General features: G+C 37.3%; 6 protein-coding genes, 1 long non-coding RNA gene and 2 pseudogenes across 26 annotated transcripts in view; 6 read left to right on the forward strand and 3 right to left on the reverse strand.

Moving 5' to 3' along the window:
- The window catches only part of Rsrc1 (arginine and serine rich coiled-coil 1), a 399,395-nt gene extending 371,095 nt beyond the window's left edge, over positions 1-28,300 (forward strand). For all 11 annotated transcript variants that reach the window (XM_087186434.1, XM_087186424.1, XM_087186428.1 and 8 more), the window contains 3 exons: positions 20,510-20,616; positions 27,203-27,355; positions 27,991-28,300. In XM_087186434.1, the coding sequence (XP_087042560.1) occupies positions 20,510-20,616; positions 27,203-27,355; positions 27,991-28,083 (353 nt within the window). In that variant the 3' untranslated portion in view covers positions 28,084-28,300. The remainder of the gene's footprint in view (positions 1-20,509; positions 20,617-27,202; positions 27,356-27,990) is intronic.
- LOC147825302 (emopamil-binding protein-like pseudogene) lies at positions 3,047-20,503 on the forward strand (annotated as a pseudogene).
- Positions 28,301-69,513: 41,213 nt separating the features above from the next.
- On the forward strand, positions 69,514-111,754 carry Mlf1 (myeloid leukemia factor 1). 3 transcript variants are annotated; one of them, XM_004834514.3, is made up of 8 exons: positions 69,514-69,718; positions 92,910-93,057; positions 96,250-96,294; positions 99,073-99,156; positions 100,253-100,381; positions 102,233-102,392; positions 104,021-104,159; positions 111,458-111,754. In XM_004834514.3, exons 1-8 carry the CDS (start codon positions 69,672-69,674, stop codon positions 111,561-111,563), a joined length of 858 nt encoding a protein of 285 aa, XP_004834571.1. In that variant the 5' UTR covers positions 69,514-69,671; the 3' UTR covers positions 111,564-111,754. The 3 variants fall into 3 exon arrangements, with proteins under 3 accessions (XP_004834571.1, XP_004834572.1, XP_021109252.1); XM_004834515.3 differs by lacking the exon at positions 96,250-96,294; XM_021253593.2 differs by lacking the exons at positions 96,250-96,294; positions 99,073-99,156.
- An 11,390-nt stretch (positions 111,755-123,144) lies between these two features.
- On the reverse strand, positions 123,145-123,750 carry LOC110349328 (transcription and mRNA export factor ENY2 pseudogene; annotated as a pseudogene).
- A 1,079-nt stretch (positions 123,751-124,829) lies between these two features.
- Positions 124,830-171,596, forward strand: Gfm1 (G elongation factor mitochondrial 1). Of its 2 annotated transcripts, none has more exons than XM_004834517.4 (18): positions 124,830-125,044; positions 126,108-126,260; positions 127,122-127,254; positions 128,323-128,527; positions 130,437-130,553; positions 132,752-132,902; positions 137,173-137,330; positions 138,183-138,267; positions 142,030-142,167; positions 143,667-143,768; positions 145,281-145,337; positions 151,707-151,844; positions 152,671-152,753; positions 162,616-162,778; positions 164,112-164,256; positions 169,226-169,386; positions 170,218-170,271; positions 170,420-171,596. In XM_004834517.4, the coding sequence occupies exons 1-18, from the start codon at positions 124,955-124,957 to the stop codon at positions 170,549-170,551; spliced, it is 2,265 nt and encodes a 754-aa protein (XP_004834574.1). In that variant the 5' UTR covers positions 124,830-124,954; the 3' UTR covers positions 170,552-171,596. The 2 variants fall into 2 exon arrangements, with proteins under 2 accessions (XP_004834574.1, XP_087042561.1); XM_087186435.1 differs by having other exon boundaries at positions 124,851-125,775.
- Positions 152,780-159,377, reverse strand: Lxn (latexin). Its single transcript, XM_004834516.3, has 6 exons — positions 159,038-159,377; positions 157,832-157,894; positions 156,461-156,638; positions 156,029-156,165; positions 153,378-153,440; positions 152,780-153,115 (listed from the first exon to the last, which is right to left on the reverse strand). Exons 1-6 carry the CDS (start codon positions 159,164-159,166, stop codon positions 153,017-153,019), a joined length of 669 nt encoding a protein of 222 aa, XP_004834573.1. The 5' UTR covers positions 159,167-159,377; the 3' UTR covers positions 152,780-153,016.
- A 3,861-nt stretch (positions 171,597-175,457) lies between the features above and the next one.
- Rarres1 (retinoic acid receptor responder 1) lies at positions 175,458-205,353 on the reverse strand. 2 transcript variants are annotated; one of them, XM_013071375.3, is made up of 6 exons: positions 205,053-205,353; positions 188,213-188,275; positions 185,685-185,868; positions 180,997-181,133; positions 176,098-176,160; positions 175,458-176,016 (listed from the first exon to the last, which is right to left on the reverse strand). In XM_013071375.3, exons 1-6 carry the CDS (start codon positions 205,311-205,313, stop codon positions 175,867-175,869), a joined length of 858 nt encoding a protein of 285 aa, XP_012926829.2. In that variant the 5' UTR covers positions 205,314-205,353; the 3' UTR covers positions 175,458-175,866. The 2 variants fall into 2 exon arrangements, with proteins under 2 accessions (XP_012926829.2, XP_012926834.2); XM_013071380.3 differs by lacking the exon at positions 176,098-176,160.
- A 41,283-nt stretch (positions 205,354-246,636) lies between these two features.
- LOC110347917 (uncharacterized) lies at positions 246,637-267,445 on the forward strand. 2 transcript variants are annotated; one of them, XR_015440907.1, is made up of 2 exons: positions 246,637-246,905; positions 266,341-267,445. It is a non-coding gene; the product is annotated as an uncharacterized LOC110347917 (long non-coding RNA). The 2 variants fall into 2 exon arrangements; XR_002392836.2 differs by lacking the exon at positions 246,637-246,905 and adding an exon at positions 249,470-249,808.
- Positions 267,446-272,756: 5,311 nt separating this feature from the next.
- Positions 272,757-288,358, forward strand: part of Mfsd1 (major facilitator superfamily domain containing 1) — a 23,426-nt gene continuing 7,824 nt past the window's right edge. For 2 of the 5 annotated variants that reach the window (XM_004834519.3, XM_004834520.3), the window contains exons 1-10: positions 273,039-273,295; positions 275,305-275,357; positions 276,303-276,415; positions 277,754-277,796; positions 278,095-278,162; positions 279,747-279,855; positions 283,830-283,932; positions 286,524-286,622; positions 287,082-287,193; positions 288,154-288,210. In XM_004834519.3, coding sequence (XP_004834576.2) covers positions 273,133-273,295; positions 275,305-275,357; positions 276,303-276,415; positions 277,754-277,796; positions 278,095-278,162; positions 279,747-279,855; positions 283,830-283,932; positions 286,524-286,622; positions 287,082-287,193; positions 288,154-288,210 — 920 coding nt within the window. In that variant the 5' untranslated portion in view covers positions 273,039-273,132. Of the gene's footprint in view, positions 272,946-273,037; positions 273,296-273,492; positions 273,573-275,304; positions 275,358-276,302; positions 276,416-277,753; positions 277,797-278,094; positions 278,163-279,746; positions 279,856-283,829; positions 283,933-286,523; positions 286,623-287,081; positions 287,194-288,153; positions 288,211-288,358 lie in introns of those variants that run through there. The other 3 variants (XM_087186437.1, XM_087186436.1, XM_087186438.1) reach the window with 3 other exon arrangements.

The following is a 288,358-nucleotide window of genomic DNA, read 5'->3' on the forward strand; positions in this document are numbered from 1 at the left end:
TTGATTAAAGGAAATAACTTTTTTGTATATGAAATAAAATGTGATGATTCTTGTTTTATAGTGGACTAAGAGTGTTTTCAACTGATTAAAAAATAAGGGGAGGGCCAGGGATTTAGCTCAGTGGTTCTGCCGCCTGCCTTGCAACCAAAAGGTCCCGAGTTCGATCCCACATACAAAAAAAAAAGTAGGGAAATTCAAAAAACTTGAATTTAATCTTTCTTTCTCTCTCTCTCTCTCTCCCCCTCTCCCTCTCCCTCTCTGTCTCTCTCTCCCCCTCCCTCTCTCCCTCTCCCTCTCCCTCCCCCCCCCTTTCTTTCTTTCAAGAGATCTCACTGTGTTTCCCAAGCTGGCCTTGAACTCATGGACTCAGGTGATTCTCCTTTTTTAGCATCCTAAATAGCAGGGAATTCATCACATCCAGTTTTCCAATAACGTGGTAAAAGTATTCTTATAATACCTCCAAGTTTAGCTTTTATCATTTTTTTGTGAGTTTTGATTTTACTTTTAAAAATAATATGTATTAACCTTTCAATGAGGAGTATGCAGTTGCTTTGGACTGTACTTCTGAGAGCTGTAGCTAACTTTAAGGCTATGATAACCAGATTATGTGTGGCCCTAGTCGTCTAGTACCCTGTCACAAGGTGAAAGACTTTCCCTGTCTCTCCTCTTCCTGTTTGTTTTCCTTCTCCTCTGTGTCTCATCTTTTTATTTTTCCTTCCTGTTTTTCATCCCTTTTTTATGTTTCTTTCTGCATGTCTTATTTGCCTGTCTATACTCTACATGATTATCCCTTAGCTCCCATTTTTTTCCTTAAATGCCCACATTTTTAACTAAACTCTGTTGTATTTTTATACTTAATAAATGTCACTTTCCTTTTTCTTTTTAAATACATATAGATGGAATATATGCATTTCTTTCCATATAATTTCTATTATTGATATGTGCTAACAAAAATTATTTTTCCTTCTGTGGGTCAATGACATATAACAGAAAAAGATTCACTAATCTTACCTCATTGAACATACACAACAGGTAAGGAAGAAGCTGGCAGAGATCATCTTCAGTAGCTGCCAGTGTTTGTATTGCTTTTAGCAGATATTGAGTTGGGATAGTTTCTTACAGTCCTTATGGCATGTTATTAAAATAACCAAGGAAGGTTTCCTGGAGGAATCAACTACTTGATTTCTAACTCCATAACATTACCAGAAGTATGAAAGCTAACATCCATGTCGGTGATATTTGCCTGGCCACCCTATTCTCACTTTAAGCATTTTTACTTTATTGGCACACATCACATTCACTCCCTTTTCAGACTGCATCAAAAAAACTATTCATCTTGTAAATTGGAATTAAAAAATAGTAATATAGTATCAATATATACTACAAATAAAAACAAAAGAACTATATAAAATGTTGTTCATTTTGGATGGTGTTTTTGATACCACTAAATATTGGGATGTTCATCAGATTTTTTATTTCCTTCATTGCAAACTGCAAGTAAACAAGTTACATCAAGCTATACATCCATCCCATAATTTTTCTCCAGGAGGCTCACTAACCCACATCAACCATGTCATTTTTTTTTTATGCTCAAACTTACTACACCTTTTCCTCTCTACTCATACTCAATTAATGTGGACCTACCTCATGCTTCATTGACAAAATAGAATCCGTCAGACAAGAACATCCTCTTCTTCACCATCTGCACTTTTATTAGTGAACTGAAATTTGCTCCTCTCTTCTTTATTCTCACTCTTGTTGCCATTTTCACCCAGGGTGTTTCCAGACCCATCTTGCTTTATCAAGCACTTTGTGCCTTGTTGATTTCCTGTAACTCCAGTATTATTGATCTTTCCCCATCCTCTTTATCATTTCAGTAACAAGGAATAGTTATGCTCTAAGACAGTGATGGCAAACCTTTTAGAGCTTTCAGTGATACAAGCAGCCTGCTGTGGCACACGTGCCATAGGTACACCACCAGTGCTCTACAATCTACCATCTTAAGATAACTTCTTTAAATTCACAGTCACCATCCATTTCTCTTGATAGCCTTCACAGTCAGATCTTTTCTGTATACATGGTTTCTACCACTTTACCTCTTACTCACTAAAATAAAGAGCTTTATTGAGATATGATTCACATACCATGTAATTCATGTATTTAAAGTATATAATTTAGTATTTTTATTATATTTAAAGAGATGTACAACCATCACCACAATGAATTTTAGAACATTTTCATGACCTGCAGAGAAAACGTATATGTAGCAGCAGTCACTCCTCATCTCATTCTCATCCTTTCCCCCAGTCATAGGTAACTACAAATCTTTTTTTTTTTTTTTGCCACTGGAGATTTGCCTTTTCTGAACAAGTCACATAGGATATTCATTTTTCTTCATAAATATTTTAGTTATTTTTAGCATTTGCTCTCATATAAATTTGACTGAGTTTTTCAAATTTCACTAGTTAAGTAAATAGACTGACCATCTGAAATGGAAGAATTTTTTTATTAAAATTACATTGACTAGGGCTGGGATTTGGCTCAGTTGTTCCGCCACCTGCCTCGCAAGCTCAAGGTCCCAAGTTCAATCCCTAGTACAAACAATAACAATAATAATAATAATAATAATAAAAATAAATTACATTGACTATAGATTAATTTGGTAAAAACATATCTTAGTGATGTTGAATATTTTTATCCTCAACATGGTACAGTGCTACATATTTTTAAAGATCTTCTTTAGAGTCTGTTAATAAACTTTCATGGTTGTCTCCCCAAAGCACTGGCACATCATTTGTTGGTTATCTTTTTAAAAATTATATTTTCTGTTCATGGCTTATATCCAAAAATGCAGTTAACTATTGAATACTGACTTTATATCTAACATCATCGATCAATACATATACATAATGTATATGTTATTCTTTTTGTTTCTTCCTTCCCAATTGTTATATCATTTGTTTCTTTCTTATCTTACTGCACTGACTGGACCACCAGTACCCAGTAGAACTGATAATCATAAAGGTATTGTTTTTTAATCTTTCACTATTAAGTACGATATTTGGTTTACTTTTTTTCCTTTAGTTTGGGTTAGGATTTTGTGGTTTTGGTAGATCCCCACTCCATTTTTTTTCTAAGACCAGAGATGGCTCCTTTTTTTTTCTTTTGTGTTTTTATTCTCAAATAAATTTTCAATTTTATCTAAGACTTAGTTTTTTTAGTTTAAATTTTCTACTTTAATGAGAAAATGTAATGAATTACACTAACATATCTTCTATATTGAACCAAATTTGCAGTCCTAGAATGGTTATATTGTCCAAAATAGTTATGATGTAGTATTTTTACACTCCTTGATTTCCTTTGTTTGTAAATCATATGGTGCTATATGTGTGTGTAAATATACATGGGTATATGTGTGTGTGCATTACTCTTACCAACTTTTTGCATCTGCATTCAAGATTTGCTTCTGTAACTTTTCTTTTTTGTATGTGTTATTCTTAACTGGATTTAGAAGCAAAATTTACTAGCTTAGTAAAATTAGTTAGGAAATCAATTTGTGTAATATCAAAGTTTCCTTTTCCTTGAAAGTTTTATAGAACTTTTCTGTAAAATATTTTGAGTCTGCTATTTATGAAAAGTTTTCTTTTTCTCTTTTTTTTTTTGGTACCGAGGATTGAACTTGTGTCCTTGAGCTTGTGAGGCAGGTGGCGGAACCGCTGAGCTAAATCCCTAGCCCAGAAAAGTTTTCTTTTTCACATAATTCAATACTTTATGAGTTAGAGAACAACTGGGACTAGTTGCTTTACCTTTGGACTTAGTAGATTCTTTACTTTTTGAATCTCAGTGATATATTTGATTTTGTAAAATATTTTATCCTATGTTATTTATTCTTTTAATAGAAGTATCATTTAGGGAATCTTGTCTTCATTTAGCGCCAGCCATCTCCAGTGTGACTTACCTCATCACCCCATTAAAATTGCTTTCATCAAAATCACCAATACTTTCTAGTTTGCTAAATCTAGTGAATTTTCCTTGTCATATTCTACCTTTCAGCAGCATTCCACCCAAATGACTGCTTATCTGATTTTCCTATTCATCTCTTTTTCCTGTACCCAATATCCAAATGTTTTTGTTTACTGGAATTCAGACCTCTTTTCTGTTTTTGCATTTCTCTTCTTAGGTGAATTTTTTCATGCCTTATATATGCTTATTGCTTCCAGATTTATCTTTAGTCAGACTCTTCTGAACTCTAGACTTGGAGACTTGTTTTTTTAACATGTAGGCATCTCAAAGCCATCATCTTCAAAACTGAAGTTTTAACTCCACCCCAATCCAAAAACTTCAAATCAGTCTTGAAATGTTTGTTGATTCAGTCTCCATCTTCTCTGCTACTCCTGGTGTGGATTTTCATTTTCTGTTATCTGGACTCCAGTAATAGCCTCACAACTATCTACTCTTTCTTGATGTGTTAGCATGACCAGTGGCTACTGTAGATTATTGAGTGCTTTTCTGCCTAAGGAGCTAGTACTTAAACTAAATCTGACACAAGCAGGGATTTGCCATCCAAAGGGGATTCTAGATGGAAGGAACAGCTTCTATGAGGATCCTAAGCTAAAAATAAGCTTAGAATGCTTAAGAACTATAAAGTAGGCCAAGATCACTAGAGAAGGGGTTAGAAATTTAGTTGAGGTATTTAGAAGAAACCAGATTATATAGGGCTTTATAAGACTGTGGAGTTTGAATTTTATTCTAAATGTGATAAGAAGCCAATGAAAAGTGAGTTTGAATTTATGTTTTCAGAAATTAAAATAGAGACTGTGGCATATGAGTCTGGAAGTTGGAAAAGACATCAAGACCATAGCTAAAGATTTGAAGGTCATTAGCCTACAGATGATATTTATAACTGTAAGTCACCTAAAGAAAGAATATAGGTAAGGAAGAGAAAGAGCCCGGGATTGAGCTTTGGAATACCCTAGCATTTAGAAAAGCTGATTGGAAGTGAGGAATTATTGTCAATGGGTTTTTTTGTCGAGGAGTGGGCGTGCTTTTTGAGACAGTCTCACTACATAGACCAGTCTGGCTTTGAATTCACTGTGTAGCCCAGGCTAGCCTCAAACTTACAGCAATCCTCAGCCTCCCCAGTGCTGGGATTTCAGGCATACACAGCCATGCCTGGCAGAAAGAGAGGAATTATAACCAGTGATAAGAAAGAAAACAAGATGAATATGAAGTCATAGAAGCCAAATGAAAAAAGTATCACAAGGATGAGGAAGTCGTCCCTTTTATCAAATGATGGGTTGGAGAAGAAATAGAAATAGAATCCTCCTTTCAAAGTCATCCTTGAGTAGTTTTAAGGAAAAGATAGCTTTTAAGCATTCTCTAGAAATTGTGGTAAGAAATAAACAAATGCTGTCCTTCTCCACAAAATTTAGAAAATGAGAGAATCTTAAAAATTTTCTTTCTCTAATAAAGACTTTAGCCTTCTCCAGTAAAGGCTTTAGCATTTGTTCAGCTTCTTATTAAATGCTAGATTCCATGGATGTTTAATATGATCAAAACACTATTCTTCTTAGACTTTCAAATATATTGTTTTGATCCCTAATTTATACTGGTTTGCCCCACATCTATTTTGTGGGAAATTTCAGCATGATTTATAACCAAGATGCTTGGACCAGATCAGGTTCTCTTAGAGCTTACAGCTTTTGTGGGTCTCTAACTAGACAAACCCAAAGAAATAAATAAGTTCTCCTAGCAGTCAGCACATAGAGGAACAAGTAAACTGTTCTTATTTAGTACAACCCTCCTCCCTGCAGTCATCACTTTTGAACAGATTTTTTGTAGTCAGTAATTATTGTTTGAAGTAGTCACTGGCTTTATAAATGTGTGTCCTATATAACAAGCCTATGGCAAACCTATGGCATACATGCTGCAGTGGCTTGGTTGTATCATTGAAAACTCTAAAAGGTTCACCATCACTGCTATCTGTATAAGATCTTGAGAAAGAATCAGCAGAGGGATATTGAAACTTACCCTCTAAATCCATTTTCTGAGTATTTGGTCAAATGACTTTCTGGTGTGTTGGACATTAATTGCTTCCAGGGACTTGTTTTGCTGTCTGACTAATCACTGTCTCGTTGATTTTGTATTATTGACTTCCTCTGTCCATCTGGCTGCTGAATCAAGCAAGCTCCGAGTCATCCGGTAAAAACTCTTCTTGAAATGTTTAAAATTAACTGTAGATTTGTAGTGGTTTCATTTTCAAAGGTTTATATTTAGTGCCATCACTCTTACATAATAATTTTGTGACATTAAATGAATTTAACTAGGCCTGGACTTGTGTTATGCGTGTATATGTATGTGTGCATGTACAAAAATTATATTTATAATCAGTTTTAGTATTCCTCAATTGGGATTTTATACAGCTTTACACTTTTGCTTGGATTAAAGTGGCATACTGATCCAACATAAGTAATATTCCAGTTATTCAGTTACAGATTCTTCACACTCATAAATACACCTTAAGAGGTTTATAAATTTCAACATTTGAATGGACTCATAGGTTTTCTGCTCAGATGTTGAGATACTACAGAATGATTGTCACTAACATGCCATTTTACCATTCTCAAAAGTCACATATATTTAGAACACTAAGTATATACTGGTGGCTCATGTGAATTCCTAAGAATTCAAATGTGTGAAGTGATAATTGATTGCCTGGAAATTATGTTCTTATGCTTAGAGGTCATGCCCTAGAGCTACTGTCTTCCCATATTGGTCATGAGAAGATCTACATGTGAAGTTCTGTGTTAGAAAGGTTCTGTTCACCATCTCACCACTTTCCTTTTTTGTACTACCCCTTTACTCACATCTTCAGAACCCTTATCCTACCTAATTCCCAGGTTTTAACAACTCACAGTCCTGATCTTTCTATCAGTACCTCATCTCCTGGGTTTTTCCTTCCTCCAAACCTGTCAGTCCTTCAAGGCTCCTATACTTATCTATGTAATAATAAACTCATCTCTGATACAGGGCTATCCAGAGGTCACATTTGTGCTTTAATACAAACTATATCTTAGAAGAAAGGATAGAAATTTAATGGCAAAATTCAACAAAGATAGTTATTAAACTAGAACTTAAAACACTTATTTTTATAGTCATGCAAGTGTAAATAGAGCCAGACTTGCCTATTATTTTGCAACTTCATGACTTATTGTCATTAAAAAATACTATTATGAACAAATTGATGGATAATATTAATATTAGTGACTAAGGAATGGGCTAAAATATGTATCTCATTTCCCATTTATCAATTCCTTTTATTTGTTTATACTCTACTCTGCACCTTATCATATCTGAATGGCTCTACTATCTATGTCTGTTTAGAGAATGTAAAGATAGGGTATGGTTTGATTTACTGATAATATAATGTTTTAGAAATAGGTTAAAATGTAGATAGTTTTCTCTATTTTTGAAAAGGATACAGTCATTATTGATGTAGGATTTCCCATTGAAAGGTTGCTACCCTTTTTTCTTACAGTAGAATTTTTTAATGAAATCATTAGTTTTCATACCATAATATTTTAATTAAAAATTATATAAAGGATGTATATTCGGTATATATAAAGAACTCATCTTAATATTCGGAGGATAAGCAATCCAATTTTAAAAATGAATAAGACTTGAACACTTCTTTCAGAGAAAGATGAATGGCCAATAGTTGCATGAAAAAATTCCTCAATATCGTTAGTCATCAGGGAAATGCACATGAAGCCAGCAATGAACATACTACAGTATACCAATTAGAACACTACAGTTTAAAAACTGATAATACCCAATGTTGAAGATGTGGAATAACCATTACTGTACTGTTACATACTGTGGTGGTAATGTAAAATGATACAACCGGTTTTTTAAATGGTATAACAATTTCTTATAAAATTAAATATATACTTATCACACAACCCAGACATTAGGATAGTATTAACCACCTAAGAAAAAGTTAAATACATGTCTATTATAAAGATTTGTAGATCTCTGCGGCCGGCGGGGAGCCCGGCGCACGGCATGGGCGCCGACTGGGAGCTGGAGGCCTCTGGGGGCCCGCTCGCTGCTGCTGGCGACTGGCTGCGCGCTGGGCCTGCGCCTGGGCCACGGGCAGGGGACGGGCGGACCGCGGGGCACTCTCCTGGCTCTGCTACAATGTCCTGGTGCACTTCGCCCTGGAAGGCCCTTTTGTCTACTTGTCCTTAGTAGGAAACGTTGCCAATTCCAATGGCTTGATTGCATCTTTATGGAAAGAATATGGAAAAGCTGATGCAAGATGGCTTTATCTTGATCCGACCATTGTGTCTTTGGAAATTTTGACTGTTGTCCTGGATGGGTTTTTTGCATTGATCCTGATTTATGTCATAATCAAAGAGAAATATTATCGGCATTTCATACAAATTACCCAGTGCGTGTGTGAACTGTATGGCGGCTGGATGACCTTCTGCCCAGAGTGGCTTATGGGAAGCCCTAACCTCAACACCAACAATTGGCTGTACTTTTGGGTCTACCTGGTGTTGTTTAACGGTGTGTGGGTTCTAATTCCAGGACTGCTGCTGTGACAGTCATGGACAGAACTCAAGAAGTTGCATCACAAAGGAACCAATGTAGGGAAAAAATCTCGGTAAATTTTCAAAATCAAACACTACTAGCTTGCTTTAAGAGCCAGGATGGATCAAACAGTTCAGTCTACACTTTCTTTTTATATTGTTCTGAGCAACCTATTTCAAATTGGTTGTGAGGTGGCAAATTCTTTTTTTTTTTTTTAATTAAATGGCAAAAGAAGGAAAAGAGAGGGCTGGGAGTGTAGTTCTGTGGTAGGGTGCTTGTTTAGCATGTGCAAGGCCCTAGGTTCCATTCCCAGCACTATAAAAAAAGCAGAGGGTGAAGAGAATTAATTTTAACTTTAACTTGTAATAATATCACATTTAATTATACATTTTTTATGGCTGGCATTAATTGTTCCACATTAATAAAACCAATTAGAACATTGTAAAAAAAAAAAAAAGATTTGTACATGTATATTATAGTAACTTTGTTCTCAAAAGCCAAAAACTGAAAACAATGCAAATGTTCCCATCAATGAATGAATGAATTTTTTTTAAGTATGTATTCATATAGTAGAATTCTGTATCTAAAAACTATTATGCTGAACAAAAGATGTCAGATATGAAAGAATATACCATTTATATGAAATGTCTACAAAACTTAAGTTGGTCTATAGTGGTACAAAGCAGATCTATAATTGTCTAAGATCAGTGAGAGGTAGAGATTGACTGCAGAAGAACACAGGAAATTTTTGGTAGCAGTGGAAATATTCTATATCTTGGTGGTGGCACTTACCCTGGTTTAACATTTGTCCAGGAGAGTGCAGTTATAGTAGATAAGTTATGCTTCAATAAATGTAATTTGAAGTATTTAGTGGTATATTTAAGTCTTATGATTATATATAATGTACTACATCATTAAGCAAAATATTCTGCTCTTAAGGAAGGAAAACTAAGGGCTGGGGATTTAACTCAGTGGCACCACGCCTGCCTGGCAAGTGCAAGGTCCTGAGTTCAGTCCCTGGTACCACAAAAAAAAGAAAAGGAAAACTAATATTGTCTCCCCTTTGTTACCATCCTCCCTATTCAATCTCTGTTTAAAGAATCAAAATTGCTAAGTATATAAAATAAGCAAATAAATCATAACTGTTCATCATGTAAAGTTGTCAGAGATTTCAAAGACTACCAAACTACCATTACAATGGGACGCATATGGAATTTAAATACAAAGACTTGTATCCCTACAGTGGTTTTATATCCCTACAGTGGCTTTTATGGTATGTTTTAGGTTTATTCCAAAAATTACAATTTTCAGGTTCAAATGAAATAACAGATACAAAGGCCCTTTGTAAATACAACAAATCCCCTGTACCTGCCAACTATGCAGTCAGCTCACAGCTACTTGCAAATAAAAATTCAAATTAGAATTAGTTTCATTTTTCCCATGGACTCTTGGATGGCAAAAACTATGTTTGTTTCAAACAGAAATATCCAGCATTTAGCTAGCTCCATGCATACAAACAGCTGAATTAATTTCATTTTCAGTCTCTGAACCCCACTCTCTTAATTACTTTATCCTTGCTAAGACATAATACCCCATGCCCACAACTTAATGGAAGAGAGGTTTATTTTGGTTCATAGTTATAGTCCCTGGTGGGCTGGCTCCAAGGCAGAAAGGGCATGGGGAAGGTTCTGGTGAGGAAAACTGCTTAAATCATGGCAACCAGGAAGCAGAAAGTGAAAGGAACAGGGGAGGGAGATATAACCTTCCAGGTCACACCCCAACTAGCCCACCTCTTCCAACCTGGCCCAACATCCTAAAAGCCCCCATAACACAATCACCTTCCAAACACATGAGGCTCTAAGGGCCATTTTAGATCCAAACTATGACACCTAGTATTTTTATCAGCATGATTAGAGAAATTAAACCACATGAGCCTGTGGACTATTTCCTCTTAAATTTCTGAGCACAAATACAACATGTTTATAAGAAAATATATTAGAATTATAACTTCATACTGACTACTTAAATGTTCAGATACAAATATGTTAGATATATTAGTGTCATAAAGGAACACATCACAAAAGACTTGGGCTTAGGTTGCCTGCTTTTCCTGGAGTAATAAGTGCCCTGGCTGAAGAAATCAGCGGCTTGTAGAATTCAGTCTCATTGCTTCTAACCCCATGTATAAGGCTTCTTATTAAAGATGAAAACTAACAAAGAATTAGCCATGAGAGGAAATGCAGGATGAAGTCAAGCCAACCATCATCTCTATATCTTAAGAAGTTAATGTCCAAAGCGTGTTTGTTTGCAGTATAAGACTTCTGAATATACTTCCCAGGGCCTACCCTAGTGCAGTGGTATTAGGGGTAGGCTGCAACTTTGCAGCTCAGCACTGGGCTGGACAGAAACACCACGCTGTCAACATTTTCCCATTAATCGTTATTTCATTAATCTTAATGCCACACATGTACCGTAGCTAGTGCAAAGTCACAACATAACAACTTGCAAACAAAGGCAAAGGCATTGTTGGGATGGTGCAAGAAGAGAGTTGGAGTGTGGTTCTAATCCCCCTTGTACCTAAAAGTAAGCATAACCAGTGCTTTTGGGGAAATATAAGGAAAGACTATCTTGTCACCTTCTCTGGGATAGAGAACTAAGTGGATATGTTGCCTCTGGGTTCAGTGTTTCTGGAAAAAAAAACCTGTCTTTTCATTTTAATACTATTTCCAATAGCTTGATATTTCCACTTTGCAAAATATGAGACTCTGGAGTTATGTGCACTTATAAATATACTTTTGGATAAATGACTCATTCTTCTATTACTTTTCATTTCTGTCTCATTGATTTTCAAGTTTCAGCTCAATTTTTTAAAATAAGAATTTAAACTTAAGACTAATTTTAAGTAACAAACTAAGAGATTTGAAATTTGTTATTCTTTCTATTAATAGTTCTACCCTTGAATATGTTTATAATAATCAGCCACTATTATAAACTATTCTCTAATACACTATTTCTCTAATTTGTTATAGAAAGTATAATGAGTACAAAAGTGCATTACTTTTTAATCACAAAAAATCGTAGACAGCCTTATATTTGAACTAAATGTCAATATGAATTTGTGAGATCTTATTTTTATATTAATACCTGCATTTTGTAATGTATGCGGTATGTGTTTATATGTTTATTATAGATACATTCAACTATATTTATTCACAGAAATTTATATAGAGGCATTAAAAAACAGGCATAGTCAGTCATGGGTGTTCCTTATATATAAAGGTTATTGAGGATACAGAGATTTAAAAGATAGAAGAACCTAGTAATTGCCTTTAAGATCAGAGCACAAAGCATTAGTTTGGATTTTACAAGGCCAGCCAGCAACAAAAGAGCAGTAATTTATGAGCTCAGCGTAAAAGAATAGCATAATTGCATTAAAAATTAATGCTAATGAACACTAAAATGGAGAAGGTGGTTATGATGAAAGTTTGTATTCATCTTTCCTGGTTTGAATGATGGCTAGTGGCTTGATTAATGGCTTAATTTCTATCAATTAGCGGGGAAAAAATCTCCTGCGAGACAAGGGTAAATTGAGCATTGAATTACATATCTTGCTTTTGTGTGCTAAGAAAAAAGAGCTGCGTATCTGTGATATTAGCCACAGTGACAAATGTGGTATGTCCTGCGATGTCTGCATTAGCTCTTCTGACAGGCGAGTTGTGTGTGGTTACGGGGTGTTCGGAGATGGCTGGCAGACAGCATTCGCTGTGAGTTCCTTAGAAACACAGCTCTTCCATCTATAGAATTTTAATTAGAGTCAATAAGAATTCTAGAATTAAAATGGACAGTACACAGCAGCTGTAGATTCTATATTCCGACCTGTTAATCTGTTACACCTCACATTATATTCTTTTTTCTACCCTGTTAAAATAAAAAACTTCAAATACCTTTAGTTTTATTGGAATTATTTCTTAGCACTCTTTTTGACCACACAGGTTTATTACATTTGGAACAAGCAGAAAGCAGTGGTATATGTAATTGGACCACATAGTGCATGTTGGTTTAGACAAATTCGCAGAAGTGATTTTATTTTTTGTAACAACAATTGCTGTACAATAAATGATGAACAACTCTAAAGTGATAATTTCCTACTTTGGCTGTTTATAAGTTTAAAGGAGAAATGCTACATTTTCTGGAAACTTTTTATTCGTTTATAAAGCTTTTCAGAATATGACATATATAATTCTTTAAACATTTTCTCCAGATTTGAAGGTTTCTGAAAATATATCTCCTGATCTGGCTCAAGATAATGCCAAGAAGATCAAGATAATCTATATGACATCTCCTCTACATGTAAAGCTATATAATATTTTACTGAATGAATAAATATTAAAATGCAGAATAAGAACAATACCAAAAACATTCATTATTTCTAGTAAATAAATAAGGTAGGAGAGAAATAATTTATTGGTTGGCAGGAGTGAGCAAAGAATTCATTTCATGAGAAATAATCATTAAATTGCAATTCAGAGATTTGATCCCAGTTCTACTGCCAACTAACCATGTGACCTTGGCCAAATTACCCATCAACCTCAGTTTCTCATCTTTACACTGAGATTGATAGGTTTATCTCATGCAGTTTTGATATTTAAATGAGGTAATTCCTGTGAAGTAGTTAGCACTGAGTGCCTTAAATATGTTTCCATTGCTGCTGCTCTTACTGCTTCTGCTACTAGAACAGCTCGTCTGACTTTTTAAACAGCTATTTAATTGAAAAAATTAGTTTCCCTGACTTTCCCCACAAGTAAAACATTACAAATATTGACCAGAACCAAAATTTCTGTGGATCTACCCACACTAAACTAAAGCATGTTTGCTTTTAAAACATGGTTATTTCTACTTTGGGTAGTTTGTATTATAAAATATCCATTAGGAAGTAGCCGAACCGACCTACTTATCAAATCACTGCAACGTAGAGCAGCAAAAGCTCTGCATCCACACTTAGCTCAGAGCATCCAGTGAGTCAGGATGAACTCCAGCAGGGTATGAGATCTGGATGGGCCTTTTGGGTCTTCTCAGAGATGTGCATAGGCCTGCCCACTCCTTCCATTCCCTACCTTCTGATCATTTGTGTCACACCACAGGGTTACCACAAGATATGTGAGTCAAAGCCAATTACTACTACCTGGCTGAACCCAGAAAAGGTTGCCAGCTTTTAACTAAAAGGTTGCCAGTTAGAAATGCATATATTCTGACTTTTTAGCCAACTTCTGTGTCATTAATACTATTACTAAATTAGCACTTTAGTACTATTACTTAATAGCTATTGTTTATTAAGTGCTTTTAATGATTCCCTATCTCTGCACTGACCACAGGTATTATCTCCCAGATTTTCATGGTAGTTGCTTCACATCACTCTGTCTCTGCAAAAAATGTCATCGTTTCAGAGCTCTTCCCTGATTACCCCAACAGAAACCGCTGTCCTCCTTTCTAGCTTTCTACCTTGCTTTGTATTATGTTGTTTATTTGTTCATTGTTTTTCTCCCTCATTAAAGCATAAGCTCCATGAAGAAAGAAACTCTGATTTCTAAATCCCTGGTATGTAATAATGTCTGGTATATTGAATGTGGTCAAATATTTGAAAGGAGAAAGAAGGAGCATGAAAGAGGGGACCTCTCAGCCATCCTATGAAGTTTGGGTCCTTATAATCCCCATGTTACAGATAAGAAAACTGAGCTTGAACCATTTGCTCGAGTCCACAATAGCTACTAAGAAGCAGAGACAGGACTTAACCCAGACATACTGAACCCAGAGCCCTTAAAACTAATTACTTGAAGACATTTAATTTTTTAAGGTACAAAAAGTTATAATTTCTAATCTTTTAAGTTCCCCATGGTGTTTTGTTTTTTAATGGTTACTTTAATGTCCTTTAATTTTCAGTTATTTGATAAATGTCCATTGACTGCTTACTAAATAATAGAGCATCCTCCACTAACACAAAGAGATATGTCCCTTCTAGCTGGGGAAATGAAGCTTGCATTCACAGAGAGGTTAATATCAGTGTAAAATAGCATATGCTAACAGCCAAATGAATTGTGAAACCGGCCTTTTTCTCAGAGGTGGCAAGGAAAAGCATCACCAAAAAGTCAATATTAGGTATAGTCTTAAATGACAGGAAAGATTTTAAAAAGATGAGAAGTGAGAGAACTAAATGAGGCACTCAGTGTGAATTTTGTCTTGAAGAAAGCCAAGTCACATATCCAGATCACTTGCATTTATTTAAATGTTTAACCAAAATTACTTTTCACTGGTACAGTAACATTAAAGTTATTTCTGTTTCATAAGCAATGTGGTAAATAGTTTAATGTGAGGTGAGTTTGTCTTAGACCCTTTTGGGGAGAGGGCTGTTACAGGAGACTTTAGGAGTCAGTGTCCATCATGATTTTTTGATACTGTTGTGTAAACTTCCAGAAGACTTAACAGACAAGCTGGACTCCACCTAAGAAAGTTTCTAATCTTTTAAATTTTTCTGTATGTCAGTTCTAGGGATTTATTCCCAGGGACATTGGTCTTATAAACAAGCTAAAAAATGTTGGGGTTGGATGGATTTCTAATTACATGCTTTGTATACTTTTTTAAAGAAACATTAAAAATGTTCTGTTTAAAAGGTAAAGCAATGGCTATGTTCTGTTAAAATTTGTGTTCGTGAGAAATTGTTTTAATAACTTTAGAATTCCAAGTAAGTTTTATAAAACATTTTGTGTGCTTACAAATTTTATTGACTAGCCAACTTTATCATATAAGTTTGCTATTGTTTGCCTTTTTTCATTCTTTCCTTTCATTCATTGTTTGCTTTCATTCTTTTTTCATTCAATGCTTTACAATTTCCAGGGTTGGTTTTTAAAGAAATATCTATCTTGTACCATAAAAGGGAATTTCATAGATATTTTCCATTCTTGACTAAGATTTGAGTCAATTTAATCTGATAATAAGATAGTCTTTTGTATTATTCATGTGTTTGTAGCAATACTATTAGTATATAATTTTTTTTCCTGGAAATAACTGAACAGCTGGGCCAACTGACCCAAATTCTTTGTAACATAGATGCATTTAACTTTAGGGAAATTCATAAAATATTAATATTCGAAAGGAATCAGTTGAAGATGAGTTCTTTGTATGTGTTTAAGGTATCTTTCATGAAACTCAAGTTGCTGTTATTCTGTGATTACGTCCAGAGCAATGGTGCCATCTGCTGTTACCAGCTTAGCATTGCTAGTAGAAGATTTTGGCATATGTTTGCAATCTGCAAATAAGTACAGACTAAAATTTTTGTCTTTTAAATGAAAGTTTACATTGGATCTTGTCATTTTTATTTAGTAATTTTAAATTTGTATACCAGTTGATGATGTATTCAACTCTGTAAATGTTATAACATGAAATTGATTGCCAAATAGAACTTTAGTAGGAGAGCCTAATTTATAATACTATAACCTCAACAGTAACTAATAAAACATTTTAATTTTTAACATTAATTTATTTTCAGTGTAGTGAATTAGTATAGATTTTTGTGACCTCTAATGATATGGCTTTCTGATTCCATTATTTTTTATTTTACATCTCTTCTACTGACATGTGACAAACATGTGGAGGTCATTTTATTCATCAATAATGTGATTATAAAAATCAGTAAGTGCTAATGGATATTTTTCCTTCATATTTACCATTATGTTTTAAAGCATCATATAATTTTGATTCTCCCAATAACAATGTATTTGTCTTTATTTTTATCTCATGGTTGATGATTACAAGACATTTTGTAGGATAAGTATTTATGAAGAGCTAGCTTTAAGTCACATTTCTGCCAATCTTAAAATTGGTACAGGATTTTTAAAGAAATTGACAAGTGTAACATAAGAAATAGAATTTAAAGCAATGCAATATACATTATTGATGTGTTTTCTTCTAAAATGACAGGATTATACTTGAGACATACATTTGTGGGCATTGGTATTAGAACTTTGAGTACAAAGCAGTTTAATATATTTTTATGTATACTGTTTTCAGACAACACAGAGCTAAGCTATTAAAAGACTGAAAATATTAGGAATCTTTCAAATTTTAATTTCGCTATCACTCCCTTACAGCAAGCAAAATGATTCCTACATTGAAAGATAAAAGCTATGTTGGTTTATTTTCATATTGTGAGTCAGGCACACTGGCTCTTTCTATGTGCCCTGTACTTTGTTAGTCCTGAGGTGATTTTTGAAGAAGCACAAAGATTATATTCTGCTTTCTCTAATCTTTTCTCTTCTTTCCTTTATAATTTCTGTAGTGCTGTTTTAATAAGCATACTGGCCCTTTAGCCGGCTTCTATGATAACATTTTTATTTGTATTAACTGGTTGTATTTCCAAATTTAAAGATACAAACACCAAAAGCTTTACACATCAGTACTGTTTGTGAGTTCACCTCTGACATTTAATACTAATGATGTGCTCTGCAAATCCAAATGAGAGAATATGTTATGGAAAAAACCCAAGAGATCCAATAGTTGATACATATGAGACATCATCCTGAAGTCAGAAATAATGTCTTTTGGTTGGGAATTTAGTGATGGTGAAAGAATCCTAGTGAAACTAATTAGAACCTGTACAAACAAATATTTTCATGTTAACATTAAAGTTGAATCACGTGGAATGTACCCATTATGACTTTTCTCTGCTGTATTAATATTACTATAATGTAATTAATTTAAAAGTTACCCACTGCTTCGAGATGTTTTAATATTGATTAATTAGCTGGACAAAAAATTCTCTCATTTCACATGCCCAGTACACTGCGTAACTAAAACCTAGATAAGCTTTTATTTGAAAGCACATGGAGCTATTTGCTTTTCTATGGCATTCTGATAGTACTTATGTAGGAAAATACACTTTTCCAAAGATGGGAATATTAGCTCTGGCAGCTGCTACTTCCAAGCATTCCATGCACTATTTCTGACATGAGAAAAGACTAGTTACAGCTGTCAGGGGCACATCTTCAAATGAGCTGTATTTCCCATAAATAAACTGAAGCTTGCACAAGACTATATAAATATAATTTATGGTTGGCCAAAAGTTGAGACAAGTATTTTAAAGAAATGTTCATTTTTATTGAACTTATGAAATCAAATTTCTTTTCATACTCTTTATAATTATGTCTATAGCACCATTCAAGTTTTTCAGCTTAGAGCTGCCAGGATATAAAAATTACTTTGGTGCAAATAATTCCACTTTCTTGTCAAACCAGTGATTATAGTTGTTTCTTTAAAAAGTAAATCCAGTCATTACCCATGAAATCCAAATTTCAGAAGTTTTAGGTGTCTTAGCTGAGTATAGAATGGCTCCTAATTCAACTATGTATTTGTATCACTTTTCAGCAACAGTTTAAGCAGCGAGAGTATGCACCACATACAGTTTTTCTGCTCAGTTAATATGTATGTAAAGAAGAAAATGCAAAAAAATGAAATGACACATGTATATAACTGTTTATTAAGCAAAAGCAAAACAACCATGAGTAGGCATTGGAAGAAAAATTATAAAAGATTACTGTGCAGTTGTAAAATAGGAGGAAGTCTCTAAACTGCTGTGGAGTTAAGAGTGAAGACATTAAGTGAAAAAATGCAATATACATAAGAATGTATAGTATGCTATGTATAATAAGCAAGAAAAGAATATATTCTTATATTTCCCAAAGTAAACATTGAAAAGATAAACCCAAACCTAATAAAAATGGTTACTTGTGAACTAGAGAAAGGAGTAGAGGCATGGGATAGGAAGGGAAACCTAGATACCTCTGAATGATGATGTTTTAAATTTTTACCTTAAATCACAAAGCAAGACCTGATAATCAAAAACTAAAATAAATAAACCTGACCATACAAGTTGATAGTATGATCACTTAGAGAATAATTTCAAGTCATGTTAAGAGCATAGTGTTTTGACAGTTTATTAGCAGAGTAAATCCTAAGGTCTAAAAGACTGCTAAGAAATTTTAAACTGCATTAATATACCTTGTTATAATGGCTGTCTTGTTATTTTGAAACTAATACATATTAAGAAAAACAAATGAATACTTTTGATTATTAAGGCCTAAGACTTACAGGAAAAAATACTTAAATATAAAATGAAAAGATTTCAACCAAAAATTCTATAATCTTTAATTTGGTTGATATTATCAGCATGAACTCACATTAATTTTTCTCTTTTACAAATATGTATTTCCCATCCCACTGAAAAGACTGTGAAGCAGTGATAACTTAGTGACTGTGGACATCCCTAGTGCTTGGATTATTGTATCTAAATATCATTCCTCACTAGAAGAAGTCCAGGCCTTTTTTTTTTCCAGGCTTTTTGAAGAAATGACAAATTTTATATCTGGGACAGGAACTACACAAGACAATTATAGTACATGTTGTCATGCCTTAACTATGGGGGATTGACTAGCTAATTTGAAGAGGCTTCTACTGCTCAAAGTTGAAACAATTTAAGGATCAACGGAGGAAAATAATTACCATAGATTGAAATATATTAAATAATGTACATAAGTATTCTGAATTCATAATGGTCATTTTTGGTCACCTTTGAACCAAAATGAATAAGGAGGAAAAATTAAACATTTTTATGACTTTTCTATACAAGCTATATTTATTTCATAGTCACTAAATAATCAATGAGCTTTAAGTTCTTCATTATAGAAAATCAGAGCTAATAAATGTGGAAAGAAATAATAAGGTTAGAAAATTACTACCCGACAGCCTCTAATGAGACAATTAATGTAAAAAACAGTAAATCATGTACCAGAATTATTGTGTGAAAGACTGGTGACAAACTTTATAATGGGAGGGTCAAGCTAACATCACCTTCGACCCACTGATCAATCTGAACATCACTAAAATAGGGGGAGGCGCATAGTGATACGATGCAAGAGGAATTACATAGCAGTACTTGTGATATATTTTTGATCAAAAGAAATTGAACCTCAGTGTAATCAGGCCTTAAGGTCTAATTACTCATCTACACAAAATATGGATAATTTAGGAACGTATTAAATGAAACACCATGAGGATAAAATCACTCAGATCCAGAATGTAAAAATTTTATGGAAAAAAGGATCCAGTTTCTTCAATAAATAAATGGCTATGAAAAGGAAGGATAATGGACTATAAATGCTGAAAAGAGATTTAAGGTACCTATCAACCAAGTAGAATGTATGATCCTTGTTTGTATATGTTTCAAACAAGGGAACTGTAAGTTTTTTTAACATAATTAATGAAAATTAATCATGGATTATGTAGGTGATACTAGAAAATTATTGATCATATTTGTAGGTATGAAATTGTATTATGTGTTGCTGTTGTTATTTTAAGTCCTTGTTTGCCAGAGATGCCTACTAAAACATTCAGGCATAATGTCATATGCTATCTGAGATTTACTGTTAATTACTGTAGGTTCCCATCAGAAAACATCTTGAGGGGGGGATGAATAGATTAAATGAGAGTAACAGAAAGATATTGATTTTAGAAATTGAATGGTGGGTACAGAATGATTCATTGTGCTCTTATCTCTTTTATATATATTTCCATAATAAAATGTTAAAAATTTTTAAAAGCCCTCCTTCCGTATTGCTGAGATCATAATTAGCAGTGCCTGCTCAGCAATATTTTAGGTTTTAAGTGAGATGCTTAGTTCCTGTGAGTGCTGTATTTTTGGGTCTCAAAGGGAAGAAGTTTCTTCTTATAACTGAAATGTAATATCTTTTCATCCATTTAAATTTCATAAGTAGTAAAGAGTCTTCATAGAATAAAAGAACATTGCTTAGGTGTAGTGTTGTTAACAAGCTTATACCAAAATACACTGACATTATACCCTCTTTTTTAGACCAAGCCACCCTGGTAGAACAGGTGAAAAGAGTAAAAGAAATTGAAGCTATTGAAAGTGATTCTTTTGTTCAGCAGACATTCAGATCAAGTAAAGAAGTCAAAAAGGTACGTTTTCATACAGGCATTATGAATAAGCCTTTGGATTCCAACTGAAGAGATGCATTATTAGTGCGTTTTAGTTAGATGTAAGTGCTTCTTCTAATAGATGAAGTAGGTTGAGAGAGTTTTATTGAGAAGAAGCAATCAGTGAGAATCAGTTCCACTTGTATAAAAATATAGTGTAAAAATGGATCTGATGCCATTTTTATTTTAATTTACCAAGACTAAGATCTCAACATGATGGTTCTGTTATAGTAGTATACATTTCCTAAATATATACAGATATCTTTTATATATAGATATCTATTTTTTGAATTGACATTTCTAGATGAAAGTTAGATAAAGGACTTTAAATAATAAAACTGTTACTCTAAGAGTAACATGTATTTCCATCCTTTGCTCAGATGTGTCTTAGTCAACCACAGTTAAAAGGAGTGTTGATATTTTATTTGTTGAATTTTTTTATATGTTCTTTCATTCATTAGTACAGTTCCTTTTACGAATATGTTTATGTTCCTTTAGTAGAAAAATGTCTAGGAAATACAGGTATTCTTTAATAACATTTCTAATTATAATTCCCACTTATTTTAAAATATACATTATAAATGTATTAATTATTATAAATATCCTAAGGATGAATGTAATAGTTCACTTACTTTCACTCTGATATTACAAATTTAAGTAGTTGTAAGTTTTGAGACACTACATATGTGTTTATAAATATCCGTTATTCTTAAAATAAATTTTCAAGATGGAGTTATTTGTTAAAGGTTATATTGTTTAACATAATTCCATATTTATCCTCAAAAAATATTACACCAACTCAAATGCCACTCAAAAGTGCAGGGAGATGACTTTTAGTCATCTCGTGGTTAACTCAAGGCCTGTCAGGCTTTTTTATATTTATTGACCTAACGAGTGAAAATTAATCTATTGTTTTCATTAGCACTCCTTTATTACTAGTGATAGGAAAGACTTTTAATTACCATTTTTAAAAAATAATTTATTCAGGAGACATGAAGTGAGTATGTGATACATGCCAAGCACATAATCCCTGGGTTGTCATCCTGTTGATTGCATTTAAAATTTTAGTAGTTTCCCATCATAATTCCTAAATCTTGGAGCTATGAATGGACATTCATAAATGTAGTTACCTATTTTATTTAATATCTTACTGTTGCATATTATAAGCACATTTATCTGTCCTAATAGAAGTACTGTAATTTATTTTAAAATTTGCTTTGCTAGTATTTGTTTCCTAAAGTTCACTGAGACTTTCTCACAGTCAGTTAGTACTTTCTTTCTGTGGAAATACTTGTTCTTTTATAGTTATTATGATAGGCTTTCTTCAAAACCACCTTTTCCCATATGGTATTATTAATGTTCTCTTTAACTTATTTTTAATTCAAACCTTTCCTTCAAGAAAGCGTGCGTTGAAAGATAAGAAATAGTTTCAACAGGAGAGTGTGGTAAAAAGGCTCAGGAGATGGCATTTACCTTGGTGAATGTACAGTAGTCTAAAGTCTTAATCCAACATTGAACTTTTGTTAATAAATACACTTTGAAATGATCAGATGAGCAGTGATAGGTTATCAATGAATAAATTCACACTTGACTGAAATATAATGAGGGACAATTTATTAGTTTAGAAAACGACATCCTTTTCTAGTCTCTGAAATGTCTGGGTCTGCAATATAAGTCAAGGATTCAAGATGCCCAAGAAGCTGAATTATTTATCAGGAGATTACTTAGCAAAGAGAAGTAAATTATCTTGAGGAGTATTTTATTCAGATCATAGGAGGATATGATGGGCTTCCCTAATACATAGCAAAAATTAACTTTCTTGAGGACTACATTACTATAGCCCAAGTTTAGTATCTTTCTCTTCTGGACAGTGCTACACACTGATTTAAAGTTTGTATCTCTAAGAAAGAATGTTCTATACCAACCACCCCTTCAGTTGGTACAGTCTTTCTTCAGCTATGTTAATTCCACTAATTAAACTAGGGAGCTATTACCAGGAGAAAATGGGTATTACCAATGACATGCTAGACACTGTGTCTCCTGAAACACATATTGATTTAACTAGTCGAACTCTCTGAAATCATATTTCTCTTGCCTGAGTGGATAGAGAATCTGATAGCTCCTGCCACTTCATTAACTTCAGGAGCCAAGATGAAGCTTGTTTTCAAACAGCTGTCCTAGATACACTTAGTATCAATTATTCACCCCTAATATTATTATTTCTGGGAGATAATCAGCCTGTGTTCAGTTGAAGAGTAAATAATCCCATGCAGTGTGGGCTTTTGTCCTTTTACTTGCAAGTGCATAATAAAACTAAATTTTCCAAACTGAACCACCAGATGGCAGTGTCACTAAAAGTCAGAAGTAGTAGTACCTATGTTGAGGTTTGTTTTATCATTAAGGCAAAATTTTCTCTTACACTATTCCTCACTTTATTTATTTATTTTTTTGGTACCGGGGATCAAACTCGGGTCCTTGCGCTTGCACAGCAGGCGGTGAAACCACTGAGTTAAATCCCTGGCCCTTTTTCCTCACTTTAAAAAGAAGCAATTAGTGATTATCTCTACTAATTTTTAAATCACTTATTATTACATAATAACTTCTATGCTCTCATCCTAACCTTTGAGAGCTTTACCTTATATGTTTATATGTACTTCTCAAAAAAAAATGTTAGTCTATCATATAGGTAAAAACAGAATGAGATTAATTGGTTTATATAATAGAATTTTATCTCTCTGACCTGAAGAAGTGGGATCCACATCTTGACGGCTAGAATAACAGCACTGCATATGTTTTTAAGGCAGTTGAACATGACCAGTTAGTCTTCTAGCTAAGCCCTATAGCATAACTGAGATATTTCCCAGTTAAGTACTATATAGTGTGGTTGAGATATATTCAATGACATGCTCCTACAGTCACTACAGAACAACAGGGATTACCAAAAATCAGTTTCCTGGGCCTCCATAGATTAATATACTTGCCACTTTTCCCCAGACAAAATATTGGGCTTTACTACTAAATATCCTATTTTTTATAGGGTCATTATATTACCTGGGGTCATGTACTTTGTAGGCCCAGTGTATTGGAGACATAAATATTTGGAAACCTGGAGTTGGGGGTGGTTGTTGGCTCTGAAATATAAAAAGAAATCTGCCAAATCAAATTCAATATTTCTTAAATGTTTATAAAAGCTAATATGGTAAAGGCTTCTATTACCTCATGCAAGAGCTTCCACAGGAAAGGTTGTTAATTGCTGATTTGGCAATTTCTGCCTGTGAATTCATGTTTGAAGAAACCAGGAACTATGTTAAGCAAAGAAAAGCTTTTGGGAAAATAATTGCACATGTACAGACTGTGCAGCATAAACTAGCAGCATTAAAAACACACATATGTATAACCAGAGCTTTTGCGGACAGCTGTCTACAGCTGCATGAAACAAAACATCTGGACTCTGCCTCTGCTTCCATGGTGAAATATTGGGCATCTGAGCTACAAAACAGTGTAGCCTATGATTGTGTACAGCTCCACAGAGGATGGGCATACATGTGGGAATACCCAATTGCAAAAGCTTATGTGGATGCCCGAGTTCAACCAATCTGTGGTGGTACCAATGAAATAATGAAGGAACTGATTGCAAGAGCTATCATCCGTGACCAGTAGGCATCTGCCCACATCCTGAAATCCTATTATAGCTAATCAGGTTTTAAATCTACTGAAGACAAAATCTAAACTGGAAAAGGAGGAATGTGGCACATGCTTTTTATGTGTTCTGGCTATAGAGAAAGAAATCAAATACAGATTAACACAGAGGAAGAGAAATTTTTGAATCCAAAATATCAAATTTTCTCATAAAAAGTTTAATTTTTAATTTTTTTATGTAGAAGTCAAAGATTTTTTTAACCCTAGAAACCTTAGTATTTCATTTATCTCTAAAATTCTAGAAAGTATTAATTATATAAATCCTTAGAATTGAAGCAGAACTAATTTTATATTGTCATGCCATAAAAACATTAATAACATTGACCATGCACTTGTAAAGGGGAAAATAAATAGAATTTAGAATTTAAAGACACTCAGCTATGTATGTTTTGCTCCAAATTCCCTAGAACACTGTTAATACCATGCTACACCAACCCCCTATTTTTATGTAATGCATGGAACCTATTCCTCAAACAAAACATCACATTGTACTCTATCAACATATGGTTATTATATATCAATTAAAAATAAAACTTCTTTTAAAAAAAGCTAATATGCTTAAAATTAACGTTATTGAATGGTACATTTAGTATTTGTAACACCTCCACCTTTGAAAACAATTTGTAGAGTAGATTTCTCTTACTTTTCAAGCATTCCTAAACATACTTGGTGATTGCTCAGAGGTCTACTACTCAGGGTCCTTTTGTCTACAAGAGTATGAATCTATCTTGTGGATACAGACCCACTTCCATTAGCATAAAAATGAAAAATGACTGATCATAATTCAGTAAGATACATGCTAAAAACAAGGAATGGATCTTGACCTCAGAAGTTAGATTTCTGCTACCAGTCATTACAGAATAAATGGTATCAAACTTTCCCTCTACCATAAACAATTATAGAAGTTGACAAGATGTATGAAGTTATTATTATTTTCAAGTATTAAACAGGCAACAGTCTTAAGAGAAGGGAAACAGAAGATGAGCCCCACAATTCCCCAACTTTCTGCCTGGTATCATTTTCCTGCTGCGGTGCTGAGCGGTGATACCCATGCAGAGTGGTGGTGTAGCTGAGATTGGGAAGCAGTGACCCAAATTCTGGGATGGGGTGTTCAAGTGTCCCTTTTACTCACTGTTTGCAAGCTACTGTGGCCTCCTTTCTGATCTTTTCTTTTCGGGCTCTTTGTACTCACTGGTCTGTCTGGCCAAAACACTCTCTTTTTCTTCATGTGCCTTGCTCTTTTTCATTCTTCAGGTCTTAAATTGTACCTCTTGATGATGTTTCTAATCACCCACTCTATAGTAAATCCCTCTCCCCAATTCCCATCATACTCTATATTAGCACCTTATTTATTCCTTGATAGCATATACTACAATTGATGATTATATGTTTGTTTTGCTATGTATTTGTTTATAATCTGTCAATTTCATGAGCAACCTATAATCTTCAGTTGGTTCAGAGACCATATCAACTTTATTCTCCTTGTGGACCCAGTGCTGAGCAATTAGGAGTGCTTAATAGTACTGGTTAAATAGATGCACATTTATTTCTAAAATAAATTAAGAAAGGACTAATTATGCATATATCATTATCTAGACATTTTTCCCAGTGACAGCTGTTTTATGCTTCAAAGAAGTGAATGTTCTGAAGTAGATAAGTTAAAAAAAATGGAAATTAAAAAAAAATAGGTATAGGACAAGGCTACAGAGTGCAGTTAATTCCCATTTGTCTTTTTAAAATTATACTTCAGTTTTGTATTTCAGATTCTTATCTAATCCATCTCATTCCTTCAACCTTGCTTGAATCAATTTCCTGGCCACCTCCATTTTCAGGGAAGATATCCAAACTTACCTAAATAAGCACTACACTGTTGGCTTCTTCAATGCAGCAACAAATGATTAATAAATCTTTGTGTCCCCAGCATATAGCACACTGCATGGCACAAGGTGAATAAATGTGGAATTAATTGAGTGCCTACAGTTTGCAAGCAGGTATAAGAAATTCTCGTTTTATTTCTTACCAGGAAATGTCACAATTTTTTTCCAATCTTTTATTTTTAAATGTCTTCCATAACCTTAAAAAAAAAAACCTTTGAGTACATCAACTGATGAATGGATAAATAAAATGTGGTAGATACATACAATGGAATACTAATGAACAGTAAAAAGAAATGAAGTACTGATACATGCTACAACATGGATGAGTTTCAAAGCATTATGCTAAGTGAAATAACCAGTCTCATATATTATGTGAAATATCCAGAATAGACAAATCCATAGAGAAAATAGACTCGTTGGTTCCCTAGGAATGAAGTTGGCAGGAGTGAGAAGTGACTACTAATGAGTATGGAGGTTTTTTGAGGGGAATGATAAAAATATCCTGAGGTTGACTATGATAATAGTTGCACAATTCTATGGATATGCTAAAAGCCATTGAATTATGTACTTTAGATTGGTGAATTATATAATTAAATAAGTTTACATATTTTTAAAGATTATCTCTTAATTTACTTTTCATATCCAGGGAGGAAAACAATATTGGAGATTTGTTGAGATTTTTGCAAGCTTATTTTATTTGAATTTAAACATAGTATATGTGTACAGTGTATTTCAATGACAGACTCATAAATACTGATTTCTTAAAAGTAAGCTGATCATAAGAAATAATAAACATTTCCTCAACATCTTTGTGTTTGCTTTTTTATTTGTTTAAAGCATAATTTTAAAGAATAATGTATCTCATTCAGAAATGTAGGGCTTTTTTGAGATGGATATCATATCAGAAGAAACTAATTGACCAATCATTATTCAGCATCAGAAATATTATTAAAGTGGATTATGTTTAAATTATTATGTGTTGAATCTTTCAGTCAGTGGAAACTAATGAAGTGAAACATACAACTTCAGTATCAGGACCAGCATCTGTAGTTGCTGATCCACCCAGTGTGGAAAAAGAAATAGACCCTAGCAGCATCCCTACTGCTATCAAGTACCAAGATGACAATTCTCTGGCTCATCCAAATGTAAGATCTTTAAACATTATGAGTGTCAACTGAAGTCTTGTTAACTGAAATTAATTTAAATCATTATCCTTTGGTTCTGGCACCAAGAAGGCCATGGGAGGAAATGGGTTCATGTATTCTCATTTGCTAATAATGGGCAACTAACCTACAGACCTTCCAACTTATTACATATTTTTGAATCTGGTATACCTAATTCATGCTGCCTGACTTTTGGTAGTATCCTGTGTTTTAAAAAAATAAGCAAAAAGTTTTGTGGTTTGTTTTTTTTTTAATTTGACATGAGAGTTCTAATTCTGGCTTAGCTACAGTTTGACTATAAGAATGTCACTAATATCATATTTTGCCATCTTAAGAAATAGTTCGATTCCATTTTGTCTCTCAGAAGGTCTGTAGGAACTGAATTCACAAACAGGATGAAAATTGTTAACCAGTGGTATTGATGTTAGTCCTTTTAATTTAAGACTTTTTGTGCATTTCTAATTCTCAGCAGATGGACTTTAAGTAGTCATCAAGAGTTAAATAATATATGAATCTTGTGCTGAGAAACATATTCCATAAAGGTGATTTGTATTATATTAAGTCAAATCCAAGTTATTGGTAAATAATAATATTTTTCTTTTCCTTTTTTATTTCAGTTGTTTATTGAAAAAGCTGAAGCTGAGGAAAAGTGGTTCAAGAGATTAATTGCTCTCCGACAAGAGAGATTAATGGGCAGTCCTGTGGCCTAAGTAATAATACACTGATGGTTAAAGCAACAGTAACTTTGAAAATTTAGGTTTTTGAATCCCAATATTAACTTTTAGTCTTAAAAAGAACTTAGCTTATTATATAAAAATGTAATATCATTTCATCCTTCTGTCATGTAGGCTTGAATATTCGTTGATTTGAACTGAATCAAACATTGTGAATAGCAAAACTAGAATAAAATTTTAAAATGCATGAAAATGTACCGTTAATAATTTCTAAAAATATCCTATTCCTAAAAATATCAATGTAAAAATAAATGGCACTCAGTAGTGTTTTATAGTACAATTTGAAAGTCAAGTTATCATTTAAAGACTCAATATTGCTTAGTTATACATATATAAGAATCGAATTACATGCTATAAATATGAGATTTCATCTACTTTGGATTATGAAACCCCTGTTGAATCTTTTATCTCACCTTATTAAAAAAATTTAGGCACAATAGAAAGCACCCTAAACAGCCTAAACAAAATGAGCATGGTAAAATGAAAGGAATAACACATCCCAATTTCTTTTTTATTTTCATCCCTTAAGGATTGTAAACATTATGTATTACAAACATGTACAAAAAAAATAAGGAAGGGGATCAAGAGATGGGTGGAGAGGGTAGTAAGGGAAGGAAAGGGGATGAAAAAAGGAATTGAGATGAGTTAGGTACGTGTGCCAGCTCCCCACAAGGAAGGTAAACATTATGTACTGCATGTTCTAATAAACTAAAATTTAAAAGATACAAAAAGGGAATATTGGCTTAAAATTTTTCTTGAAAATTAAATAAACTAATGGCCTTTGCTTAGAGATCAGCTTCTACTAGGTGCTGCTTTGAAACTTACAAGCAGACCCTAGCTCATTCCAATAAAATTCACTTGCTTGTAGTAGACCTAACCAGTTGGCCAGCTATGATGGGGAAATTATTACTGAGGAAACTGGTAAAAGTTCTCGCTTCATTCTTACTTAATCATCTGCTATTTTCTGCAGAGGAAGCCTACTAAGTATTGTTTTGATAAGGCTGTCATTGTAGAATGCCTTTCTCTAGTGGCTGAATGATAACCAACTACAAATTCCATACTGAATATGCCAGAGATAAGAACTTTGAGGCCTTGCTTTACAAAACTGATTTTTAATTGTTGAAATGAATATTTCCCTGTTCTACTTTTTTGTCTTATCCAGTGTCCAGTGTAGTCTCTATGAAGACTATAGCTGAGAACATAGGGTAAACATGAAAGGACCTTGGGATAGGGTAACCAACATATGGGATGTTTTAATACAATCATTTTTATATTTCTGGAACTACAAAGTTCTTTTCTTTGTTATGGATTTGGAGCTAATTTTTTTTAATTGGTACTTTTTAGATATACATAATGATCACATTCATTGTAGGGAATATGTACCTGTACTGATATATCTTGATTCCTCTTTTTTTCCAGTCCCCTCCCTCCTTTAAACCACTTTTCCCCCCCTTTTCCCAAAAGCTTTGTTTCCATTTTTGCCTTCTATTCTTTTTTTTCTTCCCCTTCCTTCCTTTCCCCCCTCAGCCTTCCCCCATTCCCCTTCTCATTTGAATATATTCTTCCCATTTCCCTATGTCTATTATACATTTTAGTCCCTATTTACACTTTCAGCTTCTCACACAGAGAAACAATGCAATATTTAAACATATTGAGTCTGATTTATTTTACTTAAGACTATGGTCTCTAGGTGCATCCACTCATCTAAAGATGTCTCAAGTTTATCCTTCTTTATGGCAAAGTAGTACTCCATTATATAAAAAACCCCACATCTTCTTTATCCATTCATCCATTGATAGACATTTGGGCTGTTTCCAAGATTTAGCTATTACAAATTGTGCTGCTGTAAACATGGGCATGCATATATTTCTGTGGTATGATGCTTTTAATTCTTTCAGGAAGATACCAGGAAGGGGAATAGTTGGGTCAAATGGAACCTCTAGTTTTAGTTTTTTGAAGAATCTCCACACTGATTTCCACCATGGTTGCATCAGTCTACTCTCCCACCAACAGTGAAGAAGGGTTCCTTCTTCCCCACAGCCCACCAGTATTTATTATTGGTTGATTTCTTGATAATAGCCATTCTTTCTGGGGTGAGGTGGAATCTCAGTGTTGTTTTAATTTCCATCCCTCGAATGACCAGTAATGTTAAATATTTTTTCATATATTTATTTGCCATTTCTACTTCTTCATCTGAGAAGTGTGTATTCATTTCACATGCCCATTTTTGTATTGGAACTACAAAATTCTAATCTCTATTGAAAATGAAAACTATAAAGACCTTACACTGAATTACAAGTAGTATGGAAAATAGTCTAACAATGAAATACTTGTTTTCATGCACACTTTTTTATTTTAAATAGAAGATATGGTTCTATTTTCCTTAGCTATAAATAAAAGTGCTCAATATGAAGTCAGATTTGTGTAGTTTTTATTATAGATACATAAATTTTAATGACTTCAGAAATTCATTAAAGTTTCTGAAATATTTCATATTTTATTCTTTGTATAACTTATAAACTATAAAAATACTATCACTGTTTTGGGAAGTACCTTTTAGTAGTCTGGGTGAGAATGTGCATTATCATTTGGGTCACTAGTAAGAATCTGGACTAGACAGTTTTCTCAATATGCTCAACGTTCCTTATCTGTAAAATAGTGAAAATATTATGAACTACTTTAGTTAGGCTTAACACCAGTGTTCCCCTGGTATGTACCCCAAATACAGAAACTTAAACTGCAATAGATTGGTATTTTAAAGTTAAATTTTTCATGGGCCAGGGATTTAACTCAGTGGTTTCACCACCTGCTGCGCAAGCAAAAGAACCCAAGTTCGATCCCCGGTACAAAAAAAAAAAAAAAAAAATAGTTAAATTTTTCATGTAGAATAGAAAATAAGGTTTGTTTGGTTTTTATGTTTTGTTTTTTTAATGCACTAAACTTAGCCCAGCAGGAATTCAAAAACTATTTCCCTCCTTCATCTTTTTGGTATATTATTAACTTTGTTTACCTGCATTTCTGTCTAAAACCACAATATGACCACGCAAGCCAAATCAAACTTAATGAGAGAGACTTCATAGAATATTATCAAACATATTTCCAAATACAAGCCAGATATTACATCCTGGTCTTCTTTAATATCCTGATATAATGAGCCTATAAAGCATAACAATCCTTTTCATGACATTTGATTAATAATAACAATTTGTACTTACAAGAGACCTAATGTCTTTTAAAACAGTGATTTCTTACAAAATGATGGGTTCAAGTTGAGTATTTATTTCTGAATATTGAGTGCATTCTCATGGGAACTGAAACAGCAATGTTTTGGCACTCCCTAGTTATGAGGAGGCAGAATCTTAAAAATAAGAAGACGGACACTTTGAATCATTCACCTACTTGGCTTCAGCATCCTAGCATATGAAATGAGGTTACTAATAGCAGACTTGCCTACTTTGATTTTTCACTAAAGTGACATAAAGAAGTTCATAGAAAGGAATGTTTTGATACGGTAGATATTTTAATGTAGTACAAATACCTGCATGGGTAATGATCTGAAAAATTACCCTCCAACTTCAGTGTACTTCTTATATGTTTTCTTGAACTGCTATGGTCAGTGGTCCTCATCCTAGCTTTTTCCTCAGCCTTCCCTAATCTACCTCCCTGGAAAGACCATAAGAAACCCTGCTTGTTCTGCACTTACCTTATACTTATTTGAGGAACCTCAGGCCTTTATAGTTGGACTTAACCACTTTTTCATTAACATTGTTTTAAGCATCTAGTTTATGCTGTGTACAGTATAGAATATTTGGGAGATACAGGTGAGTCTCTTTAACAGACTTAATATGAAGTCCAGACATGTAGATAATATAAGACATATGGTACTTAGTGGTAGAAGAGGGGAATTTTTTGTGAAGAAGAAAGAAAGTCCCTGAGTTTAAAAATTAAAGAAGGCTTCATGAAAAAGATCACAGTTGAACTAACTCTCACCAGATAGGAAGGCTAGAGCCATAGGAACTCAGTCACCTGCTTGGATCTTCCTGATAGCTCTTCTGAAAGGCTGAAAACTGCCACACTTCTAACCTTAAAGAAACAGTTTCTCTTACAAAAGATTTAAGTATCCCTCCTCTCTCAATCTTATCAAAAGTCCTGACAAAATTTCAGGTTCCTGGTCATGCTCTGACAATTTCTTCCTGTTGGTAGAGAATTGGCTGAATAAGACAACTCCTAATGTAGCCACTAGCATCAACAACCTTTCATACTGCTTCTTGTCAACCAAGACAACACAAGCTTCTGCAGTGATAGCTGAAGAGGGAATTTCAGTTCCACCAGGGAAGAACTGTATGTGCCATTAAGGGTTGCACAGCCATGTGAATCTGTGTGAGCTCCCTGATACTCTGTTTTTGTATTCTCTACTATCATAGAAAACATCATTTTGGAACTAAAGGAAGATTCATTTTGCTTGTGACTGAGTCTCTCCCAAAATTTCCCTTTGGTTTGGGCATCAGTGAAGATCTTCTAAGTGAGCAGATAAAATAGTACCAAAAGCTAGAAATGAAATAAATAGGATATTTAGGTACAAAACTCTGGATGAGTTGATATGAAATGCTTGTACCCATGTTACTTTTTCCTTTCTTCCTTCCCTTATCCCAAAATTCCTTATATTACAAAAGAGATTTTAAGCCACCTCTTGTTCATTACTCGATTGATACAATGCTTAGATTCTTTACTGTAGTCAGTTTTTTAATGACATCCTATAGGCTTTACTCTTTGGAACTCTTTTATGGAAAAATGGAAACAGAGGCCCTCTTGATAAGAAAACATCTGAGCTTTTACAGCAGAGCAAGAATAAAAATGGAGATAAGAATACTTTGTGAATTCTATGATCACCTTAATCTTTTATAATAGGAATTGACATTGATCAGTATATTAAGCTGTATTTGTTTTTCCCCCTAAATCAAAGCAAATGCCCTGATATATTTCCAAGTTATTTTAGCTGCCATTGTAGCCCCAGAATTTGCCCCAATGCTTGACACAGAGAAGGCCTCAAGAAGTATTTTTTAATGAAGGAATAAATAATCTGCCCATATAAATGGGAATCTGTTTAGCAGTCTAGTTACTTACATTGCTCAAATAGGACTAGGAATGTAGCTCAGTGGTAGAGTGCTTGTCCTGTATGTTTAGGACCCTAGCAATAATCAACTAATCAATTAACCAATAAAAAGAAATTTCTTGAGCGATTTGGAGCCAGCACAAAAATCAATTAATAGCCAGGGATTTAGCTCAGTGGTTTCACCGCCTGCTGAGCACGCACAAGAACCCGAGTTCGATCCCCGGTACCAAAAAAAAAAAAATCAATTAATAAATCTTTGACTAAATTAGCTTGATTTCTCTGACTTATGTCTCTAAATATCTCTGAGCTAACAGAGGCCTCTGGACGTTATGGAGAAGTACAGAATCTGTGGTGTCTTCTCTGTTGCATAGGGACTAATGACAGTAGGGCTAGAGTTTAAGCAAAGATCGTAGTCCTACACTTGCCAAGACTTTCATCTTGGTCTGCTTTTTTATAGCAAATGATGTTGACATGATCATTCCAGGTCCACCCACTGGCTCCTATGATTTCTCTCCTCACAAAGCAATGGTTCAGTTTTCAAGAAATAAAGCCTACTAATATAGTTAGGACTTTAAACTCAATAATGTAGCGCTTTATTTTTAGGTCTTGAGAAGGAATGGCAAAATGATCCCACTGCAGTTCTCAAAGAGTGATGAACTGAACTGACCCTCTCTTAGCATCCTGTAACATGGTACTGTGGCAAATCCCACAATGTAAAAAAAAACCTGGAATAGTACAAGCTTCTTTCCTAATCTTTTACAAAATGGACTACCAAAATCCCATGCCTTGAGTAAAATCCATGACTACAGTCTGCCGGCACATGTTCCAAGAAAGTTATGTCATAAACTTAAAATGGAATTTTAAAACATAAGTAATTGAGAAATAAATATTTTCCAAATGCCTGCACAACAAATTGAATGACTATATTAAAAACTGGGTAGATTTTTTAAAACAAATTCTATATCTAGATTATTTAGCCATATTGTAGGTTTTCTCTTTTTCTTCAGCCTTAGAAATCTAACTGATCTGGAGAAATCATATAATAACTAACTTATTAACAGTTTGAAAAAAATGCTTTTTAAAAAATGCTGCATATCTGAATCAGCCACAATCTAATCACATGAAGTGATAATGGAAGTTCATATGAAATTACAATCTCTGATAAATATACTTTCCCCCATTTTTAAATGTTTCATTAAAAACTTTTTATAGCCACCATAGAATATGAATAGCAGTCCAAGTTCTGTGCCATTTAATATCTGCTTCATCAAGAACACTTGACCCTTCAAGGAGAAACTCATATTCACGTTAGCAGTTGTTCTCCTATCCCATGCTTGTGTTTCAAAGGTCATATGACCCATGTTTAGCAAAGATACTGAGACTTTTTAGCACACCTTTATAATCAACAATAAAAGAAAACAATGAGCAATTATTAAATAGGCTATTGTTCACCACAGGCTAGAAAATAGCAGAGATTTGGGTTCTATTTGGTCTTTAACTTGAAGTTCAAATTCTAAGTATTTTTATCATGCTATAATTTCCAAAAGGAATTGGATTAATTTCTCTTTATTTCCTGGTACTAGATTGAACCCCAGGGCATTTAGACTGAGCTACACCCCAGCCCCCTTTTTGAGACAGGGTCTCTCAAGTTGCCAAGGCTTGGCTCAAACTTGTGATCATCTTGCCTCAGCCTCCCAGAGTGCTGTGATTACGGGTATGCACCATCATACCCAGATCGTTTGGTTAATTTCTAATTTGTTTGAAAAAAGTATTTATACTAGCCTTGAAAATCTTTGAAAATAAGAGTTATAAAATGTCATGTTTTTCCTCTTTTTTTTTTTTTTTTTTTGGTACCAGGGATCAAATTCAGGTCCTTATGCTTGCAAGGCAGGCAGCAGAGCCACTGAGCTAAATCCCTAGCCCTTCCTCTTTTTTTTTTTTTTTTTTTTGGTACCAGGAATCGAACTTTCCTCTTATCTTTTGAAAGGCTTATTTTGGAATTACCACAATTTTTGACAGAAAACTGTCCCTTTAATAAGAAAGGCAGCAAACATCAGTGGGGATTAAATATTAGATTTTACTTCAAATATGGAATTTGTACATTAAATATGATGCCACTGTTTTTCTAAACTAATTATCTTTCTACAAGTACTTCAAAAATGTTTGAATATTTATTTATATATTTTTCTATGGGTTATATTATTAAGATATTCCCAGTAGGGGCCGGGGATTTAGCTCAGTGGTTCTGCCACCTGCCTTGCAGGCACAAAGTCCCGAGTTTGATCCCCGGTACAAAAAAAAAAAAGATATTCCCAGTAGGAAATTCCCACATATAACTTATTAAATCTGCTCTAGCCTTCTAGAAAACAGCCTAATAAAAAGATACAAAAATGAAAGCTTTATCTTGAATTAAGTTTCTCAAGTAATATCTTCCACATTTTTGTGATTTTTTTTATTGAAAAATACTAGAAAAACACAAAAGGAAAATCATCCGTGTGAACAACCTTTGAATGTGAAGAAACCTGCCTTTCCTATACTGCTTCTTGTCCTCCCACTGTGTAACCATTATGAACAATCCTTCCCACTCAGCCCTGTGCCTAAACAAATATATCTAGCCAGAGATACTTACACATGGACTTGCTTTTCAGATCATGAAAATATTGGAGACTGGGAGAACCATATTGGTCTGCAATTAACTTTTTCCCTGATTCTGTATCTTGGATAACTTTGCAAAACAGTACATCTGTAGGCCTTATTCTTAATGTTGCATAGATAGATTCCTAAACGTGAAATTGCTGAGCCACTGGGTATGTACTTCCCACATTTAAAGTAGTAAATAATAAATATACAACAATAAATAAACTTTCACTGAATAATGTCATACAAATTAAGTTTATATCGGTTTCTTCTTCAGATCACCTTATAGGTAAACATTTTGTAATTAAGATAAATTGTATATATGCCTTTATCTATGGTTCCTTCAGAATCATTCTTCCCTCTTCTCCCTGCAGTGTTCCAGGAGGTTGATCTTTACAGACTCTGTCGCTCAGTTTCCCTTGCCCTCTGCCCTCTGATTTCCCTTCAGACAATCAGAACCCCTGGCAGGAAATCAGGAGGAAAGGGGAGAGAATTGGCCACAGCTCTTGTAGGCTATTCCTTTGCCAAGAATACAGCCTTCACTGTACTGTATTAACCCTGATTGGTTCCCTTGCCTTACTCACATCTCCCTAGTCAGTAACTTCATTAAGCTCTTTTGAGTGTGCCATCTGTTTCCTGCTGGGGCAAAGCTAATATACTTATCTTCAAAAGCAGTGTATCATTTAAGGATTAGTTAAGTATATCAATTATTTTGGGTTTCACAAACAATAACGTAACATCAACAATGAACGGTGGCTTAAAAAGAAAAATGTTTCTCCACTGAAAAACACTGAAAGATAGCTATAGTGGCTCCATATGTTGGGAATCTGGGTTCTTGTTTTATAGTACTTGGTAGATGGCTTCCACCATGTGATTTAAGATAGATGTTGAAGCTCCAGCCATTATGCCCACATTTCTAATCACCACTGTTCCTTAGCTCTCTATCCCAGGGCAATACTAGTCAGAGGAGTTCTCTGAAGCTGAACATATCCCATTTACAGAGACCTAGTATGAATGTTTCAGCTTGACTTTGTGTCATAATGATATCATTTCATGGGGGAAGGGCATAGGGCTGTGATATGAGCCTTTTAGAGACAGAGCGCCCATACTGCAACCCAAAACCCACTTAGTGGCAACACTGCAATTAGAAAAAACAACTCATAAATTGGCTTGTGTGCCAATAGAAAGGGCTCTACGTGCCCATTGTGGTGCACCTGCCATAGGTTCACTGCTACTGGCCCGGGGGAAAGAAACAACAAATCAGCCACAATTCTAACACCTGCTCACCCCTTCTCAATTTAAGTAATTTCCACACCTTAACTAAATTGTTCCTCCTTCAAAGGAAAAAAGAAATCATTTACCTATCCTAAGTGCATGAAAAATGCTCAATTCCATTCTAGTTCTACATTAGCCAACCAATCTTTGCTATATGATTTCTACCTCCACCCCTAGGGGCTTTCTGTCAACAAATATTTTAATTTACTAAAGATTTAATTAACAAAGTGTCTTACTTTCTCATCACTGGGACAAAATACTTGACACCAACAACTTAAGGGAGGACAGGTTTATTTTGGCTCATATTTCAGTTCATAGTTGGATGGCTCCAAATCAGGACAGTATGGCAAAGAGGCATGGAAGAGGAGGGCTGCTCATAGCATAGTGGACAGGAAGCAGAGAGTGAAGGGAAGAGCCCAGGATAGAGATAAACTCTGAGGCCTTATCTCCAGTGACCTATCTCCTCTACCAGACCCTGCCTCCCAACAAGCCACCTCTGCTGCCCCCATAATCCAATCACCTCCCAAAAGTTCTGCCTAAAGATTACATGAAGCTTTTGGAGAAATCTAGATATAAACCATGATATTCTTGCCCAGGGCCCCCAAAAGACTCATGTACATCTCTTTATGCAAAATGCAGTTAGTGTGTTTCTAAGAGTTGCCAAAGTCCTAAGAGTTTCAGTCTTGCTGCAAAGTCCAACTCCAGAGTCTCCTCTGAGACTTCAGGCAAACTCTTAACCTGTAAGCCCCTGTAAAAATGCCAGCATATAATGTCACAGAGTAAATGTTCCCATCCCAAAAGGCAGAAAGAGGGGGATGGAAACTAATGGGACCAAAGCAAAACAGAAACCCAGCAAAGTAAATATTAAATCCTGTAGTTCTGCGCCCAGCACCCAGGGCAAGTTGTGGTAAGATTCAAACCAGAAGGCTTGGGTGGCCACACTCCTATGATATTGCCAGTGTTTGTAGCCTTCCTTTTAGGTGGCTTTGCTCAATTCTGTGGCTTTCCTCATATTTTTCCATGTTGCTGGCTTTTCCAAATTTCTGGGGCCTCCACTACATTTTCAGCTTCACTCTCACAGCTTCATGCACTGCCCTGTAAGGGGCACACTACCTGCATATCAACCAGCATCCCTGATGCCATAATGCTTGCATTCTACATGACTGTTAAACCAGCACCATGTGAATGATGACAGGATCTGCCACCAGCTCAAGTAATAGCTAGGCCCCCTTGAATCATGACTGCAGAAGGCTCCAAGTGCCTGGATGGCTTAGCAATGTGAAGTGAATCCCAGGGAACAAATTCCCTATGTAGCCTTTCTTCAGCATGGTGCCCCGGCGCTTTTTTCTCAAATGAAAACTGTATAGCCTGGCACCCTTAAGCCTGCAAAAGGAGGAGTCTTGATGATTCCTGACCTGCTCTTCCACCATTTTTCCTATTGTCTTGTTGTAAAGTACTTGACTCCTTTTTAATGCTAATCTTTTGGGTAACTAAGCTCTCCTCTGCTCTAGCTTTGCAAGCCCTTCTTTCTGGAAAAACTCAAAACTTTTAAAATGAGCTTTTTGCTTTTGATTTTCTATATAAGCCTGACTAAAAGCTTGCGAGAGATCCATGCCACAGTCCCAATGTTGGGCAACCTTGAAATTTCTTCTGCCAGATTTGTCAGCTGACCTTAGTCTTACTCACCTGCAAGGTCTCAATACATGAGCAAAATGTAGAAAAATTTTTTACCAGAGCATAACACACATGACCTGGAGTCCAACTGTCAATAGAGTCCTTCTTCCCTGCCCTGGTCTTTACTGTTTACATTTCTATCAGCATTCTGATCTGAACTCTGACTAGAATCTCTAATCAAGCTCAGCTTGTATTTCCAAACTCTTTTTGTGAAGCATTTCCAAAGATGTCTGAACCACATAGTCAGATATAGTCCTGGCAAAGGCCCCAGTCAAAATCTGAATTAGTCTCTTTCTTGTTGATGGAACAGAATACCCACAACTTAATGGAGGCAAAGTTAATTTTGGCTCACATTTCAGTCCATAGTCAGCTGGTTCCAAGGCAGGGCAAATGGCAGAGGAGCATGGTGAAAGAGACTTGCTCACTGCATGGCAGAGAGGAAGAAGAGCGTGAAGGGGGAAGTCCAGGATTGAGATAAATCCTTCCAGGCCATATCTCTAATGACCTTCTCTGACCAGACTCAGCCTCCCAACAGCAGGCCATTCTCATCAAATCATCTTCCAAAAGCCCCAGCTATGATCACATGAGCCTTGGAGAACATCTAAATATAAACTATATTCTTGGAAAACCTAGTGTGTAAAGGGAAAGGGGAAGCCCCACAGATCTTGTCTTGAATTACATTAATGTTCATTGTCTTTACCATAATCCCTACTAAGTTGCTTTAATAGTCTCCTAGTACTTTATTCCTATTTGAGGCAGAATAGTTTGGTTGGTATCTCCTGTACCCATACAGTGTGTTCACTTGAACTAAATATGACTAAAGCAGAATGATCATGGAAATGTGCTCCTAACTTACGATGCAGAAGTAATTGATTACTTTTAAGCCATACTATGCTCTTAAAGGTGATTTGCACAAATACATGTGTTTGTGTTTTGTCCAGTATAAGAATCAAATTATTTAAGGAGGAATAGTTAAACTTGAAAAAAATTAAATTAAGGTGATTTTTTTCTGTGCAGATGCTTGATTTTAGAATTTGAATAGTTGATGCATCTCTGTACATTTTACTCGGATAAAAACTTACGATGGCTTTGTGTGTAAATGTTATTTATTTAGTGAAGACATTAAAGATAACTTTTTGGAAAAAATAAATAAATAAATAAATTTAAACTATAATACAGGTGCATGATCTCACTATGAATGAAACAATAAATTCAATTTGTTTTCAGTGTGGGCTTGGTATTAAAGACCCAAAAGAAACTAAGGGAAATGAGAGGCCCAGTCTGACTCTCTCTGTCCTTAGGAGAAAGGTTTCCTGGCCAACTTACCAAAGTAGTAGAACAGCTTGAAATTAGGAGCAGAATTTTCAGTCACTAATAGAGAAGCATTTGCTTGGAGCATCCCTTTGCTTGTATTTCTGAGAACCAAATGTATTGACAGGAAGTTACTGGACAGAAAGTAGATCCAACCAGGGAAACAGATGACAACCCCAACTCCAACAGACAGAAGTAAGAATATTATATATAGTAGGGTATTTGTTACCCTCTGTGATGGCTTTGCAACATGCCTGAAAATTCTTCAACACTCTGAACCTGTATCAATCTCAGTGACTTGCTTGTAACCACCAGATTGCATCAGAGATGGCACAGCATAACTTCCAAAGCTAGGAAAGCTTATGCCTAACTGAAATACTCATCAGTGAGTGTCACAGAAGATGACCAACTACTTAGGTTGTCATGTCGTAAGAAAACCCAGGCACATGCAGAGTCCACTTGCTGGTGTTACCTAGTTAACAGTCCAGTTGAGTTTCTAGCCAGAACCAGCATCAACTACCAGATGTGAGTGAAGACTTCCAGCCATAGTCTTTCCAGCTGTGTAACCCATCCCAGAATAAGGCATCTTCATTTCCCTGCTTATATTCCTGACCCACAGAATCCATGAGCATAATAAAATGGCTCTTTTATACCACAAAGTTTAAAGTGGTTTATAACATAGCATAACATAATAAGTAAACACTCCACTGAGTCACTGAAAATATGCTTGAACTACATACTGAGAAGTACTGATTTTATGTGAAGGTCTGCTTAAAGGTGGGTAACTACTAATATTTGTAGAGAGGCTGCCTGACATGGTTCTGTGAACATGAGCTATGGAATTGGGCCTTAATATTGGTGAGCTACCTCCTAAGCTTCAATTTCATGATCTAGTAAACAGCAATTGCAATTTCTATTATAGAAGTTCCTACGTGAGTTCAGTTAATGTGTATAAAACACTTGGCCCAATGCCTAGCAAAAAAAGCAGAACCAATTAAATAGATAATTAAAATAGCAATAGTATAATTTTCTGATTTTATGATCCCTGTTATTTTGCTTCTTAGCATGAATTTTTATTCTCTTGTGAGCAATTTATTTTATGAAGCAGACTCGCCATATACAGCTATGGGCAGATACGCCTATTAGTGTTTGGGTTAAATGATAAATATGATTACAAAATGAGAGTGCCATGTAAAAACAAATATAGGGTTATTTAATGGCTTTAGGTGAAAATTGGCATCCTACAAAGCTGACCACCATGAGTAAGATTGAATAAGCCATAATCATCAAAATGGCTGAGAATTAAGAAAGAAAATTAATTCCCAAAGGAAATCACTGTAGATCTCATTATTTTAGGAATAACCTACCTTAGGACTTTAATTAAAAATAATATTTATTCAAAATAAATGAGTTCTGGCAGAATCCATAATCTTGGTTGTGCTAAATCTTATATTAAGGCAGACATCATTAATCTCATTTGAGATGCCCTCCAGTGTGACAGCTCTTATACCACTAGGGCAATTTCTTGCAGAAACCTTTTTATCTTCACAAAAGAGTTATAACTCGTGCAGATTCCTAATGTAAAAAGGTCTGGGTAATTAGAGGCATCACTCTGTTGACACTTTATCATGTCGGCAAGCATCTCATAATGAGTTTGTTCTCAAAAGCATACCCATATCTCAACATTGCCTTCAAATTAACAGTGGTTACTTTATTATTTTATTTATACCTACCAATCTTTGTTCCCCAAAAAAGACAGGTGTTTTTTTCAAAATTCATAGAATATGACTAGATAAAATGGTCAATGGAGAAAGTGGGGAAAAGAGAATTAGAAAAGAAAAAAGAAGAAGTTAGAAAAGGTGATGTTAATATCCAAAATGAATACTAGCAAGTCTTTGAAGACATACATTCAAGTTTGCCAGCTGATTGTTGGGTCACATGTCAACTCTTGGGTAATAATTATCTTTGATAGGCTGATGCTGTGTCTATTCTAATTATTTTTTAACAAGTTACTAAGAAATATATGTACTAGATTAATGTCATCATCCCCCTGACATGGCCAATACACACACATAGACACGCACACACGTACACACACACAATTAATGTCCACCTGGAACCTGTGAATGTGACCTCTTTGGAAATAAGGTATTTGTAGATATATTTCAGTTAAGGTCATAATACTGTATCACAGTGGTCTCTAAATCCAGTGTCTGATATTCTTATGAGAGAAAAGATTTGCATTCACAGACACACAACAGAGAAATTTAGGTGGTCATTGAGGCAGAGGTTGGATGCCGAAGGGCAAGCCAAGGAGTACTAAGGATTGTCACCAACCCTAAGAAGCTAAGAAGAGGCAAGGAAGGATTTTTCTCTAGAATTTTCAGAAGCACAGACTTGAAACAGCTGGATTTCAGACTTCTAACCTTCAAAACTGTAAAAGAATAAAATTTTGTTTCTTTAAGTCATATAGGTTGTACTTTGTTATAGCAACCCTCAGAAACTAATAAAACAAATATTTTCCCCCAAGAACCTGGAGTACAGACTCAGTATAATATTCAAGTTTGAAAGGGAAAAAAGAAAAAGAAATAATTTCCTAAAAATATTGCTTAGTAAGCTTTTTTAACATGTGTGACTACATTATTCGCTGGCCGGTGGCAAAACAAATAAGCTGTAACAAATGATTAAGAGAAAAAAAATCTTGGGAGCAGCAGTCATATTTACTTCAATGGTTGTTTTTATATGGACATATGAGCTTTTGCTATCTTATTACATGCATTATTACAGTTAATTTTGCCAAAGCTATATAGAAAAGACAGTCTTAATAAATAAATCAGAAGGCAAGCATTTAAGAGCAGAAGCCAAGATGATTTCAGTACACTTCAAGAGAATGTGAAAGGTAATACAATATACAAAACTTTTATGACACAGATGAAATATCAGTTTGTAATCTAAATATCCTGCAGAAATGATATGACAGCCTCTTGGCCTTGAAATTTTAAAATAAGGACCTCAGCGATATTCGAGGTGACATGTCCACCAACAAAGGCCTACTGCTGGGAGTCAGCGCACTTCTCAGCCCTCACTACACACAGTTTGCCATCAACACAGTTTAGAGTTACATTCAGAAACCAAAGTGTGGCTATTCCTGGGCTCATGTGTCTCTTTCATCCCATGAAAACTCACACTTTTAGTACATAGATCACAGACCTGTGGCTGGCAGGCCAGATTCAGCCCACAGGCTTGTTTTGTTTAGCTTGCTCAGGTATTTTGTTCTTTATTAATTACTAACTTTTAAAAAATTAAGAGATTGCATGTAAAATTCCATATTACCAGTGGGCATGAATTTCTGCAGGGCAATTGTCTGGATCTGAGCTGTAGGACTCCCTTAGCTAGAGGCAGGCCCCCTGAGCAGCTCACAGGGCTCAGCCCTCTGGGTTCCCCTGGTTCTATGGCACGGATGATGAGAGCAGGGCTTCTTTCACAGGCTATGTGACCTCCAGCAAGTAGTTTCTCTTCCCTGACCCTTAGTTTCCTCTTATGTAAAATGGGCATAGATATAGTGCTTATCTCACTAGGCCATTTGGGAGACTAAGGGAGTTAAATTCTAAAGCACTTACAGCAGTTCCTGGCACACAGTGGAAACTCAGTAAATGTTAGTTGTTGTTTTGATTATTATTTATTTTCATTTTTACTTAGCCCACTTCCTCACTTTTACTACTTGCCTGGCCCTGTTGGTTTTTAGCTAAAAGCCCCATCCCCAGTTGGCAGGAAGGGAGAAGATTGTTCCCCATGTGTTAGGCAGTGGGCCAGCAGGGCCTATAACCAGTGTACTAAGAGCCACATTCTACAGCAGACAGCCTGCGTTCCAATTCCAACTCTGATACTTCCTAGCAAATTTAGGTAAATTTCTTAATTCTCTAAAGCCTTTCTTTGCTTCTATAATAACAATGAAACTGTTGTGACTCAATATGTCTAACACATAATAAGTCTTAGCTTTTAGCATTAAGATCACAGCGGATCACAGCATTCTGCCCACCATAACCTCTGGCCCTGGTCACTTCTGTTTCCCCAATAGGCTTCCGAAGCCACTCAGTGTGTGAGCCTTGCAGGAGGCTCTGTCAGAAGGGGTTTCTAGATCTGAGGCAGATGAGAGTTGGGAGGAAATCAGGTATAGTTTGATGTCATTCATTCTTTTTAAAAAAATTTATGCCATTTATTTAGGTAAAAACAAAAAAATCCAAAAACAAAATTCTGTACACATAACATTAATACTTAAGTGATGTCCTGATTTAAAATATAGCATGATTAAGGTACAGAATACTCCCATTATCTGGCCAGTGTGAGAACAGTGCCTTCTGTCCAAGTAACTGAAAGTCTTTAAAATGAACATACATTACACTTTCCAATGAATTTTTCATATTCTTTGAAAGGTGTTCAACTCTTCCATCACAATTCAAGCAAAAGATAGCTTTTCTCACACTCACTACTCAGAATTTTACAAAGAGAATCCTACAAACATCAGGGATTTAAAACTTTTTTATACTTGCAGATATCTGAGAGTACAAATCTTGATATAACATCCTCTCGTTTTTGGAGGAAAAAATGCTCTCAAAGATTTGCTTTTATCAAAGTGTCTTCAGCTTTCACTAGCTAAAGTAATTTCTTACTTTAAAGTGATTAAAATAAGCTTAAGAGGACCAATTTAAAGTTTTCCCCAAAGTAAGCCCTGTATTAAGCACCTACTATTGGTAAACTAGATTTATGAGTTCTAGTAAGTAATTTTGATAAATTTGGATTTTTAAAATACTTTTTGTGGCTTTTTTGTTTTTTTGAGACAGAATCTTGCTGTGTTGCCCAGGCTGGTCTCAAACTCTTGAGCTCATGTGCACCTCCTGCCTCAGCCTTCCAGGGGACTGCAGACTACAGGGAAGTGGCACCAGCCCAGCTCTGAAATATTCCAGGGGCAAGGTGGGGGTGTTTACTGGAGATTGAACCTAGGGAGCCCTGAGCTACATACCCTACCATTTTTATTTTTGAGGCAGGGTCTCATTAGGTTGCACATAGGCTGGCTTCAAACCTGAAATCATCCTGCCTCAGACATATATATATATTTTTTTTTTCTTTTTTTCTTTTTTTGGTACCGGAGTGCTGAAACCACTGGGGTAAATCTCCAGCCCCAATTTTAGTTTGTTTTTTTTTTTTGAGAAGGGTTCTTGCTATGCAGTTCAGACTAGCCTTGAACTCACTATGTAGCCCAGGCTGGCCTCCAACTTAAGCGAATCCTCCTGCCTCAACCTCCTGAATGCTGGGATTACAAGAGTCCACCCCCATGCCTGGCTTGGAAGAAATTATTTTTAATGGTCATAAAGTTAGTCTGTGCTGTTTAAAAGACGCTTTACTTCATTCAAAGTAATGAAAAACGCCATTTATAGTTGCATAATTCATGTAAAAAGGTGTGCATATGTGGGGGAAACAGGCTAAAAGTTCTGCTACCAGTTAACATTGTGTCTTATGTTAAGATTTGGAAACCAAAGAATGCATTATTTGGAGTGTACTATATCATACAAAGTCTATGAAATACTAAAGAAGAGAAAACAATCACTCATTTAAAGCCCAATCAGCACATTTTCCAATCATACTGCTATTCTCGTCATTGGACAAAGGTTAGTTTGGCATTATTCCTAAAGTAAACAGTCATTAAATTAACACTGAAAATTAAAAATGTGTCAACAAATATACACAAATTCATCTGAAACTGCTCCAGTGGATTTAAGAGGGAAATCCAAAGTCTATAAACCTCTCTGAAAGCTCAGAGAAGTGTTCTGCAGCCCTTGGGGTACAAAGTCCCCAAATAAACAAAATACAGATAAGTTTGGAAAAGTCCACATCAGCTGAGAGTGTGACACTGCCTTTAACGCATGCCTTCAGTTTAATAATACTATACATACTATGATTAAAGCTGTACAATAACCAATAATGTAAACATACTATTAGAGGACAGGAGAGAAGTACATCTCATCATACACAAAACAGCACCTTTTTGCTGCCTCTGTTCAACCTTGGAACTGCTATACATTTTTCTATATGGGGCTAATGCATTTTACTTTATTCATTTTCTTTGGGGGAATAATGCATTTTAGAACACTAAATCAAATTTATACTTCATTCATCTAATTTACCCTAATTTGGCACATAAAGCATTTTCATTAAAATGTGCTCAAAGTGTGGGACTGCTTAACCTTTGCCCCTTTTTCTCCAGCCCCATTGTGATTAAAATGTGAGTTAATGGATGGAGATGTTTGTTAGTCTAGAGATGCTAGATAGGGATCTGTAACCAACCTAGGGTCCCAGAGTAAACTACTCAACTCCTTGATTGCCCAGAACTGATATTCCAGGCACCACAATTGTTAGAACAAGCTGCAGATGTCTGCTAACCATCAATATGTGACAGTCGACCACTAACCTTTGTCCCCTTTTCTTTGATATGTTAACTTCCCCCTCAACCCCCTATAAAAACAGCCTCGGATTCTGAGCCAGTTGCCTCTCTAAGCTATTTTGCTTTGAAAGTGCTGTCTGGCCAGACTAATAAAGGTCTGTTTCCCAACTTGGCTGGTGTGTTCCTTCCCGGGTGTTCTTCACTGTAGCCAGCTCCTTGGAGCTTTTGGTAAGGCTCCTGGTCTTACATTCTGAAGGCACCACTGGGATTCCTGGGTGTGCTCCACTTCAGCTCCTTGGAGCATTTGGTAAGGCCCTTGGCCTTACATTCTGGAGGCACCGCTGGGATCCCTGGGTGTGCTTCACTATAGTCAGCTCCTCGGAACGTTTGGTAAGGCCCTCGGTCTTACAAGAGGTGATAGAAAAAGGCCTAATGTTATCTTGACACATGGCATGATTAAAAGTACAGCTAAATTAAAGTGGCTAGGGAGAAAAGAGGCCAGAATAAAAAGACTTGTAAGAGCAACTTCCTAAACTGGATATGGAGGACTGATTGTATTAAACATAAATATTTAATTCTTTGGAAGTTTGCAAATGAAAGACACCATGAAGGCAAATTCCTATAGCAGTCTTTCACTCATCACACTCATCCTGAAGTTTATTAGTGCTTCTAAACTGCATTCCTGTCCTGAAGTGACAAGCAGAAATATTTATGGTGAATTTTGGGTCTGATAAAGTTTTAAAAATCTTCAACTAAGAAGAGCTGGGTGTGGTGGTGTCTCAGCCACTACAGGAGACTGAGGCATGAGGATCATGCCTGGGCAACTTAGTGACATAGTGAGACCCTGTCTCAAAATAAAAATAAATTTTTACAAAGGGCTAAGGGTACAGCTCTATGCAAAGGCTCTGGGTTTAATTCCAGTACCGGAGGGGGGAAAAATGTCTGCAACTAAAAAAGATGGGTATAGTGGCAAACTAATACAATCTCAGGACTCAAGGAGGCTGAGGCAGGAGGATCATGAATTCAAGGTTAGTTTGTGCTACATAGCAAGTTTAAGGCCAATCTGGAACATAGCAAGATCCTGTTCCCCAGAAACAGAAAACCTCAACTAAGTCTTTGGCTAAACGGTCAAGTAACCCCAATTAATACTCAATTTATGCTTCTTTTTTAACTGAAAAAAGAAAAAGAAGCTGGGCATGGTGGTGCATGCCTGTAATCACAGCACTCAGGAGGCTGAGGCAGGAGGATCTCTGTGAGTTCAAGGCCAGCCTGAGCTACATAGTGAACTCAAGGCCAATCTGAACTACATAGTGAGACCCTGTCTCAAAAGAAAAAAAAAACAAAAAACTTACTTGCTGCAAACAATAAGTTGCCTTAATTATATTTGTTCTACGTTGTTTTACTCAATACACAACCTTACAATCTAAACCACATCTTTGTAGGGCCAGGGATTTAGCTCAATGTTTCTGACGCCTGCCTCATAAGTGCAAGGTCTTGAGTTTGATCCCTGGTACCAAACAACAACAACAACAACAAAAACCATGTATTTCTTTTCTTTTCTTTCATGTGTGTGTAGTGCTAGTGTGTAGTGCTAGGGACCAAGCCCAGGGCTTTGTTCATCCATTTCCTTTAATACATCCATAACTTGCTATTGCTTATGGACTAATCTATTGATTTTTTTAAAAAATGATGTCCAAATATCTGAGCACACCAATGATTTGAGCAATGAGTGGCATAACCTTAATCTAAACTGCTCTTGGCACGTCTAAGTCACTGAAAGGTAACCTTTGAAGGCACCAAGTATGTTACATTCTAGTCTACAATTTCAAGAGGGTTATAGATTCTAACTGTAGAGACTGTCCAATTATACCTCATAATTTCAAAATATTCATCCACTATATTTTTAGCCAAATTCAACACTTTACAAACAATTCTGTGCCTTAATTGTATATATAATTTTAACCATCTCAACCACAAAGGCACTAAAACTTATATATTTGGGATATGGTCAATTGTTTTGCTTTTTAAGACTCAGAAGTATCTGGCTGCTACTGATGCTCAAAGTAGTAAAGTTAAATTTAAACATTTCGAGTCTTCATCTATCAAGAAGTTACTCCAAATAAAAGTGTCAGCTGTTTTCTGTACATTTTTAGCCATTTCTAAGAACAAATTTTAAAGACAAGACTCTAGCAGTAGTGTATAAAGAACATACGTTTTTGCCTTGAATAGTATAAAATAAAACTTGAAACCAAACTTCTTAAACAGACATTCCCTTAACTGTACTAGAAAGACCTGAAAATGGTCAACCTCACTAGCAACTTTCAAGCTATTGCAGACCATCCTATCTTCTGAATTTTGCCTTAGACATTAAAATTGAGAAAAAAGGCAAAAAACATTTTTTTTAAACTTTAAAAAGAATTTTGCACTTCCTCTGAAATAAGCATAATCTGTGAAAATGTATCTTATAAAAAGTTCCTTAAGCCATAATTTAACACATCTTTTAATGTTTCACATATCTGCTTTCTTTTAGTTTAACTCAGTTTTTGTCCCTATAAAGGAACACCACAAAATTCAAGTCCATTTATTGTGATAATGTCAAAAATGCTGTCAGTGCATAGTACACCAGCTCCATTCTGAAGGTGCTTCTGACTGTCATTTTAACATCCCTTTTAAAACCTCTAATGAAAATATTTTGGCTATGAAAAATGCAATCATCTGAGATCACAGATTAACTTTATTAATAAAATAAATGTTAAATGAAAATTAAGTTTCTTGGAGATTTCTTGCCTTTCAAGTGCAATTATTGATATAATGATATTTTATTGTTTAATATACTGTATCAAGTATCTTAAAGGAAAGTCAATTGTTTAAAAAGTAATCCATCAAAAATATTTTGTTTTATCCACTGTAATTAGAACCATTACATTTAATCACCCAACAATGGTCTTATTCTTCTCTTGCATTTTTGGCAGTAAGATGTGAACAGCTTTTTATAACATGGACAAATTAAGAAGTATACATATTTGGAAAAAATTTAGCTTTTTCTTTTTCTTTCTTTTTTTTTTTTTTTTTTTAGTGCTGAGTATTGAACTCAGGGCTGGCTGTACCTGCTAAGCATGCCCTTAACTTCTGAGCTACACCTCCATCACAAATTTAACTTTTTGTGGCAAACTTTACTGCTGTCAATTGTGTTTTAACTAAGCAGGTTAATACCATGAGTAGTCTCTATCCCACTGAACAAAAAATGGCTTTAAAATAGCAGGAAAAGAAAGAACAGCTACTTTTAACCAGAGACAATTTTTTTTAATTTACATTTTCAGAACAATATGACATACAGAGAGTTAGACAATTGGACTTTAACACAGAGTGCTGTAATAGTTTGTAGTGTGATGCCTGGGAAATATTTCTAGAGAGCAACCTGCAGTCTGTATAGGAAGTACCAGTCCATGTTTCCAGCCATAAATACAGGAACAAGGTTCTGCTCACTGCCTCCAAAGAGGTGGGCTCCAGAAAGGCAACCTGTCCCATTTTAGAAACTATGCCATGAAAGCAATTATCAGTTCCTAAACTCTATTCTTCCTCATTGTTTTTCTTCCCAATATATTTTTCTGCCAGCCACCCAGGTTGCACAGAGTGAATAACTTCCATGAGGAGACAATGCAGGTTTCCATTTTTTCACACTAAGGGTGTCTTCTAAGAGATACACAGAGGATAAAGGCATTTTATACAGAAGCAGTAGAAACTTTAGAACTGAAGCAGTGCCAGAAATCCGAGGTCACTGTGGGAAATTGTAGAATTCAGCTATCTAGTTGTAAGAATTGATCACAAGAAGTTTGTTAACTAAGAAAATTAAGTGGTTTCTGGGAAATTACACAAGTCCGTTTGTTAAAAGAATGCCAGAAAACTTTAAGAGACGTTGTAAAAGTCTCACAGGAGAAAAACAGGTTTTCCTAGTTTTCTTATTTACCATTTCCTGGGATCAGAGAACCGTGACCCAATGACTCTACAGGTGGTGAGAGAGATAGGACTCACTATGCACATCTGTGATGTTTGTGGTGGGTCGGTGGGCTTGATTTTGGCTGAAGTCGTCCTGCTCTCTTGGTACCATCTGATAAGAAGAGGGCTGCGGTGTGCTCTTTGATGTACGGGATTGGTAAATGGAAACGGGGGACTTGTGAATTCGCCAGTAGCTTTTATGAGTCACTTAAAGTCACTGGTTATCATCAGAGGTTAAAATCAGAAAGACAATAGCCAGAATAACTAAGCTGCTTTCCTACATGTATAAAGGCCTTGCTTCTTTCCTTTGTGGTTGTCAAACAGTGTCAGAGGAATTAAACTGCTGTTTGTCCCCCAGGCTGTCTCCTTTTCTTTCTTTAAAAGTCAGTGCTTTCCGGAGTCTCAGGTCTCCCTCTAGAGAGACCACCAGCAGTCACAAATTGATTGGAAGGGACTTTGAGATCAGAAAAGTCTGGCCTAAGGGTTCATGCAAACTTTATCAGAAAACTGTAGAATCTCAAGCACAGGTAAATTCAAACACTGAAAGATGTGGAAAATTTCCTAAAAGGGAATGATAAAGAGACCTTTCTTGCCTCATAAGTTAAATATCACAAGACATATTAGACTGTTCACATAGGCAGTACTGTACATTACTAATCCCAAACTGATCTTATGACTTTTGTCATAGAACCCAAAACAACACAGAGGGTAAGATATTCCAAGTGGACCAATCACAAAAAGAACCCTAGTGACTCAATTATCCAATTACCTATGGCTATCAATTTAGTCTAGCCTATGGCTGCTTCGTACAGGGAGGTGGCCTCCCATGGCACACAATATATTTTTCTAAGCTGTCCAGAATGGCCACAGCAATGTGTTGGAAATAGGGATCAGTCTGATCATGTTCTTTGATGTTTTATAAATGTTGCAGACCTCCTTCTTCAATCGCCATGCTGCAATACATTGAAGGATTCTTGCTGCAGACATGTTGCATCATCCAAACTGCCCACAGCTGGACTCCCAGTGTTGTGAATCAGCCAAGTAATGGGAAAAATGGATTAAAAGACCTGTATGCTAACGTCTCACACTCTGGAGTTGGCCATTTCAAAATAGCTGAAAGCAAATGGTCAAGAAGAGAATTTCTCTGGCTAAGGCTCAATGTCCAAGCTTGTTCACCTCTGGATATTAAATGGGCAATAATGCCAGCTGCAAAGTAACTCACATCCACTTCAACACTGTGTAGGAGACTACTGTGGGACTGCATAACCTTTGTTCCTTTTCTCCAGCCCCATTGTGATTAAATGTGAGTTAATGGATAAAGATGCTTGTTAGTTTAGGGACGCTAGATAAAAATCTGTAACAGACCTAAAGTCCCAGAGTAAACTACTCAACTCCTTGATTGCCCGGAACTGATATTCCAGGCACCACAATTGTTAGAACAAGCTGCAGATGTCTGCTGACCATCAATATGAGACAGTCGACCACTAACCTTTGTCCCCTTTTCTTTAATTCTATATGTTAACTTCCCCCTCAACCCCCTATAAAAACAGCCTCAGGCTCTGAGCTAGTTGCCTCTCGAAGCTATTTTGCTTTGGGAGTGCCGTCTGGCCAGACTAATAAAGGTCTGTTTTCCAACTTGTCCGGTGTGTTCCTTCCCGGGTGATCTTCGCTGTAGTCAGCTCCTTGGAGCGTTTGGTAAGGCTCTTGGTCTTACATTCTGAAGGCACTGCTGGAATTCCTGGGTGTGCTTCACTAGTCAGCTCCTCGGAACGTTTGGTAAGGCCCTCGGTCTTACACTACTGATGTGGTCTATAAAATCCTTCCACATTAATTCAGAATACAATTCTTGTACTTCAGCTATATTGTTCAAAAGTTCTAGAACTTTCTTTTGAATGGATGACTCAGTTGGGAAAGACTCTAGAACCCTCATGAAGAGTTCTAAACCTTGGTTTTCAATAAAGTGTCTGCAAGTGGATGGGGATTCATCTGTGAGGTTCCAAAGTGCACTCAGTGTAAACTTCAAAATAGTGTCCACTGAATTTTGATTAGTTTTCTGCTTCATTGTTTGAAGAAGTTGCCTGACAATGAAGAGCTCAGCTCTAAGCTGTGCAGTTTGTTCTGCAGAAAGCTTTGGCCTGGGGATTTAGCTCAGTGGTTCTACCACCTGCCTCACAAGTGCAAGGTCCTGAGTTCAATCCCCAGTACCCCCCCCAAAAAAAGTTCCAGTACCTTGACAGCCAGGATAGAAATGATAGCAAACCGCCATCCTTTGCATATTTTGATCCTCATGGTTGCAGAGCCACTGCATGACAACTTTGGCAGGTCGATGTCATTCATTCTTAATTGTTCTCCTTTTTATCCTTGTCACTCCAAAATGTATACCAGGAATAGCATTAAAAATTGCATGACCTTGCCATGACTGTTGCATCCATCAGGCAGCAAATATTTCTACTATTTCAGGTGGTAAAGGCACCTAAGCACATCACAAAGGAGTGAGTCATTCTAGATTGTTAACATTTTCCAAAAGAATTCCCTTGACCTCTAGACAGAGGGAAAGTGGTCACAGTGGGACTCCTAGCCACAGCTTTAACTCTCTCCTACTCTTATCAAAGATTTAAACATAACTTTAAAAATAGCCCTTTAGATAACCTCATTAAACTGTTCCTGAGAAGAGATAGACTTAACAGTATCTCCCGAAGAATGCTTGCTACACTTCAAATATTTTAGGCTCTATAATTCTAAAATTTTTCAGTCTAAAAAATGTTTCATTTTTAAAAGAAGCAACAAAATGATTCTTCTATTCTATACACAAAAGATTAAGTAGCAACCTTAAAGTGCTGAACTGATAGAAATAATCCTCCATACCAAATTATTGTTTGTAGAAAAGTTTTCAGCATCTCAATGATAATAAAAACTCAAGGATAGCAGAACAGTAAGTTGATTTTAATGCTAATCAAATACACAAATGTGGCCAAAGCAGATTTATTGTAAAAAGCCTCCCAAAATGAAACAACTCAAAAATTCTATTAACTGTAGATGGGTAAATTCATATGCTAGAATGTTTCACAGCAATGAAAATGAATAGACTACTGGAGCCAGGTATTTTGCTCACCTCACTGTGCCTGCCTGGCAAGCACAAGGTCCTGAGTTCGATTGCAGGAACCAAAAAAAAAAAAGAATAGACTACTTCTATGTGCAATAGCATGGATGAATTTTGCAAACATAATGTTGAGTGAAAGAAACAAATCTCAGGATATGGGTTACCCTTGAAGGTTATACACTAGGAAGAAGCACAGTTTTCTGGTGTATTGTTAGGTCCTTTATTTCTTCAACTGAGCACTGTTTACATACGTTTACATATATGTTAAAAAGTATTATTATTTATTTATGTATAACTTTATTATCATCCACTAAACACACATATATACAAAAATTAAAATTATTCAAAGAAAAGCAATACAAGGGAAAAAACTATAATAATATTCAAATATAATAAAACTCAATCAAAGCAAAACTGAAAAGTACTTAAACATTTTTCCATATAATTTTTTAAAAATCTCAAGCATTAACAAGACATCAAAGGATGTGATTTGTTTTAGAAAGATTTTCAGAACTAATATTGAACAAATAGTGGTCTGGAAAAAAAATTCTAATTAACTAGTAGACTCCACATGGGCCAAAAAAGGAAAGAAAAGGCTCAAATCCATGCAATTAAGAGTGAAAAAGGTGAAGTCACAAGAGACCCAGCAGAACTCCAGAGCATCATCAATACCTACTTCAAGAACCTGTATTCTAATAAAATGGAAAACACAGAGGAAATGGACAGATTCCTAGAAACATATGATTTGCCAAAGTTAAATGAAGAAGATATAGAAATTCTAAACACCCCAATTACAATCAGTGAAATTGAAAATGTAATAAAAAATTTACCAACAAAGAAAAGTCCAGATCCTGATGGCTTCACTGCTGAATTCTACAAGACATTTAAAGAAGAACTGTCACCATTACTCTTTAAACTCATCAAGAAAATTGAAAGGGAAGCAAGGCTTCCAAATTCATTTCTGGAAGCAAGTGTTACTTTGATTCCAAAACCAGGAAAGACACAACCCAAAAAGAGAACTACAGGCCCTTCTCCCTAATGAATATAGATGTAAAAATCCTCAACAAGATACTGGCAAACAGAATACAGAAGGTCATCAAGAAGATCGTACAGCCTGACCAAGTCAGATTTATCCCAGGGATGCAAGGATGGTTCAACATCCGTAAATCAATAAATGTAATACACTATATTAACAGAATCAAGGACAAAAACCGTATGATCATCTCAAGATGCAGAAAAGGCATTTGACAAAATCCAACACCCATTCATGATAAAAACCCTACAGAAAATTGGAGTAGAAGGACTTTAGCTCAACCTGATTAAGGCTACCTATGAAAAACCAACAGCCAACATCATACTAAATGGCCAAAAACTGAAAAGCTTCATGCTAAAATCAGGAACAAGACAAGGATGCCCACTATCACCACTTTTGTTCAATATAGTTCTGGAAACATTAGCCACAGCAATTAGAAAAGAGAAAGAAAGAAAAGGAATAAAGGTAGGAAAGGAAGAAGTTAAACTGTCATTATTTGCTGATGATATGATACTTTACATAGAAGACCCAAAATACTCTGCCAAAAGACTTCTAGCCTTAATTGACAGATTCAGTAGAGTAGCTGGATATAAGGTCAACACTCAAAAAACAATAGCCTTTTTATATACAAATAATAGACTCACTGAGAGAGAAATTAGGGTAACAATTCCTTTTACAATAGCATCCAAAAAAATGAAATGTCTAGGAATCAATCTAACAAAGGAAGCAGAAGACCTCTACACTGAAAACTACAGCACTCTGAAAAAGGAGATCAAGGAGGATATAAGAAAATGGAAAGACATCCTTTGTTCCTGGGTAGGAAGAACCAATATAGTGAAAATGACCATACTTCCAAAATTACTGTGTAGATTTAATGCAATGCCGATTGAAATTCCAACAATATACTTCACAGAACTAGAGAAAACAATCCAAAAATTCATTTTGAACCAGAAGAGACCTAGAATAACAAAAGCAATTCTAGGCAACAGAGACATGGCTGAGGGTATCACAATCCCCAACCTGCAACTCTACTACAAAGCTACTGTGATAAAAACAGCATGGTACTGGCAAAGAAATAGACCCGAGGATCAGTGGAATAGATTAGAAGACACAGAAATAACTCCAGACATACTCAGCCACCTCATCTTTGAGAAAGGAGCCAACCACCCTCACTGGAGGAAAGATAGCCTATTTAATAAATGGTGTTGGAAAAACTGGATTTTAACCTGCCAAAAATTAAAACTAGACCCATACCTAACACCATGCACTAAACTAAGATCGAAGTGTATTAAAGATATAAATATTAAGACAGAAACAGTAAATTTTCTGGAAGATAAGTTAGGTAGGACTCTTGAAGACACTGGCATGGGAAAAGACTTTATGAAAAAAACCTCAGTAGCATGGGAACAAGCAGAAAGAATCAACAACTGGAATCTCATCTTATTACAAAGCTTCTGCACTGCAAGAGAAACCACCAACAGAGCTAAGAGACAACTGACAATGTGGGAAAAAATTTTTAGAAGCTGTACCTCAAAGGACTACTATCTAGAATATAAAAAGAACTGAAAAAAAACCGACCTCCCAAATTCAAAGACCCAGTTCAAAAATGGGCATTTGAAATGAACAGACATTTCTCAGACAAATAAGTAAAAAATATTATATATATTTCAGAGTAGTAAACTTTATGTTTAAGTTGTATCTCAATAAAAAGATAAATTCAAAAAACTACTCAGGGCCAGGTGTGGTGCTGCACACCTGTAATCTCAGCACTCAGGAGGCTGAGGCAGGAAGATTGCCATGAATTCAAGGCCAGCCTGGGCTACATAGTGAGTTCAAGGCCAGCTAGTCAGACTTTGAACGTGGACTTTTGTTTATCAACAATATGTGGCTCCATTATGGACTTTAGAAACTTTTTGTAATGTCACTAAAACATAAAATTAGTGTAACATATTTGTATCTTACAAAGCCACCCAAATTCTTTGTAATTAGAGTAATAGCCTTTGTTTTATTCTTTGAATGACATTGTTGTTGTTAGGAAAGTTACAAAACTTTTTCATGTACTTAAGCAAAACAACCTGTGTCAAAGTTTAGAAGTTCCAAGAGCTTCACATTTATGTAATTCCACACTATTGAATCCTTTTTTGTTAACCAGAGAACTGCCAGTGGGTGCAGTGAGGATAAAATTACCTTTGAAATGGTCAGATCTAGATAATACTATATAACCAATCACCAGCTACAGGACTTCTAATTAGGCCATGCCGGCTAGAAATTACGTCACCTTCCTGGATCTCTGTTCTCATCTGTAAAATGGAGATGACACCTTCTTTGAAGGGTTGTTGAAAGAGTTAGCTGGGATCACAGTAGCTTTGTAATATAGTTTCAACTTGGGGGTTGTGATACCTCTGGCATGTCTCTGTTGCCTAGAATTGCTTTTGTCATTCTGGGTCTCTTCTTGTTCCAAATGAATTTTTGGATTGTTTTCTCGAGGTCTATGAAGTATGCTGCTGGGATCTCAATTGGAATTGGATTAAATCTATATAGCAGTTTTGGAAGTATGGCCATTTTCATTATATTAATCCTTCCTACCCAGGAGCAGGGGATGTCTGTCCATTTTCTGATATCATCTTCAATCTCTCTTTTCAGAGTGCCATAGTTTTCAGAGAAGGGGTCTTTGATTTCTTTCGTTAGGATGATTTGTAGGTATTTCAGTTTTTTGGATGCTATTGTGAAAGGAATTATTTGCCCTATTTCTCTCTCAGTGAGTCTGTCATTGGTGTAGAGGAAAGCTATTGATTTTTGTGTGTTGACTTTGTAACCAGCTACTTGACTGAATTTGATTATTAAGTCTAGAAGACTTTTGGTGGAGTTCTTGGGGTTTTCTATAGAGAGTATCATGTCACTGCTGGTGGGAGCATAGACTGGTGCAACCACTATGGAAATCTCTATGGAGATACCTCAAAGAACTGGGACTGGAAGTCCCATTTGACCCCGCTATTTCCCAACTGGGGATCTTCCCCAAGGAATTAAAAGAATCATACCACAGTGATATATGTGCACCCATGTTCATAGTAGCACAATTTGTAATAGCTAAAATTTGGAAACAGCCCAATTGCCCATCAACTGGAGACTGGAAAAAAATTTTTTTTATGAAATGAGTAGTACTCATCATAAAAAATGAGAAATTAGAGACATTTATAGCTAAATGGATGCACATTGAGGCTTTACTCTTAAGTGAAATAAATAGGACACATGTGTGTAAATACCAAATAGTTTCTCTAGTGTGAGAAAGTGAAAGTGTAAATAAGGACTAAAAATTACAATAGATAATGTGAAGTAGGAAGAAAAGGGGCAAAGGGGAAGGGGAAGTAGTAGGGGTAGGGGAAAGGAAAGAAGGGAATGGAATTAATAGGAGAAAATGAAAAAATGGAAACAAAGTCTTTGTAAATAGGGAGGGATGGAGGGGTTGAAGGGAGGGCAGTGGAATGGGGAAAAAATAAGAACCAAGAGAGATTATGTAAAGGTGCAAATTTCCAATGATGAATGTCATTGTATTGGCTACCTAAAATGTACCAATAAAATTAATTTTTAAAAAAGAGTTAGTTGGGATTAAGTTTGTAAAAATTCTTGGTAGATACTTTTTAAGTGAGAACTCCACAGCAGTGAATGGAAATGAGACTTAGCTAGGGCCCAGGATTTAACTCAGTGATTCTGCTGCCTGCCTTGCAAGCACAAGGTCCCCGGTTTGATCCCCAGTACAAAAAAAAAAAAAGAAAGAAAGAAAGGAGACTTAGCTAAATCACTATTTTAAAAAGGTAATGACCATCCTTCAAAGTATCTAATCCACAAAGATTTACATCAAAGAAATTTGGGAATGGCCGAAGTGTTTGTCTCTTAGCAGTGTTAAAGTCTGAGATCTTTCCCTGACCCTCAGCAGGTGCTGGCCTCCCCCCAGCTTTTCCTCACCTCCTCACCCTCTCTGTCCATCCATTTGTGGAGCAGAATATTACTCTGTTTCTCTCCTCTAAACTTTCTAGTATGTCAATGCTGGGACCATACTACAGAGCCTGTCTCGTTACCTTCTGCCCCTAAGAGCCTGCCTGAAACATTTTTCCAAGAAGGCAGATCACCCAGAAGTAACACTTACTTAATACTTTTCAAAATAAAATAGGACTCAGTTATAATTCATGCAAAATAAACTCCCAGCCATGAGTATAAATGCACATAGAGAACAAGCTATAAAAGTAAATATGACTGAAAAAAATCTGCTACTTAGTCATAGTTTTGTTCTCTCATGGCCCTTCCTTCCAATGGGAAGCACCAAAAAGGAAAAATTTAACATTTGAGTATTCCCTTTGTGTCCCAGCACTTGGGAGGCTGAAGCAAGAAGATTGCAAGTTCCAGGCCAGCCTAGGTTACACAGTGAGTTCAAAGCCAGCTGGGTCTACATAGCCATACCTTGTCTTAAAAAAAAAATTCAGGGCCAGGGATTTAGCTCAGTGGTTCCAGCGCCTGCCTCGAAAGCAAGCACAGGGTCCTGAGTTTGAGTGTCCCCAGTACCAAAAAAAAAAAAAAAGAAAATTCACCTGGTCTTGGTGGTGAACACTGTAATTCCAGTGGCAGGAGGATCACAAGATCAAGCCCAGCCTGGACAACTTAGTGATTTAGCAAGACCTTTATTTTAGCAAATAAAAAATTTAAAAAGTGTTTAGGTTGTAGCTCAGTGCAAAGGCGCTGGATTCAACCCCCAGTACTGAAAAATAATCTCTTTGTGAATTCAATTTTCTTTGAGTTTTATTTCATGGGCCAAAATATCTTCTTTAGAGAGTGTGTTTCTCAAAGGTAGAGGAATATTATTGCTTAGGGCTAGACAGTTTTTCATTGTGCCATACTATGCCACAGATGATGAAGTGTTTAGCATTGCTGGCTCTACTCAGTGAGAGGAATAAAGACATTTTCAGGAATGCAGTATGGGTGGCAACCAGTTACACCTGGCGTTGCCCATCCACCCCTCCCACCCCACCCCCCACCCCCTGAAGAGGAAGGAGGTCATTCTCAATGGAACAGGAGCCCAGAACATAAATTATGTTTAACTGCATGGGAAAAAACATTAAGTTTCTTGCACATGAATTTGTGGATGGAGCTTGGCACTCATTAACTCCTGTGTAGTAGAAAGAATTTAGGTCAGGGAGTTGGACAAGTATAAAACTCCCAAGAGAGCACCAGTCCAGTTGTACACATTGTAGGTTTGTAAGTTTGTTAATTCTTCTCATTAAAGGAAGTGTTTGAGAGAGGCATCTTTTTCTAATTTGAGCAAAGATGTCATATGGACTAGAGTCATTCCTGACAGGGAATTTGAGAACCTTAGGACTTGTGCTCCCATAGATAAGTTACTTAATTGCTCTATACATTTCCTCATCTTTCAAAAGGATATAAATCAAATCTGATAGAAGATTGTTAAGACATCTGGGTAATTTTTACTTTACTTAGCTCATCTCATTCCTCTCTGAAGGTGAGTTTCAAGGCACATACATATCTGTACAAATATACACCAGGCACATGCCTCCTTAGACCACTGCAGTGGTACAGTGGGCTGGAATGTTCTGATAGACATCCTTGTCATTCTTATAAGTTTGTTCAAATTCACCTTCTCAGTAAGGTCTGAATTACATTTTTCTACTTATAATTGTACACCTTTGGGAGGGTAAGATTCTTAACTGTTTTGTTCACCATTGTCTCAGGGTGTAGATCAGTACCCAATACAGGATAGCCACTTAGTAAATATTTGTAAAATCAAATTGACTTTATTTGAATATATTTCCCCTGAATTTTATACTTTTTAATTAGCATCGATTTAGTTTTGTCAGCATGATTTTGAGAAATGAATACTGGCTTTCATCTTGCATCTTTAATTACTACTAAGTGAACCTTAACAAATTACTTAGCTTCTCTGTCTCCTTGGCAGCATCTACATGGGGATAAAAAAAATCTCTACCCCATAAAACTTGTGAGGATTCAGTGAGGTAATGTACACAACATGGCTACAGCTGTACCTGGAACATATTCATTAAATATTACTTCTTACAATTATATGTCAGCCAAGGCTGGGGTGTTCTTCCCTCAGTCCTAGTCCTGCTTTATATCTCTGTTGTTCCCTTGCTAGGGTTTCAAATATAAAACTAATGTCAAGACCTCTTCATTTCCAACTTTTTTTTTTTTTTTTTTTGGCATTTGCCATTAAGTCCAAACTGCTTTCAGAAGTTCCATAACTCCCTAACTTTTCCTGGACTAAAGCTTCATGTTTTAACAATGTGATTTTATGAAAAGTTTCCATTAAACACAATGGGGAAAAAAATCTTACAAGTTTCTCTATTTGGTCTTAAACCAGAACCATTTATCACCTATCTTACCCGATTACATTTTAATATGTTTCGAATGTGCGGCCTCCTTAATATCTTTTTTTTTTGCACTTTATTAAATTCTTTTATTGGCACATTGTAGGTATACAACACAATTACATTTCTCATTGGGAATTGTACCTTTACATAATGCATCTTGGTTCTTTTTTTTCCCCCATACCTAGCCCTCCCTTCACCCCTCCACCCTTCCCTATTTACAAAGACTTTATTTCCATTTTTTCCATTTCTCAGCATTTTTCCTTTCCCCTCTTTCCTTTCCCCTGCCCCTCCCACTACCCCTACCCCTTTGGACCTTTTCTTCCTATTTTGCATTATCGATTATTCATTCTAATCAATGGTACATTTTAGGTATACAATATAATGACATTCATCATTGGAAATTTGCACCTTTACATAGTCTCTCTTGGTTCTGATTTTTCACCCTTGCCCAGCCCTCCCTTCAACCCCTCCAGTCCTCCCTATTTACAAAGATTTTCTTCCTATTTTTCCATTTTCTCATATTAATCCCATTCCCTTCTATCCTTTCCCCTAGCCCTCCCACTTCCTTCCCCTTTGCCCCTTTTCTTCCTATCTCACATTACCTATTATACATTTAGTCCTTATTTACACTTTCAGTTTCTCACACCAGAGAAACTATTCAGAATTTATTCATGTGTGTCCCATTTATTTCACTTAAGAGTATCACCTCAATGTGCATCCACTTAGCTATAAATGTCTCTAATTTCTCATTTTTTATGGCTGAGGAGTGCTCCATTTTATTAAAAAAACCACATTTTCTTTATCCAGTCTCCAGTTGGTGGGCATTTGGGCTGTTTCCAAGTTTTAGCTATCACTAACTGTGCTGCTATGAACATGGGCACACATATATCACTGTGGTATGATTCTTTTAATTCTTTGGGGAAGATCCCCAGCAGTGGAATAGCGGGATCAATTGGGACTTCCAGTCCTAGTTCTTTGAGGTATCTTCATACTGATTTCCACAATGGTTGCACCAGTCTACACTGCCACCAGCAGTGGAGCAGGGTTCCTCTTTCCCCACAGCCCTGCCAGCATTTGTTATTGGTTGATTTCATGATAGCAGCCATTCTTTCTGGAGTGAAGTGGAATCTCAGCATTGTTTTCATTTGCATCTCTCCAATGACCAGTGATGTTGAACATTTTTTCATGTATTTATTTGCTATTTCTACTTCTTTGTGTGAGAAATGTCTGTTCATTTCAGATGCCCATTTTCAGATTGGGTCCTTAAATTTGGGAGGTCTGATCTTTTCAAGTTCTTTATAGATTCGAGATAATAGACCTTTGTCTGAGGAAGAGCAGGTGAAGATTTTTTCGCACATTGTGGGTTGTCTCTTCACACTGCTGGTGGCTTCTCTTGCTGTGCAGAAGCTTTTTAGTAAGAAGAGATCCCACTTGTTGATTGTTTGTGCTAGTTCATGGGCAACTGAGGTTTTGTTCATAAAGTCTTTTCCTACACCAATGTCTTCAAGGGTTCTACCTAACCTCTGTTCCAACTGGTTCAGAGTTTCTATTTTAATATTTAGGTCTTTTGTCCATTTTGATTTTAGTTTAGTGGATGGTGGGAGATATAGGTCTAGTTTTAATCTTTGGCAAGTTGAAGCCTAATTTTTCCAGCACCATTTATTAAAGAGGCTATCTTTCCTCCAGTGAGGGTGTTTGGCTCCTTTGTCGAAGATGAGATGGCTGAGTGTGTCTGGCATTGTTTCTGCATCTTCTAATCTGTTCCACTGGTCCTCAGGTCTGTTTCTTTGCCAGTCCCATGCTGTTTTTATCACAGTAGCTTTGTAGTAGAGTTGCAGGTTGGGGATTGTGATACCCCCTGCCATGTTTCTGTTACCTAGTATTGCTTTTGCTATTCTGGGTCTCTTCTTGTTCCAAATGAATTTTTGGATTATTTTCTCAAGGTCTATGAAGTATGCTGCTGGGATCTCAATTGGAATTGGATTAAATCTATATAGCAGTTTTGGAAGTATGGCCATTTTCACTTATATTAATCCTTCCTACCCAGGAGGAGCAGGGGATGTCTGTCCATTTTCTGATATCATCTTCAATCTCTCTTTTCAGAGTGCCATAGTTTTCAGAGAAGAGGTCTTTCATTTCTTTCATTAGGATGATACATAGGTATTTCAGTTTTTTGGATGCTATTGTGAAAGGAATTATTTGCCCTATTTCTCTCTCAGTGAGTCTGTCATTGTTGTAGAGGAAAGCTATTGATTTTTGTGTGTTGACTTTGTAACCAGCTACTTGACTGAATTTGATTATTAAGTCTAGAAGACTTTTGGTGGAGTTCTTAGGGTCTTCTATATAGAGTATCATGTCATCTGCAAATAATGACAATTTGACTTCTTCATTTCCTATCTTTATTCCTTTTATTTCTTTCTCTTGTCTAATTGCCATGGCTAATGTTTCCAGAACTATATTGAACAAGAGTGGTGATAGTGGACATCCTTGTCTTGTTCCTGATTTTAGTGTGAAGGATTTCAGTTTTTGACCATTTAATATGATATTGGCTGTTGGCTTTTCATAGATGGCTTCTATCAGTTTGAGGTAGAGACCATCTATTGCAATTTTTTGTAGGGTTTTTATCATAAATGCATGTTGGATTTTGTCAAATGCTTTTTCTGCATCTATGGAGATAATCATATGGTTTTTGTCCTTGGCTTTATTGCTATAGTGTATTACATTAATTGATTTTCATATATTGAACCATTCCTGCATCCCTGGGATGAATCCCACTTGATCAGGGTGTATGATCTTCTTGATGATCTTCTGCATTCTGTTTGCCATTATCTTATTAAGGATTTTTGCATCTATGTTCATTACTGAGATTGGCCTATAGTTCTCTTTTTCAGTTGGGTCTTTCTCTGCTTTGGGGATCAAGGTGATGCTTGCTTCCAGGAATGAATTTGGGAGTATTGCTTCCCTTTCAATTTCATTGAAAAGTTTAAACAGTAGTGGCAGCAGTTCCTCTCTAAATGTCTTGTAGAATTCAGCAGTGAAGCCATCAGGGCACAAGCTTTTCTTAGTTGATAAGTTTTTAATTACATTTTCAATTTCATTGGTTGATATTGTGTTGTTCAGAATTTTTAGGTCATCTTCATTCAACTTTGGTAATTCATATGTATCTAGGAATCTGTCCATTTCTTCTGTGTTGTCCATCTTATTGGCGTATAGGTTCTGAAGGTAGTTACTGATGATCCTCTGGATTTCTGCTGGGTCTGTTATAATTTCACCCTTTTCATTCCTAATCTCATGGATTTGGGCCTTTTCTTTCCTTTTTCTGACAAGGTCGGCTAAAGGTTTGTCAATTTTGTTGATTCTTTCAAAGAACCAACTCTTGGCTTCATTGATTTTTTGTATCCATCTCTTAGTCTCCATTGCATTGATTTCTCCTCCGATCTTTATAATTTCCTCCCTTGTATGAGCTTTGGGGTTGTCCTGTTCTTCTTTTTCTAGAAGCTTGAGGTTGAGCATCAGGTTGTTTAATTGGGCTCATTCTGTTTTCCTAATATGCATATTTACTGCTATGAATTTCCCTCATAAGACTGCTTTCATTGTGTCCCATAGATTCCGATATGTTGTATTGTCATTGTCATTTAATTGAAAGAACTGTCTGATTTCTTCTTTAATTTCCTCTGTGACCTATTGGTTATTCAGAAGTGTGTTTTTCAATTTCCATGTGTTTATGGAATTTTTTTAGTTTCTTTTACTGTGGATCTCCAATTTCATCACACTATGGTCTGATAATATACAGGGGATAACTTCAATTCCTTTGCACTTACTTAAACATGCTCTATAAACAAGTATGTGGTCTATTTTTGAGAATGACCCATGTGCAGCTGAGAAGAATGTGTATTCTGATTTTGTGGGGTAGAAGACTCTGTAAACATCTGTTAAGTTCATTTGTCCAAGAGTTTGATTGACTTCTACTGTTTCAGTACTTATTTTTAGTCTAGTTGATCTATCTCTTTGTTACAGTGGGGTGTTGAGATCCCCCACTACAATTGTATTAGTGCATATATGACTTTTCGTGTCCGTTAGTATTTGTTTTATATAGCTGGGTGCACTAGTGTTTGGTGCATAGATATTTATGATTGTCATCTCTTCCTCTTGGATTCTTCCCTTTATAAGGATGTAGTGTCCTTCTTTGTCTCTCTTAATCAGTGTTTTTTTGAAATCTACTTGATCTGCAAAGAGGATAGCTACTCCTGCTTTTTTTCGGGTTCCTGTCACATGCAGTATTGTTTTCCACTGTTTAACTTTCAGTCTATGAGTTCCCTTTTGAATTAAGTGTGTTTCTTGTATGCAGCATATTGTTGGATTTTGCTTCTTGACCCATTCTGCCAGTCTATTTCTTTTGATTGGTGAATTGAGACCATTAACGTTGATGGTTATAACTGAAACGTATTGACTTGTCATTGCCATGACTTTTTCTTTTTATTGGGTTCTCCCCTTTTCCATTTAATTTCTTGTCATGCCAGATGGTTTCATTCTGCCTTGCTTCCTGGGGTTGTGATCCTCAATGTCTGTTCCTAGGATATTGTGTAAAATTCTTTGGAGTGCTGGTTTGGTATTCACGAAGTTCCTAAGGTGCTCTTTGTCATGAAAGTATCTTATTTCTCCATCCATTTTGCAAGATAGTTTTGCAGGGTACATCAATCTGGGTTGGAGGCTGTTTTCTTTTAGGGCTTGGAATATGTCACTCCAAGCTCTTCTTGCCTTGATGGTTTGTGTTGAGAAGTCTGCTGTGATTCTGATGGGCTTTCCTTTGTATGTGATTTGTTTCTTTTCTCTGACTTCTTGGGGAAATTTGTTCTTCTGTTGAGTTTCTGGAATCTTAACAATTATATGTCTATGTGTAGATTTTTTTTGATCAAGGCTATTGGAGTCCTATATGCCTCACTTATTTGTATGTCAAGTTCTTTTCCCCTGCTTGGGAAGTTTTCTGCCATTATTTCTGTGAAGAGTTTTTTTTTATGTCATCTGCACTCTCTCCAGTTTCTTCATTGACTCTAATCAGTCTTATGTTATTCTTCTTTGCCTCATCTAGCAGCTGCTGGATTGATTTCTCATGTTCCCTTGTAATTCTGAAGCAATTTTTCTTTTCCTGGTCACTAATTGCAGTCTTATCTTCTATATCTGAAATTCTGTCCTCACATTGGCTCATTCTGTTGTGTAGACTTTCAATGGAGTTTTTCATGTCCTGGAAATCTATTTGCATCTGTTTTATGGATTCCATTTGTTTCCTATGTTAGGATTCCATCATGTTCCTGAGCTCTTCTCTAGATTTATTAATCTTGTCTTGCACTAGGGGCACAATTTATCCTGTTATCTGAGAAATTATCTCTGATTTCATTTTTTCCAGATCCCCCCTTTTTTATTTTATTTTATTTTATTTTATTTTATTTTTTTATTAAATTCTTTTATTGGTACATTGTAGGTGTACAACACACTTACATTTCTCATTGGGAATTGTACCTTTACATAATGCATCTTGGTTCTTATTTTTTCCCCATTCCTAGCCCTCCCTTCACGAGATTCCACTTCACTACAGAAAGAATGGCTGCTATCACGAAATCGACCAATAACAAATGCTGGCAGGGCTGTGGGGAAAGAGGAACCCTGCTCCACTGCTGGTGGCAGTGTAGACTGGTGCAACCACTGTGGAAATCAGTATGGAGATACCTCAAAGAACTAGGACTGGAAGTCCCAATTGATCCCGCTATTCCACTGCTGGGGATCTTCCCCAAAGAATTAAAAGAATCATACCACAGTGATATATGTGCACCCATGTTCATAGCAGCACAGTTTGCAATAACTAAAATTTGGAAACAGCCCAAATGCCCATCAACTGGAGACTGGATAAAGAAAATGTGTTTTTTTTAATAAAATGGAGTACTCCTCAGCCATAAAAAATGAGAAATTAGAGACATTTATAGCTAAGTGGATGCACATTGAGGTGATACTCTTAAGTGAAATAAATAGGACACACATGAATAAATTCTGAATAGTGTCTCTGGTGTGAGAAACTGAAAGTGTAAATAAGGACTAAATGTATAATAGGTAATGTGAAATAGGAAGCAAAGGGGCAAAGGGGAAGGAAGTGGGAGGGCTAGGGGAAAGGATAGAAGGGAATGGGATTAATATGAGAAAATGGAAAAATAGGAAGAAAATCTTTGTAAATAGGGAGGACTGGAGGAGTTGAAGGGAGGGCTGGGCAAGGGTGAAAAATCAGAACCAAGAGAGACTATGTAAAGGTGCAAATTTCCAATGATGAATGTCATTATATTGTATACCTAAAATGTACCATTGATTAAAATGAATAATCGATAATGCAAAATAGGAAGAAAAGGTCCAAAGGGGTAGGGGTAGTGGGAGGGGCAGGGGAAAGGAAAGAAGGGAAAGGAAAAATGCTGAGAAATGGAAAAAATGGAAATAAAGTCTTTGTAAATCCAGACCCCCTTTTGTTGCCAGTTCAGTGGGTCCAGGTGGTTGATGATCAGAGTGTTCCATCTCATTTCCATTTGGAGTTGCTGTAGGTGATCTGGAAGTGTGGTTTTGAGACTTATGTACGTGTTTTCTCATTTCGACTGGGGGGGGGGCAAGTGGGTGCTGTTGGCGCCCACGGGGATTACCTCCTCTGAGCTGGGCGAGGTGGGACAGGGGCCGGGAGTGGCAGTAGGGATGGTGGCCCGGAAGCCCCTTCCTCTGGGCCAGGAGCAGTGGGACGGCAGCTCAGAAGCCCCTACCTCTGGGCCAGGAACAGCAGAACCCAGTACCGTGGTCTGGTGGTCCAGTGTCCTCTGTGTCTTTGTAGTGTGGAACCAGGTGGCTGTACAGAGGAGCAGGGTGGGGGGCGTCCAGTGGATTGTCCTCCTTAATATCTTGTACTTGTACATTTCAAACAGAAAATAATTTCAGGACTTGTAAAATAATTTTTTGTCTTGATATTATTTTAGAATTTTTCTAATTATGCATATGCTTTTGAGCTACATTCTAAGGCCAGAGGAAAAGAAAATATTCCTTGGAAGGGGTTGTGCCATCTTATCTTAGGCTTTGAGTCTGTCCAGTTTTATGTCACCAGTTTTAAGGAGGCTGCTGAGAACTTGGCTAAAGGTAGGGCATAAAAGGTCCAAAGGATTAAATTTCCAGCTCCCAAAATAACTCCTGAGTACTCCTGCCACCTCCATATCAGTCCCTGCATGCTTCTTCACCTTGGCAGAGGGCCACGTCTGTGGACTGAACCCACGGTGCCCTCACAATCTGATGTGCCATGGATGTCCCTTTATCTCAAGACAGCCCCTTAGAGAATGGAGGGAGCCCACTAAAGTAAGGGTAGACATGCAAGGTACATTTTCTCTCTTCTCACACCCTTGTCACTCTTCTTTAATCTCCTGTTTCTTCTGTCTTCTCTGCCTGTCTCTAGGCTCCTGGAAGGCAGCACATCAGTGTTTTCCAAAATTCAGTAATCTGAGTACCACTGTCATAATATTCCCCCCATCACCACTGCATGCTGATCCAACGTGCACCATTTCTTTAAGTTAGCTCAATTTTCACTTTCATTTTAAGTATAGCTATTGATATATAGTGCTGCTTTAAAGTTAAATCCAATTTCCTTTCCATAAAAAAACTCCCTTATAAATATAATGAAAACAAAATATATAGTAATGGACTTTTAGTTGGATACGGCTGCGTGCTTCAGGGCTTGTGCCTAAATCACATTCTCTGTTAGGTTAAGGAGATGTTAAAAATTTATCAGTCTCAAAAAAAAAAAGATTTATCAACCTCAAAGTGAGGCGTGATCTTTGAAGTAGACATGGAAAGAGAACCAAAAGAGAGAGTAATTTTTTCATCATCTTTTGATCCCACGCTCACATGTTGCTTAAGCGTTTTCCACTTTGGAAAACACTGCTTGGGGTTTTTATACTCGCCAAAGGCAAATATGTTTGTTGAACTTTAATAGTTTCCTTGAAGAACTGAGTACACTACTTTTAAACTGCACTCAAAAAATTTTGCACATTTTTCTCATTATTTGACCAGCTACTAGTGAAGTTGCAGATATATAACTCATTCCTGTGGGTTACAGAATATGGTGATGAGACTTTCTTTGTCAACTAGTCCAAATATTGATACGCCTCCATTTTCCTGAAAAGAGACCAGGAGATCAAGGCTGAGGGCGATTTGTCCAAGGTCACAGAGAGGGTGGTCTAATGTTTTGGTTCCTGTAGCTCAGACAGCAAACTATCCCGTCCCTTAGGAGGCTTGGTGAAAGGTTGCACTGCAGGACAGAGACCAAACTTCTGGCCTGCAGTGTGTTGATCACAGTTGCCAGGGCAGCGGCGCACTGTTCCCCGCCTCCATTGGTGACGCCAAGGGACCAACGTCCAATGAGAAGGCCGTTCGCTCCCCGCACCGCTTTTCCCGGCAGGCCTCGCCTTCGCGGCCGTTGGGTAGCAGCGTCGAAGGTGCTGGGAGGTTGGCTCTGTGGCGGCCGCGGCGTTACACCGTTTTCCAATCTGTCCGCGTCCGCCGCTGCCCGACACAGAGCCAAAATGTTCAGGATGCTGAGCAGCAGCTTTGAGGATGATCCATTCTTCTCGTGAGTGTTGGGGGTCCGAAGTCCGCGGTAGGCACGTGAGGGGAGTTATTTTAAGGGAATAGAGCGAGTTTTAGAGATCATGGGAGACCGGCCGAGAGGGGGACCAAGCTGGGGAAGGGAGGAGGAGGAATTAGGGATGGGTGAGGTAGGAGAGGGTTTGAGGGCCTCGTAGGAGGATTTAGGTGCGCGGGGTAAAGAGGAGAGGATTTAGGGTCCTGGGGTGGATAGAGGAGGATTAGGGGGCGTGAGGTGGAAAGATGTCCTAGCTCACTCGCACACACACACGCACGCGCACACACACAAGGTGCCAGTTGCTCTAGGCTTCGCGCGTCTGGGTGCCCCGCGGCGACTTTGCAGGTGACCCTAACTGCCAGCTCCTGGGAACTTCTGGTGGAGAATTAGGCTCACAGGACCCTTTGCACATCCGCTTTCATTCCAAATCCAGGTGGGGAGTATCTTCTAAGACACGTTATTAAAATGGGACGTTTTTAAAATCAGCATTTTTCCTGAGTGAGGGATGTGATTGTGAGAGCACAACTGAGCGGTTAGAAGTTGCCGGGTATACTGTTTGGGTTCTTTGCTCGGTTGGCTAAACAAAGCTGTCCTTCTTCGGAAAGACTTCTTCCAGTCAGAAGCGCTAAAAAGGAGAGGAAGCAGAAACGGGGTCCATTTAATACCTCGGTTAAGTAAACCTGGTGAACTGGAAATAATACCAGCCTATGAAGAAGGCAAGCAGATATAATTTCACTATGATCTAGTTTTGTTTTAACCCTTACTTTACCCTTATGTATACGTAAAAACAATCTATTTGGATACCTATAAGAGGAAGCTATGGATGCTTTTTTTGCCAAAGTGTTCTGCCAGTTTGAATTTTAACTTAGTTCATGATTTATTTTGATTTCTTAAATTTTCTATGCAGCTTGGGGACCGGTTTTTTAAAAAAGGTTAAAATGGTTACAGTTTGCTGCACGTATTTTTTTTTTTTTTTTTTTTGGTATGGAGGATCGAACTTGGGACCTTGCACTTGCAAGGCAGGCGCCACAACCACTGAGCTAAATCTCCGGCCCCTGCTGCACGTATTTTTAAAGAAAAATGTCATATTGACTTAAAGTATTTGTTATGACTAATTTAAAGCCAAGAACATAAAAGTGATAATTGGAAAATTATTTTTTTCTGTATTAATTATTTTTTTCTATAAAGTAACATTTTCCTTGAAGATTACTCATTCTAATTAAGGTGTATATGGACTTAAACAATTTTATTATTATATCACTTTAGTTTACTTGTTCAAGAGCTGTTGGAATATTTATGGTCAGTGTCATTTAACAAGTTTAAAAGTTTCTATTAAATTTTATATTTGAATTTTCTTTTTTAAAAGCCTCTGACAGTAGAGGCTAAATATATACACAGATTAGCTGAGCTGTTGAAGTGGTTCTTATGTAAATGTGACAGTATAATGGATAACACTTAACATTATGATACATAATTTTTGAATTCTTATCCTTAATCATAGCAAAAGGAGTAATAGCCTTAATTAAACTATAGATATGCATCTTCTTTAAAACCTCTAGCAAAAATGTAATTTAAACTTTTGTGTGGCTCAGAGCAAAGGTAATGAACCTAAGAGTCAGAGTCAGAAATAGTAACAAACCACAAATAGTAGGCATACATCAAAGAACACCCTTCCTCTGTGCTTAGGGTGGAAAAGACCATCAGTTACACTTCAGTAGGTCTTTCAGTCATTTTCTATAGCTTTCTTCAATGCAAGCAACCATATCATAAAAATATAAAATAAAATTATTGTGACTAACTTTATAAAACTGATTTATTCTTACAGTTTTTCTCTACAATTATATAGATTGAGTACACTGGCTGTAAGAAAGAGAATGTGAGTTTGGATTTATTCCACTTATAAGTTAAACATAAGGAATTCATAATAGTGACACATTTATTAAATCATTCACTGACCTTAGTTAAGAACACTGAAGGGGGAAGTGAAACATATAGACCAGGGCCCCCATTTTTATATTAATGTTTCTGTTGCTAACATTGTACCTGCCTATTGGGTTCCCCACTGGATAGTTTAACATAAAAATATATTAAATAAATATTGTTTAATGGTGGCTTTGTGTCCTTCATACTATGTCTTGTAGTTAATTTGCAGTATTTAGTTGAGTACTGAAAGTAATTATTATTTGCATTCAACAAATAACCATTTTTCATGTTGGCATTTTCTATTTAGAATACAATCCATTAGTTCACAATCACGAATAGTCTATAAAAGCATGTTCTACTGATTTACTAATTATTTAAAAGTAAACAGATAAAAATAAACTTCTTGAGGAAAAGTTAGAGATACTAGTTTGGGACTGGTAAGAGACTTAGTCAAATTGTTAAATGCTTAAAAGATTTGAGTTAAAAAATAAAATCTGTACATTTGAATTCAAATATATTCAATTCCAATGTTTACCTTCTTAACAATATATCTTAAATCTTGCACAGAAAATTAAAGGAAAACTTTAAAAATATTTTAAAATTTGGTGTTTTATGATATATTTCAGATTTTTAAAATGTTTTATTATGTTTGAGTTGAATTTATTGTAATGAAAATTTATCTTGCAATATGATCAGATATCCTTTCCTAAATAATATTGTAACTTGGTTAAAAATACAAAAGTGAAAAGCTGGCACTTACTGCCATGCAATTTTCTCTCAAGAATACTACTTTTCCCTCAACTTTGTATTCAATCTGTGTGTGTGTGTGTGTGTGTGTGTCTGTCTCTCTTTATATACACACACACACACACACACGTATATGTGGATATTGATATATACATATATATTTAAGTAGGTATGTTTAGGCAGGAAGTTAATTTGAGGTTAAAATTATTTTGGCATGCACCTATACCCTAAAGAACATTGATTAGATATATCTAGTGTGATCCAGAATTTTCTACCTGGTGCAGAAATGTGAATTTCACATCTCCTGAGCTACAGAAATGAAATTCCGATCAGGCAAGTCTACAAAGAATAGCTATTAAAGACTAAAGGCTTAAAAGCAGGCTGGCAAATTCTATCAGCCTTTTTTAGACAGGGTCTCAGTAATCCAGGTTGGCCTTAACTCCATGTAGCCTATGATGCCCTCAAACTCACAATCTACCTGTCACAGCCCCCAAGTGCTGGGATTATAGGGGTGCACACCTGGCTATCACCCTTATTTTTAATTAGTGTATTTTCCTTAGGCTACACCACTCTTCTGTGAGCATTATATGTGGGATGACTAGTCTTTGGTCAGAGTACCTCTGGAAATGTTCACAGGATATTACTTCTTTGTCTTCTTGCTCTCAGCAGGATCTAAAACTTACATATCCATAATCTATTTTAAAATTTTTTGCAAATTATTGTTTTGTATCTTATGGGTAATTGTGTTTATTAATGAATACTTCTATTACTTTTCAACTGACTAGTTTAATAGTTAATGTATTTCATGTGAAAGTTATACATTGACTATTTTCTTGATTTTGACGATTCCTAGGTAATAAAACAGCTATTAGATAAGTTTTCATAAACAGTTGTCAGGGTTACTTATATATTTATTTCACAAATATATTCTGATGTAGAACCTTCACCAAGCTGTTATAGTGTGGTTCTGATTTGTATTCTGCCACATATACTTCACATTCTCATTACTTAATAAAGGTAACTTGAGAATACTCAGCTAGAATCTAGAGTTTTGATTTTTAGGATCCAACATTAACTTTATGTTAAGACCTACAATAGCTACTGTGATTTTTAGCACTTACTCTAATTTTCTGAGAAATATAGAAATTTCTAGTGAGTGAATTTTCAAATTTCAAAGTAATATTTGATAGAATGAGGCTCTAATTCATTTTGGGGCATTGTTTGGTGGATGAGGTAAAAAGCATTGAGGTAGGAACATGGGGGCATAATATGCTAGTTGTTGGTGAAGGAATGCCATTTGTAGGATCTACCCAGGTAATGATGCCTGCTTCTATCAGTGAGCATTGTAAATATCTCAGTAAAAGGAGAAAAGTACTGTACTTACAGGCTGTAAGGAGACAGTCATTCCAACAAATCTCTTGGTATTAAGGACTTTGACCACACCAACATTTTAATTTGTGCTTCTAGGTACTGAAAAATTAGTATTACCTTATAGGAATTTAGTGCATTCAAACACTTCTTAGGTTCCAGCTATTTATACTTCCATCACTGGATTCTATTATAAATTCATAGATGTCATGACTCTTGTTCTCAGGATCCTTTTTTACTGTTATATGTATTATTTCTAGTATCAAAACTTGGATTATATGATGTGTTTTTTAAGGAGAAGTCCGTCCACCTCATTGAAACTAGGAAACTTTTATATGATCAAGAGAGCTACAACAATCTTCTTGCTAACCTTTTACCACTACTATGTATAGTGGAAAGGAGGAATTTTCCTTAATGAATGGAGCTGTTGTGTCAATGATCTTTATTCATGTAATGAAGAATAAAATAATGCTTTTTACTTAAAAGTATAAATATATATTTTATCCAGACCAAAGAATTTTATAACTTGGGCAAAATGTATATATGTTTTGTTCTTGAGAGAGTCTTAAAAACAATACTTAATCCCTAGTTTCAAAAGAAGAAAAGAAAGAAGAGAAAGAAAAACTTATTCTGAGAGGAAACATTACCAATTCTTAAAAACAGCAGCAACAGCAACTTTTGTCTTGAAATCATTACCAAAATTCTCAGAATCAATCTAAAGTTCGAGACATAAACACTTTCATGTAAGAAGGCAGAAGGCCACAATTTATTTTTCTTATCTTATGATAGATTTTGGATGTAAATAACATGTAGGAGATATACATTTGGTACCAAATTTCATTCAGTTTCATTTCAGTTTTTGTTAGCAATCCTGAGACAAAATCCTTAATCATAAGAATGAGTAAAACTAAATTTTTCCTGACCTAAGTGAAAATGCATTCTCATGAAAAATCTGAAAACTGTAGAAAGTTTAGTAAAGGAAATAATGCAACCCATTGTTTTGATGTATTTTGATAACATTTTCCATATAAGAAGTTTCTCCCCAAAATTGGGACCAAACTTTGTGGTTACATATTCTTTGTTTTTCCCCAATATATCCATGAGTACTTTCCTAGTTTTTAAATATTCCTTAAAACGTGACTTTAGAGTCTGAAAAATGTAGATGTACAAAATATTTTTGACAGAAATCTGACTTGCCAGGTGTGATAGTGCGTGCCTGTATTCCCAGCACTGTGGGAGACTGAGGCAGGAGGATTGTAATTTCAAGTCCAACCTGGACAACTTAGTGAGACGCTGTCTCAAAATTTTAAAATAATCTGAAAAGGCCTGGGAATGTAGCTCAGTATGAAGGCCTTGGGTTCAATCCACAGTACCACCATACGCAGACACAATCTTTACATTTCAGATTTTTACCTTAGGCTAGTTTATGTGCATGAAATGACTAGGTTTTAAGGTGTGAACTTTTTAAAACCTCATGAAATTCCTTCCAATGATGAATGTCATTATATTGTATACCTAAAATGTACCAATAAAATTAATTAAAACCTCATGACATGCCAGTTTGTTTTCCTAGTCTGTATTGGTGGTATAGTGGTAAGCATAGCTGCCTTCCAATTTGCTTCCCTAGAATAATGAAATATTTATTTGCAAAAAAAGTGAATGAATAAAAATATATAAAATACTATTAATGTTTCATTTAAGAAAACAAATTCTACATTAAATTAATTTTTAAAAATTTTAAAACAACTCCTTGCTATTATGAGGTATTTAAAATTGGTGAATTCAGGACAAAACAGAGAAAGAGTAAAATCTCATCTGTAAGCAGCTGTTATTCCGGGTAGATGCAAAGTGAACTTACTACAGGGAACAGCCAGATTCTTTCGAATGGTTCAGACAGGTGGAAAAGCCAGACTATAGGCCCATTTTTGTCTTAATACTTTTCCCAATACACTGCCTTTTGTTCATGTCACTCAAAAGAGAAATATAAATTTTTTAACATTTGTTATGTGTTTGATTATATATGTTCCTATTTAAATAAAGAAAATGTGGCTAACATTTCAAATTAGTCACATTTAGTTGAATTTGTAGCCCAATTATAATGCAATAAGAACAATACAATTTGTTTCTGCAGTGAAGTAATAACTATTTTATTGTCATTTATTTACAGAACAAAATCTAGTTCCCTGAAGTATTTCTTTATTGGAATTAAATATCATCTACATATCTAAATGAAGGGTTGAGTGGTTTTTCTTAAGTAACTGCATATTAATAAGAACTGACATTTTAACCTTCATACTGATTACCATATCTAAGCTCTAAATGTCTAGCGAGTATAGAGCTCTAAGCAAAAGAACTACATTTTGAATTGCTTGTTTTCAAGTATCAATTGTTAAGAAGACTAAAGGACTTTGTTATACAAAGGTATAACAAATACTTTGGAATAATTTGATTTTAAGGTGAGGATTAGAAAGGAATTATTCTTTAGACAATTCATTTATGAGTTTTAGAACTATTTGAAACTCTGTTCCTTTAAATGAAGAGCGATACTGTCCTTTGACTCCTTAATTTTAAGCAACTTTAATCAGATTTTGATTTAGGAAGCACTGAAAAGACAGCATTTTTGCCTTCCAATATGCTATAACATGAGCTGCTCATTGTATCCTGTCAATCCTTTTATGTTGTAAATTGGCACAACCTTTTCATAGTATTAGTTGCCTATAATTTTGCTAGAATAGTGATTTTTTTTTTTTTAGAAAAGTGACTTTTAAACTTTTAATAGGTGGAGAATCTGGTCATGGTAGTCTGTTAAACTTTCTGTGCTCCTCATTCCTGTTAGTAAGATTAAAAAGAAAACTAAAAATTGTATGAGAGGCCCAGCATATAAAGGGACCTCAGTAGAGGTCACTCATCCATCCTAACAAGTTAAAACTGAGCACACTGATAAAACAACTCTTCCTGTGTCTAAGAAATGAGGTCACAGGAACAAACTACTGCCCCAACAATTGTAGGCACACAGACACAGCAAATCATAGAAAGGCAAATGCAGAGGATCACTGCTTACCTCAGCAGAAATCTGTAGCCACAAACCTCCTAAGGAAGTAGTACCAGGGTAGGAAACAACTTGACAAATTACTAGGGGCTCAGCATGAACAAGTGTTTGAGAGTTTAAAACTGCAGAGGGGCCTAATCATGGGGTGGGAGACAAACTTTTGTGAGTTTACTTACAGAAGCTCTGCTAGCTCCTCACTGAATATTGGGGGGGGGGGTCCCTTCTTGCTTTTGGGAGGGGGAGGGGAAGAGGTAACCATTTTGAAATGTGTCAAAGCATTCTGTATTTTTGGTTTGTTTGTTTCCGGTGGTGAGGATCTAATTCAGGGCCTCATGCATGGAAGGCAAGTGATCTACCACTGAGCTACACCCCAGCCCAGAATCCCATTCTTAACAAGGACTATCCTCAGCAGAAACATTTTTTAACCAAAACCCTACCTACCTACAGGCAGAAAATAACCAACATCTTATTCTGTCCCACTAAGGAGGGGACGAAGAAGCACCACTGGGGTTCACAATCCAGGGATACAGACTCATAAAATGACTGTGCCCTATTCTTTTGACCATAGAACACTACCCCATCCCCATTTATTAGTACTGCATTGCTAAAGGCCTATTTACTACACTTTCACAGGATATATCATGTACACCTTCAGCAAAAAATTACAAAGCATATTAAAAATCAGAAAACATGGGTTGAAGAAATTGAACAATCAACTAAACCAAAGTAAGATACAGCATGAATGTTAGAATTATTAAGCCAAGAATTAAAAAAATAAAACAACTTTGATTACAAATCTGTCTTCATTTTAGTTTCAATTTTTTTTGTATTTTATTGGCTTGACTCATAGGCTAAGTTATCTATAATAATCTATGATTCATATACTAATATCTTTAATGGAAAAAGCAGCCAGTAAAGAAGAACAGATGCAAGCAGAGAGATGGAAATTTTAAGAAAAAAAGAAAGAAAGAAGGAAAGAAAGAAAGAAAGAAATCATAGATAACAAAAACAGTGTAACAGAAATGAACAGTGCCTATTGCTAGAATAGACACAGTTTAGGAAAGACTCTGAGGTTGTAGAAACTTCCTAAACTGAAATGCAAAAAAACAAAAAAACCAGGCTATTCTGAAACTGTGAGGTAACTACAAAAGGCATATGTGTAATGAGAATGCTAGAAGCCAAAGAAAACAAGAAAGAAACAAAAGCAATATTCGAAGCAATGTTGATTAAAAATTTCTCCACATTAATATCAGACACTAAACCACAAATACAAGAGGTCAGAAAACACCAAGCATGATAAATACCAAAAAATGAAACGCCAGTATATCACACTTGAGCTTCAGAAAATTAGATAAAGGGGCTGGGGATTTAGCTCAGTGGTTCTGCCGCCTGCCTTGCAAGCACAAGATCCCGGGTTTGATCCCCGGTACAAAAAAAAAAAATCAGATAAAGAAAAAATCTTGAAAGAAATCAGAGAGAAAAAAATGCCTCACTTAAAGAAAAGTGAAGATCTGATGTACATATGATTTCTTCTCAGAAAGCATGCAAGCAAGAAAAGAATGAAGTAAAATATTTAAAGTGGTAAGAAAAAACCAATGCATAGGTCTGTACACTGTGAACTAGAGTTCTACTCTACCAAAAAAAAGAATAAACTTGTGTCATTTGTAGAACATGGATGCACCTTGAGACCATAATGTTAAGTGAAATGAATCTGACACAGAAATTTAACTATGACATGGTTTCTCTTATATGAAAAACCCAAAATATAAATAAAGAGCAAATTAAAAGATAGATAATAAGAAATAGGAAGATAACGATTTTTGCAAAAGAAAAGGCAACAAGAAATGGAGGGGAGAGGAGAGGAAGGGGAGGGGAAAGGGATGAAAAAAGAATTAAGGTGTGTTATGTGCGTGTACCCACTCCCCATGAGGAATGTAATCATTATGTACTGTAAATATGTACTAATAAAGAATGAAAATTGAAGAAAGTGATGAAATAAAATCTTAAGACAGACAAAAGATGAGTTTTGGATAGAGATATAGTTCAGTGGTTCGGTGGTAGAGCATTTAGTGTTTGCAAGCCCCTGGGTTCCCAGCACAGAAAGGAAAAGGACGGATGGAGGGGAGACAGAGATAGAAACAGAAGAAAGAAAGTTGGAGTCAGTTGGCAGTAGATCAGTCCTGCAAATAATGTTTAAAAGAAAAAAAAGTTCTTCAGAGAGAAGGAAAATGACATAGGTCAGAAAATCTGATCTACATAAACAAATGATGACCATCAAAGAATAAATGAAGGAAAAATGAAAACCTTTTTTATTAGTCTAACAGGTAACTGTTTAAGTTAATAACAATGTATTTGATAATGTATTCTTATATGTATATGAAAGGAATGATAGCAATAATACAAGGGATGAAAGGGGAATTAGGAATATTTTATTATAAGATATTTGTACTCCCTGCAAAGAAGTATAATGTTATTTGAATGTAGGCATAGATTACTTATAAATGTATATTGTAAACTCTAGAGAAACTGCCATAAAAAGTAAAATCTCACAAGAATTAATGGTAAAATGGCCTTATGAGTCTTTATGCATTGTATATGTCTACCTTGTTTGTTTGTTAACATTAATCTGTTTATAGTGGGAAAGGTTGGAATATATAATAATCTCAATAAATCTAATACTCTGGTGTCTTAATTAAATTATATTTCATAAATTAATTTAGTACAATTGTAGTGATTCTTTTATTAATATCCAATATTAATTAAAGAGACTCTTCATTCTGAGAATCAATGGTGGTTGAAATTTCATTCTGTTTCACTATGAGCATCTTTAGCCTGCACACACTAAGGAGCTCTCTTCTTTTATGACTTTCTCTGTGTAAGATTTGTTTATGAATAGAAAGGAGGGAAAAATAACTGGCATCCCCAAGTAGACTGGTATATACAGAATAAGAGTTATAATAAGTGAGCAAATGGAGAGGTAAGAGTAGACTAATGTTATAATTTTTTACAATGTAGATTGTTAGTGAAGCATTGACTTTGTAAAGTGATATATTTATTACTTTTCCATCTCTAGGACAAAATACTTGACATGCACAATTTAAGGTGAAGAGGTTCATTTTGGCTCCAGATTTCAGAGAGCACAATCCATGGTTATTTGGCCTTAAGGCAGAAACAGCCTAACATAGTGGAGGAAAGCTGCTCAACCCATGACAGCCAGGAAGGGGAGAAGGAGGGATGGAGAGTAGAAGGAGGAATGTTAAAATTTTACAAGAAAACATACATTAGGCCTTTCACAGAGATATATTGATATACCTTATTTTACAGTATTTCAGTGTAAATTGCCAAGAAATAAGTTTTACTACTATTTTTGAAAAAATAGATTTATATAGCCAGTAGTAAAAATTTGCATTTGGTATATATTGCAGAACGTTTTACATTTCAACTTTTTATATTTATGTGTTCACTATAAGGCTGTATAACATGAAAAGTCTTTTTAAAATCAATCATACCCAACATCTGGCAATTAATGACATAAATTATCAAGGTACTTTACATTTCAAAAGTATATTTTTGTAATATGTAATACAGTACATAGTTAAGGTTAAAACCCCTTCAAATGTACAGAACAGGACATTATTAAAAGATTTTTCTCACAATATGAGTATAATTAATACTATTGAATTATATGCTGAAAATGTTAAGATGGAAAAGAAAAAAGAATAAAAAAGACTTCCACATCTGGCCCTCAACTTTCTAGTTACTGTCTTAGAATATAACCACCACTGTGACCAGATTGAACCAACAGGAAATAAAGATGATGGATGGATGGATGGATATTATGAGGAATAGGTAATGGAAAACGGAGTCTGAGAAAATGGAGAATGGAGTCTGAGACATCCTACAATCTGCCTCTACAACCTGGAAACACTGGAAAGCTTGTAATATAATTCAATCCAGGGGGAGCCAAGGATGTAGATCTTATTCTGACAGCAGAAAACTAATGTCCAAGCTCTACAGTCAGACAAAAAGGGTAAATTCTCCCTCCTTCCACTTTTTGTTCTAGTCAGGATCTTAATAAATTGTATGATTCCCATATGGACTGAGAAGAGAAAATTTGCTTTACTGAGACCACTAGTTCCTGTGCTAATTTCATCTGGAAGCATTCTCATACATATACCCAAGGATACTGGTTAGCTGAAAGTGTGGGAGTCCTGTGCCTGGTCAAGTTACACATAAAATTATCCATCACAGCCTCCCAGGGAAATAGGTATATATTCCAAGTATACATACTTTAATGTTTTTATGCAAATAGAGAGTATGCTATATATTTTACTAATCCTTTCATATCAATATATAAATACCTAGCTTGCTTTTCAAAAGTGGTATAATACTCCATTTAAATTCTTTTGAAGTGCTCTTTTTTCTATGCTTTTGCTTATTAGTAAAAGTCTTGTACACCACATAATTTTGATTAGTGGCATAAAGTAAGAGAGGTATATTCCTTTTCTTCAATTTAGCAAATAAGTCAAACAATATTTTCTATAAGTTAATTTATTTCCAGTAATTGTTGCTTAAGAGGGGCTAACACAAAAGTAACAAAATTTTAGTTTTCACTTGACTTGAAAAAATGTTCCCTTTTGACTCCCAATAATGGATAACATATATGCTTTCCCTAAAAACTTTTGAGGGAAGGTGAAATGGGGAAAAATAACAGAGTACTTGGAGAAATAAATAAAAAAAAGAATTGGAATAGTTGATATATCCAGAACTGCTAGAAAAGGATCAAAACTGAAAAATAACAGATACCTTACTACAGATATTGGTTTAGTTGCAGAAAACAAAATTTGCTATTGCAAGTTAAAGCAAAGGGGAATTATTACATATCATTAAATTGTTTAAAGAATCACTTTGATAAATGAAAATATGTACTCTAGATTGAATTTTCAGGAATGACTCCCAGAGCCACATCACAGGTCAGACCACCAAGTGAGCAACTGCTTTTTCTAGGATAAGAAATTGCTGAATAAGAAAGTTGTTACTGCTGCTGGCTGGACTCAAGCTATGATGTATCTTCTAGCACTCACATCAGCAAAATCATGTCTGCCCCCTAATACCTACAGAAGTCTAGTGATTAGATATTCAGTTATGCTAGCACTGCTATATATCTGTGTTCTTGGTGATAATGCTTACCAACAGAAAGAAATAAGAGTACACACTCTGCCTGTCTTCCAAATCTCAAACAATTGCACATGCTTGGTAGAATGTAAATTTGGAAACTTAGCCACAGGGGAACTCAGAAAATTAAGTTTTTAGCTTCCTAGCCTCAGCAATACAGAAACACACATTCAATGGATTTGAGCACCACTGTACTTTTTACATTCTCTTTTTCTCCTTCCCAAACTATATCTTCATACCATTTTAAATTGGGTTATTTCCATTTTAAATTAGGTAATTGGAAATAACTATGAATAATAGAGGAAAAATTAATTTTGAAGTACTATCCACTTCTTTTTAAGAATGCTAGATTGTTTCTAGGTGCATCTTTGCTGTACTGAAGCTCAGAAATGGAGGAAAATATAGAGAACAGACTATAAGGGGACTCAGTGAAGAAGTGTAAAAGCAAAGAAGTCTGAGGAGAAACTAATCCTACTGACGCAGTTTCACACTTCTGACCTCCAAAACTGCAACAAAAATGTCATTTAAATAAGAAAGGGAAAGAAAAAAGGAACAAAAATTGTAAGAAGCTACAGTCTAGTAGCCATTGTCTTAGTTACTTTTCTTTTGTTGCTGAGGCACAATACCCAACACCCAAAGTTAAAGGAGGAAAGGTTTATTTGGTTCATAGTTTGTAGAGGTTTCAGTCCATTGTTTGCTGGCTCCAAGGCAGGGTGGTGTGGCAGACAGGCATCACAGAGGAGAAACAGTTCATGGTGGGTAGAAGGCAGCCTAGCATTGCACCATGAATCAATCCTAGCATCACACTCTAGGTCCAGCTGTCTGAGAAAGCCCCATCTACAACTGCATGAGGCTTTGGAGGGATGTCTAAACACAAACCATAACACTGCTTGAATCAAAAAAGTTTGAGGAGTATAAAAAAACAAGAAAGACTTTAAAAAGAAAGGGATACCTGCAAAGTCGGAGAGACAGAGATGGGAAATGGAAATCTCAGACATTAAATGAAATTACAGGACTAAGCACACATACCAGCATCTTCACCCTAATTAAGGTCTATAAAAGTAGCTTAAATATTCTAATTATTTCCTGACATTAATTATCTTGTTCTGTAGAAAGATAGATGGATATAGATATACTATTATAGATAATATCTCCAAATACCAAAGACAGAAACTACACTGACCAGAAGATCCAATATTTCAGGAATGAAAGAATGAAATAAGAAAGGGTAATTATATTTTCAGATGATTTTTGCTTCACTGTGGCAAAAAAGCTCTATGTGAATCAATGCTCTTGCATATAACAGTGTAAGCCCAAGAAAAATGTAAAAACAACTTCCTGGAGGAGGCACTAAAGGATGACCAAAGACAGACAGACTGGAGAAGACTGGACAATTGCAAAAAGGAAAAAAAAAACCCTCTAGTGTGAAGGCAAGCTCCATGTATAGGAGCTAAAACTCAAAATTAGAAGATTCAAGTCTTAAAAACCAAGCTTAAAAACCAAGGACAGAGTTCAGTATAGCCACAGTCACTGAGAAGGGGGAAGGAGGGTGGTGTTTAAAAAAGAAAACCAGAGAGGGTGAGCATGCAATACTGTAAATAACTTATCTTAGAATGCAACAGACTTAAAGCAGCCCAGCTAAGAATAAAAGAACTAGAGATGTGAACAGCTACTCAAGACACAAAATTTTAATTTTAAGGGCAACCAGATTAATTGCCTGCTTAAGAAGAATCCAACACATAATAAATATTACAAAAATCAGAGCTACCACAATATAACAGGTAATATACAGATATAATTGAAAATTACTTAAAGAGACAGGAAAATGTACTTCATTCTCTAAATAAAAGGCAATCACTAGAGATTTACCCTGAAATGACCCAGATATTAGAATTAATGGATAAGAATAAAGTGATAATTTTGCTCAATGATGCTTGCAATGAATGAAAAGATAGGCAGTAAAATTACATGCATGTAGAATATATATAACTTGATGTATACATACATACCAAATAGAAATTTAAATCTGAAAGAATAAGATTTGAAAGAAAAAAACCCACTAGTTGGGCTTAACAGTAGAATGGAAGTATTAGAGGAATCTAAATTAAATATAAATAGAGTTAGTCAATCTAAAAATTAAAAAAATTTTTAAAAAAGAATGCTAGGGATTTATAGCAAAATATCCAAATGTCTAATATTGGGTATCTATAAAAACTACTTTAAATAGTTAAATTACCACATTATAGAGTTAAGCTATATGTGAACTCTAAGCAAAATAAACATGAGGAAAACCATGCCTAGGTCCATCATAGACTTCTGAAAGCAAGTGATAGAGAAATCTGGAAAACAGGATATAGAAGAAAAACACTGAATTACCTTTGACTTCTCACCAGAATCAATGGAGGCCAAAAGATGAAGTAAGCTTCACACGTGGAAAGAAAGACAAAAACTGTTAACTTAGATTTAGCTTGTGAAGATATCTTTTAAGAATAAACAGTAAATTAAAATATTTTCAGATAAAAGAAAACTAAGAGAATTTATTGCAAGCAAACCTATAAAACAAGAAATTAAAGTTCTACTGTGAAGGAATGTTAGATGGCAATTTGCGTATCAAGGAAGGAAAGTAGAAGAATGATAAAATATTAAAATATGGACAAATGATATATCTTCAGAGATGTCAGAGGATATTGTAGCTGTTTAAAAAAGAAACAGGGCAGGGGATTTAGCTCAGTGGTTCCGCCCCCTGCTTTGCAAGCGCAAGGTCCCGAGTTCAATCCTCAGTACCAAAAAAAAAGAAACAGACATACCAAATATTTAAATTTTGATTTTAAAATTTAAAAAGTAAAGCTGGATTACGAAGCAAAAATATTCACAACCAAAGAGTAGATTAATAAACTGGGAAACTAAGGCAGGAAATTTCTTTCAACAAGTAGCACAAAGTCACGGAGTGTGAGAAAGATTTGCTTTTTTAAAGTTTGACAAGGTATTGATAAATAGTAATAGGAAATACCCAGATAATTTCAGAATGATTTCTGAAACTAATGAAAATCTGAAATACTGAATGAAAGTCTGAAGTCTTTGGAATCAGATTAAAAAGGGCAACTTGACTGTTGTCAAGATAATTTTTTTTAAACATACACTTCAACCCATGATCTCTCAATACAGTAAAAAAATGTATAAACAAAAGAATCATAAGGCTTCAAGAGAATATAACTTTTTAAAAGAAAGAAGCTGAGGATGGTGATGCATACCTGTAATCACAGCACTCAGGAGTCTGAGGCAGGAGGATCACTGTGAGTTAGAGGCCAGCTTAGGCCACATAGTTCAAAGCCAGCCTGAACTTTGTCTCAAAAAAGAAAAATGAAATGTAACAAAAAATTAGAACCAGATTGTCATCAGATTTCTCTCCATAAACACTATTTGCCAAAAGATAAATCTTCAAACCAAGAGATGGGCTGGGGATTTAGCTCAGTGGTTCTGCCACCTGCCTCGCAAGCACAAGGTCCAGAGTCCAATCCTTGTACCAAAAAAAAAAAAAAAAAAAAAAACCAAGAGGAATTCATGTTGATTTCTATACCCAGGTGGCCATTGTATAAGTTTGAGTGAAAAATAAACTTAGACATGATAGAGTTTATTGTGCTCAAATTACTAATCTTAGAATGCAGACAGGAGATAAAATACAAGAAGCAATGACAATTCAGAAGCAAACCAAATAACTTTCTTGAGAGATTAAATTAGAGCATTTTCTGTCGCCCCTATTTTTTTTAGTGGAATTATTATTTTCCCCTTTCCTCTCTTTAAGATAGCATGGGAGAAATTAAAAAGCAAAACAAAACAAAAACCAATTAGCATCCAACTCATATCTGAAGTTTTGAACCTGAATGACCTGGACAGTAATGGGTGTGCCTTTAATAGAAATTGGGACATGAAGAAGAAAAGCTGGCTAAGGAAAAAGTCAGTGTTGAGGTTTACAGAGTTACTTGGTTATAAATGAGCAAGTGTTTAATTATTGCTTTATCCTTTGTAGTTTATGCCTGTGATACTTTAGAAGTATCCCAAATTTCTGGCCAATAGGAATTTGAAAATTAGCCTCAAAAAGTCTCCAAAGATCAGGCTCTATCTCTACTGCCTGGTGCAATATTTTTTTAGAGAGAAAGGAATGACATTCAAGTTTCAGAAGTTGGAAGGTTCAGAGAATCCTTGTAATTTTAATGTGTTGGTAAATAGAAATGAGAATGATTTTATGAAGAACTAAATGAGCTACGAGGAAGTAAAAAACATGAATGTGACTATTCGAAGATTGTTTAAATACTATAGCAAAGGAGTAAGTGCTTTAACAAAGGTTATCAGGAGACATTTTTGAGAACAGGGAGTGAATATTTATTAGGAACCTTTTTTAGATTAAAACAGTTTTTATTGGCATGGATTTAGTATGTTCTACTTATTTACTTTTTTAAAACTTTGCAATCATTTATTAGTCTTAGAAAGGATTTCAAAAATCCCCTTGAATAATAACAGGGAATAATAGTTACAAATCAGGCCTTTAGTGCATAGAGAATGCTGCCCTTGGGGTGGCTGTTTCTTCAGGAGCTGATACTTTCAGGCTCTCTTTTGAACTTGTCCTAATTCAGTCTTATGTTCTTTAATTTATTACTTCTTTAATCATCATGCATAGACATCCCATTCATCATACTAGTGCCAGGTTAATAATAAGCTTTATTTTACAGCATTTCAATCTTCTAGGACTATTTTATGCAGACTGAGCAGGAACAGTTGGATGGTTTTTCTTGAAATTGCTTTACATATTGTTATTTTAGGAATATGTCTAGGGTAGGCAGAATAATGGTTCCCCTAAAGATACTCATATCCTAATTCCTGGAAATTGTGAATATGTTACTGCACAGGCAAGGAGAAATTATAGTTACAGTCAGAATTAAGGCTGTTTATTGGTTAATCTTAAAATATCTTTATTAGTGGGTTATCCAGGAGGGCTCAATTTAATCACAAGAATCCTTTAAATGAAGAAGAAGAAGGCAAAAATATCAGAGAGAGGGAGAGAGATGTAAAGATGCTGTATTGCTGGCTTTGAAGATGGAAAAAGGGACCACAAGCTAAAGGAACAGTCTTTGGGAGCCAGAAAATGCGAGGAAACAGTCTCCCCTATAGCCTTGGGAAGTACAACCCTACCAACACCTTGATTTTAGCCCACTGAAGCCCCTTTTGGACTTCTAACTTCCATGAGATTATAAATTTATGTGGTTTTAAGTCAGTGAATTAGTAATAATTTATTACAGCTGCAATAGGAAAATGATGAATAAAGTTCCCGATACAGAGGAATTTACAGTGTAACAGAGAAGTGAGACTTTTGCATCTTTTTTGTTTTATTTTGTTTTGTGAGACAGGGTCTCATAATGTAGTTCAGATTGACCTTGATTTTACTATGGAGCTCCGGGTGGCCTCAAACTTGTGGCAATCCTGCTGCCTCAGCATCCCCAGTGCTAGGATCACAGTTGTGTGCCACCATGCCCAGCAACATTTTTTTAAATTAAGACTATAAAACCTGGATATTGTGCTTATTGTACTAATAGAAACAAGCCAATAAGTCCAACCCATGTTGAAGGGGGAGAAGAACATGTCAAGGCATGAATACTAGGAAGTGGCACAGTTGGAGGCCATCTTAATAGCTGTCTACTGCACATAGAAATTAGTGAGTTTATTAATGTACTAGAAAATTAAGTTTATAATGTTCCTAACTGGAATTAAGTTCAGTAATTTCAGAACATTTCTAATATACCACAAATAAATCTCCCATTTGGAAGGATATAAAATGAAAATGGAAACTTTTCAACTTTCAAACAGGAAATTCAAAACATACGTTAAAATAATCACAATGAAGCCAAATTTTGTGATACATATCTGTAATACTGGCACTCTGGGAGGTTGAGGCAGAAGAGTCACAAGTTCAAGCTCAACCTGGGCAGCTTAGCAACTTAGTGAGATCCTATCTCAAAATTTAAAAAAATTTAAAAGACTGAGAATGTGGTTCAGTGGTAGAGTCCCCCGAGTTTAATCCACATTACCAAAACAAAACAAAAAACTCTTACAACTCAATAAAAAGAAGACAATCAAATTTTTAAAAACAAGGTGTATTTGAGCACACATTTTATCAAAGGAGATATAGAATGACAAATGAAGTATTATTAAACCATTACTCGAATAGTTAAAAGACTCACATACCAAGTTTCAGCAAGAATGTAGTGCAACTAGAAGCCTTAGTTCAGTTTTAAAGCAGTTACTACACTCTTAACCATACAACCCAGCAGAGGGTTGTTCACCAAGATAAGTGAGACTATGTAAAGTGTACACAAAGAGTGGTACATGACTATTGATAGCAGTTTTATTTAGAATGGCCCAAAATGTAGGAGCATTTTGTGATTATATTGTGATAGAGTCATAAACATACAATGAATTTAGCAATAAAACTGAACAGTTCAATAAATGAACAAAACATGAATCATAGAATCCTGCTAAGTAAAAAAAACTAGACACAAAAGACAACATACAGTAGGATTCCATTATATGAAATTCTGGAAATCTATAGTGACAGCTTAACAGTGTAACTAGAATTGGGGGGAGGTAATTACCTACAAAGGCACAAAAGGGAACTGTTTGGGGTAATAGAAATGTTTTATATCTTAATTGTGGTGGTTTTATCTGTTATACATTTTTCAAAATTCATCAAACTACAATTTAAATGGATAAGTGCCATTGTATATAAATTATATCTAAACAAAGCTGAATTAAAACAAACTCCCTGCATACCCAAACACAAATCAATTAGGCAGTTTCCTCCAGGGGAATATATTAATAAAATTGAGCTCCCTCAGAGTAGGATTATGTACACAAATATTACAGAATTCAAAGGAAAAGCTGTTTCTGCCTGGGAGGACTGGCAGATAACAGAAATTTGGAGCACTTCATAATAACATCAGAGAATTGGAATTGAATTAGAAGTAGGAAGGATGATCTAAGGAGGATGTAACAGAAGTGAAGTCTAGAAAGAAGATAAACTTCTGGGAGGCTTGTTTGGACAGTAGTGAAGCATTAGATTGCTTTGGTAAAATAGACTCCAACTGTAGTGTGCCTTTGTTCTAGATTGAGAAAAAATGAATTGACTACTGGTTTAATGACTTCCAACTGGAATAAGGGTAAAAAAACATTATAATAGGCATTAAAAATTTTAGATTCTTGAGTGGGACTTGTAATGAAAGTTAATATCAGATTAAGAGCATTTATGTTTATAAAGCACATAGGATAGGGCTTGGAACGTAATCATTGCTCTGTGTGTGTTTTTAAAATATATCCTTCTTTTAAAAATATACAACATATTTTCCATAAGAGGTGTTTAATGATAGAATAAGAGGGAATGACATCCATGTATAAGGAAGAGAAGGTAAAACACTACCATCTACTCAGTATATTATATGGGTTGGTTTTGATTTAATCTTGAAAACAGATATTCAGTATTATCCTTTTAAAAATCTATAGAAACTTAGTCTCAGGAAGGAGCTTGAATTCTAATCAATTCTAGTACCAGAAACACAGAAGGGGCAGTTTCCTTAAAGATTGATAAGGGCCTGCCAAATCATACCCAGAGCCAGTAAATTTGACTGGGATGTTGAGGGTGGAAATGAACAGGAATCTGCATTGCTGACTTACTAGTTGGTTGGTAATCTCAAAAAAAATTTGAGAAACATTGTTTTAAGACTTACCAGAGCACAGAGGAGGTGAGCCACTCCCAGTGCATAAGAGGAGGCCTCTGGGCCACCATACCACCCCCACCAGCACAGAGGAGGTGAGCCCCACAGGCACCAGCAGCACCCACCTTCCCCCAGTTGAAATGAGAAGACATGTAAGCAAGTCTCAAAAACAGACTTCCAGATCACCTACAGTAACCTCAAAGGGAAAGGAGATGGAACACCCTGAAACTCAACCACCTGGACTCCCTGAACTGGCAACAAAAGAGGATCTGGAAAAAATGAAATCAAAAATAATTTATCAGCTAACAGCAGAGATTGTGCCCATAGCGCAAGACATGATTAATAAATCTAGATTGGAGCTGAGGAACATGATGGAATCCCAACATAGGAAACAAATGGAATCCATAAAACAAATGCAAACAGATTTCCAGGAGATTAAAAACTCCATTGAAAGTCTACACAGCAGAATGAGCTATTGTGAGGATAGAATTTCAGATATAGAAGATAAGATTGCAATTACTGACCAGGAAAGGAAAAATTGCAAGGGACCATGAGAAATCAATCCAGCAGCTGCTAGACAATGCAAAGAAGAATAACATAAGACTGATTGGAGTCAATGAAGAAACAGGAGAGACTGCAGATGACATAAAAAAAACTGTTCACAGAAGTGATGGCAGAAAACTTCCCAAGCAGGGGAAAAGAACTTGACATACAGATAAGTGAGGCATATAGGACTCTAACTAGCCTTGATCAAAAAAAAATCTACACATAGGCATGTAACTATTAAGCTTCCAGAAACCCAACATAAGAACAAAATTCTACAAGCAGTGAGAGAAAAAGAAACAAATCACATACAAAGGAAAGCCCATCAGAATCACAATAGACTTCTCAATGCAAACCCTCAAGGCAAGACGAGCTTGGAGTAAAGTATTTCAAGCCCTAAAGGAAAACAGCCTCCAACCCAGATTGATATACCCTGCAAAATTATCTTTCAAAATTGATGGAGAAAGAAGATACTTTCATGACAAAGAGCACCTTAGGAACTTCATGAATACCAAACTGGCACTCCAAAAAATTTTAGACAATATCCTAGGAAAAGACAATGAGGATCACAACCCCAGGAAGCCCAGCAGAATGAATCCGTTGAGTGTGACAAGAAATTGAACACAAAGGGGGAGAATCCAACAAAAAGAAAAAGTCATGACAATGATAAGTCAATATGTATGAGTTATAACCATCAATGTAATGGTCTCAATTCACCAACCAAAAGAAATAGACTGGCAGAATGGGTCAACAAGCGAGATCTAACAATATGCTGCATACAAGAAACACATTTAATTCAAAAAGAAACTCATAGTTTGAAAGTTAAAGGGTGGAAAACAATACTCCATGTGACAGGAACCTGAAAAAAAAGCAATAGTAGCTATCCTCTTTGCAGATCAAGTGGATTTCAAATGAAAATCTGAAGCACTCTGGTCCCAAGAATTTCAGATAAGGGATACTCAACTTGTAGGTACAAATCTATTGTGAACATGTGTTTTCATTCCTCAAGTAAAAACTTAAGAATAGAACTATTGGTTCTTAACAGTAATACAAGAAATTCCTAAATTGTTTTCCAAAATGGTTTTATCATTTTACATTCACATTAGCAGTATTAGAAAGTTCTAACTGGTTCACACCTAAGCTGACATTTATTCTTTTAAAACTTTTAACTTCATCTCCCTAATGTGTATATAATTCAATCTTGTTATTGTACTGATTAGTATTTTTCTGATTCTGGTGTTGCACACCTTTCCTTGTGCTGTACTGGCTATTTATCATCTTGTGTCTACTTTTTAATTGGGTTGTCTATTAATGAGATGTAAGAGTTCTTTATATATTCTGGTCATAGGTTATAGGCATTATAAATATGGTCTGTTTAAGGACTACTTTTCATTTTCTTAATGATGTCATTTAAAGTTCTAAATTTTGATGGAATCTCATTTATCAATATTTTTCTTCTATATATATTGTGTTTTTTATATCCTAGGAAATTCTTACCTACCCTAAATTCATAAACATTTTCCCTTATAATTTCTTCTTAAAGTTTTATAGTTTTAGTCTTTCGTATTTAGGTTCATAGATCCTTTCAAGTTATTTTTATGTATGGAAATAAAGGGTTGAGGTTAATTTTTTTAAAAAAAGACTTAGCAGACATTTCTGTTCTGTGATGATTTCTAGTATTTAGGGCCAGGGATGTAGCTCAGTGGTTTTGCCGCCTGCCTCGCAAGCACAAGGTCCTGAATTCGATCCCTGGTACAAAAAAAAAGATCTAGTATTCAGAGTTCTTAGAAACAAAAGTTAGCCTCATATATTATCTGTACCTTTGTCTTTGTTTAGTAAAATATATATTGTGTCTTTATTATAGTTCATAATATAGTTTTCAGTGCTCATATTTCATAAGTAAGAATTAGTCCTTGTTAGAATCTACATTGTTTTTTTTTTGGTATTAAATTCTTTTATTGGTACATTGTAGGTATACAACACAATTACATTTCTCATTGGGAATTGTACCTTTACATAATGCATCTTGGTTCTTATTTTTCCCCCATTCCTAGCCCTCCCTTCATGCCCTCCACCCTTCCCTATTTACAAAGACTTTATTTCCATTTTTTCCATTTTTCATCATTTTTCCTTTCCCTTCTTTCCTTTCCCCTGCCCCTCCCACTACCCCTACCCCTTTGGACCTTTTCTTCCTATTTTACATTACCGATTAGAATCTACATTGTTGATGGCCCAAAGTGGCCCCTACTTGGGAGCTGTATTTTTCTGATTTTTCCCTCCTTCCTTCCTTCCTTCCTCTCTTTCCTTTCTTGCCATTTTCCTCAGATGTGTTACTTTGTATTTACCATGTTTATGCAACATTAGCTAAATGTGTATTTTTAGTATAAAAAGTGAATTATAGTGGTTAACAAATAGAACAGATTTTTATAAGTTGGATTTATAAGTAGTGAGTCTTTTTTATGAAATAATTCAGTCTTCCTAAATTATTCTTATGTCTCCTTAACAAGTGTATTACCTACAAATAATTCTTTGTAGTATTATTAAAACTTATTTATTATGCCTATTGATTATTTAAATTATAAGAATCCTACATTATTCTGTATATTTTCCACAGTGATTCTTTTCTTGCACACCGAGAAAGTATGCAGCAGATGATGAAAAGTTTTTCTGAACCTTTTGGAAGAGACTTGCTCAGTATCTCTGATGGAAGACGAAGAACTCGTAATCATACAAGACATGACAATGGTGAAGATTCTGTGACTGTAAGTTCTTTATTTTAAAGACATTTAGTGAGAAATTGCTATAGGAATTTGAGAAAAATATTACAGAAATGGATTTGATAATAGGATATGACTAATATTTGTGATACAGAAATATCTATCACCTAGAGAAGGAGACCTGTTGAAAAATAGAATCCTAGAATAATGAGTTATTATTTATATAAAAATTCCACTGGCCTAGGACCTTAGGACCATAGAATTATATATTATAACCAAAATTTAAACCATTATTTTCATATATTTTCACATTATAACTTTCTCTCATGTCTTGAATTAGAACACAGAAGTAAATTTCTTTCCTGATCCCACATACTTCTTTGTTAGTGAGAAGGAAAAGGAAAGTTGAAGGGAAGGGAAGGGAAAGGGAAGAAAAAGAATTAAGATATGTACAGGTACAAATTCCCTATGATGAATGTGATCATTATATATGGCAAATATTTACTAATAAATAAAATAAAAAATATTTTAAAATAGTACTGAAATCTGTAGTTTAATGCTTTGTTGGACTAGGAAACACTGATCTTCTGCATAGATACCTTAGACCTTCAAAGTTTAGATTAATCCTCAATTATGGCCCAGAAGCCTTGCACAACTGTAGTATATTCTTATAAGTCTTATCTGAGAGCAAATCTGGAAGTTTATAAACATATTCAACTAAAAAACATGTTTATATATCTTATTCATTTTCTTTTTTGTTGTTGTTGTTTGGCTTTTTGTTTCTATTGCCTTTTCAGCCTCAGGAATGGCAGTTCTGTAATAACAAATCCACCGGCTTTCTATAAAGATGAATATCTGGAGTTGAAATGTAGATGTTGGAACTTAGTACACACTGAATCAGTCAAGTAGTAGTAGGCTTCCAAAATCTTCCAGAAAAGCATTTTCATATTTTCTCTTTGTAGTAAGCATAACCAAAGTAAAATATCTTAGATATTTCTAAGAAGTTTGATAAGTGCAATTAATTTGCCACTTAAAATGAATCTTTACATCTTTTTCATATATATTATTGCCAAGCAGTATATTCACATTCAAATTAGCTTTTTAAAATTATTGAATAGTAGTATCATCATATATACTTTTAGTGCTGATCAGTTTCCTCAACAGTTTAAAGTTAATATCACCCAGGGATTTGGCTCAGTGGTGCTGCTGCCTACCTCACAAGTGCAAGGTCCCAAGTTCAATCCCCGGTACCATAAATAAATAAATAAATAAATAAATAAATAAATAAAATAAAGTTAATATCAGAGGAATATTGTCAAATAGAGCAGAAAATGAATTATGAGCATTAAAATAATTTGAGTATTAAAATATTTTGGATATCTACTTTAAACATAGCAAGGAAAGAGTAGGGTTATATATAGTTTTTATATTTATGTATATAAATGAGCTACTTATAGCTTTTGTGGAATAAGCAAGAAGTGACAGTTTTATTCCCTTGCTTCTAAAGTATAGAAATGAGACCTGTTTGTAATTCAGCCCAAAATTTCTTATTGAGGCTGCCTGAACACATTATCTATAACTATGCTGGTCATCCACTGAAAGCAGAAGTAAATGTTTCTTTCCTGTATACTTCTGAAATGTTTAATAAGAGGTAGAATAAAATATATAGCCAAATAGAGAAATTGCTGTGAAACTTTAGTGTATAAGATTCATAATTTAGAACTTTATATTTTCCAATGTGTCATATTATATTTAAATCAAGAAGAAAACATGAAGAAATAATATGATTGCATAAATGTGATGATGTGTTAAGAAAAGTCAAATAGGAAAACAATTCTAAATACAAAAGAAGACCAAGAATAACATTGGAATGAAAAATGAAAATAATTGCTCCCTTGTTCTCACACTTGGGCTATAATAACAAAATACCTTAGATTGCATAACTTATAAACAATAAAAGTTTGTCTCACACTTCTGGAGGCTGGAATTTTCAAGATCAAGGTGCTGGCAGATTCTCTATGTAGTGAGGGCTTGCTCTCTGATACATGGGTGGCATCTCCTTGCTGTGTCCTCACAGGGTAGAAGTGGCAAACACACTCCTTTAGTCCTCTTTTATAAACAGTTTATCCCGATCATGAAGTTTCAACATGGAATATATCTCATGCTGACTCATCATAGGAAGATAGGTTTTGTTGTTTGATGAACCATCATTCTTTGATAATTTGGAAAAGATGACAAGGATATTAGCAAGTCTTTGACACTTAACCCTCATTATATACCCATGTCAAACAAGCAGGGGTCAAAAATTAAAAGTAGAATATTGGTGAATGGCTCAAAAAGTGGTAAAAGTCAGGCAAAATTAAGCAGCATTTGTCTTAAGCCTTTTATCTTTAATACTAACTTTGATTTGTTTTGGGGCATTTACCTAAATAGGACTGGTGGAGTTTAAGAGCATATGGACTCATCCTTGTTTTGTTAATAAGAAATCCAAGCCAGGCATGGTGGTGTACACCTGTAATCCCAGCACTAAGGAGGCAGGAGGATTTCCATGAGTTCAAGGCCAGCCTGGGCTACATTGTGAGTTTAAGGTCAACCTAGACTACATAGTGTGACCCTGTCTCAAAAAAAAAAAAACCCAAAAAGAAGCAATCTAATTTTCTCCTATTTAATTATAACAATGTCCAAAGAATACAATAAATAAAGATATGTTACTATGTAACCATTTATGAATTGGTCTTTAAGAAGTATTAAATATTTATCCAATAAACTTACCAATCTTTGTGAATTTTGTTAATGTAGATAAAAATTTTATCTTTAATTGTTTAAAGACAAGATTAATGGATCTTTTAAAAATCCTTTTCTTTCCTTGAACAAAGGAAAGATGATTTAATCTTAATCATCATACCTGATGTTTTAATTAATTTTGGTATAAGTTTGCATTTCCTTTGAAAAATGTTTATGTTAATCTATAGCAAATACTTTTTCTTTCTACTGCCCTACTAGAGTAGTCATATTTTCAAGTAGTATATGGCTTCCCTATTTGCATGTCGGGCTTCTGTCAAGTTCTAAAATGAATAAAAGCAGATACAGTAACTTCAAAAATATACATTGAGACTTTTTGATTAAAGGGGTCTGTAATATTGGTATTTCTGAAATGTGTACTTATATGGTATATTTTTATATTTTTCAGGGATTATTATATAATAAGTAACCAAAATTAATTGGATATCTTTCTAGGCAACAAGCTTTTCTCTTGCGCCTTTCGGCAGTTTTGGTGGCATGGTTCGTATCATAAGACACAAGCAATATTTTCTGATGAATGTTCACTGTTCATGAACTGAAGCAGACTGAATTGGCATGCATTTTATTAACTTTCATTAATGGCTTTTTAGTATTTGTACTGAAAACCTCTCTTTTATGTTTTAAACTTAGAGTGTTTAGGCTTGTGTTTTCTGAAGTAAGTCACATAAAATATAAAAAGTTAATCTTCAAAAATAAAAAATAGATTCTGGTAGATAAATATGTGTGGATTTGCAAAGATAATCCCCATAGTTGTATTTGAAAGTTGAGGACTTCCACGTGCCTTTGACAGCTCTCCAAGAGGTGAAAAGCACATTGAAAAGCACGGATTGGCAGCTTTGTTTAGTTCTTTGTTGCCAGCATGTCCATGCTGCCTTTATTGCTCATATACAAATAAGGCTGCTTTGCAATAGTCATTTCTCCCATCCCTGTTTCTCTGGGCTTTGGTCCTGTGTTTATGTTACTAGTTTCCAGTCCACCCAAAAGCATCTAATGAGCAGTAGAGAACAGCAAGACTTTGGGGCATTTGTATTTATACTGTCGTGAAAAGTTTCTTTATATTCTTTCATGCTGTATTTGAACTCTTCCTCACTCTGAAGTTTAATATATATTTGTCCTTTATGACCAGAATTTGTTGGGGGGAGGAGTAAAATGATCAGAAAATTCAGTGTGCTGGGGAGCACAGATAGAAACAAGGCATTTAACTTAGACCTTTTGAGGTAATTTGGGCTAGGGTAGGGTCAAGTAGAGAAGACTTCACAAATCTTAAAGATTAGTGAGAGCTAGGAAAAGCCAGATGGAGAAAGAAAGAGTGTGTGCAACACAGAGAAACAGCATATAGAAAGACCCAGAGCCAAGGGAAGTAAAAGATATTTAGGATCACTTGACCCTAGTTAATAGAGATGAAGGCTAAGAGGTAACCAGAGACTTCTTCAAGCCATAATGAAGAGTATGCACATTATCTTAAGAGCAGGAGAAGCAGGTGATGGACTTTGTCACTAATGTGGTAACAGATTCATATTCTCATGTTTTAAAGATCATTGTGTCTGTAGGGAAGAAAAAGAAGGGACTACAATGGAAGCAAGGAGGTCAAGAGGCTGTTGAAAGCATTCTGTATAAAGTATTAGTAATAGCTTGTACTTGGTAATGGCCATGGTTATAGAGAAAAAAATATCTCATTTGAAAGAGAGATGAGTGGCTAGAATTTGGTGATTAATTGGGTTGAAGGAGCAATAGAAAGGTAGAAAGGAAATATAATGCCTGTTTTTCTGCAGGAGATATTAGGTAGATGAGAATACTACTGAGCTAAAGTACAGAAAGCAGTAATTCCATGGAGGTATGAAAGTGCAGATTGTCAAAACAATCATTTCAGTTTGGAGTGTTTTACTTTTCAGACATCTGTGGATTGTCTAGGTAAAGAGTTGGCTATGTGGGTTTGAATTGAGCTAGAGATTTTTTTTTGCTGTGCCTCTTCATGGCAGTTAAGCAGTTTACTACTGAGCTACATCTTTGTGTACTCAGAGATGTATCAGTATCTCCTCCTATGTGCCTTTGTTATTCCCTACTATATTGAGTGCAGATTCTAAAGAGAAATTTGGTTTTTTTCCATTTTACTAGCAGTAAAAACATAATGAGGCAGAGATAAGCCTTTGATAGTTCTTTATCAAGGTCAAGCTTGATTCACAGCCAAAGAATCTCTAGGGAGACTGAAATACCAGCATGGAACCACAGGATACAGAAGGCTCCTCCTTGAGCAGAGGAAGGAGCTCTTCTAACCAAGAAGCTCCCATTGTTTTGTAATAGTAGGTGATGCATCAGGAAACACACTAGAGTATAGCCTAACCTTTATTTTTTGGTGAGTATTCCAGTGAAAAAAAATCTAAGATCAATAGCAGATTTTTCTAGAGCAAGGTGTTTCAACCTTTAGCACTACTAACATTTTGGACCAGATACTTTTTTGTTCTGGGAGCTGTCTTGTGCATTTCACAGCATCCCAGGCTTCCACCAAGTAGATGGCAATCATACACCTTTCTCACCTTTCTAACCCCCCAGAGTAAATATAGTTATTGCCAAATGTCCCTTGGACATCAAAATCAATCTTGCTTGAGAAACCAGGGAAATTCTTACTGTTCTTCTTAAAGGGCATACCTCATGCTTTGAGGGTGTGGCCTACTGATCCTTCAGTAGGCAGCAAACTGAAGGTGTATTGGTACAGTGGATTGATCTCTTTCACTTGGACCCTAAGTAGTGAGACGAGGACTGGCTACTTGAGAGGCAGCTTCTATCAGCCATGTGATACTGGTGGAGGTACTCAAGTTTTACTTATTTGCATGATGGGATATTGAGAGGAAAGAAGGAAGAATTTAAAAGCTATCTTATGCTAGTACTGTTCCAGCCCCAAAATATTGCCATTCAGTATTTAATATTATCAAAATTATTTAAGAATGCTGACAAATGATATATGTATGTATATTCATATTTACATGCATTTATAAATGTGTGATATAATTTATAGTTTTAGGGTGCCCTAAGTTCCCTAATCATTTGTGCTGGCTGCTTGGGATTTTGCATCTGCTTCAATTTTTCCTTTAACAAATTACTCTCATTGGATAGTCCTTAAATTATTTCTGCCTGGTTGATTGGTGCATAAGATCCAACGTAATGAATTGGGAAAAATTTGTTTCAGCTGTTTTGGGAATATTGACTTGCTCTTTTGTGTTGTACTTGTAGTTAATACCATTACTTCCTAATATTCTATAGCATACAGATGTCAGCCCTTTTCAGGCAATGGACCGAATGATGTTAAATATGCGAAACGGTATGCAGGAATTACAAAGAAACTTTGTAAGTACTAAATATAAGGTGATGAGAATATTGTTTTCAGTTATTGGTACCCTGTTATAGTGACTTTCAAACTATAGTCCATAACCAAAAAACAAATCTTACATGAGTAACCTTTACATAGCAGTTGTACACTCTATATAAGAAACAAAGTTTTCATGAAAAAATGAATATACTACTTACAGTATGTGCCAATAGTTTCTATTTTACCGCATGTTTTAAAAATCCTGGTCACTGGGGCCGGGGATTTAGCTCAGTGGTTTTGCCTCTTGCTGTGTAAGCACGAGGACCCAAGTTCAATCCCCTGTACCAAAAAAAAAAAAAAAAAAAAAAAAAGAAAAAAGAAAAAAGAATCCTAGTCATATCCTACTAAATTTACTTCAAAACCTACAATTCTGAAAAATAACATTGGTTAATGTTCACAATTTTTTAAATTCAGCCTTTAAAAACATTTGTTCTGCTGAGTTGCTCTTGTAAATGGACATTTTATATGAATATTCATGTTTTCATTATTTATAACCTGTTTACTTAAAAGGATTTGTAGCACCTAAGACATTACATTTTACTAAAACTCTGAAAACAAATTTCAGGAATAATGTTTAGGTAGTAGATTAGATCCATACAATCCAAATACTGTACTTATAAGCTAGTACTAATACTCATACTTTCCTACTCATAGTAAAATAAAAATAACAATTTAAATCATTTAGTTATCCAGTTTGGATTTTATGAATCATTTCAGAATGCTCAAATGAAACTTCTTGGAACATAGCTGATCAACTCAACATTGACAATATTGTACGTAAGAATCAACCACAGACTGTGGAAGTATCACAGGTTTTAAGGGCATAGCAACTTTATTTAAATATAAGGCACAAAGACTTAAAGAATATCTGAGCAGATCACTTGTTATATTTTACAAAGGGTGGAAATTTGTATCAAAAGTGAAGTAGGCTATGGAGGTGACAGTTGGATAAAGTGTATTGGTAGAATGCTATTCTTAGTAGAACAGATAGCTAGTTTTGTTACTTTGACTCCTTTGGCATTAATTCTTTGTATTTGATCTGACCCTGAGTTTATAATATCTTTATGCCTGTAGGATCACCTTTCAGTAGATCCAAATGGACATTCATTTTGTTCTTCCTCAGTTATGACTTACTCCAAAACAGGAGATGAACCACCAAAGGTTTTCCAGGCCTCAACTCAAACCCGTAGGGCTCCAGGAGGAGTAAGTATTTTACAGTCATTCTTAGAGGTTTATAAAGTTGTGGGGTAATAGATTCCCTACATAAAATATGAATTACTAAATTGATTTGGTAAAGAGTGGAAAGATGGGGACAGAGACATGGTAGTAAGTAAGGCATTCATCACTGGGAAAACCATTAAAGTTCAATTGTATTTAGTATATAGCATTTTGTTTGTCCTCTCTGCCCCCATCTCTGTGAGGATGACTTTTATGTAATTATCCATTGATTATTTTCATCTTCACATACTGACAAGATAATAATAATAGGAAACCCTTGTTTCATGAAGTAACCTACCTATAGTTAACTTGTTAACTAAATGAAATGTTTCAAGTGTACAGAAAGGATATATAATGAATATCCATATCCCTGCCACCCAGTATAGTCAAATCATAACATTTTTCTCTATTTGTTTCAAGTTGTCTCTTGTTTTGTTTTCTTTTTAAGCAAAAATATTACAGATACAATTAAAGCTCCTGCTGTACTCCTTCCAGGTCCCTTTTCTGTTTCTCAACCATTTTCCTGTGTCTGAAGTTTATCATTATTATGCATATTTTAATAATTTTACTATTTATATACACATCATAAAACATAATGGACTATTTCTTTAGGACTCTGAACTTTATATGAATGGTATTATTATTGCATATGTCCTTGCAGCTTATCCTTGCTCAGCAATATGCTTCTGAGATTTATTCAAGTTGATACATATAGTCCTGGTTTCTCTGATTTAACTTCTATATATTACTCAAAATATAAACAAAGCACAAATTTGTATCCATTTTTCTGTTGATAGATATGTAAGTGTATCTAATTTTGCACTAATTCATCCTTATACAGGTCTCTTGTAAAAGATCTAAGAATGGTATTGCTGGGTTATAGGGTATGTGCACATTCATCTTTATCTAGAAATTACCAGGTTACCACAGTGATTAAAACTGTTGGCTTCTACAAATTGTGGTGTGAGTATTCCCATTCCTCCATTTCCTTATTAGGACTTACAGTAAAATTTTAGGTTTTCTACACTAAGGAATCTGATTTAATTTTTTAGTTCCCACATATAAGCACATACCTTTAACAATACCCTTGCCATAGTTCTGCAAATTCATCATAGACATTTTAATCTTGACTTGCTAAAAATGACAGTCTTATATAAATGATATAATTAAAGATCTCTCAAAATGTTAATCTTTTGAAATCATAAATATTCTAATAATGCTTCATAGAGTTCATGGGGGGAATGATGAGATTCAAGCCATCAACATGATTGATGAGTAGTTGCCATTACTTGTAGGAATGTAGCATCCACTTCCATCTATTACCTTGTCAAAGACAGTGTTAAAGGCACTGAGTTTTATATAATTAACTCCTTCTTTATTTAATATTTTATTATAATTTGGAAAAAGGTTAAATTGTATTCATTATGTTTGTCCTAGACATTTTTATTTTAAACATTTCAAAAAATATCAGAGACCTATTACCACAATTTTACTGTAAGCTGATAATAGAATTGAGTATAGTTACTCTTTTTTTTTTTAATGTGGTACTAGGGATAGAAATGTGGAGCCTTCACATTGAGCTATATCCCCAGCTCTTTTTTTTATTTTAAGATAGGATCTCTCTAAATTACAAGTTGGCCAGGAGGGACTTGATCTTGTGATCCTCCTGCCTCAGCCTCCCAGAGTGCTGATATTACAGGTCTGTGCCACAACACCCAGCTAGTTACTCATTATTTTTAGAGGGTTAGATCTATGGCATTACTTTATTAAGTGACAGAACTCTAAGAAATTTAGAACTAAGTCAATTTATATATAATTTTTATTTTATTTTTACAGATAAAAGAAACCAGGAGAGCAATGAGAGATTCTGACAGTGGACTAGAAAAAATGGCTGTTGGTCATCATATCCATGACCGAGCTCATGTTATTAAAAAGTCAAAGAACAAGAAGACTGGAGACGAAGAGGTCAATCAAGAGTTCATCAATATGAGTGAAAGTAAGTTATTACAAAAGTATTCTTTCCTATAAAGTTAAGCTATCAGCTGCATTTGTAGAACTTGATTAATTTTCTTACAGAAACATTTCATAAGATGTAGGTTATGAGGAATATGTATGAGGAAAGCTCTGTCAAAGTAATAAAATTGTGGTTTAATCATTTAACAATGATGTTTTTACAGTGTTTTTTGGCAATGTGGGGTATCATTTATTTTCTTGTTTTATGCTTAGAAAATAGAATTTTTGCATTGTTATTTAGTAATATTACCAATAGGTAAAATGAGTTCTTAAGTATTTTTTATCAAGGGAGTATATTTGAAAAATATGAAGAAAATAAAAATCATCTATAATGCCAACTCCAAATAAATACTATTATTGGGTTAGTGTGTTTATTCTTAATAGTTTTATGTATGTGTAAACACATAATTTTTTTCAAATTAGTGTTTATATATAGTTTATAGTGTACTTATTTTAATTCACCATTCTAATTGTAAAAATCACCCATCATATTATTTTTTAAAAAACATCATAACTGATAACCTAAATGTTATATCATGAATAGGTTATAATTTAGTTAAACCATTTTGTAGTTTGAAAACTTGGATTTTTGTATAGTTTTTAATTCCTGGTGTATCCTAGATAATATATATCTTATCAAGTAAGTCTTTCATTTTCTAGATTTACATTCATTCTTCAATGCTTTTAGGGCTTTCTAATGTCCTAACCCTTCTCATTATAGTTTTAAGAATACTAAAATATATTAACAATTTAAATCAAATTTTATTAATTTTATTTTAATAGTAATATTCAATTATTTGTATTTTAATTTAAAAGTGAAATTATATTGAAATGTAGGCACACTCATCTATTTTAAGAATCTATTTTGAGTAATGCTTTATCAGAGTAAAAGGTTTAAATTTCTATATTATTTTAGAAAAAGAAATTCTACCGAAGTAGGTTTGATAAAATTATTCTTATGCAATAAGATGGAAGCCACAATATCTTGACCTTTCTTTAATTGTAATGTTATAATTTTATAATCTAAATTTATATTGACTGTTTCACAATAAGTAACATGTTGGAGAAAACTTTAGTTTAGGAGTACATTATGATAAGGGTAATGTGAAAGAACAGAAGCTATCATCTATGTATCATTGCTGTTATGGAAGTTAGATTGCTTACTTCCATAACACCATAAACTGGCAGTCAAATTGATAACTCGTCTTTGGAAATTGACAACAGAACTCATGAGGTCAAGTTAAACAGGAGGATGATGAGGTGAATAGGGATGCTAGCCACAGAAAGAGCGTCCCAGTACAGGAACACCACTGTCAGATGATTCAGAGACAAACTGTGATTGAGTGTAATTGGGTCAGCCAGTCCATTGGGTAGAATAAAATGATAGCCAGACAGGTGAGTGAAAAACCAGATCATCCGTAGGAGTAGGGGAACAATAGGAAAGGGAATATTATCCTAACCAAAGACCTTTGTATTTGAAATAGCTTCCTGCCTCTGTCTTAAAGGTAAGCTAATGAAAACACCAGGCCAGCATGGAGTGGGGGGAAGCAAAGCACTTACTGACAGTTGATACCTAAGTATATATTCTCTTTATTTTTATATTTAATGTAGGTGATGCTCACGCATTTGATGATGAGTGGCAAAATGAGATTCTGAAGTACAAGCCAGGGAGACAATGGCACAATCTAGAAAACGCTAGAATGCAAAGTGTTGGTCATGAGAATTCTGGAACCAGAGAACTTAAAAAAAGGTAAAAGTTATTTCTAAACAGTATGTTTAAAGAAGACTTAGAAGATATGTTATGCTATGTAATATCTCTGTTGAGGGTACACATATTTCATGTGTATTAGATATTTTGGAAAAATTTTGCAAAAGCTTTAGCTTCCCTTGAAATAGCTAAGGAAAATAAATGTCTTGAAACCATATATTAAAATAAAGGATCATTATACATTTAATACTATTCTGGAATTATAAATTAATTTTGTTCTCTGATAAAAATGGAAAACAATAACTATTCCTATTGAAATTATTCTCCAGAGAGACACAGGCCTAGCCAGGACTTAAAACAGAAATCTGTTATAGGATATAAGAAACTGGAGGGTTGCAAAAGAAGATAGAGACCATTACAGAAGCATTGATAAGTGGGTATCAAGTAAATCAGAAGTCTGTTCAGAATTTCATGTGCTAACATCTTTTATTTGTTGTGTTTTGAGTCCTTCAGGAGAACCATTTTTACTGGGATAACATGGAATCTTGCTGTTGTTTTGATTTGTATTTCCCTAATGGCCAAAGGTGCTAAACATTTTTCATGTATCTATTAGCCACTTGTGCCTCTTCTTCTATTTTTGAATGATCTTCTGTTTTAGGGGGCACCCAATTTTTTATGTGTTATTTTTATATATTCTAGATATTAGTCCTCTCTGAAGAGTAGCTGGCAAAAAATTTTTCCCATTCTGTAGATTGTCTCTTCACTATGTTGATTGTTTCCTTTGCTGTGCAGAAACTTAAATTTGATATAATCCCATTTGTTGTTCTTGGAATTATTTCTTGTGCAATTGGGATTTTGTTCAGGAAGTTCTTGCCTGTGCCCGTGAGTATAGCACACCCATGATCCAGTCATTTCCCACAAGCCCCACCTCTGAACACAGGAGGCTTTTGGAGAACAGTCTAGATCTAAACCCTAACACCTAGTTTTGGTATTGGGTAATGCTAGCATCAAGGAATGAATTTGGCAGTGTTCTTTTTCTTTCAATTTTATAAGAGTTTGAGAAGTATTGGCATTAGTTTTTCTCTGAAGTTCTGGCAAATTTCAGCAATGAATCCATCAGATCCTGGGCTTTTCCTAGTTGCTAGAGTTTTATTACTGCCTCAAATTCATCACCTATAATCAGTCTGCTCAGGACTTTTATATCTTCTTAGTTCAACTTTGGTAAGTCATGTGTCTAGAAATTTATCCATTTCTTTTAGATTCTTCAGTTCATTGGACTATAAGTTTTGAAAATAGTTTCTTATAATCCTCTGGATTTCAGCAATGTCCATTGTGAGTTTTTGTCTTTTCATTTCTAATTGCATTGAAATAGATCTTTTCTTCCTTTGCTAAGTCTGGCTAAAGGTTCACTGATCTTATTTATACTTTGAAAGAAGCTATTTTGTGATTCATTGATCTTGTATTATTTAGTCTCCACTTTATTGATATCTGCTCTGATCTTTATAATTACTTTCTATAGGTTTGAGGTTTGGATTGCTTTTGCTTTTCTAGGACCTTGAAATGCATCAACATTAGATTATTTATTCAATAATATTCTACTTTTCTAATGTAGAGCAAAACTTCCCTCTTAGAACTCCTTTATTGTGTTCCACAGGTTTTGGTGTATTGTACTTCAATTGTCACTGGAGTCTAGGAATTTTTCAATTTCTTCCCTGATTTCTTCTGTAACCCATTGATTATTCCGGAAAGTATCATTTAATTTTCATGTGTTTGTGAAATTTCTGTGGTTTCTTGTACTGTGGATTTCTAGTTTCATTCCATTGTGATATGATAGGTTGCAAGAGGTTATTTCAGTTCTTTTGTATTTATTTAAATATACTTTATAACCGAAGATACTCTATTTTGGAGAAAGTTCCATGGGCTGCTGAGAAGAATATTATAACACTGCTTTTAGATAAAGCATTCTATAGATATCAGGTCCTTTTGTTCAGTAGCATGGTTCAACTCTGATATTTCTTTGTTGAATTTTTCTTGGTTCACCTATTTATGAGAACTATTAAACTCCCACACTGTAATTGTATTGGTGTCTATCCTTTTAAATAATGAAGTTTTTATTTTATGCAATTAAGTATGCTGACATTTAGTGCATATATATTTATAATTATTATCTCTTCCTATTGAATTGTACCCACGACCAATTGTACCCAATACCAGACCTTCTTTGTCTCTTCTAATCAGTTTTGGCTTGAAGTCCACTTTGTCTGATATTAGGATAGTTACTCTTACTTGCTTTTGGGCACTAGTTTGCTTGGAGTATTTTACATCTTTCACTTCAAGTCTGTATTTCTTTATGGTGAAGTATGTTTCTCTTTTTTTTGGTACTGGGGATCAAACTCGGGACCTTGCTCTTGCAAGGCAGGTGACGGAACCACTGAGCTAAATCCCTGGCCCATGAGGTATGTTTCTTGTAGGCAACACATAGTTCGGTTTTGTCTTTTGAATGAGTCTGCCAGTCTGTGTTTTTTTGATTAGGGGAATTAAGATCATTAACAGGGAGCATTATTATTGACAAGTTTTTACTAGTTCTGTCATTATAGTATTTTTTCAATGCTGATTTTTTTCTTTTTGTTTAACTACTCTTTTAGAAGTATTCTTTCCTTTGGGCTATTTGGTGATGTTGCACTCACTATTTCCGTTTAGAATTCCCTTGAGTGTTTTCTGCAGTGCTAGTTTGGTGGCCATGAATTTTTTTTATTAATATATCTTCACAGTACATAATGATCACATTCCTCATGGGGAGTTGGTACATGTACATGATACTTCTTAATTCTTTTTTCACTTCCACTCCCCTTTTCCTTCCTCCCTCCCTCCATCTCTTGGTCCTCTTCTCTTTTGCAAAAGATCTATCTCCCTATTTCTTATCTTCTATCGTTCATGTTGTCCTTTATATTTTGGGTTTCTGTATATTTAAACGTGTGTCTGATTTATTTTACTTACCATTGTGGTCTCGATGCATCTGGGTTTTTTAACAAATAACTCGTTTATTCTTCTTTATGGCAGTGTAGTAGTCTGCTGTTTATAAATATCACATTTTCTATATTCATTCATCTATTGATGGACATATATCCTACTTCCAAGATTTACCTATTATGAATTGTGCTGCTCTAAACATGGATATGCCTGTATCACTGTAATATGATACCTTTAACTCTTTTAGAAAGATACCCAGATGATGTATAGTTGAGTCAAATGCCATTTTTAGTTTTAGTTTTTTTGAGAAATCTTCAAGCTGGGCATGATGACACACACCTGTAATCCCAGAACTAGGGAAGCTGAAGCAGGAGGATTACTATGAGTTCAAAACTAGCCTGGACTACATAGTGAGTTCAAAGCCAGCCTGAACTACATAACAAGACCTTGTCTCAAAAGAGAGAGAGAGAGAGAGAGAGAGAGAGAGAGAGAGAGAGAGAGAGAGAGAGATCTCCATACTGATTTCCATAGTGGTTGTACTAGTTTACATTCACACCTACATGGTAGAAGGGTTCCTTTTTCTCCACAACTTGGCCAGAATTTGTTTTATGCATTCTTAATAACAGCCATTCTTATTGGAGTAAGGTAAAATCGTGTGCTTTTTATTTGCATTTCTGTAATAGCCAAAATTGCTGAATGTTTTTTCATGTATTTATTGATCATTTGTACTTCTTCTGCAAAGTGTCTGTTCAGTTGCCAATTTTTTTACCGAATCTTTTATTTTAGGGGGTCTATTTTTTTAATTTTTCATATATTCTAGTTCTTAATCTCCTGTCCAAGGAATAGCTGGCAAAATTTTTTTTCCCATTCTGTGGGTTGTCTCTTCACTCTGTTGACTGTTTCCTTTGCTGTGCAGAAGCTTTTTAATTTTATGTGATTCCATTTATTTTTTGTGTTTTTTTTACTGAGGTTTGCAGGTTGATTATAGTAGAAACATTTTGTTGCTAGAATGGAGACCTTTGTAGTTAGTGTCTGCTTTTCACTGATGCACTCTGGGAGTGGCTAACTATAGATTTTTGCCTCTGTCTCAAGATCTAACCACCTCTGTTAATTTGAGAGGGGAGGGTGCAGTGTAATTAGCCTAGCACCCAGTTCTCTAGGAATGGGCCACACCATTGTTAATGACACAAAGGCAATCCAGATATTGACATAGAGAGAAAACCAATTAATAGCAACAATTATGCCACTCTGGTAATAGGAATCAAATCAGCAACAATAATAGCATCAAATGCAAACTGGATATTGACATATCCTAAAACCAATAATGTAACACTTTTAATCATAGAAAAAAGATCTCTAATTATAGTATGAACACTGAGACAAATGAAATATTGACATACAATAAATATGTACTGAATGCACCAACTATAGTTTCATAAGCAATAGAAAACTATTCAACATAAATGGCATAGAGTTAACTACCTAAAAATAAATAAAGCTAATGGCTATCCTAGTAAAGATAAGAGGGGGCAGGAAATGAGAGAATTAAAAAAGTAAAATTTGAAAATTTAATCAATGAAAGATGAGAAAGAGGAGAGAAAACTTGGCTAAAGGATCCTATTAAGGAGTAAAAAATTAATAGAATTAGATAAGAGTAACAGAAAAGAAACAAGAACAAAATTTTAAAAAGAAAAAGAAGGAAAAAATTAAAAGGAGGAAAAAAGGAAAAAAGGGGGGGAAAACCCAAACTCCAAATAACCAATGACAATAAGAGAAAAAAAAATTCAGTCAAAAATTTTTTTTCTCTGTGTTTTTGAATGAGTGGTTTCTTTCCAGGATCTGCAGTCTTGGAATTCAGCAAGTCACATTTTTCTCCATCTGCCTTTTTATGGCTTGTGGGTTTGTGAGGTGTGCCCCCTGCTCCAGAGGCCCCTCTGTCCACACACCCCACACTGAGGCAACTGTCGAAGCTAAGGTGTGTTCTTGCTCACATTAGTGTATCAGTCAGACCACTTGTTTCTGCTGGATGTAAGTAGTCGGGTAAAGCTTCAAGCAGTCTCCTAGACCATATCCTTTCCAGCCTGAGGTTAAACTCTTCAGAGGTCTATTTCTAGCCTGTACTTTCTCTGTGGCTGTCTCTTACCCTGTCACTGTGGTAAAGTAATGCTGGAAACCCTGAAGTTGTTCTATGATTCACTCTTAAACAATTAACCCCTTCCCAGAATGGCTCCTGATTAAACCCTCTGCAATATGGTAGGCACTGCACTGTTTTCTCCAACTCTATCCTGCCCTGAAGGAACCACTTTTGGAGTAAAACCCTGTGCCATTTTTGTAGTTTATGATAGCCATGGGCTTTTCTTGAGGCTAGTGCTGCTGGCCTGTCTTATTTCTCCCTGGACCTGCTGACCCTCCAGCTTACCTTCTCTCCCTGGACGCTGGCCTCATCCTCTATCTAGTCAAGTCCATTGGTTGGTGCCTCTGCTGCCCTGTGCCAAGAAGAAACAAAATGCAGAGCGGGCTTGGAGTAGCTGGGTGGCCACAGCCAGGGTGTGGACTCTACAGGTGGGGAGATAGCCTGGGAGCTAATGCAGCTTTCACCTTAGGTGGTGGCTTCTGTCCACAGTCTGAATTTCTTTATATTCTTTTTGTTGTGGAGTTTTTATTTCTCCATCAATCTTTAAGGATAATTTTGCAGGATATACTAATCTGAATTGGCAGTTTTTTGGTTTTCTTTTTTAAGGGCTTGAAAAACTTCACACTCTCCTAGCCTTTAAGGTTTGTGTTGCAAAACCTGATAGGCTTGCCTTTATAAGTTAATTGACATTTTTTTCTAATGGCGTTTAGTATTCTTTGTTCTGGATTTCTGGGATTTTGACTATGATGTCTTGTGGAAAGCTTCTTTTCTGATCATGTCTATTTGGAGTTCTAAACACTTAACTTATCCTGGGTATCCATTTTAGTTTCTAGATTTGGAAAGTTTTCTGCAATGATTTTGGCAAATAAGTTTTTTTATACCTTTAGTTTTGTTCTTTAGCTTTTCCTTTATTCCTGTAGTTCTTAGGTTAGTTGTTTTAGTAATCTAGGAGCTCTTGAACCAAACTTTCATATTTTCTTGTTGTTTTTGTAGTGTCAGAGTCTCTTTTCAGCCTATGGATTCAGTGGCGTTTAGGGCTCAGCATGTCTTTCTGCATGGAATTTAGTACTATTTGAGGATGACAGGAGAGAGCTCACCCAGGTGCAGAGCCTGGTGGCATTTGGGGGACAATGGGAGAGTGCCTGCTCCCACACTGTTACAGTGTCTTCTCCACCCTGATTTCACCAGTCACAGATCGCTGTTAGCAAGCCCTTGTGGTTCTGTCTCACAGATCCCTCAGGGGTTCCAGATCCCCAGCCAGAAACTTGTCCTTTGTTCCTCTTTGTCCTGTGGGCTCTGTTAGGCTCCCTGGTGCTAACTCAGTCATTTCCCTCAGTGCTTCTCTGACTTGAACTTTCCTTCATGCCTTGGTCTGAGGAGGCCACCTCCCAGTGGGAGGAGAGTTGGGACAGGTGGGCACTGGGCACTGGCGGCTGGGCTGACAGCCACTGTTGTGCTTGGCTTCTTGGCAGAGAGAAGGGGGCTGAAACTTTCCATGACAATTTGTTCCTTGGACATGGGCTATAAGCAGTGCAGGGATGGAGAAGCAGCCTTGCTTCTTATTCTAAACAGCCCTGCTATTGGATGTCATCTGATGGGCTTCTGTGGACCTTTGTGAGAATCTTCTGAGCATCTGATGAGTGCTGCTGCTTCTAGCTTGCCATAATCCTTGTTTTCTGTTATAATTAATTTAATATAAATGTAGCCAGTGGCTATCATACTGCACAGCAATGTCTCAACTGTAAACAAATCTATATAACAGCTGTTGCATTCTTAAATGTTCAGTGAAATACTCTGCATCATATTTTTCAAAGCTATTAAGTTACTTTAAGATAAAACTCCCCTTAAGTTGTAGTTGTTAGCACATTTGGTTTGTAGTAACTTCTAAACCAATGACCATTTTAAAAGTAATAGTAGGCCTGGTGTAGTGATGCATGCTTATAATCTCAGCACACTGGGAGGCAGAAGCAGGAGGATCACAAGTTCAAGCCCAGCTTAGGCAACTTAGCAATTTAGAGAGAACATGTTTCAAAATTTAAAAATTTTTTTTTTTTAGTACCCAGGATTGAACTCAAAAACTTGCGCTTGCAAGGCAGGCACGTTACCACTGAGCTAAGTCCCTGGCCCACAAAAAATAATTTTCTAAAGGGCTCAGTGCAAAGGCCATGGGTTCAATCCCCAACAACCTCCCCAGCATACACACAAAAGATACTAATGATCTTATATGGGCTTTCAGGGAGAAACGTCTTCAAAGTCCAGCCATTGAAAATAAAAGAAGATCACACATTTTTGTGGACAAACTCAACGTCAAAGGATCACCTGTGAAAATCAACAAAAAATAAATTGTCATGCATTTGATAAGTTTGGGTTGTTTTAACAGAGAAAGTAATGGTGCTGGGTGTTATATACATAAGACCAATCTCCTGTTGTTAAATCAGTACTGTACTTTGCAACTTTCTTCTGTTATCTGAATGTTGTTGGAAGTTCTAGCTTTGTATTCTTCCTACTTTAGGAATAAAACTTTGATTTTCAATGTGATTAAATTGTTGAACATTCTTAAAACTCTTTAAGCCGTACCAGTTTTTAAAGCCCATATCCTGATTTTGCTTTCCAAATTACTTTAGTGTTGGCTGTATTCTTGTACACTTATCAAGACTGATTATAGCGCTGTTTCTATCATTTATAGTTATGGGAAAGTAAAATCTTAAAAATGGATCCAGTTTTCACCAACACTGTGCAAGAATGATATGAGCTGCAATGCGTGGCACACACCTACCACCCTAAGCCCTTCAGAAGGCAAGGCAGAGGGAGCACAAATTCAAGGCCAGCTTAGGCTATGCACAGAGACCTTGTTTCAGGAAAAACAAAGCAAACAAACAAAATTTAAAAATTATTCTACAGTGATGTTCATAAAGGTTTAGTTTGTGTCAGATTTTATACTGTGTTATATAGCCAACTAGATTGAAGTTTAAAAAAATATACCAAAGCTAATACTAGTAGTTATATAAGAGATTAGTAGTTATTTTGATAAAGTTAATAATCACATAGTTCATTTTTAAAGAAAGTTTAAATTTGCTAATGTACACAAATTTTCTTGTTATACTTCTTTATACACTATATTCTTTTTTTGTTTTATATTACATTCTTAACATTCAAAATAATTTATATTCACTTTTCTCTTTAAATTCTTAAAGTAGCATATTTCTGCTCTTTCCCACAAACAAGTTTAATTTACTCCAAGGTTAACATTTTGAAGTTGGAGAGTCCTTGGAGGAACTCTGCTTCACCCTTTTTTGACATTTAGAAAAAATGCATTTGTTAATGTGAAGACTGGAATGATAGATGATCTCAAAATATGTTAGGTTATGTGTGTTTTTTAACAAAGTGCTTAATAATTCAATTGTTCCTCTTTTAGTTGTACAAGTTAAAAATTCAACCTAGCTTTTTTACTCACAAATTCACACATTAATCTATTTTTATAAAGGCTAGGGAAGAAATTTCTAAGAATAAAAAATCCGAACTCTTACATCTGTTGCTTAAGACCAAAAAAAAAAAAAATCCACTATCATGCAGTCATTCTAAGTATTTTTCATTGTAAGTTAGAAGTAAAATTATGTGATTGTGGTCATAACTCCTCTAATTTCCTATATTCTGTGCCAGATAATTTTCCTTGTGCCTTTAATTAGTCACTAAAATAAGATGCAAATGTGTTAATTCATTTTATAAGTGAAATTAATTGACATGTATTAGTTAAAATAGTCCTCTTATCCATAGATTTGTATGCTAGCAACATTTTATACTATATTGGGAAGTTTTCATAAGGTATAAGTTTTAAATAACACTTTTTCATAAATTTATTTGATAGAGCAAAATATCAATAGATACTATATTCTCCTTTTGTCTAAATAATTAACACTGATAACTTGAATCATTATATTCAAATCCAAAGTCATACTTTGGTAAATTATTGTATTTTGTATAACTCCTTTACATCAAATAACATTCAGAGAATTATTAGATACTTTTTTCACACAATTTATCATGAAAATTAAATTGAAATAAATTTAATCAATTTGAAAAATTGAAATATATATTTCTTCTTATGCCAAGATGCTTTCTTAGTGGCCATTTACAAAATATGTGACATATACAGATTAAATATCACACAGTGCCCGGGTCTGGTGGCTCACTCCTATAATCCCAGCACTTGGGAGGCTGAGGCAGGAGGACTGCCAGGAGTTCAAAGCCAGCCTATATAAGGAGACACTATCTCAACAAAAAACAACAACAACAAAAAATCAGTTGGTACCCCGCATGTGGCCTCAGAAATATATATATATAATTTTTTCAGTGATTCTACTTAGGCCCTACAATGGCAAAACTATGGGAAATTGTTCGTGAAGATAAAGATAAATTCTTTTTTTAAAAATTCTTTTATTGGTACATTTTAGGTATACAACACATTTACATTTCTCATTGGGAACTTGTACCTTTACATGATTCATCTGGGTTCTTATTTTTTCCCCATTCCCTCCACTCCCTTCACCCTTCCACCCTTCCCTATTTACAAAGACTTTGTTTCCATTTTTTCCATTTCTCATCATTTTTCCTTTCCCTTCTTTCCTTTCCCCTGCCCCTCCCACTACCCCTACCCCTTTGGACCTTTTCTTCCTATTTCCCATTATTGATTATTCATTCTAATAATTGGTACATTTTAGGTATACAATATAATGACCTTCATCATTGGAAATTTGCACTTTACATAATCTCTCTTGGTTCTTATTTTTCCCCATTACCCTGCCCTCCCTTCAACCCCTTCATCCCTCCCTATTTACAAAGACTGTTTCCATTTTTTCATTTTCTCATATTAATTCTATTCCCTTCTTTTCTTTCCCCTACCCTTCCCAATTCCCCTTCCCCTTTGCAACTTTTCTTCCTATTTCACATTATCTATTATACCTTTTAGTCCTTATTTACACTTTCAGTTTCTCACACCAGAGAAACTATTCGGTATTTATACATGTGTGTCCTATTTCACTTAAGAGTATGGCCTCAATGTGCATCCATTTAGCTATAAATGTCTCTAATTTCTCATTTTTTATGGCTGAGTAGTACTCCATTTTATTTAAAAAACCACATTTTCTTTATCCAGTCTCCAGTTGATGGGCATTTGGGCTGTTTCCAAGTTTTAGCTATTACAAACTGTGCTGCTATGAACATGGGTGCACATGTATCACTGTGGTATGATTCTTTTAATTCTTTGGGGAAGATCCCCAGCAGGGGAATAGCTTGGTCAAATGGGACTTCCAGTCCTAGTTCTTTGAGGTATCTCCATATTGATTTCCACAGTGGTTGCACCAGTCTACATTCTCACCAGCAGTGGAGCAGGGTTCCTCTTTCCCCACAGCCCCGCCAGTATTTGTTATTGGTTGATTTCATGATAGCAGCCATTCTTTCTGGAGTGAGGTGGAATCTCAGCATTGTTTTCATTTGCATCTCTCAAATGACCAGTGATGTTGAACATTTTTTCATATATTTATTTGCTGTTTCTACTTCTTTGTGTGAGAAATGTCTGTTCATTTCAGATGTTCATTTTCAGATTGGGTCTTTAAATTTGGGAGGTCTGATCTTTTTAAGTTCTTTATAGATTCTAGATAATAGACCTTTGTCTGAGGAAGAGCAGGTGAAGATTTTTTCCCACATTGTGGGTTGTCTCTTCACACTGCTGGTGGTTTCTCTTGCTGTGCAGAAGCTTTGTAATAAGAAGAGATCCCACTTGTTGATTGTTTGTGCTAGTTCATGGCAACTGAGGTTTTGTTCATAAAATTGATAAAGATAAATTCTAATAGTGTAACACATTTACGTGTTTTCAAATAAGACTTAAGGCTTGCTAATAATAATTATATTGTGCTACAGGTACATAATTATTTTTATAGAAATCATATTTTGACCATTAACATTTGAACCAAATATAAATTTATTTTCTTCCTTTCTCTTTTAGCATTCACGTATTTTGTCTAGTGTGCATCATTTATCAAATATAACATGTTTCATAATAGCCGTAACACTTCAGTAAAATTTTATTTAAATTATCTTCTATTTAGAATTTACTAAAATTGTGTGCACTGAACACCAGTTTAAATTGCTGGAAATTAACATGAATGTTGCCTCAAGTTTTTCCCTAAAACTGCTTCAATTTTATCCCAGAAACAAGTATTAACAGTAGCCATTTTCTTTGATTTGTGATAAATGATAACTTTCCCTTAAGTTGCATTAATGGAAATGCTTGCAATGCAAAGAGGTAATTACCCTTCACCCATTCGATTGTTCCTCTATTGTAGAGGAATGAAAAGACACTCTTGTCCCTGAGGTGATAGATACAGAATTGTATTAATTTTGATTCATCCTTGAGCCTCCAAAATCATATCTCCTTTATCACTGGACTGAAGCACAAACAAGAGAATGTAAACAGAAAATACTGCCTCTTCTACAAATGCTCTTATATTACTTATTCTTTGAAAAGTCCAATATTATATAATGTATACAGGGAACATTCTACAAAATACCTTACCAGTATGCCTCAAAACTGTCAAGATCAAGATGCAAGAAAAGACTGAGAAACTGTCACAGACCAGAGAAGACTAAGAGCACCTTACTGCCAGAGAGAAGGGGCGTTGCTGGTTCCTGCTAGCCAGACACAGTTCTCCTCATTCTTCCAGTCAAGTACGACTTCTTTTGTTTGCTGTCCTCCTTGCCTCCCTGCTGCCCCACCTTTTCACCTCCCTCCTTCTTCTTACTTCTCTCTCTCTCTCTCTCATGTCTCTCCCTCTCCTCTCTCCTTCCTCCCTTCTCTTTCTTTCCCTCTCTTCCTTTCTTCTCTTTCTTTCCCTCCCTCCCTCTCTCTTCCCTTTCTCTCTCTTCTTTCTTTCTTTCTTTCTGTCTTCTATACTTGTTCGCATTTAGAAGTGCAGTCTAAGATACATAGAATGCAAAAAAAACAAAACCCAGAGAACTCACTGCCATACCATTTATTATTTATGTATAACCTTAAATTAAAACATCTTCATGGTAATTAAATCTTCTATTATTCAGTAGAGTCTCTCTTTAGTAATCATTTTTGCCTTAAATATTTTATTATAATAGGGATATATCAGATTTCTTTGGGCTAATATTTTCTTGTTATATCTGTTCCATAGTGTCAACTTTTAATGTCTTTTTGGGTATGATTTTTGGAAGCAGCATTGAGTTGAATTTTTTAAAAAATATGAATTGACTTTTTTGTCTTTTAATTGGAAAGTTGATTTTTTTGTGATTATACTTATATATATTTACATTTATTTCTCAATTTATGTGATTCCTATAATTTTCTTTTTTCTCCTTAGATTGAGTTTTCCTTTTCTTTTTCATTCACCTTCCATGTGCTCTGTTTTTTTAGTAGCTACCCTATATTGACATGCATTCTTAGTGTAGTAATCAGTTAATCATTTATACCTTGAATCCTAAGAATACAAGAACCTTAGAAGATTTGAATTCTGACTACCCCCTACCAATTCATATTTATTGTTCTTTATTTTAATTATACTTTGTTTTCTAAAACATTAGCAAGAGCCATTACTATTTTTATAAAGCTAGATGATTTTTTTATAATTAACAAATTATGTTGAAAGTGATTTCATAGATTAAAATACATTGACTTTTTAGACTCTTTAAATAGACAAAAGATACATCACCTTTAGATATCCAGTAATACACAAATGGGGAAAAAATACTATAGTTCTGGGGGAAAATCTCTTGTATTAAGAGTCTTCCAAAAATGAAAATAAAAGTCGTTTTTGTGAAATTGACTGATGAATGTGAAGATGAAAACTTCCACTTTATATTTTAAAAACCTGATTCATGAAATAATTCTTAGCTTATAAAAGGATTAGAAATAAAATATTAATCTTAATTACCATATTTCCCTGAAAATAAGATCAGGTCTTACATTACATTACTTTTTGCTCCAAAAGATGCAATAGAGCTTATTTTCAGGGGATGTCTTATTTTTTTCAGGTACAACAATCTACATTTATTCATGTACAAAAATCTACATTTATTCAAATACAATCATAACTCTCCAAACCCTGAATTCTGGCCTGAGTTTCTTGCAACCCCATTTCCTGTAGAACCATTGGCTCCAATCTCATGTCCAGCAATTAGAGCTCTCCTTAAATGAGCACTCCTTGTCCATGTAGCCTGCTCATAGTACATTGGCAACACAGCTGTCAGTGATTTTATCCCATGAATTATTCACCCAAATCACAATCTTATGCAGGCTAGGCTTCACAAAGATTCCATTAAATCAAATGATAGTTGAAGACTTAGGAGGAAAGGGTGACAACAAAAATGATGACAGTTAAGAATGACAGTCCACATAAAAGCAACAAAAAATTGCAGGCACCAAAATTCAGGAAAAGTTTATTTTACACAAGTGCATTAAGTATATGTGTGTTACAACACATGATGTATTGAATTATGAAGATTTATATTAGACACAACCACATCTGTTTGGTATAAAGTGCACATGTGATTTGTGCATTGTGTCATTTGGCAATGAGTTTCAAGTTCATGTGTTTACATAGGCATTTACCTTTTGCCCAAAGGTGCCCACTTGGGTATTTGGAAATACTTAATTATAATTTATACTATTTATTTTAAGTATTGCCAACAATATTATTTAAATTAATTATATATTAATATTACTATTATAATTTAATACATCCATCATGTGTTTCAGTGGGCATACTAAGCGTATCCATCTGATTGATGATCTTAACTGGGGGTTATTTGCTAGATCATCCTGCTAGATCCTGCTAGGGCTTATTTTCCAGCTAGGTCTTATTTTGGGGGAAATATACTCAACATGCTACATAGTACCTGTATACAGTCTCAAACAGTTTAAACTTATAGGCTTAACAGTGTTAAACAGCTCTCTTAAGAAGGTGTTGCAAACGCAGATATTCTGGAGGGCAGACAATAATGGTGCAAAGATAGAACTCACCTTTTAAAAAGAAACAGTACTGCAGACTCAAATTTTGCCTCTCTTTCTAGAATTAGTGTTTCCAAAATCTTGAACTGTTTGTTTTAAGTGATCACTTTTACTCTCTGAATACATCCATTGTAGAAAACTAATGATTTAGGGCTAAGGATTTAGATCAGTGGTGCTGCGCCTGCCTTGCAAATGCGAGGTCCTGAGTTCGATCCCCGGTACCAGAAAAAAAAAAAAGAAAACTAAAGATTCATAAAAATATTGAAACTTCCCATTATCTCACTTCAGAAGCAAAAACAAAGATTTGTGTATTCCTTTTTAGTTCTTTTATATAGATACATAAAATTTTAAAATCAAAATACTGTAAAATATTCTGATTTTCTCTTCACATTTTGGAGTCATTCTTGAGGACAATAAATGTTTGAAAACATGGTCTTGGTTTCATTGTTTTTATCAAAATCTAATTATAACTACATCATAATTTAATTTACCTCCAAATATTTGCTATTCAAATTGTTTTAAAAGTTTGCTATATTAAATAACACTGTGATGATCATTCTTTATACATAACTCTATTGGTGATAAGTTATTGAGAGAAAAGTTAGTGATTCAAAGAGTATGAATATTAAAAAATTTCTTGATATAACTGTTTTACAGAAAGATTGCACCAATTTATAGTCATTGCACTGAATAGTCACAAGACCGGCAGTTTTTTCATATCTTTTTCCCAAAGTGGAAAGTGGATGTGACTTTTTTCACCTTTTATTGTTAAAGATTTCATACAGGTAAAATAGTATCTCTTTGTCTTAATTCTGTATTTTTCTTGGAAAGTGAAGTATAACCTTTTTCTTATGTTTAATGCTCATTTGCCTTGTTTTTCTAATTTTGTCTTATTATTATTTTGGCACTGGGGAATGAACCCAACATTTCTGTATTTTTGTGCATGTGTTCCAGGAGTCACCTCTAACATACACAATTTCTTGTCATAGCATAAATTCTTTCTAAATGGACAAAGACATAAACTACATATATTCTTCACATCCTTTCAAGTAAAGCAGACATTCCCGAAGTTACTGGAATACTCTTTTCTCCTGAGTTGCTGTTATGAGGTATCATTATAGGCAGCCAGGTTGACAGAAATTAATAGTCAAATGGACAGGCACTCAGAGAGTAATGCAAAAGATGAGAACACACCAGAACTGTGGCAGGAGGCACATCTGTTGAAGGCCAGGCCTCAAAATGAAGATGCAATGACCAGCCCTACATGCCTCCCTGAGGGATAAACAGTAACTTGAGATTGTACTGTGAATGGTATCACCTGGTCCAGTAAAGTCCAGATAGACATCAGTCACCCAAGTGGGTGACCAGAGCATCCAGACCCATCCTTTCCCAAAAATGCCTTTGATCTTTCCATGTACCCTTGCTATGTGACTCATTTCCTATTGGGAACCCTGAAATATTACTGGAAACCTTTGCAGTAGGCTCCAGTCTCCTACTCAGTGTATGATATAGGCCTGAGGAACAAATTAAAAGAGCTAAGAGAGACAGAAAGCAGGGTGCCAGGATGACCAGTGCCAGTGCAACTGACAAAGGCGCTGGCCAGTCCAAGTCACTGATTTTTTTTTTTTTTTTTTTTTTGGTACCTGGGATCAAACCCAGGTCCTTGCACTTGCGTAGCAGGTGGCAAAACCACAGAGCTAAATCCCTGGGCCAAAGCCACTGATTTTTATTGGTAATCAATTGGGGTAAAGGGAAGCTACATGCAAGGGCAAGCTACGGGCAAGGGCAGAACTACTTGTGAGAATGTGCAGTCATGTGGTTTCTATGGAAGTTAAACGAGGCTCGTAAAGGACAAGACAAAGCATTTTTGAATTAGGAACAGAATAGACAAAATATATGGTTGTAATTAGAACATTGTCCTTCTAGTTAGAAGGCTTTAGTTGTGGGAACATAATTTGGGTGCAAGTTACTCTGACCTCAGCATGTAGGCTTCATCTGGACTCACTTCTATAAAGCCAATTGTGGGGTTAATTCTTTACAGCCTGTACTGCTTTACAGCCTGCTTTGGGCATAATCAATATTGCAATCTCCTGCAATTTCCCTCTTAGATCAATAGTATCTAAGTAGCTATACTTGTAATTCTATAGGTTGATTGTAGTTTGACCCATGCTGTACCCACATCATGACTTTGCTGTATAAATTACCCCTGCCAAGTACCTTGATGGCCACCCACTTTCAGGACTCCTCCTATCTCTCAGAAGCTGTGTCTCAAATCATTCCCACTCTTAATCTCCATTGTCTTTTGGAATTCATTCTTCAATTTTAGGGGACTCTCCACACATCTGACATTTAGCAGATTGGGAGTTATATTTCTCCTGTATCAGTATTATTGAAAAATATGGTATGTATTTAAATAAAAATTTATTACAGTAAATGATACATTGCCATTAATCCCCCTCAAAATACTCTCCTTCATTTTAAACACACTTATCCCACCATTCTTGCCACTTTCTTAAAGCAGTTCTCTAAAACCTCTTTCCTGAATCTTTAGTTACATTGTCCTAGCTGCCTCAGTGTTCTGAATTGATTCAAAACATTTACTTTTCACGGTCACTTTGATTTTGGGGAAGAACTAGAAGTCATACTGGGCCAGAACCACTGAATAAGGCAGATGAGGACACACTGTAATGGTTTTATCACCCTGCCTTTCTGTTGGATGGTACTCAGCAACAGCATTTGCTGTATTTTTTATCACACCTGTAAAGACACTCATGAAAGAGAACTTAACAGAACTACTTCAGAAAGTGGCAAGAATAATAGGTTTGTCCAAAGTGAGGGAGTGTTTTGAGGGGGATTAATGCTAATGTGTCTTTTACTGTAATAAAAATTTAAAATTTAAATGTTCTAGTTTTCAACAACTCTTTGTATTTTAATATCTTAATGTCAAATAAAACTATTTCTTGACAATTCTATGGACCCTATCTATGATATGATAGTGAAAAACTTTCATCTTGTTTACATTTTCTGTCTTATAAACTCTATCCACCAAAGGTGCATCCTTATACACCCGGCAATCATTACCTGTTACTGTGGCAATGCTGGCATAGTAAATTCTAATCTTTCTGGTGTTTCTGGAACTCTTCCTCTTGAATTGGAATCATATAGATAATATCTCCCATTTCAATGTGGAACAAGAATATTTCTGCTTAGGAGCAATAAGATGATCCTTCTTTTGTGACCATTGTCCCCTTTGAGTGACATCAGAGTTTCTTTGCAGTTTCAGAGAACTTTGGTGACAGTATGGCTTAGCCACTGGAATATGGCAAACTCCTATGGAACAGAGATGGTTTTCATCATAGAAAGTCTGCCAGAAACTAATCTGCTGAAAGAAAAGTCATAAAAGAGGCAAACAACATGAGTAAAAATCCATACAAAGAATGGATATAGAAATAATCCTATATAAGAATTATCTGATAGAAAACTTGATCAATATTTTAAAGGAAATCAAACAACATGAAAATTTGAGCTGGAAATGAGATCATAAAGACCAAGTAAAGTTGAAAAGAACCAAATAGAACTTTTAGAAATGGAAAACAAAACAACTGGCATTAAAAGCTTAGTTTTTATATGTGCAATCCAGAAATATCCAGTCCAAATAGACAAAAATACCTGAAAAAAAATCAACGTATAATAGTGGATGGATTAAATATCAGAACTAAGCTGAAGACAGAACAAACATGAATTTCATGTAGGTAGAGAAAAATATTTTGACCTACAGCATCCCCTGTATCTATCAATCTTTTCATATTTTCCACCTCTTCTCTTTTTTGATTGAATTCTGGATAATTTCTTTGGCTCAATGATTCATATCTACGGTACTTTTGCTTGAAATGAATTTAATTTAAAAACTTTGAAATATGTAATGATTATGAATATATGGTTTATAACTTGTAGTTTTAAAAAGTAGGGGCTAGAGGTATAGCTCAGTGATAGAGCACTGCCTAGCACGAACAAGCCCTTGATTCAATCCCTGGCACTGCAAAAAAGAAAAGAAAAGTTTTAGTTCTTTCTTTCCTTCTTGCCTTTCCTCTCCTCTTTCTCTCTGTGGATTGACCCAAGGTTTCATGTTAGCCAAGTGCTTTATCACTGAGCTATGTCCTTAACCCCTTAAATATTTCTGATAAATAGATGAATCTGAGCAAACTAGTGAGTTAATATTTGAAGGTAATTATATGCTTCCTTTCAGGTTTTATTATATAAAACGCTAATAAAATATTCTAGTTTGCATAAAACTAAGGCTGAACGTTTCATGATGTACACATTCTAAATTTCCTAAATTGATGTTAGGGATCAAGTAAGTTATCACTAACTACACCAAACATGTAAGAACACAAAACATAAAATGGGGCTTAGATAAAATTATAATCCAGGTGTTTTTAAAGGGATTTTGATCTTATAAAATTATTATACTAGTACTACTAGTTTTAAGGGCCAAATGTGTAACTAAAATTGTAGTTTTTCAGATCCTTATTGGGAGAATCAGACAATAAACAGATTTATAAAATTTTTGAATATATTTGAGAAGTACTATGAAGTGAACCAGAATGAGAATAAAGGGGCTGATTGATTTAAAAGGGCTGGTCAGAGAACTCACTAGTAGAGGCTACTTGAAAAGTGAGAAGAGAGTGAAAGAAAGAGCCATACTTAGTAAGGTGAAGATCGACAAGGAGGCCAATGTAGGGCAAAAGGAGCAGGAAGTGAAAAACTGCTCCAGCAGGGCCTCTTGGGCTTTTCCATGGGTTGGAGTGAAACCCATTTCAGAGTATTTTTTTATTATTATTATTCATGAGATATTTATTAAAATAACACATTTAGGGGAAAAACTCAACACAATGTATACATCATTACTGAAAACTGTATACCATCATACAAAAAAGGATTTTATTTGGGGAAACTGATTTCTAATTTATGGTAAGTTTTACTTTCAGAAATAAAACCACAGAACAAAACAATCTAATTCAACCTTAAAGGCTGGCATGCTGAGCAAGGAATGTTCTTATTCTTTGTAGGAGTTCCTTCTTTACACTGACAGGTACCAGGGCTCTGCCTTTTGGAGTGATTTCAGCAACCAAGTGATCAACAGTAATGTGTTCTAGTCCTTTTTCTTTACCTCTTTACAGTGTGCCTTCAACTGATCCTTCCAGCCACATTCAGTTAATTTAGCTCGCAGCAACTCTTTGAGGCGTTCTCTTTCTCCAGTTTCTATTAACTTTTGGTTAATCGCTGCTCTCATCTGCGCATCTTTGTTCATCTTGCTAACCACACTCTTCGGCTGCCCGGTCTTAGACATTCAGTAGCTCAGGCACCCAAGCACAGAGAAAGCTAGAACACACATTTCCCCATTTCAGAGTCTTTAGTTATGAAAAACACTGAATTTACACTAACGCAGAGATGACAGCAGTAATTAAATTAATTCACTGGATGATTTTCAGCAGAGAGACAACCTAGTCTGATTTAAAAGCATCACTCTAGTTACTATGTTGAGAATAGACCAGAAGGCAGAATGAGCAGAAGCAGAGGCATCAGTTAAGAAGCTGGTACCATAATTCCGTGGGGAAATGGTCATACTGAGAGGTGGGGAGCATTGGAAGGTTCTGGATATATTTTTGCATGGGACACTTGTAGGTGGTTGGAGGGATATCCAAGTGCCGGATGTCTTTGGCTAGAATAACTCGAAGAACGGAGTTTCCATTGTTGAGATGAAGACTGCAGGACTAAGGCCTCCGGGAAAACATAAGCCCAAGTTTGCGCATGTCAAATTCGAATGCTTCTAGGACATCCAAGTGGAAGCATCAAGGATGTGGTCTCCAGCAGGGACTGGTTGTATGTATAGCTAGTCTGACCTTGAGCAATAACAAGAAATGAGAAAAATTGTAATTAATAGCTTATCTACTATTATTTTATTTTTATTATTTTATTATTATCTACTATTATGTTTTTCATGTTCTCTTCCAAGGATGTCCTATGGACAATTATTTTTAATATTTGTAATACTGTACTATAATTTGACTATTTTTTTCACTTCAATTCTGTTAAAAACATTTCTTGTATTTCTAGATAGGCAAAACAAGCATTTTTAGAGTCTGCATTTTTATACACAGGTTTGTTAATTTTTTTGAGAAATATGTATCAGTTCGTTTTACTTGGGTATTCAATAATATCCTTGGTGATAATGCTGGGAGTGGTGGAATCGGTTATCCATACCCTCGTGGCCCTGTTTTTCCTAGCCGAGGTGGCTATTCAAACAGAGGGAACTACAACAGGGGTGGAATACGTAGCAGAGGAAACTGTAACTTCAGAGGACGAGGAAACAAGCGTGGCTACAGAAGTGTCAGGTAATATTTTAAAAACGCGAAGGAACACCTCACCCCGAACAAAGGTAGCAACTTCCTGGGTGGCAAAAGATGAGCCAAGCAAAACGGCTGCACTTTATCCTCCAAAGCAGTAGAGGGCGCGCGTGCACAGGCGATGCTGCGCTTCGGCCCGGAGGTTCCTCTTCCTTTCACTGCCTCGCTCAGCCTCTGCGTCCTTCACCCCGGAAGTGTTCTCCCGGCCCTGGTAGCCGGCGTGACTTTGAACACTTGGCGCTGAGAACCGGTGCTGTGTAGGAGCCGAGCCTCGGGACTTTACGCTTTTGTTTTGGCCATGAGAGTGCTGGGGGCCGCCGCGGCCGTGGCTTTGTGTTACCAGCCCCTTTTTCGGATCCCTGCAGCCCTGGGCTGGCAGAGGAAGCAGGTAGTGGTGCCCGGCGAGGCCGATCGAGGGGCCTGTTCCTGGACCTTGGGGTCCCCTCGGGGCCTGGTTGGCAGTGACGCCCCTTCCTTTCCCGGGGACCTCTTGGCTGACAGCTATAAATACAGCGGTCCTGCTAAAGTCCTGAAAAGTCCCTCGTTATCTGCATGCTAGCTCTTTATTCAGGAGCAGCTTCTCAGTGGCCGGGGAGGTTGGGCGGGCCTTTGATTTATACTGAGATTTTTTTATGGTATACCTTAAGAGAAGTGACTTGAGTGAAGCTCAAGCAGAAAAATGAGTCTCCGGGGCCAAACCTGAGACTTCTATTAATGGGCTGACTGCCCTTTCTCAGCCGATCCTGGGTTATTTGATTTAGTGCTTAGATCACGGTACTTTTCTTTGGTCATGTTGCTTATCAGATATATTTTTGAACCAGATTCTGTTTGATGTAATATTCACCTTTTCCAAGTTCTTTTGCCTCTTCTCAGAAATGGCAGCAATGCAGTTTGGGTATGCAGTTCTGTAGGGAGAGGTTTATATTATGTCTTTACGTAAAATACAGGGTTTCTCATTCATTAAAGTTTAAAAAAAAGATACTTCATTGTTTTTATGTAAAAGACATTTGAAACCTTCGTGGGGAGGGGCTGTCTTGGAGCTGCTGTCAGCACTGCATAGAGCAGATAAGTCCGCAAAGACCCTTGCCAGCTGTGAACGACAGTTAGTAAGGGATTGAGGTAAAAATTATGGTAAAATTTAAGCTAAAGCTTGTGTTTCTTATTAAATCAGTTTTTGGGATCTTTCTCATTGTATCACCTTCAGTGTGTAGTTTCAAATTACGATTTGGCAAAGCTTTTTGTCCCATTTCATTTTAATTAATTAATTTTAAGGAACATATCTTGTTTTCTTTTGTTGTCTCTCCTATGATTATAGGAGTTGCAAGTTTAAAGCATTTCTCCTGCTTTTCCAGCCTTTCTCATGTCTATTAAGATTCTTTGGCCACCATTCATATTTTAATTGCCTGTTGTCTCATACAAAGTGCATTGAATTGAGCTCTTATTTTTTTCAGGTTAATTGGAAGTTCTGCCGATGGTGTTCATCAGGGATAATTCCTAATGAAAAAATCCGAAATATTGGAATCTCAGCTCACATTGATTCTGGGAAAACTACATTAACTGAACGAGTGCTTTACTATACTGGCAGAATTGCACAGATGCATGAGGTGATTCCATCATCAGTGGCTGACTCCAGATTAATTAAAGCTTGATTTTAATTGTTTTGTAGTTAGGCTTGAATACATTTCACAAAACCTGATAGATTAAAACAATGGTAACAGTGGTTCTTTAACCAAAGTCACATGCACAGGGTGGAAGGCTCATGTTGGTTTGGAATAGTTTGAGTGATCCATGTAGAGGCCATCATTATGTCTATCCTGAGCAGATTGTCTTTTAGAAATGTTAAATCAATATGGCATACCTTAAGCAATAGCTAAAATAGTCTTCACATGATATTAATGATGGATAAATGTAATGTTAAGTGAAAAAATGGGTTTAAATGATACATAGTATGAACTCATTAGTTAAAATGCATGTCAGAAAAAATTATTTTAAAAAACCTTGAAACTCCTGAAGATATTACTATATCACTAACAACTCTCCACTTCAAAATACGTGTGTGCTTGAAGAGCACATTGTTAAATCATATAATTTAAAGGCTACCTCCTTCTCACTCGTGCTTCAATCCACATGAAGCAGAGCTGGAAAAGGTCTGTTCTCTGAATATTTGCTTAGGGACTAACTCGAGGCTGGTGGGCAAGAACAGGGAGTGAGAAAGTGGGACTAGCTTCAACACCAGGGTAATTGCTCTGTTTTAACATTTCCTGAGGACAGCAGTGAACAAGGGGTGGTAATTAAGACAGGGCAAACCCTATCAGTTACTGTCTCTTTTTATGAGGTGATATGGTTTGAAAATTAGTTTTATCTGGACATGTGTAAGTGTCTGTGTTTTAATTCCATTTCAGTGAACATTTTTATTCCTTGAGATGCAAGGACAGAGAAATCTGAATTGCTATGTTTGTGTTTAGGTGAAAGGTAAAGATGGAATTGGCGCTGTCATGGATTCCATGGAACTAGAGAGACAAAGAGGAATCACCATTCAGTCAGCGGCCACCTATACCATGTGGAAAGATGTTAATATCAACATTATAGATACTCCTGGTGAGTTAGGTTCTTGGTTTTATTGTAACTAATTTTGTATCTTTTTTTTTTGGGGTACCGGGGATCAATCTCAGGACCTTGTGCTTACAAGGCAGGTGTGGTGCCACTGAGCTAAATCCCTGGCCCTATTGTAACTTATTTTGGCAAAAGCAAGTTTAGTTTTTGTTCTACTGTGACCCAATTTTTGAGTATCAGATGAAGAGGTAATACTGAATTCCTGTTAGAGAAGATGGATATGGGATCTAGAGCACTTCGTCTTTGTGTGGCTCCCTGGAAAAATAATTAAAACAAATGGAAGTAGGAAGGTTCTTTCTTTTCAGATTTTTTTTTTATTTTAATCATCTTAATCCTTATTTACACTTTCAGTTTCTCACATTAGAGAAACTATTCGGTATTTACACATGTGTGTCCTATTTATTTCACTTAAGAGTATGGCCTCAATATGTATCCCTTTAGCTATAAATGTCTCTAGTTTCTCGTTCTTTATGGCTGAGTAGTACTCCATTTTATTAAAAAACCACATCTTCTTTATCCAGTTTCCAACTGATGGGCACTTGGGCTGTTTCCAAGCTTTAGCTATTACAAACTGTGCCACTATAAACATAGGTGCACATATATCACTGTAGTATGATTCTTTTGGGAAGATACCCAGCAGGAGAATAGCTGGGTCAAATGGGACCTCTAGCCCTAGTTCTTTGAGGTATCTCCATACTGATTTCCATAGTGGTTGCACCAGTCTGCACTCCTAACCAACAATGGAGAAGGGTTGCTTTCTCCCCACACCCCCGCCAGCATTTGTTATTGGTTGATTTTTTGATAGCAGCCATTCTTTCTGGCTTTTCAGATATGTTATTGGACTTCAGAGTTGCCCATGCCCTAATGCTTTTTACAACTGATCTTTTTGGGCCCTGGACTTGATGGTGGGTTAATGATACTCTGTGGGCTGAGGAATCTACATTCTAATTAGAAGACATATATAATCAGCAGAGCCACAAAAACTTAATAGTGTGTGTATTAAAAATTCAGACTGCTTTTTAAAGCCCTCACATGCTACTTTGTCTCCTTTAGGCCATGTGGACTTCACAATAGAAGTTGAAAGGGCCCTGAGAGTGTTGGATGGTGCAGTCCTTGTGCTCTGTGCCGTTGGCGGGGTGCAGTGCCAGACCATGACTGTTAATCATCAGATGAAGCGCTACAATGTTCCGTTTTTAACTTTCATTAACAAATTGGACCGACTGGGCTCCAACCCAGCAAGGGCCCTACAGCAAATGAGGTACCGAGTATCAGAACAGAGAGGATGTGCTGATCTGGACAGGAAACCTTATATCCCGAGTGATAATTAATTCAGTGTTATTAAACTTTATCCTTAAATTTCTCCTCTTTGAAAAGCTTATTTATATAATTTAATAAATGGAGCTGCTGAGTTCAGTAGTTTGGTTTATGGTGCAATTTCACCAGCTACTTTCTCTGTATAATGAGAATATGACTTAAGTTCTAGGGAGTTTGAAGATGACTTCAGAAAACAATCACAATTTACACTGTTTTGCTGTATTAGAGATGTAATCTAGAGCAGATTCTAGAAATATTTGGCATTTTATTTAGACAAACCTAGAGGATCTTTTTCATTTTAACCTTTATTTGAGGGATGTTAATTAATGCTCTTAAGTAGTAGGCCTCAGAAATGAAATTTCTTGCTTTGAGAAGATAACATATTTGCCAGGACAATAGTAGCTCTTTCTTTCTGTACCAGATCTAACCCAGTGTTATTTATAGCATTTTACATTTTGCACAGTACATTTCACCTACCCTTTAAAAATTAGAGTGAGCTGTTGCTTCATAGTTCACTTTTTGTAGATGTGCAAGGGCAGCTGTAGAGTTCCTGCTGAAGTTCACAGGGCAGAGCTACTGGATGTAGGCTGTAAAGTTTGTGGGAGTAGATAGGGTAAGAGTGATGTATCTGATGACAAAAACAGCAGGAAAACTAAAACTGATGAAAGTGATGCGTTTGAGAAAGTGAAAATCCTGTTTTTCTTTTTTGGGTATTTGTAATATTTTCTTGGTAAAATTGAACAGTCTCACTTTTTGGTTTTATTTTTTACTTGTGTTTGCCAGTAGATGAACTTTTTCTACTAAGTCTTTCTGAATCCCAAGAACATTCTCTTTCAACATTATTTGATTACTTTGGTTCCTTCTTTGCTCCATTCCTATTTATCTGTTTTCTCATTTTGAAACTCATCAAGCAGACTTTGGAACTTCTGAATCAGGCCTCCATGACTTAACTTTTTTACCGTACTTTTTCAGATGTCTGTTGCATCATTTTGCACAGGGCCATGAGAGAATTCTTGAGGTTAATATTCTAGCACATAAATTTGGAATTAGTCTGTCTCTCCTGTTATTTAGCTTGTCTGTTTTTTTTAAAAAAAAAACTGCAGTTCTGTAGTTAATTTCTATAAACACTTTTATTGCAACACCCTTTTTAAACAGAGGTAATTCTCAATTTTTGATTTTTACTTCTTTTCTTCCAGTGATTCTCTTCCTAGAAATTAGTGCTATTTCTTGAACTCACATTTCTCCTACAAGCTATTGGTTTCCTTCAAATACTTAGTGAATCTTAGGTCTCTGTCCAGAGTTACTTAGGGAGGTCTAAAGTCTTGGCAGCTTGAGCATATTTCTGCAGTGAGAGGGAATCCTTGCTGGTAGGCGCAGTTTCTGTTCAGTGGTTGCATCTCGTTGAGGCTGATGATGAATGTCTGACTTTGCAACCCATTCTAAGAGGTTTCATATAAAAGCTCTCTCTCTTCACATAGTTCTAGTTAGTTTTGTTACCAGTTGATCTGAGGATAAGAATTGGGCTCAGCTATTCTACTGTTCTTTAATTTCTTGGCCAGCCACTCATTAACTAGTTGTTCTTCTCCTTTCTGCTTTTGATCTGGAATATTCAGGGGATCTGATGAGAAAATGTGTTTTAGTGTTTTTTTGTTAACTAAGTGGGGTTCTGCCTTCTTGTCCTCCTTGAATTTGGTTGTCAGTTTGTTCTCAGCTGGTTTGTATTTTCATTCTGACCTGCTGGTACCATGCTTTGCATGTCTAGAATGTCTGCCATTTATCTATTTTTATATTTGTCATTTCAAAAGGAATTTGAGAGAAGAAAAGAGATAAACTTATATACTTTTATTTTTCAGGTCTAAACTAAATCATAATGCAGCATTTATGCAAATACCTATTGGTTTGGAGGCTAATTTTAAAGGTATTGTAGATCTTATCGAAGAACGAGCCATCTATTTTGATGGAGACTTTGGGTAAGTGCTCAAAATACACTATTAAAATGTTTTAAATAAGGAGAAGAGGAGGAATCAGGAAGGGGAGGGGATTGGAGAAAAAGAAGAATCAAGATATATCATGAACAGGTATAAATTTCCTATGATGAATATGATCATTATGTATATCTAAAATGTACCAATAAAATAAATTTTAAAAAAGAAAAAAAATTTTATATTTCAAAAAACATCAAAAAGAAAGAAAGGATAATTTCTTTAAGCATAGATAGTATCTTTTTGAAATGTTCCTGGAAGAATATTCTCTAAAGATGATTTTTTAAAATACTGTTAATTATAGTTACTCTCCTAATATAGTTATTCTCCTAATGTTGCTTTTTGGGTAACAGACTCACATCATATTGCAGCATGTTCAGGTTGGTAGGAGGCTTTCAATTTGGACTAATAATCTAATCTGTCATTTTCTACGTTTTCATTTATTTGTTCATTCTGTAGTCATATTGAGCATCAGTACTTTTTCCTGGGCATATGGTAAAGATTGGGAAAAAATAGGGATTGCAAGTATTTCCTCTACTTATTTCATGGGAAAACAAAGATTAAAACGTTAAAATGTAAAACTAGTTGTAGTTTAAGAAATTCAAGAAGAAAATTGGCACCTTTTTGACATATTGTTTGTTCTGTCCACTTTTTGAGTGACTTCTCCATAGAAGAGTTATCAAATCTTAACATTCATAAAAATCACTTCAAATTTAGTAAAACACACATTCTAGAGTCTACCTCCTAAGATTCTGATTCAGCAGATCTTGGGTGGGGGCTAAAATTTGTATTTCTGGAAGTTCCCAATGGATGTTGATAGAACATGTCTGCAGATGACAGTTGAGTGACACTGATCTAAACAGTGAGGGGAGTCGTGTATGACTCTGGTTTGAGGAATCATCCCAGTATCCAGTTAGTTTCTCCAGAGACACTTCCTAAGGGATTTCCTTCCTCTGCTGTGGAATTGGGATTGTAGTTCTGACAGGTGGGTAAATGGCATTGTGATCAGTGAACTATAGAATTTTATCTCATCCGCCTGCTTGTAGACAGAAAAAGGATGGAGGCTATCCAGTGGATAAGGTTTTTCTCTCACTTTTTGTGTGACTGAGTCCTGACAGCATTTATTTTTCACTCCTTAGAATGTAAAACCATCATTGTGGTTTTATTTTTCTCCCTTATTCACTGCCATGTCTCCAGCCCTTTCAACCTCCTAATCCATAATAAAAACTCAAAAAAAAGTTTTAAAATGAATGAATGAATGCTCTGTGCAAGAATTACCAGGGCACATGTTTCTAAAGTAGAAGCCCTTAAACATGAGAACACAGGTCGTGCTTCTTGATATACATGCCACCAGCTGCAGACCACCTGGTATATATATTTGGAAAGGGCTCTGCATATGATTCTGACACAAAAGGCTAAGAACCAGAATTATGGTAAATCCAATTTTAAAGAGTTCAAATGGACTGTAGACAGGTTGGCTTTGAATCTTATTTCTTCCATTTACTAGTATTTAACCTTGGGTAAGTGCCTTTGCTTATTTAAATTAGTTTCGTCATTTGAAAATACAGATAATAGAAGCTACTTCATAGGAGGTGATGATTAGTCGCTAATTTGGGGCTCACTGCAATATAAGTATTAAATAATTTTCTAAAACTGCATATGCTTTCTAATCTGAATGCAGTAAAAACAATCCTGTAACTATACTGAAAAGAATTTAAATTTTTTGTTTAGTTGATATTTTTCCAACTCATTGTTTTGGCCTTTATATAAATATATTTTACAGCATATGTTCATTGTAGATATCTAGAATAGGACAAAATGGTTTGTATTACATTGGGAAGGATTTTATATTAGGTCATTTATCATCTTCTGCAAAACTTTACATGGAGAAAAATAGAATGTAATGTCTATTATGAAATTAAAGGATACTATCATTTTCTCATTATAGAGGACTGTTTTGAATCTTGGTTCTGTTTACTAGTAGCAAATTAGTAGCAAATTACTTTTCCTGTTTAAGTATTTTTGCCCTTAAAGATATACATTAGTTTTATTTGCCATTTGCAAATACATCAGTGTTTTTTCTTACCTAAACATTTTTTAGCTATTAATCATATCTTTTTCATTGGTGCTTTATATATCTAATTGAATATCCTTAGAGTGTTAAAATAAAACATCTGTTTTCTCAGTCAGATTGTTCGATATGATGAAATTCCAGCTGAATTGAGGGCGGCAGCAGCAGATCATCGGCAGGAGCTGATTGAATGTGTTGCCAATTCAGATGAGCAGCTTGGTGAACTGTTCCTAGAAGAAAAAATCCCTTCAATCTCTGATTTAAAGGCAGGTGCTCTCAAAATAAGTCTTATATTAACAAAGGTTTTTTGTGTGTGTGGCAAGGGGAAATGATGCTTTTAGGCATTGGCTTTATTAATGAAATCTGAGTAAGTTTTTGTAACATAATTGGCATCCCTGAAAAATACTTGACCTGTCATAGTACTTTTATTTTTTTGGTACCAGGGATTGAACTCGGGTCCTTGCGCTTGCGCAGCAGGTGGCGAAACCACTGAGCTAAATCCCTGGCCCTTGACCTGTCATATTACTTTTTTTAAGTGGTGAGTTATGTAATATCTTCAAATGAGAAAGGACTCATAGTTCTAGGAGGAAAAAAAAAGAATGTTAAGCTATCAGCCTGTTAGGTATATTAAAAAGAAAAAGATAAATACAAAAAAGTTACATTGACAAGACAGGTTAAGATTGCTGAATGGTTACAGACTAAATGTTGGTAGTTACACCGCAGTAATGTTTGGAAACATAACATAAACCCTTACAGATTCTTTTACTTGATTACTCATCACTATAAAAAAGAAGATTTCTCTCCAAGATGGGTAATCAGTTTTTCAATAAACATTTCTCCAAAACAAGATATACAAATAGGCAGTATATGAAAAGGTGCTCTACATTACTAATCATTTAGGGAACTGCAGATCAGAACTATATGGGGAGGGGTCTTATGAAAAAGGAACGTAAAACAACTAATGTTGACAAGAATATGGAGAAGTTAGAACCCCTATGTGCTGATGGGAATGTAAGTGCAGCCACTGTAGAAAATAATATGGCAGGCCCAGGGGTTTAGCTCAGTGGTTCTGCTGCCTGCCTTGAAAATGCAAGGTCCCGAGTTCGATCCCTGGTACCAAAAAAAAAAAAGAAAACAATATGGCAGCTCCTCAGAAAATTAAACTGGAATTACTGGATCATACACTGGAAGGAATGTCCAAAAGAAAGAAAGGTCTCAAATAGTTGGTTTAGTAGCACTCTTCACAGTAGCCAAAAAAATAGAATTAACCCATATGTTTATTAATGAATAAATGAATAAACAAAACATGGTACATACATACAAAGAAATATTTTTTAGCTTTAAAAAGGAATAAAATTTTGATACATGCTACAACATGGATGAACTTTGAAGACAATTCTAAATGAAATAAGCCAATTTTTGAAAGGACAAATATTTTATGATTCTACTTACATGAGGTATCTAGAGTAGCCAAAATCATAGAGACAGAAAGTAGAATAGTGGTTTTTAGGGGTTGTAATTGAGGGTTTAATAGGGAGTTATTGCTTAATGGATCTAGTTTCATTTGGGGATGATGAGAAAATTCAGAAATAGTGGTGATGGTTGAACAGCATTAAGAATGTATTTAATGCCACTGAATGATACACTTAAAAATGGTTAAAATGGCAAATTTTTATCTTGGGAGTATTTTTTACCATAGTTAAAGAAAACCTGATGTTAATTTTCCCAAACCACTTGGTGCACTTAGCAGAGATCAGGTAGATATTGTGTATGAGACATTTCACCTAAGGCATTCATAGTAAATCAGACACACTGGGAAAAATCCTGTTGCAGCTAAGGATGCATGCTAATTTTTTTTAACTGGTTTTTTGGGGTTTGGTTTTTTGAGGGAAGGTCTTGCTATATAGTTCAAGCTGGCCTTGAAACTCACTATGTAGCCCAGGCTGGCTGGAACTCTCTGCGATCCTCCTGCCTTAGCTTCCCACATGCTAGGATTACAGGCGTGCACCACCACACCCAACTTTTTGGAACTTTATCTTGTAATTTGAATCATTCAGCATTCTTTTTTTTTTTTTTTTTTGGTATGGGGAATGGAACTCAGGACCTTGCCCCTTGCCAGGCAGGTGAGGTGGCCCCTGAGCTAATCCCCAGCCTGAGTCCTTTAACATTCTTTTGTTTGTTTGTTTGTTTGTTTGTTTTTGGTACCTGGGATGAACTCTGGACCTTGTCCTTTCGAGGCAGGCACCAGAACCACTGAGCTAAGTCCCCCACCCTCCTTTAGCATTCTTAAAGGCCTGCACACCTCAGCTCCCTAATGAGTAGGGAAAGTAGGGAACACATAGGAAGGTATAGAACTGACCCTAAATATAGTCAAGCATTATATTCTGTTCAGAGAGGTTTTTATTGACTAAAGGGGATGTGTTAGAGTTTTCCAAGAACTCTCCCAGGTTTAGTGATTCACTGAGAGGAGACAGAAAACTCAGTACATGGTCAGAACTCATGGCTATGATTTATTCTAGTGAAAAGACAGTTTTGCTGAACAAAGTCAGCAGAGGGAAAAGGCAGATGAGGAAGCTCAGAGGAAACTGTGAGCCTCCAGAGTTCTGTCCCAGGGGAGTCACTGAGGACAGCTTAAGTCCTCCAGCCAGGAGATGGAACAGCACCTGTGAGATGTTATTCACCAGGGAAGCTCATTAGAAACTCAGTGCCTAAGGTTTTTATTGGAGTGTGGTCACATAGACACCTTCTGCCTTACATGTACCCAAAGTTGAGACAGAAGGAAAGCAGATGTTTAGCACATATCACATTCTACACATTGTATGAACTGTGTAAGCACAGTGAACCATTCTTGTCATTTCTGAGAATTGTGAGGCTTCTCCTGAAATCCCAGTTCCCTAGCTAAGGGCCAGCCTTGTAAGCAGGCTTTTCTATGGAAAGTTTCAATCCTGCTGTACTTATTCTTTGCTGCAGAAAATACATGGGAATACTTTAGTTTCTGCATTGTGGTTGGATGTATTATTGGACCACCGTAAAGACAGTAGCTTTCCAGTATGAAAGTGATTCTTATAAAAAAAAGGAAAATTTTTTTGAAAACTAAGGCTTTGTGGGGGCCGTTTTAAGGTTCATTTTAATTTTTCGTCTTCTCCATTTATCTACCACCCTCTGGTGTTTGTCCTATGGATGTAAAATAAGTGTGCTAAGTTTACTGTATATCCCTGCTTGCATATTAGGAAATAGTGGAAAGTCAGTGTGACCGAATGGCCTACGATAGCCTAAGTGGTTAGTGATCTAGCAAAGATAGTTTCAGGCAGTAATTGCTTACTTTCCTGGCATGTTTCCCCTTTCTTAGGCCTTCTGTTTATCCTCCTCAGCTCTTATCCTACTTTAAATTGTGGTGATGGTTAGAAATTGTGGGTATAAATATTTAGCTCTAAACTTTTTGGGGCTAATGAGTTTTCTGGGTTTTTTTTATTAGACCTGAGAAATAATTGTATACTGCCTACATATTTGTGCAACCTTATGGCCCCAACCCTGTTGTTGGCCTCTTCCAGCTGTCACAGCTAAAGCTCCACCATGTGCTTTCTGTTCATCCTGCAGACCACATTGATAGAGCTTGCTGGAGGGTTGGTGTGGGACTAGAATCTTTATTTTAAACCCTGGTGTGGTCATGTTCCTTAGAGTCATTTGTACTATTTGGTTTCCTGGTGTATGTACTTTAAAAAATAAATAAGTGTTTTTAATAGCTGGTACTCTCATATGGTTTAAACATTAAAAAGTATATATATGGGCTGGGGATTTAGCTCCGTGGTCTCGCCTCCTGCTGCGCAGGCCCAAGGACCTGAGTTTGATCCCCAGTACCAAAAAAAAAACGTATATATGTATTAAAAACTCCCAGTTGGTCATGGTATTATCCACCTATAATCCCAGTGCTCTGGAAGCTGAGGCAGAAGAATCAAGCTCAACTAAATCACTTAGTGAGACCTTGTGTCAAAACAAAAAATGAAAAATAGGGAGGCAATGTAGCTCAATGTAGGCCCTGAGTTCAATCTCCAGTACCACAAAACAAAAAAAACCAAAATACTTCACTACTTTCTTCTCCCATCTGCGTAGTTCTCTGCCCTTTCTCTAAAACAGGTTGCCACTGAATAGTTTCTGGTGTGCATTTCCAGGAACTTTTTAAAAAATATAAATTATCTTCCCCTAGGTTTCACACAGGTACAAGCATACAGTTTGCACTGTTACATGTGTCTTATTTTCTGTGTATACACGTACTGTTTTACCCAAATTGAAAATTAGTAATTCTAAAAGTATTGAAAGCACTAGTATAGTAAATCACTTTCAGGCCCTGAAAAAGAAAATGACTTGTTTCCTTTGTATTTTGGCTTCAAATTATTGGGACCTGATTTTAGTTTTCACTAGAGCTAGCACTCCAAAAGCATCAGTTTATTTTATTCATATGTTGCATTGTAACTGGCCCGAAACACAAAATGTAATGTTAATATTCATTAAGTATTGATTTTCTTTCTTTTTTTGTAGCTTGCAATTCGAAGAGCTACTTTAAGTAGATCATTTACTCCTGTTTTTTTGGGAAGTGCCTTGAAGAACAAAGGAGTTCAGCCTCTTTTGGATGCTGTTTTAGAATACCTCCCAAATCCGAGTGAAGTCCAGAATTATGCTCTTCTCAATCAGGAGGAGTAAGTCTTGGCAATTAAATCTTGCTTATACAGAAAAAACATGCACTATGAAGGCAGTTAAGGGTAGTTCTGGTGATTTTATAATTTTTTTCACAATTTACAAAAATCGACTATTTTTAGTTAACATTTTTAGTGTATAGGAAAATAGTTACTATACCAATTTCTCTATCCTGTTATTTGTGAGTTATAAGTATGATTTGTTTTGCTCTCAACATTTATATCAATAGAACATTTTCTTATTTGAGACCAGCTGTTTATACTCATTATTTTTTTTAAAAAAAAAGCATTAAGGAACAAACTTTTTAAAAAGTTCTTATTATTCCCTCACCCCCAACCCAAATGAAGATTGGACCTTTGCACTAAGCTGCATCCCTAGCACTTTTTCTTTTTTAATTATTTTTTTTAAAATTTTGAGACTGGGTTCACTAAGTCGATAAGTTGTCCAACCTGGGCTCCATCTTGGAATTCTCCTACCTCAGCCTCTCAGAGGGCTGGGATTATAGGTGTTGGCCACCATGCTTGGCTTTCTTTCTTTTTTTTTTTTTTTGGTACCAGGGAACAAACTCGGGACCTTGCTCTTGCAAAGCAAGTGGCAGAACCACTGAGCCAAATCCTCAGCCCTTTGTTTTTCTTTTTTTTAGTCTGTTCTGGTCCTTTCACAGTAACTAAGCCTTAGGAATTTATTCTTACTGGTCACTTTCAGTGAAATTTTACTTGTGTGTGAGGTCAGGAGTGGTTAACACACATATTTTTTCTCAGATAATACTCATAGTTACAGTAGATTGATATAAGAGAAATATCAACTGTTATAACATTTATATCTCATAAATTTATATTTCTTTGATTTTTAAGTGACTCACAAGAGAAAACCAAAATCCTAATGAACTCCAAAAGAGACAGTTCCCACTCATTTGTAGGCCTGGCTTTTAAACTGGAGGTAAGTTGCTTTCCAACGTATTCAACTGGTGTTTGTAGAATTATACCCCTTCTGAAAAATTTGGAAAATAGAAAAAGTAGAAAGATTGATAAAGAATTTCCAAAGTGCTAACACTAAGGTGGTAGTTTCTTGTTAGGAGATACATTCCCTTCTTGTCTCTTCTCTTTGCTGTTCGTTTTTTTTTTGAGACAGGATTTCACTATGTAGTTCAGGCTGGCCTTGAACTCATTGTGTAGCCCAGGCTGGCCTGAAACTTGTTGTAGCAGTCCTCCTCCCTCAGCCTCCCAAGTGCTGGGATGACAGGTTTGTGCCACTACTCCTGGCCCTCTTTGGTGTTTTAAAGCATAAAATTTTACATAAATCATACAACCTGTAAATTTTGTCCTGCTCTTTTCATTTAATATCATAGTAGAGGTGGTCTGTGTTTTATAAATACTGTAGTTTAGACATTTTCAATTGCAGTATAATATTTTCTTAAGTAGATATGCCATAATTTGCTTAAAATTTTTTACTTATTGGACATCTATATTTTTCTTGGTCTTTACCATTACAATATAATAGTAGGTCCACTTCTAGAAATTTGTCCTAAGAAACTAATGAAGGGTAGTGTATTAGTGTTATGTTCAGTTTGCTTATCTTATCTTGGCTTATAAAAATAAAATCTTACATTTAAAACTGCCAAAGTATTGCAGTTTGATTAAAGAAATAGAGATACATCTTAGAGTGGAATATTATTCAGATCTTAAAAATTATGTTGAGATGCTTATTTTTTGACATGGAAAGATACCTGTTTATTTTTTTCTTTTCTTTTTTTTTTGGTACCGGGGATTGAACTCGGGTCCTTGCCGCTTGCGCAGCAGGCGGCAAAACCACTGAGCTAAATCCCTGCCCCCCCCCCTTTTTTTTTCTTTTTAATGAAGTAGTTATTTTATTTTATTTTTTTGGTACCAGGGATTGAACTTGGGACCTTGTGCTTGCTAAGCAGGCGGCAGCACCACTGAGCTAAATCCCTGGCCCTGAAGTAGTTATTTTAGATTTACAGAAGTTATAAAAATAGTACAGAGTTCCTATATATCCTCTACCCAGATTTCTTATTAATAAACTTTGTCATAATTAATGGCTCAATATTGATATATTATTGTTATTAACTAAAATCCACACTTTATTCAGATTTCCTTAGTGTTTGCCTTGTCACCTTTCTATCTCAGTAGTCCGTCCATGTAACCACGTTACATTGAGTTACCTTGTCTCCTTAGGTCCCTCCAAACTGTTCCAGTTTCTTAGGCTTTCCTTGTTTCTCATGACCTTGACATTTTTGAGAAATGCTACTCAGATGTTTTATAGAATGTCCCATGAGTTTTTCTGATGTTTCTGTCACAATTAGATTGTGATCATATGTTTATAGCAAGATAACCACAGAAGTGAAGTGTCATTCTTGTCACATCGTATCAAAGGCACAGACTTTCACCATGGCTCATCCCTGTTAATGTAACTTTGACTACCTGACTGACACAGTGTTTTCTCTGATGTAAAGTTACCCCTCCCCCTGCCCACCTTTCTTAGTGCACTCTTTAGAAGGAAGTCACAATGTTTAATCCATACTTAAGTGGTGGGAAATAATGCTCTTCCTCATGAGGGAGCGGTATGTATATAAGCTACTTGGAGTTCTTCTGTGTGGGAGATTTGTCTCTTCTTCCCCATTGAATTATTTCTTTAGTCAATCATTTATTTATATCAGTGTGAACTTGTGGATGCTATTTATTTTATACTTTGAGTTATAATCCAGTGGTATGTTATTCTTGTTGCTTAAATTGGCCAGGTTTAGCCATTAGGAGCTTTTTCACTTAGTTCTGTGTTCTTTTGACATCTTCCAACATTTTACTTTTTTGAATACTTCCTTACTTTCTAGAACTACAAGATGTTTCAGGCTTATTCTGTGTATTCTGTGCCCTGGGCCTAGGAGTCCTGCTTTCTTTTTGTGGACAGTTGTATTCAAAACCTCAAAACAGATTTGGGCACTGGATTTGTTGTTGTCAGGTTGTTGTTCCTGTTCAAAATATTTTAAGTGAGAACCCTGTGGATATGTTGAAAGTGTTAAAAGTAGTTGTTTATGTGGTAGAATTACTTTTGGAGTTTTTCCTATTTAAAAAAATTATAGTATACTAAAATGAGGAAAATGTAATTTAAAATTAAAAACTAGAAATAACATTGCAGTGAAAGTTTTATTCATAAAGCTTTTAAAAATAATGTATGTAGGACTATTTTTTAGGATTCCCAAAATTGTGATTATTGTTCGCAGTTCCCATTGATTATTGAGTATAGAATATTATAGTATTTCATGGTTTATATTGTTAGATTACTTTTACATTCTCAGAATTAATGTGTTGGATCACTTTGACGAATCTTTATTAGCTTCATCTTATTATATAAAAATCATTACTTATTTAATAAAGTCATGTATTTCACCTTGCATCATTCCTAAAAAGAATGTTTTCCCGTGTATTTATATGCTGTTGTGTTTTCTCTTTTGTAATTGTCTTTTTATTTTTCTTTCTCCTTTTTTTCTTTTTTTGATTAGGGTCAAAATGTTTTACTTAATTTGCTTGTACCAGCATTTGCTAATAAAGTTTATTTTATTTTATTTTTTTTGGTACCGGGGATTAAACTCGAGTCCTTGTGCTTGCGCAGCAGGCGGCGAAACCACTGAGCTAAATCCCCGATCCCTAAAGTTTTTTTTGTGAAAAGATAGCTTAAAATTTATATAGTCAACTATATCAGTATTTTTCTTTATAGTCATTCTTTCATTTTTAAACTTCTTATATATTTTGTTAATATTTATTTCTGTTTCCTCTGCTTTTTTATGGTTTCTGTTTTCTGTTGTTAATCCAGCTGGAATTTGTTTTAATGTTTGTTGTGAGGTGGCATTTTAATGTACCTTTCTCTGCCTTCAAATAGAAAACCAATTATCAGTTTATGAACATTCCTATTCTTTTCAATTTATCATATTTCCTTTATTAACAAATATATTTTATACTTTAGATATTTATACTTTTCTTTATGAACTGGTCAGTCTTAATTTGTCAAGCTTTTGAGCGTTTAATATTTTTGTATCTGGGTTAGTTTCTTCTCATTACTGTGGTTTCTGAAAAATTTGTTTTTACCTATATATTTCTCTGAATGAATTTTAAAATCACTAATCAAATATTTTTAAATTTGCTGGAATTTAAATTGCTGTGATATTACATGCATAAATTAACATATTAAGAATTGGCCACTTTTAAATATCTAATTGGTCAGTGTTAGCATATTTAATCACTTCACAGAACTCTATATTATTTTCCACATAATTATCACAAGTAACTTTAGATAGATAGCATATACTCCACCACTTCTAAGATATTTTTTGGTCTTTTCAACAATTTTACCTCATTTTTGTTTCATGTATAAACTGAACTTATGAAATAGTACTAGAAGGCAAAGGGACACCTACATAAACAATTAAATTTTTTTTCCAATAACTTTTATTTTAGAGGAAGTACAAGAAGTATCTTAGATTGTGATACCAAAAAGGCTCAACAGCAGCTGTTTAATTGATTTTATTTTTGTTCATAGTTGGTGTTGCATCATTTGTAGCAGTAAAAAAATGTGTATTAGGAGAAGCTGCTAAAATTAGAAGGAAATATTTGGAGGTAATTAATTTCCCTTGAATATTAATTCTTGCTTCTTTCTATTCTTCCTGCTGTACCCAACCTTGACTTCTAGGCAGGTCGATTTGGACAGTTAACTTACATCCGCAGTTACCAGGGAGAGCTAAAGAGGGGTGACACCATCTATAACACAAGGACCAGAAAGAAAGTGCGGGTGCAGCGGCTGGTGCGCATGCATGCTGACATGATGGAGGCAAGTACATGGTCACAGTGTGGTCAGAAGTTCCTCTGATGCACGTAAAGTAGGCCTACCATCTTGATCTCCTGAGCCCCACTAGAAAATCACTTCTGGCAGTGCATACATGTTTTCCTTGCTTCTTACTTTTTCCTTAGGTGTGTTATTGTCCTGATTTAGCACTTTTGTATAGTCTTCATTGGCAGATTTTAAGCACTCATTTTATATCATTAGTTATAAGTTAGCATTATTTTCTTAATAGCTACGTTTCAAGAAAAGGAACAGTTAGTTCCCTAAGGATCAACACAAGATTCAGCACTTTTCTCAAGGGCTACAAAGAATGTAATAGGCGAGTAGGATAGTGGAACTGTTTCTTCAAGTTAAGTGAGAGTAATAAACCTATGCATAATTTTTCACATGGTTCTCTGAATTTGCTTTCTTAAATATGGCAGATATGAAAGTCCTATTTAACCATAGAGCTTTTATTCCTATTATAGAATCCCTTACATGGCGATTTTGGTACTAGAATCCACATAAAGATTTAAAAATTCTCAAGATCTAGCCTGGGTCTTTGACTTAAAGCTTGGATTGCTCTGAATCTTTCCTAGCCTTCTGTAGTACTTATTGTTAGGTCTTTGTAGGAATAATGAACACATGAGGTTTTCTGCACTCCTACCCTTCTCCAATTCAGTTTTATATTCCCAGAGAAACTTATTAGTCTAAGCAAAATCTTACAAAGTTTCTGGGAACCAAAACTTTTGTTTCTCCTGAAAAATGAATAAGCAGTCTTAAAATTGAAGAGCTTTGCTGCTTTCTGAGATAAGCAGCAGGGGGCAGCCCAGAGGGACTAGTGATTCTCACAGCTGTTTTGGGGTCAGATGGTTGAAAATGTGTACAGCTGCATAACCTTTACAGAAAGACGCACTCACTTGCTCACTACTGCCACAGCTGTTATGAATGAACTGTCAGTATGAAAGGACAATAACTAGGAAACTTGGAAGCGGCAGTGCTTTGTTTTTGGCATTCCTGTGTTTACTTGAATGTTTGCATCTGTGAAAAATTAAATATATTTTTAGTATAATGGGTCCACCCATTCTTTTGCTTTTGTTTTCAGAACTTTTGTTAATTTTTCCATATACATATATATATATATGTATATCTGTCATATATGATTACATTGTCTGTGGCAGTACACATAGTGTGTGCTTTTTAAATCCATGAAAATAATTTTAGAACTGTGAGACACTATATTTTGTCAGTCAGTTAGATCCTTCAAGTAATGAAGCCATAGATTTGAGTTCTTGAAACAAAATCTCGTCTGTTGATAATGTGTTTTAAATAAAGAAGTGTTGAAGAACAGTCTTGGACTGTATACTTGTTGGAGTTGCATTGGTTATTCTGTCTAGCATTCATGGTGAGAAATGCTATGTTGTGCATGTACATTGTATTCATTGTGCAGTTACTTTGTAGTTATCTCTTTGTATTACTTGCAAGTATCACTTTCATTATTTATTTAGGATGTTGAGGAAGTATATGCTGGAGACATCTGTGCATTGTTTGGCATTGACTGTGCTAGTGGAGACACATTCACAAGCAAAGATAACAGTGGCCTTTCTATGGTAAGCTATTTAATTTCAAAGCTCTTTTCTACCTGAATTTCAAAAGCCTGTGGTTATGTATAGTGCATTTAGTACTTCAGAAGAACAACTATAGAAGTTTCATTGAGTGCCATAAGCATCAAGTCATTTAGGCCCTTTGTTCATTGTAGCTCTTTAAACATTAATTCGACAAGTACTTTGTAGAAGCTAACTTACCTGTTTTTGAATAAAATTCTATAATCTTCCAAAGATTAAAGTGAGGAAAAATTTCTAGAGGTAACACCTGGACTGTGTCGCTCTGATTCATCCACTCTGAATTCTGCCTCCCAAATATGGGCACCTTTCTAATTGCTGCTATTGTCATCAGGCTAGTTCCAGTGGACCATTCCCTCTACCACCTATAGAACTTTAAGACCAGACTGTAGCATTTAGACTAGACTTGGCGATGACAGAACATAGCCATGCTCAGAAACCAAAATGCAACTAGACAGTCACACTTCCTGCACACAGCCTGCCCTTTGGAATTCAGAAGTCCCTTTTTCTTAGGGAAGGATCCTGAGGGAAGAGCATGCTCAGGCAATTCTTGCCTTTGAATCTCTTCATTCTTTCAGCTTTTATGGCCCTGTAGGAGAGCAAGCTCTCCTATACTATGATCATTTGTTAATGAGGGTAACCCTCACTTGAATTCAATAGGGAAAGAGATGGCATACATGAGGGATCAGGTCAGTTACTGTAAATCATTTGCATAAGAACTGGCCTATCTCTAATAGATGAGAACTTTCATAGTGCCTGTATCATATGATGGATTTGTAATTTTATAACAGGTTTTCTGGTATAAAATATTCTCTACTAACTGTGAGTATAGTCTGTTAGTTTAAAACACTGCAAAAAATACTCTACAATTTTTGTTTGAGATCTAAGAACATTTTCTGTTATTGATAAGGTCTTATCTAAATATTTTGTCATTTGCAATGTGACATGAGTGGTTGTTGTGGGATGTATTCACCTGGCCCTTAGCTAAGTTATTTTATCTTCTTTCTAAGCTTTTAGTGATATTATTTGTAAAATGAGGATAATACTTGCTTCTTAGAACTGTGACTAATTAAAATATCATCTGTATAAATAAGAGATCATTTTTATAAAGACTCTAGAACCCTTTCTATTTCCATTATCATAGTATATTTTGGTTAAATGAAGTAACTTATGACAATAGCAAATGTAGCCACAAGGCAATAAGAATTCCATGTATCTGAATTTGGATTCATTGCAGTGGTTAAATACAGTTAAATAAATAATTTAGTTTTGGGAGATAGAAGATCATATAAACAGATGGCTTTATTTACTTACTAACATGTGACAATAATATATTCACTTATTTAATGAAAAACAGATCAAAGTATATATTGTCTGTCTTAAAGATGTTGACTAATATTTGTCCTTTGTTCTGTAATAAAGTCACACACTAAATTAATTCATCCATGATCCTTATACTGCTGTTTTTTAATTCTTATCTGTCTTTAAAAAATATTTTAGGAATCAATTCATGTTCCTGATCCTGTCATTTCAATAGCAATGAAGCCTTCTAACAAGGTAGGAGTTTGGTTTAAAGTTCAGGATATCATGATAAAAACTTGAGCTTTCATATGCCTCTGCATATACATCATCTTGTCATAACAAGCAGTTTTGTGGTCTTGTTTCCTCTTTTGCTGTTGAGATCACCTTTTTAAATTTCCTAGTCTGTTCCTAATAATTCTTCAGTATATTTGAAGAAATTGGGTAGGGGATTTAGCTCAGTGGTTCCAGTGCCTGCCTCACAAGCGCAAGGTCCTGAGTTCAATCCCTGGTACCAAAAAAAAAAAGAAATTAATGGTATTTTAATAATCACCAGACTGTACTTCATAACTCCTAACTGTGTTGTTGGCTCCAGAATGCTAAGGGAACCTTCTTGGCTTCTTAAAGTAGTGAAAAAGGGGGAAACAGAAATGTTTGTCTTCAGTTGTAGTGAAACTTCACCATAAAGCACTTTAGGATGTTACGTAGATTAATTGCCTCATGGTTTATAATACATCTCGAGATTTTATGGTAGTTATGAAGTAAATGTCTGAGTATAACATCAGGAGACTAAATAAAACTGTCTCATTTCCAAATACAATTTTATATTTTGTTTTTGTTTATTTCTTTTTTTTCTCTTTGATTTTGTTTGTTTTGTTCTGTTCAGTTATAGGTCTTGAACCTAGGACCTCATGTGTGCTAGGCAAGTGCTCTACCCCTCCCCAACACTTACTTTTAAATTTTGAGATAGAGTTTGGTTATGTTGCCTAGGCTGGTCTCAAGCTTGTCATCTTCCTCCCTTAGCCTCCAGAGTAGCTGGTATTACAGGCATGTGCCACCACTCCTGGCTAATTTTGTTTTTAGTTTTATGATTGGGTTTGATATCATTTAACATTTTACACACCCAAAATTGGCTTAAATGTTTTACATTCACATTTCTTGCCTTTGGAATTAATCCTATTTTATGCCATACTTATTTAAGTTGCCTTGGCATTCATAACAGTCATGTTAACATGGGTTATTGGAATTCACTTATTTACACATTGAGTGAACCTTTTATGACTTTTCGTCATCTAGGAACTATCATTATGGAACAGAGAATATTCTGATGAATATGTTATAGGAGATGCATTATAACAGCTACTACTTCCTCTATTTTGAAGAACCTTGAGATTTTCCAGACCTTTTTCAGTAATATGTTTTAATGACTTTCTCATTGCTGGGCACAATAGCCGAATCCCACGACTTCAAGGAGGAAAGGTTTATTTTGGCTCACAGCTCATAGAGGTTGCACTACATAGTCAACTGGATCTAAGGCAGAGGGGCATGGCAGAAGAGAAATAGTCCATGGATGGCAGTGGGAAGCAGAGAAAGATCAAGAGAGGAGGGAGGGAGACAGACCCTTCCAGCCCACATCCCCATTGACCTCCTTCCAACCAGTCTTCACTTCCCCAATCATATTTAGCTATAAAATCATCAGCGGACCAATCCATTAATGAATATTATGCTCCCATGACCCAGTCACTTCCTGAAAGCCCCACGTATGAGCTCATAAGGCTTTGGTGGGGTTCATCTAGAAATGAACCTTAACAGTGGAAAAAAGAAAAAACTGCGGTGGCAAGAAACATTAAGTCATTTCACCTTCCTAGAAACTTGAAGAAGGGTGAACCTTGCATCTCACTTTAGTAAGGTGCAATAGTTGTTCCAAGTGCTTTGCTAAGATTGCTTGCTTTTCTCTGTGGAAATATGCAGGGTTAAGAATTAAAGGTGTTGATGTGTTTTCATTTCTAAATCCAGAGTTTATGTAAGACATTTAGTTGTTAATAAATCACAGTAATGGAGGGAAATGAAATGCATCAATAACTCAAAAGATTTTTTAGTGTCCCTGGGTTGTTTATTCATATGTACACCCATGTTTATACCAGCACAGTTAGTAATAGCTAAATCTTGGAAACAGCCCAAATGCCTATCAGCTGGTGACTAGATAAAGAAGATGTGGTTTTTTTTACAAAATGGAATACTACTCAGCCATAAAGAACGATAAGTTAGGGCCAGGGATTTAGCTCAGTGATGCCACCGCCTGCCTCACAAGTGCAAGGTACTGAGTTCTATCCCTGGTACCAAAAAAAAAAAAAAAAAAAAAGAAGTGATAAATTAGAGACGTTTATAGCTAAATGGATGCAACTTGAGGCCATACTCTTAAGTGAAATAAATAGGACACACATATGTGAATACTGAATTGTTGGGCTGGGGATATAGCTCAGTGGTGCATGCCTATCTCGCAAGTGTGAGGCCCTGAGTTCGATTCTCAGTACCAAAGGAAGAAAAATACTGAATTGTTTCTCTGGTGTGAAAAGCCAAAAGTGTAAATGAGGACCAAAATGTATAACAGACAATATGAAATAGGAAGAAAAGGTTCAAAGGGGAAGGGGAACTACAGAGGAGAAGTGGGGGAAAGAAAAGAAAGGAAAGAAAAAAATGAGAAAAGAAGGAAAAAACAGAAAGCTTTTGTAAATGGGGAGGGGTGGAGGGGGGAAGGATGGAAAGGAGGGAAGGGGAATGGGAAAAAACAAGAACCAAAGTATATCATGTACAGGTACAAAATCCCAATGATGAATGTGATCATAATGTATACCTAAAATGTACCAACAAACTTAATGAATTTAAAAATAGGTTTAAAAGTATCTGCTTGCTGGAATAAATTAAATCAAATAATGAAGTATGTGTATAAAGCTGAGTCTCGATAGTGGAGTCAAGGATGATGCTTTTGCTAAGTTGAGAGTGTCTGTCCAATGGAGAGAAAATTTCCACCTTTGCCATACACTAGCTGTGTGCTCTTGAGCAAGTCACTTAACCTTTCCATACATTGTTTCCACATCTGTAAAAGATGGATAATTCTGTCTTGCAGCATTGTGATTAGGTTTGAGATAACATGTGCAAAATACATTACTGTAGCTTTAAGCATGTGTAAATGATGACTGGTAATACTAATGACACAGGACATGTTAGTTTGCTATTGCTGCTATAAGAAATTATAACATTTTTGAATTGGGTCTTTGAATTTGGGGGATCTGATTTTTTTCAATTCTTTGTATATTCTAGATAATAGTCCTTTGTCTGAGGTACAGCTTCTAAAAATTTTTTCCCACATTGTAGGTTGTCTGTTAGCTCTGTTGGTGGTTTCTTTTGCAGTGGAGAAGCTTTTTAATAAGATGAGATCCCAGTTGTTGATTCTTTCTGCTAGTTCCCGTGCTACTGAGGTTTTGTTCATGAAGTCTTTTCCTATGGCAATGTCTTCCAGAGTTCTACCTAACTTATCTTCCAGCAAGTTTAGTGTTTCTGTTTTAATATTTAGATCTTTGATCCATCTTGATCTTAGTTTAGTGCATGATGAATAGGTATGGGTCTACTTTTAATCTTTGGCAGGTTGAAATCCAGTTTTTCCAACACCATTTATTAAATAGGCTCTTTCCTCCAATGATGGTGGTTGGCACCTTTGTCAAATATGAGGTGGCTGAGTATGTCTAGAGTTGTTTCTGTATCTTCTAATCTAGTTCACTGATCCTCAGATCTGTTCTTTTGCCAGTACCATGCTGTTTTTATCACAGTAGCTTTGTAGTATAGTTTCAAGTTGGGAATAGTGATAACCCCAGCCATGTCTCTTGCTTAGAATTGCTTTTGCTATTCTAGGTTTCTTCTGGTTCCAAATGAATTTTTGGATTGTTTTCTCTAGTTCTGTGAAGTATATTATTGGAATTTCAATTGGTATTGCGTTGAATCTATATGGTAGTTTTGGAAGTATGGCCATTTTCACTATATTGGTTCTTCCTACCCAGGAACAAGGGATGTCTTTCCATTTTATATCATCCTCAGTCTCCTTTTTCAGAGTGCTGTAGTTTTCAGTGTAGAGGTCTTCTGATTCCTTTGTTAGATTGATTCCTAGATACTTCATTTTTTTGGATGCTATTGTAAAAGGAATTGTTTCCCTCATTTCTCTCTCAGTGAGTCTGTTATTTTTGTACAAGAAGGCTATTGTTTTTTGAGTGTTGACCTTGTATCCAGCTACTCTACTGAATCTGTCAATTAAGGCTAGAAGTCTTTTGGCGGAGTTTTTTGGGTCTTCTATGTAAAGTATCATATCGTCAGCAAATAATGACAGTTTAACTCATTCCTTTCCTATCTTTATTCCTTTTCTTTCTTTCTCTTTTCTAATTGCTGTGGCTAATGTTTCTAGAATTATATTGAACAGGAGTGGTGATAGTGGGCATCCTTGTTGTGTTCCTGATTTTAACATGAAAGTTTTCAGTTTTTGACCATTTAGTATGATGTTAGCTGTTGGTTTTTCATAGGTAGCCTTAATCAGGTTGAGATAAAGTCCTTCTGTTCCAATTTTCTGTAGAGTTTTTATCATGAATGGGTGTTGGATTTTGTCAAATGCCTTTTCTATATCTATTGAGATGATCATATGGTTTTTGTCCTTGACTCTGTTTATATAGTGTATTACATTCATTGATTTACAAAATGTTGAACCAACCTTGCATTCCTGCACCCCACAAAGAATGGCTGCTATCAAGAAATCAACCAATAACAAATGCTGGCGGGGGTGTGGGGAGAAAGGAACCCTTCTCCATTGCTGGTGGGAGTGCAGACTGGTGCAACCACTATGGAAATCAGTATGGAGATACCTCAGAGAACTAGGACTAGAGGTCCCATTTGACCCAGCTATCCCCTGCTGAGTATCTTCCCAAGAGAATTAAAAGAATCATACCACAGCGATATATGTGCACCCATGTTCATAGCAGCACAGTTTGTAATAGCTAAAGCTTGGAAGCAGCCCAAGTGCCCATCAGTTGGAAACTGGATAAAGAAGATGTGGTTTTTTTATAAAATGGAGTACTACTCAGCCATAAAGAATGAAAAACTAGAGTCATTTATAGCTAAATGGATGCATATAGAGCCCATACTCTTAAGTGAAATGAACAGGACACACATGTGTAAATACCAAATAGTTTCACTAGTGTGAGAAATTGATAGTGTAAACAAGGGTTAAAATGATTAAAATGAATAATGGATAATTTGAAATAGGAAAAAAGGTCCAAAGATGAAGGGGTGAAGGGAGGGGAAGGGGAAAGGAAAGGAGGGAAAGGAAAAACTATGAGAAAAGAAAAAAAAATGGAAATGATGTCTGTGTAGATAGGGAAGGGTGGAGGGGGTGAAGGGCACACAGGTAATGGGGGAAAAAATAAGAACCAAGATGCATCATGTACAGGTACAAGCACCCAATGATAAATGTAAACGAATTGCATACCTAAAATGTACCAATAAAAGAACTTAGAAAAAAAAAAAAGAAATTATCACAAACTTAGTGGCCTAAAACAACACAAATGTGTTATTTTACAGTTCTGTAGGTCAGGGACATGGTTCTCAGTGAGCTAAATTAATCAAGCAGCTTTATGTTCTTTTCTGGAAGTTCTAGGGGAGAATTTCTTTCTTTGCTTATTCAGGTTGTTGGCAGAATTAGTTCCTTGTGAGTATAGGATTGGGATCCCCATTTTCTCTCTGATGGTCATCTAAGGGCCATTCCTAATTTTTAGAAGCTGCCACCCCTTTGGCTCAGGCCCTCTTCCTCTCATTTTTTAATCCCAGCAACAGTGGATTGAGCCCACGCTTTACATTTCTTTTCTTTTTCCAACATTGTGTCTTTCCCATCTACTCTTTTCCTTCCCCTTCTATTTTTAAAGGCACACATGGCAACACAGGACCCAGCCAGATAATTTATGATACTCTCCCTGTCTTAACATCCGTAACCTTGATCATATGTGCAGTATCCTCTTTACCATGTAAAGTAAGATATTCACAGGTTAGGGGGCCTTAGGGCATCTGTGGAGGGCCCTTCTTTTGCTTACCATGTGGAATTATATCAAAAGGGAATAAAGGTGATCACACTGTATTCATTTGAAAAGGAGAAGTCTCCGTGTGGTAATTTTCCTTACCGTTGGACTTAACAGGATAGTCAGTGCTCTTGAATCTACAAAGAAGTCTTGGTAAACATGCTAATCCTTTTGATTATGTTTATTATAGGATTTCAAAGAAAGCAAAACAGATTCCCCTTTCCACTTAATAGGCACTTTTCTACAAATAGACATTTTTTGTCAGTGCAAGAGGAAAGTTCATAGAATTAAGTCTTGGACTCTTGTTTTCTGTGTTGGTATGGAGAGAAAGTTTATTCATATAGCTATTCCCTGCTCTTTTGGCTGTGTGGTATCCAAACTTATTTTTTTAAAAAAATGTGAAGTAGAACTCAGTATGGATCATCTTAATTCTTAATTGCTAATGTATTTGATTTCCTTCAGAAATACCACTGCTTACCATGCTTAGCAAAATGTATGACTTTTCTTCTCTTAAAAGAATGATCTGGACAAATTTTCAAAAGGTATTGGTAGGTTTACAAGAGAAGATCCCACATTTAAAGTCCACTTTGATGCTGAGAGCAAAGAGACAGTTGTATCTGGAATGGGAGAACTACACCTAGAAATCTATGCTCAGGTAATGGATAACAAAGAAGTTGAATTAAATTTATTACTATGTGCTCTGTTAGGAGTAAAAGTTAATAATGCTTAGTGTAATAACTGTAAATTAGTAATAGTTCTTCAGGCTTTACTGTGGTTTGTTCAGATATAGTATGTTGCTTCTTCCACTGTGTGTTACCAATTAGTTTTTTTATTTGTTAAACATTGTGGACTCCTAGAATCAGCTATCAGGGGATTTGCAACATGACCATCCATCCATCCATTCCCAGGTCCTGGTTAACTGGGTCAAGTAAATCCCAGTTCCAGCCCTAGAGTGACAATCTGCAGTCATACTGACTCTTTAGATAATTTCTTCTCGTCAGTATTTGGAAGATCATTGTAACATAGTTAAAAAAAAGGATGTTCTTAGGAAAGGTCATATGTATGTATATGCATGTGTGTGTGTATACATGAAAACAAAAGATATGACTGGTAATTGTGGCATGACCATTATCTTTGAAGCCGAGATAGAAAATCTGACTACTGATTTATGTATTATTCCAGTGAATATAATAGTGAATAATGGTAAAGTTAGTGGATAGATTATTTAGTGATAAGTATAAATTATACAATCTAAATTGGATTTCACGTATCTAAAATACTGTAAAGGCATTTTGTATGTTAAAATATCAAACATCTAATCCTTATAAAATACTAAAATTATTTGAGATTTGGTGTTTGGTTATTAAAATTAATGCTAAGGTATGTAAGATACTTAGGATTTTTTCTTTAAGTTTATTTTTTTTACATAAACAAGTAAATTAAATAAAGTATACCTCAGAATTATCTCTCATTCTTTTTAGAGAATGGAAAGAGAATATGGCTGTCCTTGTATCACAGGAAAGCCAAAAGTTGCCTTTAGAGAGACCATAACTGCTCCTGTCCCGTAAGTATGCAACACAATTAGACTTTATGAGACTGAAATGAAAACTTTATTATAGGATATACATGGCATTATTACTATTATAAAGACATTTTTATGTAGGGACATCTTTTATTATGGAATACATGTAGTTCTGTAAAGTACATAAGACATTGTACAAAGTGACACTTGGGGATTTGTTTGGCCCCTTAGATTAGACACCAATGAAGATGCGTACGAATCATCCAGAGGCTTGTCTAGGTGTCAGCTCCATGCAGGATCTTTGTTTATTCCAGCGTTACTTCCTTTGGGAGACGGTTACTATGTTTTACTTTTGTACCATACTGTGGATGCCAAAGAACTTGCATTTGCCAAGGAATAATCTCCTGCAAGTAAAACAAAAACAAATTAATGCCATGATAAAATTCGGAAAACAAAAGAATTCAGTTTATATTTTATGGAAAACAAAAGTCTGCTTAAAGAATAGCACATAGTAAGTTAAACTGCTATGAGTATAATATACTTCGACCTGGTGTCTATCTAAATTTATGTGAATTTTGACTTACGTCAAAATTAATAAAGCACACAGGGGCTTTAAAAGGATTCTGTTCTTAAAGTGGCATCAATTAAAGGTAAATTATACTTTACCTGCGATGCAATGTCATGGAGTAGAATGGTATAGTCTAATTCAATAAAGTCATCATTTCTTTGCTATGACAAAAAATAAAACCTGATGTTTAAAACAATATCATTGGCAAAAAAATTACATTTTTATTTTTAAAATTAGCTTTAATAGATAATGATAATATTTTCACTTAGGTAAAAATAAAAATTCAGTGTCATATTCTACCTCACTTTAGCTTGCCAGAAAAACTACTGGTATTCTCTCACATTAAATAAGCATTCTTTCAAACTATATTTTAAAATCATGATTTTATATTTGTTATTGTAATAACTGTTTCATCTGTTTACTGTTCAAGGTGTGGTAGCTACTTAAGAGCTTTACTGTATGTAGCTTGTTATTTAAGAATCATTAATATTTCCTTTTGAGAAAAATTATTCTTTACTTAATAAACTATATGGCTGGGCATGGTTGCACATTCCTATAATCCCAGCTACTTGGGAGACTGAGGTGGGAGGATTGCAAGTTTGAGGTCAGGCTGAGCAGTTTAGCAAGATTCTGTCTCAAAAAATAAAAAAGGATTAGGAATGAACCTCAGTGGTGGAGTGCTTGCTGAGTGTACTCAAAGACTTGAGTTCAATCCCTACTACTGCCAAAAAAAACCAATAAAGAAACTAGCAGTGTGTGCTTACATTAAAAGAAACCAACTTAATACTAGAAATTCTCTTTCAATAAAATATAATGAATGTAGTCTGATTTTTTTAAAGCTTTGTTTTGCACTGTTTATTATTTTTGGACTAAAAATACACCACCAGCTACACTGGAAGACTGTACCTTCATAGCCTAAAGCCATCATCTTTAGAGACCTGCTGTTCTTCAAAAGGGTCCTTATGATATATAATTGGTATATTGAGACAAACCCTAGATTTCCAAGCAGCTTAAACTCCTGGGCTCCTTTTATTTATAGTTATTATAAATGTGGCTGCAGGGTCAGACAAGAGCATACTTTTCTCTGTAGTATCTTGAGGTAATCTTTTCTCTAAATATATCAACAAAGAATGTCCCTTAAAGATAATATATACATCTGTAAGGGTTCTTACATTTAGATTTTAATAGGTAAAGAGATACGATGCATATAAAGTGAAGTAATTATACCCTTTTATTGAGACTTTCATTAATACTTTTAAAAAAATCACAATTTGGTGAAAGGTTACATTGAAAAATCATGATTATGATTTTATGGCCTCTCCACCTAGCCTCAGTTACTGAGGCTTCAGTACCCAAAGGGAATGTTATAAGCAAGATTGCTGTCTATGAAATACGTTAGGAAAAAAGCTCACTCTGTTTCTGAAAATGTTGTAATATTTAGGTTAGGTTTTTGGTATCACACTCTAATGTAATTGGCTATCCTCCCCTCCAGCGCAAGTAGGTGTCTAATAAATGGTTACAAAAGCCTTTGGCAAAAAGGTGCTCTAGGTACAAGGGAGAAGGAAAAGTCCTTTTCTCCTGTCGAGCTAAAACTGTTTTTTGTGGCTTCTTTGCACTTTTTCTTTTTAAGCTCTTTTTTTTTGTGGTACCAGCGATCGAACTCGGGTCCTTGCGTTTGCAAGGCAGGCAGTGGACTTTTTAGGCTTTTAATAACGCTAAAATCAAAGAGTTTATTCTTGTGTCTTTAAGATCTACAAAGATGCACTTCTAGTCATTATATCAGACTTAAGGAAATAAGGCTAGCAACGTAAGATACAAAATTGTAAATTATGGCTAAATGGGTTATAAAAGAAAATTATATACAGCAATCTAAAGAAAGAGTAGTAGAACTGTTTGAGAGACAATACAGCAAACTTCACAAAGAGGGCAACACTAGTGCTAATCCCTAGCAGGAAAATACCTGCCATATCTCTTAAGTAGCTGTGGAACTACTGTGAGTAGAGAATAAAAGCAGAGGTAGCTTCAGTATTGTATGACAAGAGTAATTTGAATGCAAAATTTAGGTTGCTAAAGAAAATAATTTATATTTACCTGAGCACAAAAACTACAAATCATTAACTTAAGACTTTCTTGAAAGTGCAGCTTTGCTAGTGACGGCTGTAAAAAGAGCTCTGAGGACCTTTTTCTAGCACATTAGAGACCAAGAAACTCATTATGGGTATAGAGTATATACCTGGGATTCTGTCTTACCTCTGCTAATAGTCACTGAACCTTTTGCTATAGAAGAGGGCTTGAGTGAATCATTTTAGTTAATTTAATCTCACTTGCCTAACATGAAAGGCTTAAAAACCATCATTACCATATTGTCCTGTGAAAGTGCAATCTAGATACTACTTATTCCTAGAAAAGTTTCGCTGAAATCTTTGGGTTTGCCTTGGTATTGTTATGCTGTCTGGTCAGTATATGAACTAACCCAGCATAATTACTAGGAAGACAAATTTGAGGCAAAGGAGGCCTGTAGCTTTCATCTTTTAGCCAAATTAAGTGACTTGGACAAGTTGCTGTTACTTTAGTCTTTTCCTACAAGTCTTCATCTTCTCTAGTCTTGATTGGGACTAACTGCTTCATAATACCAAGTTCACTACTGTATTGTAAATGCAAAATGACTGTAGGTACACTATATCCAACTATGAATTATAGTACTTAATTAACATTAACCCTAACAGTGTACGTTGTAGAGATTACTTACCACTTGTTTGACAGTCTGAATTTTTATCATTTTATACCATGTGTTTTCAGTAGAATTCTGCCATATTATATAACCACAAGCAACCCAGGCTAAGTGTCGAACTGGCTTCATTTGTGGAGGTACATTTCCAAAACTGTCTGGTGGGGGAAACATGTATTAAATGTAATCATGCTGTATATCCAGTATTAACCTGTTAAAAAAATCTAAATTCTAAGTCATGCCTTAGTTTTCTTGAAATGTATGCAGAAACAATGTAATTAAGCCATGGATCTATAAAGTATCAAGGCCTCTTTTTTTGTTGGATTAGTTTGGAAATGAGTATTTTTGCCAAAGCGAGGATATATACAGCATAGTTAACTTTTAACAATTTTGAGCATGAATAAGATCAATCTTACAGTTGAAAAAATAGTTTTCCATTCCATATGTATATACCTGGAATATTTTGTGCTTCTAGTGGTTCCTTCATGGACTTAAGTCTTTGATAAAACGTGTTATCTTCTTCATCTGGGTTCTTCCCAATGTCTCCTTCAAATGTGAAGTTGACTTCTGGTGCAGTACCTTGTCCCACTGGAGGATAAAGTACTTCAGCTGTGCAGTTCACTGTAACTTGCTGTTTGAAACATTTTTACAAAAGATCCTTACTTATAGGTAACCATCCATTACTAATTATTATTCTTTGAGCTAGGATTTAGGGCACTAATGGTTAATAATGTTTCAGACTGGACTTCAGAGTAACTGTTTTGAGAAGTATCTAATTGGGCCTGACCCATCAATTTTCTAAACATATCATGCAACTGTCTAAAATAAGTATCTTACCTTATAACTTACTCTCATAATCTTGTAAATTCTAATCCTAAAACTTTGAACTTTGAATATATTTCAATATTAATAGAGTATTCCATTTACAAGGCTAGATTTTGGTCTGACTTTATATACCAGCCCAAGACTGGTTGCCTTTTTTTCCCCTCCCTGGACTGGGGAATGAATCCAGAGTCTTAGTATGCAGTGAGACAAATGCTGTGATTACTTTTTTACGTTTTTGTATAATTCCTACTTCTTGCTCCTGAAATAACACATTTTTTTCAAATGCAGAGAGAGAACAATCTGTATATAAAGTTAAAAGATTGTAGCATATGGTTATGCTTTGTAAAGATAACTATTTAGCAGCTCAAATGCCTTTTAATGAATTTCCTTATATTAGCCTTTATCTCTTCTGAATGATACTCAACAAAAGGGCAAGCTTTTTAAAGTTTCAAGATAGTTATGTTGCCATTTGTAGTTGTTTCCTTTTAAATTTGTTTAATTAATAATTTGACAGATAAAATATATATATATTTTTAATTTCCTTGTCCCACTACTGAAAGATACTTAACATGGTATCAATTGACCATTCTATTGCTTATGAATATCTAAAAACACTTTCCTTAAATACCCAATCAAAAACAGAACTGGAAAGATAGGCATAAGTGAGTGGTCAAGACTGGAAAATCAGTTACTTAATTCAGTCATACAAAGCATTAATTCAGACTGCCCTATGTGTATGCAACTTAATGTAACTTATTGAACTGTAGTATAGTCTATTTTCTAAATATTACAATGGAAGTAACTCAGGATGTATCTCAGAATACATAAAGATAGTAAAATATGAGCCATTTTAAGCTTTGCCTATATGGTTAGCATTTTTTCATTTTTTAGAGTTACAGCAACCTTAAAAATAATAATAGCCTTAGGTAAAATCCTAGCAAAGATGATCTGGAATATTTAGAATCAAATTTTGTTTACTGAAAAGGACATTTTACTTACTTTTTGGATAATTTCTTCTATAGAAAATTTAAGGTGATACTTGTGTCCTCTTTCTGGAATATCCTAAAATTAAGAAAGTGTGGCAGAGAGAAAATAATATTATAATAGCAAGTCAAATATTTGCATTGTTAGGAGAATCCATTCTTTTTTAGTTGGGAGGACTGGCTGGTGGAGGAAATGATTAAACCCTTACATCTTGAAAAATGGATGTCGCCAGGTATGTAGTACTTAAGTTAGCAGGTTCTCTAGCAAGTTTATTAAGGAGAGAAGCATAAAAATAAAATGAGCTTAGCTCAGTTTTAATCATCAGACTTTATCTTTGGATCTGTAATCTTTAATTCTTTACATGAGAAAATTTGCAACATCTGTTAATTCTAAAAAATGACAGATATACCTTTGAGAAGATTCTTTCATAAAGCCAGTGTACCCTCCAATAGTGTTAAGTGAGTGTGAATTCCATTTTGAGACAGATGACTGCAAAATGGCTGTCAACCTAATACATTGAAATACTGTTTTTACTTTTGTATTAGTGGACCTGCAAGTGATCCTTTAATAAATTTTATAACAGTAAGAAACATTTAGATATTTCACTTTAAAAATCAAGAGGCAAATTGAAAGTTTTTAACCTAATGAAGTGACAGCCTCAGATCCATACAGTTAATATGCTAAGGCCATAAACACTTAATCAACCCTTTAGCCAGAGGAGCACATACATAATTTAGGCACTCTCTGTAGTCACAGTGACGGTGACTGTGGCCTTTGGATGGTTAAAGTGAGGCATCAGTCCAGGATGCTTTTATTCTCTGATTTTGGTCGTCAGTTTATCTTGCTGTTTATTTCCCACCTTCATTTTGGTCAAATTATAAGGATTGGTCTTAAAATGTAGGCAATGTTGAGTCGTTTGGAGGATGGGAGCTTTTGTTGATCAAGATTGGAGTACTTATTCCAAGACTGGTCCAGAAACCTAGTAGCAGTTCTAAGATTCTTTTAAATGAATCCTATAGGTCTCATTTGGGGAAATTCCCATCTTACTTATTTTCCTTTTTCCTTGTAACAGTGCGCATAAAAGCTGATATTTGTGTCTTACGGTAAGAAACAAAACAAAACAAAACACAAACAGCAAACAGTTCAGCTATCTGCAGACTGTCCCCGGGGGGGGGGGGGGGCTCAGAAACTGGGCGGGGCAAGGCACTGAGCGGGACTCACCTCCTTGCGGGCCTGCTGTACAGCCTGCACCAGAAACACTTTGTGGGGGGTCCCTTGCTGGTAATTGATGCAACTCTCCGCCACTGAGGCTGCCCTGGAGGCTGCGTAGTGGTTCGGCGAGATTTCCATCTGGGTGAGCCCGGGCTGCTCCGACTTAACGGGAAGGTCCAGGCGCGCGATCTGCTTGCTGCCGGGTAGCCTGTGAGGAAAGGCGGCACGCCTGCCTCTGGCTGGGTGTGCACTGGCTCCTTCTCTCCCTCTTCCTCCTTCCTCAGGAAACAGATCTGTGTGCCCTGGTTCCCTGTGTCTTAGATCCGGGGGACCTCCTGCCTCTCTAGCCCCGCCCCGCTCGCTCACCAAGCCTTCCCTGCTCCTACTGGACGAGAAGCCGGCCAATTGTCATTCGCCAGGGAGTGCAGGTGTGGGCTACATTGGCGGGAATTCTGTTATAGTACTAACCTCTACGGAAGTGCAGGGCCGGGCTTTAGGGCCTTTGCTCTTATAGCGTCTCTTAAGGCCTTCAGTTTCCTCTCCTTGAGACCCTCCGGCTTCTTCACTTACAGATTGGAGCACAACTTGGACACCGCACAGGTCCTCACACAGGGCAGGGTGCAGAGGTGTGCCAGATAGTGTGATTCCTTCCTTTCCCCTTTCCAGTGCTATAGTCCAGGAACAGGGTTGCTCATCCTCAGCTTTTTGTGGGGTTGCATCGGTTCTGCCCAAATCCAGGTGTGAGGCTGTAAAATACAGTACAGTATTACGTTAGAGGACTATGTAATTTGGGTGAGAAATTTTTTAAATTCTGCTGTACACCTTCTGCCCTTACTGATCTTAGAAAGATGAGGTTTTTGATGTAACACTGTCCTTCTAACTTGAATCACTGAATATTTTGCTTTCAATATTAAAACACTTAAATACTGTATTCAGAGTATATTACATGAAGTAGCTTCTAACAAAAGCAAGGTTTTAAAGCTACTTAAGCAGGAGCAAGCTTGGCAGACAGTATATTTTCATTCTTATTTTCTTCATTACTTTGTTTTATCACCTTTAAAGGAATTTCAACTTAGGCTATTCTTTGGGTTTGCTGTAGATCAGGAAGCTTTTCATCAAAGGAAGTTCCTTTTCATCAAAACTGTGGCCAGAACCTCCCTTTGGCTGGTTGGCTTAGAAATAAGAAATTCCATTCTCTTTTTTAAAACATGGAGTTTTGAAGGATCTTTGAGTAGACTTACCTGTTTATGTTGTGGTAATACTGTAAAAGATAAAGTGAACAAAAATGTATCTGTATTGCAAGGTGTTGCTATCTTCATATATTTAAAATTCATAAGTGAAGATTTTCTTTGATGTAGATTTTTTTAAAGCAGTAAAACGGTTTTCATCCTTTCTAGTTATATTAGCCAACAACAAGTATCTAGAGAATGAAAAGTCTGCGTTTTAAAAGTTTTTTATTATTTTGAGACAGGGTCTCGCTATTCAGTTACTCTGACCTTGAACTCACTTCACTCTATAGCATGGGCTGGCCTCCAGCTCACTGTGATCCTCGTGCCTCAGCTTCCCAAGTGCTGGGATTACTGGCATGCGCCACCATGGCCAACAAGGTTGCTTTTCTTCTTAAGCTTTTTTCTAAGAAACTGAAGGTGCTTGTTCTTTTTCTTTTCTCTTTTCTTTTCTTTTCTTTCTTTCTTTTTATTTATTTAGTTTTGCATAGTCATTTGTCTGTCAAGCTCTTAGATTGTGTGTGTGTGTGTGTGTGTGTGTGTGTGTGTGTGTGAATGTGAATTTTTTAAATAAGTGCTTCTTGGATAGTGTCTAGGAGAAAGTGGCTTAGTACATACTCAAAAGGCACCCTGTTGGTTATGAAATTTTAAATTTTACAAATTGCTAGTTGCATTTCTTATGTTACTACCAATTAGAGTAGTAAGTACTCATGGTTTCTAAAGTCACTATTTTGAAGCCTTATGAATACAGTCAATCTCTGTGGATCAAAGCTGATAACACAGATTATGGCATAGCAGGCATTTAAAAGTACCTGTACCAACTTGGGCTCTCTTAAAAATATAATTATTACATTAGAAAGGAACTTTAGGGCCTATTTAGATGTTAAATAAATAAATTGCATTAAGAGAATGTCATGTTTGGGTCCTTAAAATCTTAGTTACCCATTATAGTCTCATAAATGAATAGTCATCAGTCCATTGTCCTCAAACTTGAATTAATGTGTAGATTATCTTTGAAGTAACAAAATTATTGTGGATCTCTGGGATCAGATAAGTTATACTGTAAATTTATGAAATTGTATGAATGTAAAACTAAAAGTGCATGTGGCTTACAATTTTGGTGTGACTATAAATTCAAAAAAAATATACAAATTAAAGATAAACAACAAAACCAACATAATCTTAACATTAATTTTAATGTGATTATTGATGTTTTGCCAAAACTAAATTCCCTTTCTCATGCCAGTGGTCTGACTGTATAGTATAGTGGTTCTTTTGCCTTCAGCAGTTTTATATAGCTACCTGCCAAGTAGTCTTAGTTATTTCCCCTTTTTATCCAAACTACTGCAGAATCTGTCTTCCTGCAGTGCTTTCTAATTTACTTTTGAAGTAAATCATCATTTGTAGGTTAAATTAGTTTATATTCCTTATAAACTAGTATAGCCACTATGGAAATCAGTATGGAGATTTCCTCAAAAAACTAAAACTAAAAATTCACTTTGAATCAGCTATTCCCTTTCTAAGTATCTTCCTAAAAGAGTTAAAATCATCATATTACAGTGATACATGCATACCCATGTTCACAGTAGCACCATTCATAGTAGCTAAATATTCGAAACAGTCTATATGCCCATCAAGAGATGAATGGATAAAGAAAATGAGGTACAGCATTTATACACAATAGAGTACTACTCTTCAATAAAGAAGGATAAGCTTGAGGCATTAATAGGTAAATGTTTGCATCTTGAGACCATAATGTTAAGTGAAATAAATCAGACACACAATTAAATGTTGCATGGTTTCTGTTACCTGAGAAACCCAAATGTAAGTAGGCAACAAAATAAAAGATAAAGAAAATAGGGAGATCTTTTTCAAATGGGAAAGGAAATGAAATGGAAGGAGGGAAGGGAAAAGGGAACTATCTGAATAAATTACAGCCACAGGAGCTCCTATTTTCAAGTACCTGTCCTGTCTTCCAAAGACTTTAGGTGAGAACACTGTTCTCAGGAAGGGAGGCAGTCCAAAAGAACTATGTAAATTCTTTGAAATGTAGATCATTAGATCAGGAGCCTTAGACTGAACTTTTTGATTACCTTTACTTTTTAATTTGGAAATTCAGAATTAGCAGAATTAAAAACCATAGATTGCTTTGGTAGTGTACCCCATCCTCATCAAGTCAGAACAGAAAGGAGAGGGATCTTTAAATTAACTTCTACAATAAAATTTTGTAGTAGGGCCATCATACACAAAAGAAAAGGTAAAAGTGATAAAATGGTTTTTCATTTAAATTAGTAGGAGTTATTTTATTTTTGCTAATTCCATAATGCCATGTTGGTTTCCTTCCTCCTAAATCACTTTTAGGTTTGACTTTACACATAAAAAACAATCAGGTGGTGCAGGCCAGTTTGGAAAAGTGACAGGTATCCTGGAGCCTCTGGACCCAGAGAACTACACTAAGTTGGAGTTTACAGATGACACATTCGGGACAAATATTCCAAAACAGTTTATATCTGCTGTAGAAAAGGTAAATTTTAACAAAACTTTGATGCACTTTTATTTATTAAAAAATTTATTTGGTAGTGAATCACAAGTAGTAGTTCTTGGGAATTTATGAAAGTTTTGTGTGTACTGTTGTCATGGAATAATTCATTAAGGTCCCCAGCTCCTGAGTGTGCTGTCATCTTTGCTGCTGGTTAAATGTTCTCTTTGGTCAGTGTTCAGAGCCAGTTCTTTTATTTGTAAACTGACTGTAACATACTTGATCTGCACCCTTCACAAAATTGAGGTTAAAAAAAGACACATATAAGGGGTTGTTTGCTTGCACAACATTTGCTTTAAGGCTGTTGTATACCTTACGAAATGCGATTGAAATAATCAGTGAATGTATAAATTTTTAAAGTGTATTATAGCAAAAGACACATTGGCATTAATGCCACTGAAAATACGCCCCCTTGCTTCAAACAACTTATCTCATTGTTCTTGCCAGTTGCTGGAGCACTTCTGGAAGTCTTGTTTTGTTTGTGTCTTCATAATGATGTGTAATTAAAAATACTATGAATGTTGCAGCTGAGTGCTGTCCATTGGAAAGACAGGCTAGTAAAAACATTGCAGTGTTTTGTCATCTACCTTTGGCACTGTGCTACTTCTGACTCTTCCCCAAAGTCAAAATGGCCATAAAAGGTGGACATTCTAAATTGATGTCATAAATCAAGGCAGACACAACAGCACAACTACATATACTCATGAAAGAAGACTTCTAGAACTGCTTCAGAATATGGCAAGAATGATAGCATAAGTGTTTTTGAAGCAAGGGGGTAGACTCTGAGGGGAATTAATGACAATTTTTTTTACTGTAATTTGTTTTTAAGTTTTAAAGATTTACTGTATATTTTAATCACAGCTAATGAGCAGTTTTTGATTCTTACTGATTAAGCATTGTCGGGGGTGGGGACGTGTCTTAAAAGTCAAACCACCAATTTTGATGGAGGTTTTCCTTTAGGGAGTTCTGTACTTTTGCCTTTCCTGTATCTTAATTGTAAAATTAAGATCATGGTGTATTTGTAATGGATTATGAGAGTTAATTTTATGAGAAAATGATCATTAGCACTCAGCATCGCTTCCCAGCCAGGTTACACCTTTAAATAATGTACTTTTCCAGGGGATTACTCATGTAGATGCCACAGCAGTGCAATTTAAATAATAATGATGCTAATTTAAACTTTCTAAAAAATTTTTTTGGGAATATAACAGACATCATAAGAACATTACACTCTGAACACTAACTGTTTTGGCATTTTGGCAATGCATCTGGCAGGTGAAATTCCCTCATTTCCGAAGTCGTATTCATTCATTAATAGGGGTTTTTGGATGCCTGCGAGAAGGGCCCACTTTCTGGTCACATGCTGTCTGGGCTCCGGTTTGTTCTGCAAGATGGAGCGCACCACATGGTCGATTCCAATGAAATCTCTTTCATCCGAGCTGGAGAAGGTGCTCTTAAACAAGGTATGCTGCATCTTAGTACCCTGTGCCTTATGTGTATTTTCCCTGATGTACCATCAGAGCTTCAGAAAACAACATTGTTTTCAGTCTTCTCTACCCTGAGCACTAGGTAATGGATAAATATTTATAGATTTGAAGTGAGGCCTCTCTCTTGCAAAATTCAAAGCCTACCCTATTCTTTCAAACTATATTCTTTTATGTATTTAAATTCATTGATAATCTAAAGTTCTGTTTTTAATAGAGAAGACAAATGCTCAGGAATATAAGAAATATTTTAAAGATATGTTAACTATAGTCATACTATTTTTAGTGATTTATTTAAATGTCAGGAAGTCCATAAATTTGTAGGTAATTTTTTAATGTATCACATTGTAGGCTTTAGGCATTTTGAAGATGGCAAAGTATTTTGAAAGAATTAAGTAGAACTAGCTACAATGCAAACTCCGTAAACTGATAAAAACTGTCAGCCTTTTCCATGGAGAATAATACCAGGTACATGTATTAAACTCGAATGAACAAGACCCCCAAGTATTTGCAAATATATATGACTCTTTGCTTTTAAGAGAAAAAGCAGATGACAGCATAACAATTTGACATCAGTGTTATTCAACAAGTAACTTCAAAGTTGTTTTGAAGCCAGAAAATTCATTCTTCTAGTCAGCTGTATCGTATCTGTTGTTTTGTAATTCATTAATATTGTCCATAAGTATCTTAAGAGGAAAATTATTCACAAAACATTTCAGAAATAATTTCATCGAAGAGGGTTAAAGGGACAGTAGAAAATTAAATTAACCATAATCTCATTTCATAAGCATTCTGTAAATCATGGCTTTATTGATTATAAATTTTAGACTTTATGTTGCCTTTGTTCTCATTTTGCATCTGTGATAAGGTGTAGGGAATGGTTGGAGAAGGTTGCTAATCCCTTGACTAGGTTGCTAATCTCTTATTTTGCTTAACCTGTTTGGAGCCTTTAGTAATTTATACTGCGGTTTCTCAACCTAGTAAATGTGCAAAGGAAAAGCACTAAAATTGAATTGAGAAGCTTTACTTTTGCAAGATTATGCAGATAAGCAGGGTGCTAGCCTGAAAATGAATTATTCATTTGATTCTTATTTCTTTATGATTAAAAGATAAAAAGGTTTGGAACATCACAGTTTGCCCCATAAATAAATACAATTATTATTTATCAATTAAAAATAAAAATAAAACTTAAAATTGTATTTGAAATAAAAATAAAAATTGGTTTTTACATTCCTAAAAAGAGAAAGATAAAAATGCAAAAGTCTGGTGTAAGGAAGTTCTTGCCAAACTTAGTAAGAAAACCAACTTTTTAATATACTTCTTTTGAATGTCATATGAGTTTCAGGGTGAAAATGTTGGTAAATGAGTTTATGATTTAATATGATAATTATTATGATAGCAAAGTAAATTATTATATGTTACGTATTATAAGAATTAGAAGAAAAACATTTGTTCACATTCTCACGTATTCTAATTTGAGACAAATTTTAGACTTTGTCTCTGAAATTAGTAATGTAACTTAAAACTAAAATGTGAAATTGAATGTTCTCTGACCATGTTTTACTCTGTGGATATGACCATTGCCATCATTTTGTATGCCAATTTGTGGAGAGTACCATACTTGATTTCTCCAAAAACACAGAGCTCATAACCACTCTGCAAGAGAAACAAAACCCAAGCCAGAATCATATTGTTAATGTATTTAACTAGATGATGTCCTTTTCTTGATCTCCTGTCCCATTACATGCCAGGTTTTGAGTTTGAATCCAGACTCTACTCCTTGTATACTGTACAAAAATGGACAGGTCACCTGAACTTTTCCAGGGCTGCTTGATAATAATCTCACAAATATACTAAATGAGAATATACTTGAAAACATTTACAACATACATATTTGGACATAAAGAATGCCAGTCATTCTTCCTACTTTACTGCCCTTGACCTGGCACAGTGCCTTGCCACCCATTCCCCAGCTATGTTGTCTCAAGAGTACTCAGAATAACATTTGTGACTGCTTATGTGCTGTGTATTGTGCCATGTACATGAATTATCATACCTTATTTTCATGTGACATTAGAGGTGAGAAAGTTTAGGCTCACACAGTTAATTGAATGACCAAGGCTTACTTCCTAGTTAGTGGCAGAGCTTAAAGTCAAATCTAGACCAGAGTCAGCCCTTGACCACCTCCTCTTACAACCACATTAATACCTGGCCTGGTGATAGGATACGAATGTTACTACTAGTGGGTTGAAATACAAACAGTGCTATCTCTATCTACCACTTTGGCTTAAAAGATCCTGTGATGATACCAGTATTTTTACATTACATCTTAGGGAGCTATAGACCACGTAGATCTGCTCAAGGAAAAATTGCTTTTAGAACTTTGCTGCCATGTGGCTGTTGAAAGACGACAGGGTGAGTCAGGCTCTGAGTTGTGTCACATGGACAAGAGTTGAGGGCATGTATAAGGGCAAAGTTCACTTGAAAGTGAATGAGGTAATGGATTTTCGAAGAAAGAGGAAACTAAAAGGAAGGAATGGGGTGAAGAAATGTCAGTCAGAACTGGACAGGTATTATGGTTTAGATCTAAAATGTTTTGTTAAAGTTTCTTGTATTCAGAGGTGATTGGATTATGGGATGCTATATTCATCAATGGATTAACCCATTGATGAGTTCCTGCCTGAATGTGCTGTTAGGAGTAGGGGCTGGTTGGAGGTACATCATTGAGGGTGTGGCCTGGAAGGGTGTATTCTTGGCCCCAGGTCCTCCCATCTCTCTGCTTCTTACTGCTGTGAGGTGAACAGCTTCCCTGTGTCTTGCCCTTTTTATCATGCTATTTCTGCCTTGGAGCCAGCCAATCATCATGAACTGTGTTTTCCCAAACCACGAGTCAAAATAAACTTTTCCTTTAAGTTGCAAGTGATGAGAAACTAATATAACATGCCATCTTCAACAGTTGAGTGATGGGCACTATATACTTGGCTTTTTCCTTCCCTTTGAAATATGACTCTTTCACAATCCAGTTATTTTACATTACTAATCTGTTGAAAACACTAGGTAATGTGTAACCAAATCTGGATATGTCTACTCACGCCTCTCATTCTGGGTCCTCCTTTCTAAATTAGTTACATGTCTTTAGAGCCAAGGAAGCTCTGCTAACCTTAGAAACTCTACTAACCCAGAAGAAATGATGCTGTTTCTGCAGTTTAGAATTGTTAACTGATAGAGATGTCTATGTAGGGTTTGTCAGGACTTAGCCAGTGAAGCTTAGGAGTTGGCAGTATTTCTGTAAGTTTAGTCATTCCTCTCTTCAAAACAGAATTCACTAGGACAGATTAGTCAATGATGGGTGTGAGTATGATTTGAATTAAAAAATATTTCTAAGAGATGTTAGTATTGTCAACTCTCTGTATCCAGAAGTTCTGCATCGAAAATATTTATGAGAAAAAATAAATTTCGGAAAGTTGCAAAAAACAAACCTTGAGTTTGCCATGCCCTCAGCACTGCTGAATTTCAGTGAACAAAGTAATGTGTAGAAGCTCCACGTGTAGAAGCTCCATTGTTTCACAGACCCTAAGTCTCTCTCCTATGCTCCTTTGAACATTGTTTGCCTCACTCTTGCTCATGTACTAATTAGACAAGATGGTTGCAACAGTGCTGAACATGTACAGTCTTTTTTGTCATTATTCCCTAAACTATACAGTGTAACAAGTATTTACATAGCATTAGGTATTTTGAGTGGCCTAGAGGTGATTTTTTAAAAAAGCATTTGGGAACCTATCCTTAGGCTATGTGCAAATACTAAGCCAATTTATAAAACAAGGTTGAGCTCCCGTGATTTTTTGGCATCCATGGAAGGACCTAGAATCAATTCTTCACTGATACTGAGGATGACTCTGTATTTCAGTGCTGTTGTATAATTATTGTACTTAATTTAATAGTATCTTTAGAAGTGCTTTAATGTCTATATAAGAATGATTACTAATTATTATTAACAAATTGATGCTTCTGAAAAAGCCATGATTATTTTGAAACAAAACAGTTTCTTTGTCATCTTTTCTGTGTCTTACTTAATGCTTTTATTTGGACATAGTGCAGCTAATCTGAGGCTGAAGTATTATTCTTCACTAGTACAATTGCCAAATGAAGTACAAATGTTTGAAGTTTTATTATACTTCATATTGCTGTACTTAACCATCAGCCATTGTTTGTAATAGAAAGAAGTGTTCTGCTTATGTGTTAAATTGGACAAAAATAGAGACATACACATTGAGTTTTAATGCAGAGATGATTCTTAACATTGAGTCTGATATCTTCATTTTGTAGGAAGAAACTTGAGTCCTGGCCAGAGCATGTTTTCACAAAAGGCATACAATTTGCAGACATAGAGCAGAAACTAGAAACTGGTCTTCTAGTTCTCAAGTGGTAAAATTGTTCAACTTAAAGGAAACACAAGTCTCAGGAGTGACTTGATTCTTCCCTTCAAGTATATGATGGGTGCCCCTCCACCCCGTGATGTTATTTTCTTCCTGTAAAAAATAATTATCTGCTCCAGCTAACAAGAAAGAATAGACTTAACTTTAGTAAAGACTTTAACAGTTCCCAGAATTCAAAGATTTCCAGAGATTTAAGTAACACAACTGGATAATTTTCATGATAAAGACTTGATGACTGACGTTTTAAGATCATTTTATTCTTTGCAGTTTAATGAGCTTTAAGGATAAAAATATGCTAATGGAAAAATACTAAAATTAAATATTATTTTATTGTAGTTTTTACATAGAAGGATGACTGTTACCACTACAAGAAAATGAATCCAGATCAGATAATATAAGATCATTTTTTTATGTAACTTTGGGAGAGTAACATCTGTGTCTTGATCATAAAGCTGGAAAAGAAAGAGTTCTAGTTTGTTTAATGATCAAAAAAACTTTTTTTATAAACTCAGCTTTGGCCAGTGCAACATTGTGTATCCTGGAACCTATTATGGCTGTGGAAGTTATAGCTCCAAATGAATTTCAGGGACCAGTAATTGCAGGAATTAACCGGCGCCATGGGGTAATCACAGGGCAAGATGGAATTGAGGACTATTTTACACTATATGCAGATGTAAGTACTATTGATCATTGCTTTTTAAAAAAACATTTTTTTAAAAACTGTAGAAGGAAATCCATTAGTTTCTCTTTTGGGCAATTGTAGAGCAAATTGACACATTTCCCTGTTAAATTTGAGGTTTCTGTATATGAGGAAATTTCTGTGATTTGCTTTTTAGAGCAACTCTTAAGTGTGAAGCTAAAATAAGATTCATTTCATCTCGGCCTTTTGTGAATATGCTATTATTTAACAATTATTTTTTCTTTCTCATTGTAGCTTTATTTGCATCGCTGCTTTATTATATTATCTGACTATATTGAGATAATGTGTAATTCTCTTGCCCTGTACTTGTTTTTACTTAAATCTCATAGGGGAGAGTTTATCACATTACAGAAGACCTCCTAGAAGACACTACTATCAGCATATCATTAAATTGCCAGTGGAGGGGTGGGCATGTAACTCAATAGTAGAGACAGCCCTGGGTTCATTGCCAAGCACCACAAAAAAAGAAAAAAGAAAGTATCCAGTAAAAACTTGTATTAACATTTTCACAGAAGAAACATTTCTCTGAATGCTTGAGCTGGTGGCAGAGAGTGGAGTAAGGTTAGGGAAGGAAGGCTTCAGTGGTGTCTGCTCTGTGAAATGAAAGATTTGGTTTCTAGTGGCTGTCAAATGTGGTTTCCATATGGAATAAAACAAGTGTTTCTACTTTGGCTTTTAATACTTTTAAAAAAAGTAGTAAGTAGGAACCTAAATCTAAAACATTACATGACTAAATATATCCTTACATTATTCCAAGTATTTTTCAGTAAGCAATGCTAAAATATTTATTGTGTTTGTTTTTAGGTCCCTTTGAATAATATGTTTGGTTATTCTACTGAACTTAGGTCATGTACAGAGGTAAGCAAGTGTTTAAACTTTACTATAGTGCTCTTCAAAAGAGCACCTTATAAAATGATCAGTGTGTGAAATCCTGACTACATGACTTGACAGTTGTAAAAAAATTCATTCTCTTTTCCTTTTCTCTCCCCCACTCCCCAACTCCTAGGGAAAGGGAGAATACACAATGGAATATTGCAGATATCAACCATGTTTACCATCCACACAAGAAGACCTCATTAATAAGTATTTGGAAGCTACAGGTCAACTTCCTGTAAAAAAAGGAAAGGCCAAGAACTGAATTTCCTCATTTTATTAATTTTAATTGAATTTGTAAGGTTTGGAAATGATAGATGTCAGTGGAACAAATTCAAGTTGCTGAAACAAATTTTAGAAACCTTTCCTGTTTCCCATTTAGAAGCTTCTATTCAAAGATAATTCTGTGTATATCTCAAATTTGCTGAATTGGTTTTATAGTTCATTAAAAAACCTCGAATAAGATATGATTATTACAGTACTGGAATACATTTAATATTTAAAGGAAGAAATTTGTTTCAGTTACATTTCTAAGCTTGGAATATGTATAAACTTCTTTCCAATTTTTTTTTAAATCATGAGAATTTTCAACATACAGAAATGCTGAGAAAACAGTTTCTGCACAGAATAGCCATATACTTTCTATCTAAATTCAGCAGTGACAGTGCTAACAGTTTGTTTATCAAATAATAGTTTTCTCTCTGTGTCTCGTACATTGACTTAAAGGAAATTTTATATACCATTTTATATACCACTTCTTGGAGTGTCATTAATGGGCAAGCATTTTTTGTTTGGATGGATTCCATATGTTCTTGTTAGAGAACACTTTTTAAATTCTTCATTGGGTTATTAAAACACTACCTGGGTGTGGTGGTGCATGCCTATAATCCCAGCACTCTTGGGAGGCTGAGGCAGGAGGATTGCCATGAGTTCAAGGATAAGCCTAGGCTACATAGTGAGTGTAAGTGTGGAACCAGGTGGCTGCCTGTCTGCAGCGGGCTGATTTGGCATCTTCCGTGTGACTCCATAGTGAGTGTAAGGCCATCCTGAAGTACATAGTGAGACCCCTGCCTCACAAAAATAAATAAAAAATAAAAACCCACTAGCTAAATTTCTAGCTTGTTTGTAATATGGCTGATTGCTTCAATTTGTAGCTTCTGCAAATTCCTAACTGCTTCTGTTTTAAGAATACAGATGTTACTTGCAGTCCCACATGAAGTAAAAAACATATCCTTAAAATGCCATTCTTGTTTATGTTCATCTTAGTTTCTTTCTGTGGCTGTCAATAATAAAATATAATTTATAAAGTTGCTACTCAGTTCATTCACTTGGTAAATACTAGTTGAATTGAGTCTGTTGCAGTCTTATACTATATTAATTGAGATTGTGAAAGAACAAATGTTAAGCTTTTGTTTCCAGAATAGGTCACGTTTTTCCCAGGGAGTTCTACTGTAATATTCAGAATTTCTTCATCCAAAAATTATCTGATGCCATACACATATGTTCTGTTACTGGATAATGGAAATGAAATAATTGATTTTAAATTCTTTTGTTTTTCTTGTTTTACAGATTTGACTTTATAATTTGAGGTTTTTAGGAAAAAAGACTTTAAAATTATCAAGCATGTTTTCGCATAAATGCATTATTTTATAAATGCATTATTTAATTCTCACAACGCTAGGAGAGTTAATACTCTTACAGTATTGTCTTTTGTAAGAAGCACAGTCACAGAGAAGGTAATTTTTTCTAAGATAATGCTGCTTATTAAGTTATCAAATGGATACTTTAGGTCTGACTGTGGTGACATACATTTCCCCCATGGATATGTCTATTGCTATATTAGCATCAAACCTGAGAAATGTGGTTGCTTTGGCATTACATCAGTACCTCACACCTTTCATTGTTATGAGTATTATGCCAAGTGAGGAAATACTTTCATAGAATGTAGCATGATCTCTCTGGCTATTTAGAGTAGTCAGAAAGATGGGAAAATGTGAACATGTTTTTCATGTGTTAAATATTCCTTTTTTTTTTTTGGTACCAGGAATTGAACTCGGGACCTTGCACTTTTGAGGCAGGCAGCGGCACCACTGAGCTAAATCCCCGGGGCAAATATTCCATTTTTAAAGTTAGAGTGTCAGAAATGATCCTAGGTATCAGTCCTTCCCCAGCATTTCATAGGAACTAATGGTCTCAGCAGGATGTGTGAAGGGGTAAGTAACTCAAATAGCACATAGGGAACAAATCTAGGAATCTAACCAACATCTTTTGCTAATTCATTAGCTTAGTGATAGTTTATAAAGACTAAATCCCAACCAAAGGTTGTAGCATGGAAAAGATTAATTTGAATATTTATAAATAAGGATTTATTTTTTATATTTTGTGAAGTATAAACGTTGGCTAAAGAAAAATAATATTGCCTTTGCCTGGAGAGTAGTAGCAGCACTAGGAAGTATTGCATGTATGTCCCATCCTGACTGCACTTTAAAAGTCACCTGGGGGCTTTAAAAAGAAACACCTCAGGCTCACCTCAGATACTTGGAGTCTCTGAAACTTTCCCAGGTGATTCCAGTATATACTCAGCATTAAAGACCATTGTAGTTTTGCCTGCCCTGAGGTCCAAGACATGAAATGAATGATATTTGCAATTCAGATATGCTTTAGTATTCTTTTTCGTATTATTAGTATTCTTTTGCATGATATTTAAGTTTGAGCTATTGGTTCCTCATTTAGATACAGTCACCTTTTCTGTTATTCTTCTTTGCTCACTCTGATTGCATAGTTTATGAAATTACCAAAATTTAATCAGTTCTGAAGTTTAAGATTTTTCATTATTTTAAAGTTTTTGAAATCTTCACATGTCTTAAATTTGGCAGCCAATAGGAAGTAGTAAATTGACATGTTTGAATATATCCCTTTGTAGAAAATAGCTACTTACATTGCTAAAACTGAAAGTTGTTGAAGATTTAACTGCTGCTTAAAGTGCCTTCAAATAAATAACACTGTAATGCATCACTAAAATGAGTTAATTGTATCCTCAGAAAATTTATGTGAGCATTTATGTATTCAAGTAGGTGTCAGCCACATGTTAGCTGTTTATGGTACTTTGAAAGCTAGGAGGTCAGAGAAAGGACTGAATTTTCTAATCTGAGAAAAATGGGTGTGATAAACTAAGATGTCACAAAGGACTAACATTCAAGTACAAGTATAGAAGCTTCTAATTGACTTTCAAAAGTACTTGTTTAATTTATATAGATGTATAACTGAGGTAGGAAAAATTGAAACTAAGTAGAATAAAGTGGAATGCACATAAAAATCTTGATACTGTTTTGTATGTCTTAAAATTTTGAAAGTTCTGAAGAAATGATGCTGATGTAGCTCGTTGGCGCACAGTGATTCAGATAAATTTACATTGTTAATGAAAAGAGGGTTAGCAGTGGTGGCAGACTTATGACACTTGTGCCACAGCCTGCTCTCTGTTACGATTGAAAGCTCTAAAAGGTTCACCATCACTAGCCTAGGCAATTTAGAGTTTCTATTTTATGCTAAGGCAGGTCAGGTATTTTCTTTCCGTTGTTAGCTATGAAAAATGTTAGTAAAATCAAGTCACCAGTTTTAGAGTTTGCACTAGAAAAGATGTTCAGATGATATTAGAGATTTTTAGGTGATACTGAAAAATGTTTAGTTTAACTTTCGTGGGTTTTGTGACTGTATAATTTAGGTAATTGTGTTTGTATATTATTTGTCTGTATACAATTCCCCCTCATAATCTATTAGACTGAAATAAGTTTGTTAAAGGGTTACCTCAGAATCCTTACCTGGCTGAATTATGGTCACATTTGTAAGTCTAATTTCACTAATGGACAGTGCTTTTATGAGAATGAGGACTCATATAAACACCCTTTTCCAGTCCTTAATGTTATAGTAAAAGAATGATTAAAAGACACAGCACATTGAATATGCTATAATAATACTTAGGGTTTTTCAGTTAAAGCAATTTCCGTCATGATTTAGCATAATTTAATCATTGTAGATTGTTTCTTTGTTATTTTAGAAAGAGCACTTGCTCTTCATTATCACATAGGTGAGAAAGCAGAAGTTTCCTTTAGTACAGTGTTTCAGAATACTTAAAAAACAGCTGGATGTTGGCCAAGTAAATGCAACCGTTTGGGATTTTAAATAGAAAAATGCATAAAGAGATATATTTATTTTTATTTTGTAAGAGTCCATGTCTAAAATTTTTCTTTAGTATAAACTTTATATAGCAGTACAGACTAAATAATAGTCAGTCCCTGATTTATGATGGTTGGACTTAGACTTTTTCTACTTTACAATGATGTGAAAGTGATATGCCTTTAAGAGAAACTCTTCTTAGAATTTTGAGTTTTAGCCAGGCACAGTGGCTTATGCCTGTAATCCCAGCACTCCAGAGTCTGAGGCAGGAGTGATGGCATGTGTTCGAGGCCAGCCTGGGCCACATGGTAAGTTCAAGGCCAGCCTGAACTACATAGAGAGATCCTCTCTCAAAAAACAAACAAAAAAATTGATCTTTTCCCAAGATAGCACTGTAGTCTGATACTCTCTTGAAATGCTAGGCAGCAGAACTGAGGCCAAGCACATGACTATGAGGCTGAAAAACCAACACACTATAGTGTACAGTGTTGCTAAGGCAGGATGTTTCAGAGGGTAAGTATGATATGTGTTTTCAACCTATGATATTTTCAACTTGTGGATTTATTGGGACATTGCCCCACTGTAAGTAAATGTGCATCTTATTATGTTATATTTTAAGGCTGATGCTTCCAAATCAGTTACTGGTCAAGTAACCTGGCTAAATGTTTTTAGACACTGATATAAGTGTTCTATTATAATTTTTAGAGGCAAATGATGGCAACATTTCCTGATCCAATTCTTGCTTTGATTTGATTATGGTATGTGTTATGTTTGCTTTCATAAATTACTTAGACCAACACTGAATTCAAGTCTTTATAAATAAAAATTGTAAATATTTGATGTACTTTGTTATATTAGTGTTTCTTTTAATGCATGTTTGCAGACAATGTTATCGGGTAAGTTACCATATTTGTAAAATTTGAAGCAAACTATATTGATTTTATTTAATTTTAGTTTAGCACAAATTTTCCCTATGCATACAAATTTCTGCAAACACATTATTTAGAAACACGTTTATTTAAAAAGTAGATTCAAGTTAAAAAGGAATAATTGCTTGAAATGATAAAATATAATAAAATTATTCAGTTAATATTTTTCCTACAGATTACTTTATTGCAAATATATTTGTTGACATACTAGGAAGGAGCAATTCAGCAACATAAAAATAGCAATACTATGTTCACAATAAGAAATACAGATTCAGAGATGAAACTATATTTTAAGAAAAATAATTATTGATCCATTTGCAATATATACTAATTGATGGATTTTGCATTTTAGGGCTAAAACCTTGAACCTGCTGAGGACTGCTAAGTTATGATACCCAGACCTTAGCTGTTGTACTAGAGTAACAAGTTAGTACAGTCAGTTGGTTGGCAATTTGGTATAAGCAGGTCCTTTTTAATTTTAGAAGTTACTAAGCTGTGTTAGTTCCATAGCTGATCCTTCTGCAGTTCCAGAGGCTTCTTCTGAGGTCTGTAGCTCTTCACAGCGGTACTTCACTTTAAGTGGTTTTCCAGGGTACCAGACCAGGTGAATAAGACAGGGAATGATTTCCTAGAAAATGGTCATAAAATTAGAATACAACCTGTAAAAACTTAAGGTAAAAACAATTTTGCATATAATTCTGTATTTTACCTGTGTTGGGAATTCGTGAAGTAGTACAGTATAATCAAAATCAATCACATCATCATTAGTTTTCTACAGGAAGAAAAAAGAGTAAGTCTAATAGATTCTGTGAGCCTGTGTCATATACATTCTTGTTTAGGATGGCTACCTTGGGTCTCCTGACACCTTTTAGATTTCAGCCTCATTTCTTTTGGTATATTCTGCAGCAAGATAATGGAAGTCATAAACTGTCTTTTCTTACTGAGTTATATAAAAGTTTGGTTCAATGTTTATCATTTTTTTCTCTCTGATATTTACTGTTTTTGATGGAGGCTAAAGTATGTGGGAACAGGAACAATTTTGCAGCAACCTTAAGGATCTAGATGCTGTATGTGCACTTCAAGCTGATAAAGTTAGCCCTGCTTAGAATGCCTGCTATGGGCCAGGTTCTGAAGTAGGTACTTTTTATATAGTCTCATGTAATTCATGAGACTATACAGTATATATCACAAGCCTGGTTTTACAGGAGCAGTAGCTTGAGGGAGGTGACAGCTAGCAACTGACAAATGGGGATTCAACACCTAATCTGCTAACTCCAGAACTCACATTCTTCATTTATACTCTATAAAACTCTACCATGCTGTTTCTAAAACCAATGCATTAGTATTTTTCAGTAGGTAGGCAGGTTGTCCTCACCTTTTATTTGCTTGATTCCCACATGTTTTACTAGTGACTAAAGACAATTTCCTATTTTCGACATTTTCTATTTTTTATGCCAAGAGGCTTATCTCTTTACTAGTAAACATGGGAGAAAGGCACTTTTCCTTAAAAAAAAACAAACCAATTCTAGGATATAATTTTAGTCTTCTAGCAGGTTTTTATTGAGACCTCCAAAGAATATTAAAAGGTAAATACAACAAAACCTTTACATTAAGTTTTGTCTTCCCTTTGCCTTCACTGATGGAGACTTTTACACAACAGGAAGTTTATATCAAGTGAGGAGGATGTTGTAGGACGAAAATAAAAGAGTCAGGATGAATCAGAAATAGACTGCTTTTTGTATGGTGGCTTCTTTGAAGGTTTTGTCTCCTGCCTAGCAGTGTACCTATGAGTGTTCAAAGCAGACATCTGAGGCACAAGCTGCAGAATCAGAGAACACATCAGAGAAAATTGAGCATCTCATATAAGAGAACAGGCTACAGAAGGTTCCAATTATAGTTAGCCATCCATAACTGTGGATTCCACATCCATGCACACAACCAAGAGCTGAAAGTACTTTTTAAAAATTGTGTCTGCCCTAAGCATGTGTGGACTTTTCCTTTCATTATTCCTTAAATAATATATTATAAAAATTATTTACATAGTATTTACATTGCATTAGGTATTATGTATAGCTAGAGGTGATGTAAAGTACATGGGAGAATGTGTAAAGCCTCTATGCAAATACAAGTGACTTGAGCATTTGGAGATTTGGGCATTGGGGGTTAGGCCTAGAACCAGTGCCCCACAGAGGATGACATTATCAGTCTGATGGTGTTGGGGCAGGCAGCCGGCATTTATTTGATCTTCACTTCGAGGCTGTCTTGACCTCATCTCTCCTAAGACATTCCACACAAATTGGCTTTTATGTTGCTGGAAACACTGTACTATTTGATTAAGTCCTGCCTCAGTAAAGTTATGGAATCACACCCTTAACATTGCCAATTTTTGTAAAGGCTTCTTCCTCCAGGAAGAAGCAACCTTAAAACAAACCAAAAAGCACAGCTTATTAGAGAACTGTAGGACACCTCACTTTGCAATCTGGCAAAATATTCCAGGACTGAAGTGCCCTTAGCAGGTCAAGCTCTGCCCAGAAGTCATTATTTTTAAAATAACTCGGAAATAATGGCTTTGGCTTCTTTTCAAATCACAAACGCCAAGTCCTTATAGACCAAATAATGGTGATATATTTGTTACATTTTTTGTTGACTCAGCACTTTAATCTTCGTGAAAACAGACTGGAAGTGTTTTGTTTGTTCTCTTGTGATCCACCCCATTTTACTCTACCAACCCCCTCAAAAAGAGAATAATTCCTACTAGAACCAGTATTTTTTATAGTAGCGAGTAGGCTTAAAACAGAACAGATCAGGTAGATGAGATGGATTCTTTGGCTAGTGGAGACCTTGAGTTGGGGTAAGCCTTGAACTGATTGTAGTAGTGTAGTGCTGGATAGATGGTTTGGGGTGCTTGCAGAATCTGGGTCTGATGGATAAAAATTGGAACAATATGCAGTTTTACTTTTCTCATTCATATTAAAGGCTAAGGATACAGGGAAAGCCATTATCCATTTTTTCCCTAGCCAGTGTATGTCCCTTAACCTTAGCATAGCCCTCAGGGTATTGAGAGTAACATCTGTTCTTCAGTTCAAAAGCAATGATTGTACCAGGAAGATGGTATTTTAGAGTTGTATTTCAGTACCTCCTTCAATCTTCTCTCAGGGATTGTTCATTTGAGGCTATGAGTTTATAATCTTGCATTTACTTGCACAATTGCATGAAAAGCTGAGTTTAACCCTGAGTGTAGAGTTAATAATTCCCACACAGAAAGTTTTGGAAAACAATAGTTTTCTGAACACTGCTAGTCACTTCCTGCCTCAGTGGTATCTTGGCCTTCTCAGCACTATCACCTTTTTGCTAGTCTCCCAGAATAGGACTTAGACCTTCTGCTTTTAGTGACTTTTAAAAGCCATTGATAGCTTTGGTTTTTGCTTCTTTTGCTGAAAGATGAAAATCCTTAGTGGTCACTGAATAGCAGAATTTGAAAATGTATATGGATATGTGTGCACACTACTTTTCTTTAAGAGAAAAGGCCAAAATGCCTATCAAACTTGAAACCAAATTTTCCTCTCCTCCAGTGATTTAAGTTTATTAGATTCCAGCGACTCAATCAGTTTGTCAGTCTTCCTTTAGTGGATCCTAAGAGATGAAGTGATTTGCCTTGTGTGACCCAACAAGTCAGTTGCATATTCAATTATTATTTTCTAAAACTCAAACTCTACAGAGTAAAAGAAATATAAAATTCTTAGTGACATCCTCTCTAAACTGTATGGTTTACATGTGTGTCCCCATTTGCAGTAAGAGAAAGAGAAGCTTTTATCTGGCAAAAGAACTGTGTCCTGACTTAATAGCAATATTCAGTTAGATGGTAATTTCTATTAAAAAGCACTCCGTAAGGAGAAAGAAAGGTAAGAAAAACTAGGCTCTAGTTGATGTCTTCCAAGTGGCCTTTGGAGGACACAGCAAACTATTATTGGCAATAAAAATGCTGACTTAATGCTGGACAAATCTCTGTACTCAGAAGTGATAATCTACCCATGGACAAATTATAAAAATATGAATTTTAAAAATTGCTACTCATGATTGATTCGGATTGCCTCTCAGAGAAGTTGATTTTGCTTATTCTGAAAATACTCCTTTCTCCCTATCATACTTGGCTGACAAAAATCCAAACCCTGACTAAATCCGGCTCTTCACTTACTTGCCACCTACACCCACACAGCTGTGTGTGACTGGTCCTTGGAATTCAAATCTTCAAGGGCCTGGAGGGCTGCGTGGTGCTCCCCCCACAGTCTCAGCACTTCGTCTCCTCCTTGCTGTCAGCTTATGACTTTACCTCTCATTCACTGAAGCAGGTAGCATGGAGTGTCTGCTAGTTTCTACCTTGACATCTACCTCCTACAGCAACTGAGCTGCTGTTATTTATTTCCCTCCATGTGAACTCTGTGGGTTCCTGTCTGAAATCTAAAGTTAGAAGGGTTCCAGGCTTTGGTCCTTACATAACTTACTTTCTCTGTCTACATCATTACCTGTGATCTCATCCAGTTTTGTAACTTTTAATACTGTGTACACAGACATGAGTCCAGCCCGTTCCTTTCCCCTGAACTTCAGACTCGTATGTCTAGCTGACTATATGGATTCTCTACTTGGTTACAGAATTTATCATGCCACAAACCAAGATCATTTTCCCTATAAATCTGTTCTTCCTATAGTCTTACTCATTTAGTTAATGAAAACTGTGTCCTTCCGGTTTGAGGCCCAAATCCATTTTCTAATATCCTTATCCAGCCCATGAGCAAATACTGTCAGTCTACCTGAATCCAAACACTTGTCACCATCTCCATTGCTACTTCCGTGGCCAACCCACTACCAGGCCTTGCCTATGTTACTGTAGTATTTACTGGTCTTCCTGCTTCCTCCCTTATCCCCCTACAGTCTGTTCTCAACATAGCAGCCAGAATGATTCTGTGTGAGTCAGATCGTGTCACTCCTGTTAAAAAGCCTCATAGGCAAAAGACAGAGTAAAAGACAAGGCCCTTTTAATGGCTTCCAAGGCCGTACATGAACAGAACCCCTCTACCTGCCCTCCCTTTGATTTTATCCGCTGGCACAGTCCCCTTGCTCACTCTGCTCAGCCACACTATCCTTACAGCCATTTCTCAAATCTGTCAGCTACACTGCTACCTTGGTTTCCTCTCCCTAAAATTCTCTTCCCTTTTGGGGTCACAACTCCCTCTCAATTCCTCATTCCGTATCACTTCTGCTCAAAATAGCCTTACTTTAGATTATATAGGTAGTCAATTCTATTAAAACCTTGTATTCTCTTTTCCTACTTTATTTTTCTCTATGGCATTCACCACCATTTGATATACATTTATTAGTTTACTGTCTTTCTGAACTTTCTTTAGAACTAATCTCAGGGCAGCAACCTCGTAGTTTTTGTCCACTGTTACATCCTCACTCTCTACAACAATACCTTGTCCACTTCAGGCACTCAAATATTTGTTAAAAGAATGAAATGCAATCAAAGCTTTCATGGAGTTAGAAATTCACACTGGTCTGAGAACACTGCATTGATTGTGTCTCTCATACAGTTACTTTTCAGATTTCTTACCCACTGCTTCACACTACTAAGCTGGACCAAGTAGTAGTGTAAAAACTGACTCGTCTTTTCCCACATCACGTAAGAGCTGCCAAGAAAAGCCAAGTCCCAGATGGGTCTCAGTGAGGGATCGATATATCCATGGCTATCTGAGAGGGAAGAAAAAAAGCACATTTGAATTGAGGCACTTTTTCAGACAAACCTTTAGAAGCTTCAGTAATGAAAAAGTTTAAATTTAGTCATATCAGGTCACCTCCCTCATGACAAGACCTTGAGATAGACACATGACTTCCTCATCTGTTTCTGTGGAGAATGTATGCTTCAACTTGCCAGGCTGAGTAAATCTACAAAACAATGTAATGGATGTACTGTACTATATACAAAGCAAGAGCTATAAGGATACTAAAAGTTCATCTATATTTTTGTTGAGAAGCATTACTGATTAGGTTAAAAAGTTGATTAGTGATCTCCATATGACTGTACCTGCTAGTTTGAAACTAAAATCATTGTGATGATCTTTGCTTCCTAATCTGCCAGATATCTTTATTCTCCTCTAGTTTTAAAGCTAATTAATTATTGGCTTTAAAGCTAGTTAATGTGTTGGCATAATCTCTTTGTCTTTTTATTATCAGTTGGGTTTTTTGGAAAGCATTATTTGTGCACTTGATGTCTTTTTAATTTAAAATATTTTTTAAAAACCTGTATAATATCAAAATACCAGAAGCAGAAATACAATGATAATTTACTTTTTTGTGACTTTTAGAAATTCAAATTTTAGTAATTTATAACTGTTCATGGATCATTTTATGCAATTTAGTGGAGATATTTTAGTCTGTATTAAAGACCAGTAATTGACAATATGTGAGGAATACTAACAAGCTTATTAGGAAACTATTCTTGGTAAAATAATTTTTAGGATAAATTTTATTTATTAGTAGAATTTGACTTGGCTAGAAACACAGCTGATGCATTCCCTAAGACAGGAGGGAACCAGAGATTTAGCTCTGGTTCCACCACCTGCCTCGCAAGCGCAAGGACCCACATTTGATCCCTGGTACCAAAAAAACCCCCCGAAAGACAGGAGGGAGCTGATACCTGAGAGAGAACAGGCCAGAGGGAAGTTTTTCTTTGGGCTGGAGAGGTGTGGGAAGGCTTCAAAGAGGTGAGATTTTGCTGGCCCTTGAATTCCTGCTGTGTACATGGGTGGGCGTAGGGGTAGAAGCACAAGTGGGAGAGCGAACACACCAAGACCTGAGGGCCCTGGGCAGGGGCAGACACAGTATTGGTCTGAAGGAAGTATATTGGTACCATACTGTGAATAGCCTTGTATGCAGTGCCAGGGTAGGGACTTTGATTCAGTACTTAAATGTAGGAGGATAACCTAAGCTGCTGAGCCACACAGTTTGGGGAAGAATGAAGTCTGACAGAGTAGATAGGAGACTACTGCAGTAGTCCTAGGAAGACATACAACAGGCGTGAAGGATAGTCACAGTGGTTTTGACAGAGACAGGATGGGTCCAAATGCTTTGTGGAGGTAGGCTTGATAGGAAATGGCAAATCATTAAATGTTAGGAGATGAGTTTATAATGACCAAAGTTTTTAGCCAAATTCTAGGAGAAGAGTAATACTATTAAGTAACACTATTAAATAAAGGTCAAAATATTCAAGCCTTTTGTGTGAGTTTGGTAGTAAGACAGTAAAGACTGTCACAAAGCCAGAGGAGTACCTGAGGTAAACTACTACAGGCAAATGGAGGAGAAGGGGCAAGAAAGCCCATTAGGTTTGGTGATGTGGGTGGTCTGTGGTGAGCCAAGATACAACGGTTTCACTTATGCACATAGTGTAGAAGCCAGGTAGGAGGAAGCTGAGGATGCAGCAATGTGTATAAAAATGTGTATGTGTATGTGTACTTTAGAAGAGTAGAAAAGTAAGGAAGGAGATGGAGTGATGAATCTCATGTAACTGGTCAACAAGACACTTGACCATGACTGTCCTTGTGGGGCAAAACAAGGAACTGGTAGAAGTTTTCAGAAATTAGAAGGAAATCAATGGGGAAAAAGCATGGAAGAAGTCATAGAAACTAGAATGGAGGACATGTAAATAAAAGGACCCTTAGAATAAAGGAGTTGGGGAAGCCACAGAGAATCGGTGAGGTAGAAAGAAGTTGCAAGAGCACATTCTCCATCTTAGTAAAGCAGCAAACCATCTCTTCAAAGGGTGTGAGTGGCCTGGGTATGTTCTGGACCCAAGGAAATGGAAAAGCTTCTGCACAGCTATAAATGGAGTACAGTAAGAATTCAGAAATGAGGATCCAGAGAGAAAAAAGAAGCTGTGAGGGTAAAGCAGAAAGGTATTAGTTTCCCTGCCTTCACTGTCATTCAATATTACATGGTTCCTGTAAGTTTTTTGGTCCCAAGTTTCCTGTTAACACCCAGGTGCCTTTATACTAAGGACCAAACACTATAGCACTCATTAACTTGTCTTATGATTTCTTTAACCTGATTAGGTTGTTTTTCTGCCAGCATATGTTATTAGCAGGGAGTTGTGACTGTTTTTAAAAATGTTATTGTAAGGGCTGGGGATTTAGCTTAGTGGCTCTGCATCTGCCTCGAAGGTGCAAGGTCCTGAGTTCAATCTCTGGTACCGGAGTGTGTCGGGGGAGGAATATTAATGTAGAAGTATGTTTCAGATTTTTACTTTCTAACAACAGTATCAGTATTTTATGAATGAATCTATCATTTCTCCCTTGTGTGAATAGTTGAAGCATTAAGATTTCAGAACATTAGGTAATGCAAGACTCCAAAGTCAACATAGTGACAAACATTTTTTCCTTGTTTTATTAAGAGGTTTCCATCATCCTTGTCTTCATTGATTGAAAACTTCCTGCAATTCACCATCATTATCTCATCTTACAGTGCTGCTATAAGTCTAGATTTGGTAGCCAAACCCATTATCTTGGGAGATAAATGAGTTACACTAAATACTGTGAATAGTGAGAACATTTGAAAAGATGAGTGCTCAAAGCACAGACAACTTTAGCTGGTCATTCACAGCTCCTGGTCTTTTCCTCTGTTATGTAGTACACTTGGTCATTTATGGGAATTTATGAATTCAGTAGAAGTGATATTTTTACTCAATAAAAACAAGACGACTAATTTTTAAAGGGAAAAACAATGTGGAACAAGAACTAAATACTCTCAACTTACCAATTAATTACACTACAATAGTCTAATACCTTGGATTGATTGAATACTAAATAGAATATGCTAAAATTTGAACTGACTACTCCAGGGATAGTTCCATAGCTTTGATTCGTTTTCTCTAAATACAAACCTTTTCAATTTAAAGTAGTTTTTCATACACAGATAGGCTGTAAATAACACCACTAAGTGCCTCTGTTGTATTTACAATGAGAACAGAACTTCTGAGTTTGGTTTAATGAGAAGGTTCTTCTATTAAGATTTTTTTTGAAGTTTCATAGCAGCCAAATTGCTATACAACAATCCTTATGTGAGCATAGGATGTATTAACTGAACAAGATCCAGTTAACCTGTGCTATTGACATGTTCAAAATCTATTGACCCTGTGGCAAATATTCAAAGTAAATGTCCTCTGCAATTTCTGAATGTGTGTTTTAAGGAGACTAGGTAAGCCCTATTTCCCTAACTAAAGGGAAAAAAAATCCCTAATAACTACAGATTCCAAGTATTAGTACTGCTTTAAATAAGTGAGCTGATGACTAAGTGTAAATACATTCTACTACAACGTAAGAGTTTGAATTGCACCTCATAATTCTTTGGCACTGGATTTTATCTGAGTAGTGAACAGTGCTGTGAGAATCATCCAAGAAACTGAATTTTAGAAACACAAGAGGCAGTGAGTATCAGTAAATTGATGGGGCCCAGATACACTCAGGAATGGAGCCTGCAGCTCCCTGGGTATTGACATAGGTTTGTCGTGGTCTTGGGGTAGCTGGGCAAATGAGCAGATTGGGAGAACATGTGGTCAGATGTCAAGCATAATTCCCAAGTTGTGCAAGTCCAGAGATTGCTTTTGTGGTTTTGAAAATTAGATTTGCCAGTAAGTGCCGAGTCCCAACAGCTGCCCACACACTCTGGAATGCCAGGACAAATAAGCTGTGCTTCACTTCAGCTGAGTCATTGCAGAGGGTAGGGCCTATCTATTAGAGATGGCACCACTACCCATTAGCTATTGACCTGACATGAGGTAAACGTGACTCCACTGCAGCACTCAGAATGGCGAGACAGCTGCTCAGCCAGCCCTGGTATGTAGGGCACAGCAAAGGCACAAGAGTATGTCTTGTCATCTAACATTCCCAAGGTTACCACCAAAAATCTCTACAAATCTCACTTCAGGCTCGAACTGACCCTGAAAACTGTTCCTTAATATGCATGGCCAGTTGCAAAGACCTCCTTACCTTTTACTTGGAAGTTCAACTCTTGCTGCACCCATGTTCTGGGATGAAAAATGGAGAGATAAAGAGACACTGATAGTCTTTGGTGGAGATACTAAATTGCACTAGAGATGAAGACCAGAAAAAAAACTCCCAAGTTTTTTTTTAAATAGGCATACCACAATCTACAGTTGAATTATAAGTGCCACTTCAGGGATAAATGTTTAATTATTCTTTTTAAGATTTAGTAATTCGTAAATACAGAAATTTCAGATACTAATCATACCAGGTATGCTGACCGCATCCAAGGGATTCTTCAGTTTCTTCATTTGCTTGTAAAGCAGGTAATCATCTTGTTGTCTTTTCTTTTTGTCCATGAGCCTTGTACAGGTGACATTAATGGCTGGTCTGGGTTTCTGATTCTTGAAGAACACATTAGCAGAACATTTCCCCAAATGCTCCTCACCTTCCTGAAGTAAAGATTTGGGAATTAAATAACACACAAACCCCAGTGCACACAAACACACAAGATTGGAAGAAGGTCTCATTATGCATGGCATGTGCTCTGGCATTAATACAGTTTCACTGTATAGAAATTGATTTTTGTGCTCACAACTGCATGCAACAGTCCTTTACTCTTTGTTATCATTTAAACTCTTGTCTTCTGGTTGTGCCTTTATATATCATTGATATTTAAGTATTGTCTGGCTCAAAGCCCTAAGATGGTGGGTACTTCACTCTACTGTGGACCAGCATAATGCATAGTTGGATGTTAAAGTAACTAACTTAAACTAAAAGATGATGCTGGCTCCTACTAACAAAAGAAACATATTCTTGCTGTCTTATAAATTATACCCTCTGATTTCAATAAACAACTAAGATACTGAAGTTTAAAAAGGAACCTACTCCATGACTCACTAGTAATGGAGTGTAAGTGTCTAGTTAAGTGGTAAGCCAAGACATAAGCTCACTTATGTCTGAGCTCAACTGTTAACTCTTTACTAACTTGACCTCTCTGCCTGGAGATCAAGTCCAGCAGTGGTGGCATAGGTGACTCATTCATCAACCTGAGAGATGCTTGTCTACATTCATATTTAAAAAGAGATGTACTTAGAATTCTGGGGTCACTGTCATGTATTTCCAAGCCAGAGACAGCTTCAAGTAAACATCACATGTATGACTCTAGGATAGTTAGTCATCATCCATTTGGTCATAGATTCCTTAACCCAACAAATAAAAGATGAAGAATTTCCTAGAAAAATGCACTTGCTCATCCCTTCAACTAGAGGTCTTGAATGTGAAGGGGTCGTGGGCCACTAGTCATGGTCCTACCCAAACCCAGGCATGGGCCCCTAGTTAGTATCTCCTGTTAAAATGTGATTGGTTGACCAGTTGAGGCAATAACTTTTCACTTTTGCAGTTGTTTAAATGGGCAGAGTCCCAATTAAAACCATCACCAGAAATAAAATGCCCACAAGGAAACAAATTATAACCAAAGTTAGATCTGCTATAAGCCTTTTTCTATAACTAACTCAAAACACTGAAATAGGTTTTCCAATGGGCAACTCTGTGAGTGCCAGTTTTGAGTGAAAGAAATTCAGGGGTGCATTAGGATACTAATTTTTGGTACAAAATAGAAAAAAAGGTGAAAGGTGTTTCTAGAAAGAGGCATGTGATAGGCAGAAGGCAGGGCTCCTCTATGTTCTCTTTTGTTTGCCACTTCCAGGGAAGACAAAACCAGATATGGTATTACTCCCTTTTGTCTTGCATTCCATCTCTACCCCTCAACACCTCCATGGAAACAAAGCAGCTGCCTGAAAATAAAAGAATCCTCTGTCACCTTCTGAAATGGAACATTTCAATTAGCCAGCTGTGTGCTTAATGCACCTATAGGAGCAAATCCTGAGGAACATATTGTCAAAGTAAGCTAGTAATTGTTTTTTCCCTTTAACTTTAATACTTTTTCAGTTTGCAGCACTAGAAATCAAAGACATCTTCCTTGTCCTTTAAGAAAGTTTGAATTCTTAGCTTATTATTAAGCTACACAGTCAGAGTATACTGTTGTCACTCTGGAACTTGTTTCTTTATTCTGGAAAACATTCTTCCAGTAGCATGGACTGGGGTATCCTCCCTTTGCCTCTAAAGCTCTGCCTCCCTGAGATGCTTTGCCTGCTCTTCCCACGGTGACTGAACAATGAACGATACTAAATCTGTTTTGTTCTCTCCATCCCTGCTCTAGTTGTAGCCTTCCAGACTGGCCCAGCATTTGGAAGTTCATTTGGCTCTAATTTCCACATGTGTTTTCTGTTTTCTTTCTTCTTGAAAACAGAGTAAAGCAAACTTGGCAAAACATGGTGGGAACTGCAGTGTGCCTAGTAATGCCTGCAGCAGGCATGGGTGCGGCTCTGGCTTTTGCAGAATGTCCCCATCTATATAAGCTTGTGGCACTGGCCTCATGCAAGGCTAGCCTGCTAACCAGAAATGTCACCAGCTGACAGGAAAGAACAGGCTGGCATTTGAGAGTGAGTCATTTTAAGGACTCTGAGGTGTGAGGAAGAATATCAGAGGGACCTGTGAAATTCTCTCCCAGGGGCTCTGAGGGGGAGATGGTTTTAAATGCAACTACATAAGGCTATGAAGTTGAAATAGTTGAATCTTGATTTTCTGTCTGCTCTGTTTTTCAGTTCTTAGAACAAACAGAAAACAAAGGAGGGAAATTAGAGCAAAGCCTCTAGGCTTTATTAAGATTCTCACTTTTTTTAGTGTATTCATAGGACTTACTAAGACCATACTTCATTAATTGTTGTGGCTTACCTCCTGGTTGTAGCGCTCTGTGCTAAACACCAGGTCAACTTTACATCCCCTTTGTGAATCGACCTGAAATATAAAAAGTGAATCTTAGTATTGTGGAAAATCCATTAACCATTAACATCCTCATGTAAGAATCACACTCTTAGGATAATGTGGAATGCAAATGTTAACTGTTGCATTTTCACCTGAATGAAATTGGAGATTTTTTTAGGAGGAGCAAAGATCTCAAATTTGGGTTTCATCATTCATATCATATCATTCATCATTCATCATATCATTCTGTTTGCTAGGTTGACTTGTACTTAGAAAGGTGGGCTGAGAAAAGAATACATGTGTATCCAGGAGGAAGCCCACTTTGTCAGAGCACCAGGTGTGTGCAGGGAACTGGAGTGAATTCCTTCATTCTAGCTATTCAGTGCCTTTTCTGGACCCTGACCTGGGAGCTGGTGCTACATATGTAAATTTAGGGCTCTCCTTTTCCCACTGTAGGCTGAACAAAGGTACGGGGATGAAGCCATCTCTAAGCTGAGATCTGACGGATAGGAGGGAAGTGAAAGACTGAAGAAGGGAGGGAGGAACAAGCCAGCCACACCCAGATCTGAGGTGGGGATAAGGCCTAAAAGCAAAGGACACCCCTAAAAGTAGCCATGAGGTGAAATTTGCATACAGGTCTTGGAAAGCTTCATTTGTTATGAAGAGGACTTGGAACTTAATCCCAAAATTTGTGGGAGCCACATTAAACATAACTACAGAATGTAGGATGTTGTAAAGTAAGGCTAAGGCATAAACAGGGCTTAGGACATTGCCTGGTCAGTTCAAAAGTTAATGTATGTCACTATTTTTACTATGAAAATCTATAGACCTGAGGGAGGGAGGGAGGGAGGAACTGCTGCAAACCAGAGTCTGGTTGAAGTTCAAGGACAAAGGACAGGAGAATGATAATGTGGACTCCCATGAAGGTTTCTAAGATTAATCACTGCCAAATACCTGAGCTTACTACCTTGAAAGGAAGAAAGGTTTATTTTGGTTCATGGTTTCAGAGGTTTCAGTCCATAGTCACTTGGCCCTGTTGCCTTTGGGCCTGGGGGTGGGGTGGGGGGAGGCAATACTTTAGGGAGGAGAACACATGGTGAAGTCTTTTCACTTCATGGCAGCTGGGAAGCAGAGAAGGCAAGAGGCTGTTCCAATATCTATCAAGAGTACCCTGCCAGTGACCTAACTTCCTCCCGCTCGGTTCCACCTCTTAAAGGTTCAACCATCTTCCAGTATAACCACAGAAAAAGAACCAAGCTTTCAACACATGAGCCTTTGAGGGACATTTGAAATCCAAACTGTAACAGTTGTTGAAGCATGGTTTGCTTCTGCAACACTAGATTTTAAAAAAGTACAAAAATATAAACGAAGCGTGTATGATAGTAGCTGAACAAGAGTCCCAGGCTTGCTCTTTCTCAGAAGATTCTAGAAGTTCAGGGTCTTCACTGCCTGCCCACGTTAGAGGAACACAGAATGCTGGTCTTGCTGCCTTTGACAACCCTAGCAGCACTGATCCCACCAACAATGAATACTCAGAGGAGGCAACACTGCTGCTTGCCAGTAGGTCCTAAGCCTTGAGCCCTGGGGCTCTCGCTGCCCACTGCATGTGCACTGGAAGGCCTGGTAGTCAGCTCTGCATGTTCACTCGGCCTCTTGAGTGTGACCTACATGGGAGTCAGGTGTTTAGTGACATGAGGGGTGGGGAGATTGGGGAGGCCTTTCAAGAGAATAGGACAAAGCTGAGTTGGGCGGGTTCAGTCTCTGGTGTCCAGTACACTTGAGATGCACAGGCAAGTTCAGCAGCAGAAGTGGTGGGAGCTGTTGAAATGGATGCCAACCCCCAGGGGACACATGGGAAATGAGAAGAGTCCTGGGGAACATCAACCCTCGAGTCAATGATAGATCGGGCAGGCTTAGTTCCTATGAAAAAGCATTCACAAAAGCCTTCCTTAATATAATTGTCCATATTTTCAATAGTGGACTTAAGATGTTATTTTGGATCAGCTGCTTGGAAACACATGGAGGCAAAGTGAGGTCCCAGTGACTATTCTTTGTAGGGAAAGAAATAGAACCTAACCATAGCTCTGAGCTGAGTCACTATGAAGTCTGTCCTTTGAAGTTATTTTCTTGGCTGATTTGATTTCCTTATTTCATTTTAACTAGGCACTCTTAAAAGTGTCTACATTTCATCCAAAATGGGCTTTTTATATTTTTGGTTTTACTTTATCCTGTGTTAGTACACTATCCTTTTATCTCCCCCAAAGGCCTCTCTCCTCTCCCTTCCTCTGAGTCACAAGTTCCTGTGATGCTGCTTTGCTGGTTCTGGTGAGATAAGCTGCCCAGCACGGGGCCTGCGAGGACCAGTGCCACATTCTGCTGGACAGTGTCTCATACTCCCGAGGTTTTAGGATCATGTTGAACTTTGTCATTGATTTGAAATATTCTGTTATAAGGAGGTATTTGCTGTTCAGCAACATCCACTCCAGGATTCACTGAGTGTCTACTATATTCCAGGCACCACGCTACATGCAGGAAATGCAGTGAGCAAAACAATGGCAGCATCTGTCCCCTGGAAGTCTAGGGAGAAGGGCATTAAAGAGTCACTGTAGAGTTACTTGATTATGATTAATCTATGAGCTATAAAAGTAACTAGAAAAGTTATCTAGTCTAGGGATCAGGGAAGTGACATTTGAGCTAATCTCTGAAGATTAAGAAGGAATTGACTTTGAGGGGTAGGGATAGAAACTGAAAATATTCCGCACAGAAGGAACAGGGGCTGAAGGCTCTGAGGAGCAGCCAGTGGGGTAGAGAGCAGAGAGACTGGAATCAGCAATCAGGGAGGGGCTGATCAGGTGGGCCAGGGATTCTATCCTGAGGGAAAGAGGATCCATGGACTAGAAGGGGGGACTTAGATTCTCTCCCTGGAACACGGATAAGTGCTGCTGGAGTGCAGAGGTGTCCAGAGGGAATAGAGAGAGCAGGAGTTTAGTTGAGTGGGGAGCTAAGTGGGGGCCTGAGCCAAATGGGGACTGTACAAATGGAGAGAAGTATGTGGTGGACAGATGGCAGTCCCATTAAAAGGTAAAACAATGAAGTTATGTATAGTCCTGCACCACATGGCAACGCTGTGGTCAACAATCAATTGCATATAATGTGCCAGGAGATCATAATGGAGCTCGGAAGTTCTGGTAACTCACGGACATCATAGCTGTCACAACAGGTAACTCAGGTGTCTACGGTGACACTGGTGTGAACAAACCTACTGCACTACTAGGTATATAAAGCCATAACACATACAATTATGTGTAGTAAGTAACACTTGATAATAAATGGCTGTTACCAGTCATGTGTTCACTATACACATCATTGTTTTATAGTGTACTCTACTTCTAAAAAATGTTTACTTTAAAACAGGATGCTATGTCACAATCACAGCCTCATATACCTCATCCTCATGCATCTCGATTGTATCAAAGGCCACACTGAATGACTGACCTACTACCTGTACCATCTAGGTTTGTATAAGGATATGATGTTCACACACTGATGAAATTGCCTGACAACCCAGGACTCAAAACTTATCCCCATTGTTAAGTGGTGGGTGATTATAATTCCAGACCAGAAATAATCACTGAAATGCAGCATTTTATGTTTATATCAAGACAACATCATTAACATCAAGGGACATTTAAAAGGTGCTTGTGTTGATAGAGTAACAACAGACATCCTCCCAGGTCAAGGCTGAGTCCTCCCCTAAGTACTTTACATGTATCAAGTGTACTAACAAAGCTCTCAAGACCTGTTCAAACTTATCAGAAATTAGGTAAATTCATATTAAACTCGGGACAACTATCAGTCTGGCAATCAGTTACAAAGTGGACAAGCCAATTGTTGACCAGGGTTTGGGCATTAAGACTGCTGTTACCTGGCTGTGGAGACTAGCTCAGAGCAGCCTAGCTGTGGTGGTCTGCATAGGTGGGCAAGCCAAGCGTACATAGGCATGCTCTGTGATCTAGAAATCTTGCTCTGGGTCTGTGTGCCACTGAAATTTGGTCCAGGTCTATAAGGGGACTGACTCGTATAAAGAGGGTCACAGGCCATCGTGTGTGGTGGTGGACATTGGAGGCAATGTGGTGTGCCCCCTGGTAAAATGGAGATGGATATCATAGAGCACCACACAGAAGGTAGAGGTGAGAGTTCAGGTATACATGCAGCAATGTGGATAGATTCTAAAATTACTGTAAGTGAAAACAGAAAATGCATTGACAGTGCCAGTAACAAAAATGTACAAAATAAAGATAGGCCCACAAACCAATACTATGTTTCATAAGCATATTTATAAACAGGAGAATATGCAGTACACATTTTATAGTGGTTGCCAATGGTGAAGATGGGTGGGTGGGAATGAACACAAAAGGGAACACACACACTCAGAGAAGAGAGGAGCCTCCACTGACCAAAGGCAATAATGAACCCTGAACTGAGGACCTCAGCCATTGGCATATGTCATAAACAAGCTCACAAAGAGATCTTTAAAAAGATATGAAGCCATTAGATAAGATACCCGACCCTATACGGTAAATTTATTTTCCCATATTAGTGTGATTTAACTTGAGCAGTAAACTGCTCACCACACATAGTTTTAAGTCTAGAAGTTTGGCTCCACGGCCCCAGAGCCAACGGCTCATAGCTAGATCCCTCTTGTCTTGCCCAGGAGTCCTTCACCTATGACTTGCACAACAGGTTGCTTACAGACATATGTTGCAAAATGAGTCCATTAAATCAAAGCCATTAAAAAAAAAGACAGGCATTTTTGAAGACTGAAACCAGTATTGGGCAAATATGTGAAACAACTCTGACTTTCCCAAGGCAGAGTAGCCTGTAATTTGGACCACAGGATTTTAATGCCTTGCACCCCACACCGCCCAAACTCCATGTGCAAAACAGATGAGGAAACTATATCCCTTTCTTAAAACACAGCCAGAGGCAGAGCATGTTGTTCTAATATACTCCAGAATAATACTCTTTATTAAAGAAAAAATCAACAAAGCAAATGACCATGTGACTATAGAAACTGAAGGAATCTATTAGTAGCATATTGCTGCAGATTTCTTTAATTATGTATAAAAGAGAATTAGTCATGTCCAACCTATAACATGTCTGTGTTATAACAAATATATTAAAAAGGAAGGTTCCTTACTTGTATACATTAATATATAATTTATGTGCAGCCCAAGGCATTTCCTCTTCATTCAGTGCAGCCCAGGCAAACCAGGAGTAGCTGACCGATGGGCTGCAGGCTGGAAATGCCTGGATGGAGCACTAATGACATGGTTTATGTTCTAATCTTTGCTCACATTGCTTATTTTATTGATGTTTGGCCCCACTGACCAATGAGGAGAGCTGTGCCACACCTCTCAAGTATACCTTCCACATCCCCTGTTCATACAGGCTCTTTAGGGGCCCCAAAAGCTCTTTGACTTTTGGCTTGACGTGGAGTCAGTTGAGAAAGATGCAGGCCACTTTCAAAGTCCTATTTGAGAAAAGTGTAATGGAGTGCCTGCAAAGAACTGGATTCATCGTGCTAGATTTATTTTTGTTTTTTGTTTTAGTGAGAGAAATGCTCCTCAAATCCATATGAAATCAGTATCAAGCACTTATTCAGTATTTAAATATAAAGCATGCTCCTAACTACTGGAAGGAAATGATGAAAAAAATCTATATAGGTATATCTATATATAGATATGTTGCACTTTCACTATATGCCTCACTCAATTTGACATAATGACTTTGTATGAAGTTATATCTTAAAGCCCTTTGAAGGAGGTATTATTGTTATCCCCATGTTGAGAATGAAGGAACTCAGGTACTTGCCCAAAGTTAAAGAATTCCCTAGTCACAGAACTATTCAAAAGCATAGTCAGTAGCTTGTCAGTAGCAGTCAGCCACTAGCTGCCTCTAGAATGCCTCTTCTGTTATACTGGAGAGGTTGTAAAACCAGAGGCCAGCTACCCACCTCTAAGAAAGGCAAAAAGAAAGCTGGCTGCTGTTTCATGTGCACATTTGGGGGTGTGCACATTAGTTTGCTAAGGCTGCCATTACAAAGTACCAAAACTAGGAGCTTAAACGTGTTTTACTCTGTGTCCATCTGCATCTTCACATGGCCTTTTTATAAGGATGCCAGTTATTGGATATAGGGCCTGTTCTAATCCAGTATGACCTTATCTTGCTTACACCTGCAGAAACCCTATTTACAAATAAGGCACATTAATAGGCACTGAAATTTAGGGCATGAACATGTATTTTTGGAGGACCCAACTCAAAACCCAAAACCCAAAGATGATCTGAGACTTTCTAAGGAGCCGCTGGATGTAGATCTCTTCAGATGGGTCACAAATGGAAGCATGATCCAGTGCAGGTGGGAAAATCTCCAGGAAGGATAAGGATTGAGACAGGCCAAGAGGAAGGGAGAAAGTACTCCTGAAAAGGTAGGGTGTGAACCAGGGCATGGAGATAAGTAGCCGAGCTTGGGGAAATTAGCAAGTTAATACTGGGGTGTACTTAGGGTTGAGGTTACAATGGTGAATGGAGGCTGGATTAGAAAAAGTCTCTTACACAGACTTTGTTCTACAGCAGCAGGTCTCAAACAAGGGTGTGCAGCAGAACCACCTTTGCTGAGGCACAGTATGCTGGACCCACCCCAGAGTATTGATTCAGGAAGTCTGGGATGGGGCTTGGGAACTTGTGTTTTCACAAGTCCCAGTAGATGTTGATGTTCTGGTCCAGAGACCACACTCTAAGAACTTCTCTTTAGCTACCAAGGGGAAGGTATTGGGAATGACAAGTAGCTCAGGCAACATTCACTAGAGTACAACTGAACCACTAAATAAGAAGCTGATAATAGGACAATCAGTTCTCTCCAAAGGGCCTGAGTACATCATCAAATGAAACACAGGAGTATTATTTCAAAGTGTGGATGACACAGGAGACAGGAGTCACTGGTGAATCAGGTTGTAATGTCTTAGCAAGTAAGGTGGCAAGTCTAACCCTGCTTCAGCAGGTGCAACTGACAGTCTCCCTCACAACACAGTATGTGCCATTTTCCAAGAAGGAATATTTAGAGAAGACAGTCTAGACTAAAATAATTTTTAGTTTTGATGTTTTATTAGTCATGTTTTCAGTACATAATGATTACATTCCTTATGGGGAGTTGGTACACGTACATAGCACATCTCAATTCTTTTTTATCCCCTTTCCTTCCCTTCCCACCTCCTTCCCTCCATTTCTTGATCTCCTTCCCATTTGAAAAAGATTTCCCAAGTTCCTATTATCTACCTTTTATTTTGCTCTTTATATTTTGGGTTTGTCATATAAGAGAAAGCATATGATATTTAATCTTGTGTATTTATTTCACTCAATATTATGGTCTCAAGGTGCATCTATTTACCTATGAATGATTCAAGTGTTTCTTTCTTAATGACAGAGTAGTACTCTATTGTGTATAATTACATTTTCTTTATCCATTCATTGATGGGCATATAGGCTGTTTCCAAGATTTAGTTATTATGAATTGTACTGCTATGGTATGAACATGGGTATGCGTATATCACTGTATCTTTTGGGAATATATCTAGAAGGGGAATAGCTGGGTCAAGTGAAATTTCTGGTTTTAGTTTTTGAGGAATTTCCGTATTGATTCCCATAGTAGTTATACAGTGGACCCTTGACTTACGAACTCAATTCATTCCTGAGGGCTAGTTGGTCAAGTTGGTCAGTTAAGGCTCAGGGTCCTCTACACAGCCTTCAAAGTCTTTGTCTGTATGTAGCCAAATTTCAGTGTCCTTAGAGAGACATTGGCCCAGTAACCCCACACAGGAAAGGATGTTGTAGTGTTCCTTCCAGAACTCTTAAAGGGTTAAATCTGTACCTGAGACCATCTGGAAGTACAAGTGGCTGGCATCCAGGTCATAACTCAAGACTTTGTTCATAAGTTAAAACTAAAATTCTGGTCATAACCCAAGTTGTTCGTATGTCAGGCAGGTCGTAACTTGAGGGTCCACTGTACTAGTTTACATTCCCACCAACGATATAGATGGGTTCCTTTTTCCCTATAGCTTCACCAGCATTTGTTATTTGATTTTTTTGATGACAGCTTTTCTTTCTGGACTGAAATAGTTTTTAAAGAAAACTGACTCTTTGATTCTTGTTACATGGATATGTTCTTTGCTATATAGCAATCCCCCCTCATCTGAGAATATGTTCCAAGAACCATAGCACATCCTGGAAATCATGAATAGCAATAAGCTCTCTATATACTGTTTTTCCTATAAACACATACCTATGATAAAGTTTAATTTATAAATAAAATGATACAGTAAGAAATTAATAACTGTGATATTTAACCTTGGTTGTCAACTTGACCACATGAGAGACCTCAAAAATTGGTAAAGCACATTCCTGGGTGTGTCTGTGAGGTGTCCATAGAGACAGCTGGCATGTAGGTCAGAGAAGTGTGGGGAAGACATGCCCTGAATGTGAGTGACACCACCCTATAGATTGGGGAAGCTTGCTGGCACATGCATGCTCAGACTCTTCTTGAGCAATGTGTTTTTCGCTGCTGCCATTGCATGTGGAGATCAGACTCCAGATTCTTCAGCCTTTAAACACAGACTTATCCTACTGACTCTCCAGGGGTTTTCTAGGCTTTCTGCCTTGGACTGGGACTACATCATTGGTTCCTCCTGTTCTGAGGAGTCCATCTTTTTGGACAGAGCAGCTATTGATTTCCTTGGCTCTCCCACAGATGGCCACTGTGGGAACAGACAGACTCTGATTGCATAATCCAATCTAATAAATCCCCTCTTATAATTGTATATACATTCTACTGGTTCTATTCCTCTGGAGAACAATAATAATAATAAAATAGAGCAATATAACCATATACTATAATACAAGTTTATACTCTAGGGCCATTATTGAGTAACATAGGCCACTTGAACACAGTGCTGTGATACCGTAACAGCTGACTTGATGAAAGAGACAGTTATTAAGTTCCTAACAGATGGGTAGTATATTCAATACGGATAAGCTGGACAGTGGGAGATTCATGTTCAGGACAGGACAGAGAAGATAACAAAGATTTCATCATACTACTCAGAATGGTGTGTGATTTAAAACTTATGAATTGTTTCTTTCTAGAATTTTCCATTTGATATTTTCATGACAGACCATGAGTAACAAACCATAGGAAGCAAAACCCTGTGGAGGGACTACTGTATAATGACATTTACTGTATATATGTATCAAACAGTTAAAACTGTGTGCTCTAATGGATCTATCAAGTCATGTCTTTTCAGTAAAAAGCTATTTATCATAAAACACACAAAAAATTTTTTTTCCTCTAGTATGTGAACTATATATTAAGCACAATTAAATGTTTTGGGGGTTTCGGTTTGAAAAGTTTTGGGAAATACTGGATTAAGTCATTGAAACATTGAATATTAATAATGAAAATAAACCCAAGGAAGTAGATGAAGATGGGGAACAGGTATTTACTTGTCCTAAGAGCATGTTTTAAAAACCTAACTCTCCATTTAACTCAAAACACAAGCAGAACGTGGATGATGACCTACAGAGACCTTGCTGGGGCTGCCACGGAGAAGTCGCAAAAATGGCAGATTTCAAAGGCTTGATTCTGCCCAAAACTCATCTATGGAAAGGAAGCCCTATACTTTGGGAGAAAATACATCCTTGTTTCTCCTCTCTCTGCTATTGGTAGGTAAGTGCTTGTCCCTTCCTGTTGTCTTGGGGTCAGTGTGACAACTTTAAACGTTTTCAGGCGGGGCAGGCAAGGTCCAGGCTATGAGGTCAGAAGCTCTCAGGTGATTCTAATTTCCCTTCCCACACACTCTGGGACCCACTGGTCTAACACCTGGCTTCTAAATGTCCCCTCCAGGCTTCATATTTGGTAAGAAAACACAAATGTCATGCTATTCCTGTAAAAGCGAACTTCTTCATTTTATAAGGTTACTTTTATGACTCAGGCTTAGTTGGAGACAAACAACTCATTTGTGAATAAGAAATTTCTGTGCTGTTCTTATGTTCTGGACAGAAAAAGCATCAGGATATTACATTATCCCTTAGAATTATCTTATTGCATTTTCAAGGCCAGATAAAGCAAACAGAGTTTATAGGCCAAAAGTCAGTTACCTTCAGATCAAGCTCCATCTAATGGGGTCCAAGGAGATCTTTGCATGTGGACACTTCACTTTATCAAGTTAAAAAGCAGTGGAGAAAAAGAATTCCGTATGTTAACTTCTACTAGGCTAAATCTGGGTAAGAGGGGAAAGAGACAGAGATGGTTCTCCCTTGACTCCTTTCTGGGCTCCAGATGGGGTGGGATCAATTACAAAATATTAGATGTAAGAGGGGGAGGGGCACTGGGTCTCCTCTTTCCTTCTGGGAGGGTAGAAATGGGCAAGGACCTGGCCTGACCCCCTGCACCTGATGCCCAAATGGCACCAGCACCCTTTTAGCTGCTTTCATTTCATTTAACAAAGATTTAATATTTATCCCTAGCAGGACCCCATGCTAGTGCAATGGAGGACATAAAGAGATGTGATGCCTTGCACCCTATAGAAGCTTCTCACTTAATTTGGGAGAGGCAGACATCTGCAGGGTAGAAAGAAAGCTAGCTACTCAAGAGCTAGGATGAAATAGCCTCCAGTCAAGTACCAAGATGGGTGTGGAAGGCAGTGGTCTCAGATGTGAGATTGCCATAGCTGTAGGAGAAAAGCAAGACAAGAGGTGGGAGCAAGAGCAGCCACTACCTACAAACTGTCACATGCCAGGCAGTGTGGGAGGTACTTGCATTGGCCCTGGAACTGGGTGTGGTGGGATAAATAATGGCCCCCAAGGATGTCCATGTCCAAATCCCTAGATTTTATATTGTCAGAGATTTTTGCCACTGTGGTAAAGTCAGAGATCATGAAATGGTGAGATCTTTCCTGGATTATTCTGGTGGGCCCCAGTTCAACACAAGGTTCTTACAAGGAGACAGTGGAGATGCTACACTGCTGGCTTTGAAGACAGGACATGCATCCATGGCTAAGGAGTGTAGGTGGGCTCTAAAAGCTGCAAAAGGCAAGGACATGGCTTCTCCTCTAGAGCACCCAGAAGCAACACATCCCTGCTGACACCTTTTAGCCCAGTGAGACCCATGTCAGACTTCTAATCTCCAGAACAGGAAGTGAATACATTCCTATTGTTTTAACCCTCTAGGTTTGTGGTAATTTGTTGTAGTGGTGATAGGAAGCTACACGGATACAGAAATTACTTGTGATCCCTAAGGTTATGTGGTTCTGTGTGGGCATGTGCCTTGCTATGATAGTGGATTCACATCCATCTTGTACAAAACCATGACACAAGATTCCCTTTAACAACTGTAACAGGTGGCCCAGGGTGGAGACTTGCTATGGCTACTCTTCCCAACCACCGGGGGACTAGCTCTGCAAAGCACTGCAACTGAGGCACTGTCACAAAGGCAAGTTAATGCCGAGTGCATGAGTGTTACTACAACTCTAGAGTGATTTGTTACTTTAATGGAATGAATTGAGATCAAGGGTCAGGGTGGAATTGGGAGATTGTGTGCGTGTAGTTAATGTTTCATGCCTCAATAATATCAGTCATCTAAGGACTGATTATTTACATTCAACCTCCAGCAGAACTACTTAGGTCCTTAAAGAAAGTCTGTAGCCACACCAGGCTCCTGGCGATTAACAATCAGTACCACAACTGGTAGTCTTTATTTGGGGAATTACTAATACTCTCTGGTTACATGCATCCTCAACTACACATGTGAAAGCCAAATGTGGAAAATGTCATCGGCTGGTAAAAAAAAAAGTTTGTAGTTTAAAAACAATTTTATTACAAGATGGTTAAGAACATTCTTATTTGCTATCTTACCGAGTTAGCTTGGGTAACTGGGGCAAAGTGCCAAAGAAGTCAAAGTATTTTTTTGTTTGTTTTATTTTGTTTCACAGTACTGGAAATTGAACCCAGGACCTCTGCACTGAGCTACATCCCCAGCCATTTTTTATTTTAAGATAAAGCATTACTAAGTTATGAATTTGTGATCTTCCTGCCTCAGCCTCCCACAATGCTGGTATTACAGACATTACTATACCTGGCTCAAAGTCATAGTTTTAGTCTCAGATCCTAGTAGCTATTTCCACCCCTTGCTAGAACCAGACTGGGCAATCAGAGCTTGTAGACCAGGAGGCAGCTACTGTGCATTTCAGCATGAGCTGGGCTTGGGAAGGAGGAGAGCCCTTGGCTCTCTGCTAGTATGATGGGTGTGTTCATCTTCCAAAGGCCTGCATTCCCTGCTGTTCCTTCAGATGACTCTAAAAACACATAAGAGTTCCTCATGTGAAGGAAAACATTACTTCATTCTTTTACTTATCTTTTCTCCTGCATATGCACACAGCCTTTTCAATTCTCTAACTTTTGTTTCTCTGGCTACGTGATGTATTGTTTCCCTCTTCTGAATGATCACTCTGAATTATTATATGGGCTGCTGAAGTGAGCACAGTTACTCTAAATTATTGGCAGTAATGGAGAGAAGACTTCAAGAAGAGAGATAATTAGGTGAATTATATTATATTAAAGCACTTTCTGGATGGAAAAGTGATCATGTTTTTCTTAGGAGAGTGGCTGCTCTCCTAGCTGCTGGGTGGCTCCATTTCTTCTCTCAGACCCATGAGAACTCTGGAAATACATGAGCTTCTGCCTCCTGCCCTGCACGGGAGTGGCCCGATGCTTACCCAAACCCCACCCATTTGTCTCCAGACTTGCTTATGCCAGAAATACTTATTCCCTAACTCCATCATGAAGTGCTATATAAACTGGTGAAGAGTAGGCATAAAGATGTGAATCCAACAAAAATCCAAGTTCAGTGCTTTAAAACAAATTGAAAAAAATCAAGTCTCCAAAGCTCTTATTAAACTGAGCATGCCTGAGTCAAGATTGGAGAAGAAAAAGACAAAAAGTAAAAGTAGAGAATTACGTATCATATTCTTTCCAAGTGCTTATATCGCTGTAAGTAAACCAAAGTGCAAATTGCAAGCAATTGCCAATGGACATGTTTTCTTGTTAGACTCCAAGCAGTTCCAATTACATGGCCCTGGGCCTATATCATGCAATAGATGAAAAGTTATACTTACCCATTTTAATTAAACATTTAAGATTTGGCATAACACACACACACACACCCTCCTCTCCCACTTTGCTCAACTGTTTCAATTGTGTTTCCTACTACTGGACTGGTCAGAGACAGTTCCCTTTAAGTGACCGATCAGCAAACAACGGCTGCCTCCCAAATGGGCTGACATTTTCATGTGCACACGGAGATTTCAGCCAGTCTCTGAATGTCTGTGAGAGTCCCTGCTCAGGCTGGGCGTCCTAGAACTTGCTGGGTGGCAAGAGGAGACTCTTCTCAAGTGACAGGGGCATCTGGGAACAAGTGGTACTGGGGGAACCTCAGGGCTGATCCAAGATTTTCTGCACAATGTAAGAAAATCCCAACACCACCCCCACCCACATCTCCCACCTCTCCAACTGTGGTCCTGAATCCGTGCCTTGTGATACCAGAAAAGTAGAAGTCTACTGGTCACAGAAGGGTAATGTAAGGCCAGGAAAGAGATCCGACAGAGATCCGGCACTGGTAGCAAGGGAACACAATCAGGACGCCAAATAAAACAAACCGCTCCCCACCAGCCGGCGCTTCCTTAATCTCCATCGGATTTACTCTCCATGACTACTACCGCATCTCACCACTAGAGGACAACAGTGTTTCTAAAATGAGGGCTCTTGCAGAACCAAGAAATCACAGAATCAAGGAGTTTCTGAGTTAGAAATGGTCTCAAAAGTCACTTGGCCCACTGGTTTTCAAGACTTTTTAAAGCTGCAACCCACATCAAGAACTGAGTTCTTCATCGCAACCTCATTCATACACATATATTGGAAATGCATTTTGAGACATCACTTACCCTTGTTTCTTCTGTAGCACACTCATAATTTATATTCTGAACAATTTCATTAAAAATAACAAAACAGGGCAAGGGGCTACTGCCTCAGTGGTAGAACATGTGCCTAGCACATATGAGGCCCTGGGTTCAATCTCCAGCACTGAAAAATACAACAACTGGACACTACTGAATTAATTTCAGTACTCACTAGTAGGCCCTTAGTTTGCATTGCCCAGCCTCTTGTTTTACAAAGGAAAGTGGTGACCCCTAGAACAGGGAGGCACCCCCACTTCCCTCACCCACCCATCACCGACCCCTGGGGTCTTCCTGGATGAATGGTAGGCCCTCATCCTATCAATACACAGATTGGATAGAGTCCAAACCAGACTTTTGGGGTTCCTGCCATTTTTTTCCTTCTTTCCAATGCTGCAGCTGCTCTTGTATTGTAAATGAAGCAGACATTGCTTCAGCTACTACCCTAGGAGCTCTATAAAGAACACTTCTGTAATGCTCACCCAGGCAGCTTCAAAATGAAGCGAATCTCAAAGCCTTTCCAAATGTTGCCACCCTAAGCCTGAATTAGGGCCACAATATCTAACCTAGAGCCTAACACAAATTAGGTACTCAAGAAACAGTGGATGAATAGACTGCCCCCAAGCAGGCATGATGGTAGCACATTTTTCTACCTTACAATTGGTGCATGCATCATCTCATAAGACTCTTAAACCACTGGGTTTTTTTTTGGCAGAACAAGATTTCTATTCCAAATGGGGAAAGAGCCAGAAAGACTTATATGACCTTCTCTACGTTGTGTGGTTCCTTGGAGGCAAAACAGGGCCTGCATTGGGGTTTCCCACAACACCCCACAGTTGTTTCCCCTATTCCACAAAGCCCATGGAAGATCCCTAGTGGGAATCAGCACTCATTCCCAGCCACTCTCCTTTGTCTCTGCTACCCCAGGACCATGGCATGTGCTTGTGGCAAATTTAACACATACCCTGCACTGGGCTGGCTGACTCTTCAAGTTGGGCTTTTCTCTAGTGATAAGGTTTGGGGGAGGCAGAGGAATGATTCACTAAATCATTTCACTAAATTCCTGGGAAAAACAAACTGCTCTGGTCCACAGAGATTTTGATCACTGACCATTTTTTCCAAGGCTCTCATAACTACATAACTTATAAAATCGGGGAGGAAATGTAAAGGCAAACCAGATGTCAATAGGAAATTATCATTTCTTAGGGTCAATGGCCAGCATTCTGCTACTTATTCACTCCTTGTCCCTCTCATACATACCTGCCCTAGTCTAATTAATTCATTTATTTCCTTTTCTATTTAAGGGAGGATTTTTTAAAATTAAGGAAGCTCCTCTTCGTATAAGTGAAGAAAATGAATTTTTATGGAACTTACTCAGGTTGAGAGCTGGTTTGATTATTTTGTAGAAAATGCCCATTGTTTAGAAATTTTTCCCAAGGGAGTGACTAGGTATATGAAAATGTGAGGTATCTCATTATTCTTTCTTTTAAAATGGTCTTGGGAAGAAGAAAAATCCCTGGAATTTGAAAACTAGTGTGCTTTAGAAACTGGGCTGAGTTCTCTGTAAGAAACCCTGCCTGTGGGTACCCAGGAAGCAAATCTTCAGGGCCCTGTTTAGGCTCAGGAGGCAGCTACCTGTATTCTACCTTGATGGAAAGTTGGAAAATCTGTTCCCCCACTCCTCTATTGGGCTAGAAAAACTGTCCCTGAGATGGCAAAGATGGTTAAAAACAGGTGATGAGAAGAGTTTGCCTTTTCCTATGAACAATTTAATTTAACCTTTCAACAAATTTAGCCTTGTTAGGTGCAGGAATAAGTCTTTGAAAATCCAAGGTGAGCTTCCAAAGGTGAAGATTTTCCCACCTATGTTTGATACCAGGGCTAGGGCAGTCTTAAATGAAAAATCCTACTTGCCACTTTCTAAAACTGCACTTGTTTATATCCTATACTCAGTTCTACATTCTGTGTGGTCATGTGTCTACAAGCTTTGTGGAATATTTGGGGGTTGCGACAAGGAGCCACTGTTGCTTTGGGGATAGTACAGTTCTATAACTTCTGTACTATTTGATGAAAAAAGCAATGTAACTTCACACACAGAGAAGAATACCTACAACCAATACTTTGATATCAGCAACCAATCAACGGGGTTTAAAGTTCTCATTCTTTTGGTGCATACAGAAAACTAAGCCCTGCTCCCCAACACCAGGCCTCACTCCCATTCGATTAGGCAGAGTTAGCACTAGAAGGTTCATGCAGTAGCTAAGTATAAATATCAATCACATTATCCTGAAACCTTTGCACAGTGAGGTGGCCTACAGTTAACAAGAGCCAGGTGTCCACAGTCTTGCATGGGAGCTGGCTCAGAGTTGGGCAGTCAGGCCCAGCTCCCAGAGTTCGGGAGCCACCGGTGGGTTGCGTCCGCAGTGGCGACTCCCATAGAAACCAACTCGTTACCCTCAGACAAGATTAAGTGCTGTCCAATGTCCCCATGCATTTCTCTCTTGGATATGGGAGCTGTCAACAGTCCTGACCGGTGAAAAATGTATGGCCTCGAAAATGCCTGAAGGAAGAGCCAGTTGTCCGCGGACTCTGCCCACCGACGGGCCCCTCCACGCGCTGGACACTCGCGTGGTGTTGAGGCGCCCGCCCCGTTTCCCTACTCGGCTCCCAGATCCGCCGGCGAGGGGGCGCGCACAGATGTTGCTGCCTGCCCCGCCCGCGCCCTCCATGCGCGCCACCGCTCCACTCACCCGCGCGCGGCCCTGCTGCACAGCCGCCAGCAATCGAAGGGCGCTGGGCGAGCCGGCGCGGAAGTTGAGGAAGTGCAGCGCCGCGCGCGCCGCCTGCTGTAGGAGCCCGCGCGAGAGCCCCGCATCCGGGGGCTGCCCTGGCCCCGAGGGCATCGTCGCCGCGCCCTGGAGGGCAAGCAGCACCTGCAGAGCGAGCAGCCGGGCGGCTGGACGTGGGGCCCTCGACCGGGGCGCGGGCGGCTGGGGCCGACGGGGCTGCATGGACGCGGGCGGGCTGGCGCGGCGCTCGAGCGGCCCGGGTTCACCGCGGGCGGTGCCCGCGCCCGGGGAAATAAGGCCACGGCGGCCACACCCCTCCGCCCCCGGCTGCGGGGAGCCCTGGTCGCCAGCGGGCTGCGTCCTCCCCTGTAAGACCGTGGGCCCTACCAAACGCTCTGAGGAGCTGACTACAGCGAAGATCGCCCGGGAGGAAACACACTGGATAAGTTGGGGCCCTCTTACAAAATGGAGTAACTGTTGTTCAGTCTCACATTCCCCACTGATTTTTCACGTAGCTGTGTAATCTTATTCAGCATTATCTTGGTATTCTTGTCTCCATCTTTGCTCTTTCTCGTCTAGCTCACTTAAAGGATGATATTTGGCCTGTTGATTCAAAATCATTAGGCGAACAGATCCTATCCCCACCCTTACATAGGCCATAAGCTCATTAATAATGCATGGGCTGAAAGTCGAAGCTAGTAACAAGATTAACAGGGGTCCAGCAAGGGCAGAAACAAAGGTCCCATTTTTGTTTGGGAGGCTCTGTGTCCTCCTTTAGCAATCTAAATTAATCTTCTAGGGGAACCGTCACCATAATGGCGGAGGGTGGCTGAAGCTGGAAGGTCCCTCTTTCAGGCTCAAAGGAAATAACCCCCAACTTTCGTAGCAAATCTTTTCCCAGCAATGGGTACTGGCACTGAGGGATAACTAAGAAGGAATGGGAGACGGTGCCTTTTCCTAGAGTCACAGTCTAGTGGTCCAAGGGTAGGAGGCCACTTTCCCTGTGGCTCCAGTAATGGAGGTTTTTGAGGAAGTGAGGGGTCCAAGGGGGATCTTCAGGACAGAGTGGGCTACACCAGTGTCCACAAGGAACTGAACATCTGTTCCCCCTATCTCCAAAGTCACCATAGGCTCACTAGGGTTGAGCAGCCACGAGCCTTGGCCCTGTCAATCTTCTTCATCTACTAAGAGGATTTCACCTTTTTCCTTTTGGGCCTCCTTTTTTCTTTTTCTTTTTAGCTTTTCACAGTCCTTCTTAAAATGGCCCTTTTCCTTGCAATAGGCACATTGATCTTTCTCTACTAGGGGTCGAATCCTTCCCTTGTTTTCTCCCTTATTTTTGAGTCTTTTTTCCTGGACAAATCCTCCATGGGCCAAGGCGGCTATGGTCGCTTTTCCCAGCCTCTTGGCCATCCTCTCTTCCGGGGGATCTCTATTGTTAAATGCCTTAATGGCAACACTCATCAACTTTTCTCTATTCTCTCCCTCAAATCCTTCTAGTCTTTGTAGCTTCTTTCTAATGTCTGGGGCTGACTGGGTAACAAATGCCAAATTTATTGCCTGCCGATTTGCAGGGGTGTCTGGATCAATTGGAGTATACGTACGGCATGCTTCCAACAGACACTCCAAAAAGGCAGACGCGGATTCCGCTGGTCCTTGAAAGACCTCGCTTACCTTGCTCAAATTGTTAGGCTTCTGAGCAGCTCCCTTCGGGCCGGCCAGGAGATGCTGACGATAGTTCTGGAGAGCGTCTCTCCTGCCTGAGGTGTTAGTTTGCCAGCGGGGTCAGGTGGATGGGCTTCCAGATGGGCTCGCTGTTGGTCATCTAGGGGGCCTTCCAGTCCACCTAGTACCGACCTCACAGCTTGTCCCCGGATCCTTTCCCTCGCCTCTGAGGTAAAAAGGGCCTGGAGGAGTTGTTGGCAATCATCCCAAGTAGGATCATGGGTATGGAAGATAGACTCTAGGAGAGATCTCAGAGAAGGGAGGATTTTGATGTTTCCAATTATATAAGTCACTGGTAGTAAAGGGGATATAAACACAGTGACCTTGTTCTGTCTCCCGAAAGGGCAAGAGAGGGGCCGAACTAATTTCCCCAGTGGGGACCTCGAAAGGCCCATACACACCCCCAGCTCGTGTGTGTGGGGGAGAAGTCACAGAGTCCGGTGACTGAGGCCCCCCTCAGGGAGAGGAGGATAGAGAGGAGTAGGAGCCGAAGGTTGAACAGATGGAGGAAGGGAAGGATTGTGGGGTCTAGAGTGGGAGCCATCTGAGGGGGTGGAGGATTCCACACAGGGCGGAGGCCCTCCTAAGGGATCCAGGGGGTCAGATTCCTGCGAGAGAACCTGCTTAGGAGCCCAGAGCTTAAGTTCCTGGGGCCCTTTTGGGGCAGCGACTAAAATGCGAGTGTCTGTTCGGAGGGAACAGTGCTGCAGCCAAGCCGGAGGTTTCTCACAAGCCTGAACCCAGATGTCTATGTAGGGAAATTGGTCTGGGTGGCCACGGCAACCAGTGACTTTGCCCCAAACCTCCCGGCAAACACTGGGGTCAAAAGTCCCTTCGGCTGGCCATCCCACCCCGAAAGCTGCCTATTCCAGTTGGCACAGGGAGCGGAGTTTTCCGCAAGAAAATTTCACCCCGTAGTCATCTTCTTGTTTTGGCGAAAAAACCAATCTAAAATTAGTGAGAAAGCAGTCAAGCGGAGTGGACCCAGTAGAACAGGTTCCTCCCATTACTCTGCTCCTGATAAGGATAGGGGAAAAAAAATGTAAAATCAGACATGCAACAGACACAACACTAACGTACAAAAGACAAGACAAATGGGTGCCATGACAAAATAAAACTAAATCTTCCCTTGTTCCTCGTCAGGAACCTCGGGGTCAGGGGAGGCTTCCCTGCTCATCAGCCACCTCACTCCTAACTTAACAAACGGTTGCAACTGGCCGAAAGCTTACCTCCAGAGGTTTTCTGAGGTCTGTGCCTGAGAGTCTCCTGCTGGATCCTGCCACGGAGTCTCGGCCGAACCAGGGGTTCCTACCCGGGGATCTCTCTGAGGCCTCCAGAATGTAAGACCGTGGGCCTTACCAAATGCTCCGAGGAGCTGACTACAGTGAAGATCACCCAGGAGGAAACACACCGGACAAGTTGGGGCCCTATTACAAAATGGAGTAACTGTTGTTCAGTCTCACACCCCGAGCTTCCCGCCGGCTAGGGTAGTGCCTCTGCCGAGGGCCGAGAGTCTGGCCCTGGGCTGTGTGGGGAGAGGGATCAGAGGGGCGGTGGGGCCGCCTCTCTCTGGGAAGCCCGGTGCCACCTCGCACGCGGCCCCCAGCCCATCTCCAGTACTGGCTTCTCCCGAGGTTGTTGCGGTTTCACAGCTCAGGTTTTGGAGAGAAACTGCTTCAGTTGTGCAAGGACTGGGGTTGTGATTTCCCAGCAGGTGAAAGAGGGGACAGGTGGCCAAAAGGGCGGGCCACAGCAGGCATCCGCGGTGGTCACTGTGATCATGACCTGAGAAGGAGAAGTCACCAGGGGGCAGGAGTGAGAGCCCAGGCAGCTGTGAGCACCTCGCATGGCGCTCCCCAGAGTGAGGGAGTCCTTGAGAAATGAGGGGGTCGCTGATACCCAGCTTTGAGCAGGGCTGGTGGCTGAGGATGGAAGCTGGATCCCAGCGGGGTGTGGCAGGGCTGAGGCCTTGGGGAAGGGGAAGCGGAGTGGGGACAACTCTGTAAAGACTCGTGGCAGGGAAGGGACGAGGTAGCCACTGTTTCTAAACCAGACAAGAAAAAGCCCAGGAGAACCAGGAATCATAGAGCATAACTGGCATCACTAGGGACGGGGTCCATCTTTCTCCAGCACCTGCTGAGGCTAAAAGAAATCCCTTTTCCTTGCCAGTAACTGGTTGAGGCTGGAGTGTGTTATTCTGATTGCTCTGCTGGGTGGGGAAGGCCAGGGGGTGATGGGGACAACCTCCGGAAAAGTCCCCCTCCCCTCCCTTGTTCCTCTGGGCATTGTCTGTCTACCACTTGGCTTTCTTTCCACTGTGGGCATTTGTGGGACACCCACTCTGCTGGGGGAGTGAGAGAGAGCAGTCATTTCTGTGCTCCTGGAGCATCTACCAGGTAGGTGTGGCCCAGCAAATGAAACCAAGACAACGTGCCTTGAGTTGGATGCAGCTGCACGCTGTGGAAAATATGAAGGCAGAAGGATAGGGAGGCAGGAGGTGGGTGTCATTTTAAGTAGTAAGACAGGAGCGGGCCTCTGTGGGAAGGGATTTGAGTGGGGATGTGTGCAGGGAGATCTGGGAGGTGGAGGGAAGGGCAGGTGCTGAGGCTAGGAGCAGGAGTCCATGGGGAAGAAGGTGAGAAGGTGCGGATAGAGCCGGGACAGGCTCTGGCACCTCTGAATGTGCCCCCTGGACGTATGTCCTCATCTCACCAGCAGCCTGAGAATGAAGCCCCATTGGCAGAGCAGGAAGAAGTCAGGAACCTGGTATGCCGAGGACAATGTTGAATGCCTGAATCACCTGATCCTGGGGCTCATTGCTTACTGTTTAACTTTGTTGGAGTTTTGGTTCTTGCCCTCAGAGGCATCTTTACGTAGGTAATTATCTCTCCAAATCCAGCCACCTCTTCTGAGGAGTTTTATCAGTGTCCTTCTTGAGAATTCTTCACATCAAGCTTTTATAAAGATTAAAATTTCCTTATTTTACTTTGGTGCTTTGCCCTCTAATGGGTGCAGTAAGTCTGTTACAGGATACCTGATTAGCAATGTGAACTTTTCTGTGGTCTGGAGTGGGAGGTCTCAGGGATGGGTTGGTGACGTGATTCTCCAAAGGGTCTGGGCTCTCTGTCCTTCTGCATAGATGTCCTCAGCTGGTTGGCCTTTTGTCTCTAAATTAGAATTAGGTTCAACAGCATAGAACAAAACCCAGAATGACAGGAGAGAAATGTTTCCTATGTAATGTGTTGGGGGGTGGTCATCAATCTATGGGTGATACTTGTGGATCCATGAAGTTATTAGGGGTCCAAACCTTCTCTAGATCTCTGCTTCTGCATCCTGGGGATGTTGCCCCTTGTTCTCCAAGTCCAAGATAAGTTCTAGCCATTACCAAAAGCTCCCTTTTATGGACTTCTTAAGTCCCATAAGAACTCAATCATAGTCTTTGTTGCAAAGGAGGATGGGAAATACAGTTTTGGTTTAGGGTGGCTCTGTGCCAGAATAAAAGTCAGGAGTTTGTTATTAGGGAAGATTTTTGTTTTATGTTGGGGGTCCCAGAAGCAGGCAAATGTGTACAAATGCTTTGTGAAGGAACTGCTCCCTAAGTCCAATAAGTAACTAGGATGGTGGCCAAGCTAGAATCACAGAGTGGCAGGAAAAGTGGATTCAGTGTGATCTGCAGAAGAGCTCCCAACTAAATTACCCCACAGAGCCATCTCACCCAGGCGGGGAAGCTGGGCCTCCATCCTTCCATGCCTGCCAGTCATTGGCTAACAGCTACACTGGGTGATACAACAGGGCATTCAGGCCTCCTGTAGGTAGTGGAAAGGGGAACAAGAATAGCCCCCTCACAAGACTGCCAGAACCTCAGGATGGAAGCAAAAGCATGCCAGGTGATAGAGGTAGATTCAGAAAGAGGAGTAGGAACTCTGCAGAGCCCCAGCGGGGTCTGCACAGGGTGAGGAGAGTAAGAGGTGAGCAGCTGCCTCTATCACTTAGGCAAGGAAGGGAAATGAGGGTATGACTGGTGCCCACCAGTGCTTGATTTTCAGTAGTGATATTAATCACAGCTGAGGCAGCTCCAGGCTGATCAAGAACGCACATTTTTAATTTTTAAAATCACAACTTTCATTGTATAAACAGGGATTTTTCTGGAACACAGAGTACTTCCTTCACTATGACTGTTTACATTCTTTGCCTATCTTTGGGATTGTTGGCTTTCTGATGGATTTGTAGATACCCTTTCAGTACTAGGAAATTAGGCCTTGGTCTATTGGGTGTGTCACTAGTGTTTTTTTCTCAGTTCATACCACTGTGTGTTTATTTTCTTCCTTGCAAAAATACTATATGCATGGTGATACTGTTAACTACAAACATGTTCTCCAAAAGGGCTATTTTCTTAGGTTACATGTACCTCTCGTGGCCCAGGCCACTCCTGGGAGTTTTCTAGAGAACCCCTTATGGGAGAGCAAGAAGGTCTTAGCCAGAGGGGTCTGCCTGCAGATATTCCTATTAGTGCCCTAATATGGCCTTCTTCTCAATTCCTTACCTGTTTTTGCTCAGGTAACCATGAACATCCCAGAGAATCTAGAGAACTTTGTTTGTATTTTTAAAGAGTGTATTGGTATATGAAACTGTACTGACCATTCATTCATTCATTCATTCATAGTGCTAGGGATTGAACTCAAGGCCCTGTGAATGCTGAGCAGGCTCTGTCATTGAGCCACACCCCCGGCCCTAAGCTGTATTGATTTTAATCAAAAAAATACTAGAGAAGGTGAGAGTAAATTGATAAGACCTGTTTGGTGGGCTATTCATAATGTCTGTCTGTCCAGATGCCTCTTTGTCCAGAGATTCTGCCTTTAGAGCACGTAATAATAAATTTACACATGTATAGAAAGAAGTATGTATGAGCATGCTCATTCCTTGTGTGTATTTTTAACTACTTGAGGGTTCAGAGGCCAAATATCTCATTGTCTGTTCTGCCTTGCTTAGAACAGTACCTGGAACACATGGAGCTAATATCTATCTTTTGAAAGAGTGAAGAGTAAAGGGCTGGAAAAAAATCTAAGTTCCGTAGTTGAATAATTATAATAACTTCATAGAGTGGAATATAGAGAAGCCATTAAGAAGGAGGTAGATCCAGGTGTGTGGATATGGAACCATCTTTAAGGTATTGTGCTAACAGGCAGCAAGAGGCAAAATAGGGCAAATATCATGCTGCTGTTTTCTTGAAAAGAGACAAGACATATAAATGCATACAAAAACTAGAAATTTCCAAGGGTGGGCTCTGAAAAGGCTCACAAGAATCGCAGCTGTAGAATGTAAGATAGGAGTGGAAGAAAAACTTCATCTGCCTTTCTGCAGTGATTGAGCATGGGTTGTAATGTGTATTCCCTATAAAAGAGAGAGAGAGAGAGAGAGAGAGATTTTTTTCTTCTGATAATGTGTTACCCTAGGTAAGTAAAGAAATGAAAAAAATTTTTTTGAATTTTGCAGTACTGGGGATTGAAACTAGGGTCTTTGCAATGACCTATATCTCAACCCCTCCCTTTCTTTGACAGGGTCTTGCTGAGTTTCCCTGGCTGGGTTTGAACTTGTGGTTCTTCTGCTCTGCTTACCAGAGTGCTGAGATTATAGACATGCAATACCACGGCTGGCCAAAATATGGTATTTCAGGGTGCACTTCATACTAATATCTCCCATGGTAGAACGACCCACCACTTGTACCGGGGCTTTATAATTCTGTCTTCTTTATTCACCATACAGCTAATGCTTGTTTTTCTTCTGAGTCAAGCATTCCACTCTTCTTTTGCCTCAGGCTTAGCCATATTTTCCCACATTAAAACTTCTAGGAAAGGAGGCCATGAGTTAATTCATACTGCTCCTCCTGGGTGTATTTTCATTTAAATAGAGACAAGCTCACGGAACTGACTGCAGGCATTGGTAGCTCTGCAGTGTGCTATTAGGCACCCAGCTGCCCTTGAACATCTGTACCCACCTGTTTCTTCCCGCTCCAGTGACATAAACCAGAGAGCAGAGAAGAAGGACCTTGAGAGATGCTAGCTTTCTGTTTCCTTGAATTAGCCCAGGCTGCCATAAAAAATACCACAGGCTGGGTGGCTTACACAAAAGAAATGTATTTTCTCTCAGATTGGAAAACGGAAGGTCAGGAGGATTGAGGTGCGTGCTGATTCACTTCCTGGTGAGCACCCCCTTTCGGGCTTGTCTTCATGCTGTGTCCTCCCATGGCAGGGGGAGAGAGCAAGCAAACTCTGGCATCTCTCCTTTATAAGGATGCTAGTCCTGGTATAGGGGCCCCACCCTCATGACCTAATCCAGTTCCCTCCCAAAGACCCCAAGACCCGCATCCAAAACCATCACGTGGTGGGTTAGGTGAAGTGCATGAATTGTAGAGGGACACAGTTCAGTCGATAGCATAGTAAGTACCCTTCCTTTCCAGAGGGGCTGGGATATGTCTTCTCTGAAAATGGCTAAATATCAGGGGCTTATTAAAGTACTCTTGCCAAGGGACCTGAGAGAATTGGGCATGTGGGGACCTGGTAGTGGTATGCAGAGGAGGGCATGGTGGCCCTGCATCCCAGCTATCCATGGCTACCTCTGGCAACCCCTGGCTCCTGGAGTAAGAGGATCCAGGAACCAGGTCCCATGTGCCTGTGGGCCTATGTTTCCTGAGCCAAGCTTCAAGAATTCACCAAGAGCAGGTGAGGCTGAGTGGGCCTCCCAGCAGCTGTCCCTTCTTTCTCTTGGTGCTGCTCTGATGTTCACTTTTGCACTGCCTAATCCTGCCCATGTACTCCCTGGGGGCCCTGGCTAGGTTCTCACTGCCCCCAACCATCTTTTCCCCATCTTTTCCCTCCAGGTCATTGTGGGGATAAAGAGATAGGCTCAGAGCTCTTTTTTGGTGAGTCATGAGGGGTCTTGCACTCTTTTGAGAGAACATGCTTGCCCGTCTCCTCCTTTCCTGTGAGAGGAAGCCTCTGCCCAGAAGCTGCAGGTACTGTCTTGCCTCTCTGTAGGGAAAAGTGAATCTCACCTGGTTCCTTGGACCCACATCTTGTATGTTCTAAGGGAAACTTGTTAGGCTCTGTAAATGTGCACATACCCTGTGCTATGTTCCCAAACCCAGAATGTTGGTCCCCAATCCCCTGAAGGCACATGACTATTCACAGAACACCATGCCTTCCTGACCTTCCCATGAAGGTGCTTGGGACTCACGAGGAATTCATAGTGTCCTAAATATGGTGCCCATAACCTTCCCAAGGCTCATGCTGGCTGCAGTGAGACACTAGAGATGGTGTGGTACTTGGGAGTAACTTGGGGCTGGAGCCTGTGGTGCTACACTCACACCCCTCCCTGGCCCCACTCTCCAGGGAAAGGCAAAGGCTGCAGTGCAAAAATTCTAGAGCTGTGGTGGTGAAAATTTTAGAACTTTCAGTGATAACAAATAGCCGGCTGCTGCACATGTGCCATAGGTTCACCACCACTGCTCTAGAGCCTGAAGACCTGGGCTGTGGTGGAACAGCTAAGTAGAGTTTTCTAAATCTTGAAGTAAGGAGGAAGCCTTTCCAGCTGAATCCAGTGGGACTGAATTCTTTGAGGATGCAGAACTAGAGATGAGGTTCTTTCTAAAAGAGATGCCACAGGAAACCAGGTGGCTGCATTTCCTCCAGTCACCAAGGATGAATTTTACATGACATAGTTTGGGAAGAGACTAACTAGGATATGTTTGCAAGCCTCAATATCCAAGTGGATAAGGCAACCAACAATGTCCAATAAAACTTTCAGATGAAAATGATCAATGTCTGTGCTAGATACAGGTGGCTTCCAGGAGCTTCACATGTAACAAGTGTTGCTGCAGAACTTAAATTTTGACTTAATTTAAATAGATTTAAATATATATAACCATTTGTAGTTGGTTATTACTGTATTTAAGAGCATAGTTAGAGACAACAGACTTTTCACTGTAGCATTTATGTGAAGAAAGGGAAAGTAGTATTTTGGAGACATAATGTAGTGTTTCAGACATAATGCTGGATGTTTTCTCTCCCAGAATTATCTCAGAAATCCCCACCAATTAGAGGAGCAAATGGGTCCAGAGAGGGGTTAAGTATCTTCTCAAATTTGCATTAGCAGCAAGCAAACAGGGAAGGGAATCAAGCTCAGATTTGGCCTGCACAGGTACTGTTTTACACATTCCTCAACTGGGGAGACTCAAGGTGGGTTTGAGGGGTTAGGAATATGCAGCAAAATAAATTGAGAATTCTTCAAGAGAATTCTGAAGGAGACACTCAATCCTTAGAACCCAACCATTAATGAGAGCTACATTTTATTCTGGTTGACGTGTGGGACATGGAATAGAGCCTTGGATCTGATGCCGAGGAGGCATTTCTATTCACATCCCCATGAGCCTGCTTGGACTTCAAGCCCCCTGAGGCTGATGAGTGGTCCAGGAGGAGCTCCATAGCCTGGGCATTAGGATGCTGTGTAGATGTTAGGCCAGCCAGAAACTGGTAGCTTCTATAAAAGATGAAAATATCTCAATACTGGCTGTTAGCAAAAGTACACAGTGGCTAGCCTTTTTGTTCCATTGCTTTTGATGTGGAGATACAAGCTGGAGAAGATTAATAGAATTGTTACATAATTCTGTTCTGCCATACTTTCACATGGGAAACTCAAAGTACTTCAGTTTACATAGATTTGAGAAAGATTGTTTCTCTTGCAAAGATTTGACAAGCCCACTTTGACACATAATCGCCAACAGATGATTTTTCAAACATAATAAAATGAAACTTGGTCACTAACGCCATTTAGATTTTGCAGTTTTCCAAAGTAAGCCCTCATTTTTGACATGTCATGCTAGTTAAGAGCACAATGTCTATATAGCTCAATTATATATTTTCTGGTGAATTTGACATGGCATTTTGCTTTCCATCAGTCATTTAAGACATGTGCCATTCCAAGAATGAATCAACATTCTCCTTGGCTACCTATAAATGGATTCCAAATAAATTACAGTTTAGGACTGTTTTAGTTTTGCAACCAGAGCATTTGATAAAGCTTGACATAATAAACTCTGTTCTTTCCTGGTTAAGAAGATGCTATATTCATTACAGTGTGAATAAAGGATTTTAAAGTCCTTTTCCCCCTGAGAATTTTTAAATTTTTGTTCTTTAAAGAAATTTTCAGAGAAAAATCCATTAACAGTTGTTCATATTTGTAGGTTATATGAACTTGGAATGATTGACTTATGAAAATGCTTGTGACATTAGTGTTTACTAGTCAGATTTGCATAGACTTGTTATCAGGGTGACGAAACTCAATTCCTCATACCAGACAGAAGGCATCTGCCCACGGATGGCTACTGTGGGCCTTGGCCTTGATAACAGGACAAAGGCTTAGGTCACATTCTATTTTTCTCCTCCTCACCATTCTTTCCACAGATTGCATGACAATATATATATATATATATACACACACACACACACACACACACACACACACACACAATAGATGACACAATCACCTAGATGACTTAGAACACATAAATACAGACCGAAGTTGGGTAAGTTGCTTGGAGCATAATTGCAGTGGTGAATCTTCAAGTTGGGGAGCTAATCAACAAGAGCTGGATCTGTGGGGCTTCAGTAAGATCAGCAAGTTGTGAGATGAACAAGGGGTATCTGTTTCACACAGACAGGATGGCTTGAGAGATTGAAAACCAAACAGCACAGCACTGAGGAGGCTGGTTGGAATGGCATCAGTGACTTCCCAAGGTTAAGGGAAAAATGGAAGTCCTCAAAGCCCAGCAGAAGGGATCTGTTCTTAAAAATGTCTCAAAAGTTCCTGCATGCCTGGGCTAAAAAGAGCTTATAGTGTACTTGATAAGTTGGATTGTATAACGTTATTTTTTAAACAAATGCTAGTGCAAAAATATTTTTCTCTTCACAGGTAAATAACAGAATTATGATGAAGATTTAGTATAAGGGGGTATTATTGACTAAAGTGAAATCCTGTCTTGATTCCTAAATAATGAACAAGTATAGCACAGTGCAAAGGGCTCTGACCTGAGGGTCAGAAGGAATGGCGTCCAGTCCCAGCTCAATTATCCATACTGGCTCTGTCTCTTCTGTGTAGAAGGCTGGGCGTGGGATGGATTACATGATAATCAGAGGTAACACTCAATTTAAAGTACTTTGGTTTTATGCTCCTTTAGCTGTGCCTACATAGCCTTGCTGAGTTGTCCTTTCTTTGGACTAATCTCAGTAACATCTCCCTGCCTCCTCTGTTTTATGTCTTATGTCCTCTTAACCACCATGCAGTTACTAAACATGGGCTCATTAGCAAATGGGTTTTTAAAAATCCAAATTCAGAAAAGATTAATAGTTTAATATGCCTGTATGAATTAAATAAAACAATTGAATGTTTTAAATTTGATAATTTATATGACTCATTTTAAATTGTGAGAAAACTGACGTAGCAGTCAGAATAGGATATATTGCAATAACAGTTCCTGCAACTTGGAGCTTAATAACCAAAGTTTATTCGTGAGTCTCACAACTGGCTGGGGGTTCCACTGTATCATCGACATTGTCCATGCTTTATGGGGTGGACTATAGAGCAGCCTGTGATAGAGCTTTGCTCATTGTTATGACTGAGGGAAAAAGAGAACAGGGTAAATCATGCTTACACTCTTGAAGTTTCTCTCTGGGAATGACACAGGTCATTTCTGCTCACCTTTTATGAAAGCATGTCATATGACCATGCCTAAATTCTCCAGGGGATGGGAAGGTACAACGTCATTATGATAATCAGGAGGTGGGGAGGTGGAGAGCTGGAAATAATTGGAATAGCACAAATACCAACCATAACATTGATTGCAACATTCTAATGAGCAGCCTTTCATATAAACAGTGGTGGTGAACCTATGGCACATGTGCCACAGTGGGCTGTTTGTTATCATTGAAAGCTCTGAAAGGTTCACCATCACTGGTATAGTATATTAGTCAGCTCAGGCTACCATTTGAAAAATACCACATATTGGAGTGTTAAAACAGTAGAATTTATTTTCTCACAAATCTGGCGGCTAGAAGTTCAGTAACAAGGTGTAGGTATGTTTGGAGGCCTCTATCGTTGACTTGCAGATAGTCTACCTTCTGTGTATGTGTATTTTCTAATCTTGTCTTCTTGTAAGCAGAAAGATACTGGAGTAGGAACTACCTTAATGACCTCATTTTAACTTAATTACTCTTTAAAGACACTATCTCCAAAGAGAGTCACATTCTGAGGTCCTGGGGGTTAGGACTTCAACATATGAACAGGGTTGTTGGTGGTGGTGGTGCATAATTTAGCCCACAGCAGAGATAATGTTAAAATTGGAGGGTTGTCTCAATAATTGGGGCTATAATAATTATAATAATAGCCAAAACTTTTTCATACATCTTATCTTTATGTTTGGTGCCAAAAAGTCTGGCAAGATCTGTATTTGCAAATAAATTATTTCTTTTTAAAATAAAAATTGTGCTGACATAAAAAATTCAGATTGTCAGCAAAATAGGTTTTGTATTTTTTTTTTTTGCAGTTACAGAGTGGTATTCAGTTAATGAAACATTTATTTCATTTAAGTTGCATCAGCGACATACCATCGCCATAAATGGCTAATTTGTGCTGTGCATCACCAAGAACCTGCTTCAAATTTCCATGCCAGTTCATAACCCCATTCTGTACTGGGTGAGGTTAGTGGCTACTGAAAATGTCACCAGGACAGGACCACTAAAAGACATATTTAGGTAGCACATTAGCTGTACAAAAAAGTCCTTGAATAGTCACACAGCCTTATATTTTATTTTATTTTTTCTTTAAAAGCAGTGAATTGTGCACAGGAGGTTACATGCAATTCAGACAGGGAAAAAAACTGTGCTAAACCTGATTTTTAATTATCTTCATCATCTTCAACATCTTCCTCTTTTTATTTCTTTCTCTTGCTTTTTTCAGTCTCCATGGTTGCTGTGGTTCAGCAAACATGATGCAGACATCACGTTTTGCTTATCTCAGTAGGTAGGAACCTCCCTTATGTAATTTGCTTTTGGCTCTGAATTCCTCTGCTCATAGGCTGCCTGTCATCTGAGGTCTTCTTCCACATGGCTCCCAGTTCCTTTGCAGCGTTAGCAGTGGGTGGACTAGGCTGTTCTCCTTTGGGCGATGCTCAGGACAGAGCAAGAAGGCCAACTGAGGACACTTGGGTGCACAGGAATCTTTGAACTTGTTTTTTGTTTCCCCTTTAAGAAGATTATAGGCTTTTATGCCTCTTTTATAACAGGCTTTGTCTTTGCCACACATCCAGATTTTCCTTTCTTCTTAGCAGACATGGTCTCCCATCTCTCTGAGTTCTTCATAGACAACTCTGGCAAGCAGACAGAAGCACTGGCTGCTGCTCCTGTGCACCTCCTGGCAAGTTTGTAGAAAGAATGCATATAAGAACATTTTTCCTCTTGGCTTCTTAGCTTCTTCTTTGCCTGTGTTTAGGTTTTTTTCCTCAGTAAGGCACAGAGTTGTCCAGTGCCCATCTGGCTCTCACTTGCCCTGGCACTGTTTCTAGAGAGCTCATTGTACTACAATGCCTATCATAAATCATTTCTTGCTATAACCTTCAGATAGAGTGAAGCTGAGCACTGAGTCTAGATCTCATATCCAACTCTGTCTTCATCTAACCTTTGTCTTCCACAATGATCAGGGGAAGTATGTTTTCTTTCATTACTGTGAGTTTGAAAATCAGCAAGAGGGCCTTGAGGCAGCCACCTCTGTGGCCTGTCCTTTGTGTAATATCTCAGGACCTGCACGTGGGCAAGCTAGTTAGTAACAAGAATAACCTAAAGAAATAATAGTCTTTGTTCTTGAGATTTGCAGAACTGAAAAGCACCTCATGAGCAGGCAGTTAGGCTCAGATGTGTATCATCTGGCCCACCCCTGTAAGAAGGTTCCCAGATGTCTGCAATCAGCTTTCACCTACTCTGAGAAGGCACTCATCAATCTGAAAATACCCATCACCATCCATATAAACCACTTCTAAATCAGCTTCCTGGCAAGGTGGACTTCGTGAAAAGAGTGCTACTACATCTTCTTGTCCATTGGGTTCCTCAATAAAGTCATGTTCCTTGCCTCAACATCTTATCTCTCCTCTTAATTGGCCTATGTTGGAATCAGCAGCTGGACTTGGGTCTGTTAACAGGAGGACAGATACAAAGAGATGCTACGATTAAAATAAAAATGTAAAAATTTAACTGTAGGTGTAAAAAGGTTTTTCCAATTCACCTCACATCCTAAACTCTCTCTGAACACATTACATACCATAGAATCCAGGCAACTGATTTAAATTTTTACTGATTTTAAAATTTTACCTGTGATAGGTGTTAGAAAACCAAAAACATTATTATTTTTGAACAGTTCCTTGCTATTAAAAATTGATCTATATACTGGTTCTCAGATGTCAGCTTGCATTAGAATCCTCTGGAGAGCTTGGTGGAACACAGACTGCTATGCTTACCCCAGATGCCCCGAGTCAGTGGGGATGGGACAGGCTTGGCCTCCTGCAACTGTGACAAGTTCTGGAGATGTTGATGCTGCTATTCCTGGTCTGTGCACCAGACTTTGAGAAGCACTGGTTTAGGAAGTTGTGGTTAAAGAGCTGGGAAACCTCTTCTCAGCTTCCTCCTGGCCTCTGCATGACAGTGTGTGAGGTGCTGAGAGGCAGCCAGTTTAATGTGGGCATGTCACTGACAGTCTAGTCATAGGGAGACAGCATTCGAGGAAGTCAGAACTGTGAGTGGCATGTGGTCTAAGCAGGACTAGCTCTTTAGGATTCCTCAATCCCTGCACAACTAAGTAATATGAGCCCTCTGCACAAGGCCTACTTCTTCTGGCCCAGTCCTTTGGTTGTTTTGTTTTTGTTTTTAAAGCAGAGGGTCATGGTAGAATATTCTTTTTTAACAGTTCTGCCAATTCCACCAAAGTCTTCAGAAAAAAGTCTTACTCAATCCTTTTTCTATTCCCAATCATGCTGTTTCTCATAAACAAGAATGTCCTGAGCCCAGTGCCATGACCACTTCTGTTTTGGGAGTCACAGAGCTCCTTGGCAGGCATAACACCATGGCCTGTACTCTCTTCTCTTTTTAACATCCTTGGCCTTCTATTTTGGACTGCACACTCAGATTACACCATTTAGACTGGCAGGCGCTTAGCTCCCCAATAAAGAGCTGACAAAGTGACAGGTAAATATATCTGAGAAAGTGGCTGAGGCAGACCCTGCTCTCTGTCCTGTATCTGTTCTCCTTTTCTTTCTTACTGTGATGGGATGAATCTCTGTGTTCCCCTCAAAGTTGTATCTTAAAATCCTAACCTCCAAATTGACAGTGTTAGTAGGTGGGGATTTGGGAGGTGGTAGGGTCATGCGAGCAGAGCCCCCATGAGTTAAATGCCCAAATAAAAGAGGACTGAGAGTGACACCTTGTCCCTCCCACCACGTGGGGACACAATGAACAAGAGCTGACCGTAAAGCAGAAAGGGGTCCTCACCAGACTCTAAACCTGCTGGCACCTTGATCTTGGACTTTCAGCTTCTAGAACTGTGAAAAGTAAATTTCTGTTGTATATAATGCCAACCTCTGTATGGTATTATGTCATAGCAGCCTGAGTGGACTAAGGCTCTTACTGGCCAGATCTCAATGTGCTTCAGAGTGGTGATATATCAGCTAAATACAGTGCCAGTGTCCTTGTAGTAGAGGCAGCTGTGTGACCTGATACTGGCCAATGCTATGAAAAAGTTTCTGAATGGGTTAGAAACAAGTTTCTACATGGGGGTTACTTTTGAGTCTCACTCAACAGGGATGCTCTTTTACCCATTGCCTTTCAGCCTTCCCCTTTCTTTCTGGAATGCAGATGCTAGGCTTGGAGGTGAAGCAGCCACTCTGTTACAAGGAAAGTCACACACCGCTGACTTTGGAGCAGAAAGATAGAGCCTACCTCTTTAGTGACACCACCAGCAGGTGCTGAACTCTAGATTTGCTCTTTTTTAAGGAAAGAAAAACTTACTAGATTCAGCCTCTGTTTGTCAGGTTTTCTGCTATTTACAAACACTCTGTGTTGGGTAGCATGGAGCCTGAGAAAGAAGAGAAGTGATTGTGGAGGGTCAAGTGAGAGTTCCTGTCACTGATGATCATGGTAAGAATAAACAGAATAGCAGCAACATTAACCAACATTTCCCAGGCACTGGCTAGATGTTTGGCCTTCACTGAGACATTTTACAGATGAGAGTTTTTAGTAACATGTCCAAGTCACACAGCCAAGAAAGATAAAGCTGGATGCAAATTTGTGCCTGTGTGACCTGCACCCTTCGCACCCCGCATCAGGACTCTGATTCTCAGCCTGTTTATGGTGTCTGGTGTTGGGCCTCAAGGCTCCTGTCCATGCTCATGGTCCTCCTGAGGCAGGGTCTTCTGTGCCCACCCTTTCCCTGACAGATGGCGCTGCCACTCCAGGACTGGGCTGGGAGTGAACAGCCTCCGCCTCTCCCTTACCCTTTCTTTTCCTCTCTGGTTTTGCCTTGCAGAATGGTCCTCCTCAGTGTGCCTCTCTTCCTCCTGTTCCCTGCCTCATCAAAATGCAAACTGAATGCGATCTTCTTAGTTTTGGTTCTTTGGAGTTGTAAACATGTCCTCTCTTTGCCTTGTATCTTTCTCATTTCGTGTGAGTAAGTTTCAAGAACCCAAAAGACACTCTTCTGGAAAGATAGGTAGTGGAGGGAAACAATATACAGTCTAAGAAAAATTATGTATTACATCTATAAATTATAGAACTTTGGGGTTGAAAGGAATCTTGGCCATCAAACAACATCACCATTTCCCCAGAGGACTGCAAAATCAGGTTGGGCTGGAAAGGGCGTGGGAGAGCTTGAGAAAGCTCCACAGAAAATACATTGTGTCTCCCAATAATGTTCATCTAGTTCCCAAATAGATACCATGGTGATTAATATAACATAGATGGTTTTTAAAGCACTACTGAACTTCTGACCTTAGAGGTTTTTGATGATGATCAATTTTCTGAGAGAGAGAGAGAGAGAGAGAGAGAGAGAGAGAGAGAGAGAGAGAGAGAGAGAGAGAGAGAGAGAGAGAGACACGTGCTTCTCCTCAGACAGACCTGCAATATTTTCTGCTTGTTTGTTGAGAAAGCTCCCTTGGAGCCTCAGAACTATTCCTATCTTTAGTCCAGCTCTACCTCTGGGAAACTTCTATGGCTGTCATGAACCTCTATAGTTAAGCTAAAACTTAGCCACTCCCACATTTGGAAATCATAGTGTCCAGGCTCCTCTTACCTTATTCTCACCTTGTCCTAGGATGAACAGCTCATTCTGGTTTTCCTGGGCTGAAAATGGAAAGTTCTGGGTCTGGAAACCCTCCCCATTCTGGACAAACCAGAATGGTTGGTCACACAACCTGTAACTGTCTACACTTTTTCAGGCTAAAATGTTTGTAGTAGGATCTACATCGTACTATGAGATGTCTACATCCTACTATTCTGATGCCCCAATTTGGCTCAAACACCTGTTTGTCAATGTCACTTTTAATATGTGGCATCTAGAACTGATGGAAATACTCAGTACTGAATTGAGTAGACCTTCTGTAAATGTAATTTTTAACCTACTGTACCATACCATTGGCTATAATTTCATTGTGACCAAATCAAATCACAGGGATATTCCATCAATTTCTGTCAATCTTCTTGACCCCTGCCTTGTATTTAGACTGCAACTTTCTGACCCAATAGTGGTTTATTCTTTAATTTATTCTAGTTTACATTGGCTTGGGCTTAGTTATCATCTCTGCTTAGGTGATGTGCATTGGTGATCTCAACCAGGTATGTAGCTTCTGAACATTTAGTAGTCACATCTATGCCCTTATCCATATTGTTGATTTAGATATTTAAAACAGAGTCCCAGGACACACCACCAGAGATATCCATTTAGATTAATGTCATGGCAGGGATTTAGCTCAGTGATTCTGCCACCTGCCTCACAAGTGCAAGGTCCTGAGTTTGATCCCCAGTACCAAAAAAAAAAAGTAGATTAATGTTGTCAGTCAATAACCTGTAGTTTCCTGTTCAGCCACCAAGGGGTAGATCTAATTATGTTTTAGCCCTGGGGTGGAGATATCATGAGGCTTTGGGCACACACTGATGAAAAACTGAGATCTCTGGGGAGCTGAAGCATATTCCAGAAAGGCTAGTGTGTTGTCAGTCAACACCCACTTAAAGAGTACAGAACACTGAGGTGTTGACCCTATAATTATATGGGTGGTTTACGCCCAGTCAAGGCCTAATCCTCGGTTGACTCCATTTTTGCCACTTAATGGCCTCTGAGTCCCTTCCACTCATCTGTAAAGTTCTGGAAGTTCAGATCAATTTGGTTAATGTTTCAGTACTTTATTCTGCCACAGGAAGAAATTAGAGTAGTGGGGTGTAGTCTTAAGTGTAACCTCTTAGAACTTGTTTTTAACTTTTTGTTTCTATACTTATAATCTTCCTTTAAAAATGAGAAAAATGCCCAGTTCTTGGGCATACACCATCCGTGTAACTAGAACCAGTCAAGATGGGGATCAAGCCCCTCACCTTGAAGGGCTCTGGGATTTCTTTCCAGGCTGACCCCTCCCTCGCCATTCACATGTCTAATGCACTGACACTCTGACAGGTCTTAGACCCCATGCAGATACGATTAGGAGGATAAATATCCTACACAAAGAAAATCAGGCAGATATGGGTACATGATTTGAAGACATTTGCAGTTTGAATGTTGCATCTCCCTCCATGGCACAGGTAACCATGTGCTCACTACCTTGTTTTCCCACATTAACCATGGCATGATTTTTCTTTGAATAGTGAATGTCATACCAATTGAAACTTTTTTTTCTGTGTGGTAACTTATACCCAGAGTGTTTTAAAAATATGTGTGTAAAATAAACCTAAAAGGGACAATTGGTTTGGACATGAGTCTTGGTAAGTACACAAGAGACAGTGTTGTGGTCCATGGTTGACAGGACTGTTCCATGAGGTCTGCAGCCAGCAGACACACAGTGCAGGAGTGGCACTGGCTTGGCTCCACCTACTGGTTCATGTTGGCTTCTGTTTGTGAACCTGCCTTGCAAGAGCATCCCTGCCTGTGCTGTGGTTGGCACACGTGGTGTCTGTAGAGTATGAGTAATTGGTGCTGTCTGACCTTGCTAATAACCAAGGCTACTCTGTGGCAGGAAATGAACTGAGCTGGCCCATTCAGGTGGATGGACCACTTTATATAATTTCTCTTTGTGAAGAGTAGTCGATGTTTATTACTATGATGGCATAAGAACACACTGGGAAGTTCTTTAAGTCTGATAGCAAATTATATTTTATCCATCTTATCTTAAATTCAGATTTGCTGTTTGAGAGGTTTGATTTTATGTGTCACTTTGACTGGGCTAAGGGATACCCAGGTAGCCAGTAAAACATTGCTTTGGGGGGTATCTGTAAGGCTATTTTTGGAAGAGATTATTATTTGAGTTGGTGGGCAGAGTAAAGAAGACCCACACTCATTAGCATGGATGGGTCTCATTCAATCTGTTGAGGGCCCAGATAAAACAAAAAGGCAGAGGAGGGGTGAACTTGCCTTTGCCAGAGCTAAGGCTGAGACATCCATCCCATTCTGCCCACAGCGATTGGTGCTCCTCACTCTTGATCTTTGCACTTGGAGAGAGACTTACATCCTTCCCTGGTGCTCAGGTCTTTGGGCTTGGAATGGAACTATACCACCAACTTCCTGGATTTCCTGCTTGTAGGCAGCAGATCGTGGGTCTTTTCAGATTCTGTAATCTGTCCTCCCAATAAATTCATTCATTCATTCATTCATTCATATTCTCTCTCTCACTCTCACTTTTGCTCTCTCTCATTCGGTTTCTGTTTCTCTACAAAATCATAAGTAATATAATGTTTACTATTGTCAGGTGCTATTCAGATCCTTGGGTAGCAATGAAGAAACAGAAGTAGTAACAACAACCACCATGATCATAATAGTGACCATTAACTGACTGCTAACCACACTGGATGCTGTGCTGAGGAGCTTATATAGATCATTGCAATTAATTCTCATGGCAGAACAATTTATAGATGAAGATATCAAAGTTAGACAGATTAACCTACCAATAGGGTGAACATGTTAAAAACAGATTTTGTACCAGGTGTACTAGTCAGTGTCCTAGGAGAAAATAGACAGCATGTTTAAATTGGGTAATCAGAGGTACATGCAGTTAGGGTATGGGCAAGGTTTAGGGAAACTCTAAGTACTAATAACAGTAGCAGCTGCTGTACCCTTGGGCAGATGGAGCAGAGGGGACCTGGAGGGAGGGAGGCCAATATAAAGGCCCTTTTCACTAGCTGTGATGTTTTATGGAGAGTCATGGCCAGCCATGGGGGCCTCTGTGAAAACTGGGAGACAAGATGATCTTCCTCACACACTTCTCTGCCTCCACTGGGCTCTCTACGGAAAAACCCAATGGAAGCAGAAGGCATGGGAACCCTGCTGATGTAGCCAATCACTTAAGAATTTCTTCTGTCTATGGTTTTCTCACTTCATTTATACTGATTTTGCTCTTACGTATGTCTTAAATTTTAATATAAGCAAATTTATCCTTTTTTCATAATTTGTTCTTTTATGTCTTACTTAGGAAAAATTTTTCTTACTCTAATGTCATAAAAATAGCCTGTTGAAAAATAAAAAAGAACCAACAACAGGAAAATAACATGACGATGATAAATCAGTACATATCAGTTATAACCATCAATGTTAATGGCCTCAATTCACCAATCAAAGAAATAGACCAGCAGAATGGATTAAGAAGCAAAATCCAACAATATGCTGTATACAAGAAACACACCTAACTCAAAAAGAAACTCATAGACTGAAAGTTAAAGCATGGAAAACAGTTCTCCAGGCCACAGGAACCCAGAAAAAAGCAGGGGTAGCAATCTTATTTGCAGACAAAGTAGATTTCAAACCAAAACTAATTAAGAGGGACAAAGATGGTCACTACATCCTTGTAAAGAGAACAATCCAAGAGGAAGAGATGACAATCATAAATATTTATGCACCAAATACTAATGCCCCCAACTATACAAAACAAATATTAAGGGACATGAAAAACCAAATAAGTACTAATACAATTGTAGCGGGGGACCTCAATACCCCACTACCACAAATAGACAGATCATCTAGACAAAAAAATCAACAATGAAATATTATAACTGAACCAAGCTTTTTTTTTAAAGTTCTTTTATTGGTACATTTTAGGTATACAAATTGTCTAAATTTATCATTGGGTGCTTGTACCTGTACATGATGTATCTTGGTTCTAATTTTTTCCCCACTACCTGTGCGTCCTTCACCCCCTCCACCTTTCCCTATTTACATAGACATCATTTCCATTTTTTTTTCTTTTCTTGTAGTTTTTCCTTTCCCTCTTTTCCTTTCCCCTTCCCCTCCCTTCACCCCTTCAGCTTTGGACCTTTTTTCCTATTTCAAATTACCAATTATTCATTTTAATCATTTTAACCCTTGTTTACACTATCAGTTTCTCACAGTAGAGAAACTACTTGGTATTTACATGTGTGTCCTATTTATTTCACTTAAAGAGTATGGCCTCGATATGCATCCATTTAGCTATAAATGACTCTAGTTTTTCATTCTTTATGGCTGAGTAGTACTCCATTTTATTAAAAAAACCACATTTTCTTTATCCAGTTTCCAGTTGATGGGCACTTGGACTGCTTCCAAACTTTAGCTATTACAAACTGTGCTGCTATGAACATGGGTGCACATATATCGCTGTGGTATGATTCTTTTAATTCTTTGGGGAAGATCCCCAGCAGGGGAATAGCTGGGTCACATGGGACCTCTAGTCCTAGTTCTTTGAGGTATCTCCATACTGATTTCCACAGTGGTTGCACCAGTCTACACTCCCATCAGCAGTGCAGAAAGGTTCCTTTCTCCCCACACCCCCGCCAGCATTTGTATTGGTTGATTTCTTGATAGCAGCCACTCTTTCTGGGGTGAGGTGAAATCTCAGTGTTGTTTTTATCTTCATCTCTCAAATGACCAGTGACGTTGAACATTTTTTCATATATTTGCTACTTTTACTTCTTTGTGTGAGAAATGTCTGTTCATTTCAGATCCCCATTTTTGAATTGGGTCTTTGAATTTGGGGGGTCTGGTTTTTTTCAATTCTTTATATATTCTAGATATTATTCCTTTGTCTGAGGTACAGCTGCTAAAATTTTTTTCCCATATTGTAGGTTGTCTGTTAGTTCTGTTGGTGATTTCTCTTGCAGTGCAGAAGCTTTTTAATAAGATGAGATCCCAGTTGTTGATTCTTTCTGCTAGTTCCCGTGCTGCTGAGGTCTTGTTCATGAAGTCTTTTCCTATGCCAATGTCTTCAAGAGTTCTACCTAACTTATCATCCAGAAAGTTTAGTGTTTCTGTCTTAATATTTAGATCTTTAATCCACTTCGATCTTAGTTTAGTGCATGGTGATAGTTATGGGTCTAGTTTTAATCTTTGGAAGGTTGAAATCCAGTTTTTCCAACACCGTTTATTAAATAGGCTATCTTTCTTCCAATGAGGGTGGTTGGCTCCTTTGTCAAAGATGAAGTGGCTGAGCATGTCTGGAGTTGTTTCTGCATCTTCTAATCTATTCCATTGATCCTGAGGTCTGTTCCTTTGCCATGCTGATTTTATTACAGTAGCTTTGTAGTATAGTTTAAAGTTGGAGATTGTGATACCCCTAGCCATGTCTGTGTTGCCCAGAATTGCTTTAGCTATTCTAGGTCTCTTATGTGAACCAAGCTTTTGAACAAATGGACTGAATAGACATCTACAAAGAGTGATCCACCCCACAAAATCAGAATATATATTCTTTTTGGGTTTTCTTCTCAGCTGCACATGGGTCATTCTCCAAAATAGACCACATACTAGCTTATAGAATATGTTTAAGTAAATGCAAAGGAATTGGTGTTATCCCTTATATATTATCAGACCATAGTGCAATTAAACTGGAGATCAATGGCATAAGAAACCACAAGAACTTCACAAACACATGGAAATTGAATAACACTCTCCTGAACAACCAATGGGTCACAGAGGAAATTAAAGAAGAAATTAGACAGTTTTTACAAATAAATGATAATGCCAATAGAACATACAGAAATCTGTGGGACATGATGAAAGTAATTCTATGAGGGAAATTCATAGCAGTGAATGCCCACACTAGGAAAACAGAGTGAGCTCAAATAAATAACCTAATGCTAAATCTTAAGCTCCTAGAAAAAGAAGAGTGAGACAAACCCAAAGCTTGTACAAGGGAGGAAATTATAAAGATCAGAGCAGAAATCATTGCAATGGAGATGAAGAGAACAATACAAAAAATAAATGAATCAAGAGTTGGTTTTTTGAAAGAATAAATAAAATCGATAAACCCTTAGCCTACCTTATCAAAAAAAAAAGGAAAGAAAAGGCTCAAATTCATGCAATTAGGAATGAAAAAAGTGAAGTCAGAACAGATCCAGCAGAAATCCAAAGCATCATCAATACCTAGTTCAAGAACCTGTACTCTAATAAAATGGAAAACACAGAAGAAATGGACAGATTTCTAGATGCATGTGAATTACCAAGTTGAATGAAGAAGATATAAAAATTCTAAGCACCCCAATTAAAATCAGTGAAATTGAAAACGTAATTAAAAATTTACCAACAAAGAAAAGCCCAGGTCCTGATGGCTTCACTGCCGACTTCTACAAGACATTTAGAGAAAAACTATTGCGACTACTCTTTAAACTTTTCTCTTTTTTTTGGTACCAGGGATCAAACTTGGGTCCTTGCACTTGTGCAGCAAGTGGCAAAACCAGTGAGCTAAATCCCCGGCCACTCTTTAAACTTTTCAATGAAATTAAAAGGGAAGCAATACTTCTGCATTCATTCCTGGAAGCAAATATTACTTTGATTCCAAAACCAGGGAAAGACCCAAACAAAAAGACCCAGGCCAATCTCCCTAATGAACATAGATGCAAAAATCCACAATAAGATACTGGCAAACAGAGTACAATGGATCATCAAGAAGATCACACACCCGGACCAAGTCGGATTTATCCCAGGGATGCAAGGATGGTTCAACATACATAAATCAATAAATGTAATACACTATATTAACAGAGTCAAGGACAAAAACCACATGATCATCTCAATAGATGCAGAAAAAGCAGTTGACAAAATTCAACACCCATTCATGATAAAAAAAACCCTGCAGAAAATTGGAATAGATGGTCTTTATCTCAACTTGATAAAGGCTATGAAAAACCAACAGCCAATATCATACTAAATGATCAAAAACCGAAAACCTTCATGCTAGAATCAGGAACAAGACAAGGATGTCCACTATCACCACTCCTGTTCAATATAGTTCTGGAAACATTAGCCACAGCAATTAGACAAGAGAAAGAAAGAAAAGGAATAGAGGTAGGAAAGGAAGAAATTAAACTTTCATTATTTGTTGACGATATGATACTCTACATAGAAGACCCAAAAAACTCTGCCAAAAGACTTCTAGACTTAATTGACAGATTCAGTAGAGTAGCTGGATACAAGGTCAACACTCAAAAAACAATAGCCTTCTTACACACAAGTAACAGACTCACTGAAAGAGAAATTAGGGACACAATCCCTTTCACAATAGCATCCAAAAAATGAAATATCTAGGAATCAATTTAATGAAGGAAGCAAAAGACCTCTACATTGAGAACTACAGCATTCTAAAAAAAGAGATCAAAAAGCATATAAGAAAATGGAAAAGACATCCCCTGTTCCTGGGTAGGAAGAACCAATATAGTGAAAATGGCTATACTTCCAAAACTGCTATACAGATTCAATGCAATCCCCATCAAAATCCCAACAGCATATTTCACAGAACTAGAGAAAACAATACAAAAGTTCATGTGGAACCAGAAGAGACCTAGAATAGCAAAAGCAATTCTAGGCAACAGAGTCATGGCAGGGGGTATCACAATTCCCAATTTGAAACTGTACTACAAACCCACTGTGATAAAAACAGCATGGTACTGGCAAAGAAACAGACCTGAGGATCAATGGAATAGATTAGAAGATGCAGAAACAACTCCAGACATACTCAGCTACCTCATCTTTGACAAAGAAGCCAAACACTCTCACTGAAAGAAAGATAGCCTCTTTAATAAATGGTGTTGGAAAAACTGGATTTCAGCTTGTCAAATATGAAAACTAGAGCCCTATCTTTCACCATGCACTAAACTAAAATGGAAGTAGATTAAAGATATAAATATTAAAACAGAAACACTAAACTTGCTGGAAGACAAGTTAGGTAGAACTCTCAAAGACATCGGCATAGGAAAGGACTTTATGAACAAATCCTCAGTAGCATGGGAACTAGCACAAAGAATCAACAATTGGGATCTCATCTTATTAAAAAGCTTCTGCACTGCAAGAGAAACTACCAACAGAGCTAAGAGACAACCTACAATGTGGGAAAAAATTTTACCAGCTATTCATCAGACAAAGGTCTACCATCTAGAATATATAAAGAACTCAGAAAAAGCAGACCTCCCAAATATAAAGACCCAATTCAAAAATGGGGATCTGAAATGAACAGACATTTCTCAGACAAAGAAGTAAATGCATCAAATAAATATATGAAAAAATCTTCAACATCACTGGTTATTTGAGAGATGCAGATGAAAACAGCACTGATATTCCATCTCACCCCAGAAAGAATGGCTGCTATCATGAAATCAACCAGTAACAAATGCTGGCGGGGTTGTGGGGAGAAAGGAACCGTTCTTCATTGTTTGTGGGAGTGCAGGCTGGTGCAACCAATGTGGAAATCTATATGGAGATACCTTAAACAACTAGAATTGGAAGTCCCATTTGACCTAGCTATTCCCCTGCCGGGTATCTTCCCAAAAGAATTGAAAGAATCATACCACAGTGATATATATATATGCACCCGTGTTTATAGCAGAACATTTCATAATTGCTAAAACTTGGAAAGAGCCCAACTGCCCATCAGCTGGAGATTGGATAAAGATGTGGGTTTGTTTGTTTTTTTACAAAATGGAGTACTACTCAACCATAAAGAATGAGAAACTAGAGACATTTATAGCTAAGTGGATGTACATTGAGGCCATACTCTTAAGTGAAATAAATAGGACACACGTGTAAAAACTGAATAATTTCTCTGGTGTGAAAAACTAGAATGTAAATAAGAATCAAAACGTATAATTGATATTGTGAAATAGGCAGAAAATGTCTAAAGGAATAGGGGAAGTGGGAGGGGAAGGGGAAAGGGAAGAAGGGAAAAGAAAAAATTTGAGAAAAGGAAAATCATGGAAACAAAGTCTTTGTAAATAGGGAAGGGTGGAGGAGATGAAGAGAGGGCAGGGGAATGAGGAAAAAGTAAGAACCAAGATCCCAATGATGAATGTAACTGTATTGTATACCTAAAATGTACCCATAAACTAAATGGAAAAAAATAGCCTGTTATTTTCCTCTAAGACATAAAAATTTTGTCACATTGTGCTTTATCATCAGTAATTCTGTATGTGTTTGTGAAAGAGTGATTTTTCTCTTCAAATTAACAGATAGCTGTCCTGGCATCATTTATTGATCTAAATTGTAAGGCCACCTCTGTTATAAATGAAGTTTTCATATGTATAAAGAGCTGCATCTGTATGTATTTTTAGACTATTTGTCTGTCTGGTCCAATTTGTGGTACTATATGCCTTTAATATTGCTACACACATAGTAAGTTATATTATCTGGAAGTACGAGTCTCTATCTTCTCTTGCTCCTTCTCTTCTTGCTCCTGCTCTTTCCTCTTCATTTTTTTCTTAGCTGTCTTTTCCTTTACTATTAATTTGAAGAAGGGCTTGACAAGCTGTTGGGATTTTTATTGAAATTGCATCACATTTATTGATCAATTTGGGGAGAACTGATATATTCAAGATATTAGGTGTTACCATGGTAAATATGTCTCTGTGTTTAGGGTTTTTTACAAGTTCTTAATTATTCAGCAACTTTCAAGTGATAACCATTAAGAAAATGAAAACCACAGTCTGACAAGCACAAGGAACTGAATTCTGCCAATGACCATGTGATTAGACCAAGGACCCTGAGCTCCAGCAGAGAAAAGAAGCAGGGCTTCATCTTGATTTTGGCCTTGTGAAACTCTGAAGACATAGAAGGTTTCTGACCCACAGCACTGTGAGAGAAGTATGTATTGTTTTATGTGCCATATTTATGGTAATTTGTTACCTGGCAACAGAAAGCAAATACTTGTGTAAACACTGATATTACCTGCAATTGATGGCACAATCGTTTCTTCCTTTCAACACTCATATATTTAGTATTTGTTTCTGATCTTATCGTGGTGTCTAAACTCTTGGGTTAAACAAAAGAGATGATATTGAAAAATTTTGAAATTTTCTTGACTCTAAAGTTTCATCATTAAATATATGTTTTTATAATCTTTGAGAGGACATCTTTTACTTTCCCTTTCTATTTAGCTAAGGGTTTATTTTCTAATTAGAAATGAATTTAAAGTTGTCACATATATTTTCTGAATCTATTTAAATAATGATATATTTTTCTTTTTTTACTGTAAGTTGGCTCCTACATTGACAGATATCCTGACATTAAACCACCATTTCATTCTGGGAATAAACTTTACATTTTAAAACAAAAATTCAATAAATTAATTTGATAATATTTTGTTAAAGATATTTATCACTTGCCTTCAAAGATGTGGCAAAACCATCAATTTATTGCTTCTCCTTACCCCTTTTAAATAAACTATTTTTAGAGTAGTTTTCAGTTCACAGAAAGACTGAGTGGAAGGTACAGAATTTCCATATGCCCTCAGCCCCCAAATGCATAGACTTTTCCACTGCAAAGTCCTTCATGTACCAGAGTGATTCCCTTATTACAGCTGATGAGCCTTCACTGGCTTATCTTTATCAACTGGAGAGCATAATTGACACTGGGATTCACTCTTGGTGCTGTACATTTTCTGGGTTTGAACAAATGCAGAATGATATGTATCCACCATTGTAATATTACATACAATAGTTTTACTGGCCTGGAAACCCCCTATGTTCTGCATATTCATTCCTCCTTCCTCTCTAACCCCTGAACATCACTGACCCTTTTGTTGTCACTAAAATTTTGCCTTTTCCATAATGTCATATATGGTGTTCTAACTATTGTTGGAGTCATATAGTATGTAGCTTTTTCAGATTAGCTTCTTTTACTGGGTAATATGGATTTAAATTTTCACCATGTTGTTTTGGGGCTTGATAGCATATTTCTCTTTAGTGTTCAGTAACATTCTGTTGTCTGGATGTACCACAGTTTATCCATTTGCTTACCAAAGGATATTCTGGGTGCTTGTTATATTTAATTTTCATATATAATGTTATTGATTTGTACCATTTTCCCTTTATTATTGACTAGTTTTGTGAGCATTTTATCTAACAAGTCTTTGCTGAGTCACTTTCAGATTTTATTAAATCTATTTTTTAGTTATCTTTGTTTTTTATTCCACTCATTTCTCTTTTTTTTGGTACCAGGGATCGAACTCAGGACCTTGCACTTGTGAGACAGGACCGGAACCACTGAGCTAAATCCCCAGCCCTCCACTCATTTCTGTTCTTACATTTATTATTAGTTCCTTCCTTGGACTTTATTTTCTTTATTAATTGTATTTTAAAGTTTTTTTCTCTTTTCTAATATATCTAAGTTTTTTCTTTATGTTTTGCATCAGTCACATTCCATATAATAAGTAGGATTTTCTTGGTATCCATTTCTAAATATTTTATAATTTTAAATGATTTATTTTTAACTCATGAAATATTTTTTAAAAAATGTTTCTTATTTTTTATGTGTTTTTATTTTGGGAACCAGAAGACACCCAGATAAGCAAAAGAAATCCTGGGTGACAATAGTGCATCACAGTCCCACATTTCAAGTTATAAAGCTCCAATGATAAAAACAACATGGTACTGGCACAAAAACAGATGCATGGATCAATAGAACAGAATAAAAGATGCAGAAACAACCCCACATACATTCAGTCATCTGATCTTTGACAAAGCAGCCAAAAGCAAACCTTGGAGAAATGACAGCTTCTTTAACAAATGGTTCTGGGGAAACTGGTTACACACATGCAGACGATTGACTCTAAAACCGTATCTCTTACCACATACCAAACTAAAATAAAAAAGGATTAAAGACCTGAATATTAAAACAGAAACACTTAATGTGCTAGAAGATAAAATAGGTAAATCTCTTGAAGACATAGGTACAGATAAGAACTTTCTAAACAGAAGCATAATTGCACATGAAATAGCATCAAGAATCAAGAAATGAGATTAAATTAAATTTAAAAGCTTCTGCACAGCAAAGGAAATAACCAACAGAGTAAACAGATAACCTAAAGAATGAGAAAACATTTTGTCAGCTACTTCTCAGACAGAGGACTAATATCTAGAATATATAAAGAACTAAAAAAAAAACCTCAGCCCCCCCAATAAAAGACCCACTCAAAAAATGGGCAACTGAAATGAATAAAAAACTTCTTAGAAGTGGCCAATAAATACATGAAAAAATGTTCATCTTTGACCATCAGAGAAATACAAATTAAGACAACACTGAAATTTCATCTTTCTCTAGAAAAAAATGGCAATCATCAAATAATAACAATAATAGCAAATGCTGGTGAGGCTGTGGGAAAAAAGAAACCCTTCTAATTTGTTTGTGGGAATCTAAACTTGTGCAACCAGTATGGGAATTCCTCAAAAAACTAAAACTAAAAATTCTATTTGACCCAGCTATCCCTTTCTAGATATCTTCCTGAAAGAGTTAAAGACATACTGCAGTGCTACATACATACTCATGTATATAACAGCACAATTCATAATAACTAAATCTTGGAAGCAGCCTATATGTCTGCAGATGAATGGATAAAGAAAAACAGATGAATGGATAAAGAAAATATGGTATTTATATGCAATGGAATACTACTCTGCTATAAAGAAGGATAAATTTGAGTCATTTATAGGAAAAGAGATGTACCTCAGGATCTGTTAAATAAATTAGATCAGACACACAGCTTAAATATAGCATAGCTTCTTTTATATTAGAAAACCAAAGTATAAATAACTTAAAGAGCAAAATAAAATATAGTCAATAGGAAACAAGGAGCTAGGTCCTTTGCAAATTGGAAGCAGGCCTAAAGAGGGAGAGATGGGGAGGAGGGAAAGGGAAGAGAAATAAAAATAATTAAGATATGTACACATACCAGCCCTCCAAAATGAATGTGATCATTAAGTACTGTAAATATGTACTAATAAAGAAAAAACCCAACCTTCCCAATACCATTTACAATACTACTTAAAAATGAAACGCTTAAAAATATAGCAAAACATATACAAAAGCATATCCAGAAAGCTAAGAAACCACGTGGAAAAAATTAAAATCTAAGTAAAGAGGAAAATACATTCCTTCCATCGTGCTCAGTCAGTGGTTGATTTTTGTAAAATTTCAACTTTTGTGAATATTTCAAGTGTGACAGAAAAAAATATCCTTAATGTTGAGCACCTGGTTCAGTTGTGTTAAGTTTTTGAAGTCTTACTTTTTTTTTTGGTACCGTGGATCGAACTCAGGTTCTTGCGCTTGCACAGCTGGCGGCGAAACCACTGAGCTAAACCCCCGGCCCCTGAAGTCTTACTTTTTGTTCAGTGTGCTTACAGGGTAATTGTCTTTTTTTAGATTTCGGGAGATTTTTTTGAGGGGTGTCTCAGATTAGCTCTCAATCTGTGTTTTTGATCCAAACTCCTGGTTCTGAGAAAAATGTAAATGTCAGTCTCATTCTCATAAGCGGAGTCAGTTTGGGTGTTTGATTTCACTTGAAAAGTTACTCTTTTTCCCTCCAGAAACAGGTGGATGACAAACTCTTTTGGTAGCCACAGTGTATGTGTGGGAAACATGTATGTTTATGTGTATAGTTTTTCTAGGTTCCTTTTCAAAGACGAGCGTCATAGATGTAAAACTTGTGCTGCATTCATTAGCAGTTTGAGAGGCCAACCTCAAATACTTGATTGGATGCTAGAGATGTTCCAATTACAAGAAATGTGTGTGTGTGTTTGCAATAATATAAGCTTATTTTTTCATTATAGCATATAATGTAGCACCTATTTCCACCTCTGCTTTTGAACTTGATAGAAAGACATTAATCATACTCTGTATTTTAAAATGTTCATTCAATCGACTGCAGTCATTAATTAGGTCACTCAGAGCTATCTGAAGTAATTTATTCTGTACTTGGGAAATTAGGACCTGAAAGGAATTTCTTATCATCACTTTGTGCCACTTTCTGCAGAAGCTGAGATCAGCTGTGACTAAGCCAGGGTTGGCTGTGCACCAGTGGTTTGAGGATTTTCCTTCTTCAAAAAAAATGATTTTATAATATGTGGCAGAGAGACTGTCCAATTTTCTGTACTATAGTATTACACATCACATTTTACTGAGCTGATTGCAATTTATAGTCCATCTTCACAGATGAATGAAAACTTGATAGGCCTTAAATTGGAAATATAATCCTTCAAAATGAAGAAACAAAAGTAAACTACAGTATTTGGAGTAAGTAGGATTAGAGTGGCATAATGTCTTTTTTTAAATGTGTAAAAACAAGAGCTCCCTTTGGCTTCTTGATGAAGGCAAGTCATCTTAAAAACTCAAATATTTGACTTTAATCTGTAGCAATGATGTGCGTTTAATTTACTTAATCCACCATGGCTGTGAATGAAATTGCTTTTTGACTCACATATTTTCCCAGGACCTGAAAAGGGGATAGGTGGATGCTCTCCCTGGAGGCGGCCAAAGATATCCCGTCCCTCCAGGCCACCCCCATCCTCTACTAGCTCATCTTCTTCTAACTCACAACAGTACCTTGTGACTTTGACCAACGTTACACAACATTATTTCTGGCCACATGATTCATCTTTAAAATAATTATTTTTGGTGTTTGAGAGGTGGGATTGTTTATGCTAACTGTAGCTTTAATCATAACACTGCGCATAGTGAGTGCTCAAGAAACCAGTTCAGAAAGCAGTAACACTACCAGTGGGTGCTAATGTTTCCCAAGCATTGGACATGTGTCAGGTGCCTGGCTGAGCGATGGGATCACATTTAATCTTCGGGCCAATTCTGTAGGGAGAGAGCAGTTTGTTCATCCGGAAACTCTGAGCTGGGTAAGGTTTGACTCCTCATTAACTGTTGCTTTACTGGCTTACCTTCTCCAGATGATTTATTTTGTTGTTACTCCATACCCTTGAAATGGAAGCCAATTTGATTGCCTTGTAGGCTAGTTCTTGAAGGTATAAAAATGATTTTATTATATTTAATCATAATAATGTTTCTTTTTTTCATTGACAATGTGTCTGAATAGAGCAGACATACTTAGGTCACCTTCTACCCTTGTGACCAACATGAAAACTGTAAGAAACAATTCCTTAGCTATAAAAGAAAATTAATTCATGCAATAAATGAACAAATGACCGAAACTATAGTTTCTGGTTCACAAAATGCCATGTGATGGCGGAGAATATGAACTTTGAGATTAGATTCAAAATAGCCTCTTGCTGCTTACTGATGACATCATCCCAAGCACAAGCTCTCAGCTTCAGTCACCCTTAGAAAAGAGAGAAGAGAAAAAAATGTTGGTGATCAGTGAAATTTCAGGTTATAAGAAAAGTGGGCTACAGCAAGATGATATATTAGGAACACTATTGAGACTGCAAGTCCTTAAAGACACAAACTTTCACCTTAGCACAGGTAACAATGAAGAGTAGTGGGACACTTCATCCGTTGTAGCAGACACTTCTGCCCAGTGTTAGCAGGCTATAGTGGCACAAGCTTCTTGCCCCTCCATAATTCGGCTGTGTTACGTTGGAAGTAGCAGAGCTTGGCTGTGTTCACTCCCAGTCAAGTCCAACTAACTCCAACTAAATTCTCCCCTCTGAATTAACTTTGTTCTCTTCAGCAAAGATATGCTTGTGCCCTCATTCTACAGTCCTGCCTGCTTGATACTTGTTTTCAGCAGGTGTCCCAAGGTCTGCCCAGCTTCCCCCCTCCCACACTTGTAATGAATAAATACTGGATGGCCTGGGAGACCTTTGTCTTTGCTGCCCAGAGCAGTTTAGATCAGCTTAAGACTCAGTTTCTCTCAAGTCTCTTGTCTGTGTGTTTTTTCTGTTTCCCACTTTCCTATCTCTCAGATGTTGTACTGGCTTGCAGGAGACCAGGACCCCTGCAGGGGTCTCTGGTAACATCCCCTTTTCCTTCCCTATAATCTGTCACTCTGTCTTATGTACAACTGCTGCTCAGAATTTGGCCTCTATAAGGAACCATGACCCCTTGGAGGAAGCTGATTCCCTGTCTTGAGCACAAAATACCTCAAGACTGATCTGGAGCAAAGCAAGAATAATTTCAAGGACTTCAGGGGCCATGCTGAAACAACACAGGAGGCCACCTAGAGAAGTTTCCACTTGCCTTTGGACTATGAGCATCCCAAAGAAAATGATTGCTATAGGTTATTGGAATAGTTGAGTTTATAAAGTACTTATAATATTTAAGAAGAAAAATTAATATAAAGTGAACAAAAGGATATTAGAAGAGTAAATGCATTATCGTGTGTTTAATTTTGCATTTGTTGTAGGAAGTAGAACAGTAGTGCATGCAGGCTTTTTATTTATTTTTGTTTCTTCTTTTGGGCTGTGTCTACTGACAGCATAGGGTGTGTGGGGGGTGCACTTGTTTCTTCTGGATGCAGAGAGAAGGGTTTGGTGCTGGCCCTGACAGGGCTGGGCTCCCAGTGGATGGGACAGTGGGGTTCCATCTTCCTGCAGGGCAGTGGTGGCCCTGGAGGGTGATCTGGTAGCCTTGCACAGGTGGTGGCTGTGTACTCTGATAACTCTACTGTAGTAGTTTTAACATATGCCCCCAAATCCATGTGTTGGAAACCTAATCCCCAGTGCAGCGGTGTTGGCGTGCCCTTGCCCTCTCTGGCTCTGTCACCATGAGATGCCTCCTACCATGTGGTCTTCAATCTTGGGCTTCCCAGCCTCCAGAACCAAAAGCCAAATAAACTTCTCCTTGTTATTTACCCCGTCTGTGCTGTTCTAATATAACAACACAAAACTGACTAAAATAATCACTCTCCATTTTGTTTTCTGGCCAGAATGGTGGTGGCCAGCATGGTTCCCGCTGTGTTAATCTTGGGGTGGGGGTCTTCTTCCCCTTGCTGTTCCTCCAGCACTCAAGTGTCTGTGTTAAGCTCCTTATGTCTGACATACCTGTGTGGGACTGACGTTCCTGACTGGACACCTATTAAAACTGCCTGCCTGCTTCTTCTTTAGGCTTGCAATGTTTATATAATCCTGGGAAGGCATCAAAATAAATAGGCCTCCTCTACATTTTTTTTTCCTCTAAATTTTTGTATAAACTTGAGTAGGCTTAAAAAGTAAGGAGAATTAGGAAATGAATTGAGTTGATCTTTTAGAATAGTTTTAAGGGTTTTGTAAACCCTGTCTGCATTTGAAGTGTTAACAATTTAAACTAAATTTTAATTGCAACTTAAATTAGAAAAAATTTAAGTTTATGGTCATTACTTGGATGTATAAGAAAATTTGATTTTTAAGGTTTTAAAAATTAAACTTGTAGGTTTAAAATTGAATATTAAAATACAAATAACAGTGAGTATTATTTTCTATGTAAGTCCTTTAAGTATAAAAAATGTAATTACCTGTGTGTGTGTGTGTGTGTGTGTGTATGTGTGTATGTGCACGTGCACATGGTTGGGGTGGTGTTTGTAAATATTAAAGAAATTATGATCTGAAAACCAGGAAATAAATTCTCTCATCAAATCAGTGAACCCTTTTAAAGTGCTGTGTGGCCCCTCCTGGGTATGAGGGTTACCTTTTCTAAAGCTGTGGGGCAACAGCTCTCTTCTCTCCATGGGTCTGGTGGAGAACCAGCATCTCTGAAGCATGGACCCTCTGATGTCAGATGCTGACAACTACATCTCACTGTTGAAAGAGCTGCTGGGAATCTTCCCTATGGGCCAAACACAGATACTGTGCAAGAAGAAAAAAACTCAAGACTTTGTCAAAAGTCTCAGCCAGAAGATGAGAGAGGTCAAGCAATGCAGAAGAAGTCATGCTCTGTTGGGGTGGGAGAGTAACCCTTGAAGGGGAGCCTTGGCCTAGAGACAGGCAGTTTGTAGTGGGTATGGTGGAAAAACCAATTCCCAGGAGCCATGATGGATTTCAGCCCTGGCCAGACATAGTGCAAGATTTACATTCTGGAGATTTGCTTGGCATGGTGACATGCACCTGTAGACCTAACTTCTTAGGAGGCTGAGGCAGGAGAATGATTTAACCCCAAAAGTTGGAGTCTAGTGTGGGTAACATCATGAGACTCCATCTCAAAACAAACAAATAAGCAAACAAAAATGATACATTATGGGGATTTCCCTTTCCTCTTTTAGTTACTCTAGAACCCAGTGGACCATAGCTTTGAAAAAGTAGGTCCTGGGCCTGGTAGCGTCAGTAACCCCAGGTTTATCATATGTTTGCTATTTGGCAGTGCAACTTTGTCTTGACTATTTTTGAACTTGTGTCTTCCATGATGACTCCACATAAGTTGAGAAGAAAAAACCACTTTACAGTGATCAAAGCAAAGATGGGGTGGTTATTTCAGAGAAAAGGAGGGTTTGTATGCGTCAGCTATGCAGAGAGCTTCTTGAAGAATGAGTTAATACAACTGCAGTTGGCTGATCTTCATTCAGGTGAGATTACTGGGTCCCCATTAGTATTACAAGTTTATGATTATTTTCTCTCTTCTTGGGGGAAAGCAATGCAAGAATTAAAACAATCAAAATTCATTGTTAAGTTCTAGAAAGCAAATGGAAGAGAAACATTTACTATATTTGAGATAGAAAAGTGCATGATTACATCTTGTGCTGGAGCAAGGAGTGAACCCAAGTATTACATTTATAAAGGATGATATGTACAATTTACTCATGTGTAAGCATTGTAGAGAGACTGAGGTGTACCTGTGCCAGCTATTGGGAAATAACAGGGTGAGCAAAACAGACATGGGCCTTGCCCTTATAGAGATCACAGCTTAGTGGGGGAGGAAGACATTAATCAAATAATCATACATGTAACTGGGTAATTGCATATTGTGATGAATTCTTGTGGGAAAGGCCCTTTGTTCTGAGAGATGTAAACTCATCTGGAAGGGGAGGTTTATAGAAGAATAGTCCTTTCAGCTGAAGCATGACTGTTAGACAAGGAAAAGGGGTGGGAGGGAGAGTGTTCCTGGCAGAGGGAACAGCTTGTGCAGTGTTCCATCGTGGGACGGTGCTGTCTGGTATGTTTGAGGAACTTACAGAAGGCAGCTGCAGGAAATGGAAGATTAAGTGGGCAAGGGGTAGCATTGGCAACTACCAGCTTCTAAATGTTTGTGTTCCTCTTTCTTCTAAATTCATATGTTGAAACCTAATTACCCAAAGACCTCTGTCTATGAGGAAGGAAGCCCTGGGAAGACACCAAATCTGCTGCTGCCTTGATCTAAGACTTCCTTGTCTCCTCCACAACTGTGATCAATAAATTTCTATTGTTTGTAAATTATCCAGTCTAAGATATTTTGTTGGAGGAACCCGAATGCGCTGACATATACCAAGTCCCAGAGACCCTATTGGGATTTGACCTTTGTTCTAATAGTGATGTGAGGTCACTGAAATCTTTAAGAAAAGATGTGATGTGATCAGATTGTATTGAAAGGTTTATTCTGGCTGCTCAGCTGCTGAAGTGTGGTTACAGGCAGAAGGATGCTGGAGGCTCAGGGAAGGGGTCTGGCAGTGCTGGGCATTTATTCAGTGTGGGCACCTCCTTCTTCCATGCTGTCCTCCCTCAAAGGACATCATATTACATGATATTTGGAAAAAATGACCTTTCTCAACCACTCAGTGTACTGTACTAATGGTAAGGCTTTGAGGGTCTTCTAGGGTTTCAAAAGCACCCCAGGAGTGCTAAATATTGTTTTAATTACTGACTCAAGGGGATGAAGCCTCCTGACCACCATGTCCTGCTACATGTCCCAAGTGGTTTTTGGTGGTGTCTGGTTTCCATTCTCTGCAACCCTAATTCCACTTTACTTGAGAATATAATCTCTCAGAGTCCAAGGGGGTTTGGCTTTGGGAAATATCTTGAGCAATCTTAATACTTTAATAAAATTTATTTCCATTCTCTTACTGACCTGAGGAACTTTTACTTACATCTCTGGGGATTAATTATGAACTTGGAGGAGATTTTCAAGCAAACTGTTAGGCTGTTTTTCAAACCTTAATAGTGAAAACTGGAGTTATTTTCTTCTGGTGAAAAAATAGTGTTTTCTTTTTTATTGCAAGTAATATGGTACCATCCTTCTGGAAATTAAGGCTAGTTTTAAGCAATCTGAATAAGATTCACTACTACGTGTATATTACATCTTAAATTCAGAAATCAAAATAGTTTATTTTGGGATAAATTATATGAAAAAGTTCATTCTCTTCTAATTAGGGAGAGATTCTTATGCTATCAAAAGAGATCGAATTCATTCTTTCCACCATCTTGGAGCCTGTGGAGGCTCTTGAAAATAAAACTTTTAGGTTCATGGCCAGTTTTGTTGGCCATAAGTGGGATCTCTGGAACCAGAGAACTACGCAGGTCTTCAGTAGCTTGAGGTCAGGATAGTGAGAGTCAGCCCTGCATTTTATGAAAGCTCATTGAAAGAATTGTAATTATTTAATCCACTCAAAAGAAGGTTAAAAGTAAGCTAATTTTGCTCTAAACCTAGAACAGATTAGCATTGGATCCATTATAGGAGGAGAAGGCTAAGCAATAGAATTGGACCAACAGATCTCAAGTGCCCCCACCAGGAATATAGACTCCAGTGAAGGTCTGTTGGACCCTCAACAACAATCAAGGCCCAGCTCTCAGTTCTCTGAGACAGATTTTCAGTAGTGATGGGGAAATGTTTAGGGAACATCCTGAAACCAGACCATAGGAGTCTCTATAATCAAGCAGAGAGTTGCCCTGATGGGGCTTGGGGAGCTTGGAAGACCAGGACACAAGGAGCCCTGGGGTGGAGGCTTAACTTCCATCCTTGAGAAGGTTCCCACTGACTTTCTGTCTGGAAGGATTTTCAAATAGTGGTTGGCCTACAAATGGCTCCTCCATTACATGCTGTAGGATGCATTGATGGAGACTGAGTGGAGCTTTGTTAAAACCTTGTGTATTGGGCCAAAAACAAACTTCGATTTAAATGCTGCTTGGAAATCTTTCTGTATTTCAGCCAACACAACATGGAGACTGGCTGGGGCAGGGCTTAAGGAGACCTTCTTCCTGTGACTTGTGCCTACACAGAGATGTTCCTAGAGATCCCATGCAGTTCATGGTAGGGCAGCTGGGGGCCCATCCTCCTGGAGCTGGCCTCACACAGCAGCTGGGAAGAGAAGGGGAGCAGGCCTTTTTCCCACATATGAGCCATGGAACCACTAGGGTAATCAGGGCAGCTTCCATTCCCAGGGCAGCTTCAACCAAAGTAGGTATGGTCCATTCAGGTTCACAGTATGGACAAGTGAATGTTAACAGAACATAAAATGGAACTCTTCAACGCTTTCTCACATTATAGTGGGACAAGCTTATGGCCATCCAATACAATATTTTTATTTTCTTTTTCACTCAAAAATACTTATTGAGGGTCTACTATATGCCAGGTGTTCTTGATGCACATTGTTAGAACCAAGGACTGTAACACACACACACACACACACACACACACACAACCAAGTCCCCAGAAGGAACTGTATCATAGAGTGTGAGCCTTTCAGACTACATTCATCTTGTGATTGTCTTATTTCCCAAAGTCAAGGAGGTTTACATGCCAGGGGCAGGCATTTTGCTAAGAGAGAATGTTTACAAAACTGGAAGAGCACTGCTCCTCCTGATACACATACACACACACACACACACACACACACACACACATATTTAACAAGAGCAAATAAAGGCAAAGTAGCCAGAGCTACTGTGAATGCATTACCCAGAGCTAAAGAAATGCATTAGGTAACGACTGTGAATGCTTTAGCTAGAGCTAAAGAAATGCATTAGGTAACAACTCTATGCTTGGAACTCTGAGCAAGTGCAGAGTGAGACCAAGAATTCCTCTCATTTGGGAACTCCTCCTTAAATGAGGAAGGGACTGCCTGATATGAATTGGTGGGGCTGGCACTGGACCTGGGGGATTCCTGAAGATACAGAAAAGGAGACACACAATTCCAGTACTAGAAAACACCAAAAGGAGCCTGGACAAATGAAGATTCCCATAGCGACTCCTGGATATTGGTCTGATCATTGTCTTAATGGGAAAAAATAATCAATAATTGCAGTCACCAACTGACTGTGCGAGGAGTCTTTCCATTGCCCTTCTGCAACAGAAGGAAAGAGATGAGCTCTGTCTCTGCGATGGAGTTAAAGCACGGAGGTGAATGTGAGAGCCACTGCAAGAAGCCAACCACATTTGCCAATAGCAGTGTTGCTGTGTGAAATTGTCATTCCATCTCCTTCTCAGCATGAACACAATCAATGGGAATGAGTAAGAATCTGCAGCCACAGCCAGTGTTGGGAGATCCTTTCCAGACCCCATTCAGGCTCACACACAGCTTGACTGTCTGTGGTCACACATTTAAATTTTACTTTATTCACATTTCTTTTTCTGTTTTGTGGTACTGGGAATTGAATCTAAGGCCTAGAATGTGCCAAGCAAGCAGTCTAGCACTGAACTACATCCCCAGCTCTTTTTACTTTATTTTATTTTGAGTCAAGTTCTCACTAAGTTGCCCAGGCTGACCTTAAACTTATGATCTTTCTGCCTCAGCCTCTTGAGTAGCTGGGATTATAGATGTTCATCACCACACCTGGCCCTTTATTCACATTTTGCCTCCCAGGATAGACTGAAAAATCTTTGAAGGCCGAGAGTGTCCCTTGAAAATTAGCAATGCCCACCACTTCATAATATAACAAAATATATGCCAGGTGTGGTGGTGCATGCCTGTAATCCCAGCACTCAGGAGGCTGAGGCAGGACGATCACTATGAGTTCAAGGCCAGTCTGAACTGCATATGAGGAGGAGGAGGAGGAGGAGGAGGAGGAAGAAACAAAATATATAGTAGTAGGGCATTAAATCACTGAATGAATCAGAAAGAAGGGCTGAAGATAAATAGGATAGTTTCTAACATGTGCTAAGCATCCACAGTGTGTGAAAATACAATGGGTTTGTTTGTTGTTCACTCATTCAATCTCTCATTCATTCAAACATTCAGGGAGTGTCCAGTACATTAGGTCAGTAGAGAAGTCACTCACTTCTTCTGGTAAGAAAACTAGCCGCAAGATGCTCAGGGAATAGACCCTCTGCCCTAATAGCCCCATTTGTGTTCGTCTGCTCTGTCTCCTTCCTGGTTGTTACGACACTTTTGGTTTAGAAGGAAAAAGATGAAACAAAGTTCACACAAAGTTTATTGTGCCTGTTTGTGTGTTTCCCCAGAGCTTACACTTAGCAATCCTCAGGAGAGAACTTTGGCTGAACCTGCTGAACTGGAGGAAAAGAATTAGGAACATCTGGGGTCTGTTGACCAGAAAAATTCCCTGTGGTCTGACACATGAGCATTTCCCACCCAGCCGTTCTCATCAGAGAACCGAAACTCACTTTCAATCAGCTCAGCTGCTGTTTCTGGCTGTTTACCCCATGTGGCCAAATAATATGCTTTTGTGTTGACTCTTCAGATTTAATATATAAGCTCTTGACTTCCTCCTCAGAAAGGTAAGGATTTAGCACTTTTGTTCTGTCCCATTCTTCCAGTGTAATTATATCATTTTTTTGGTTAAATCAATATTCTGTTAACACTATGGTGATTATTGTAAATATTTTTCCCAGCTAAGGCATACAGTACACTGATAATATCGCCTTTGTCACACAACTTTTTTTTCTCTTTGAAGTTCAAAAGTGTTCTGTTTTGATTTATACCTATAATTCTCTTCCAACTTGTTGCCAGAGCTATGAATCTCTTCAGACTTCAAACACATCAAGTAATCTACTGATTTTTTAAAATTTTTTAACACTTTCCACCTGGAGCCCCCTGGTCTCCCACTCCTTAGCTGCGTCCCTATTTCCTGAGCCCTGTATTCTCCTTTTTCCTGCATTTGGCTACTTAGATGGTGGAGTAAGCTCTCTAGTACCTCTCCAACAAAGTGTGCTTGGCTTCTATTGAATTTTTCCTTGTTTGTACATTTTAAAAAATGAAGATCCATTTTTGTTCTGTAAATAGCTTGTTCTTTTTCATGGGTGTAGTTGTATTCTCTCTCTGAAGGTATTGTTGCTTTCTTGAAAGTATATTCTAGTCTTTACAGTGCTTTTGGGTTTCCTCTGAATTTCCATGTTTGATTACAATTCCCAGTAGTCATTATAACTTAGTTCTTTGTGGAATGCAGTTTTCCTGGAGAAAGGACATCCAGCTTGCTTCCCCAGGGATCTAAGCTGGGTCACTTGGACTCCCCAGTATGTTTTCTGTTGGAGGTACCTGGTTGGTGGAGTGCGAAATGGTCTAGGATCAACCTGTGTTCAGTTTAGTTTCCATCAACACACCACCTCCTGAGATGTTCCTGGTGCCTCCAATCCTGCATTGCTGTCAGTGGTCCTGTGGGCCCAACCTGTGAGCTTTCTGCCTCCTCTCCTACCGAGTGCCTGGTCTCTAGGTCACCCATCCCCTGACACCTGGTTTCCACTTTCCAACATTTTCTTTGTATCTCTGCACTCTCATTGCTTTTTAAAAACGTTGGCCTTGAGGTTCTGTTTTGTTTTATTTATTTTGCCTGTAACAAAATCTCTATACTGAGGTGAATTTGGGGAAAGGAAAGGAGGCAAAGGACAGTTGTCAATCCATCAGGTTTGCTCGGATAGCTTCTCCATCTTTATCCAGTGGAAAAAAAGTACTTTAAACAGATTTGATGGGAATTCCATCCATTTTGAGAAGGTGGCTGAATCTTAGGTCTCTAGGCCCAGTTCATCACCCTTACTGAGCTGGTGTCTGTCGTGTATACAGTGAACAATTATATTTGTGAATTCTTTACATGAATAAATGAAGCAGGTGTTCTCTGTAGACTCTCAGAAGGAGAGCCCAGCAAGCTCCTCGACCTCAGGAGCAGCGGGATCACTGAAGGAGCTTCCAAAATTACAGATTTCTGGGGATCACTATAGAGCTAACAATACTAATCTCAGGAACTGGATCCTGGGTAAATGCATGTTTGCCAAGTAACTACCCACATCTAGCCTTCTAGTTACATGAGAAAAATAAACCTCTAGTTTCAAAGGCAGCGTTAGTCCTATTTTTGTTGCCTGCAGCTAAAGGCAACCCCTGTAGATAGGCAAGGCTGAGAGTCCAAGGTACTAAAGTGTCCACTGGGGAGCAGATAGCTCAGGGCAAACCTCTCTAGAAATAAGCAGCCAGCTGGGGGCCTCCAGGTGGTGATGATGGGGTGCGGGAAGTGTTGGCCATTCCTCTCATCTCCTAGGTGATCTGTGGTACTTGCTCTTTGTGCTTGTGCCCCAAAACTCAGTTTTTGGTTCTCAAATCCTAGTTTAGAATCACAAAGGTTAACATCAATTACTTTTGGCTTTCTTCAATCCCTGCCTATCAACTGTTGTCTTTCACGAGGCCACTTGGTCATTGCACAAGGAAGTGGGCAAAGAAAACCCCACAGATTAATAACTGAAGATAGTAAATATCTTCCACATTTATTAACAACAGTCTGCTCATTGTTGCTGGCCTACCCTAGCCTTACCTTCAGCAGGAGAGGTGGGTTTACCCTCTGAATGCTGAAGACAGATCTTGGGGAATCCCCAGAGATGGAGAACAGGGAGCCTCGGGTAGAGGAGTGGCTCGAGCCTAAGGGCGTCTCCTGAGGACTAAGGAAGAACACAGATGGGGATTTCTTCCTGGAAGCAGGGGTCAATTCAGTGCTAAATACCCAAGTCAGAGAAGCAGCAGGAAAGAAGACAGCTCAAGGGGATGCAGCACAAGGACAGGGGAGTAAGTAGAGCTCATGGATGGTTCTGAGCTGCTCTTTTAAGAAGTCTCAAAAGGCAGCCAGAAGGGAGAGTCAAGGTTCTGGACAAGCTTAGGGAATCAGAAATATTTTTGGCCATTTTGGAAAATTCAGTCCACCACTATAAGATCTACCTTTGGAAGGCTTGGGTCTGGGATGCAGGAAGGATTCAAAAGGAAGAGATGACTGTAACGCCTGGCCCTGAAACTGTTCACCCTCAAGGCATTTCCCATCTGATTCCATTGGTTTCTGGACAGTGAGTCACACATTGCGGGTAAAAGCTGTTTCGAGACTCGTTCTTCTCTGTCTTCCTCTCTGTCCTCTGTTGCCCCTCACTTATTCCCTCACCTCCGCCTTCTGCACAGGACATCCCCTTTGGAGTCCCACAGTGTCCTATGCGCATCCCTCTCCTTGGGCTTACTATTCCCAACTGTAATATTCTGGCTATTGCCCATTGCTGGTACTTCCTTCTCCTTTTTCTCATGTTTTTGTGACTGGCTAACTTTTCTCCTGGGTGACACATTGTCTCTAAGGGGTTTAATGCATTCAAGTTTTCTTGGCTTGGGAACCACCGATCTTTTCAAGGTGCATTCAAGGTGACTTTAGTGCAGTTCTGATTTGGTAAGTGTTATTTTTATGGGTTGGCAGTGGGCCTGGGAGAGATGATTTTGTTTGCACTGGTGCAGGTTTTTGGCTCCTCATACACTAAACTCATGTATTCATTTACTACTGATGTAGGGGTGACTCATATAAAATGGAAGTAAAAAGCTGAGTTACTTGGGAGCTTGACAATGGAATACTTGAAACCACCATTTGGTGCCACTTTGCCGATATTCCTTCTCCCTTTCCATCTTCCTGAGCAGCAATACTGCACCCCCAGACACTGCATCAGCTCTTTGCCTCAATGCTGGGTCAAGTCAATCCACTTTCCTGAAAGAAAATTCCAGTAGAATAAAATAAGCAGGTAAAGCCACTGCTTTACACCTAGTAAGGGAATGACTGAAAGCCAGCTGTAATAAAAACAATGGTAATATTAATATTAAGCATATTAATATTAGTGCTTGCAAGCACCAGGAAAAGCTGTTTGTGCCTTTGTCTTGTTTGTGCTCTATTATCTATTGGTTATTACCATCCTCTTCCTTAGGGGAAGGAGTGGTATCTGCTCTTTGGATTCAGGCAAAGCATGGTTTTTAACACCCAGATTCTTGCTCTTAAACCATGAGAGGGGTTGTAAATCATGACTGAACAGTAGTAAGTAGTAGTATCCTCTAGGCACTGAAAATGTGAAATGAGATGCCCACATTGATACTCTGAAGAGAATACTCATATTCATGAATGTTACTTCTTGTATTTACAAATTACTTCATTTCACATCACAGGAAAATGTTTTCCTTGATTCAGTCAAAGAAAATTCTGTGGTATGTGAACCAGTTATGTAGTTTGTTGAAAGTTCTCCTTATTAACCACGAGACAATAATAGGATGTCTCTTTTCTATTTTTCTGAAGTATGTTTCTCTTTTTCATTTACTAGATCACACATGAAATATTTGAATTAATCATACAAATTATTTTTTTCCCAAATGACCAAAATCCTTTGCTTTTATTGTACGAGTTGAGACATCCAGAAATATATCAAGAAATATTGGTTGTAACAAAATTTCCTCCTGTAATCACCAAAGATTTTTGTTTTTGTTTTTTGAGACAGGGTCTCGCTATATAGTTCAGGCCTTAAACTCACTATGTAGCCCAGGCTGGCCTCGAACAAGGCGATCCTCCTTCCTCAGCCTCCCAAGTGCTGGGATTACAGGCATGTACCACTATGCCCGGCAGTGTAATCACCAAAGAAACAAATCATATTTCAACTCCCAACACCAGTGTGTCCTTTCTCAGAAGTAATACAGCATTTTTATTTATGTGTAGGAGTCTCCTCCATCCCAGTGGAGAGAGTTAATGATCCTCCTGAAACAGTAGCTCTTGGAGCAGAAATTACTGATAACACAGTAGAACTGTCATGTGTTCCTCGACAGGAGGAAATCAGCATTTTAAAATCCTCTAGGAGGATGGTGGTGTGCACAATCTGGGAGGCTGAGGCAGGAGGACTGCAAATTCAAGCCCACCCCAAGCAACTTAGTAACTTAGCAAGACTTTGTTTCAAAAAAAAATTTTTTTTTAAAAGGCCATGGATGTAGCTCAGTGGAAAGACCCTGAGTTCAATTCCAGTGTTTCAAAAAATTATCTATAGATTGACAATCCTTAGGAGCACTTTGGAACACTTTAGAGAAGTCTGGAACACTTTGCTTTTCTAAGTTTCTGACAAAGATTCCTAAGGGCCAGTTACCAAGGTGCACCTCCCTATGTCTTTTTTATTTTTGGTACTGGGAATCGAACTCGGGACCTTGCGCTTGCGAGGCAGGCTAAATCCCTGGCCCTATGTCTTTTCATTTAACAGGACCAGAGTTGCAGGGTCAAGCTTGGGATAGGCCATGGGTGACTTGCTGATGGCAATCAGAAATCATTTAGAGAAATGCAAGCATATTGCACCAGTCATACTAAAGGATTCAATAGTGCAAACACATAGTTGTTTAAGTAAAGTGCCCAGAAGACTTTTCTAGAAGTCTCACTGAGCAAGAGATCTCATGGGTTGGATGTAGCTCACCATCAAGCTGCTGCCCCTGCCTGAGTCCCAGAGACAACTTCATGGCCAAATAGGATTGAAGTGAGGCAGGTGCTTTGTGATAATGAGATCAGAATTAGATCAGTGAGTGAATTTCTCTCAGTGGACTTTAGATCTACCAGTTTTTGTAAAACTATTTGTATTTTGAAGTTAGTATCACTGAGTGGATAAGGATATGGGGTTATGACTGGCAGCTTTCATTGGATTGAGCCCCTGGTCTCTATAAAGTGCCCCCCTTCATGGTTGGTAATGCTTCTTACCTTACATTGTCGTATTAAAATAGCTACACAAGTTTTCTTGTGATGAATATTTGCATGGCAATTGTTCACCCTCACTTTTAATTGTTTTCTGTCTTCCCACATTTAAAATGTGTATATTATATGTGGCACAAGTTTTTATTCAGGATTACACTCTTAGCTTTGTACTTTGGGTATTTAGCCAACGTGTACTAATTACTGATGTATGTGGGTTTATATCTACTTTCTATGACTTCTCAATTTTGATCCTCCTACTTTTTTCTTATCTTCTTTTCTATTACTTCTGTTTTACTCAACTTGTTATAGTCTGCTTTATTATCTGCCTCCACGTATTCACTGGTTATTCTGGCTTTGTACAGACTCAGGCATTACCTGTAGCTGTGGGTTCCACAGACTGAAGAAAAGGAGAAGCCTCTCCCGGTGCTCCAGTGAACAATAAAGGGATTACACTTAGAAATTAGTGGGCTGGATAGACTAAGAGAGAGAAAAAGTTGAATCAGGCAATTCTTTGAAGGGGTCCATGCAATACATAGTTATAACAGAAGGGAGTATAAGTGGAAACAAACACAGAAGAGAGAAGTGAGATCATACATTCTAATTATAGTGAAAGTTCCTTGGCTCCAAATGGAGCAAGGTTTACCAATTTTAATACATTTCTATTCTTTGAGAAGTAGTCATGCCATTAATATTTTGAAGTAAAAATTAAGCAGCACTAATTATTTCGTTGCTTAATTTCTTGTAGTATCTTGGGCAGTTTTAGTAAAAGAAACAGGTTATTATCTACAAACCTTATTGTCATCCCTCTTCCTGGCTTTCCCTGTGATTGAAAGGAAGAGTTACTGTTTCTGTTTCTAAATCTGACACTGCTAATTCCCTATCTCTATCCCTGACTGTTCTCTGGAATATTTCCTCCATATGCTTTGACATCTTTGCTATTGCTCCACTGGTCTCTCCTGAGGATAAAGCCCTTTTGTCATTCCTATCCCTGTAGTTATATTTAATCTCTTGTATCACATTTCTAAGAGGTTTGTACCCGCCACTTCTATTTCTTTTTTCATTTTAATATTTTTCCCTTTAGTTTCATTGGGTCATTTCAAAAGGAAAAAAAAAGCACAAAAGGAGCTTATTTGTTTTAAATTTTATCATCCACTCATTTCCTCATGGATATATTTATTATCTAGGATATTTTCAGCTACATGTAAAAAGAAATCTATCTAAAAGTGGCTTAAATAATGCAACATCACAAGAGACCTGAGACAGGGCTGTTCTAGGACTGGTGAAATATTCAACAATAATATCCAAGACTCAAGCTCTTATCTTATTCCAATTCTTGTTATATTGGATTTATCCGAAGCCTTGTTTCTTTGTGGTTGCAAGGTGGTCATAACTCCAGGCATCACACTTCATACAATTATGCTCAAGGGCAACAAAAAGAGCAGTTTCTTCTCACATAGCTCTTTTAATCAGGAGGATAAGCATTTCAAAAAGCTCCTTATCAGATTTATATGGGGCCATTACTCAAAATAATGTCATATGTCCTAGCTGCAAAGGAGTCTGGGAATATGAATGTGTGATATTTTAACTCTCAGTGGTACAAGATGGCTCTGTCAGTGAGCAAGTAGCATTTGGCACGTTACGGTTCATAGTAGGAAATCAGTAGTGTTGACCTCAGATAACTCCTTTTTTGCTTCTGGTCTTGTGCTCCAGGTCCATGTAACCAATCACTACTGAAAATTTCCACTTGGGCGACACACAGGTTTCTCAAGTGTTATTTCCCCTCCTTACTATCTCCTGTTCCCAGCTCTTCTCTGTATTCCATTTCAGCACCACTACGTGCTTGCCAAAGCAAGAGTTTAGGTATCAATTTTGACTCTTCCCTTTCTCTCACCCTCTCTCATTACCCTGTCTAATTGCCTTTATGTCCTAAAGCACCCTCCAAGACATCTACATCTCTCCATCCTCACTTCCCCCATGCTGTCTTGCTCATTGCTGAACCACCGACCAGTGCTGAACATAGCAAAGCAGTAGCTCAATTTGCCCATGCAACAAATGTCCACCATTCATGGAAAACAGGCATTTTAAGATAAGCAATGAATATGCTCTCTCTATACACATTAGCCATTTCCAGATTCTGAAGGGGTTAACTGGGGCTTGGGGGTGGGGTGGGGGAAGGCCATGTGCAGTAGGAGGAGTATAAACAGAAGAGGACCATTAAGGGCATAAAGGGTGTTAACTCATGGTCTCCTCTCCTTATGCTCCAGTTGTGTCAGGAGACAGAGGCTGCCATCCCTGCAAGTCATAACTGAAGTGAATAAAACTGAAAGCCAATTTTTGATTCCCAAATGTTTTAGCTATCTAGACTTTCCAGTGGACTTGATGGAGCAGAGTAATGCAAAAAAGCAGGCCCTCCAGCCCCAGGGTTTTATAGTACCTATAAAACATGTTTTACAGTTTCTGCTCAATTTTATGCTGTTAAGCTAAACATCTGACATCATATGGCACTTTAAGCATGTTGATTTATAGTAAGGCAGCAATTGCATCTGTAATAAAAAGTCCAAAATATGGGTTTTAAAAGTAATCTACTGTATTTATTATTGACATAAACAGTTACCTGCAGTTCATTTGAACAACATCTTAGATTTAACTCATGTATTAAAGATATTATGATTCCCACTCAGCAAGGTCACCACCAAGGTGAAAACTGTATGTGCTTGAAAATGAAAAAGATCTAGAGTATAGTGATAAATATTTTAAAGATAAATGATATATAGGATTTCACCTTTGTACATTCTTGTTTAATAATCATATTCTGCTTATTTTCATTTTTACATCCACCCACAACCCCCAATTTTCAATCCCGGAAAACCACTAATCTGTTTTCCATCTCTATAATTTTGTTGTTTCAAGAATTCTATATAAATGGAATCATACAGTTAGTAACCTTTGAGCTTGAGTTTTGAAAAATTTTAGCATAATTCCCTTAAGTTCTGTGTGGATTGCCTCATGCGTGTTTCAACCAGGTAGTTAAAATGCAGGTAACATGATTCAACTAGTTTAAAAATCACTTAAATAAAAACAAAAAAATGGAATCTGAATTCAAAGTAATTTCACAACAGGTGTACATTATTTATAATTATGAGTTCTTCTTAAATCTTTTTTTTTTTTTTTGTACCAGGGATCGAACTCAGGACCTTGTGCTTGCAAGGCAGGTGCTGGAACCACTGAGCTAAATCCCTGGCCCCTTTTTTTAAATCTTTTTTTTTTTTGATGAGTTCTTCTTAATGAGTGAAAAATATTTATTATTAGACAATGTTGAGCAAGTTTGTACGAAAATGCACTTAATTTATCTGAGGTAGTCAACAACGTAATTTAAAAACCACTCTATTTCCCAAATGGTAATATCAGAGATGTTACATTTAAATATTTGGAAAAGGATAATGAAAATCTGAGAAAGGATTGTTTTCATTTTACATTTTCTGAGGTTTTATTTTTCATATTATAAGCATTTATTGAGCACATCCTCTGTGTACATAGTAAGTCCAAAATTCATGGGAAAACAAAATCTGCATGGACCAATGGGACAAATTTGTATTCCCCCTTTGAAGACCAGCAATGTATTTCTTGCCATTGTTCTTAATATATTTCATGTGAGTTTATTTTCTTTTCATAAAGAAACTGAAAGTTGACAAAGGCAGTTTCTTTCCCAAAACCCCAACAGAGGGAGGTTTGCTGTTTGGGGTAAGTTTGCTTCAGAGGGGTGTTAGCAGCCTGTATTGCCAGGTCCCCAAGGTCACCCCCAAAGGATTTTGTAGGACAACTCATGGGATTTGGCAAGGGTTGCTTATGATTATGACTTTTTATGGAGAAAGAACACACAGCAAAATCAGCTAAAAGAAAATGCACATAGGCTGAAATCTGGCTTCTAAGAGTCCTCTCCCGGCAGAGTCTCATGGGACCCCTTAATGTCCCCAGCTTCATGTTGTGACAACATGTATGAGATGTTACCAACCAGAGAAGCTCATCAGAAACTTGTGCTCCGAGTTTTTACTGGAGACGATCACATAGCACTCTCTGTCTAGAACACATCCAAATTCCAGGCTCCCAGAAGGAAAGCAGGTTTCAGCATGGACATGATTCTTCGTACAGAGCATTTAGGCACGACAGGCCACTTTTATTAGTGAGTGGTGGTAAGCCTCCTGAAATCTGTGCTCTCAGATGCCAGTTCAAGACCAGCCTTGCAGGCAGCCCCTCTAGAGGACAGCAGCTTAGGCCTGCAATGTAAATTTTTTTTACCTGTAACTAACTCCATTTAATGTAATACCTTTGCCTATCAGATTGACTTTCATCTCTCTGACTTCTGTGCCTTAGATACAGGAGAATATTATCAGCTAAATAATATGGCAAGGACACATGCACAAGAAAGTGGCTAGACAGCATTAGAAAGAAAAAAAAGAATGAAAGAACAAAATCCACAAATTGAACAAAAACTAATACATAGAAACTTTATTAAGAATAATCTCTAAAAGAGGAATTTACATTCACCATTTTAATTAAAAAGTGTATGTAAAAGTATATTGTGGCTTGAGATATTGATAATGGTTTGTGGAACATTTCAATTAAGATGTTTACAAATATTTATTTAATTTTAAAATTTCATTCTTTAGAATTTTTTGTGTGTATGTGTTTGGTCATTACTACAAGGTACTAGTTCTGTTGATACTTTTTTTTTTTTTGGTACCGGGGATCGAACTAGGTATCTTGTGCTTTCGAGGCAGGCAGCAGAACCACTGAGCTAAATCCCCAGCCCTGTTGATACTTGTATACATTTTGAACTAAATATAAACATGTAAATATACACACTAAATAAAGATATGTATTAGAACTGTGCATGCAGAACTATTTTACTAATAAGTAACCACTGCCTTTGGGTCATAAAATTCCAAAATCAGAAGAAACCATAGAGACCTGGTTGAATGCTTTCATTTTACAAATAAGGATTGTTTTGTGTGTGACACTAGGAATTGAACCTAGGGTCTTTGCACTAAGCTGCATCTCCAGCCCACTGTTTATATTTTATTTTTTTATTTTGATATAGGGTCTTGCTAAGTTGCCCAGGCTGGGCTTTGATTTTCAATCTTCCTGTCTCAGACTCTCAGAGTGCTGGGGTTACATGTGTGCACCACCATGCCTAGCTCAAATAAGAAAATTAAAGTCAGGAAAGTGAAGTTAATTTGTCCAAGGTGACACAGAAGTTAGCGTCAGGGCCATAGAATCTGAGACACCCTTGAACTAGATAGGAGTTGTTCAGCAAGACCTGGGAGGCATAAGAGTTCTTTGGGGGAAAGGAATTAATGAGCTACTTTTTTCCTCGCCCCTGTTCCTCATAAATCGTCTTTTCTCTGACGTGTCTGTCCTCCTTTATTCCCTAAGAGGATGAGGCTGCCACAGATTCCTCACCTGGAGCAGGGCTAGGATATTTATGTTCGGTTTCTTCTCTGGTTGGAATTTCATATGAGAGTGCACATGAGCACTGATGGTTAGACATTAGCAGGGAATAAACTGTTCAGAATTGTGCCATTAGTGCCTTACACATTACTTTGGTCCTTTTCAAGTTAGTAGGCTGTAGTTGGAGTGTGGAGTACCAGTACTGTAATAATCTCTTACGTTTTCACAAAGCTTCCCCAATTGTGTTTCCCTTGACATAGACTCAATTGATGATGATGATGATGATGATGATGATGATGATGATTAATTTGGTACCAGGGATTGAACCCAGGACCTTGCACTTTCGAGGCAGGCAGTGGAACCACTGAGCTAAATCCCCGGGCCTCAATTGATTATTATTTAAAACCACTAAATTTGGGGGATATTTTGTAGCAAGAAATGAATGGATAAAATTCATTCTAGTTTACAGCTGGAGATATCGAGACTCAGATATATTAATTAACATGTGACAGAAGTGAGACCCAAACAAAAGTTTTGGCTTCCCCCTCCCAAGCTATCACAACACTGTGATTCTGCAGTGTTATTTGGTCCTTATTCAGAACCTTGCAAAAAGGATAGAGGATTGATTCAAAGTTAATAATTTTATATTCATCCCATGTGTATTTTACTTTGAATTTAATGTAGAATGTCTCAGATCAGATGCAAAAACCATAAACTATAAACCATAAAATGATAGATTAATTAGACTTTATGTAAGTCTAATATTTATTAGATTTTATGCAAAATAAAAACTTATACTCTTCAAAAGATGGAAGATGAGACTTTTGGAATGATGATATGTGTCACTGACAGAACTAAAAGAAATGGGCAATTCAAAATTATAATTATAGATTTCAGTATTCTATTTTCAATAATGTATAAAAGAACTAGCCAGAAAATGAACAAGGATATTGTTATTAGTGTATTTACCCTGGTATATAACAAAATACTATAGACTGGGTAGCTTATTTTTATTTTATCTTATTTTTTTGAGACAGGGTCTCACTTTGCAGTTCAGGCTGGCCTTGAACTGACTCTAAGGGTGGTTTTAAACTCACAGCAATCCTCATAGCTCATCTTCCTGAGGGCTGGGGTTACAGGTGCACATTACCATGCCCAGCTTCGACTGGGTAGCTTATAAACAGCATATATTTATTTCACATTATCCTGGAGGCTGCGAAGTCCAAGACTGACACATTGGCAGGCTCAGTGTCTGGTGAGGACCTACTTCCTGGTTCATAGACAGCATTTTCTAGGTGTCTTCTCAAAATGGAAGAGGATAGCTATCTCTCTGTGGCCTCTTCTAAAAAGGCACTAGTAAATATCACCTCCAAAGACTCTACTTTGAAATAATATCACCTTGTACATCAGGATTCCAATATAATAATTCTGGAGGAACAAAAATATTCACATCATAGCAAAGGTAAAAAACTTGAACAACAGTATAAACTAACTATGACTAACATATACCTATAGAACACTTCATCCAACATTAGCAAGAATACACATTCTACTCAAGCACATACAGAACATTCTTCAGAATAGACCATATGGTAGGCCATAAAGAAGGCCTCAAGGTATTTAAAATGATTTAGGTCATAAGAATATATTCTCTAACTACAATGGAATAAAATTAAAAATAAAAAACAAAAGGAAATTTTGGACATTCACTAGGTTTGGAAATTAAATAATGCATTCCTAAGTAACTAATGGATTAAAGAAGAAATCCCAAGAAGGAAATTATAAAATATTTTAAGATTAATGAATACAGGCCTCCCTTCCCCCTCCCCACCTAGCAGCGGGCTCTTAGTTATAAGATGGGCAGTGCTGAGTGGCAGCACCAGTTCGGAGCAGGGCCAGGCTCTGTTCAATGGGAACATGGAACTCGAGGCTGGTGCCAGAGCTGCACCTTCTTCCACTGCAGACCCTGCCATTACCGAGGAGGAATGGAATATCAAACAAATGATTAAGTTGACACAGGAACACATAGAGGCCCTACTGGACAAATTCCGTGGGGAGCATAATCCACCATCAATACACCTGGAGGAAATGAAGAAATCAAATTGTCATTATTTGCAGATGACATGATACTCTATATAGAAGACCCCAAGAACTCCACCAAAAGTCTTCTAGACTTAATAACCAAATTCAGTAAAGTAGCTGAATACAAGGTCAACACACAAAAATCAATGGCTTTTCTGTACACAAAAAACAGACTCACTGAGAGAGAAATGGGGCAATCAATTCTTTTCACAATAGCATCCAAAAAACTGAAATACCTAGGAATCAACCTAACAGAAATCAAAGACCTCTTCTCTGAAAACTATGGCACTCTGAAAAAAGAGACTGAAGAGGATATCAGAAAATGGAAAGACATCCCTTGCTCCTGGGTAGGAAGGATCAACATAGTGAAAATGGCCATACTTTCAAACTGTTATATAGATTCAATGCAATCCCAATTGAAATCCCAGCAGCATACTTCACAGACCTGGAGAAAACAATCCAAAAATTCATTTGGAACAAGAAGAGACCCAGAATAGCAAAAGCAATACTAGGCAGGGCTGGGGATTTAGCTCAGTGGTTCTGCTGCCTGCCTTGCAAGCGGAAAGACCTGAGTTCAATCACCAGTACCAAAAAAAAAAACAACAAAAAACAAAAGCAATACTAGGCAATAAAGATAAGGTAGGGGGTATCACAATCCCCAACTTGAAACTATACTACAAAGCTACTGTGATAAAAACAGCATGGTACTGACAAAGAAACAGACTTGAGGACCAGTGGAACAGATTAGAAGATGCAGAAACAACTCCAGACACTTTCAGCCACCTCATCTTCGACAAAGGAGCCAAACACCCTCACTGGAGGAAAGATAGCCTCTTTAATAAATGGTGCTAGAAAAATTGGGTTTCAACTTGTCAAAGATTAAAACTAGACCTATATCTCTCACCATGCACTAAACTAAAATCAAAATGGGTTAAAGATCTAAATACTAAAACAGAAATGCTGAACTGGCTGGAACAGAGGTTAGGTAGAACTCTTGAAGACATTGGTGTAGGAAAAGATTTTATGAACAAAACCTCAGTTGCCTGTGAACTAGCACAAACAGTTCACTAAACAATCTTACTAAAAAGCTTCTGCACAGCAAGAGAAGCCACCAACAGTGTGAAGAGACAACCCACAATGTGGGAAAAAATTTTCACCAGCTGTCCCTCAGACAAAGGTCTACTATCTAGAGTGTATAAAGAACTTAAAAAAATCAGACCTTCCAAATTTAAAGACTGAATCCAAAAATGGGCATCTGAAATGAACAGACATTTCTCACACAAAGAAGTAGAAATAGCAAATAAACATATGAAAAAATGTTCAACATCACTGGTCATTCAAGAGATGCAAATGAAAACAACACTGAAATTCCACCTCACTCCAGAAAGAATGGCTGCTATCATGAAATCAACCAATAACAAATGCTGGCGGGGCTGTGGGGAAAGAGGAACCCTGCTCCACTGCTGGTGGGAGTGTAGACTGGTGCAACCACTGTGGAAATCAGTATGGAGATACCTCAAAGAACTAGGACTAGAAGTCCCATTTGACCCAGCTATTCCCTGCTGGGGATCTTCCCCAAAGAATTAAAAGAATCATACCACAGTGATATATGTGCATCCATGTTCATAGCAGCACAATTTTTAATAGCTAAAACTTGGAAACAACCCAGTTGCCCATCAGCTGGAGACTGGATAAAGAAAATGGATCAACTGGATAAAGAAAATGTGGTTTTTAAAATAAAATGGATTACTACTTAGCCATAAAGAATGAGAAATTAGAGACATTTATAGCTAAATGGATGCACATTGAGGCAATACTCTTAAGTGAAATAAATAGGACACACATGTGTAAATACTGAATAGTTTCTCTAGTGTGAGAAGTGAAAGTGTAAATAAGGACTAAAAGGTATAATAGATAATGTGAAATAGGAAGAAATGTGTCAAAGGGGAAGGGGAAGTGGGAGGGCTAGGGCAAAAGAAAGAAGGAAATGGAGTTAATATGAGAAAATGAAAAAATGGAAACAAAGTCTTTGTACGTAGGGAGGGATGGAGGAGTTGAAGGGAGGGAAGGAGAATGGAGAAAAAATAAGAACCAAGAGAAATTATGTAAAGGTGCAAATTTCTAGTGATGAGTATCATTATACTGTATACCTCAAATGTACCAATAAAATTAATTTAAGGAAAAAGATTAATGAACACAAAAAACAGCATAAATGATATGGTACAACTAAAGCAGCATTTTAAGTAAAGTTTATAGCTCTAAATATCTATATTAAAAAGAAGAAAAATATCAAACTGAATAATTTAATTTTGTACCTCAGAGACCTGGGAAAAAGAAAGTAAACCTAAAGCAATGTAAATACATTCTTTCATGATTTAAAAAAAAAAAAAACTCAACAGCTAGGAAAAGAAGGAAATGTTCTCAATATGATAAAGGATACCTACCAAAACCTGCCAGCATTGTACTTAATGATAATAGAAGACACTGATGTCTGCTCTTGCTAATTTTATTCAGTATTGTACTGGAGAGTTGATGCCACAACCGGCGCAGTGTAGGGTTCAAAGCTGGTGAGAGCAGTGGGAGATGAAAAAAAAAGAGAAGAAACCAAGAAAGAAGGATGCATACTAAGATTATGCTTGAAAGTTGGGACCAGGTGGAACTATAGCTTGTCCAGAGCTAATGGCTATCTGGAGCACCACGTGCTCTTTATTTATAGTGGAAGGCAAACAGAAAGAGAAGAGGGGGAAATTAGTGCTAGTGGCCTATGTGGCCTAGGCAGAAGGAACCATGATTGTTTTGTGATAGGGGCATGTGCAGGAAGGGAACAGTGAAGGATACAATGTAACTGTCTCCTGGGGCTGTGCCATCCAGGGTCCGCAATATGAGTCAGTCTATGGGGGAGAAAGGGAGTAGGGAAGAGATGAAGGGCCATCCTCAGGCTCAGCCTGCTCCAAGTCTAGAGAAATTAGGCATGAAATTAGGCATGAAAAAGAAAGAAAATGCATTTGCATTAAAAAGTAAAAGCTATCTGTACCTTTTGCTTTTGCTGATTTTGATTTGTATCCTTTAGCTGCAATAAACCATAGTCATGAGTATAATTATATGCTAAATTGCATGAGTTCTCCTAGTGAGCCACCAAAACTGGGGGTGGTCTTAGGGGCATCCATCATAGAAAATAATCTCAGGAGACTCTGAGAAGGGAAGTGATGGCAACCATGAAAGTTAGCAAGAGGGCAGTTAGGGCAAAATCCTTCTGAGGAACTCAGAACCAGCACAGAACATGTAGTTGAGGGTTATCTGATCAAGTGGCTAGGAGGGTGAGATATTTATCTACCAACACCCCAGTCAGCACTCATTCCCTGACACTTCCAGCCTACCCTCTGTGCAGGCCGAGTTGGTTCCTGGTGGCCACCGACAGACCTGAAGTAAAGAGCTGGAGTTGGAAGGTGGGCCTGCAGATATGGAAATGCTTCATGACTGCAGAGGATATGGGGGAGGCACTTCTACCACAGCCCCTGAAAGGCACTAAATCAAACATGAACACAAGCACTATTTCTCCTTCATTTTCCATGCTTCCCACCACCTTCCTTAGTGACTTACAGAGGATGAATTACCTGGCTCTGTTCCTATTAGAGAACCTTGCCTTCTAGGAAAGCCTGAGCTGCCTGGGTCAGCACAAGCACACAGTCTCCCTCACATACTTGGTAAAGTCTATCTTCTCCTCTTCCTGTCCTCAATCCTGGTCACAGGAAGCCCTGACTCTTTTTTTTCTCCTGTTTCCTATGTTTTACCCATTTACTAGATCAGCATTACTAGTATGGGCATTAGGACGTTTCCAGGCAGGGTGTCAAGTCTGAGCCCTGGCTGTCCTCTCAGGACTTAGTGCTCTTCCCTTTGGTTACCTATGGATGGATACTGGGGGGTGGGTGAAGCCACTGGGGTGGGATCCAGTTGGATCATGGGAGATTTCTCACATCTCTCAGGAATCTCTGGCTTACTATTCTCTCATTCTACTTTATCCTACTTACTTAGCTGTAAATTCATCATCTTTAACATGGGAATATTGAAAGTAACCATCTCCTAGGGTTGCTGTTAGGATAATTCTAAATCAGATAATTCTAGAAAAACACTTAAAATAGAGCCTAGCACAAAATAGGCACTCAGAAGTGTTAACATATTACTATTTACATACAATTAGTATACAGTTATAGACACACACATATGGTATATAGTTGCTTCAACCTGCTCATTGCAATATATCAACAGAGTATAATAGCAACAGATTCTTTGGGAATATTTTACCAGATTTTCAATTTTAGCTTTTGAAAAATCACCAAAAATTTTAGGCAAAATATTCCTCTTAAACAGTTAGGCTTGATTTACCCACGCAACTTCTAGATTCAAGATAGCTCGGCAGACAGTGAAATGGATAGTAACAATGTGGTAACTCTTCCAAACTCAATATCAAGCTCCACTATCCATCCAATTTATGCTCCTCTTTAAAAAATAGTCCAATACATACAGGGAAGACTTTAAAATTCCTCCCTCTATAGCAGAAAGACCAAGGCCAGAAAATTTTAAATGCCCCAAGACATACAAGGGCTTCACAAACACAGTGAGGAGGGAAGTCCTATGGCTATAAGTGACTAGCGACATAGTGGAGATTTAGGAAAACAGTGGAAGGAGGAGGACTCTTCCAGGGACTCTTTCCTGGGGGAATACAAATTTGTGCCACTGGTCCATGCAGATTTTGTCTTCCCATGAATTTTGGGCTTATTGTGAACACAGAAGATGTACTCAGTGGATGCTTATAATATGAAAAGTACAACCTCTGCAAATGCAAAATGAAAACAACCCTTTCCCAAATTTTCATTATCCTTTTCCAAATATTTAATTAAAACATCTTTTATATTACCATTAGGGAAGTAGAGTGTTTTTCAAATTATGTTGTCAACTACCTCAGATGAATTTAGTGCATTTTCAGGTGACCTTGCAAATAGAGGATGAGCAAGGGCTATGGCAACCAGAACAAGGACTGTGAGATCCACACAGGCCTGTGGCAATGGGGGATGACGTGGGGTAGAACCTGTACAGAACAATTTATCTAGTGAACACAAGAGAGCTGTTGTTCTAAAATACAGGACCCTAGAACAATGTGCTAAAATGTACGTCTTAAAGTAGCACTAGGGTGACATCCCCTGGCCAAACAGTGAAACATGTGCCCCCTAACTGCCAAACAAAGGTAACATTCTAGACAGATGCTCTAAATGGCTGAATATATCTATCCCAAAATAAATAATTTCTGCTTTTAAAAGTTTATATCCTGCTGGTAGTGCATGCCTGTAATCCTAGTACTCTGGGAGGCCGAGTCAGGAGGATTGCAAGTTCAAGTCCAGCCTGAAAGATAACTTACTGACTTAGCCAGACCCTGTCTCAAAATAAAAACACCAAAAAGGGCTGGGGATGTAGCTAAGTGTGAAGGCCCTGGGTTCAATCCCTAGTATTGCAAATAAATAAATAAAAATGTATACCCATCATTGTAGCAATTTCTTTGTTCTATTTCTGGAAATCTATACCACATGATGCCAGTTCAAACTTGACAATACATTCTCTTAGTAACACTATGGGTAAATGGATATTTCCACATTGCAAAATGCTACAACTCCTCTAAAGGGAAATTTGGCAATACTTAAACCTATATATGCCTTTATCCTTTGACCCATCAATCCCTCTTTAGCCTGAAGAATGCTTTTAACTATAAAAAAAATACACACAAGATTATTTATTGCAACATGATTTGTAATCATGAAATATTGCAGATTTATTAAATACCCACATATAAGAGAGTAGCTGAATAAACTATGGTACATTCACACACTGAAGTAATATGCCAGGTATAAGAACAAAGAGGATCTATTAACTGACAAGAATGAGGAAGATCTATATAAACTAATAGGGAGCACTTCTCAGAATATATTGTTAGGCAAACAGACATTTAACAACTGACACCCACATAAATGCTGTTTTGACTTAATCAGTACATCATTTAAATTTTTAGTACAGTACTTGAAATTTGAAGTTGGATCAGGAATGGTGGTGTGTAGGAAAAGCATTTCAAGCCAAGTGGCTACTTAGTCCTACAGAAGTACTTATGTAATCTATTGGAGCAGGGCACTTCTCTTAATGTTTAGATCTAGAGAGCTGGAGATCAAAGCAGATAACAGCCCTGTGTGTCTGGGTGTAGGTGACAGAGCGAACCATATGACTCTGCCGTGGTGCAGCGTTCACAGACCAGACATAGTCGAGGAGGCAGCAGCAGTGGGCCAAACTCTGGAAAGCTTGATGACTCCAGCATTTAATGCTGATCTGTTGATAGCAGGTGTGTTGGGTTTAAATTTCTGCCTCATTTCTTGTAGCCCCTCTTTGTTCTAAAAAGATGGGCGTTGACATCAGATGGAAAAATCCCTACTAGTTTCCAAATTTTAAAGTCTCCTGCAGAGGTACGCTCACATTTCCCTTGTCACTGCTGCTATTCCATGGTCTTTTGAAAAATTATTATTAACTGTTTCTCATCTTGGTCTCTTTTCTCATTTTGCATTACGGAGGTCCCGTTGATGTGTAGTCTTTTTTAGCTCTAATTTTAGATATTTATTTCTTCTCTTAAGATATGATACTCATACAGTTTTTCCGTTTAGGAAAACACTGCAGCCTGGAACAGAAGGGCCCCTGCTCAGGTGCCTGCCCTTGGAGAAGCTGCGCGCGCAGCAGGAGCCTGTTTCTCCTGAGACGTCTCTTCTGCGCCATCTGCCGACAGAGTTGAACATCGCGCCAGCCGGCAAAGGAAAAATAAACTCTCACAGTCAACCAAAAGGTTGAAGTGGGTGCTGTGACAATGAACCCAAAGCCCACAGAAGTGCGTATATGTGCTTCGTATGGCTGTTCCCCAACAAGCTAGTATTTATTAAAATATTTCTCATACTTTGTCTTTCTTCTCAATATATAATTCATATATATGTGCATATTCTTTTTATTAATTTATGTACTTGTACTTGTTTTCTCTACTAAATTAGAGGGCTTCTTTAACATTTTTCCAAGTAGAAAAATTTAATATAACCTGATTCCCCCCATCCCCTATGAGAGAGGAAAAAAATATAATGAATTTATCTTTGCAATTGGTCCATAAGACAGATTTCCACATACCATGGTAGAGAAATAAATCATTGTTTATTTTTTATAGGTAGACATATGGATAAATGCATAATTGGATACATGCAAAAAGAGGAAGAAGAACACAAATCGATTGAAGAATATGTACATAGTTTAAAACATTCATAAAAGACATACTTTTTTTTTTTTGGGGTACCGGGGATCGAACTCCGGTCCTTGTGCTTGCGCAGCAGGCGGCAAAACCACTGAGCTAAATCCCTGGCCCATAAAAGACATACTTTATTAAAACTGAAGTCTGTAGGACATAAATTTTATCATTGGTATAGAAATTTGGGGGAATTTGGGGTGGTATTCTAGCCTCAGCATGGTTTCTGTCTTTGATTTCAACAAACAAGCCTTTCTCCTCTTCATCTGGACATACTTGTCAATTTAGTGTCTTTGGGGGAAGGAACACTCCTCTTTATTTAAAACATAATTTACTGTATAATCTTTGATTGATATCTAACTTGCATTGCAATCCTAGCATATTATTTGTTTGACTCCTCCAGGACTCAAGTTTTCCATAAACAAATGAAGGAATAACAGAATTATTTCATTGGAAATGAATAAAAATAAATCTACAAAATTCCTGGATGTTTTGCTATACAATAAAAAGCATTATGTATTAATCACATAAGCACTTTTTCAGATCTTAAAAAAGTTTGGCTATGAGGGTGAGATCCATAAAGCTCTTTGGCTTTAATTATTTTAGATGCTTGGAAGAAGAGAAAGGGTTGGAGTGGCCAGGGAGTGAGAAGAAGTTACTGAAGATGACTGAGGTTTCCAGCTTGGATTTTACATAGGAAGATGATAAAGGGAGTGTTTTGATCTACATAGCACTCAGGAGGAGTGGCAGGAAGTAAAGGCATGTGAAGACTACATCCAGAACTAAGATCTTTGAGATTAACTTTGCCTTCTTTATGGTGTAGCTAACTTTGCTCCAGAGGCTATAGCTACTTCCATTATCAATGAAAGCAGGGTGCTCAATCCAGTGGTTCCAGATGGCCAAGTCTCTATCTATAACCTGAAGTCACTCTCACACTTTTCCACCTCAGTAATAAAACAAGTGCAGTTTGCTTGGATAAAAATAGATCAGTGAAGTTAGCATGCTTATTGTGTGGGCAGTAATAGGTTTTTCCACGGCAGTAGGCTTTTCTGGTTATACTCCTTGCAGGTGTAATTCTCCTGATTCAGGAGACTCAGCCACTCAAGCATCTACCAAGCTGTGCTCTGTACTAGGTGCTTGATGCAAAGGTGCACAAGGCTCTCAAGAGGTTCAAGTATGATGGACATAATTTCAGACTTAAAGAAAAGTTGTCTGAATAGTACAAGGAATTTTTATATACTCGATATCCAGATTCTCCATATATTAACATTTTGCCATATTCATTTTATCTTTTTTCTGTTTATGTGTGTGTGTACACAACTTTTCTCAACAATTTGAGAGTAAGCTGCAGGTATGTCATGCCTTGATTTCTAGTATCTGCGTTTTTTTAACGTAAGTACTTTCTCTTTCCTAATCACAGTATGATCATTAAAATCAGTGAATTAATTTTGACAGAATGTACATTACTTAATTATAGGTCTTATTCAGTTTTTGTCAGTTGTCCCGATAATGTTCCCTGTAGCAAACAAAATTGTGGCATGTGTTTCACTGTTTTCACGTCTCCTTCAGTGTCTCTTAATGTGGGCCAGTTCCTCAGTCTTTTATGGCATTGACTTTTTGAGGAGTATAAGCTAGTTGTTTTGCCTTTCACTTTGGGTTTGGCTGATGTTTCCTCTTGATCAAATTTGGCTATGAATTTTTGGTAGCTATATCACAGAGTGCTGAGGTTTTTTCAGTTTTAGAATATGTCAGGAGAAACATGATGTCAATTTGTCTAAATCCTGGTAACGTCTTTGATCACTTGTTGACAGTGGTATGTGCCAGGTTTCTGCACTATTTTCTCCTTTATTATGAATAAGTAGCTGATGAGGAGATACTTTGAAATCATGTATGTTTCCCATTATGCCTCAGATTTTTATCCACTAATTTCAGTGACACTATTCTTGCTTGAATCAATTGTGATGGTTGGTAAATAGTGACTATTTCCCTCACTCTTTCTACATTGATTAGTTGGTTTTCTTTTGTAAGGAAGAGGATTCCCTTCTTCCTCACTTGTACAGTATTTATCCCAGGCCCAAGGCAAAAATGTGTACTCTCTCCATTGCTATTTAAATAACATTGAGCTCCCAAGAAAACTCTCACAGGTGACACAGGGAACAAGGGAGTTGCCATTCACTCAAGTGCTCTTCCATGTCCTTTAGGTGCTCAGACATAAATTTTGGGTCACACTAGTCTCTGATTTTTCTGTTTTACTTTTGGGGGTTACTGGAGATCAAACCCAGGGGCAGATACTGTACTGTATCAGTGAGCCAGCCCCCAGGCCTGCATTTTTATAATTAAAAAGAAAAACTCTGAGAATTAAAGCAAATTTCCACAGTCCTAGAACCAGTTTTAAGGCTATCTGATTAATCAATAGCTGCCTTGATTATACTGGTTTTGCAAAGCTTGATCCTCAAGTATCAGTCAATCACAGATTCACTCCAATAAATTCATTGGAAGTTTAACAAAAGTCTTCCCAGAGTATCCAAGCTTCTACATGGGATGTCAAACCTTTTTGGCTCTGAAAGGCCCCTGGTCATCCTGGTTTCCCTGATTCTCAAAATCCCCACGTGGAACCAACAGCATGCTCTGCTTGGAGAGACTTTGCTTACTCAACATACTTCTTCCTTTCTAGAGTGCACAATAAATCCAGTTTTGTCTTTTTAGTTTAAATACTGAACAGTTATCTCGTCCCTTGACAAACCAAACCCTAAGACCTACTTATAGATCATTCTGATTGCTTATGGGCGATATATCATAGAAATGCAACAGTGGAAGTAGGGACCAATAAAAGCTGTTGAAAAATACATTTTTTAGAGACTGGTCTTAATATGTTGCCCTGGCTGGTCCTGAACTCCTAGGCTCAAGTGATCCTACTGCCTCAGCCTCCCAAGTAGCTGGAAATATGGGTGTGTACCACGAGGCTTGACTTTTAAGGATGTTGAAAATCTTATGTGGGGAGCAAATATCTTAAGTTATTAAAAAAAGATAATTTGGCATTAAAAGACTAGATGGAAAAGATATCATAAACAGAGTCAAAAGAAATTGTAACTCATACCAGCAACAAAGAGGCAATTTTGTCAATAACAAAAGAAAAAAACCCCTCAGTTACTCAGCAGAAAAATAAGTAAAGGACATAAAGTGAATTCATAGAAAAGACAATATAATGGATTTTATATAAAAGAGGTTCAGGCTCCTTTGATGTAATAGAAATGCAAATTGAGACTACAGGATAACAGCCATTTTCCACTGGTTTGGGAAGACCAAAGAAAACTGATAGCAAGCATGAATAGGGAAGGTATGGTAACCAGGCTCTTAGCTGCATTGCTGACAAAATTGTAAACAGGAATGATTTTTAATATGAACAATTTGGTGCCATCTAACAAAATTTTAAAAATATACCTACTGTTTGACTAGCAACTGAGCTTTTAAAATTTTACCCTACAGGCAATGTCAACATATGTAAAATGATCATTGTCTAGGCAATTCATTGCAGTACTGTGCCCATACTGGAAGCATCTTAAATGTGCAGCAGTCAGGACTTGTGAAATAAGGTAGAACACATCGAGGCAACGTAATTCTTTTTTAAGAATGAAGCTGGGCATAGTGGTGCACACCTGTAATCCCAGCACTCTGGGAGGCTGAGGAATACCATAGAACAAAACAAAACAAAACAAAACAAAAGAAAACTTAATCAGGGCAATTTCTAGAGACAGGGAAGCAGAAAAACTTGCTTTGAGCTTTATTTTTGTTGTTACTGGTTGAATGTCATTTCCCATTAAAAAGAAGCAAAATTTAAAAAACTGTAGGCCTATTGCAGTTGTCTGGGTGATATCATGCTGATAAAAGCAGCAGTGGTGGAGAACATGGATTATTAGGACATGTTGGAGGAGAACTGACAAGACACGCTGGTGGAGATTTGGGAGGTGAGGAAAGTAAGTCCTCAGGAGATAGACTTGTGGCTAACTACAGGTGGAGAGAAGTGCCATTTACCTTGCTGGGGAGCACTTAGGACAAATATAGCATGTGTGAGGGAACTCAAGGATTGTATTTTGGATATAGGAAATTTGAGATGCCTATTAGGTGTCCTCATGGTGATGTCAAATGGGCAGCTGGAATAGGAGTTTTAACAATGACGTGAGGAATGTGTGGAATGGAGGTATTCTGGAAGCAACAGCATTAAACTGGCACTGAAAAATAGGAATATAAGGTTAGTCTCCTGTACAATTTAAAATTTTCCAGCAGCCAAAGAAAAAATAAAAACAGGTAAAATTAAAATTATTTGGCTGTGTGGGAAAATTGAATTTTAAATTAAACTAATATAGTTAGTCCAAAATATATGCAAAATATTATTTCAATACATAATCAGTATAGGAATCAACAATGTTTTACATTCTTTATTTCATACTAAGACTTTGGAACCTAGTGTGTATTTTACACTTACTGAGTATCTCAATTCAACTTAGCCACATTTCAAGTGCTCAAAAGCCATATGTGGTGAGTATTTACCTACTGGCTAGCACATCGAGGATATTTAAAATTATGGGAATAGATGAGTGGAAGAGAGCCCAGAACTGTGGGTTGGAGCACTTGAACAGTTTGCAAAGTCTGGGGAGAAAAAGGGGAGCTGACAATTGAGAGAGCAAACAAGAGAACCCAGTAAATGGTCAGGAGGAAGGGGGGAGGCGGGGGAGGAGGAGGAGGAGGAAGGTTAAGTACACTATTAAGGAGGCTAAAAGGAGGGGGTATTTCATTTGCATCAAGTGATCCTGAGTAGCACAGTAAAATGAAAACAGCGAAGTAACCATACTTGGAAAGTTGGAGTTGTTAGTCATCTTGACGCAAGTTTTCACTGGGAGCAGGGGAGGAAACGGGAGATGGAAAGTGCAGCTATATACAGACATTCCAAACTGATTTACTTCCTCTGATACTCCCCCCCCACTTTTTTCTTTTTATATTTTGACCTCTATTGGGGAACCAAGGTAAAAATCCGGGAGACATTTTCAAGCCTCTTCTTTCAGACCTCACATGTTATTATTTGAAGTTATTCCCATTTTACCTCTTAAGCACTGATTGTCTCATTTATTTTCCAGGATAAACCCTGGCCATCTCTAATCTTCACTCCTGCAGCATTTTCTTTATAAGCCTCACAGTTATTCAGCCTCTAGCTTTACTACCCTCAAAATTGTTGACAAAGGTCTGGGACACCCAGAAAACGGAGGTGAGGCTGTGTTGCCAAACTCAATTTTTAGAAACAAACCTCGCAGTCTTACTACTTTGCTTAGTATCCTAGCATGCCTCCTCACTAAAAAGAGTTCGTGTTTCTACTTCTGAGTTTCTTCTTTTATTCCCAGATCTATACAGACACATAAAACCCAGATCTGTTCCATGCTTGTCTTGTTATCCCTTTTAATCGCCCGCCGATCTGCCTTCTCGACATCCCCCTCAACTACGGGTTCCTCAAACAGGAACCCTAATGGGCTCATTCTAATTCTATTCTAGATAAAGCCACACCCTTCCTTATTTTCTCCCAAAACTTTGAACTCCACCTGTTCCCCCTCCCCAATGTCCTGTGCAGGCATTTCTGTGGAATTCAGTGCTGTTTCTGGCGCGGTTCTCACCACAGTCGTTCATTCGCCACATTGTTAAGTTTGAGGCCAGAGAACTCCTCTCATTCCATTTTGTATTTCGAGTACATGACACATGGCTGGGCACGTCGGAAGCTGCTCCACCCAGTCTGGCAGTATTAAGAGTAGTCCAAGCTGCAGAGGCCATACCGGGAGATAAAGGGCAGCCCTGGAGCAGGGCGGGTCACCCAGGAAGAAGCCGGCGTGGATCCGCGCCAAGCTGCAACGATGGTGTGCGTGTGTCAGCAGGGCAGGAGACCGTGCCAGCCCCGGAGACTGCGCCTGAGGAACCTCAAGACTCCGGAAGCCGCCGCGTGCGAAGGTAGAAAGTCGTGCGCCTTCACCCTTCACTCGCCCCCTGCGGGCTCCGCGCGGTCACATGAGCGTGGCCCCGCGTGACTTGCTGCTTGGTCACGTGAGTGCCGCGACCACGTGACCGCAGTCCCGGCGGGGCACCTGCCCCTTGGCTTCCTGCTCCGTCCGGAGATTGCCTCCTTCTCTGGAGGCAGATGGAGGAGGAGGGTGAGGAAGCGCGGGCGCTGCTGGCAGGCGGCCCCGATGAGGCCCGCAGCGGAGCCCCCGCCGCCTCCCAGGTGCTGTCGGCCCTCTGCGACCCCAGCCGCCTGGCGCACCGGCTTTTGGTGCTGATGCTGATGTGCTTTCTTGGCTTCGGTGAGCCGGCGGGGGTGGAGGGATGGGACGATGAGCGAGGAATTCCCGACAACTCTGGGCCAGGTCCCCCTGAGCTCGTGGGTGCCATCTGGCCTCCGCACAGCTTTGGGCTTCAGCTGGTGCCTTCCCCTTTCTCTTTGCACGGCCCCACCCGGACCAGTCCATGGTGCCAGTGTTTGGGCGCCCGAAGTGGGGTCGAAGCGCTGAGCTGGATGACTTGTCCTGCTCCTGTGTCCTCTAAGTCCGAGAGGACAGCAGCTCTTTCCCGGGGACACAGGTATGAAGGAAGCTAGATCTTCAAGATGTCTTGGCATATGATGCTCAGAAGTTCAGAAATCATTACAACCCCCCCCCCCCCGTTTATAAATGAATGATTCCATTGGCAGTCTTTTATATTTCTCTCTCTCTTTGGGAGTGTGCTTCGCTGGTAGCTTAGATGAAGCAATCATACTGAACTTGTGGTAGGCTTGACAGTGGTAGGTTTTTGCTTACAAAATCTCAGCAATTTCTTGAGCTGAGTTTTAGAACATCTTTCCTCTTGCCATTTTAAATTCATTGAGCGACTATTCTATTGCTAGTATTGTTTGGTATGAAAGGTGTTTTTCAGGAGGCTAGCCAGAATCTCTTAATTAGCAAGTTTAGGAACATAGTGGTTTAGGAACTTTATGCTACCGCTTGAATATATGTAATATGGTATGCACAATGGATGACTACTCAGCCATAAAGAAGGATAACTTTGAGTCATTTGTAGGGAAATGATGGATCTTGAAACCATAATGTAAGTGAAATAAATCAAACACAAGTTAAATATATGGTTTCTCTTATATGAGAAATCCAAAATATAAATGATTTAAAGAGAAGAATAAAAGAGGTGGTAGGAAATAGACTTTGCAGAGATTGGGGGGGCAGTAAAAAAAAAGATCAGGATGTAATACTTGTATGTGCCAGTTCCCTAAGGTGAATATAGTGTGTATTGCAAACATATACTGACAATAAACATTAAAAAAAACCCCAAAAGGTAGGAATAAAGGATGCTTTGGATTTTGGTTTCTTTCAACTTTTTTGTTTTTGCAAAGACCCCCTCTTTTGGAAAGATTACGTATTTCCATCTGTTAACTTTAAAACATGGCATTGACTCCCTTGAATTAAACCAAGGACCGTAAGTCTCTGGGTTTAAATAAAAACAATAAAACACGTTAAGAAATTGTCTCTACTCAAGATGAAAGCTTATTTTTGGTAAATTCGGTGGGAGGCAATATTATTTTCTAGTCTGTCAAAGAAATTGTAATTTTACCTTAAAATAAATCCTAGTGCATTAATATCCAATTTCTTCCCACTTCTCTTCTAACTCCTCAAGAGATCTTGTATTTTAATTTGTTTCCTTAGAACTCTGTTATACTTCTCCTCCTTGGTAGCACTCTACATGTACATTTTTTGGTAGAATTAGAATTTGTTTCAAGTATTGGTTAGTCAGAATAGCTGAATTCTATTCTTCTCTCAAGATGAGTAGTGGCCAACATCAGGAAATTGCTGAGGATGTTTGTAAAAATTTTTAGTGTTTGTAGCTTTAAATGAGGAAAATGTAGCTGCTTTGTTAAGGTGTTAATAGAATAATGAACATGTGAAACATGAGGAAAATAAAATAAATAATTATTGACTTGTTAATTTAGGCTCCCAGTATTTGCTGTTTGCACACTATAAAATTGTAGAAGTTATTTGGCTACAATTTAGAAAATACTGGTAGATACAGAAGTGGTCCAAAAACAGTTCCATAGTGTCAGCCCTTGAACCTTAAATATGAACATTAAAACCATCTTTGAGGGCCGGGTGTGATGGCGGGAGGCTGAGGCAGGAGGATTGCTGCTGAGGTCAAGGCCAGCCTGAACTACATAGCAAGACCCTGAGAAATTCACCACCCCTAAGAAAATCACTTGAGTAGTAATTGTAACTTGAAAATTTTATATGAAGACCATCATTACTTGCAAAATACTTGCTCTTTTGTTTTCTAGGTAGCTATTTTTGCTATGATAATCCTGCTGCCCTTCAGACTCAGATTCAACGAGTAAGTACTCTTTCACCATTGTGTCTTTTGTTTGCTTTGAAGCAACTGTAACTGCTGATGCACTGACAACTTTCAAGTTACTTAGTCTGAAATGTACACTGAATATATTTTAACATCCTTAGATACCAAATCCCAAGATGAAAGGATTGTTCACAAATTGTATTGAGTTGCCACAAAAGATACATTTATTGTAGCACATATGCGACTTGAAATTTTTTATGCCTTAGATAAATAATTATGTGCTATTTCTATATTATTGCCAAAATACTAGTTTTTGCTTGAATTTCATTTTCTGTTTTCTTAATCATATGAATGACAAATGATTTTATGGGATAGCCTTTTGATTTGGAATATGTTGTTATTTTGTTTTTTAAAATGTGGACAGGGATTGCCGATATTGTCCATCACAGTATTCTTAGTGTGGTTTTGAATTGTAGAAATATGTTTGTTATTTATAGTTTCTAAGCTATAGATCATCTTTTTTTCTTTGTAAATTTTTTACCATTGAGCAGGAAAAAATGCATAGATTGGCTCTTTGCATTCTGGAATGAAACAGTAAACAGGTAGGAGTTAGCAGGTAGAGAGGGTAAGGTAGATAGGAATAGGGTGAGATTATCTTTTCTATGTGAGAGGAATCCCCAGTGCAGGGAGGAATGAGAGAATAAGACTATTGAAGATACAGAAGGTCCAGTCCCCCTACCAGGGTGTCTGATCCTGGAATCTGCAAAGCCCCTAGAATGGGATATGCGTGCAAGAAGGTCCCAGGTGACCATTATTCTGGGGCAGGGGCACTGTAGCTTTTTTGAGATTCTCAAGGAAGTGACTTACAAATAGTTAAGAAAGTTGTCCTACAACAGAAGGAAAAATATAACCACTTTCTATTTTAGATTGTCATATTTTGATTTGTTAGTTGTTTGGAAAAATAATTGTTTTCTTTCCATATAGGACATGCAGGTGAATACCACAAAATTCATGCTGCTGTATGCTTGGTATTCTTGGCCCAATGTAGTTTTGTGTTTCTTGGGTGGATTTTTGATAGACCGAGTATTTGGAATACGGTAAGCTTGAAAAAAAAAATCTTACCTATGGGTAAATCTCACCTGGTTATTAGAAAAATATGGGGCTAAAGTATATCTAGGAAAAACTGTGTAGACTTGTATATTAAAACTGTGGAATTGGTTTTTGAAACTTGGTTGGTATATCAGTTAAGATCAGACTAGTAATGCTGTTAATGCTGTTAATGGAATAAAGTAACTTGGCTATCTGCCATTGGTAAAGTATACTTCACATGTGATGAGACAAACCAGGGTCTGAATCTCCTTGCTGCCACTTACTCAACTACATAACTGTTCTAAGCTATTTGTAACTTCCCGTGCTTCAGTTTTCTCGATATTAAAGTGGATAATAATTCCTAGCTTGTAAAATTGTTATGAGGATTAAATGAAAGATGGATGTACAGTATTTGGCACAAAAGTAGTATGTATTTCCCTCAGCCCCAGTAAGATTTTCTGTTTCTCCCTTTCTTCATCCAGTGAACTTTTTGTGAGCATTTGTATTAGATGCTGAGGAAGGAATAATACTACAGTATAAGGCTTTGTTACTTCATCCTTATATGTATGTTGTTAGCGAAGACTTAGAAATCAACTGAGAATACAGTATTGGTGAAGTGTATTCAAACCATGTCTACTGAGTAAGAGTTGAGGTAACTCTTCAGTGTTTAGACTTGGAGGCTCATTTTCAAAATTTTTGTAGAGCTAGAGTATGAAAGAAGAGTGAAATATATTTTATTTGGTCTCAATTGTTTTGAACCATAGTGAATTTTCTAGTGCTAGAGAACATTCAGTAGAGCATGGTATGGCCATTTCACAAGGATTTTGAAAGGGATTTAAGTTTCAGAAATAGTTTACTCAGTTGACCTTTAAGGGATCTTATAACACTACCATTTCATTATTCTGAGGGAATGTTAATTGATATTCAGACTATAATGTTGGACTTTTAATTATATTAACATAGTATTTGTCCTTTTAAAAGTAGTTTGTAGTTACTAAGAATTATTATCTTTTAAAGTTATTGTAGAAATTTCTTGGAATCAGTTCCTAAATTCTTAATAGAAATTTTATAAAGAATTTTCATTTTAAAATAGTTTTGACCTGGGAACTTCCTGAAGATTATTCAGTAAGTTTTAAGAGATGATAATGGCTTAAATTAATATGCATCATTATTGAAGCCTTGGAATTCCCTTAGAAGTCTAGACTTCTGTAAATTAGCATTCAGCCTAGGAAAGTTGCTGATTTCAGAGGCACATGAGCACTTAATTTTTCTTTCCTTGGAGAGAATGAAGTGGGCAGAGAAAACCAAAATGAATTATAATAAAGGACTCTTTCTCTCTTAAACAGATGGGGCACAATTATTTTTATCTGCTTTGTTTGCATTGGTCAGGTAAGAAAGACCAAAATGTCGATTATTTGACAGTGACTTTTGCATTCTTGTCTAATCATTTCTAATGGCAAAAGATGTATTTATTGAATACCTAGCTTATCCAGGATCCATAAATGCCCTTGAAGGCTAATATAGTATATTTTAAGCCTTGAAATAGATGTACATTATCATTTTAATTTCACAGATTACAGAGGAGTAGTAAAACTATTGTAGAAGTTATGATTTATCTTGTTACTTACTGTTTCTTTTGAATATTTTGAATTTATTCTTCATTGATTCCATATTAATTCTGTTGCAGGTTATTTTTGCTCTGGGTGGAATATTTAATGCTTTTTGGCTGATGGAATTGGGAAGGTTTGTTTTTGGGTAAGTTATGCATAATTTAATTTAACATGTTTATTAAGGATTTATCTTATTTTATATGTGTTTTTTTACGGCGGGTATTGAACCCAGGGCCTCACACGTTCTAAACCTGCAATCTACCATTGAGCTACCCTGCCCAGTCCCTTATTAAGGATTTTTAAAAACCATTAATTGTCTTTCTCAGCAGGTGACATGCAGATCCTTTTGCTTTCTGATGAAGAGTTGAAGGAAAGGAGCACAGTGTCTATATGTTGACCTCTCTGTTTGAAGTCCACCCTTGGGCTTCCTTCCCTGAGGGAGATAACTGACAGAAACTAATTTTATTTTAATTTAACAATATGCCTTACCAGGCATGATGCCTAATGCCTGTAATCCCAGCTACATGAGAGACTGAGGCAGGAGGATCAACAAGTTCAAAGATAGCCTTGGGCAGTTCAGCTAGACTCTGTCTCAAATTAAAGTACAAAAGGGCAAGGAATATAGCTTGGTGGTAGAGCACTTGCCTGCCATGCATGAATAAGTTATTCAAGCTTTTCACAAACACTGCAGTCATGTAGATACACACACACACACGCACACACGCACACAAGAAATGCTTTAAGGGAGAAGGAAGCAAAATGCATATAAAAGTGTGAAAGGGACCGGAGACTGAAATGTGGTCAGGAATGACCTCGTGAATGAAGTGGGCCATTATAAAAGTATGAGATTTGGATTAATAGAGAAGGAAAATATTTTTGGACTAGGACAGAGTGGTGAAGACAGCTAATTCTTAGAATATGTGGAGGAGACTAAGCTCCTAACTACAGGCCCCAAGTGAAAAACGGTTAAGTATGTGAAGCTTTTCCGAGGAAAAGTAAAACCCGGGAGGTAGCAAATGTTGAATATGGAAAGTGAATTCAGGGTTGATTGATGGAAAGCTTTGGGTATTGGCCTCAAAAGTGTGAATTTTTATGTTTTTACAAAGTATGGACTCCCCACTCATCAATGTTTTGTTTGCTAAATAGTGATAAAGTAACTTGGACTCCTTTTATTGCCTATCAAGGTTATTGCAGTGTATAAAATTACTCTTAATACTTTTCAATATAAAACAGTCATGTCATTATGCCTGTGGGCTTTGTGGGACAGTATGGACAGTTGGTCTGTGCCCTGATGTCTGGGGCTTAGCTGGGAAGATTCATGGAAGGCTGGAATCATCTGGAAGTTGGTTGACCTATGTAGGTGTTCAGCACTTGGTCTGGGATACCTTGAAGACTGGCACTGCTGACTGGAGCACTTAAATGTGTCCTCTTGTATGGCTTGGTTTCTCATAGCATGGGGATAGTTGGCTTTACAAGGTGGCTTAGGGCTCCAAGCATGAGTGTTGGTGTGAAAAAGCAGACGCCATCTTTAATGACCCGATCTTGGAGCCACACAGTGTTACTTCCACTATAAGACTGTTGTATATGCTATGGTTCTTTTGTTGGTTGAGGCAGCACAAACTCACAGATTCATAGAGCCTCCCTACCTCGTGACAGGAGGAGTGTCAAAAATTGCTAACTGTGGTATTTCTTTAAAAGCTGTGACTTTTCTTCCTTTTGCTATTTTTAGGATTGGTGGAGAGTCCTTAGCAGTTGCCCAGAACACGTATGCTGTGAGTTGGTTTAAAGGGAAAGAATTAAACCTGGTGTTTGGACTCCAGCTCAGCATGGCTAGAATTGTAAGTATGGTGACAAAGCTCATGATGCCAGATAGGAAGCAACAGGTAGAATTGCATAATTTCTCTTAGTTTGGGCACACTTAGATGTGATAAATTACTGATTTTTACATATTTCTCTAGAATGTATTGCTTGCTTAATTTTAAGTAAGGCATTTCTTTCCTTATTTTAGTTAGTAAACAGTCTAAAATGATAGAGTGAACATTTATTAGTTCAAAGAATCTGAGCTTGGGTTGTCAGTTTCTTACCTGTTTTTGGCATGGTTGCTATGAAGCTCCCTCACATGGCTGTCCATGTTCTGCTTGCACATTTCCCGTGATGAGATGCTCACTCTGATGAGGCAGCCATGTACTTCAGTGAACTTTATGAAACTCAATTTCATGTAGAGGTGAAACCTCCTTCACAAGTAGCTTTTGCTGATTGTTGCCCCCCTTTGCCTCTTGTAATTAATATTTGCCTCCTCTGCTGTGTAACAGCAGCACACTGCTTATTTGATGACAGTTCTTTAGTTCTTGATCAGAAGTTCATTGCCTGTGGTTGTCTGAGACCTATAACATGCATTCTGGCTCCCTCACCACGGTACTCATGTCTTTCTGGACTTAACTCAGTTAACCAATACTCCGGGTGTTTGGAGCCTAGAAATGTCCATGGGTTTTAGGTTTGGCTTGTAGTGGATACCCAGGGGACAACATTACGTTTTAATGTATGCATCCTGTGAGGTATTTCAGTTGTCCCATTTGGTCTTTTCTGCATAGAGTTCTATAAAAGAGAATTTAAAAAATAATCTTTGTCTTTTTTTAAAAAAAAACCAAGCTTTTTGAGAGTAATAATGGCATGAAGATGTAACATACTCTTTGGGAGGAAGAAATCCAGTATAAAAATTTCTTAATGTAGCATTTCATATGGGAGTATTTCTATGGTTTGTACGTGTAGGTTCTAACTTTTCAATAATGGGATAGTGTGGCATTCTTGCTATAAAACTTAACCATTTCTGTGATTGTTTTCTTAGGAAAAGTGACTAGAAATGAGAATTATTGGGTCAGAGGGTTTGTTAGGTTTTCTGAGGGCTGTTGAGACATATTCCCAGCCCTATCCATGGGATGTGAAAGGATCCTTTTTATTGAGGCTTTTGTACTACGGCTGTTACTACTTTTTAAAAAAGGCATTTTATCACTTTAAAAGGAAACATATAAAAAGTATTTTAATTTGTAATTCTTTGAACTAGTGTAGTTTTTCACTTTTTCTAAGTTTTTCTAGAAGGATATTCTGAGATGCTTCCTTGTGTGTCTTATAAAAGTCAAGGTGTTTGATTCTAGCTGACTGATAACTTCTGAAAGAAGGAAATAAGTTCAGCTGATCAAGACTCATTCTCAGTGACTCCATTGTGGTTACTAGTGCTTATCAAGTTCCTTTCTTATTGAACTACATTCTGAGGAGCTCTAAATTTCTAGAAGGGCATTCTGGGGTTTTCTGGATGGAGTGTGATAGTGGTGGAGGTGGCTGGGAGACTTGAGGAAGGGAATGAACCGATCTTAAGCACTCCCTCTGCTTCAGCCAGGGCACCTTTAGATCTGGTGTGTTTAGGGTATGGGTAAGATGACCTGAAATGAAAGAGTTATGTGATCTAAAAGTTTGAGAGCCATTCTGTTAATGGAAGATGGCTTAGCAAGTACTCTGTAAATACTTGAGAAATACTTGCTTGTTGAAACTGCATCATTCTGTGCTTCTCTTGTTTTCTGAGCACCACTAGAATGATCTCAGAGGTGTTTGGGATTTATCAGCCCATGGTTTTTCTGTTGCCTGAGCCGTGAGCTTGTTTGAGTTGAGACACTTGAGCTGTAATCATAACACCACCGTTGGGCAGTGGACTTCTCACTTTTCTTTTTATTCATGTCTTAGCTAGGGCTTGGAAGTCTAGCCTTCTTTTGATTTTCTTTACAGTTTGTTAATTTTAAGCTTATTATTTCCATAAGCAAGTACTTACAGAGTACTTGGTAAGCCAGTCATATTAGATATTTAAGATTTAAAAGATTATTAAGGCAGCATCCCTGTTTTTGAGGTGGTTATATTTTCAGTGATATTGGAGAAAGTTACCAGCAGGTTTTCATTTACCTTATTTCTCAGATGAGTAATGTTATTAGCTACCATTTTGTAAAAAATATGCATGTGATAATTTACTGTGAGAATGTTGTTAAGGATGGGATTCATTATCAGTCTTCCTTAGCAGCTGACAGTATCAGTAGCATTGAATACAGCTGATATTTCCTCTTGCTTGGCCTCTTGAGAATCTTACAGTCTTTTTCTGACCTTTCTGTCCACCTCTTCTCTACCTTTTTTGGTGATTCCATCTCTCTCTTTTTAACCTATAAATAAAGGAGTGACCCAAAGCATGGTCTTTGGATATCATTTTTTTCTTTGTGTACTCACAGCTTTGGTGATCTTATCTGGTTTTGAAGTTTTAAACAGCAGTGCCTTGCTTCTGAAACTGTGTCACTTGTCTGGGCCTTTCCCTTGAATTCCACACCTATATAGGCAACTACCTACATGACATTTCTACTTGTCTGACTCATAGGCATAAAAAACCAAACATATCTCAAACCCAGCTCTTCGTATTCTACCCAGTGTCCCTTAAAACAGCCTCTGCTATAGTTTTCTTATCGTCAGTTAATGATAGCTTTTTTCTTACCATTTGCAGGCAAAGACTTTGGTGTCATCCCGAGCTCCACCTCTTTCCCCATTCCCACACACATATCTTTCATTAGCAGATCCTATTTGCTGTACCGTCAGAATATGTTCATATCTGACAGTGTTTAACCGTACCTGCTGCTAACCACCCTGGTCCAGACCCTTCATCTCTCTGCTGGGTTATTGCTGGAGCTTCTTGATGGTGCCCTTGCTTCTCCGCTGCCCCTATTTGTGGTCCCTGTTGAATATAGAAGTTGGACCAAGGCTGTCAGAGTGTACTTGGATTGCACCACTTTTCTGCTCAGAACCTCAATGGTGCTCTCACACAAAAAGCCAGAAGTCCTTATTGTCCCCTACAGCTCCCCTCCTGACCAGTCTCTCTGGGGAGCTCATCTCTTTCTCTTTATATTAGCAGTCCCAGTCTCTGGCCTCCTTCTCAGCCCTCTCACATCCGGGCAGGCTACCGCACAGGCCTGTGTGTGGGCTGCTCTCCTGCCAGCTCCTCATACCCAGGCATCCTCCCAGCTCCCTTTCTTCAAGTTTACTCCGAAGTCATATTCTCAGTGAGGCCTTCTCTCCCAGTTTTAGATTCTTCTACCCTGCTTTATGTTTTCCTTTATTTTTTGAAGCATTTGTCATTATTTAATGTATTGCATATTTGTTTTACCAAAGTATGGTAAGCTTTATGAAACTTAGATATTTTTTCAGTTACGTTTTTATGACATTCTCAACACCTGCAATAGTGATGGGCAAGTGGTAGAATTATTGCTGAGTATATGATGATATCTACTGTGGTTTTCACTGTTTATGTAAAGATATTCAAAGGATTCTTTTTTTTTTTTTAATTCAGACTTCAGTACCAGGAAAAACTGCTTTTTCTAAACTACTGGTATATTTTTGTCCTAGGAACTCTGAATTTTATAACTTGTGTTACATGTTTGCTTTGGTTGGTTTGTCTTTTGGATAACATTTTCTAATAAGTTGGCATTTTTTGTACATTAATCTTATCTATGGCTTTATCTTAGTATGTCAGATTTTTCCATATACTTTCTGTTTTTTTGTTTTTTGTTTTTTTGGTAACGGGAATCGAACTCAGGTTCTTGAGCTTGCGAGGCAGGCGGCAGAACCACTGAGCTAAATCCCCGGCCCTTTTCCATATACTTTAAAAAAAAATTACCCCTGTTTAGTCTGGATCTTAATTATACTTATTTCTCTAAGGTGTCATAAATCATTTTTTTTAACAAGGCAGAACTATAAATAACTGAAAATTGTTGATTTTTTTCATCACTAGGGAAGTACAGTAAACATGAACCTCATGGGATGGCTGTATTCTAAGATTGAAGCTTCTTTGGGTTCTGCTGGTCCCACAACCCTTGGGGCCACACTGTTGATTGGTGAGTGAAACGTCATATCCCAGATCTTGTCTCTTCTGAAAGCTTGTCATGGAGGTACTGTGGGCAGAGAGGAGGAGAGAACCCAGGAGTTGGTGTCAGAACGCTTTGGTTATGGTTTTGCCCCACTGCTGGGTCTTTTTTTTTTTTTTTTTTGTATTAAATTCTTTTATTGGTACATTGTAGGTATACAACACAATTACATTTCTCATTGGAAATTGTACCTTTATATAATGCATCTTGGTTCTTATTGTTTCCCCATTCCTAGCCCTCCCTTCACGCCCTCCACCCTTCCCTATTTACTTTATTGAAATAAAGTGAGACTTTATTTCCATTTTTTCCATTTCTCATAATTTTTTCCTTTCCCTTCTTTCCTTTCCCCTGCCCCTCCCACTACCCCTACCCCTTTGGACCTTTTCTTCCTATTTTACATTATTGATTTTTCATTCTAATAATTGGTACATTTTAGGTATACAGTATAATGACATTCATCATTGGAAATTTGCACCTTTACATAGTCTCTCTTGGTTCTTATTTTTCACCCTTGCCCAGCCCTCCTTTCAACCCCTCCATTCCTCCCTATTTACAAAGATTTTGTTCCTATTTTTCCATTTTCTCATATTAGTCCCATTCCCTTCTACCCTTTCCCCTAGCCCTCCCACTTCCTTCCCCTTTACCCCTTTTCTTACTATTTCACATTATGTATTATACATTTTGTCCTTATTTACACTTTCAGTTTCTCACACCAGAGAAACTATTTGGTATTTACACATGTGTGTCCTATTTATTTCACTTAAGAGTATCACCTCAATGTGTATCCACTTAGCTATAAATGTCTCTAATTTCTCATTTTTGATGGCTGAGTAGTACTCCATTTTTTTAAAAAAACCACATTTTCTTTATCCAGTCTCCAGTTGATGGGCATTTGGGCTGTTTCCAAGTTTTAGCTATTACAAACTGCGCTGCTGTGAACATGGGTGCACATATATCACTGTGGTATGATTCTTTTAATTCTTTGGGGAAGATCCACTGCTGGGTCTTTTACCAAGAAATGATTATTCATGTATTTGTTGGTATTTTAACTTCCACTTTCTTAAAATGGAGGATATTATTCTTCCTTGTCACTTTAGTGGTATCATTTGTGTCTTACATGTTCAATGAGGTAAAGTGTGTAAAACTTAGAACAACTGGAATTTATTCCTGTAAGGTTTTAATAGTCTATAGCAGCAGGAAGAACTTTTCCTTCTTGATCAAAGTCAGTTGGTAGTGAGTTTAGATTGCGTGGAAGTCAGATATGACATGAAATGGTTGAAAATCATCTGAGTTGGGAGTCAGGAACCTTGGGTTCTAGTGCTGCCTCAAACCAGTTCTGTCACCTTGAACAAGAAAGGTAACCTGTGTCTCAGTTTGCTCTTCTGGAAAATTTTGGGTCTTTGACCAGTGTTGTGTAAATCCCTCATGTCCCTAAGTTCTTTTCAACAAGGCTCTGCGGCACTGATTGCTAGGTAGGTTATTGAGTAGCATGTGAAGTTCTCTGGATTTACCTCTCATGCCTTTTTTCAGCATTGGATTTGTCTGCCTAAGCTCTGTAATGTGTGCATGGCTTCTTATTTGGGGCCCACAGAGATGGATCTCTTATAATTTCTTGGCATATGCTGCCAGCTAAAAAGATGACAGAGGAGAGGTAATCTAACAGGCAAACATATCCTAAGTTCCTTTTCCAAACCCTCCCTCTCAATTCCACTGCCTTAATTAAAACTTTGTCACTTTCAAATACCCTTCAGAATCCCAACTTAGTTTCCTCCACAGAGGAGAATTTTAGAATTTAAAGACTTATAGAGCCAAAAATAGAGTTAAAAAATACCCTTGCTGTGAACAAGTCAGAGCCTCTCATTTTACACATGGGGATTGAACCCCAGAGAGCTTATGTTCTGTGTCCAAGATCATTGAGCTTGTTAGTGTCAGCAGTAGGACCCAAATCTTCTGACTTTTCAGCTAGACCATAATAAGTTAGCCAATTAAAGATAAAGCAGTTCGTATGTTTTACTAAGCTTTCTAAATTTCTTCTCGGGAAGTGTGAACTTTACTCACTGTTTTGATGGCTTTGATGGGATGAGATGGACATTAGCGAGAGATGCTGACCTCGCAGGAAGGAGAGCCGGGGAGAGCTGTGCATTGGGAGGGTGGGCCCCTGGGGCTCCAGAGAGTAGATTACAGACTCAAGAAGGAAGATAGAGTGGTTGCAGCATCAGACTGTTTTTGTAGTATTTTCCTGGCATCCATCAAATGAGGACTAATTTTCTAACTAGTCATCAGGTTTCCCTACTCTGTTGTGCTTTACAAGACTAGTTGGTTATAGTCTTTTTAATCTTCACCTTTGTACTGGGAAATAATGCAATAATAGAAATTATTTATTGAGAATTTGCCTTGTGCTGTTCCTCTTCTCTGTCTCGAATGGTAACTGTTGGATTTCCTTGTTCATATCTTTAGGATGCTTCCTTTCAGTTGCTGTGTTTCTGATGCTTATATAATATGCTACCTTTCAGGAACCTCTAGTCTGGTTCTGTTTTTAAAAATCTCCTTTTTTTGTTTAGGGGGTATAACCTGTATTTTTTCACTAATCTGTGCCTTGGCTCTTGCTTACTTGGATCAGAGAGCAGAGAAAATTCTTCATAAAGAACAAGGAAAAACAGGTAAGCCTAAATGAAAGAGGAATGGGAATTTGGGGAATTGTGGCCTTTTAAAGAGAATTTATAATAAGTTCCTAATGCAGTATTGTAAACATGGTGGGGCTAAATACCTATGTTTTATTTTATATTTTCACATCTTTTTCCACTTGTTTAAGTGTATGGATACGTTTTTCTCCTTAAACTTTTTGACAGAATTTATATTCTTGATTGTACTTTGTATATTTGCAAAATAATTATTGTTTGCTGAAGGGAATGGGATGGTCAATACCAATCTTAGCTTCTGATTTTTCTTACACATCTTTTAAGTTATCCCAGAGATGCTATGTATGTAATTCTCTAGAGTAGTATTTTTAAAATCTGAATTGGAATGGCTAATCACATAATGAAGAAAATCTTGAGTACAGATGTAGCTCCTTACATATGTGAAATTATGCTGATACTGTCTTCCCTTTCTTCTCTAAGGTGAAGTTATTAAATTAACGGATATAAAAGACTTCTCCTTACCCCTCTGGCTGATATTTATCATCTGTGTTGGCTATTATGTTGTGGTGTTCCCTTTTATTGGACTTGGGAAGTAAGTATTTTCTAGCATTCCATTTTTCTTGGCTAAATGATAATGAGAGCTCAATCACATAAATGACAATTTTGGTTTTTTTAGCAGTAAATCTTTCTTGTCTGGTTATAGTTTATATTTACACAGGGATTATTGTATATCTTGACATATAGTGGATTTTTTTAGCTTAAGGTTTACTATTGCTTTGATAATTTTATTCTTTGAAGAAATAATTCGTAAGTATTTTTGATTCAACAGTAGATTCTGGTCTAGTATTTTTATTTCCTCTATTCTTTGGTGAGGAGGCTTCTTACTGCAAATGGAAACCACATATTGGTGCACTGTGACTAGTTGGATCTCCATTTGAAAACTGGGACTGCAATTCTTCCAGACTTAAGTTCAGGGCTCAAAGAAAATTCTTTGTTTTTTTCTTCTACTTCTCTTTCCTTTTTCATTACCAGTGGCTTAAACAGCAGTATGTGAGTACAAGTGTATTTGTGGAGATGTAACTGTGTAATCTTTAAATTTATGCTGTCATTTTAGGTAATTTGAGACAAGAATTCTATTTTTTTTTTTTTTTGGTACCAGGAATTGAACACAGGACCTTGTGCTCACAAGGCAGGTGGTGGAACCACTGAGCTAAATCCCTGGCGCTCTATTTATTATTTAGCAAAGAGCCTTTCTAGTACTGCTTTCACAAAACAAGCAGTCTTAGTTCCTTGCAGTAGTAAATTTGGTTTTATGAAAAATGGTGAGGACTGTTTATATGTAAAAGAGAAATAGGCATCATGTTTTAGTCAGTGAAATATTTATATAAATTATTAAGCTTTAGTAGATGGCTTGAATATCAAATAAGGGGAAAATAGTTTCAAAAAAGAAAAGTTTACTGAGCTCAAGTTACTTTTATTCATTTTCAGTTGGCATTAAGTTTTTAAAAACAGTATGTTTTTCTAATGTATTCATTTTTCTTTTTAATTTTAGAATTTTCTTTATAGAGAAATTTGGATTTTCTTCCCAGGCAGCAAGTGCAATTAACAGGTATTTCCTTAATTTTGCAAGTTCTTTTTGCAGTTTGAATTAGGCAAAAACAATGTTTGTGAGCCCAGTATTGAGTGTGAAACCAAGACTGTACAATATTGGAACTTGAATCTCGAGTGTCCATGTTTGCATTAATGGAAAACCAGAA

Source organism: Heterocephalus glaber, unplaced genomic scaffold (assembly GCF_053883595.1).
Source record: "Heterocephalus glaber isolate CG9 unplaced genomic scaffold, H.glaber_assembly_v1.0 deba00001504, whole genome shotgun sequence".
NCBI classification, from domain to species: domain Eukaryota; kingdom Metazoa; phylum Chordata; class Mammalia; order Rodentia; family Bathyergidae; genus Heterocephalus; species Heterocephalus glaber.

What these genes read in the sequence shown, in the direction of transcription:
- Mlf1 (XM_004834514.3), top strand. Translation starts at nt 69,672, where the DNA reads ATGTTCAGGATGCTGAGCAGCAGCTTTGAGGATGATCCATTCTTCTC. An exon ending in GAGGATGATCCATTCTTCTC is followed by an intron (nt 69,719 to 92,909) that starts GTGAGTGTTGGG and finishes TATTTTCCACAG; the next exon opens with TGATTCTTTTCTTGCACACC. An exon ending in AGGAATTACAAAGAAACTTT is followed by an intron (nt 99,157 to 100,252) that starts GTAAGTACTAAA and finishes TTATGCCTGTAG; the next exon opens with GATCACCTTTCAGTAGATCC.
- Gfm1 (XM_004834517.4), top strand. Translation starts at nt 124,955, where the DNA reads ATGAGAGTGCTGGGGGCCGCCGCGGCCGTGGCTTTGTGTTACCAGCCC. An exon ending in ATAACAGTGGCCTTTCTATG is followed by an intron (nt 143,769 to 145,280) that starts GTAAGCTATTTA and finishes AAAATATTTTAG; the next exon opens with GAATCAATTCATGTTCCTGA. An exon ending in ACCTAGAAATCTATGCTCAG is followed by an intron (nt 151,845 to 152,670) that starts GTAATGGATAAC and finishes CATTCTTTTTAG; the next exon opens with AGAATGGAAAGAGAATATGG.
- Lxn (XM_004834516.3), bottom strand. Translation starts at nt 159,166, where the DNA reads ATGGAAATCTCGCCGAACCACTACGCAGCCTCCAGGGCAGCCTCAGTG. An exon ending in AGAAGCACAAAATATTCCAG is followed by an intron (nt 156,166 to 156,460) that starts GTATATACATAT and finishes TTCCCCCACCAG; the next exon opens with ACAGTTTTGGAAATGTACCT. An exon ending in TCCATGACATTGCATCGCAG is followed by an intron (nt 153,116 to 153,377) that starts GTAAAGTATAAT and finishes TTTTACTTGCAG; the next exon opens with GAGATTATTCCTTGGCAAAT.
- Rarres1 (XM_013071375.3), bottom strand. Translation starts at nt 205,313, where the DNA reads ATGCAGCCCCGTCGGCCCCAGCCGCCCGCGCCCCGGTCGAGGGCCCCA. An exon ending in TGCAGCAGGGCCGCGCGCGG is followed by an intron (nt 188,276 to 205,052) that starts GTGAGTGGAGCG and finishes TTTATATTTCAG; the next exon opens with GTCGATTCACAAAGGGGATG. An exon ending in GGATGCGGTCAGCATACCTG is followed by an intron (nt 181,134 to 185,684) that starts GTATGATTAGTA and finishes CTTCCCTCTCAG; the next exon opens with ATAGCCATGGATATATCGAT.